Source organism: Lepisosteus platostomus, chromosome 2 (genome assembly GCF_059453375.1).
Source record: "Lepisosteus platostomus isolate fLepPlt1 chromosome 2, fLepPlt1.hap1, whole genome shotgun sequence".
Lineage (NCBI taxonomy): Eukaryota > Metazoa > Chordata > Actinopteri > Semionotiformes > Lepisosteidae > Lepisosteus > Lepisosteus platostomus.
This window is the reverse complement of record NC_142612.1, coordinates 63,549,494-63,816,684: the sequence shown is the minus strand read 5'-3', so window position 1 is coordinate 63,816,684 and position 267,191 is coordinate 63,549,494. Positions and strand designations below refer to the sequence as shown.

Genomic DNA, 267,191 nt, shown 5'->3' with positions numbered 1-267,191 from the left:
TGTTTCCAATTAGTAAGAGACATGTATCCAGATATGTGGTGAGCTCCAGGACTGGCTCCCCACAAGTGGTGAGCTGCTTCGTGTATTGGATCCCTGAAAGTGCTTTATTAATGAGGCAGCTTAGCGGTGCAGCTATTGAAGTGGTTGATGGTGCAGCTCAGAATGGGTGAGACTTCGCATTCGTAGTCATGAACCTCTCGAAGGAAAGCCTCTGCAACCATGCTGACTGGACCTTCAAAGCCTTCTACTCCACAGTCAGATCTTTATTTTAAAACCAATGAGACACCATTTAATTCTAACAATTAACAAAAATATATTTTTCCCCTATCTCTTTCTATTTTAAAATATCCATACATGCGCTGCTACCATTACTTTTTCGAAAACACCACACACTCTGCAGCAGGCAGGTGACCTTCGGACATGAGAACGCTCACAAGCACATTGCAGACGAGACAGTTTCAGTCACAAAGTGTTAAAAGAACAGAAATGCACCATTTCTGTACAGAACTGAATTCAGTAAATCATCCTCTGCTCTGAATCACAATTGGTATAAGATATGGCTGACAGAGACATTGTTTAAGTAACTCTTTAATTAGGTGAAGTAAGTCTTTGGCAACTCACGCAGGTGATATATAATTTTTTTCCTGTCAATACTTGGCCAGATGTTGCTGCCTTTAATTATGGTCCAAGTGGAAAGAAATTGGACGTTTACTTCTTCATATACAGTATTTGGATTTCTGTTAATGCTATAAATAGTCCGTTTTACTGCATTCTGACACTTTTAGGTTGTACAGTCATAAAATGCAAACCTTTTTGAATCCTGAAATGGTGTTTTCTTTCCTTTGTTATTGGTGCTTCTTTCCCTCATAAATCTGGCATAAACTTTCCGCCAAACTTACGTCTCCAGGGAAGGCTCGGAGCAGAGTAGATGAAGTATATTCTATATGTAAACAAAGTATATGTTGAATAGCCAATTTTATTAATAAGTTTGTATTGTAAAACACAGCTCACAAAAAGGTCAGGCTTGGTTTGGTGACAATACAGATTCCTATCACAAACTAAATCTCACCCTCAGTATTTCAATTCTTCAAGAACTGTTTAAGATAGAAAATGTTTTCTCTTTTGACATGATCATCTACAGAAATGTTGGAAATGACTCAATTATTTCACCTTTAAGTTTTTTAAAAAAATATCTCAGCAATGATTCTAGGCATTTCAGCCTTTTGCAGATGACAAAATGTTTGCTGTACAGTGTGTATATATACTGTAACTTGCATGTAGATGTATACAAAACAAGAAGGTCAAAGTATTTAAACAGAATAATAGAGGGACAGATGAGATTTAGAGTAGCAGGTGAGCCCCAGGAATCATACATGGATGGATGTGGGTTCAAGTCCTCACTGTAGCCACTATATTGTACATTTGAAAAGTGATGTACCACTCCACCCAGCTGTATAAGAAAAGAGCAGCAGGGCATTAATCCCTATGATGGAATGGAGTCATATAAACCAGAATAAACTCTGTCTCGATAAGCCACAGAGGCTCTGGTAAGAATTTAAACTTTTACTTATAGATGGATAATTCCTTTGGGATTCTGGTGTTTTTCAGAGCAAGCAGAAGTCACAGTGAATTAGGGGATATGTCAATAAGAATTAGCTCTCCTGTAATTTTGTCATTGGACAAAGATTTCTCATATATAGTTTCAAAGGACTTTTTTTGACATGACAGATGAATTACAGTGTCGCCAAAGCAATAACAATTAGACAATATTAACATTTGGGACAATTACATAATATTGTTTGAGAGGCTGACTCTCTGATCCTCAGGCTGTGATACAAGATCCTGAGCTAATTAATATCCGTACCCATATTTCACTGTGACTGTTGTTCTGTATTCTCTCCGTAACCCAGAAGTCATCATTGTAACCCAGTTTGTTGAGTACGTTGAACTGCAGTGTACAAAGAATAATTAGAAAGGAAAGGAAATTTTGATGATGTATACAATTTGTAAGGTATTATGAAATATTAGTTTTAGGTTAGTTTGAACAAAAGTTGTAATTCAGCAGTTTAAAAGGAAATGTAACCACAATACATTAGCAAAAAACTAACCAACATACATTCTTTAAAACACATGTGAATGGTGCCCTCATGAAGTCAGAATGGAAAGTTTATTCTCAGAAATTCCAAAGTCCCTGGTCTAAAGATTTTTTTAAACTTGCATACAACATAAAAACCTCCTGATAGATAGGGTGTGTATGAGTAAGTGAGAGACAGAGAACTCCCAGTGACTTAATTTCCAGCAAATACTGCCAAATCCCCTTTTTGCCCTGGCTGTTCTTTTACCCCCTGCTCTGTCTCCCCATCTTTCTCTGCACCCCTTAGCCCTCTCACTCCAGCCCCCAGCCTCCTGTGCACATACTCCTGCTTCATGATCCCTCAGCCTAACCGCTGCAGCAGTCCTGCCACCAATCAACCTGCGACCCGCTGTGTTAACAAAACGGCTCATTGCGTTGCAGCCAAAGGTGGTCTTTTCAATCACCAAGAAGGTTGCTTATGGAAAAAGGAGGAAAAGAAAAGGGTGGAAAACTGTTTTTCTTTTGGACTTTAATGAAAATGGATTCCAAAGTGGTCTAAAAACATTCCTGTTCATCACACTAAGTAAAAGTGTTTATTATCTTACTCTAGGAGGGGGCTGGTATGTTCTCTTCAGACAGGGCAGCACATCCACAGAGTGTTCAGCACAGGGAAGGTCTTTTAAAGGGACTGCTCTGTGCAAATAGCCCTTAGAATCACTTAGCTGTGGCACTCTGAAAAATTCAGCATTCCCCTTCTCCAACTGTTGCAACAGCTGTTTAGGAGACATTGCTCTAAGTTTTCCTGTATTTAAATATTCATTTAACTTCACATGACTGAAGTCTGCTCACTGCCTTTTTAAAATGCCTTTAAAATGTATTTTCTCATTCACCTCATTGAAAAAACACAGAAGGCTTAGAATGCCCCCCTATCACCCCTTTGACCCTATCTCATTGAGGAAAGCAACTATTAAAAAACTCAAGAGGCACTTCTGGACATCATAGTCCATTACTACAGTGTGACTAGCTGAATGAGCAGTCGAAGCAGTAACAGCTAACCAAAGCAGTCAAATTTACATTTTTTTCCATTCTTCCTGCATGGGTCAGGGGGCACACCAAAGACCTACTCCATGCTCTGAAAACTGTAAACTCATCAAGACAGAATCATACTGGAAAGTGATAATTAAGATGTTGGAAAGAGGAATGACAGGTATTTTACTTGAACAGCTGGAGCTACATGTGGGGAATATTGACTGCTTTCCTTCAGAATTGCTCTTTAATTTTAGAATATAAATGAGCTTTTCCCCCTCCATCAAATTAAAGAGCTTTGTTACCTTTTTTGAAACTGTTGCCTGCCAGGCAATGCAGTGATTGGTTGATGACACATTTTTAAGGGACATCTGAGAACAGTATGGCTTCTGGGTAGTTCATGGAAGTGCACTTTTCTAATGATACTGTACATATCCACATAGCATGATGTCATGGGTACCAAATCAGCATTAGAAAATAAATCCCTAGACTCTTTTTCATGTCTGTTACATGAGGAGCTTCAGTTCCTGCTGCAGATTACAGGACTTAATTTCTGTACAAATGTTCTTATTGTGCAAGAGTGCTGGGAGGAGGGAGTCTGCATTCCTCCAACAATTAACCACTTGGATTTCTGCTCCAAATTGACTCTCATTATTAATCCCAATCACCCGTAACTCCACAGCCACAGAGCACCCTAAAACACATGCAGCCTCCCAATGTGTGCTGCTCCTAATAAATTAATTGTGTCCCAGGTGATTTCAGTTTAGAAAAAAACTAAATAGAAAAACAAACACATCCCTAAAGGAGATTCTGATTGGTAGAAACATTTTAAAAGCCAGTACAGCTCAGTTTTAGGGGGGTCAGCTTTACTGTTTTATTGCTAATTCACTGAATATTTTCTCCACAGGTCTTTTCTCTCAACCTTTGAGCTGGTGTGATTAAACAAAGAGCAGCAACTTATAGCAGATATACTGTATGGTACACTTTGATGGAAATTACTGAATCCTCATAAAATTAAAAGACCAGCTTGGAATATAAGAAAATAATTGTCTGACCAATAATTGCCAAGGAAAAATCTAAGCTGTGGCATTCATTAGTACAGCTCTTGCACTCTACTAATGGTATAACAGGACATGTTTCAAAGCTTTTGTGAAGGATGTTGAAGACATATTTAAGAATGATTATTGTATTTCTACTTAAAATGGGAAATAACTATTACATCTAAGGGGTCTGGAGGTTTGGAACAAAGCACTATACAAATGCAGTTAATTATAAATTACTGCCTTCACAGAAGGAGAAGGAGCACAAATCCAACTGTCTAAAAAAGGGACTAAACAAAAGCAACATTTAAGAGCCAACAATAACAAGAGCTGATCAAAATTCAAATGCAACCTAACAAATATAAATCATAAAAGACAATCCATCCCAACCTATTTAAAATCTCGTTAATTGAAAATATCCAGTGACTAAAACATCATGACCACAATATCAACACCTTTGATACCTCGATATACTGAATAAGTGGTGAATAACAATATCTAACATCTCATGACATGTACTCACAGTTTGGATAATGTGTCAACTATTTACCCACAAGAGACACAACTTTTTAAAAGAAAGTCTTTGTAGTAGAATGATAAAAATGCAATTGCTGTAAGCACTACCCATGAAATGTTTTCCTGTCTCTCCTTCATAGTATCACCTGCTTTTCACAACCCTATCCACCTGCACACCTCTGTGGTGGCTGTACTGATCCTTTTATACGAGCTGGTAATTCTCCTCTCTCCACAAGTCAGGCACACTCTGCCAAAAACACAACTAGAAAAAGATTAGGTTAGCAAACTTTTGGCAAGTTACTCCTGAAAAAGGGAGAGAGAAAATAAAATGCTCAGGGGATGTCAAGTTTTGATAAGATCCATCTCCTGGTTGGTGTACAGTAATTACACTGCGTGGCTTTCTCAGGCTTGTAAACTGAGACAAATTTCATGGAGGGATTAGGGATAAGTTGGCAGAGCCCGCAGAATGGGGTGGCATTGAATTCAGTGGTAATTAAGTCATTGCGGGTTCTAATTCCTCCGCAGCAGAGTTCAGCCCCTGGCACAGGGCCGCTACAGTCCTGCCATGCAGACGTATTTAATAACCCAGCGGCTCCACTTGCTGGTATCCTGCACTGGTAAACAAGAATGACTTGAGTGCATTCCAAACGGCTCCCCTTCCGAGGCTGAAATCTGCGCCGCTTCAGGAGCTGTTTGACAACTCATCGAAACTCCTCTGTCAAGGTCTCCCTAGTGGCTCACAGGACACCGCTGCTCAGAGGGCAGGTAGTCCAGATGTCACTGGTACTGACCTGATCTGAGTCATCTCCCACAGGGATGAAAGGTGAAAGGTGCAAAAATGGGCCAGAAACCCTAAGGAATTGAGCGGCTCCCAATTCTGCCAGAGGTTGAGCGATCTTTATTTTGGCCACCTGTGAGTTTGTAGCATTTTCAACGAGAGCTGCAGCAAATCTCCATCTGATAATTTCCACTGAGCTATTGGTACAGTGGGCTTGCCAAGTGAAAGGTAGTGGTGACTATGAGAAGGGAGGGGCTTGAAAATGATAAGTATTGATAATCCCTGAAAGTATTTTTTTTTTATTTTGAATGTTCAAAAAGAGAATGCAATAAAAACAAAGCAGAATAACATAACAGCAAATATTCTCCCCTACCCACCCATGCTTTGCCATGGGTGGTACACAATCCAGGTTTCCACTCAGTGAACTCCTAATCAGGAAGTAACACTATGATGGAGACAGTGTTAAGCATTAAGGATTGGACTTGAGCATCAGCTGCAGCAGAAGTCCTAGAAGCCACAGATCTCAACAGCAGGAAGTTCCATCCCAATGATAGCAAAAGTAACAATGCTAAAATGATAAATGATGATTATGGTGATTGAGTATGATTGATTGGTGATGAAAGAATGATTAAAAAAGAAAATGACATTGGGGTCTGTGGTGTTCTGTTCTAACAAATCAGGAGTCAGCGTGCCCAGTGACTTCTTAGATCTTTTTTTTTGCCAGTTCTGGGTCATTCGACACATAATCAATAATTTCATAGTGTTTGGCAAATTCTGGTCCCTCTGTGCCTTGATAATCCACCTGTGTCAAAATATGAGGTTAGTGATATGCAGAAAATAAATGGTGACGTCTGAAGGCGAGAACAATTGTAACCTGGTTTGGCATGGAGGCATAACTGCCAGGACGACAGAGGAGCGTGGCACACAGGCACAATTAGACGGCATGTTTTTTTGTAAAAGCTGGAGAAAAGATCAAAAGGAACTATGGTTGCAGAAAGTGTGCAACACACCCACAAATTAGTGGTTGGCTCACTGTTAGTGTGGGGGAACGCAGGCACACGTTCAGTACATGGCGAAAGAAAGAAACACTGGTGCGTGGCGAGTCATGTGGAACAGTCTGACAGAAAGCAAGATGAATGTTGTGTAAAAAGCTGAAGTAGTAAATCACACTGGATAGGATGGGGAGTACAGGGGGATGGGAGGCAGGCCTTATAGTGCAGGACAGCCCCCCTCCTCCACCTCCGTAATCTCAGCAGGTGGTTTGTAGGTAAAAGCAGGGAGAAAATTGTGGAGCTGCAACAGAGGCTGTTTATGCACTTCAAAATGAAAGCAGCGGTCCACCGTTTCTCTTACTTTGATCAAATTCCTGACATTTTCACGTGAGCGCAGGCCATCAGCCATGCATGAGCTCCTCTGTTAAGGATGAGCAGAAGTTTCGGAATGTGGAAAGGAATGCTGGGCTTTCGGCCTCTTCAGGACAGCTATTTATTTGCTCATTCATCACTCTGTGCGAACCCTGACCTGCTACCGCACAGTTTTTTTTCCTTTTTTTAACACTTTGACACTCTAGCACTTTTCAGCCAGGGAGGGCATGGCATCAGAAGTCTTGCCTGCCTTTCAACAGCAGGTGATTTAAATTAGATGACAATATATTCACTCTCAGCACAACACTAAGGGATGGGGTGTTCCTTTCAAGAGGTTTGGTTTCATATTTTAGAATGATGCTTCTCATTATATATATATAAAAAACATTTTATGACTTTGCCAAAAATAAACAATTAAACAAACAAACAAAAATCAGCTTTCAGTAATAATTAAAGCTGTTGTATTTTTTCTCCAGGGTTAAGGACAGTGAATGTGAACCAGATTCTCCATTATAAGTGCAAGACCTCTTAGTTCCCAGTCATCCCCCCTGGTCTCTTTTTCAGAGGCTTCTTTCATTGACTCAGAAAGTTCACTAGTTGAAGGTCCAAAGTCTACTCTGTGGACAGGGCTTAAAGAAATGTAGTCACTCATTGGTTTCCACGTGTACATTTATATCTAATGACTGGTACCAGTAAAACACATTGTCTCTCTTTCATTGTCTCAGCAAGCATGACGCCACAGGTTTAGAACATAGCTTTTATCTTTCTAAATAAATCTTGTGATTTTCAGTTTCATATTTTCATATTTGGCCAGTTGACAGAGCACAATTGGCTTCGTGTGAAATAGAGTAAATATTAGTCAACAAAGTCTTTTAAAATTTTTTATAACTGCCTTCTGACTATGATTCTTCTTTTGTCTCCTACTCTTCTGATTTCAATTGTCTTTCTTCTTCAATAAAATAATTTAAAGTTATTAAAATAATTTGAAGGCCAATTCGCCACTGCTTCCTCAGTTAATACTTTGAGTTAAAATGAATGATACTGTAGGTACAAATGCGCATGTCCAGAAGGTCAAGCAAAATAATTTTATGCTAAACAAAAATAACACTTTGTTCATGAAAGATCAACTGATTGATGTGCAGATTTCATCAAAACAATCTTTGCAAATTAGGTATCATATAAATTCTCTTGGGTGGCATAGTGGTACAGTGTTTTGTATTGCTGCCTTGCTGCAGTGGGACATCCCATCCAGAGAGTATCCTGCCTTGTGACCATTGCTTGCCGGGATAGGACTCCAGCTCCCATGCTACTCTGCAGTAAAGCACTTTGAAAATGGATGGATCGAACTTCTCATTAGAAAAGCTATTTATAAACGTCAAAATAACATGAATTTTGGCATAGTCTATTCTCACAGAGGCTTACCGAGCTCTCTGATGTTTTTAAGTTGAATGTGTTTTTTCCAATGTACTCTGCTAAAATTGGAGGTAATCTGTGTGCAGTGGAACACTAAACTCAAAATAATTTCAACACAAACACAACTGGGCTTGAATCAGCTTTGCCCAGTGTGTAATGCAGGGCCTGATGCAGATGGTCATTCATTAGGCTGAATCACATGGCATGGGCGTACGGGAAGAGACTGGACAATACATTTATATTTATTTATTACTAGACAAGAAATCCAGTTTGAGTGGTGCCATTCATATTCAGAAATAAGTGGAAAAAGCTGCCAGCAGGGACATCCCATTGTCCTTGGAGATGAACACAAGGTATTAATCTTACCAAGATGCTCTCCAGTGTTATCTGAAATCCAGAAGACTGATAACAGGAAGGGAATTCATCACAGTTGTGCATGCTGATCTGCTGTCTGCCTCCAAGAACAGGAGAGCAATGCTAATCATTCTCCACTGAGATTACAATCAGTCACGCGGAGCAGCAGCTCCCTGTAGGGCTGCAGTGCTGAGCAGCTGGAGACTGATGGGCACCTGTGTGTGTCTCGGTGTGGGGTCCTGTGGTAAGCTGTCCACAAACTGCCTGCACACTCCACTGAGAAAAGTAAATAGAAAGCTTAAACTATCCTCCTTGGAATTTTTCATTTTCAAATTCAGTTTAATTACTGTGATTTCCTGTTTTATAACTTCTAACTGTAAGTAAATAAGATGGCTTCTGAACACTATTTGAGGAACTGTGATAAAGTGCAGTATTGTTCAATATATCACAAATATCCAGGTATTTCAAACAGCTGGGAGATGGATGGAAAGTTGGAGCCATAGCTAACTAATCGCATTGTTTTTTTACAAACTCCATAGCCCTAGCCTGATTTTCACAATATAATGTGAAAATCGGGTATTTCAGATAAATGTATATAAAAATGTCAGATGAGGAAGCCTGCAAGTATATTGGCATCAATGAAGAACACCTGCAGTCAGCAGAATCCATTGTCTAGTTCAGACACCTGGTTCCACATGATGCATCTCTGTGTGGACAAATCATACCTGCTTAACCTAGAGTGACCTGATCTTGAACGATCTGTCTATTTCTTTCTTGAACATGTTTTATTGTCAAAGATGGCACGCCTGTTCTTCGCAAGGATATTGTTTTTTGACAAACAAATCAATGCAGTGCATTTAAGGACAAGCCATCTGCTTTTTTCAGTAGTGAAAAGGGAAAAGAAAGAGCCATAATTACTGTCATTTTAAGGATTTGTAGCATCACAGATGATGAGAATAATTATTAATTTTCATTGTGTTCCTTTGGATTACAGAGAGGGAGCAAGGCTGAGGCACTCAGACAGTTATTCTGTGATTCCTTATAAAGGTTTATTATAGTAAAAGCACAGTGTAAACATGTGATATAACATAATTCAAGTGCTTGGAAGCATGGTGAAGCAAAATAAAGGCAGGTATGAACTGCAAACTCTCATAAAGGATGAACTGGGTAGCAACAGGGTCTGTTGCTTGGGTCTGTCCCTGGCCACCCCACCCCCACAGTTTCTCGGGAGTTTCGCTGTGAGCCTTACATCTGCTGAGGAGGGCAGAGGAGGAGCTTCGCCGGCACATCTGAAACCTTCATTAAGAAACTGGAACATCTGTTTCTGGAAACCTGAAAGAAGAAGATTCTTTACAGCCTTCACAGGATCACCAAGTCCTGACGTCTCTAGCCCTGGGCTCTGGAGGGAGACCACGGGTGAATTCCACTGTGACTTTCAGAGCTTGTTCAACTTTGCATAAAAATATCCTACATTTCCAGGGTTTTCCAGATGTTTCGGTTTGCTGTCAATCAGGGTGGGTAAACCACAATTACTCTTGATTTCAGTCAATGTTTCCGATGCACCAAGACTAGAAGACCAGGGTACGTTTTCTTCTTCTTTATTTGCTTTGTCCTGGTGGTGTTTTCAGGGTCACGTTTTCTGAAACACTAGCCATCTGTTGGATTCCTCTGAGCAGTGCAAGCATGTCTTTTTATATATGAACCGAATCTATACACAAAAGAGTAAATAATTTGAAAATGAATTTTGTAATAGAGAGGACCTAGCCTGTGACTGTACAGTGTGTCCAGACCAGGTGTGTCTCTGAGGGAGGTCTGTAGCCAGCGATAAGATTTGAGGTATTTCTCATAAACAGCTTCACTGCACAGGACCTTTCACAGCAACAGCCCTCCCTGAGGGTGTCCAAGAAACACTTGGCAACCCGTTGAAAAATTATAATAAACTGGCAGAAATCAGTGAAATAAGCATTTAACAGTAGGGGCATAGCACTGACCATCTTTCAGTGCTACAGAGTTTTGGGTCTTCTTATGTGTCACCTTAGACCAAAGTAGAAAAATGATCAAATCTTACCTTCAGCTCACACTTCAGAAGAGCTTCTCATAATAGAATTTAATTTTAATTGGAGTTATGGAGCCCTTTCTATACCAGATATTAATGTTAGGTAACTTTAAAGGCATTTAAAAGACCAAAATCCAGGTGTCAAGTAAGGCACTGTAATCCATATGTTTTAGAGAGTGGGATCTTTAAATTTATCAAATATTTCACCAGCCTTGAAAAGTTTGGTAGGAAGCAGAATTCCGAAATAAAAGATTGATTTAAATAACAGATGATAAATGGTGTCTGTATGTACAGTATGTGTTACATTATTGTAAATAGATATTTAGGTTTACCACCTGCTTAGTACTTTGTTGCTACTCTGTGAAACAAAAAAGTACTGTGTGAGGCATGGTATTCAGTGATGATAGGTGTGTATATGTGTTACTTTCTGTATAGCACGCTGGTGTCAGAACCTGATTTGATTGGTATTTCTTATTCAGCAATTCTAACCCCAAATAAATACTGTATACAGTGCCTTGCGAAAGTATTCGGCCCCCTTGAACTTTTCAACCTTTTGCCACATTTCAGGCTTCAAACATAAAGATATAAATTTTTTATTTTATGTGAAGAATCACCAACAAGTGGGACACAATTGTGAAGTGGAACGAAATCTATTGGATTTTTGAAACTTTTTTAACTAATAAAAAAATGAAAAGTGGGGCGTGCAAAATTATTCGGCCCCCTTGCGTTAATACTTTGTAGAGCCACCTTTTGCTGCGATTACAGCTGCAAGTCGCTTGGGGTATGTCTCTATCAGTTTTGCACATCGAGAGACTGAAATTCTTGCCCATTCTTCCTTGCAAAACAGCTCGAGCTCAGTGAGGTTGGATGGAGAGCGTTTGTGAACAGCAGTTTTCAGCTCTTTCCACAGATTCTCGATTGGATTCAGGTCTGGACTTTGACTTGGCCATTCAAACACCTGGATACGTTTATTTGTGAACCATTCCTTTGTAGATTTTGCTGTATGTTTGGGATCATTGTCTTGTTGGAAGATAAATCTCCGTCCCAGTTTCAGGTCTTTTGCAGACTCCAACAGGTTTTCATCCAGAATGGTCCTGTATTTGGCTGCATCCATCTTCCCCTCAATTTTAACCATCTTCCCTGTCCCTGCTGAAGAAAAGCAGGCCCAAACCAAGATGCTGCCACCACCATGTTTGACAGTGGGGATGGTGTGTTGAGGGTGATGAGCTGTGTTGCTTTTACGCCAAACATATCGTTTTGCATTGTGGCCAAAAAGTTCGATTTTGGTTTCATCTGACCAGAGCACCTTCTTCCACATGTTTGGGGTGTCTCCCAGGTGGCTTGTGGCAAACTTTAGACGAGACTTTTTATGGATATCTTTGAGAAATGGCTTTCTTCTTGCCACTCTTCCATAAAGGCCAGATTTGTGCAGTGTAAGACTGATTGTTGTCCTATGGACAGACTCTCCCACCTCAGCTGTAGTTCTCTGCAGTTCATCCAGAGTGATCATGGGCCTCTTGGCTGCATCTCTGATCAGTCTTCTCCTTGTCTGAGCTGAAAGTTTAGAGGGACGGCCAGGTCTTGGTAGATTTGCAGTGGTCTGATACTCCTTCCATTTCAAGATGATCGCTTGCACAGTGCTCCTTGGGATGTTTGAAGCTTGGGAAATCTTTTTGTATCCAAATCCGGCTTTAAACTTCTCCACAACAGTATTACGGACCTGCCTGGTGTGTTCCTTGGTCTTCATGATGCTCTCTGCGCTTTCAACAGAACCTTGAGACTATCACAGAGCAGGTGCATTTATACAGAGACTTGATTACACACAGGTGGATTCTATTTATCACCATCAGTCATTTAGGACAACATTGGATCATTCAGAGATCCTCGCTGAACTTCTGGAGTGAGTTTGCTGCACTGAAAGTAAAGGGGCCGAATAATTTTGCACGCCCCACTTTTCATTTTTTTATTAGTTAAAAAAGTTTCAAAAATCCAATAGATTTCGTTCCACTTCACAATTGTGTCCCACTTGTTGGTGATTCTTCACATAAAATAAAAAATTTATATCTTTATGTTTGAAGCCTGAAATGTGGCAAAAGGTTGAAAAGTTCAAGGGGGCCGAATACTTTCGCAAGGCACTGTATATATTTATAAATTAGTTAATTCTGATTCTGAATTAATGTTATTTCTTATGTACTGTATGGGTATTTTTATTTCAATCCTTGAATACATTTATATTCAATATTTTATTTGGATTGCATATTTTTATTGCCATATTCTTATATCCATTCATGTATCCACAAAGAGAACACCACTTATTCTGGTGGGCCAGTAACACTGCAGCCCATCACTGAGACAAAAGGATGGGCCACAGAGAAAATGATTATTTATAATAGCCAATAAAACTTATCTGGCATGATTTAGGGAGTTCACAAAAATGAACACAGGGAAACATGCAAACTACACTCTTGCAGATGCCCCATACCATAATTAATTTTGGGACCCTAAATCTATGAGCTGCCTTTTCATTTTATCCAAAATTTGAGACTGCATAACTTGAAAAATGCTATGCAAAAAATAGCTGGATTGATTGATGCTGGTTTGTAGATTCAGTAACTTTAAAGAATAACTTATATGCAGACACTTATATGGCTTGCTTAGAGTTCTGTAGGTTTGGCATTTGGAGTCCAAACCAGCTCCAGAGATCATGTGATCCCAACCCTCGTGTCCTGTTCTGTGTCACCTGCAGTTTGACCTCCCAGCTCAGCTCAGCCAGTAACTGTCATTGAAATGGCCCAGGTAATGCAATGTGATTTAACACCTACTACGCTGTTATTACACATGGTAAATGTGTGTTAAGTGCTTTATATTGCTGGATTACTGTTCCCCCGTGAAATGGAAATGCAAATAAACAAGGTAATTAATTACAAAATGACATGAAAAACAAACTCTCTACAAAGACAGCCTGTCTCAAAAGAACCCACACTCCAGGATAGTTTGTAACAATTAACAGTGCCTCTCCAAAGAGCCAAATGTAATGATTTTTCAAAGAAAATGATGTTTAAAGCCCAGCTGACATGGTGTATAATATAACATAATTAGAAATTAAAACAGTTCTCTTGAATGTAAATAGAGGATTGCCAGAGCACGGGCGCAGGACCATGTGGTTCTCATTGAGAGAGAGAACGAGAAAAAAGGAAAAGAGGGTAAACCAGGGTTGGAATGAGAGAATGATGTTAATGGCTACAGACTGGTGATATTTGTCCTGCACAAGGTGGGCAGCTGTTCCCTACCACGACCATTCCTTCAGGTCTAGAGACTTTCAGAAGACCTGATGATCATTGTGATAACTACAGTATGGAACATTTCATAATTCTTTCCAATCTGAAGAAACTGCAAGCATTTCAGTATTGGAAAAATAATGGATGTATGAAGGAAGGGCGCTCACATTTCAAAAACGCAATGAAAATATACAGCCACAGCACAGTGGCGGCCGAGTTGAGCACTCCGTCATTACAAGTCAGTCATGCCAAAGATCAGCTCACTCAAGCAGTTGCTTTAGGAAGATAACTTTAGGAAGACCTGAACTTCTGCTACGACCTTGAGATAAGAATAAGTTAAACTGCTGCTCAAACGAAGTAAAGTGACATCTCTAGATCTGCATTAACAAATAAGAGTGTTTTCACAGGGGAATGCTGGTGGCGACACCCCAGAAATATTGTAATAAGTGAAAGATCAAACAATTACATAACATAAAAGAAAAATCAGTTTTTTAAATTAATATCAAATCATAGGCTAATTTTCTATTTTTTCTGGAGGGCACGTGGGATGTTTCACATCTTAACCTTTCTCTGTACTTTTGTTTCCCAGCAACATGCTTAGCCAAGGCCAAAACACAAGACATAAACAAAGACAAGGAAAAGGCCAAACTTCAATCGTATTTAAATTTAATTTATTTATTTTATTATACTGCGGAGCACTCTGTTGACTAAGAACTCCCAGAAATATTTCAGGACAAATACTCAAATTAGGAGACTCTTCTAACATCTGTTTAGTATTTCGCATAGCTTTAGGATTTATTATACTGTACTGAAAATCCCATGTTTTTATGAATGTTCTTGGTTTAGATAAATCATTTCAATTGCAAACATTTGCTTTGCTCTATAATAAACCAGGACCACCGTTTCTATTCACGCACAAAGAGAGTGGGGAAAAAAAGAGACCAAAACTTGGGTCAAATATGACAAGCTGGCACACAGAGTTCACTGCTGTTTCACTCTCTTGTCATTATTCTGAAAGCAAAGAGTAGGAACGGTCAGATGTCCCACATTCCTTTAAATACAGCAGAGGAGGATCTAAGCTGACAACTGGCTCAAAGATGGATTCCTGAATGTGTGTTGGCAGGGAATACTGAATTTCAGCTCTGTGCCGCGTGGACCTGGAGGGACTGGCTGTTGAATAGGATGATAGAGATGTTAGTTTCTCAGCAGCAGAAAAGAGGTGAATAAGGAGGACATCTTGAACCTGAGCCTTCTGCAACACAATGGTTTAGACAGTCACAAGTTTAGAGCACAGGTTTAGACATTCAAAAGCTCATTAAAATGCAGGAGGCACCATTTAATAGACCACGAGCAGCAAAAAAAATTCCCAGTTTTTTTTCTCTAAATTTATTGTAATCGCCATTTCAATTTTCAGCCAAAAACCAGAAAGATATCATCTGATAAACTGAAATACACTGGAAAATAAGGAGTCCCTATTAAGCAGAATAGATCCCCCCAAGCGTATCAATAGGCATTAAGTCAATAAGGTTACTATGGGTTGTATGACTGTGTCAGCACTATCTGTACACTGTTTTTGTTCTGACCATTTCAGTCTGTTTGGGCAGCACTCACTTCACACTGCCAGCTTGTGTTAGCCTTATTTCATTTTAGTAATTTACTGTATTGCACCTGCAGGACTTAACAGTACTTTCACATAATGTAAATTTTGTATGTATTACATGTTGCCCAGAATAAGGGCAGCTGAGATGCAAATATAGGTAATTTAAACAAAACCTTGAGAAGAGGCCAAACCCTAATTCCACCTTCTTCTGCTTACTTACAGTATATACATAAGAAATATATGGCTAGGCCAAATTGCTGAAATTATTGAAATAGTAATAAGGAAAAGAAGAAGATTGTGGGGGTGCCTAGAAAGGCCAGTGAGTCTGTGGGCTGAAGGAACTACAATCCATCCTCAATGTAAACAGCATTTGTCTTTGCATAGTTTCAATTATGCACAGTTAATTAATTGTCATCCTTTATCCTTTATGTTTGTACATGTATGGATTCCATCTTAAATAACGCAACACAGTTGTCATGATGAGACATTTCCTGTTCCCATGCAGCTGTCAGAATGTGATTGAATATTGTTTTTTTTTACATCATGTCATCTGCTTGCCTTAAATTAATAAACTAATATTAATCATTATTTTTATTTTTTTATTTTATTTTCTTTTATACATCAAGTGGACATATTGGCCTGGTTCGCATTACCTGTACCCTTATGACTTAGTGGTGCATACAGTGAAGTATGCAGTGAAGAGAAATGAGGCACAAGTTAGAAAACATGTGTCTGAAGATGCCCCCAAAGGTTATTAAAATATTGTTCTATAATTCTGATGCTACCATACAAAAAGGTATAGAAACTGCAAGTGCATATTTCATTGAAACATTTAAAGAGAACCTGCACTCTATGAATTGTATTGAGGTTTTATTGTGATAAACCCTTGTTTGTCATAGCTCCTTTTCAAGGACATTTTCTATTTGCACCATGATCAGCAATTGTTCAAGAAAGTAACCACTGCTTAATTTAAGGCCTGTGTATATATCTGGGCAAGGTCAACTAAATAATGGTGTGATATGCCTGAAAGAATGGATAATAGTGGTCCTGGCCAATCTATGTCAAAAAGAGCCACCATGGGAAGAGAATGCTTATTTGAAGGATTTCCTAATAATTTGGCTAGAAAGTGTACAGATACAATTCCATTCATTTTTGTAATGCTGATTGCTGACCAATGTCATCATTTTCTTTGCTGGATGTGGATTCAATTATGCTCTAATAAATTCTTGTATGTTTTCTGAAATGCAGTGACTGCTCACTCCATTTAAATTTGACAAGAAACTGAACACATTCGTGCATGTGAAGAGGCCATTCCATAAGTTTAATCTCTTTTGTTTTGCAATGTATATTATTTGTAATGATTTACTTCTTTGTGGCATTTATTGTTGGATAAACCAACACAGGTAAATAATCAAACAGATATATTAGCCCATAAAATGCACGGGCAAGTTTCTGGGTTTCAGGTGGTCATAATATACTTTTCCGATTACAAATGACTGGCACAGAAAACAGAAAGTGACTGTTGTCCCATGAAATAGACCATGAGGCACATTCTTTATTTTCTCCCCCCTGGTCTAGGTTTGAGCAAGCAGCTGAACAGACCCTCCTAGCAGGTTTTCTGTCTGGGATGTAAGCATACTGTGGTTAAATAAATATGCAGCTGAAAACATTTTATTGTTTTTTACTTATTAATTGTAAAACAAATTAAGCTAGACCGGACACTGCACCACATTAAGCACTTGTCACACATATCATGCTAATATACTGGAGAGATGTATGTGGGTCCAGTTCTGTCATGTGGAATTTGTAGTGAAGCTGCTACCATGATCTTAAGCCTCTGGATCTCCGGGATTGCAGTGCAATTTTTCTACTACGACTCCAAAGATCTGTCTCTTTTTGATGGTACTGTCCAACATTTGTGAACAGACCTTCAAAATTCCCTGGCCAACTGAAGGCTGAAGTGGTGTCACATGCATACTTCCACATGGACACTCTGCACACCCCAAACAAATGTGAAACGTGTTCTGCCAAAAAGCTGACACTTTGACACATGGGAATCTGTATGATTATAGAGCTCATGAAAATAACCTTTACATGACCTTTACATTTGGTTTCTACAGAGAAGTGGGAGATTTGTTTGGAAAGAATTAGGTTTTTTTTCAAAGGAAGTAAATGTTTGGGTCACATTGCAGAAAGGAATGACTAGTCATGGGCATAGAAGGACCTACCTGAAAATCAAGAGTTCCCCTACACTACAGAAACTTTCACAGCTGCACAACAGAAAGGAAGAGCTGATGGCCTTGAGAGTTAGAGATAGGCCTTCATCCTGCGGTGGATCAATAAGGGCTGAACATGATGTTGCTGAAAAAGTGTATTACAGATGTGTGCTTCATACAGAAGACACTTGAAGACTAAGACTTTCCCAGTGTAATCAGATCACCAGAACTCAGCAAACATCATATATAAAGCCCACAGGACTTTATTACTAAAATACAGCTTGTGGAGTAAGTACTAAAGAACTAACACTATAAGTATCTATAAGTATCTACCTAGGCTTTATACAGGAATTGCCCATTTATGTAGTGCTAGTATAGCACTATAGGGAGCTAGCACATGGCATAACAGGTTACAGGTAAAAAAGTCTGCTGACATTTCAGACACTTAACATAGTTGCACTAAAGTCAAGGAATCATTCTTAACAGTATTTCTCCCACTGTCGATACAAATGTTGGAGCTGACATTGAAAGTGCTGAAGAGTCTTTCGCAGGATAATGTATTCCTTGTGCTTTAAAAAAAAAATCATTTCATTTTCCTTGTACAACATAACCTTGAGTAAACGCTCATCATAATATAATTGGATTACGTACTCCAATAATTATTTCAATGACGATGAATTGCTTATTTCAGATACTTACAGCAACAATTTAATTTGCCGCACTGTCATTAAGAAGGAGAAATTCAAATTTAATTAATATTTATATGAGCAGAGCTCCTGGTTAATGTGATTAAGCACGCTAAGTGTTTTGCTTTCTTCTTTTGTTGAGATGGATGGGACTGGAAAGAGCAAGACAAAAGACAGGAAAAGGGAGAGAGTGTTCAAGGCAGAAAGAGAGAGAGAGGTGCCTAAAACACGCTTTCTGAATTTGGTCTCCTTTGGAGTTGACAGATAATTATTTTCATTTGTATCCTCTAAAAAAAGAAACTTTTCATACGGTGTCTTCCTTTTCTATCTCTCTTTTGGATGGCCTCCTGCCCTGTCTCTTTTCCCTTCTCTTCCCTCTGTATTCCTCTTTTCCCTTGCTTTTTGATCCCCAATCCCTTCAAACCATCAGTGCCTTCATGGTCTGGTGGAACCACGTCACAGCAGCTCCTGCATCTGTTTCCAATCTAGTGCAATTAACCCAGCCAAGCTTGGGAATGTTCCTCTCCCCTTCTTTTTCCCTCTCAGTCAAGCTTGGGAATGTTTCTCTCTCATTGCTCCTCTCTCTCAGCGTATCTTGGGAATGTTCAACTCGCCTTTCCCTCCCTCTCCCTCGCTCACCAGCCACTTGGGAGGAGCATTAAAGTCCAGAGCAATCCCACTGAGGTTGACAGAAAAAGGAGAAAGGAGAGTAGGGTCATGGTGAGGAAAATGGGGAATGAGAGACCCCAAGTGAGGGAAAGAGAAGCGAAAGGAAGAGTGAGGACTTTGGCAGAGGCACAGTGAAACATTGTAAGTGAGAGAGGGAAAGAAGAGCGTTAAAACACAAGAGGAGAGACTGGTAATGTAGCGGAGCTAGTTTCGACACGGTGATGTCATCGCCTGGACTGAGGGAGGTCTCCTTTAGTTCCCTGTTGCGTTACGTCGGAGACTCGGGTTCGTGCCCCAGGTGTTGCAGGACGAAACGGGCGAGGTGGAGCGGCTGAGGGCATGAGCCTGCATGGAACTGCTATGGTCACACTAAATACTCCACAAACAACAATGCTTGCTCTGATACCAGGTTCAGACATGGCAAATTCCTGATCGCAATGTCATAAATCTGAGCTTGGTCATGTCGACAGTTGACAGAGTACCTCCTGGGTAGGGCTGAGAACGTGTCAGGGTCTTCTAGGCTTACCAGTAAGCATGACCCATACAGGCATGCAGTGACATCAGTTCTGAGGAGTTTGCATATTGTAGAAAGCTGCCCTCAGGATTCATTCAATGAGTGTTTATACTGTATAATAAAAAATTACAATTTTTAAAATTTTATAGCAGATCAAGGGAAATGAAAATGGTGGGAAAACCTTGTAAGGTCCTTCTTTGTAGCTTTTCCTAGAGTTTCAGTATGACATATTCGTGCTTGCCTGCATGTTACCACTGCTAACAAATGCAAGTACAAAGAGTTGTGAACAGGATTTTAAAACTGTTCTGAAACAGAATGATGTTTACTTTCCAGTTCACCTCATGTCTCTGCCAAGTATGGACTATATAATTACCTTTGAAAGAAATTATGATCATCAAATAAATATTCACAAAGTTCTGCATATTTTTTGTAAATATTTATGTTTATTATTTATTTTCTTGCTAGTAATATGATGAGTAAAGAGTAAATCACATATACAGTAGAATTATCAATGACTCACACAGACAAAATAACATTGATTAGTTCTTCACTGCGTGACTGATGATCAGTATCAGGTGTTTCATTTAATCAATGAAAGCAGAGTTTTAAAATGCCAGTGGTTATATCAGCAAAACTGTAATGCTTATGTCACATACTTGTTTCCTTCAGATTAAGGGCAAGTTTGAAATTCCATCACAAAGTGCCCCAATGAACATGAAGCAACATGATCACAATAGAAGAAGAGAATCCACTCAAACCAATTCTTATCCACCAGGCTAACCGTGGGATCCCAGCAAACCAGGACATACACCATGACTTTGCAAGTCTCTCACACTACCCATGGATACTTTTGTGTGATTCACCTCTGTCCGCTTCAGTGAAAACTGCACTGTTGGCATAAAATGTCAGTTAAAATGAATTAAAGGACCAGCTGTATTTTGCACAGACCTAATGTATATCTGTTTATGGTGCAGCTCTCTAAGCCTCTGTTTTTTTATTATCATTATGATATATTTTCTTTCCAGTTAATGTGGTTTTTACAGGTAATTGATCAGAGAAAGAGATTTACCATTTCTTGGTGGATTCCTGACTATTGGCTTTAACACCATAACTAGATATGTGTGCCCAATCCTTTATATCAAGAGATGTCTACTGTTCTAGTTATATTCACATCCATGTGGTTTCCACCTGTGGTTTGTATTTTGTTGCTGATCTGGAAAACCTGGGACCAGCTGGGTGTCTACAGACTTGCGGTGACAGCAGTCAAGGATTGGCAGCTCTCCCAGTTAATGGAGCCCACAACTTGTCAGATGACAAGCAGCTTTGGCAGGTGGGTGTGCAGAAGGAGCACGTGGGCAGGTTCTCGTTCTCTTTGTGCAATAGAGGAAGTGTAGCCATAAAGGTGAGTCGTGAGAGAAAGCCTATTCCAAAGAGGCTGACTTTAACAGAGAAATCTATGAGTGGTAAAACCAAATTTTTGAATGCCAAAAATATAGGGCTTTTGAATCAATATTTTAAATTCTTCCTGTAGTTAAAGGCTAATAAAAAAAGTTAAAGTTCTTTTGTTTATAGTAAATGTTAATTCCCTTTTGTTCATTAGATTTACTTCACTGCCGGTATACTAACTATCTCAAGCAAAAAAGGACCCAGTTGAGTTTTTTGAGTGCAGGTACATTTGAACTCTGCTTGTGTAATTTACCAAGTTGTTGAAGATAAACCTTTGTGCGTTTTATTTTACATTACACAACACATCATCTTGAGGTACTTCTCATTAAAACTCAGTAGGATTATACAAGTAGAGCATAATCTGTCCAGAGATACTTGCTGTCTGCTATGTTCGCCAGTGCAGGAGCAAACATTGTGTGGAGCAAAGTATGAAATATTGTTGTGTTTTGTTTTTCACTTTGAGATTTGCAACACAGCTGTCCTTTAGATCAGGCTGGTGAGGTAATGCTGCCCCACAACAAATAGTAGCACCATGAGTGTGGTGCCTGCAAGTACAATATAGAATATACAGTATCTCATTCCTTATTCATGGTCTTCCACACAGTGATAGTCAATGAATAAGAGATCAAAAGTGTAAGTAAGCTGAAATGATTCTCTCTTTTGATGTTTTCTTCCATCTGGTTTCCCCAACCAATTTCAGTAGTGCGGTCAAACTCTAATTAAAATGGAGAAGAGGCCAAACCGATATTTTGGGGGGTAACTTGATCAGTAAGGATGGAGCCCCTCAAAGAAAAGAAAATAAAAAATTCTTAAGTTATGAAAACTAATGATAGAATGTGAAAGAAATGATAGGAGATAAAACATATACAGTAAGAGGCAAAGGAAACTTCCAAAAGAAATGTTGCAACTCAACCAGAGAGAGAAAAAAGTATGTTTCTTGGCCCAAGAGAATAGTGTTTGAGTGGGAGTAAGAAAGGGAATGAATCAATACTCTTTAAGACTAAAGCAGAATCCTTAACTGTATAACATGGTGAACATGCTTAAACTGGAATGGGATCAGATTTTAATGTAAGCAGCTTCAAGGGATTAACATGTGGCAATGGGGATCCTTTGATAGGAAGAAATGGACACAACACCAGTTTAAGGAATGGCCTGAAGCAGTTTGGTGCTGAAACCAGCTTACGTAGTGAAGCAGGAGTGTTGAGTGAGAAACCAGTGGCAAGGCAAGAACTACAGGTATTGAAGAGTCATGGGTTAGGAAAGGTTGGCTGTCTGAGACTAGTGTAAGAGGCAGTAGGAATAGAGAAGTTTGAAATGTTTTTGTGGACACCTATTTTAAGTAACGAACGAATGCACTCAGAAAAGATACTGGAATATAAGTGCTGGAAAGGTGTAATAGTATCATAGAAGGTCCTGGATCTCAGAAAAGGGTAAGCCTGCAAACTGGTGTGATTAACAGGGAATATGAGAAGTAAGTAACATAAATTGTTTACAGATAGAATCTCAGGTGATAGTCCATCACAGATTTAATACACATTTTAAATATGTACTATGGGGCTTAAACCTCTGTTTAAAGTGGAGTGAAATAACGAGTGGGCCATCTAAAAATGTGCATTAGGCCCACTGCGCTTACTCATCTAGACTCTGGTACAGTTAGTAAAAAATTTACTTTCTTTAATGATTCATGAATAACAGAGGATGGGGTCACCATTGACACTACAGAGCTAATACAAAATGATTTAAACTTCAGAGTGACATGACAGAGTATAATGCCTGTAAAGGTAAAACAGAAACAATTAAGACAATTAAACTGAGACTATTTTTTTTCTTTGTATGGGCACTAAAGTCCAGTTTTTGAATTGGATCGGTACTGTATTTTTGCAAACCAACACTTGTTGAGTCCCAGTACAACAAGATAGAGAAACACGGGAGGTCCTTTCGTGACACATCAGTTGATGTGAATTTACAGAAGTCAAAAAGGCTTAACAGGGGGCAAACAAATCTTGTGCTGACGTAATCGATCACCTTGAGGTGAAATGAAAAAGAAGATTATAGCAGATTGAATTGAAACAAAAAGAAAAGATTTATATCAACAGATGAATCCACCACAATCAGAAGCAAGTTGGTTCTTGTTTAGTGTTTGGGCTCAGCAATTGCAGATTAGGCAAATCCAAAGATGTTTTTCTTTGAATTGTCAAAGGGATCATCAAAGCATTGTTGGAGTGTCTGAACATGCACATATTTCATGGTGACATTTTAGGTCAATGTTTGATTTTACTTGCCTGTGACAAAACATTAGTCATGCTAGGGAAACAGGCTGGGCTAGCTTCGCAGCTCCATTACCAATTTCTTGATGTATTTATATGGCATTGCTCTTATCACATAGAACTGGCTTAGCGGGCTGTTATTAGAGATGTAACTGTTCTTAATCACTTCAAAAAAATTTTAAACTGTAATCTTTGTACCACTACTCCCCAAAGAATCATAGAGAACTGTTTTAATGTGCAAATGATTTAGGACAGCATCTGTTGGTGATACTGAGTGTTGTAACTATCCATTTGGTGGTGTCCAGTGAAATAAATGTTAAAGCTGACTGTGAGAACTACAAAGGCTTACAAAGATCCAGAAAGAGATGTAAGCAATAAGGTAAAGTACAAGGGGCTTGATGAAATACTAATTTTATCTTATTTCATTCATAATTCAGGGTTTATGAATGATGCAACCTTTTTCATCAGTTCCAAAGAAAAGCAACGTCTCTTTCCTAAGGTAGACACATTGGTAGGCTAATCCAACTATTTGAATCAATGGTGAAGATTTTTGGTCCTTTCCTATAGACAGAAAGTAACAAAATAGGTTCTAAAAGGTAGAGGTGTTACAGGTGTCTTGTTCATTTTTAAATCTCTATTATAAAATTATTAAACTTGAGTTTGTTTATTTGTTACCAGAAAGTACAAAGCTTGTCTTGAGGGAGATCGGGATAAAGGAGGGACATAAAGCATAATACAGTATGACAGAAGAAAGAAGGAAAAAGGAGAGTGACAAGCCATGTAATTCAGCAGTTTTCCTATGCTAGCATGTCAGAATCTTCCCCAAGTGAACATCTCTGAGCTGTAAAATCTGCATGGAGGATGAGGACAAGGAAGAACACATTGAGCAGGGTTGCAAGGAAACACTGAGCAGGTGTTTTCAATACTGACAAAGGTCAGATTGGAGAAGCTTTCTCAGACAAAAATGTGCTTAAAGAAAAGACAGTGGACTGTAGGGAGATTGAGGACCTGAAAGAGTTGCGACTAGACTTTTGTGACAGGGATAGACAGAGGTCTCTGTGCCAAGACCAACCACTGCTCGACTTACAAGAATGCAGTGCCAGGGTTTCATTTACTTTACAAATTAGCTAGAGTTCTGTGCCTGGATGAGTTGATGGGAGCACTACAGTTGGATTTCTTTCAAAAAAAGGGAACCAATAGAGAGCTGCTATGCAAAGTCTGGCTCAGGCAAGAGCAAATATAAAATGCTGAACTGCAAGGAACTCCTGCGAGAGTGAAGATGGAGCAGAGTGAGGGATGTGAAAACAAAGCATGCAAGAAGTATGATACTTATGTATATGTCAGATGAAGTGTGGCAGATTAGGGTTTGACGTATTCTCAAACCCAAACTCTATGAAATAAGAGTTTCAAACAGGGAAATCTGTCCTTTGTTAAATTGATCATACCGATGGAGAAATGATTAACTTTAAGCACAACATATGCATAATTTTTAGGCACAAATGCTAATTAGCTAAAAAGCATTTTTCAGGAAAGGGAAATTGTTGTAAATGTTGTTAATTTATGAAAGTAATGTGCAGTGAGGTGTGGATCAGATTAAATACTATTATGTTTTTCTTGGTAGTCATGCCTCCTGTATACTGTTTTATTCCTTTCTGAATTGGTGCCTGTTTCTCTTGCACAACTGGGCAGCTAATCTCTTTTCCCTCCCAGACAGACTACTTTGCTTTAAATTGGTAGGAGAGAGATTTGTAAAGCTTGTACTTGCTTGTTCTTGGTGTTTTCTATAAATTGTATTGAGTCTTGGTAAAGCTGTATTAAGCATTAATTTCCAGGTTGCAGACTAAGCCTATACAGGGATATACACTTTCAATCTGCTCCACTTTCTATTGCACACTAAACAGGACTCACACAATGATATCTTTACAAAACAAGTGGTGTTTTAGCACAGAGCCCCCTCAGGGAAAAGACATATCAACTGCTTGATCTTTATTGCACCTATTTAAAAAAAACAATATCTGCAATTAAATTAAAATTCTTCAGAGATATTTGGGATATAATAAATATATTAGAAATTGTGGCCTTTGGAGAAATCTGAAGATCCAGAAATTTAACTAATGTTTTAATGTTAGGATCAAACTTTCCCAAGCTCCTGACAGAGATCAGGACTCCTAAAGGGAGTATCAGGTCAGAATTAAACTAGGCTGGATCACCTCTTCCCCCCTGGTGACTTCAGTGCCCCCTTTTAAAAAAAGTTTAACATGCGTGAACGAGGCATGCACTCCCAAATCTTGACAGTCTTGCACCAGAGTTGAAATCCAGGCCCAGTTGGTCGACTTGTTCACTTATAAACTCACCGCAGCAGAAATCCCCTCCATATTTCTTCCTTTTCCTCAGCTGCCTCAAGCATGACTACAGTTAATGAACACGTTGACTTTAGATATAGTTGCATACCTGGGCTTGCTTGTGAAACATGTACGTATCAGAGCCATCTGCTACTTCCCATGTCGCAAGCTGAGAATGCCACAGCCAGCTTAAGCCCACCCTTTTCAGGTGGTCCTCAGCCAGCTGTGCGCCGGCAGCCAGGGATTCCCAGTCACAATCTGGGATAGAGCAAAATAAGTCTAAGGTCTCGACTACACGGCTTTGAAAGAGCACCAATATTTTGGAACCACTGGGGAATCCTAAAACCAATGCTGCCTGTGAGATCCCAAAAATTTAAAATGTCAACTGAGTGTTGTGCCTTAACTAAATGAGCATTGCTAATTAACACAAAAACAGAAACTGCACTTTGAAGTCTTTATTTATTTTTAAATTATAACATTAATAAAATAATAATTTGGAGTTAAGCGGTCCCAAAAGGCAGTGGGACTCATTTCATCCACTATCCACGAGAAAATGACAGAAATGGAGGCAAACAATTATGGAAAGCATTTTTTTGAGTACCACAACAAAAAAGCCATGAAAAACAGAAAGAGGTTAAGCTGCAACTCCGAATCTGGGTATTGGGGTACCAGGGGTTGGAGAGCATAAAAAAAAAAGCAATTTCAATTTTAAAAAATATTTTCCACTGTAAAAATATACTGTATATTCTTATCTCATTTTCTGGTGCATCTGCATCTGGTGGCCAGGCCACCCCCATAACCTGGCTGAACTCAGTCCGAAATGACAGGAGCTGTTGTGCAGGCTCACCACACATACTGTAAGGTGAAGGATGGGGATCGGTTGTGATACTAGTCGGATGATGGGCATGAGTGGGCCAAAAATATCTATTTTATTCTGATAATCCTCTCTGCTGCATCTATCTCCCATTCCCTTCTGACTTAAAAAGAACTTTAATTTTCTGTTTCTATTCCAAAACTCAAGAATTTTGTCTTCTAACAGAATGTACACCCATATTACCTGAAGGAGTTCAATTGGTTATCCATTAAACTATACTTTCTGACTAGTTTGTTACTTAACAAGCTCCTTAAGGAGTAGCAAGAACCATAAAAGCCATAATGATTGTGATTATTTTACAGGCACAATATTACATTAATGAAAAAATAACTTTCCTACATCTCATATTCCATTTGTGCTTTTATAAATGCATGCTTTTGTGTGATCTACATTACAGTTCTCTGGGATTTTAAAATATTAATTGACATTAAATAAGTGTTAATATTTATTTAACATGAGAACATTAGAAAGGTTACACCTGAGAAGCGGTCATTAGGGCCGTTCAGCTTTGGTTATTTTATGAGTAGCTAATTGAAGAGAGTCTCAGCCAGCCTTTGTGTAAAAGAATCCAGAGCATCAGCTTTGCCAGTAGGGCTGAGCAGACTGATCCTGAGACCCACAATTCTTTGTGTAATGGAAAGCCTCCTCTTCTTAGTTTTAAAAGCACTTCCCCTTGTTTTCCGCTTTGTCCTCTGGTGTGTGTTTAATGTTGACTCTGAAGAAGCCCATAGGATTGACTTTGTCAGTGCTTTTGAGGAATTAAGATTTGCTGTTTTAGAATTGTTTAAGTGATATAATTGCTACCAACTTTGGCAATGTATAAGGCTCGGTTAGTGGTACAAATGAATGAAAACTTGAATGAAAATGCAAAGGTGATGAACAGGGGGAAAAACAACAGTCCTGCCAAAGAAAACAGAGAAGTGTTTATGTTGTATCCCAACCTGTGATTTCTGGGTGCCTTATTTGTAATTATTGCATTTTCAGCTTCGTAATTGTAAGAATTTTTCTCATTTATTAAATTACTATTTTAACAATCTCAGTAGAATTTGGTGTAAACAAAGCAAACTTTCAGCTTCACGCATGAAATGGAAACCAGCTGTTTGTGGGCTCCACTGGGGGTGAATCCAGCTGTGAAATCTGTGCAAAATACAACAGGAAGAACACCATTTGTAGCTGTGTGTAGATAATGCTCAGACTGCTAAATTAAATAAGGGGGAGAAAAAGAAGAAATGCAGAAAATATTGTTTAAAAAGGTTACAGCTTATAGATAATGTCAGAGGGAAAGGTAATATGCTGCATGATGCACAAGACCTAGCTGCAAATTTCTGGTGTGTTTTGTACCTGCTGTACTTGAGAGCTGTGCGTTCTGCTACAGGTATGTATGTTATCCATGCGTGCGTTCTGCTCATTCTCATGTAACTCTGCCCAACATTTCTGAAGAACACCATCACAAATATTTTGTTTGGAGAAACAAGGATGTAAATTGCACATTTAAACTATCAGTTGAGTTCCTGCCAGAAAAAAATAGCTTTTTCCTTTCCACTAGCAGATAAATGCAGCCCTTGATGAGAACACTTTGTAGATGTCCCAAAAACCTTTGATGAGCCGGGTTCTTTTGTTTGTGTGCAAGTCTGTTTTCTCCTTGTTTGTTTTGCTCTTTGCTTTGAAAGGCATTGTTTAAAGAAGGCCCACCACGTCCTGTACTCCTCCAGCGCACTCAGCAGAACACAACTGAAAAGAGCTCTGTGCTCAGATTCAGCCCGTCAGGCTTCCATTCTCACCAGGACCATGCCTCCAGGTCTTCCTCCCAACTCACATCTGTTCTTTCAGAAGCAACATGTAATTATTTGCATCCAACTATGGTGTAATCAATAGAGCCTGAGGGACTTCATAGATCGTTACTAGTATGATTGTAGTCGTAACTATTCTCCTGGGAATATTGCAATATGGAATAAGGGTTTTCTGAGAATAACTCAGTGAGCAGTAAACATGCAGTGCATTTTTACAAACAGCTCACATGGATATTGTACAAACAGTCCACCAGGGCTGATTAAATAAAAAAAAGAACAAATAACTCCAGTTTCACCCACTGTAACAACGTTGGTGTTCCACAGAGCATAATTAATCTCAATCTCCTCTTATGATTTATTGTGACAGCTCCAGCAATATGAAATTATAGTAAGTGCTACATAAATTCAGACGATCTGTACTCATTTCCTGGGCTTTGAAACACTGACTCAAAGCAGGGGAGTGTGTTGTGCCCACTGTCTGTTTCATCTTTAAATTTCTTTACCTTTAAAACTTTCATTTGAGATTACCATATCAATAATGAATTCCTACACACAGTGCTGCTTTTGTTTGTTTTTATAAATCAATTTTTCTTTCAGTCTGAATTTAGGATTACCTCTGAATTGAGCTAACCTGTGTTTTTTGGGTGGAAGCAATACCACTATAGCATCTGAATTGTACGAGCCTAAGAAAGGTTTCAAATGAAGAGAGCTATTCAACACATCTTGCTCATTTGGTTGATTGTTGCTAATTGATCAGAATATCTCATCCTGTCATTTCTTGAAAGGAGTCAGGATGTCAGATTGGAAAACATGGTTGGGTGGCTTTTCCCACACTTCCACAACCCTTTGTATGCAGTAGAGTCTCCCATTCTCAGTTTTAAATGGACTGTATTTTCTACTTGGATCTATGGTTTTGAAGAAGCACTCTTTAGATAATTAAGCTGTTGTTTTTGTGTTAATGTTTTCCCTGAAACAGTGCTATCTTGCCCTGTGATGTTGACTGATGGGATCACAAATACTTTGTGTCTTTAAGAAGCCAGAATGGCCTCTGCATTCTTCCACCAAGATGTTTTTTTCCACATTGAGGGGGTCTGGCGTGGGTCAAGCTATGTGGTTGCAGCACACGCACACAGTAGACCTGCAGATTCTTAATGAGTGGTCTCCTTTCCAAGGCTCACAGGAGACAACCAATCCGCTTTCCCCTTTTCATTCCATCTTTTCTCTCACGAAAAAGAGAATATAACTTCCCAAAAACATCCCTGGACATGATAGTGCAAAAAGTACTTAATTGTTCATGGCAAATTCATAAATGCATCTTCTTTTAATTAGAGGGAATTTAAAATGACTTCATTTCCTCCATTGGCTCTAAAATCTTTTTGGCAATTTTTTAACAGGCTTTATTTTGTTAAATTTTATGGTAAATTAAACCGGTCAGTATCTGAAGAATACAGAACCTCAATATCCAGCCCATTACATACCATTTCCTTCTCACTGGTTTTATTTTAGTTACAGCACAAAATAAGGATTCACAGTGTCTAGTCCCCAATATCTAGGACACAATACATGACCAGTGTCATTATTTAAACCAGAAGTGGGCTTGATGAATTCCAATTTCAATCTACTAGCCAATCAGTTTATAGACACATGTCTCCGTGGTGTGAATCCACTGGGTAGAGAAAAGAATCCTAAAGCGAGCAAATTTCATCAACATGTGACAGTTTACCATTTCCGAATTGGCTGGCAGATCAACTTATTGATTGGATCCAGACCATGCAGTAATGGGCAGAGATGTAATGAGAGAGGGGTGAACGTGACATGCAGTATACCGAACTGTCAAGTAGATATGTGATGGCTTCACCCTGGCACCAACAAGCTTTCTTAAAAAAGAACCTATATGAACATTTGCCATAGTAAATTTGCATGACACAAAAAACAGCTGTGTCACCATAGCTTTCTGATGCCTTCACTTTATGCTTATATGACGTAACACGATTTTTACCAGATCCTTCTCCATGGATATTTCTCCAAAGGCCCCTTGCTATCCCTCTCCTTGCAGTGCCACTGGAGCTACTGGGGGCTACAATCAGAAGGGCTCCCTATTGGAGGTCTACCTCTCCGCTCCATTAAAAGTATGAAGTGTAAGGCTGTAGCTCAATTAACGCGGAAAAGCTGTAGTTATCACATTTATTACTTAGAAAGCTGACAGTTTCACAGGAATATTTAGATCCCACTGTGACAAACAAAAATTTATTTTTTGCAGCCAGATTACTCTTGCTTTGACAGCATTGGCTTCCAGGTTAATCCCTTTATGTTTTCCTTATAAAACACGTTTTTCAATTTTTGTTCCGTAAAATGTTGGTGTTGGACACTCATTAAATGAGCAGAGAACGAAATACCATTTTTCCTTTTGTTCTGCGATTTCTCCTTTTCAAAACTGGCTATATACATGTGCATCATGCTGTGGTACTTTATTATGTAAGAAAATAAGATAACAAAACAGAGGAGGCCAATTGGCCCATTTTGACTGTATCGTTTTGTACAAATACATTTCTTGTTTGTGTGCTGGAAGTATGACAAGGTAAATCATACTTTATGTGTGTTTCATTTGGTCTTGAGTTACAGCTCATACGCAGAGCAATTCCTCTTCATTATCAACGCTGCTAAAGGGTTATACTTATGTAAATGCCCTTCAAAAGCGAGTAACAATTTTCCAGATGAGAAACTAAAAAGGAAAGGAATGGGAAGTAAACTAAAGGAAGGGGATGCAAAAAGGTATGAATTTATTACACCTATAATTCCCACAAATAAAAAAAGAGAAAAGATAAGTATGTATGTTGAAAATCACTTTGTGTCAACCGCTCCCTTGAAAACAGAAGAGCTGTCCACTAGACCTTGTGTCAGTACTTCACCGGATCATCAAGGATAAGATGTCAAAGCATCTGCCCAGAAATAATCGGGCTCAGAGGATACAGAGTTGAATCCAACTTGCTTTTTATAGCTGCTGATGATTCAGATGTTTTCAACTGTTTTTAATAGCAGTGTAATGAAAAGTGTGAGAGAGATTTGAACATAAGAACGGTTACAAAAGAGAGGAGGCCATTCAGCTCATTTGACTCATTTGGTTTCTAATAGTTAATTGATCCAAGGATGTCATTCAGCTGTTTCTTGAAGGAAACCAGGATTATCAGCTTCAAAAACGTGGCTGGGTGTCTTATTCCAAACTCCCACAGCATTTGTATTATGGAGTGCCTCTTGGTCTCAGTTTTCTCTCCCCTTGGTTCATTATTTTTTATTTATTCAAAGTAAGTCTTGCAGGCCTCAGAATTTATCTTCTCAGTGTGAACAGACTCCCTCAGATGTTATTCTGTTAGGTTTGTCACCTGGTCCCTGGGAGAGGACGGTATTGCAGTGACTTCCAGGTGAAAGAACTTCACCCAGAAATTGAGTGTTTAATATTAGCTAATTTGTTCCGAATGGACTGGAAAAGAAATGTTTTCCCCTGGTGTGGTAGGTTTCTATTAAATGGCTGGACTACAGCCATTGTAAGTCAACATTGGAGGTGGCTGCAACCTTCTCCCCAAACTCTTTACCTCAAAGCTTCAGCTTTGCTGTTTTAGTGTTCACTAATGAGTTGGACTGGGAGAAGTTACCTCAGCTACAGTGTTACGTCACCCAGCCAATACGTCCTAAGTGTATTTCCTTTATTTCCTGTGTTACTGGCAGTACAGCTTCCAGGCCCATCATTAATGGTTAATCTCCTCAGGCGGAGGGTAACAATCAGTGGGACAATGTCAGCAAAGAACTGTTGATTCTCTGTTTCCATTTGAAAGCCCCATTTCTTTTTTCACTTGCCTCAGTAATTAATATTGACTAAGAAAGGTTATGCATAGTTTTTACCTTAATCCTGGGGCTACTTGCCCCATCCAAATACACAAGTTCCCAATTTAAACAACACACCACTTCAATTAAAAATAAGCTTGGTAGTGACAGCAAGAAGTAACAGGGTCTTTGCCATTTCCACCACCTCTGATCCCTGATGCTCATTTTCTGCTCCAAGCCAAACTAAGTAACACAGTGTGGGTTAGGTGAATGGTTTACATACATACTGTAGATTTATGTTGATCTTATGCACATCCATTGAGGAATAAGGCAGAAGGCATTCTCCACTCTGGGTTTCTAGAAAGCCAAGGGTATTTAGTAGCTGAAAGGTGGTGAAAGAGACCAGGAAAAATTCCTTCCCTCTAGTTGTCCTGCGCTAAATGGATTATTGAAATATGACATAAAATAATTACTTGAAATCGGCACTAAAACCAGTAAGGCAAAAACAGTAAGCAAGCAAAACCAATACATTTATATTTTTACTACATATATCTCATACATATATTTCATATATCTGTATACAAATATGTATCACTTGTACTGTGTCAAAAACATATATTTTTTAACAAAGACAGTTTTGTAACACGGTGATCAAAACGTTGATTAGTAACTAGTAAACCTACTTTGGGAGAATAAACATCTTTAAAAACCAAAGAACCTATGAAAATCTACTAATCATCTATTCCTAGATAGTTAATATTTAAATCAGATGTTACTTATTACTAGATGAAGCTGTCATTAATAATACAAAATGATCAAAAATTTAGTAAACATGCTTAGTGAATATTTAATAAACATTAATAAAAATAGAATATGATAAAACAGATAGGAGAAGCAGTTCTGGGAAATGTTAATGTCTGAAACTGTGCTATTACAGATGCAAGAATGGTAAAAAAATGAATATTTACTCCTTCATAGTTCATGAAATAAGGAATGTTACTTATAGACCCCTAGCTAGGATATTTGAGCTTGTACTTTTGGGACCAGTGTCACAAATTGAGAATTTCAGAAGTAACCACAATTCCTGAAAAGGAGGACAAAACTGTACCAGGATATCATAGACTACTGGTAAAGTCATTGAAACAAAATGACTATTTACAAAACAATGATATTTTAAGGGACTGAAACCACAGATTAAAAAGGGGGAAATTTTGTTTAACTTGCTAGAATTCTTTTAAAAAAAAGTAAAGTAGATAACAGTAGAAAACATTATATGTTATATTTGAATTTAAGGCATATCACCTTAAGGGATTCAATGTGTAAGTGGGCAGATGTAAGTAGTAACTTGTAGCTGTGATCTTTTTTAAGCCCATTGCTCATCCTGATCTATGTCAACCTTTAGAATTCTAGTACAGTTACTGAATTAGTAATATGTGCAGATGGTACAAAAATAAGGTAAGTAGAAAACAGAAGCATCTGCAAGGGAATTACAAAATAAGATCAACTCCTTGAGGTGTGGTACTGTGGCGTAGTGGTTAGCACTGCTGTCTCGCAGTGCTGGGGACCTGGGTTCAATAGAGTTTGGATGTTCTCTCCATGTTCACATGGGTTTCCTCCAGGTCCTCAAGTTTCCTCCTACAGTCGGAAAACATACTCCTAGGTCAAATAACTTCAAGGAAAATTGGCCCTGGTGTGCATGTTTGTGTCTGTGTGTATGCCATTGCTTGCCATGACAGGCATCCAGCTACCTTGCAGCCTTAAGTTGGAAGAAGCAGTTAGAAAATGGATGGAAGGATAAAATCATGGACTGGGCAGACACTTGTCTATAAATCCAAGACTGGCTGATGGCTGATGGCTGATAAATGCAAAGTGATTCACGCAGATAGTAGGAACATACACTATACATATCACATGGGCAGTTCTGAGTAGAACGCTTCATAGGAGAGGGGGTTTCTAGGTGTTTGTAAAGAATCTCCTATATCCTCATCAGGATAATATCAGGAAGCAACACAAAAGTAACCAGAGTCCTTAGGTATACAGCAAAAGGTATGCAATTTAAATCTAGTCAAGTCAAGCTTAAGCTTTACAAAGAAATATTATGACCTTATAAACTATTGTGTTCAGTTTTGGTCAGTGTACCACAAAAAGGATAAAATAGCCATAGAAAGAGTTTAGAGAAGAGCAACAAGAATCATTCCTAGTCTCAGGGGATTGTCAGACAGACAGGTTAAGAGAGATAAATCTCTTCAGTCTATAACAAAAGAGTTTAAAAGGAGATTACATGTAGAAAGAGTCGACCCAGGGGACTATTTCAGAGTCAGTGGTGAAACAAGGACACAGGGTCACAACTGGAAACTAAAGGGAATTAATTTAGGTAGAAACAACAGGAAACAGTTATTTACACAAAGAGCCATTGGTATCTGGATCAGGTTTCCCAGTCAGCTGGCTGAGGCCCAAACTCTGGGCTCTTTTATGAAACCACTGGATGAAATTTTAGACCCATTTAGCTGTTAATCTACGAAGATGGGCAGAAAAATCTATTTTGGTGTGCAGCCTCTCTTCTGTTCTTCTGCTCTTACTTGTCTGTGAAAATTACATACACTCTTCATAAGAAACAGCAGAACTTTGAAAAAATGTTTTTCAAGCTCCATAAAGCTTTATTGCATTGTAGAGCTGCCTCCAGACGGTTTAACAAAATCAGTTTAGCCAAGGTTGGGCATTCCAATGGTACCACATCCTACAACCCATTCTGCCTTTTAGTAAATGACTAATCAAGGCAGGTTTGATCCTTAATACATCAGATTATGATTATTTTTTGAGCAGTTTTATTTTAATGAATTAGACAATTGTTAAAATGTTTTTTATACCTGAGAAAATACAGTGGAAACAGGCAGTTATCTTTAGGCGTGCCCCAGCCAAATGTTCATGTTCGCTACACTGTGCCTACAGGAGGCTGGTGAATAAAGGCAAAGTTGTCTAGATCATTCTGAGAAAAAATTATTTCTGAACTGACAGCCTCCCCAGTACTTGTAAAGTCTCCAGGGCTGAGTTGTGCCCTGCCTGGCCCACAGCAGCCCTCTTGGCTCTCTTGCAGGGTGAGCTTCAGATAGATCAGGAGGTTTTCTTTCATGGCAATGAAAATCATTACAGCCGCGATCAACACTACTTCTCTTTTACTGCTAATAACCTGCCTGCACTTTACACCTCACAAATCACTCTATCGAGAGGTAGGGAGGAGGGAGGGGAATTTGTTCTCCAAGAGCTTCCAACTCCCTGTCTCTGCCACTTTTTCTTCTCCTCTCCTATTTATTCCTCTTATCTTTTTCTTCGTTCTTTTTCCTTCTTTTCTGTTCCGTCTCCATCTGCTTCTTGTCTTCATTTTCTTTGTCTTCTCCCAACTCTCCATTCTCTCCTGCTCCTCTTTCTTCTCCATATTTTACTACACTTTTCCTCATCTTCAGCTGTTGCTCCTTCATCTTGTCCATTTCCTTCTTCCCCTTCTTTCTTTTCCCCTTTGCCTTCTTTCTTTCCCTTCAACCCCTCCTTTTCTTCTCCTCCCTCCCTTTGTTCTTTTTTTCTTATCCTTGCAGAGATTAGTGTAGAGACATCCTCTTACTTGAAAACACATTTCCTAGCTTGATGGCTGATGCATGACTCATCAAAGCCAAGCTCAATTCAAAACTGCAGGGTTTATAAGAGGCAGATTCTTTGTTTAAGGGGGGGGGGGGGTACACATGACTTGGCAGGAGGACTTTCAAAAGTGAATTTCATGGATGTGTCCCAGCTCTGTAATTCCAGGGGTGTAGATTTAGGGGAGGGAGATGGAGAGGTTGTGAAAAGTGACTATTACCACATGTTTGGAGGTTTGAATTAGACAGATCTATCACCATTGATGTGAAATAATAGCTAGTTAGAGTCAATCCCTGCTTTACAGGCCATTCTATAGCCTTGTGGAGATCTCATACTTTCGCTCACTGTGTAATCATCCCCATGTGTGTATGTCAGGGAGTGCGCCATTGGGTAATGCAGACAGAGGCCACTTGAAAGCGTATCTGTGAGAATCTGCAATCGGGGACAGCAATTTTGCATAAAGGAATAATTCGTTCCAGCTTTTAAATTTAGCCACGCAAGATGGGTCAGGGCTTATTCAACTCAGGACAGGGATGATCAAATACATTACTTTTAAAATCCATTCCAGGTAAGGTCACAGACATTTACCCTAAAGGTTGTACCAATTTCCTATATCGGATTACAGTACAATGTCCAGTATTTGTCCTATATCAGATGAAAAATTGAAGCATCATGAACATGCCATCTGGAAAGCTCATGCAGTGAAATCAGACAGTCAGTTTCTATTTGCCTGAAATGACAGAAACAGAATAGTTTCAATTTATGTCAGGGAATTTTTATATTGTTACCACAAGAGTTTACAAATCTTCACTGTGTCAGGAGGCCTGTCTGGCATTGTAGGTTTTGTCACTTGCTTCTGCCTATCTCGAGTGTACTCCCAAGAACCCAAACTACACACACAACAAAAGCGTGAAGCTCCAAAAGCCAGCACACTGACAAATTGGGTTTGTGCTCTTGAGGAAAGTGATGTCACTAATAAAACAGTATGAGCCTTGATTCACTCTCCCTCCTCCTCAGCTACTAATTCAGCAAACCATAAGAATGATCTTACTTGAGAGACAGCAACACTGCTGTATACAATACTGCTGTATATCTGTATACATAAATCTATGATCTCTCCATGGATCACACGGAGGCAGGAGAATCCCTATTCAAAGTTGACCATGTTACATTTGCACAGCTCTTTGGATTTTTCCCATGGTTTTCGATCAATTATATCATGCAATCAGTTGCTTTGCCATGACTCTTTGCTAATTGCATCAAGCTTAATCCTACCTACATGCTTCATCATACTTTTATTATTATCTCGGTAAATGTTCATTAAAGAATAGAAGGCAAAAACTTCACTTTTGGGTCAGGCAATGGTCCAGCAGGAAAGGAGGATGTGAGTTTTTAACAAACTGACATGAAGTTATTGGTTCCAAATGGGCACGCTGTCATTGCTAATGTGATGCAATGTTCATGTGGGTAGATCTTAATTCTATGAATGGCCAAACAACAAAGAAATAATCTACATTTTGGTGTGCTGCCCAGTGAGATAACTAAACTTCAGCACTGAGCAACCTTTTTGGGATCAATATTTTCAATGCACAGATTGACTTTATTCCCAGCTGCTAAGCATCAGTTGCAGTTTTATAGCACATAAGGAAGAATATTAGTTGTGACCACATGCAAGTCATAGGATGAAGAAACTACAACAGATGCACTAGAGATGAGCAGAGACAGGAAATCTCTATTCAAACAGTGATTGTGACCTCAGTGTTTCTGAACTGATACTATTTCACAACCTCAGGGCTGGTTTAGGACACAGCATACAGAATAAATCCCCAGGTTATATGGAGTACCACTAGGGAGTTAGGTCAAATCTACAGATCAGTGTAAGGATTTATACTAGGGCCACACAAAGCTTTAAAGTGGAGCAGGCCTTTATGAATGATTACCAGAGAAAATTCACTGTGGTTAATCTTAGTTTTGTTGTGATTTCCTATTGCTTCACTATGTATATTCACTATGAACACTATTTCCTAGTGTTTCGACATACTTTTTTTTGTGATTTATTTCCCTGGACCATGGCGATATTTTGAAATTCCATGAATATGCTTTTAAGACTTCTTTACTGTAGTACACTGTACTATAAGCTTAGCCCACTTAGGAAGGGCAAGTGTTACTACAAGAACTTGCACAAAACTGTAAAACACCAGTAAATTATTATAATAATTTCAGTCTAGTAAGCTTTCATGTGGGACTTTACTACAAACATTTTAAGTCAAGTGTTAAATCAAATAGGTAATGTTCCCTTTTGAAGTACATAAGTTTATTATGCTCATGGGCCAAGACCTTTTCATGTTCCTCAATGTCACAGGATATGGGGGGATGTAACAGAGGTTATCAGGTCATGTAAAGTGTTTTTTATATAGGTTGTTTTAATCTTAAATAAAAGTAGGTGTGTCTGAAGTACAGTAACAAATGTCAATTTATAAACTACTCCCCAGGGAAAAAAGAAAGAGCACCAAAACAAATTATTTATAATTTTTATTCTGATTTGTTTCTTCTCTAAAAGTCAGTTTCCAAGCACAGAAGCTGTGCCCCAATTTAAGGTAGGGAGGAGGGAGGAGGGAGGAGGCCTCTACTGTAGCCTATGCCCATCAGATTCCACAAGTCTCCCACCCTTGAACAGGCAGCCAGACCACCCCCAGATACAGTCTGGCTGTGTACCAGGACTGCAACATTGATTAAATTACTATCTTTACTTCCCCCAGCTAGAGCATTGCCACTAAGCTATTTCACATGAGAGAGAAAATGGAAGAGCCATGGAAGAGAAAATGTACGATGAATGAGTGGGTCTGCTCCAGTCTCTGCATTCTCAGTTTCTCCATTATTCAGAAGAAAGAAACTTTTGCTACTCCTTCAAACTACTACTGCATTAATACTGTTAGCCATATTAACAATAACCATTTCTAGGGTCCAGTGAGACAAAACCTTGTTTTCACTGGTACGTAAATCACTCCTAGGTTGAGGCAATAGAGCTACATCTGGAACAATAAAGAGCTGCAGCCTCAATGCACTCACTGCAGCAGAGCTCTCATTTGTGAACATCTGGATACACATCCGTAACCAGAAGCCCTCACTCACACAGCACCACAGAACAGCAGGCAGACTCACCAGCAGCCTGCCCTTCTACGGGAGCAGGTTGGACTGAAAATAAGAGACTGTGTTTTAAAGACATTGGTTAATAATAATGTTGCAGAACAGCTACACATTAGGAGTAGCACAGCCAAGAAATACAACAAATTCTGAAAAAGAAAAAGAGAAATCAAGAAAACCCAACCACGTTGAACCATTTCAGTAACTTTAAAGACCTGAAATTAAAATAATTAAAGAGACAGAGAAGTACAAAATGTTCTGCACAGAGAACTGAGTTTCTGCCCTGAGCCTAAGCCATACAGCATCATTGTGAAGGAGGAGATACTGGACAAACTGGCCCAGTTTCCTATGAAAAGAGTGAACAAATAAAGTGTATATTTAGGAGAAGAAAAATAAGTTTTTGTTAATTGAGAACATTGAAATAAATATGGGAATACTGCAAAATCAAATTTTTCACTTGCATATTTGGAAAAATATGCAGCATTTTGGTGGAGTTAAAATAATAATTATAATAATAATTGCTTACCACCACCAATGTAGGACTCTGGGGTTACGCCCCTACTCTTTACAAGAAACACCCTGGGATTTTTAATGACCACAGAGAGTCAGGACCTCGGTTTTACGTCTCATCCAAAGGACGGCACCTGTTTACAGTATAGTGTCCCCGTCACTAAACTGGGGCATTAGGACCCACATAGACCGCAGGGTGAGTGCCCCCTGCTGGCCCTACTAACACCTCTTCTAGCAGCAACCTTAGTTTTTCCCAGGTCTCTCATCCAGGTACTGACCAGGCTCACACCTGCTTAGCTTCAGTGGGTTACCAGTTGTGAGTTGCAGAGTGATACGGCTGCTGGCAGCCACATTTCTAAAAAATGAAGAAATTTTATACTGGAGCAAACACATGTATTGTGTGTTCATAAAGTCCTCCTTTATGAATGTTTACCCTTATATACCACTGCAAAAAAAATACAAGGATTTCATGGAAAAGCAGTCTTTCTACCCTGTAGAGATCTTGTCTAGAAACTAATCTGTGCTGTGTCTGGCTATAGGGAGACAGACCTCTCAGGCTGTCATTAATTTTTCTGCTCCTCTGGGAGCACTGTCCCTTCTATGTTTTGATTGAACTGAATTCCTAAGCACAAGCTAATTTATTTCAGTTTTCTTTCTGGAGTATTTTGAAAATTGAATTTTAGTTCTTAAAGGGTTAACTCTTTAAGCCCTGGTTGAGCTGGCCTTCCCTGTTCTTTTACGCTACACTTTATCCTCATTGAGACTGGCAAACAATCTACCCCACAGCTTTCTGCCCACCACCTGTGACGACCCTCACAAGTATCCCCAAACTCACATGCCTATAAACCAGCTAGTGTCAGTCTGGATCACCATTCCTCCTAGCCGGACTTATAAACTTCCTAATTTCAACACAGAGCCTATCACACCAACTCCCTTTCTGTACATGGAATTTCATTCACTCTGACTATTAATTATTCATTCAGAGTAGCTGTGTCTCACTTTGCAGGTTCTGTCCATTCAGACAGCTTCACATATTGGATGGGACCACAGTATCCATTCCTGAAGTGCAGTTCCCACCTGTTTAACTTATGACCCTTCTGCACTAGCAGCCCAACTACAAAGCAAAGTAAGTAGAGAAGAGAAATGCTGCTTCACTAATTGAATTAATGAGAAATTCATAATTCAATTGATTGATTGATCAATTGATTGATTATTTGATCGGTCAGTTGGTTGATTGGTTGGATTGTTGGATGGTTGGTTGATCAAAGGGAACATGTCCAAATGAGGAGAGATCTGATACTCAAAAACAGATACAGGGATGAAATCAGTTATAAACCTGATTTAACAGTACCTGAAAGAGTAAAGCATTGCTTGACAGTGTTGCACTGAACTTTCCTCTTTTAGGCAATAGATATGAGTTGACACAGGTTGAATCCTGAACACTCCCTTTATCTTAGGAGCAGCATCTAGACAGATGGTCTTATAATGCATGATGTGAGAGACAACAACAAACTGACAGCTGCTGGGTCCAGGGTGATTATAGAGCAGTGTCCCTGGCCAAACAGGATCAGCTCGAAGGGCTGGAAAATAGGAAAAAAGTTGTGATTTGTTATTGAAGATCTAATGCTTTGTGAAAAGTTAGTCATATTGAAATCTTTTGTACCAAATGTCTCTGTAATGACAGAAGCACTTAGGGATTAATGAAGCACTTGTATAGTCTGCAGATTTTTCACAGGCCTGTGTAATAATAATAATTCCTTACACTTATATAGCGCTTTTCTGTCAGTTTGCAAGATTTGATAACATATGCACTAACCAGCCTCTTGTGTCAAGGATTTAAAAAAAATACTACTTGAGATAACAAGGTGGTACAGTGTCTTGTATCAAAAGGTAGACTTAGTCATTATCCTATTACATCAATTGTCTAACTAGCTCAAAGAAGGATAGTAGTTTATTTCTTTTTCTCAAGCTACCTGGTTGACATTTCGCCTCAACCCCCAGGTATTGTATCATCCATACTTGAGCCTAGTTGCTCATCAGACTAGAGCTGATCACTTCTTGTAGTGTTGTCTCAGTGTTGGACTGAGAGGATGTGACTCCCTTGCCTAGGCTTGTAATCCACCACAGGGCTACCCCCAGTAATGCTGGCCTGTATTATTAAAATGGGCAATTGGAGTAAAGAATCTCACTCAGTACAAGAGCGCTGTCCACAACAGTAGATCAAACCCCAATCTTGTATTTAGAAAACTGAAGTACAAGTCTGGACATCAGCCTAAGGATCACATTTCTAAATAAACCAATGTAAGGGATGCTTTATGTAATCCTAAAATTATTAATAAAAAGCCATGGCCTCCAATAATAGCGTTCAGTTAGAATACACGATTTAACCCTTCACAATGGATTTTAAAGTTGATATTACCCCCTGTACCGCTTGTATAATTCTATACAAGCTTCACCTCTGTCCCCTAAGAGCTGAGAGATGTAATATCAATACTCTCTTAGCAGAGAGAAAAACTTGCTGGAGTTTGGAGTATCAAACTAATTTAAAGTGTTTCCTAGACTCTAAGGTAACCTGTATTTCTGTTAACATTAATTTTGGAACTAAGGCAGCTCATTGAGAACTTAATATTGTTTATTGGTTTTTCAAGCTCAGGCTACATCTTAGCATATTAGATAATCTACCACATATGAGATGTAGTAATTTGGTTAGACTACAGCTATGCTTAGAAAATTCAAGCATACAGACAGAATTCCCCAAAATGTCAGAAAGACACACTTGGCATCCTGAAGTCTGCAGGCTGCCCCCTACTGATCCATTGTGTTGGGGAGGGATGGACAAGGAAGGCTTTCTGTGTGTCTATTTTTAACAGAGTACAGGCATCTCAGCAGATTATGGAAACCTTTCTAATTTTCTGTCTTATTTTCTTGTTTTAATTAGCAGGACAATTACTAACAAATAAAATTGGAAGCAACAGTTGTGGTCAAAACCTTTTCTTGACACAATCCAGCATTACGTCCTTGAGGAAACCGCAAGTGTGAAAAGGCAGGAACAGTATGTCAGTTTCTTAACGCTGTGACATGTTCAGGATATTCTCAGTGCCTGCGGTAGAGTGGTGAGGATGAAGAGAACAGGGCCATTTGCAGCAGGCCAGATGTGATATGATTCAATGTTGATACCATTACCCTTGAATTGGCATCTTCTAAAAGTTGAACCCCGCGGGGCTGGAGCCATTCTGTTCAGCACAGCATGCTGTGGATGGAGTAAATCCTCAGCAATGAAAGGGAAATTAGACCAAAACCATGTTCTTGGAGAATTTAGTGCGTTGTTTCTATAACAGGAAATACCAACAAAAATAAAAGAAACCAAATGTCTCATCTGCAATGTCTATCTTGCTTTTCATTGAACTGTCCTTCTATAACTGTAAATGTCTGTCTATCTAGGAATTGTGGGAAAGTATATTCATTTATTTTACAACACTGGGAGGACATATAATATATAATTCCTACTTTTTCAATAAGGTTTGCATAACTTTGAATAATGTTGGCACTTAGAGACAGGTACTAATAAATATTAATAGCCAGAAATATGTTAAGAAACACCATAGGAAAAGAAGCATCTACAGTATAAATCCATTGCACTGCATAAGCTATACCATACTGATGAATCTGAGTAAAGGTGTAACAGTTGTCTGTGGCTTCTAAATTTAACTTTATGCATGAGAAAATCAGAATAAAAACTCTGTTAGGACAGTTCCACTAGTGCTGTGAGAGTGTTGTGAAAAGGCCAGATGTAATTAATGGTCATTCCATATTTCATAATACCTGCATTCTCTTATAAGACACAACAACTTTGAAAGGTGTTTAAGATAAGCTATCTATCTTCATTTAGTGGAGTTGGTAAACAGAAGATCAGGAGGTGGTTAAATTGTGATATGCTTTAATGCACATAAGTATTTTGCCTGCTGAGCACCTATTTGAGAACATCTTTTCTAGCATATCCAAACACATACAAACATCATAGCTCATGCACCAATAATCATATTTTGTGTTTTGGTGTTACTTTAATCCTTTATTGGGGTTTTCTCAGTCTTACCTTATGGCCCAGGTTGTTATTAGCACAGCCAGCAAGTTAACACCAAGCATTAAGATGTTCAATTCAACTTTATTTGTCATTATACTTACACGGGTGCATAGTATAGTGAAAAGTATTTCTCATTTGTCTCTCAGGTGCAGTATATAAATAGAACAGCAGACAAGACAATAGACAGAAATACAATAACAATAACAGTGTAAACAACAGTATGGTGTCAGTGCAAAATTGTCAAAAACTGCAAATACACAAACAGAGACAAAAACAGTGCAAACATATTTCAGCGAACAGTGCAAAAATAATAAGTAGTAATAGATAGAGTTGGAGATTATAACATGAGAAAGCGAAAGTTATCCATTGTCCCCCTAAAATTGTTTAGAAAAATGTTTTTTTCTAAATACCCAGAAATGTGGATTCACTTTGAACAGTGAAATCTTAAATTAGTTTTAAATATATACACAGAAAAAGAAAATTTTGGAAATTCACTGTTGTCTCAAAACATCAGGAATGAGGACATGGCAAAAGTTTAGGAGGATCTCTTGATGTGATGGATCAGGTGCTGGATTCTGGTCTGAGCAAGCTGCTGAAAGGGAGATGTCCCAGAGAAACACAAATTGAATGTACATGGTTACTCTTGTTAAAGCAGAGTTTAAGAGTGAGGGATTAAAAGAGAGACTGAGAAAGGCCAAGAACGTAAAGGAGCTGGGGTTGATGTATTGACTGGCCACTGCTGGGAGTGGGAGTGTCGAAAGTGGTAGAGGACAGATACTAAACAGGAGATTTGGAGGGTTTTTTGGCTCAAAGTAAATAGGGGGTGAGATCAGCAGCTATACAACAATACATATGACTGAAACCTTCCAGGATCATCACAATATCTGTGGTGCCTGCAATCTTCATCCATAATCTGCCTTAAATTTGGAACTGAGCAGACTAATATGTGAAAGCTCCAAGAGCCACACACACTCCTGGAGTGTTTTCAAGTGGACAAAAAGAGAACAAATAGTGCTTTAGATTAAAACCACACATTTTATTTTAAAAAATACTTTGCCAAGTAAAAAAGAAAGGCCCAAATGTTGTCTCTCTCTCTGAATATTCACCTCTAGAGACACTAAGTCTTGGTCTCCAAGACTGAAGTTTAGCCATGTTCATGAGGTCCAGCAGGGGGCATAAATGTGTCTCAGCACAGCAACCAAAAAGGCTTCTACAGAGGTATTAGAATCCTTGGCAGCTGTTGGGATGCGTATGTTCCAATTGGGCATAGTGTAGAGGAGCAATACAGTCCAATAAATTACACTGGGTGATTATTTTCTTACTCTATGTATTACCTTTACTTTTTGAAATGCCTTTGAACAGCCACATTTAAAGCGCCATTTCTTAAAACTGTCATTTATAGTGAAAGAAAGTGAAAGTCAACTTTATTTCCAAACCAGTCCTTCTGGTTGTTAGAATTGTTTGGGGTGGGCTTAAAATAACAAAAATATAAAGAAAAGACAGATGCAAGATGAGAAGAAAAAATCATAAATAACACACACATCATATACAAATATGGTATCTAGCATATACCTTGATAACAAAACAACAAATTCCGGTTAAATGGTGTGTAAGTGCCTAAAGTATTTCTGATACTTCCAGGGACTCTCATCCTCGAAGGTGGCAGCAGTGTGAGGGTTCTATGCTGCTGTAACAAAACCAAAACATTTAACTGTAGTGTTTTGCAAAGCAGTCTAGCTATACTAATCCAATTTAAATAAGCATGTTAATACATTCTTTTGTTTGGCTAGAAAATGTTAATGGAATCAGAATTACCAAAAACAAACTACAGGCTTTGGACTGAAACTAAAAATAATGTATTATTATAAATGGGGCATTAAATGACAGCAGTGAAAGTCAGCTTATTTTACGCAACAGAATACCGGCCAGAAAAAGATCAACACAATATTTATCATAACATCTACAGTGTCATCAGAGCAACTTGTGGCAGACATCCTATGCTTTCAATATACAGTACATTTTTTCATGGATCACTGAAGTGCAAAATGCAGGAATATGGACAAAAGGAATTAAATCCCAGATAAAAACACAAACAGATGTAGAAATAAAGCCATTAACATGAAAGGAGAAGTACAGTTCAACGATCTGCACATCCTAATGCGCTCCATGATTCTGCTCTCCTCAGATATCTGAAAAAGTGCTACAATTAATTCAAGTCACTTTCATCTCTAGAGATCAGCACACTGCTCGTCACAGGCATCTTTTCAACTCCACTTTATGTCTTTCCATTCCAGCATCTGGAAACACACAGGCAGTCAGACAGACACAGATAGGATGGCGGTTCTGGACACAGGATGGTGCATTCTTATCAATAATTCAATTACTCACCTAGCTGCTGATAATTACAAAGTCTGAGCAGAGAAACAGCTCTTAAAGTGATCACAGTAAATCAAAAGTGTTAATCAATAATTAAAAAGAATGCACAGATCAAATGACCAGATATAAATAATAACAAAATACAATATTAAAGCATTAAATCAGGCTGTGACAAAGACAAGGAGGTGAGGGTTTTTTGACCTTGTTGTACTGTATTCTGAACCGGCATTAAATCAATACCTTCAGTACCTTCTAGAAAATTAACTCATGACTAACTTCACAGCAGCTTCGTATTCTCCCAGACTGAAACTTCTCACCAGGTGCAGGGCTTGCATTTTGCAACTGACAACAGTTGAAGCTTCAATTTATTCCTGGTCTTCCTGTGTGCTAACGAAGAGGAGAGAGTGCATGGTGTTATCGCAGAGGTAACCAGGGCACAGAGAGTGGGAGGGAGGGAAGAGTGCTGTTATATATATATATGTTCAACACAGTCTTCAAATTGTGAGCTCAATAGTGCGGGTTTGATTTCGGGCAGCCTATTGTCATAACCCGGCTGTGTGGCTGCGGGAGAAGACGGTGAATAGAGAGTATGAACCATGATCGAGCTGCGTGGGAGGTGTTCTGTCAATAGGCCAGCAGGGCTTGTTTGAAAAATAATTTCAGCAAGACTCACTTAGAAGGGAGCTGTGAGCTCCGGGGTCATTAACCTCTGCGCACACTGCCTGCCGAGAGAGTAATAAAAACTCAGTCTGTTTGTCATTGGGAACCAGCATGTGGACTGCAGTGGTAACAAGGTAATGGTTTAACCCTGCGTCTGCTGCCTGGGAAATAAGCCTCTGGCAGCTGGTTTTTCACTACCTGCTGCTCCTCCTGATTGCTGCTGCTATACCCCCTCCTACTGCTGCAGCTTTCTACTATTGTAGTACAGTATGTAGTATGTTAGTACAGTATTGCTGCACACTACTACTGTTAATATCTCTAATGTGCAAACTGCTGTTATACATCCTGTTAACGTGGGCACTGATAATACTGTTGTGCACTTCTATTGTACATGCTGCTAATGCGCACACTGCTAGTACTGCTGATTGCTGTTCTATACACAGCCTTACAACAGCTGCTTACTGCACTACACATATCACTAGCACTGCTACTACTGAGGCAGTTCAGTGTTAATTCTGCTCCTATAAAAAGGTAAAAGGTCAAGTCCATGCCAGTGCCACTGCTCATCATTGTTTCTGTAGCATTAATCAGACCACCATTCATCCTAGGAATCACCCCCCCCCCCCAGCAATGCTGGTCTCCACTTATACAGCTGGATTGACTGGAACAACTGGGGTACAGAACCTCACTCAAGACACAGAAGTGCCTGCAGTGGGGACATGAATTCACAATCTGTCAGTTGTGAGTCTAAAGGCTCACCCACTACCCAATACACTATTCCAGCCCCACGTCTGCTACTACAGGTGCTATACAGTATGTAGCACCTTCTAATACATGCAATGAATCATAAAAAGGCACTGTTTTTGCCCCGCAGTTGCCTATGCAGAACTGCTGCTATTGTATTTACCATTGTTAATTTGACTGTACGCACCTCATTCTCAATAGTTTTATGTTGATATAAATATCAAAGTATTTTTAGATTGTTTGAAAAGATATTGAATACAAAATCAATAATGTAAATAGAATTTGCCAGAATTAAAATGAATTCTGAAAAAAGGGCAAAAAAAAACTTTTGGATGCCTGGAAGACACTGCCGTGCCAAACTGTTGAGCCTGACACTTTGTGATTGTGTCAGGCATGACTGGATGAGATCTCAAACTGTATCAACATGTAACTAGTGAACAATATGAACAAATTGCCTTTCCATTTAAAAGTCTCTCCAGTCAATCGGTGCAGTGGACAGTCTGGAATGTGTGTGTGTGAGAGAAAGTAAGGGGAGAGTTTGAAAATGGAATTTCTTCATCATCATTTCCATCAATGTGAAACAGGCCCTTTAATCCGTGAATGTATAACTTGAGAGAAAGTACCGTAATGTTTGTTTGTAGATGTCATAAGTGGTTTTCATCAATGTCGTTACAAATTACCTAAACTACGCTCAGGGTTGTGAAGATGTGGGCATGAGGGGAGGTGCCAGTGTCTCTGCTGTTTTAATAGGTGTTGCCTTGCTTCAGACAGCCAGTGGGTTTAGATCACGTTTCTCTATCATAACAATAGTTTCTTAATTGTGTATACACAGACTTTAATCATTGCAAAAATGTTTAGAATAACAACGGAAAGCTCGGATATAATAGAATCACTATTTGCAATGGCTGTGGTGTTAAAAGTAATCAAATTAAAAATAAATATTTTTTTATTAACCCAAAGAGGTGAGTTCTGAATGCATTATAGAACAGGGGGCCAGGAATGTGGATATCACTGGCACAACTCCAGAAGCCAGAACCCTAGAGAAACATTCAACACCACTCTTCAGAATCCACACTATTTCATTCATATTTCTAAACTTCCAAAGCTTTAAGGCAGAATCAGTCATCCTATTACAATATATCACACACATTACATGAGGTAAAAGAACAGATCATACTATTCAACAGTAAAAATAGACTCAGTGAGGTAATGAGTAAACACACACATTTTGAATCACAACAGTACAGTTTCACAGATCCAAATGTGCACAACAGGTCATCGCAGCTGAGAGAACTGCACTGTAAGCAGATCTGACTAAATTAAAAGTGAACAATGAGAACTGGACACCCTGCTCCTAATGCAGACCACATGGGAATTTACTGGAAACAGAATGCTTTTCCCAGATGAGGAGGAGGCTGGCATCTTAGAAGCAAGATAAGATACATCGTGACCGGGCAAAAACATATTCTCGTGTCATCCAGGTGAAAAACTCTTTGGGAGTATCAATGATATTCCCACATCAATGTAGCCTATATCAATCCTTACCCAAATCCTGACCCTAAAGTTCAGAAACTGTGTACAAACTACAGGAACTGTCAATATTCAACCAGGCCTGTGCATATACCAAGATTAATAGCCTTCACCTCCAGAAGTCCCAGACTCCATTGCTTTTCTAGTTGCTGCCACTGGCTAAACCCTGCTCTCGGCATTGGTTCTTAGTACCATATTTATCATTAGCTGCATATCTTCCCAAGTCATTGCAATTTCAACAAGCAAGCAGGGCACAGGTGCAAAGGACGAAGTGTGCCCTCTAGTTAAAATTGGTTCTTAAGAACTATTGAACTATTTGACTGCTATGTGAATTGGATTACTCTAGGGAATACAACTTTAGGCTTATGGATATACAGTATGAGATTGCGTTCATCCATCACATTCCCTTTGACGTCACACTGGAGCCCTGGCTGTTTTGATTATTAAATGCTGATATTTGAGATAACCATACTGAAATTTTCAAATATTTCTGTAATATGTGTAATGAACTCAGTTTTTTAACTTATGTCAAAACCGTAAGTAGTTGTGATATATTATTAAATGAGAATTAAATCACTCTGTTTATTCTGCTGAGGAGTCTGGTGCAGTCTGTTGTTTCATGAGATCATTCCAACACAGAAAAATAAAACAACCCCCCAATGAGTGCATAGATATACATAGATATCCAAATTTATTCATACCCGTGTTCAAATAGGAAAAATAAACATCAAATAACAAAAAGATTTACAGATTGGAAAATGATTTTTGTTTAAAAAATCATTAAATGTCATTTTAATAGCATCGTATATAGCACAATAATATTTGTCATCATTAATTTAAGTCCAGAAAACATTGAAACATTTATTCACACCACTCTATATGAGTATTTTGTAAATCCTCCTAAAGTAGGTATAACACTGAGTAGAGGCATGCTATGAGGTTCTGGCACTAGGGTAGGGGGACCTGCCATCTTGAGAGAAAAGCACAAATGTCTAGGTGAAGATCATCAGTCACGTACATTTACTTTGTGTGCATTTCTTTGTCAATTTGAATGTATGCTTTGGCTCATTGTCATGCTAGAATGTCCACTTTTGGCCAATCTTGAGCAAAAGTCAGTGTATCTGGACACAATGTCTACCCATGTGTCGAGGTTATCATTTTCGTGATCTTGATAAGGGCTCCAATACATAACAATTTCCCCACAATATTTCACACTGGATGTAAGTGTTTCATCAACATGAGTTTCCTCTTACTTACACCAAACATAATGATGAGGAGCATGTCCAAAATGCCAATTTTCATATAATGAGACCACAAGACATTGTTCCAATTGTAATTCAAATGATGTCTGGCAAAATTGAGACACCTTTTTTGTGGTTAACCTTCAGATGAGGCTTCTTCCTTCTTCCTTGGTTATAAATGTCTCATTCACACAGACAACAGCGAATGGTAGTTTTTAGCTATTTGTAACCTGTAGATGCCATTGTGCATTAGAGATCTCCAGCTATTTCCTTTGGATTTGAATTGCCTTTGGACTTGTTAAACCACTTTTTCATAGCCTGCGATGGCAAGACACAGGACTTCCTCTTCCTGGACAGAGGATGGCCACTATACCAGTATACTTAAACTTCTTATAATGGATATTACAGTAAAAATGATCAATTTGGCTTTTTCTGATTTTAGAGCTATCCCCCAACTTATGGAGGTCACTGACCTCCTGTGCCTGCAGTCTTCAATGGCCTCTCTGACCATAACCATGATGATAAATGTTATGACTAATGTTTTACTCTATAACCTCCTTTAATACCCAAGGGAAACAGGCCTCTGTATAGTTCCATAAGATTACATTGCGTTTCCAAAGAGCAGAATATTATTGTAGATTTGGTTTTGTTGAATTTCATTTGAAGGAATCCTTAGACAAATTAATTATACTTGATCATCTTGTTTTCTAGAATTTAACTAATTATTTATGACATTTTCTGTGGATTGTTATAATGATTACAGTGCAATATTATTAGATTTTTAAAGTTAGATCCGTAAGTCATTCCACTGTTTGAATTTTCTTTTCTATGTAATTTGAATAAATCCTGAGGCCGCTGTATAAACAGGGAAAGAAATCTCACAGTATTTTCACATTTTAAAGCAATCCAGCTCTCTGAAGGTTGGCTCCTCATAATGTCTCTCTTGGTTTCTACTGTACATGTATATCTTAAACTTAGTTCCCCCACCCTTAGGTTCAAAATCTAACATTTAATTTATCTAAAAAAGAGAAAAAGATGTTATGAATTGCTCTTGTCAGTTTTCCTAAATGATAACCATACCCCTTTTTCTCTCACACCACTACACATCCACCCTAACACATTAGGAAATAGGCCGCTGTATTCATCTTAGAAATGCTCATATTGAATAAATTACTATAAGTTAGACTTCAAATCCTCAGGCATGTCTGCTAGCTATCACTGTTTGACGGCAGAGAGCTTTGCTTATTGGCCTTGCAGACTTGTTTTATCTTTTGTTTATAGGGAAACAAACTCCAGCAGAGTTTTGACACCAGCAGATATTCTGACCACATAGGCAGCCATGTTCTCAGTGCTTTAAATGGCCCCCAAGGAAGGCTGGAGATCACAGCAAATTGTGACTGTTTTATTTTTAATTACAATTATTATGTCTATGTAATGGCTTTCAGAGTTTATGTGGCTTTGAGTATCTCCGATGTCTGAAACAATGCTTTTGACGTGCTTTAATGGTTTCCATTAATGTGTGTAGAGACGTTTCTGGCAAATGTCACCTGTGACAGACAGTCACAAACTCTGGGAAGTCAGATCTTTAATTTAATTAGAAATTCTAACTGTGAGCTGGGCCCATACTGGGATACCTTGGGCTTCTTTAGTATTAAACAAAAAAATGGATATTTTAAGGAGATGATTCTAGCATATGCTTATTATCCCTTAATTATGTGATTGCTTGTTTGATTGCAGTGTTATTTTTCTGAATGGAGTTTTTCCTGACTAGTTTCCAATTTAAAAAAAACAAGTGTGACATGCCTTTATTTCTTTGTGTGGAGCCACATGTCCGGCACATCAATGATTCACTGTGATTTCAGCAGCCAATAGCACAGGTTGAGGTTAGGCAGAATTTGGGATATTATGGCTCTCATATGCCTGACTGGCCCTGTGTACAGCTGGACTGATTATTGCACATTTCTAAGTATTATTTCGAGGTTTGCGTGTCTTAGGCTTTCCTGCCTTTTTTTTTTTACAAATACTTGGCTTATGCCTCTGGATTAAAAAATAGGAAACAAAGTTTAAGCTATTGGAGTAAGAATTGCAATACGTGGGGAGTCTAAAAATACCAAGCCAAGAAGCATATATACAGTTCTGAACAGTACAATCCACATGATTTATAAAATAATAGCTACATTTTACAGCTTCCAGCAAAAACACACCCCAGTTAGCCTAAAGAACAAAAAAGGGAGTGTATAGAAGAATAGACACAAGAGGAGGTTAAACAGCACATTTTCTCCTTTTGTTTTCTTGCAAATTGTTGATCCAAAAATCTCCAGTCATTTCTGAAAACTGTGTGACTCTACTTTTCAGTCATGGATGCTCAAGCCCTTATAATTCCCACCAGCGTGCCTGTTCCGTTCTTGATCCTGAAAGGTGTCCCTTGAGCACTACATTTTAGGATTTTGATGGCTTGGACCATGACTCCCGATATCGTTCCCCATGTTAATGGCTAAACGTATTCTGTTCCCTGCACTTGGCATTCCTTTGCAGCTAGTAATTATTCAGGCTGCTCCAATTTCATCTCATTCCATGGCAGTAATGTCCTGTATGTAATATTCTAAATGCTTTGTCTGATGTTGCCATCTCAATTCGACTAGTTGCTTAATATAAGAAGGAGATTATACAAGCCTTTAATGGGGCTTATACTTCTTCTTAACATGTTAAATTAGACCATTGTTAAATCAATATAGCACCTATAGAACTAATTGTGTACTTTAATATTTTGTTTTTTGACGATCAGCATCTCCCATGTGATACGTTTTAAGAAATAATTTACTACTAGTAAGAAATAGGGATCATTATAAACACAGATGAGATTGGAAAAGTAATAACCCCCAATCCATGCTGCAGAGCTCATACTACATTTGCCCCTTTTCTGAATGTAGGCTGTTAATTCTTCTTTCTCAGCTTTCCATCCTTGTGGTGAGTCCAAACAACCACCTCTTCTTGGCCATAGTGTTGTACCTCAGCCAAGTGGCTCAAGGCAAAGAATCTTGTACTGCCTTTGGATAACCACACACAGATTGAGCAGCAGGGTACTGACTGTATCTCCTGAAATCAAGGAGGGCACATCTCCTCCTGCTCTCCCTCGTCAGGCTATGCAAAGGACTTTGGAACAGAAAACGACCAGGACGAGCCCAGTGTAATGTCTTTTGGCAGCCTGGGGTACAATTACAGTATGTTCTGCTATGTTGTACATGTGCTCAACACATTTTTAAAATCAACAAGGCAACAAATAAAAGTTTGGGAAGAAGAAAAAAATTCAAAATGAGTCCAACAGAAAAAAAACTACAGATAATTACTCCCGGCTAATTTACAAACAACAAAACAAATCTTCCCCATGAATTAACCAAAAGCCCAGAATCTCCCTTTTTTGTTCTCTTTTCCCAGGCTGTGTTTAAATGCTCAGCTCTTCTGCCAAACCCAGGCTGTCTTTGGTTTCCCATCCTCCTATAATGGGTCCCTGCCGTCCCCGGAAAACAGGCTGGGGGGAGGAGAATGGGGTGGGGGTGGTTAGAAACTTTCTAGCAGCCCAGGGAAAACAAATCTGGGCTTCAGAGGCTGGATATTATGTGCAGGAGCAGTAACTGCCTCTGAAAGTAATGCCACTGTCATGTATCATGTGATTGTGCAGTTTTGTGTGGGTGTACAAAGTCTATGGGAGCTTCAGGGGTGCATGTGAGCATGTGAGTGTGGCACATACATTATCTTTGTGCTGAGTGCTGCATGTGTGACAGCACTGTCTGTGTGCTGTGTTTGTGTGTACTGGAGGTTGATGCGAGTGCGTGCTTATGAGAGGTTGGGAAGTGGTGTTGATGTCCAAAGTTACAAACTATGAAGATGAAGATTAATTGCAGTGACAATGCCAGAGCAGATTTACCAGTTGCAGATTGTGTCTAGAATTTGAATCTTCTATCTGGACAGCACTGAGAGCTGGCTGCGGCTTATGGAACCCTTTGCTTAACTCCACTGCTTCTCAGGATGCAAAAATCTGCTCTGCTGTCCATCATGGAAAGGGGAGGTGTGTCACAATTAAATTCTGCCCTCCACCCGGAGAACACTGGAAATGACTGATCCTTTTTCGAAGATTCAGACCCCAAAATCAGCTTGCCAGCCTCTCCACCTAAAAAGCTTCCAGGAGATGGCTGATTGAACAAGTGAAGAAGAAAATGTGTGAAGTCTGTGCCAAGGAAAGGAAACATATAGTGGGACTTTACAGAAAGAAAAGTATCAGATTGTCCTCATAATAACATAAAGAGGGCTGCAATCAAGATGAGGCAAAATGGCCCATCTACCTATTGTGGTTGCAATAAGATAATTGATCTGAACATCTTATCCAACCATTCCCTGAAAGAAGTCAGGGTATCAGCTTTGACAAAAAGGCTCGACAGTTCCAGACTCCCACAAAACTTTGTGTAAGAAAGGACTTACATCTTCACTGGCTCTCAGATCTTGCTTCCTAATGTTTCAATGCAAAAAACATGCAAGAGCTCTTCCTGTGCATTTCGTGGAAGGTATTAAACAAATGCTTCCAAGAGAGTTTTATTGCTGCTGTGATTTATCACTCACTTCTAGAGAAGCCTAGGAAATCCAGAGATTCCAGGCGTATCCCATCACAGACACAGCTATTAAAAGAGGAACACTTTTTGCAGCATATTATTTTTTAATGCCTTGATAATTAAGTGTTTTTAATGCCTGGCTTTAAAATACATGGAAACTCGTGGAAATCAAATAACAACAAAAAAAATCTCATGCCTTCCCACAGTTTTCTTTGCAGTTTCTGTATAATTGCAAGCTTTTGAAAGTTTTTAATACTAAAAGTTTTGGGAATCTGTCTCTTGTGCTATGGTTCAGTAAATTCTCCTGCTGTGATACATAAAATTTTGATGCCTTTTTCAAGAGTGCCAGTTGCTCCTTGCAGACTCTGACTGTTTCTGTATTATAAACAGCTGCATTTAGAAATCTTAAGGACTTTGTTTTTCCTTTTTCCATAATTTCTCATAAAAACAAAAACAATACAGTAAAACACTGGTAGGTTTTCATCAAAAAGCACAATTGTCACAGACAAACACCAGACAGGAAAAAAAATCAAAGCATTTATAAGTGGCCAGCTGTGTCAAAATCAGACACTGCATGGTTAACTTCCAATGTTGATTATCTGAATGACATACTCCACCACAGACCACAGTTTTATCATTGTCATGACTGATCAACTGTTGGATAAAGTCCTCTGCAGGAGTCTTCCTGAATGGCCTGTCTTTGGTTATCCTCATTTAGCTGACTCTGCCAAACATTTAAATTTCATCTTGTCATGAGGTCTTCTGTTTTTTTTTTTGTATCTTGGGATCCAGTCCACTATTTCCAATCCATTTCTCTGCTCCATCCTATTTCAACCTCTTCACTCTAAAAGCAATTCACTCCTGTTCGTGCTTTTGCCTTGATGTTACTCCCTTTTCTTGTTTTTAGCATAATGCCATGCCTTAGTCAATTAAATGTTTTAATTTAGGACCATTAATTATTTTTATTATACCTTTCCAACTATGTCCTTCACAGGGGAGAATGAAGAAGTGTCCACAAACTCCACCAGCCTGCCTACATTTGATTGACATTTGATTTAATTTGATTTGATTACATTACTTTTTTATATTTACATTTACAATTACATTTGATCACACCCGAAGAAGACTCGTCATCCGAAACTTGGTTTTTTTCTTCTCTTTCAGCATGGAATAAACATTTACTTGTTCCTTTGCAGCTAACGCAGCTACCTACTTGAACTACATTTGATTAATTAATTATTGCACAATTGGAAGAGATAGCCCTGAGAAACCCTTAAGCCCAAACTCTACCCTCGGTGGCACTCAACCAGCTGTTTGCGGCCACAGTCACAGTGTCTGGTAAAATCACCCAGGCTCGAACCCGTGATCATGCAGCTCAGCCTATGCTTGGAAAAGCAATCTAACAGGAGGCCTTTTCATCTTTGGTTTTAGTATCATTAGTGTACCCAGAGTTTATGCTAAAAGAAGACTTTTCTTCTGGAAAGACTGTCCTTCACACAAAAGGAATACTTTCCTTCCTTTGTATTACATACCAAATTCCCAGGAGCAAAAAAACTTTATTTTAGAATACAGCTGAAATAGCATGATTTTGAAAAGCATATCAGATGTTTTATATCTGTTATTTTCATTACCTGATTATTGCTATATTGCACAGGAGACAATGAAAATAAAAACAAGTGAATGAATTGCATGTCAATTTAAACGTCCTCTGAACTACATGCCTGAAAGAGAGATTGGATTTCCAGCTCCTGCTGCACACTGAATTTGGACATTGTAGAGACCATAATGCCAAACACCAGAACTGATGATATCTATATAGTTTTGGAAGGGTATGTAGGCAAGATATGGATAGATCATTAGACCTCTGAAGATGAGAAAGGAATAAATTCCCTTTGACAGAAAACATGCATTTAAATAGCAGGATTAACAGGGATTTAAACAACATTTTACTCAGAATTTACAGATGGCGTGATTGGTCACAGTTCATACCAGTCTCAGTGGACAAATATCCAGCAACAGTGATGCTAACATTATGCATTTTTCTTAAAGACAAATTAAGAAAGTGTTGATAAATTAACCTAATACAATATTGTGCCCTAAGTAAATGAGTATATGTTCAAAACAATCTCTTTACCTTTGTTTAAAATAGCAAAATAGGTATTTTAAAAGTTGGGGTCCACAGGTTCTTCCTCAGGGCTAAATAGCTAATTTTGAAACCAGACCCAGCGTAAAAAATCTAACATGCCTTTATTCTTTCCTAAACCTGAAGGTGGGGCCTTTCAGTCAGTCATGTCTTTTTACGCTCTTTGAAGGATTAATGCTAAAGGATTTTTTTACTGAATTATACTTGCCCTTGCATAAGATAAGATAAGATTCTTACCTTGATTCTTAGGTACGTGCACCATTGTACACAAGTGGGCATGGTGATAGCTCTTTCAGAGAATAAGTGCTTAATCTGAAATTTAGCGAACAAAATCTCAGATTTAAATGGCTGGTCATATCAGGAGGTATACTTGCATGAAGATGAAATATTAAAACGTAGTCTATATTTTTTTCCTGGCGGAGCATGTTCCTGTTGTTATGCACCTTTTGCTACATTCCATCTGAAAGTCTGAAAGCACATCAAGTCAAGAACCCTGCAACAGATTATTATTGAAAAGAAATATTGAAATAGCACAGGCACCAGACTTTGTTTCAGAAAAGGTCATAAATCCTAAATATTCACAGGCATATTTTTCTTTCAGGGGATTTATGCAAGGGCAGCTGGTTTAATATGAGAGCTCAGATTTCCATATTGTTATCTATAAGGTAAATGAAAAGAGGTTCTTGAGGTTAAATAGTCAGTTCTGACACCAGCTTGTACAAGCAAATTCTTACAGTTAGATATAAAAACACCCGCACTAGTTCCACATGCTGTCTTTAATGTGTCTTGATCAGTTTGGTAATTAAGGAAGAACATGGCAATATCTTAATAGACAAGAATTTACTTAAACTACATTACAAGCACACTGTGCAGAGTACACAGAAATATTTACAGACACCCATGTACAATTGAGGTGACTAGCCTTTGGTTTCATAAGTGACAGGCTGGGGGTAGTCCCCACTGCAGACGCTGCTGTTGTACTTTGACCAAGGTACTTTATCCCAGTTGCTCCACTCTACCCAGCTGTATGAATGAGGATTAGCATTGCTGGGGGCTGATCCCTGTGAAAGACTAGTGTTCCTGTCTCAGAGTGGGGGGAGTCACATGTTCTCACATCCACTTGACACATGATGTCACAGAAATCGGGATAAACTTTGACCAAATGAGCCACTGTGCCTCAGGTACGGAAATCACTTACTCAAGAACAGAATAGTTGGAGCATGTTCCAAAGCCTAAAACAACTACACCCAGTTTTCACACAATCAATCACCAACACTCACCATCCTAAGACACTTAGAAGTAGACGCAAATCTTTATCTTATAAAGTACAGCGTTTTTTTAAAGTAATCTTCCGAAGTTCACATTCAAAATTGATGGCAAAAACATACATCTGTAAAATAATGTTCTAAATAACAGCAAGAATGACAAACTTTGCCTGGTGGATTTAAAAGGGAAATTAATTTTTTTCGCAAATATGGAAATACACTTCATTTTCCTTTAAAGTTCCTCCATTTCCATTATTCATCATGACGGCTTTCTCTGAAAAGACACCATAAGCTTGACAGATAATCATTGCAAGCAAGAGGCTTATTAAAATGTACAGTAAACATATAATAAACAACTTTTTTCCTTTTCCTCAGACACCCAATTCACTCGAGCAACAATATTTCATTTCAAGCATTTCAAGGTGTGTTTGGAAAGTTATGATTAGACTCCAGACAAGTTAAAGAGAGATGACTGGGCAAGAGAGAGAGAGAAAAAGAGAGGGTGTAGACTTTAGCTCCATTAGTAAGTACACACTCCTTTATCGTAGGAGACAGGGTCAACTGTGAAGATTAGCTTACATTAGTAAGAGCAAACTCTCAAACTAGAAGAGTGGAGTGGGTCAACTGTGCATATTAAGTTACATTAGTGAGAAGACAGTTTGATAGCATGAGAGACATGGGGTCAGTCCCTCAGATTATCTTCCATTAGCGCAAGGGACAGCTGTGAACCATAACAAAGCAGGACTAAATTGTATAAATTAATTTAGCTCAGTGAAAGCGCACACACTCTCTCTCTCCATATTAATGTGGTAGAAGCCTCTCCGGCGATTATTTATAACTCAGTGGGATTCTCTGAGGAATTTCGTGATTCCCCATGGGTCCCCTCTTCCAACTCCCTTGGAACTCCAACCTTCCCCAGCATGGCCAGTCCCCCCTAGAGAACCCCCCACTTGCCCCACGCTCCCTGCGCCATGCTGTTCAGCCTTGTCATTGGTGTCAAGAGCGGTGCTCTGGAATGTGTTGTGTGTCAGCGTTGACACCCTTTACACGTTCGGCTGTTCCTGTCTCAAAGCTGAACACCAGAAGAAGGATTGTGACAAGATGGACCTCTGCATGGCTCAGGGAAAGACTGAAGGCTGAAGGCCACGTCTTCAAAAGGGTGGCTCGGATTTACAAAATTAACACAAGATAAAGGTTCCAGCAAATACATTGTGAGAAGCTCAACAAAAGTCCGAAACAATGTTTGCAAAAGCACTTTAAGACAACAACATCAGAGCTCATCTCTAATAACCCAAACTAATTATGCTGCTTTGATGCCTATTGAACCTCAGGCCATAATGTCTTATAAAAGTTGGAAGCATAACCTGAATATGCACCTACATTCTCATATCAGTCCATTCCAAGGGAGCCAGCACTGCAGCCACAATAACCCCCAACTGCAATAGCAATATATTTCCAGTTGTCTGTTCCACACAGTGTCGGCATTTTGCTATAGATCTGGCTTCATCAGGGGAATGGCTGATTTGAAAAAGGTGACCTGTTCGCCATTTAAATTTACAGCACAGTTACACCATGTGTAGCTTGAATGAATGGCTTTTTTTTTCCAAACTTTTGCTCAGCCCGCTTTGCTTTCTGTTGCAGCACTAATGAAATAATAGAAGCAGACTCCTTTCACAGTCTCCCATTTCCTCCCCAGACTCTCTGCTTTAGTCACCATAATGGTGTTAAATTCCATTTTAATGTTCACTGTTTCATTTGGTGACCTGTTGTTGTGCTTTGTCACAATGCCTATGTACTGTAGTTTGTCCCTTCTGCAGCTCTGAACTCTGCAGTCTCCCTCTGCATGACAAGATGTCACCACAGTCGTCTGTTTTCTGCACAAAAAGGCTTATAAATGGAAAGGCTTCAGAGACATGCAGAAGTCTTCTGTTTTTAAATGAGGACCTTGGCACTGGTGGAATTGCCCTGCTTCACTTCTGTTCTTTTTGGAATAAAAACTGCTTCTTATTCCTGTTTACACATCTTCTCTGTAACAGACATGGTCATGAGTCCATGTTTCAGCTTCCTTTCCCACCCAGTGAAGATCAGGCATATTGTTTCAACACAGTGAGTATGAAAAGGGCAGAGGGCACACTAGCCTAACTGGTGCGCAGAGAAAGCTAAAGAAAGGGGCCAGCATTAAGGCAGCTTGCATTTCAGGCTTGTCTGCACACTAATTCCTAGTACAGTTATTAAATACACAGGAAATTACAAGAGACCTCTCAACCTCCAGTCCCAGTGGAGCCTTTTCTTTTAAAGCAGTTCATTTGTCATTTTAGTTCCCTTTTTTCTTAGTCTTTTTCCAGTCCTCTTATTCTGTTCTGGCTGGCTGGTTTTTAAGTGACATTAAAATTTTATTAAAGACACACAGTTGGCTGAGCTTTTGGGGAAGGGGCGTGTAACCACTCGTTGACAGGACCTGGCTACATCATCACCAGAAACAGAATTGTCCTCATTATCAATGTCTGAGGCATACAGGGGACATGTTGCACCCACAGCACATGGACACTCTACATTACAAAGGCTAGCCAGAATATCAGGACCTTCCAGCACAATGAGCCGGCTCCTTCAGTGTCAAGCAACATGTGGCTGATTTGAGGAGCAGGACACAGAGTTCCATCACCACCACCTTCATCCCCACATCTCCATCCTGGCTCAAAACTGTGGACCTGGCAGAGCTTGCCATTCCATTCCAGGGTTGATTTAACCTTAATGGGAGGTGATCAATAGGAGCTAGCAGTGCTCAAGCAAGTGGGAGCAAGTTGAAGATATTTCATAGGACTTGTGCAGAGACAGAGCCTGTCCCTGCAAGGAACAGACGCAAGGCGTGCACCCTGTAAAGGCAGACACTGACACATGCCAGGGAGAATATTCCCAGAAGCCAATTAACCTATCAGTAAGTCTTTGGACTGTGGGAGGAAACTGGAGCACCTTGAGGAAACCCATGCAAACATGGGGAGAATGTACAAACTCCACACAGCGAGGCAGCAATGCTAACCACAGCTCCATCATAATACTCTATATTATAATTATAATATAATACTTAGAGTGTTTCTGTAAGAACAGGAACACAGTCTGTACAACCAGGGCATCAATGTTGAGGTTAAGTTTACACTTAGGACTATTTAATACACTGCAGAATGAAGCAATGGTTCCACCAATTGCTCGCTCTGCTACAGCAGAATATGACATATATAATGCAGAGGCCAGCTTATCTGATTTAGCTGTTCCTCATTCTGGTTGCTAACTGCATAATATAAAGCAGGAGGGTATATTCCTGCACAAAAAAAATGAAATGCAATAAAATGTTATTGCTGTGATGTGAGAATTCTATCTCTGCCTGCTTTATACTGGCAGACAGCATGACTCTCTCTTATTTCAAGGTGTTTCACAATGAGGCTTCACAATATAGAGAACATCATCACTACGAGCGGCTGAAGTGATAGCAGGAGACCCACAGCAGTGGGGAAGAGGGATGAGGCTGTTAGGCTTATACCTGGAAGGTTGTGGGTTCAAATCATGCATGATTCAGTCCTGTTGTTCCCCCGTGCAATGCACGTCACTCCGACTCAGATGTCCTGCTGTCTAAGCGTGCTCTTTCCAGTGCGTCATTGTGACTTGGTTATCAATGGGCCAAACACCGCTTCTAACTGGTTCTTCCAATATACGGTTTTGGGGAAGTAGGATCCTATATCAGCAAGCAAAGAGTGCAAGTACACCCCAGACAGGATGTCACTCCATTGCGCAGTAGACACATAATCACTCATACAATCACACCCAGGGCCAATTTTCCAAGAAGCCAATTAATCTATCAGTATGTTTTTGGACAGTGGGAGGAAATCAGAGTACCTGGAGGAAACCCATGTGAACAAGGGGAGAACATACAAACTCCATGCAGAGACCCAAGAGATATAAGGCAGGAATGCTAACCACTGCACCACCATGCCTCCTATACTACATCATATTGGCCTTAATTTACACATTGCTAAGGAGAGCTGTCATTTGAGGAGAGGTTGTAAACAGATACATAGTGTTTTGTTTTTCTTTCCTAGAACTTGTATTATTAGTATCGACTGAAGTGATTTCCTTGGGTTTTTCAGAATGCTGAACTATGTTTTATGAAACTCACAGCCCCACCTGTGGAACTGTATATGAGATTTTGTAACTAACTGTGGAATTGACAATGTCCCAAGATTCAAAATATATTTCCTGATTCAATGATGAAAAAGTTACTTACAAATTTTACAAATAAACAAATGATTCCTGTTTCCAGAACGAATGAAGCAAGAATTATATCCTGGAAGGAGTGTGTGAGACATCCTTTGACCCTCATAGATGTCTCACACCAGGTACCCCCTTACTCTGCAGCACAAATAATAATAATAATTATAATAAATGCTTACACTTATATAGCGCTTTTCTGGACACTCCACTCAAAGCGCTTTACAGGTAATGGGGACTCCCCTCCACCACCACCAATGTGCAGCATCCACCTGGATGATGCGACGGCAGCCATAGTGCGCCAGAACGTTCACCACACATCAGCTATCAGTGTGGAGGAGAGCAGAGTAATGAAGCCAATTCTTAGATGGGGATTGTTAGGAGGCCATTGGGAAATTTGGCCAGGACGCCGGGGTACACCCCTACTCTTTTTCGAGAAACGCCCTGGGATTTTTAATTACCACAGAGAGTCAGGACCTCGGTTTTACATCTCATCCGAAGGACGGCGCCTGTTTACAGTATAGTGTCCCCGTCAACTACACTGGGGCATTAGGACCCACATGAGCTGCAGGGTGAGCGCCCCCTGCTGGCACCACTAACACCTCTTCCAAATAAGCCTCCATAGTGCCGCCCCCTGACCAGTGGATGTATTCACAGTCCGTTTATACTGCAGCTCATTACAGAGGGGAGCACCGCACATCTGGAGAGAACAAACCACTGGTAGGTTTTACTACACGTGTAACACAACCACAAAACATTTTTATCACCTCCCCCATACTCGCCTCACTCTCAGCCCCGCTCATTAGTTAGGGAACGGAAATGAGAGTCCGTAAAAACCCAAAGCATCATTAAACGTTATAAAAAAATACATTTAGAATGACAAAAAGCCTTGTAAAAATAGGCTGGAAGAAAGCCAAAGAACCTTTTTTAATTCATGCAGCTGGCCTTATATACTCAGGATAGAAATTAGTTCTCTAAAGATCTAATTTATAAAAGAAAACTTATGCACACATACAGTATGTACACTAAAGTTACACATTATCGCCTGTTGTTAATTATGTAACACTGACCAATTAACCTGCCTGTGTTCTAAATTCACCTCCGATTCCAATACATATTTGGATGAAGTAAAGTTTATTTGGCAGGTTTTGGCTATGACATCACTCTGTCATGTGCACACCCTTTTCTTCCAAGGCAGTGAGAAAGTCAGAGGGCTCAACAGATGGCAGCATGATTTCCAACCTTTGACCTTTAATGCTTTAAACACACTGGGCACCTTAGATGTCTACCACATCTTTCCTTGCAGGCTTTCCTTCCTTCCCCCATCCAATTTTTAACTCTTCAGGATTTGATGATGCATGTCACCAGCGATCTTGAGTCTTGATCGAAAAAAGGTGCAACTGCTTCGATACACAGCAACCTGTTTTTATTATTTTTTTAATCATTTTACCGTGAATTATCTTACATAGAAGGTGTTCTTCCATCAATTCATGGCTCATAATAAAGCTTAAGTTAAGAACACAAAAATTAATCCATGGTTGATTGTTATTAGTTTTATATGACTCTAGAAATACAAATATATCCTGTCACCATAATTTGGGCCATAGAATTTCTGATCTACCAACAGCACCACAAAAGCAACCTGATTTTCCTTAGTGATCTCCTGTCTCAGTACTAAAGTGTTTACACTTTCTTAGCAGTTGAGATCAGGATAGATGTTAAAACCCTGTCTTTTGATTTGAACCAGTGACTAATGATATTCACCAATTACAACTACAGGCCTTTGGGCTGCTGAATCTGTTCTATAATAAAGATAGATCCAAAACTGCACCTATTTAGGTAGTAATGCTCTTTGCACACAATTGCTAATTGAACAATCAGTACACCGAGATTGAAATTTGAAATCAACCATTTTTGTGCCAGTGGACAGGTAGTGGAATATGAGCTCAGATTAGCAGTTTGTAGTTTCTCTTATGATATCTGTGTTCATCCTGATGTTGGTTCTGTTATGCTTTTCAGTTTGTTATTTCTTAGGTGAACTGGAAATAAGTTTGAGGAGTGACTCATCCTACTAAGACATAATGCAGAATTCTGTTTTCTTTCTTATTTTCTGTTTGTTTGATCAAATATGTGCATTGATCAATTGGCAGCTTGCTGTTGATCTCAGGAGCATGCCTAGCTAAGTGATGACAAACCTAGAAAGTTAATAAAGATTTTAATGAGTCACAAAGCTATGCTGCTCTAATGGGTAATTGTTTCCATGTGTCTTTGACAATGACTATGAGCAGAGGAGTCCAAATTCCCTTCACAATCAGAATAAACACAGGTCTCCTACACAAAGACCTGTAGCCATCCAAGGAATGCTTCTGTTTATTTGTTTTTTTTTTCTCTGTTATTTAGATAAATGGGCATATTCGCTTATAAAGAGTTATTTAAAATGTTTTGTAAAAGTCTGTTTAAAAGAATAAATCAAAGCTTGAAATTGTTAGACTTGCCCAAGGCTATTGCTGCATTTTTTTAAAACAACATTGCAGAGCAGTTTGAACTTGCCCAAATTAATAAGAGAAATATGGGCACTGCTGTAGCTCAACTAGACAAAGGTAAGAGCTTTTGGAATAAAATCATGTTGTATTTCTGAAAGCTGTTCGGTTCTCTATTGTAGCATGTTGTAAACTTGAGACTGGAACCTCTCATCAAACCAAATTTCCAACAGTATTTAAATCCAATTTACTATTTATGGATTTTCTTATTTTTGGCTAACTTTATGATTCAGACTATTGAAAATGTCTTAGAAATTACATTGAGAAAGAACATTGGTTCTTTAAAGAACATGTTATTGGTGGTTGATGTGCATATGCTCCTATATACAGAGGCTACAGTATATACAATTTATCAATATAGTGTTTGAATGCACAAGTGTTTTACATATATGAACTGAAAAGATCATTGCTGTAAATTTAAATGAACAGAAAATAACTATTGCTAGCCTGGTAATATTAACGGTCAGCTTCGCTGATCTGCACTGTCCTTTGCAAAATTCTCAAGGTTGCTAGTGCCATCCTGGTGCCATCACTAGGCTCCTGTAATAGAACTTTCCAAAGTGCCAGCATGCAGTTGGCTGAGGAAATAATTGCTAATACTTGGAACTACTGTACATAAATGTGTTTTTAAAAAATATCCTTCAAACAGTGCTCGGTGTGCTTTGACTACAAATAAAACCAAAAATTGTTGCGGCTGAATTATAGACACTTTCTGCGGTTTTACACTTGAAGTAAAGTCTCTCATAAGAAATACTGTGTTGTTATAAGATGAAGACTTTAACGTGTTTTAGCGTGACGCAATGCCCATTGAAAAAAAGTTTAAGACACTCATTTGAAATGCTTAGGTGAAAACTGGCAGCATTGCACATATTTGATTTGAAAGGAGAAGGCTGTTCTGACTCCACCTTTCTTATTATTTTTGGAGCAATCATGGAGCGAAATAATTTATAGAAATGTGATTGAGGTGTGTTTATTCAAGTGTGCAACACTAAAACTTCCTACCTTCTACACTGCAGCAAATGCTGCCATCAGAGGGACTACAGTAATAAATCAGAAAAACAGATAACAGAGCCCTGTGCAATGAGGAACATCTTACAATACCTTTCTATGTCAGATAAAAGCTTTCAATCTAGTCATAGTACATAAACACATCTGTGAATTGTGTCTAGTTGTTTGCAAGCCAACTTTACCCAATTCTTGTTACTTGACACATCATATCTCCACTATTACTGGCTGTTTTTATGTAATTTGGATTTTTTACATTCACAAGCTGCTTTTGTTACAGATGTAACTTTATTTGCAAGAATATATACATTTTGTTAACCTTTGAAATGCCCAAGACTGAGTGTTTTATTTAGTCTAAAATATCTGTTATACATGCACTATCAATGCCCATTGAAACAGATTTTTTTATTATTTCTGTATACTTTCCTTAAGATACTCACCCCCCTACCCACACACACACACACACACACACACACACACACACACACACACACACACACACACACACACACACACACACACACACAATTCCCAGGAATTCAGAGCTGGGCCAGATGGTGAACATAATGTCTCATACAATAATTTCAGTCTTCAATGTGGTATAGGCTACAATACTGAAAGTCCACAAGCGACATTTCACATAGGAGGAGAAAGAAAACGCAGGGAATTTATTGTTCCAGTAAATTATAGAGATCTCATTATTAAAAAATAAGACACTCTGCTTGCTTGTGTCTAGATGTCACAAATACATAAACACTTCAAACTATATGCAGTCCTTGGGTAGTTTGAGACATCATTGTATCCTTGTCGACAGTGTAAGATCTTCCCTATGGATAATCAATGAGCTGTGACAAAAATGGCATTGTGCCCCCACGTACCTGCATACAAGGTTTTCTTTTTCTTCTTACACTTCTTAAAAAATAATAAGAGTCAATGGCTGTGCCTGGATGTGCCTGTTTGATGAGGATCAATCACCACAGTCCGTTAACATCAGTCACAGATGCCAACATTTCAGAATTATTGTCTTTCTTAAAATGTATTAATATTTACAAAGCATTTCTTTGTCTATAGTTAACAGTCAAGTAAACTGACCGAGGAGTTCAGGAAAATACTTTATAGTACTGTCAATGTACAATATTATTGCAATCTCCCAACATGTAGAAAGTAAAAATGCATTAAGCCTATTTTATTAATAATATGATCGTTTTATTATACTGTGTTCATTACTTCATTGATGCCACAAGCTGATGCTGACAGCCAACCACTTCAAGAGACAGTACACCCCTGACAGTCACAGAAAAGGTCATTGTGAGGTTCCAGAAAAACCAGTTTCATGTAGTCATCTTTGATAATGTCTTGGATAAATCAGAGTACCTCATTTAAAACCTAAACTAAGACGTTGTGAAAAATAACCACGTTAGAATTTCCAGAACTAAGCAGTTCCAGCCTTCTCCAGCTCAATACTGAGGGCCGCATTCAAAGAATTAAATCATCTAACAACTTAGTCAGCAGCACTCGGCACTGGAGATCCTTCTCCAACACTGTCATTATCTGAGTCCAAAATAGTGGTTATTTTGCATCTTTTCAAAGTGTTCTCAGAATTGCTGTGCTTGCTGATGACTGATCTTTTCTTTTAAATACAATTAATTCGTTTTGTTTGTGATAAGTGACATCTATTGGTGTAAAGTGTGTAAAAAAATCATTATTCCTCACTCCAAGATCCTACACTGCTCCTTGTCCCTCTGTCCTTGCACTTTCTTCACTTTCTTGTCCTATTCCACTTTCCCTCCTTTCTCTCACTTCTCTCTACTTCCTTATCCTTTTCTCTCATCTACCCTTTTCTGTCCCTCTCTTTTTCTCCTCTCAGCCCTCTGTCCTGCCCAATCACCCCTCTTCTTCCCACTTCATCTCTTCCTCTGCTCTCTTCCTGTTCTCCCCTTTTCCACCTCTCTCCCCTCATCTGCACTGGAGAAGAGGATTCACTGAAGAAGAGGAGAGATCAGGAAGCAGGTGGAAGGCTCTACTGTTACCCCCTCCACTGTTATTAGCACAGATCAGGCCTCATGCTCCAGTGGACTGAGAGAAACCCTCTCTCTGAAATACCATTAATGTAACAGTGGGATTTCTCCACAGTCCAGGCAAACCTGCAAACACTTACTGCATTATGTGTGCAATTACGTTCTCGCCCTCCCTAATCCCTCGGCCCAATTATTCCACCATGCCTCTAATCTTTGCATCTCAAACACTTTGACTGATTTCTTTCTTTTTCCCTCAATCCTCTCATTATTCATGGCCATGAACCATCACTCTCTGTCTTCTAGATTCTCCTTTTTTTCAAAGAACACAGCGCACCGCTGGAACATCACAAGAATAATCCTCCCTGTGTCGAGTCAAACAGAGCGATGAGCACAGCTCTCTCAAATGCTGCATGCAGCTTTAACGAAGGGGTGTATGCATGTGGAACCGCAAAGTTCATGGTGGAACTAGAGCTAATACAGTTTCTTTTGTTGCATAGAATATAAGAGAACAGACTAATGGCCTCCTTCATTTTCTGGGGGGGTTGTACACCTGACATTGCCTCAACACTCACCTGTTCATACTGTTCTTGTAGCTCCTGCAATCTTCTGCTGTGTCAAACTGATCTCTCCACAGCTTTGAAATAATGGCATAGGACAGGAAGAAAGGCCGTTAATGAGGGGCCAAAAGATAAAAGTTTCAGGAAGTAAAGGAGCTTAAAGATACAGTTCAATAGGAACATTGTATAACCATTCATAAGTGTATTTTTCTAAAAGCTGAAAAAATCTTCCAAACATCAAGATGACAAACGCACTATTCCTGGTCCTGCTAATAAAAAAAAAACAACAAACATCTGCAAGGAAAAGATTTGAATTGTAATAAAATTAAATTCTATAACATAACATTTATAAAGGGTAGCAGACCATGCAGATGATGATAAGGTGTTAGATGATTTGTCTATAACTTCATCAGTACTGCAGATCAGATCAAGTTTGGTTAGACATTTAGGACCTATCTTAACAGGACATGTCACATGTGTGAAACCAATGACCCTCTTTATTAAACCAAACTGATAACCAAAAGATTTTAGTGTTAAAATGTCCCTCAAAGACAATCACAGAGAGGCCACCACCTACACATACAGCATGGACACAGAGAGTCCACATCAAGGATATGTGGATAGGAAACCACACTACTTGAGTTTTTAAGGTTCTTTATGTTTTCACTCCACCTCTGATTCTAATTACGCTGTATGCTTCATACCCCTTCTACGATGAAGTTTATATATTTTAAATGGAGTTTTGTCCACAGCATTGAGTCAATTGAAATAACAATCTTATATGTAACATCTTTACAGTACATTTCATGTGAGACCTGCTCTCTATAAAACAAAGCTTGTATATTTGATTCCCAGACTTGTTCTTGCATATTCTGTGACTTGATAATAACATATATGTTGAAAAACTAAACATTAAAAAAATTGATCATGAGCACTGCAGGCAATTTCACAGAAAAAAACAAAGGACATATGATAGAAGAAACATGCAAAGTGCAAATGTTTAGAAGTCTGTTTAGCAGATTTCATTAACTATAACATGTTCAGTTTATTTTAAACACTGGAACATTACTTATTCATTTCTAAACAAGTTTCTCACAAGACAGTTAAAATGTTGCCTTTGCTACAAATCACATGATTTATTGAAGCCAGCTTTTCTGTGCAAATGTCAATACTTGGTGTATCTATCCTAAACTCAGACAAAAGCAATTAATATCTTGATATTATCTTCCATGACACCCAGTTCTGTTAAAACCTGTTACTGTGAGGAAACAATCGTTCAGGTTATCCTTCCAAAACTGACAATCCTGTCACTGGGTCATCACACGATTCATTTGTCTGCCTCGGGAGGGAATTCCTATCAGCTGGTAGTGCTTCTGTTGTTTAGTAAGAGTTGACTCATGGATAAGTCACATCGCACTCCCAGAGCACATTCCATCTAAATGAACCATGGCTCCTTGTCAACCTCGTGCATCTTTTATGTGTACACACAACACCTTTGTAGATCTCACACAGCGCTTTGTAAACTCACAAGCTCAGCTTTCTCAGGTGTTATGAATAGAACAGGGGAGGGGACATGAGCTCCACCATTTTCGACCGCATCTCACGGTCTTTCACACAACATTTTCAGGTACAAAAAACTAGGACTGTAAAACATAATATAGAGTGTTATGTACAAAACGATATTGATCAGTGCAATTATATCACATAATACAACAAAAAAGAGAGGTTCAGTAATATGAAACTAGAATAGGTCATAAGTTAGGTACAGTATCTGAAGCAAAAGCTGAATAATACAAGGCACGGAATCTACAATCGAATATTGTCAGATCTACAGTAAAGGTCTGAAGAGGTGTGTCTTAAAAAGGAGTCAAAGGGATTTTTGGTTACAATTCCAAATTGGGGATGAAAAGTTTCCGGTAGGTACGTTTTTTTATATAATCACAATTCACAACTTTCTGGATTGTAGCTAAAGCTTCATCATTTCAACCCTTCAGAACCTGTTACTTCATCATTTTGTGCATTATATGCCAGGGACCTGTGCAATACACTTATATTTATATTCATATTCTCCAAATATATTCTCTCTTTTTTGTGTACTGTTCTGTTCTGGTTTGTTCTTTGTGTGACTTTCTGGACTGTGAGTAACTCTTCTTAGTGCACTTCTCACTGTACTGATTGTATTGTATGTATTGTATTATTATTATTGTATCATTCGTTACAGTGTGGCTGTGTTGTCTGTGTTAAGCTGCTGTTGCACTGCAATTTCCCTCACGAGATCAATAAAGTATCTATCATTTTAATTCATCTTGAAAAGTCTTGTCATGCATGTGAAGGTCCCATAATACGTAATACTTCCTCCAGACAACTGCTGAGTATTAAATTTGGAAACTAACCCCTTGGTCGTGACAACAGGGTCTTCATACTCTGAGAACTCAATTCAGGATGTGGAGAAGACTGGTTTGTATCTGATGAGATCCAAGTTCTGCACAGGATCCCTAACTGCTTTTCAGCAGCTGGTCAGTGCCTCACACACACCTACACCTTTTTCTGCTAGACATGCTTGACCTACAACACCTAGAGTGGAGTTTTTAACCCAGCTAACAGGCAGTCAGTGCTGCCGCAGGTGACTTCATCGCCCATCAGGCAGCTGTGATCACTTCCATGCAGGCCTCTGAAATACAAGCCCCTTTGGTCTCCGCAATGTGGAAAATTTGGCTGAATGGCAATAAAGCAATCTGTCAGAGGAGATGTTTGTTTTCCCTTCACTCTACTTTCTTCCCAGCAATCATGAGCAGACTGCGCTGTTGCGCTCTTTTAGCAGAAGAGTTTTATAAGAATCCTCCCCCCAACCCTCACTACCACTGAAAAAGGCGTACCAGCAACCTAACATAAGGCAGATGCCAACGTCTGCCAGGCCTTATACAGAAAGGAAACCAAGGTAATGCTTTTGTTCTGTGCCACAACATTTTTCTTATTTTTATCCTGGCAGTCCTGTCCAGGAGTCTCCTGTTGTTCCTGCGATGGAGGGTCCCTGGGGATCCACACAGTATTGGTAATACAGACCATCTGACACCTGTCAAAACAACCCTGTTAGCAGAGCGATGAGGCCTGTCAGCCCTAGAAGCATACCCCCCCCCCCATCACCCTCTTTCTCTCTGCCTGTCATTGCTAGCCTCCTGCACAGAAGTACACACAAAAACGTGCCTCACCTTCTCTATTGCTTTTTCTTTTGCTCTCTCTCCATTTCCTTCTCCCACTCTCTCCCTGCCTTTACTGTGAACCCTCCAAACAGAAATTTGTACAGCCACAGAAATGCACTTCCTCTTACAATTGCACATATGCTACCTGTCGCTAACAGTTTTTGTCCAGAAATGTACATTTTTCAACAATCAGGGTGGTATAGTCACCTGTTCTTTACATAAAGATCTTTGTTGTCAGGTGTGAACAATAATACTGGCCTTCTGACACATATTCTGCATTTTTGAGTTGTCAGGTTTTAGATCACTGTGACACAGGCACTAATTGCCCAGTTTTATTAGCTTGGCTTTTCCAAGCAGTGCTCTCGTCTTCCTTGTTTTGCCAAAGGAGATAAGTAGAGATGAGTGGGGGACAGAAGTCTTCTGATCACTTCACATTATGTAGGTATGTTCGCTCTTCCCAAAATTAGGAAATCTCTGTTAAATTGATATTTGTTGTCAGTGGAAAGAAATGTAGGGTTTTCATGAACAACATGAGTTAAGATTCCATCACCTTAATTTGGAGAGAACACTGTGGACCTTGTAGTTCAATCCCACAAGCCTCTGTCCCCATTACAAGTGTTCCTGTTAGAAGAATGGACTAGGATTGGGCTACAATTACTTTAAAACCTTGAGGAATATGTGAAACATCCCAGTCAAGCTTTTGTTATTGTTCTCACAGTGGTCTAATGCATTACTTGGTGCACGTTCCTAATATTTTGGCCAGAGTGTGTTTGTATGAATTTTTTACTTATTCTTATCAGTTCTCAAATGGCTGTAAACTACTCTCAGCCTTATGCACTGTAGCTGTCGCAGGGACAGCATTAAGGACAGAATAAATTGAGAATGAGTGATTGGGCCTGTGATAGTGCAGCTGTGTAAAACACATGGGTGTCCCTGTGACTGGAACCCTGATGCTGCTGCTGCATTGATTGAACTGGTGGAAAAAAAGACCTAACTGGGCGTGGGAAAGTTTCACTAAAAGCATAAATGGGCAAATAATTTCCCTTATAATCCTTCTTGTTAAAGATCTCAGTTTACTCTGTCTTTAAGTCTCAAGACATCACAGAAGGGAATAAATAGTTTCCATCAAAGACATTTGGGGGCTAATGAATCGCAGGCTGTGCCTTTTCCCAGAGATGAACCTCCTATTTTCATACAGCACCCTCGCCAGCAACAGCTCTGCAGTGCTGGGATGCACACTACAGTTAGGGTTCAAGAAGTATGCCTTAAACCACAGCACATATAATCTGAATTAACATTGGAACAATGCCTTTTGTGAATCCCATTGATTTAATTTACATAGTCTTAAATCTTATACCTGAAAGCATTTCAATTCTATGAGCTTAGCTCGGCAGGTCTTGATCAGGAATCTGGGCAAATAACATCATCTTATGATGACGTGTACTGCATTAATGCACAGATAGGCATTAAATGTGGAATACTGAAAAATTCCATTTCCAGAGAGATATGCCATTTTTGTGGGTAGTAAATGTTTTTTTGGCCACAATTGCAATCACATGGTGGAACTACAGTATTGGAAAGAGCCAACATTAAGCAGAGACACACATTCTCTTGAATGCAGAATAGTAACACTTAAGCCTCTTGGAGTTACACTTGTCTGTCAATTACGGCACAGGTAACAGTGCAGTACCTCTCACTCGCCAGCCATATCCTAGCCACAACTACCCACCACAGCTGGCTCTGCTACCTAGCTCGGCCATGAGCCATCCAGTTAAAAAAAGAATAAACAGCTGCTTTCAATGCAATGAAAGGAAAGCTTGTGGCCCACACAATAGCAACCAAGCTCCCTCTTCCTGCCTGGCCACCTAGAGCTCACCCTTCCTGCTTGGCTGGGCTATTCTTTGGGAAGACCAATAGGCTAGTCAAGCATGGATGGTTAGGACTGCACTAATTAAAGCCCAAACCCTCAAACACTATGGCTGTGAAGAAAGTTGCTGAACAATACATCGCTGGTCAGTAAAAGCCCTCATTTTCTAATCCATACAGCTTGTTAATTCTACCCTTCAAATGAAGAACCATGTGCTTACTTAATAATTATGACACACTCCATCTTTCTTTGCTGTAAATTAATCTGCCAGGATCTCTGTCAGTCTCCAGCATTCATGTTGAATTCAGAAATATTCAAATACATTTTAATTCCATTATTTATAACACTATTTGATGGACTTAAAATATAAAATATTCTATATATCTTAGAACACACAGATATGGGACTTTTGACTTTTGAAGAATTTATTTTTTAAACTGAATTAATTATGAAAGAACCAAAGAGTTTAACAAGCAGGATGAGTCAAAACTCCTACCGTAGAAAGCATGGGAATGTGTGGTATCACAATGCAGTCCTGAATAGAGCAGGGAAAGCTGACCCAAACTAGAGCCGGTAATGCACCTGCTGGCCTGAGCTCTGAGCTGGTTGAGGACAGGGAGCTGGGGACACACCTTTAAGAACGGCTACATATTGGTATTATGCAAGAGTGATGTTATGAAGGAGGGACAGCAATGCTCTCAGAATCTGCTGCAAAAATTCATTACAACACTAGCATTGTGGACAAATATAGCATATTCTTACAATTATTTCCATATACACAATAAATGTCACTGTAGTTTTGTTCAATTTATAAATCTGTCCACTGGGTCTGAGCATAATTATTTTGCTGGTGTGTCTGTCTCTTGGCATTTACTTTGGATCTCTCACTATTCCCATCACTGTTTTTCAAAACTCAGTCCTTTCCTAGAGGCCCACAACCACCACCCAGAATCCAGTCCCTGGATTCTGATATGACAAACAGCTCATTATCAACTTTGTACTGTGTGTGTACTTCATATACACTTAAAATGCAAGACCTGTGCAGTGTTCATATGTAATGTTCAGTAGCTCAGACCATAAAACAAATGATCAGGTGTTGGTCTGATCACAGAAATGTACAATGGGAGAGAAAGCCCACAATATGGTTTGGAAAGGTTTTAGGAAATTGAATAGTTTTGTAGATTTTAAAATCCCAAACTGTTCAGAATGTCAAATTGCAACTATGCGTATGTGTGTTCATTGTAAGTGCATTGTGTGCTGCGGGAAGGCATAAATAGCTACCAAATCCTGATCCTGATTGGAGGAGGGAATGCACAGAGGTCCAGATTGCTGACAGACAGCACGAGGCTCAGAGCTACTGAGTGGATAATGGGAGCAATAAAACTAAAATGGTACAAATATCAGTGCTGGCGAGTAATAGACATTCCTGCAATCAAAGTTAATGATGTTTCATAAAACTGCTCTTACGCTTACTCCACCATGGAGAGATGAAGTGCCAGTTATGGCACCTTTTACAGCACTAAGGGACAGGGTCCTGTGATATGCCTCAGATTGTCATGAGTCAGAGGCAGGGAGACACTGATGTTTACTGGCCACAGGGGGTCTGAAGAGAGAGAGTGGGATGATGACACACTCTCACTGTTAAGACAGAAGATGACAACCTGTGTTAAAAACATTTGCATTTTTTTAAATCACATTACAATACAGTACGTTGTCACCTTTTGTCACTCGTGTTTGTGAATTAAATGGAACAGTTTGCACATACTATGCACTACAGAACTAGCTGCAGGGCTTGGATATTTTCCAACGTGTTGCTACAGCTGTTTAAGCATCACAAATGTTTTTTTTTCTCAGAAATTGAGAAAAATCTGACAGCTTTTTCAAATGGTAAAAGTTTGCATTATTTAGTCTTCAATTTGAAGATGCTCTGTGGTTGCACTACAAGGAGTAAGACATGCTCCTGGGTGGTGCTCTTTGACCCCTCTTTAAAAACACTAAACAAAAGAAACCCTTTGGCTTTTCCTGTGCCCTGTGACATCATGGGTATATGTAGCTATTTCTTAATGACCCTGGGCAATAAGAGTCACCCAAAACACTTATTTTTTCTTTTTCAAAATCTTTCTACTGGAAAGGATCACATGGCATCCCACTTACAGGATACAATACACAAAAGAAAATATAAAGACACAGCTGAAACAAGGCGGTTTTTACGTAAATGATCAAGAGAAAACATACAAATATCTTATGTAAAACGCATTGTCTATAACTGGGGAAGTACAATGTTAGATTTTTCCATCACAACTCAGCTTGCATGTTTTAATAATCACTTTTTTTTCAGAAATGCTTACCATTACAATTCATTAGAATTCAATACACAAGATCCAGAGTGGTACCAGTATTGAGTCCTGGAAGGAGGTGTTTGGCCCTGGCTTTCTTGTTCAGTTTTCTCTCCCCACATTCAGAGATTACCACATGTATTGGGAGTTTTAGGGGCAGCAGGACAGTGATTTAAAGGAGGAGGCCCCCTAGGGAGAGGGAGGGAGTGTGATTTTTATGTAGCTTGGGGATGACCGAAGGAGACCAGGGTTGTCTGTCTGTAAGCTGCCCTCAACGCAGGAGGGAGGCCAACACACAGGCCAAAATAAACAACTGTAGCTCAGGCTGCTGAAGGATTGTAAGCTCTCCCCACACTTTAATTAACATGAGTCAGACACTCATAAAACAGATATTAAACTCTTACCCCAGGACAAATTATCTGGCCTAATAGCCTACTTAGGCCAAGCTTTTAGGTGGCACTCGATCAAGTTTCCAGTGATTACTGTATGATCAAGGCACTTGATCTCCCCTGCAGACAGACTGTCTATGTCAGCAAGACATGCATGTAAAAAGCTAAGAGGTGGGTATTAATAATGTGCATTTGTAGTGAAAACAAGGGGTTGACACACCACTGGAAATAATTCATTTCTCTAGATGTACTGTGGACAAATATTATTCTCATGATGCCATAAAATGGAAGGCCAGATTGAATGGGGGAATAACCAGAATGTACCAAGTAATTATATTATATACAGTAAAACCAGTACATAATAAAATACTATACTGAAGTCTCCTGAGTCTTAAGAGTGTGCTTGATGGTAAGGTACTGAGCAGGAAAATGGACAAACACAGGGTAATTTCCATTTTTATCCATGCTATTTTTTTAGGACAAAGGTGCTATAAAGATGTACTGTATAAGAAAACTGTCAATGGTTTTAAAACCATTTTTTAAAAACAAAATCAATCAAGAAAAGCAGGCATTAAAAAGGTCTTTACCAAACAGGTTTTCACAGTATACTCTACAGGGCTATACATAACTGACCTCTGGGAAGATCGGGCTATTTGGTTTCTGGACAGGCTCTGGCTAACTCACAACCCTGTACTGGATAAAGCAATTAAAAAGTTAATGGATGTAAATACAGGTTAACCAACCAGTATGTCTTTGGACTGTGGGAGGAAGCTAGAGTAACAGGACTAAACCCATGCGAACATAGGGAGAACATACCAACTGCACAGATAGCACCCCAGGAATTGAATCCAGGTCCCCTGTGCAAACCACTATTTTGTTATGTTTTTTAAATTTTGTGTGGGATAGGGTGGGTTGATGTAGTAGTTAGGGTGCTGATTTAATTGTTGAAAGTTTATGGGTTCAAATCCTTAATAGGGCACTATAACTATATTCATAAGCAATGTGCTTCACTCAACATGTTTCAGTAAAATGGGCGGCTACTTCATTTTAGTGTGTGTTTTTAAAATCATCCTAGTTTTTAGTTGACTAATTTTAAAATGTAAATGATTGTGGCTGTTTTGTACTTTTTCTCCAGCTTTCTTTTTAACACTGCAATATACTCCAGAGATCAATATAAGCTCTCAGATTTGTCCATTTCAAGCAATAATAATGTAAAAAATCCATTAACCTGTCTCATTAGAAAACACCACTCTAATTATCATGGAAAATTATGGCCATGAACATACTAGGTTTGTAACTTTTAATCTGCTTTTCTGTTGCAATGTTTTAAGTGCTTTTTATAAGGAATCAGCTCATCAGCCCCAGATGCACATTTTAAGTCCCAGAGACATGATATCACTTTTTAAATAACAATGACTTGAATGGTTTCATAGAGGCCTGCTTTGAAGCCACTTTCCTAGACCGAAGCAAGACGTATTTTTGATGATGGCACCAGAAGGCTGGTGGTGCCATTAAAACACATACCTGCTTTCCTCTTGCAGCACTCATTTCAGTCTGACGTTTGTTCCGCACCCTGGACTGTACTGTACTCTCTATTACTGACAGTCTTCATTCTTCCTGTGTTACTTCCCCCTGCTCTGTCTTAACCCTTCTTGATCTCTTCACTGCTTTTGAAACTGTGGATCACACTTATTTCACTCTGACCTCCTGTTAACACTACTCCATATAGGGCTCAATGGCACTGGTTCTCTTCTACCTTTTTAATCAAACATTCATCTGGTGAAGCTCACTCTCTGCTTCTTACTATTTCTACTCTGGTGTCCCACAAGGCTCTGTACTGGGTCCTTCTACTGCTCTCCGTCTACACTCTGTGCCTAGGTCATCTCATGTCTTGCTATGGCTTCTCATATCATTTTATCATTTATCATTTTTATTCTGTTGACTATTTTTTTTCTCCACTCTGATGCTCATGTCACTCATATCTTTTTCTTTTTTCAGCTGTCTGATAGCTACCACTCACACTTTCAAAAAGGTCCAACTTTTTGACTATTCCCCCCTCTGTAAACTCTATCTTTATCCCTCTTGACTTCCTCTCCCACTCCTCAGTAACAGTGTTGTCAGACATATTTCCAGTACATATCTTCAGAATGTATATTCCTGAGTAACACAGGCAGAATCTGCCCCTACCTTACCAACTGTTCTGAACAGCGTCTAGTCTAGATCATGGTATTCTCCCACCTAGGCTGCAGGAATTACTTCTTGGCCAAATTCAACACTATCAGCCCACTGTAGCACATTTAAAATTTTGCTAATTGTCATCTTTTCTCTTCCTAACTGATTAATCCACTGCTTTAATTCACCCACTGTCTCCCTGTTATTACATAAATAGAATTTAACTAAGCATTCTCATCTATCATGGGACCAGCTATACTCTTCCTGTCTATAACCTTTTATCTCCACCTACACTCTCCCACTGCCCTCTATTTATTCTGCAGTTTTCTATAGACACCTTTCTTTATAAATGTCTCTTTAATAGATATATATTGGACTCATAATAAGCATCATAATGACTATTTATTTGATTAACATCATAAAAGCAATTTATTGAAGGTATAACTACTAACCACCAACAGGCTATATGGACTGATTGGCATCCTCTTATCTGTAATTCTCATGTTCTTATATACTATTAACCTGAAGATTATTAATAATCAGCAGAAACCCTAAAGAAATCCTATATATGTCTAAAAAGTAATTAGGTTAGTAGTCTATTGACCATTTATTAATCAATTGACTTTTAACCTGAAGATACTTTGCACTGCAGGAACTGAGCTTGAGTCTCTTGCTGAAGGTGCTGTGCTGAGTTTCTTTTGTTTTGTTGTTGGAGAGTTTCCCACATAGTTTTATAAGAACAGACTCTTGCATTTCTGTTGCACAGAGGGATTTCTATACATGAACATTGAGCTCATTTAGGGTTTCTCCTGGTCCGGATCCTGAATCCCAATACCATTTTGTTATGAATCAGATCATTGTACACATATACATACGCCACAAGCCTTTGCCAGTCTTCTGTTTGTGAGGTTGTGTCCAAAATTTTAATTTGACCTGCAGCCCAATGAGAGATTCACGCTGTCAAAGTAATGGCTCCTCACCACTGCTGCAGGGCAAAGGCATGGTGCTGGATGGCCTGATGGGATGTTTTCAAGATGAGCTGATACCGGTGTTTGTATTGGGCTGCTGCCTTGCCTCCAAGAATGTGTTTTCTCTATCTGTAGGGCTGGACCGGAAGAGTGAAAAATAGCAGTGAAGTGACTTGAAACCACATCAGTTTTTATCCTCATATTTCTCTGACTGTGTGAAAGTGTTCTCAGCCTTTCTCCTCTCATCAGAGTCGGGCTTACTGAGGAAGTGGCTGGGTGGTAATCCTGTTGACAGAAAAACTTAAATTTTAACCATCTGCATTATTTTTCCAGTCCTCCTTTTCATTTTGTTACTCCCATTTCTCTCCTTGCTGTCTACATGAAATTTATAGATTGTTTTATTTTTATCTAGTTTTTTAAGTAAGTCCCAACCCCTGTGCCATGTGTGAATTCAGAAAAAGAAATGTTTCTGCACCTTAGGAGCCCAAACCCATTGGTTTTCATAATGGAGTTACTAACCATTAGTAAACTTGGACAAATTAATCATTTTTCAAAGGTATTTAGCTGTGGATGATTTAAAGAGTTAAAAAAAAACTGCTGAATTCTTGCCATCAAGGTCTAAAGATGCACATGTATGGTCTATGTTATTTAGTCCCAGCAACTAGTGGTTGAATGGTATGGTACAATTCAATGGGAACTTTATGTAATTCTCCAGAAGAGTTTGAGGTTTCTTAGGATGTTTAAATAACTTTATGGTCATATCACTATGATCCAGACAGGAGATCTGAACAACAAATGTCTGCAATTAAAATATTTAAATTGTAAGAAAATAAGAACAGGTACAAAACAGAAGAGGCCATTTCATTGGTTGATAGAAGCTAATTGATGATGAAATTATTAGAATGATATGTTTCTCCACATATCCAATGGAATCAACATCAACATCATGTCTGGGCAGCTTGTTTAAAATGCACACCTCCCTTTACATAAGGAAGTGCTTCCTATTCCCTGTCTAGAATGTACTTTCAGGAGGAGTGTCACCTGTCACTTGTATGCGGATGCACAGAGTGGATATATCCGGGATGGGCTGTGTCTGACTGCATCTCTATGCTAAAGCACTGTGGGACCTCCTTTATACAGGATTGTATCCCATCCACTCAGGAGGATGAGCACAGGCTCCAGTAAGCAGCTAAAGAAAGTATGAGTGAGTTTGTGTGTGGGATCTGTATAATGGGGGAAAATAATAGACACTTTGTTGAAAGGAAATGGTGTGAGGAATAGAGATGAGCCCTAAAAAGCCTCTATCAGCTCTGCTTCCCAGCCAAATCTGCAGGCGCCAACAATTAAAACCGCAGCCCTACCAGAGCTCAGTAGGGCTACCCCCTGTCAGATAAGGCCTGTTGAAGCTGGTGCTCACCTCCCATGTCACGGCTCTGTCCCTCTGCTGAACCTCACAGAGAGAGGGAGATAGCCTTTGCAATGGTGTGTGGACATTTCCCTTTTGCTTCCCATGTGTGGGTCTGCATTGAAACAGTAGCTTGATAACAGACAGCATCTTAAATGACTGGATTGAAAAGAAGGTGTGCCAACAGCTCGAACAGCAGACTCACAATATAGTGTTATGGTTTCCTAGGTCTCTTCAAAGCACTGGCACACAAAGAGTTAAAAGATGCTGTAAAGCTGGTCCTAGTAAGCAAATAATGAGCTGACTAAGCTTGTTAAGAGTGAAATTTAAATGAAAACTGTCAAAAACAAATGTCCTCCATATCTGAGACTGTCCACCATGGCCTTACAGAGAAAGACATGATAGTATTTAATTGCTGCAACACAGACACCTCCTAGAGTCTCCTCTTACTGTCTCTGATTGAGGTTTGCATGTTCCCCAGGTATACAATTTAGCCTGCGCATTAAAGGAAAATCATCTTTGGTGGAGCATGTCTATCGGTATTAGTGGGGCCAGCAGCGGGCGCTCACCCTGCGGTCCATGTGGGTCCTAATACCCCAGTATAGTGACGGGGACACTATACTGTAAACAGGTGCCGTCCTTCGGATAAGACATAAAAGCGAGGTCCTGACTCTCTGTGGTCATTAAAAATCCCAAGGCGTTTCTCGAAAAGAGTAGGGGTGTAACCCCGGTGTCCTGGCCAAATTTCCCATTGGCCTTTACCAATCATGGCCTCCTAAGAATCCCCATCTATGAATTTGCTACATTACTCTGCTCTCCTCCACACTGATAGCTGATGTGTGGTGAGCGTTCTGGCGCACTATGGCTGCCGTCGCATCATCCAGGTGGATGCTGCACATTGGTGGTGGTGGAGGGGAGTCCCCATTACCTGTAAAGCGCTTTGAGTGGAGTGTCCAGAAAAGCGATATATAAGTGGAAGCAATTATTATTATTATTATTATTATTATTATTATTATTATTATTATTATTATTATTATTATTATTATTATCCATGACTATAAGCAGTCAGCCATATGCCTGCACAACGTTGACGTAGATCTGCAATGATTTTCGTTTAACCTTGTTTTTAATACTTTTGTGTTTCCTCAATCTTCTCTTTTATAGAATCACTTTGCTGTGTAGATATCCCCAGAAATCTGATATTGAACTACAATTCTAGGGCTGTGTTAACAATACAGACATTAGTTTTCACATGGCTACAGTATATCTCACATTTTCAAGCATCGAGAGCAGTGAGATTCATTTCTAGTCCTAGAGGGCCACAGTCCACCATATTTTAAAAGTAACCTAAAATTCTCATGGAGCAAAGACCTTGAAATACTGGTAATAAACTATAGATCATTTAAGTATTAAAATAATTTAAATCAAACCATAAAGAATTCAAGATCTGATTAAACCCAGAACAAATAACAGCTCTTCAGGTCAAGAAGGAAGCTTGTTCACTTTCAATAGTTGATGACTCTTACTTTCTTTTAACTCATAACACTCATACTGTGCACCACTCCTCACATGAGACAAAACAATAGGCTGAGCCACATACAAGGCCTACAAACTTTCTTAAAGTGACACTTATTTCTAACAATTCACAAATCCAAAAGGTTGAGCAGAAGGTGGCTACACAAAGCATTCTAAATGTTAAGCAAAGCCCCTTCTCCATGAATTAGGGAATTGGTTACAATTGAATTGGCTTTGTGTAACACCAATAATAAAAATAAAGAGCTATTAGGTGATGATAATTGTCATCAGTTGAAGGGAGACATTTGGAGACCCATCTCCCTCTCACTTATTTTCCTCTTCAGTGTGAACAAAACTCGTGTGTTCACCCCTTCAAACAGAGGATCACTCAACTTAATAAAACAAGTTCAGTATCTTTTACAAATGTCACTTGTTTATTAGATGGCTGGTCAAAGTTGGCCATAAGATCTGCTTAGATGACTTATTGAATGATTGATTGGCCAATAGGAATGCACATTCCTGGAATTCTCTTGTTCATCAGTCTGTCGATATGTATCTCTCAGACAGACTCCTTTCTGTCCTGTTATTACATTAGGCAGCTCTTGCAGTTCCTTCTGTAGATTGACAGCGTCATGTGTGGCTCAGTGCCACATTGAAAAGGGAAAACTACAGGGATTTTTAACAAGTTGTGCTGAATTCTTCGAGGCTCCTCAACCTGGAGCCTTTCCTAACCCTTCTATTGTGGAATTTTGCTACAACTAGCTCTTGAATTATTTAACAGATAATTTAATCAGATCAATCCTGGGCCTCACTGAAACTCTATTTCTTTAAGCTCTCATTTGTTTAATTAATGTAATGATTTTATTACATCAAAAATATTTTAATATTTTTATGTAATATTTTATTTTACATCACAACTGAAGTAGGCTCCTGTCACGATTATAGTCCCCCCTCCTTAAGGGTGCTCCAGCCCTTTCACTTAAGACTGTATTCTATGCACCTGATTCCTATTCCCAGCCCACCTTAAAAGCCAGGCGCTGACGCTCATCCGGGCTCTGCATCTGATTTCCGTATCGTGCGAGTCCGGGACCTGGAAGCGCCTGGTCCCGTTAAGGTTTTAATCTCGTTTCCCGTTCCTGTTCCCTGTCCGCCGGTTCCGACCCGGCCTTCGTGTTTTAATTCCGTGTGTTGATGGATCTCCTGGTTTTGGACTTACCTTTGTGTTTTGGATACTCTCTAAGGACTACTCTTTTGGATTGTTCGCCTCGGCCACACCTCCCCCGTGCACCAGCGCACCTTGGACACGCACCCCTGTCTTCAGCCCCGTATTCCTGAATGACGTTTCCCTAGTGTTCCCCCACTTCTTCGGATTGTGTCGTCCGCATAGGGTCCGGAAAGAACTGTTCGTTACAGCTCCACAGCCATTGTATCTCTTTTCTTTTCATTTTCCTTTTAACATGGGATAAACATTTACCTGTTCCTTTGTAATATTTTTAATATCTTCAGAAAAAGACAGATATCGGTTTGTTTTTAAAACTTTAGAGGTAGTAAAGGACTGAAAAATAAATAAAATGGTCTACTAGGCTAAATTATTTCAATTAAGATTCCAAATCCTTTGGAACGTAAATCAGAAGACCTGGAGATCTTCACAGACCACCAGAGTGCCATCCAGCCATGAGAAACCCAGAATTTGTTTCATTTTAATAGTCAGTGGTGTTTGATTATTGGTAGTTGGCAGGGACATGGCCCTCAAGATCCACACAGTTACAGAAAAACAGAAACTCTACTTCAGCTGGTCAGCAGCTCCCCAAGAAAACCTGACAGCCTTGCATGTGTTAGTCTGACATCTTGCAATTGCATGGAAAAACATCATGATTGAGACCATAGGTGATTTTTTCCATCTGGATTAGTTTGTCCTAAGACCTAAAAATGCAGATTGTTTACTGTTAGTTATTTTACACTTATGAGAGACTTGATGGAGCGAAAGCTGATAATTCTTACAGAAACAACAAACACAAAGCTGTACTGTATGGTGCTCGTGCCAGTGTGTGCAGGGTTACAGTAAGATGGCTTACATGGATTCAAGCTGTGGGAATGTAGCTGTGTCTCCCACCTGACCAGCACAGTGTGTCGGTTGTGTTTCATGGGAAAGGCTGTCTCGCAAAGAAGCTTCTTATACCTGAACAGGCACAGCAGGCACAGCAGTGCAAAAGCTATTACACATCCCTATCCAGTGCGATAGAAATCTTTTACAGCATGTGTGCCTGTGACTCTTTGTAGTGTCATTTGTGTGTGTCAGTTTGTGTGGCAATAAGCATATATGGGTGGTAGTGCTGGGGGATTGTGAGACTCAAGTTTTAAAATCAAAAGCTGATACCATCATATCCATGTCATATTCTTCTAAAAGTCTTTGTTGCCGATTTCTAACTTTGCTTTGTACCAAGTGTGAAAGCAGAGGTGCTCATGTGTGACGCTGGTAGCTTGAAAACAGCAGCTGTGTGGAGGAGAGGTCTGAGCTCTGGACCCTAGACTTAGAAGGCTGAAGGTTAAAATCCCATTTGGGATGGTACTGTTGTTAACTTGAACTCCAGTATAAATTTACTGTCATGTTAAATAAGAATTTGTTTATGTAAAAGTATCATATTTAAAGAGATGAATAAATGGCAATCCCTTTATAGTGCTGCAGTACAGACAAGTCTCATTTGAAAACAAAATGAGCTAGTTTTTAATATATATTTGTTCAAAAGAGGCAGAAGAAGCATTCAAAGGAACTTTTAAAAGGTCGTGCTTTGAACCCTGGGAGGTGCATGTGGGTGTAAATGTGTCCTTAAGTATGTGTGAGTGGATAGGTAGTAAGTTGTGTGGCACTGGCATCTTGTAGCACCAAGCAAACACAATCCCAGTCCAAGGCAGGTAGCCACAGAAATGCAGTTAGACTTTTTTTAAAGGCATTACACCTTAGAAAATAAATTAAAAAGAAGAGAGGAAGCCTGCCTCAGGTTACAATTTTAGTCCTTTATTAAACCTCATTAAATTAATTCAGACCTTCGCCATTAAAATCTCACTGCAGTTCTCAGAATAATTACTTTGACAAGTACTGTGGAGTTCATTTTTCGGAGAGAAACAGGAAAAATCATTAAATTGGTTGGAATTATGCACTGCTGGGAAAGCAGCAGAGTTGTTGGTTCTGTGCTGTGGTCCTACCAAGCTGGAGTCTCACACTCTCAGTCAGTTCCCTCGTGCTCTCTCATGCTTAAGCTGTGCGCTAAGGTATTTGATCTGATAATTGTCTCAGCTGGACATATTTCATTATTTTTTCAAGGCCATTTAAACCAGATGATTTAAATATGCACATGATTCTAGGTGTCCAAAACAATCAGGCCTAAGTTGAAGTGCCAAATTTTTCCAGTTGGTCAAGGCTTTCCCTGTTTTGCGAAAGAGGGTGTGGGGCTGCAGGGAACTCCAAATTTCATGTGGCTCCACCAGGAATGGGGCCTATCGTTCCAGCGAGGTGGAATGTAAGTCAATGTTCAGTTCCAGTGCCAGCGTGTACAATTCATTCCTTATGGGTCTGTCTGCCGGTTGCTGCACACTCGTGGCTCCACAGGTCCATGTGGTAACTGATGAACCTGCAGGGCGATCAGGTCGTTTGTCTTATTGACACGACCGAGGCGTCAGTGTGTACGAGGGTGACATTCCTGAGCGTGCCGTGGCACCAGAGCGCTGAGCATGCCTTGTGGAAACAGGCGCAGACTGCAGCCTGATCCTGGCGCTAGGATCACATCTGGAAAGGAACTTGATCCCACTGGGAGAGGGGTGCGGAGGCAGCGAGGCAGTCCCTTTTCTGCCACTGCTGTGCACGAACCCCATCCCCCCACTGCACATGCACACACTTCCGTGTGTGAACTCCAGCGTGCATGTGGAAACCCCCTTAACACATGCATATTTAAATGCAGCTGCATTTTTTCAATCTGATGCAGGAAAGCATAATGCATACTTTGTCTTTTCCAAGCTTGATTATTAAAAAGCCCTGTTTGCTGGTGACCCCAAACATGTTCATAACAAATTACATCATGTTTAGAATCGATCTGCTCAGGTCTCAACTAAATTTAACATACACAAGCATGTATCTCCTGTTTTAGCTGTACTGGCTCCCAGTGGATTTTAGGACAAGATACAAAATTCTCCTGCTAACCTTTAATTGTTTGAAGTGTTAGAATTGTGTTTACACCAGTGAACTTCTAACTCCCTATACGTCCACAAATCATTTGTGCTTTTTGGACTCAATCCCTTCTTCAGTTCCCAATATGAGGCTCCAGACACTGGGGGACTGTGCTTTCTGTTCTGTTGCTCTGGGACTATGGGATAATCTCCCAAACCATATTGGATTATGCAAGCCAGTCAGCACTTTTCAATCCTGTCTTAAAACTCACTTTTATATGCTAGATTTTAATATTGTCTACTGTAATGTATGAATTTGTGTTTGCCTGTCTCCGTTGTTTTTATTGTTATGCAATGTGCTGATTAAGTGACATTGGCATAAAATGCACTATATTTAATAAATATTTAAACCTTCTTTATTGGAAGGGCTTTAATTTAACTAGTTCTGTGTTTGCTCCTTCTAAAACCTTCTAAAAATATTTTTGTTATTATTAGTATTATTATTATTATTGTTATTATTAGTATTATTATTATTGCTTGCCCTTGCATGTGTTTTTATGACAACAATTCCAAAAGCAATCCCAGAAAAGGAGCGAATGTGGTCGTTGCCACCCCTCTCTCCAGGCTGTTTGAGGTTATTTCACAAAATTGTTTTTTATTGGATTATTAACATTGTTTTTTGGACAACACATTCATCAAAAGAATCTGATCATGGTACATGCTTACACACCCGCACATGCTATTAATTCACCCTGCTCAAGCAGTCTCCCTGCTTGGAATTTGGACCCAAACCTATCTGGTGCAAATGAAGAGCCCTGACCATTCCACACTACAGCCTGTCAGACCCACAACATAGGTGTCATAAATAATCAGAGTGATTTTTTTTCCATTTTGATTTTGCAGTTGGGGTCTTATACAGTTAGGATCTTAACAAGAACAGATTTAACCAAATCAATAAGATTACCCCCTTGAAGCGTGTGAGTGCAGGAGAGCAGGTCATGTTTTGTGGTATTCCTTCCTCAGTTAGAAAAGGAGACAAAACGACTGTGTTGTCTCGGTGGATAAATAAGAGATCGAATGAAGTTTGAATTCTGCTCAGGCTGGAGTATTTATCATTTTCACTGCGGCCTTCTGGTCCAGCATTTCTACAAACCAGCGTTGTGACCTAGGAGCTCTCTGAAGCTTTTACAAGATGATGTAAAAAGCAATCAGCCAAATACAGCAGGCGAAAAATGAATTCTTCTTAAAGCTGAATCAAATCGGTCCTTGAGCTTAAGAATAAAAACGTTATTTTAATAACAAACATGGCTCAAAGTTGTATTTTTAAAATAATTCATATCCCACAGGAAGAAGAAACTCATGTTAATGGCACAGTGGCAAAAGGCCCAACAGCTCTTGAAAGTGTTCTATCACAAGTTAATGAACAGCAGGGACAACAAAGGAGTCATTCAAAAGACAGCGTGCGCATTTTTGAAGAAAAAAAAACATGTACATTTTTACATTTTTATTCAGGAGGACTGTTTTTGTGTTTCCTTCCACAGAAATTTTTATTACATTTTGTGCCAGCAGCTCGTACAGTCAAATAGCCCCTGTCGTTGTGAATTGATTGGTTCTGTGGGATGCCCTGACAGAGGGATGGCGAGGATGTGCGTGCCTGTAACAGATTAGGTGGGAGAATGTGAAGGCAGGAGGGAGGTTGTTAACCATTGTGAGTTATTGATTAGCCAAGTGGCGCCTGGAGGACTCTGCTTTGTGTCACTATTCACGTGAGGTGCCCAATCAGCAAAAGATACTGCTGCCATTGTGGAGGCCTTCTTTCTGTGACTGTCATTCCTGCAAGGGATTTGCACCAGCTGTATTTCACTGCTAAGTGATGGTATAGTTGGGGACAAAGAAGCCCTGGGTCACAACCAACCCAGAACCTCTCCCAGAAACAGGGTGCAAGGTGCAACGACACCTTGGAGGGATGCTCTTCCAGCAGAGTGTGTGTGTACATGGTACCCAGAGAAAACTCACATGAACACAAGTAGAACATACAAACAACAGCCCACCCCAGGGTTGATCCAACGCTCAAGACCTGTGGGCCACTGTGCCACTTAGTCAAGGTGACACGTTCCTTTTATTCCTTTACTGCTACAGCCTTTAATTGCCCGCTGCACACTCTCTGATACTCTGAGATACAATACAGACACCCAGGAATCCAATGAGGCTGGATTCACAGAAAACTATTTTCCTGAACACCTTCCTAACCGATCGTGCCTCAATAGCACTCAGCCAACTGCATATCCAGTGGCTGACAATCACAGACATGCCACAGTATTTCCATGGTCCAGTGTAGTAAAGCACAGAGAGGGTGTGTGAAGCAGAAACCATATGAAACCACAACAGAAATATACTAAACTCACTGTAAATGCATGAAAATCTAATTGTAAATTGACCAAGGTAAAGTTGTATAATGATAGACACCGAAAAGTCTCTAGATGCCCTTTTCACGTATTTCTTTAAAAAAAGGGAGCTGACATGAGTCTTAAAGCCATCTTGCTTGAGAAAAGAAGAAAAAGCAGAAACAAGCCTAGTTGAATTGAGCTATCACTGATAATTACCTTGCTTCAGTATCATCTCTCTCTGTAATAGTTTCTGAACTGCAGTTGCTGTGGGTGTTTGACCTTGTTTAGACAGAGAAATTAATCATCAAATCAGGGGGCATTGCTGCTGTCTCTGCGCACTTGTTCTGCTTCAGGCTAGGGTCTGGAGACCAGGGGGTCACGCTGTGCTGGTCTTATATCTGCTCTTAATGGCTCCCCTGCAGCACAACACTGCCAATCAACCACAAAGCTCACCAGCCTCGCCAACCTCCAGTCTATTGCAGGACAGGAATTTGTTTGTTTCTGTCTTTTATTAGTTTGTTTGATGTGCTGTTGAACACAGATGCTTGCTGAGTTGTCACTTAGCAGACAAGAGGTTACCTCACTGTCCTGGTTAAAGGAAGAGGTAAAGCCCACTTTTATTGCAGTTCACCAGGAATAACAATACCCAAGAATTATGAGTATCAAAAAGTTTATAGAGTGTTTTAGATATATAATTTGGAGTGTTTTAGCATATAATATGGCTTGACCCACTTTGCTAGGGGCTGCCCTCCTGGCCATATGATGAGAAGGCTAGGACCCCCATGCAGGGTGAAGAGTGGCCAAGGGGTAGCTGCAAAGGTAGAGATGGGTTGGCGGTGAGATGCAAAAATCAGTGTGCGAGGGAGAGAAAGGAATTATGTGCAGTATTTATAATGTTTTATCTGAGGAAATGATAGCAGGATTGATTTTGAATTACTGACAGCTGAGGCTGATTGAACTTGGCTGTTGTCATCCCCCTGAACTTTCATTATAAAATCCATTTAATAGATGTGAAAAGAGGAGTTTGCTGTTCCATACATGTCTACAGAATTATGATTTCTATAGAGATTACATGTGTGATCTCTTCACACTATCTGCTTATAGAGAGAAATAACAGAATGATTGGCTGACTGATATTTGCCTTTGTTAGGGTGATGTGTGTTTCCCTTCTCTGCTACTTCTCCAGTCTGAACACCCTTGTGCCAGAACATATTGCAAAATGTCTCTTCAAAACTTATTGCAAAGTGTCTCAGCAACTTATGTTTTCATGATATTCAAAGAGAAAAAAACTCAGAAATAGTTAGAAAGACATGAACTGATCTGACTTGGAAGAGGTTTTCAGGATTCTCCTGTGGATATACCATGTCAAATCTAAAGCTTAACCACAACTACGTGCAGAAAATGAATGGGGGGCAGAATGGACAGATGAAGCCTTTCCAAAACTGGCCAGTGAGCATTTCTTCACACGTGTGATTTACTGGGGAAAGCCTTTTTAATGTAGTTCAATAATTTCTGACAGATACAAGGACTGTTTATTGACTATATCTGTATAGCTGAATCAGGCGATCTTCCACATCAGGTGACATTAACACCCGGCTCAATTTCTCAAAATTCTCAATTTCTTAATTTTTGATTTTAACAAAATGTATTATACACTTCTTGCCTGCCAAAGAATACTGTATGTGTATATCTTTAACTTCTTCTTATATCATATGTATTCATTATATATCCCATTAATTATAAACTATATTATAATTTGTACTATGTATGATAAACTATGTACTGTATATTCACTTAGTTTCCTTAGCAGACCTGAAGTTCTGACTATATTGCAGTCTGTGCTGCTCACTGAGGGAACAGAGCAAAGTAGACAGCTGAAAAAGCTCCGAACAAATTAAATGAGCTTGGCTTAATTTGCTAAAGCCTGATTTTTGGCAATCGGCATTTTTTTCAAAATGTAATGAAATTAAGAGTGTGAAAACCCTTACTGTAACTCACACTGACATTACAGAGCTGCACTAGGGATAACATGAACCTTCGTGAGGCTCTGGGATCACCAAGCTCCTGTCAAATACATCGAAAAAAGATGGATTAATTGGCTTCCCCTCATTTGTTCATAATACTCTTTAACCAACAAATTAATGACCTGCTCACAGATGCGCGAAGGAGACAGATCCCTGCCTACCACAAACGTATATGAAATAAAAACTATTATTTCTGAAGCACTGCAGAACACCGGATCCATATAGCACATTGGCACACAAAATTATGTTTTTGGTATCCTTGAGGGGGTTTGCAGAGACTAATTTAATTTTATGTGTTAACAAACCTTGACATCACAGTCTGACAATGAAACACCTGTCCATCATATCTGTATCATCTCTGTGGCAATGCTTTTCTCACCACTGGAACCTTCTCCCTTTATCTATCCCTAAAACTCTACAGTCACTGGCAGCGAGCTGGCTGGCCTTATCATGAAACACCATGGACACAGTATGGTAAGCATCACGCACAATTCTGCACACAGCTCTCCCCAGACCCATGTTCAAATCGCAATTAATTAATCAGAATTAACAACTGTTTCTCTTTTAAATCATATTCTCTCTGGATGCTTACACATGCACAACACAAAAAAAATACAGTAAATGTTTGTGCTTTAGATAACCATGAAGAAAATCTGGAATTGCTTGTTTGAAGTTGAGGAGTTAAGGAGTGTGAGATAGTGTGGGTTACTAGTCAGAGCAGAAAGAGAGTGAGTGAGGCAGTGTGGGTTAGTGGTCAGGGTTCAGGAACTGTGAGGAAGAGAAACAGAGAGGTCTAGTGATAAGAGCTGAAAGACAGGGAGAGATGGAGGGATAGAGAGAGCAAGGTTATGTAGACTAACAGTTAAAGCAGAGACATTAGGATGTGGTAATATTGTGCACTATTGTTTAGAACTGAGAAACTGTAATGCTAGTCTGATGTTCTTGCTAGCAGCCATATCACTCTGCAACTCACAACTGGCAATACACTGAAGCTCAGCAGGTGTGAGCCTGGTCAGTACCTGAATGGGAGACATCCTGGGAAAAACTAAGGCTGCTGCTGGAAGAGGTGTTAGTGTGGCCAGCAGGTGGCGCTCACCCTGCAGTCTATGTGGGTCCTAATGCCCCAGTATAGTGATGGGGACACAGGTGGATACTGCACATTGGTGGTGGAAGGGAGTCCCCATTACCTGTAAACTGCTTTGAGTGGAGTGTCCAGAAAAGTGCTATGTAAGTGTAACCAGTTGTTGTTATTATTATTATTATTAATATTAATGAAGATAGTGAAGATGTCATTAAACTGTGAATGGACCAAAACATCCCAAATACAATTGCCTATAACCCAAAACAGGCACTCTCAGTTCCTACAGCACTATTCCCAGTGTGGCTATTCCATCTGTGTCGCCCTGTGCCTTCAGTTGTATTCCTACTGTGGCTATTCCATCTGTGTCCCTGTGATCCTACAGTATTGATCCAAGTATGGCTATTTAATCTGTTTCAGTATTCCAGCTATATCTCTGTGTTTCTCAGTGCTAGCACTATTCCTTGCATTATTTTAGTGTGCTTATTCCATATCTCTGTCTCTGTGTTCTTCCAGTATTGTTCCCATTGTGTCTTATCTAGCTGTGTCACAATATTGTCCAGCATCATTTGCAGTGTATATTGTTTACTAAACTGGAATCCCTGTTGCTGAATCTGAATTATTGGATAATGCTGGTGAACTTTGACCAGCTATAACAACTTAGAACACTTTAAAAATGCTTTAAATGCATTATTTGATTAATGTTGCTCACATTCCTGACCTAGTAACACACAGATTATAGGCCATAATTTCATGGGAAATGGGAAAGACAAAGAGCATCTTGTAGTTTTTCTTCCCCCTCCTTCTTGTAAACACAATGAATAAGGGAAGATCTTGTGAGCGCAGATCGAGGCAGACTTCACCCTTGTACCGTCTAAACCATGGAGAAAACCCTTCAGGAATGTGCTATAACAGCTGTAGCAACACGTGGGGAAGTACAATGCTGCATCTTCTGCACTCCATTAGTTGTTCCTTTGTTTGGTCCACTGATATCTGGGGGAAAGTGAGCTGGCTTCCACTAAGCAGGCCTCGCTGTCTTAATGTCTTAATGATTTCTTCCAGGCTCTGTTCCAGAGGGCACATGTCCTTGAACTGGGGTTGAGAAAGTAATTTGTTGTATGATTTTCGCAAGGGCTCAGCAGTCAGTGCCCTGGCCCCTCTCTCACTGGCTCTGCTGAATTTTAATGGCCTGGCGAGCAAGATCTCAGTGTCATCTCTCATTGAAGGACAGCTGGAGCCCCGACTCATAAACCCAGGCTGTCAGAGTGCGGTCGGTGTGCAAGGTATTCACCGTACTCATCCAGAGAGATTCCTGTTCCATTATCTCAGATCTATTCACAGAGCGCTCAAACTACAAGTCTGAGAGAAATCACGTTATCCTGCAAGGCACTGGCTGGTGTCAGGATGCAGTTTTTCAAATTAAAAAAAGGGTATTCCATATAAATTTGGTAAATCTGGTGAAACCCTGGCAAATGTGTTAAAGGACCTAACACCCTATTGCAATAAATGTTTAGATCTGTGATATCATTAGAACATAATGATGATTAATGTGTTTTAAATTAGAGACTGTATTTTCATATGAACATTTGAACAAGTGCTGCCTATTGTAGAATAGGTGGCTGTTTGTGATTTATTACTGTTGAATGCATAAAGGAGGACTGTGCCATTAATCCCTGCTGGCTTTAACCATATACAGAATGATGTTATAAAGAATTACATTAGGACTGCAAAAACTTATTGTAAAGTCAACGAGAGTCCTGCATTAGAGACACTCTTCAAATAAGGTCAGGTGCACAGTTTTTTTCTTCAAAGGGAAAAATGCATTGAATGCAGTAAGTTTGCCATTCTTAAATCACCTGAGCCACCTGGTCCCCTAGCACCTTACAATCCTTCCATCCATCTTCTCTAAAGCCACTTAATGCTTAGTGGGCTGTGGTTGAGTCAGAGGCTAACCTGTGAATCGTTTCTTTGTGTGAGGGCAGCTAGGACATGTTTGGCAATGTGGATCAATTGCAACAGAGGACAGGAAAATGACACTGCCCACTTGTGGCATAGGCTGGGGACAGACATTATAGTATGCAAGAACCATCTGTACACGGATATGAAAAAACTTCTACAATTATACTCACAGACGGGCACTGCACCCTTGGGTACAGCTATAACCAGGTCTAGTAGAGTACAGATACAGTCCAGGCTGAAAACTCAGACACAAGTTACACAGTGCAGGCTGTGGACTGGCGGAACCAGCATGCCCAGCATGCCCATAGACTTGCCCTCCATCAACATGCTGCTCTGCCCTACCCCCCCACACCCCCGACTTCCTCCTTCTCCCCTCCAGCCATGGCTCTGCATGCTGAATCAGACGGGAGCCCTCCCAGGGGAGACCCCCCCCTTCTTTCAGGGGTTTTGCTTGAGTGAAGCTTTATAATGGCTCAAGGAAACGGTGCTTCTCGAAAAACTTTCTGAGCTGTCAAACGCTGAAGATTAATGCGTGAGTGAAGTCCCTACTGGGGAATAAGCTCTTGATTTTCTTCCTTTCGCTCGGTCTCACTGTAGCTCACCCACTTTCTGTTCCACACAGACACAAGTCTTTTTCATGCTTTCCTTTGTATGTGCAAGTCTATACATGTATATATAGAGAAAGACATCTTTATATAGATATATCTTCATCCAAGACTTCAAACACTTGCATAACTCAATAGAAACAAGACGTCTCTTAGATCAGTTAGATCAGTGTCTCTCACAATCTCTGTTATTGATTTTCCAGTGTCCCAGGGATTTGGTTGATCAGCTGTTATTGAAATGAAAACATGGCAAATTTTCCTAAATTAAGGCAGTGCTTGAAAAAAAAAAGAAATTGAAAGAAAGTGTAGTGAGATTCACCTTAACATGTGCCGGCTTAAAAAAAATGAGAAGAGAATTACAAAAATAGTTCCGTGTTATGTGTGGAGGTTTGAGTTTTTTTTCTGCTTCTTTTAAGTCTGGGAGAAGCAGAGAGGTGAAGGATTCTTTGCTGTTTCATGTCCACGTTTCTCCCGCACAGCTGCAGAAAAGATGGGAAAGTACTCATTTTTCAAATACAATAATATTCATTTCCAAATGTTTCATTTACTTTAGCATGGAATTCTGTTACAGTGTTAAGTTAAGATGATTCTTGTACCCCGGCTCGAGATGCGATGACCAACTGAGCCACTAGAATAACTCTCACTCTCTGATTTCGGTGACCAGGTGACCAGAATGAAATGGACAACTGCTCAGGCAAGTTTAGCCAGGCCCTGTGAAAGTGAAATAAAACAATAAGCTCGGCCCATGGTGAGACAACACAAGAAGAAGCAGAAAAGATATCCCAGTGTGGGTGAAGATGTAGACTGGAGACTCATCTAGGGTAGGTCTGAGGGCAAGGCTCAGTGTAGATGGAGAAGTGAGTGTCCCTTCCAGATTCAACAGTGTGACGTTTTTCTTGTGTCAAAAGCCATTGGCAGCTGCTGCAAAACTGTGATACCACAGTTTCTGAGTATGCACCACACAGGCCTGATTTTTTTACTGATTTGGATGGGCTGAATGTTTGATTATTGTATGTTTTTAGTAGGGCATTAGAAAATGAACATAACAGATTGCTTCAGCATTAGGGATGGGACAGGAGAAACTGGTGGGATATAAGAACTGGAGAGAACAGAGTAGGTGGTATTTGAGAATGGGTATCCAGGCAGGAGAAAACAGCTAGACTTGGGTGGGAATCCCATTGATTATTAGACATTGGGCAGGAGAGATTCTTGAAGTACTACAAACAGTCCATAGTTGAATGTTAGAGACGGGGCAGTAGAGTCTCTTGGGATACTAAAGACAGGGCATGGTGAAGTGTCAGGGACTTTGCATGACCAAAGCTAGGGCTGGGGTAGACCTCCTTGATTTGAGTGCCTGTGAGTAGCACTGCATCCTTACTGCTGTTGTGGAACTACCATGGGTGAACCGCCACTCTGCAGCTGCTCCCTCCTCAAGTTGTCCCAAGACTGAAAGAGATTATGAACCAGCCTGCAGTATATAGAATGGTATTTATCTGAGTAATACATTAATTCCTTCTGTGGTGCATCACATGGCTTAAGCAATATGTAACAATTTGCAGAGAATGGCATGGGAAGGAAATCTGTCTGAAGTGCTCTGAGAAGTGGATCTGCTGGGGGCAGAAATGGCAGGAGATTAGAGGAAGGCAGCAAGTACCTTAATGACTTCAAGCTCAGCCAGAGGCCCGAGCAAATCAGGAAAGGCTTAGAGCAGTATTTTTATTTCAATTTGAGATAATAAATGTCAGATTTGCTTCTGGAAAGACACAGGATACAGTATATTGCTCAGCCAGCTGCCGGGGCTGGTGGGTTTGGAGCTTGGCTCAGGCTTGGCAGAGCTGTGTTTGGATTTTCTAACATGCACAATATTCTCAACTCCCAGAGAGCTGAGAGCTGAGGCGGTCATATACAAGTTAGCAAGGACCTGATGACCAAAGAGAACAAGGATTTTATGGAAACAAGCATGTTTGGCAGCAGCTGTGGTGTCTGAGCCCATAGAAGGAGTAATCAAGTTACTGACAGCAGCAGCAAAGAGCCCAGTATCAGTCAGTCACAGTGAAAATAATCCAATTATTCATTAAGATAACAAATATTGTTCTTTCCCCCTTTCCCTTCTCTTTTCTTCTGAAGAGCTTTATCTTTCCCTTGCTTGCTTTCTGTGCATTTCTCTCCTTTACGACTGGAGTGAGGTGATTTAGAAAGCGTGCACCAGTGTTCATGTTACAACATTTGAGCCTTATAAAATACCCCAGTTTGCATTCCTGTTTTATTTCCTTTAGTTTTATAATTTACCTAGTTTCTTGCCTCCAAGCCCCATGACTCATAATGACCCCTGATACTCCCCTGGTCACCCCTGGACTTAGTGTTCAGAGTTAGTTGGATTTGACAGACAGTTCAGTTCTGGCCTGGTCTGTCTGAAACAGCTGCTACACACTGGAACTCCTGGGTCACTGTGGGTCATTGCCATTCCAGCTAGTGACTAGGGGAGAGTCAGACAGAGCTCAGAGAGGTCAAGTCCATTTCCACAGAGGTCAGGCTTGCCATTGCAAGGTCTATCCAGGTGCACAGTATTAATGAACAAACAGCCAAATCTTTGGTTATTTCACATGTAAGACTGCTGAATGATGGTTAAGCAAGATTACAATAGTAAAAAACAAGGCACTTTCCCATCTCAGTTTACACCTTGCTTGTGAAATTAGTTAATCTAATGGGAGGGTTTATAGATCAGTCTTTTTTTTCTAAAACCAATGTTAACCTCATAGCTCAATAATAAACATCAGAAAGAAAATATTCTGCATTCTACATCCTTTTCTCTTTCTGCAGGAAGAAGGATGTTAAGGGGCTAAATTCCTGTTGCAGGCTATAAAACTAATAGCTCTCACTTTAAATTAGGGAAGACGCTGCACAATTCAAAGACAGCACACAGGGGCTTCAAACCCCAAAGCAGCACCTCTGTTCTAACCCTGTAACCCTCATACCCCCACCTGTCTCCTGCCGGACACTTTACAGAAACAGGTCTCACAGACAGGTGTGGGGGCCTGTGGATTCATAACAGACACCTTCCGTTGCTTAGACTTGGCTGTTACATTACTGCAGCCCAGGGTACGCTCCAGGACCTACTAGCTTAATTGAACTTCTTTTTAGTTTGACTGATTCAATTTCAATTTCTTTTTTGCTTTCGAGCCTTAAGCAAACAGCATGTTCACCACAGTGGGGTTGCGAAATTTGTGGCACAGGTAGACATTATGCCTTTTTGTATATTAATACACATGCTACTGTCCAACTGGGATCAAAGCAGAGTTTTGAGTTATTCTAGTGTGACATCCAGAACCATGTAACTGTGAACTAATAGTAGTCACATGATGACATTTAAGTACAAAATACTGTAGTTCTAGCATACCAGAACTGTGTAAGTGAAGCCTGCACTGTGACAAGGCTTGTATAAGAGCAGTCATCTCTCATTCCTCTAATAATAACAGCAGACTTGCTTATTGCCCATTTCTTCATCTGGACAGTTTGTCACCAATGGCCAGTTGTTGATAACATGATCCCTACCCTCTCTAATGTCCACTTTCCATGCTTGAATAAAGGATACCCTGTGCAAGAGGCCCCTCAGAGTCTGTTTCTAACTACAGAGAGAACATTCACATCAATCTTGTCACAAGCACTGCTATATGTCTGTGTGTGTATGGAGAATTAAAAAAAAGGTTTCTTGTAAGAAAACCAAATAAAGAATTTGAGAGGTGAGAAACAACCTGAGGCCAGACTCCTCTTTTGATTATTCCCCTCTCTCTTTCAGCTCAAAAGCCCATTCTGTTGTTTCCAGTTGTATTTGTTTTATTTTGTATTTTATTTCAACTGGAGAGATTTACCTCCCCCCCAAAAAAAAAACAAAAAAACAGTCGTATTCCCTTTTGCTATGGGTTTCGGGTTTGTTTTCAAATGACAAATACAGCCCATTTCCCTAGAGAGTGGTCTGTGGTTTTCTTGTAAAAAAACTAACATTTTCAAGTCAAATAATAAATAAAGCCTGTGATGTTAACACTTTGCAGTAAATAGTGGTGTGAATTCTCACCTGTGGGTTCCTGTTGGAGTTTCCCACAGAGTGTGTGATGTCCTGGAGATCTGGGAGCTACAGCCCCTGTGAAACTGACAAGCACTCAGTCCTCCCCATGAATGTGATCTACTGAGGCAGAGGGAGTGGCCTGGAGGTGTTTGTTTTACACCCAAGCCTGGCCATTATTTTAATTATTTATTACAGCAGTTATTCATTATTTTCCACTTGTGGGGAGGTTTAATTTGCAGCACTCCCTCACAAAAATACAACATCATAACCATCCCCAGAAAGAGGTCAAATAATTATACAGAATCATTTGACTCCTCCAGCTATAACTACTTTAAGAAGTAGCTTCAATGAAGAAAAAAATGAAATGTACAATTGTAGCTTAAAATACCAGAAACTGTTATTCATCCCTGCTGCGGCAGGGCCATGCAGGAGACTGTGGGCCTGCACACTGGGCTGAGTATTATTAGCGCTGCTGGCATGCTCCTGGTTCCTGCTGGTGCTGGCTGGTGTGCATGTGGCAGACTCATGGGTGCGCAGGTGTGACTTAGTATCGGGCTGCCCTGTCTGCTCCCTTTCATTCCTGATTAATCTTTTCCTGTATCACTAGCTCCAATAACTGGTCTCTGCCAGCACTGAGCAGAAGTGCCCTAGTAAAAACACAGAGCACAGAGCCGAATTGACTGTAAAGCCTAGTTTCTTTAAAAGCAGATAGAGGTGAGGGTGGCTAAGAGTCGGAGTAAACTCAGCCTACTTGGGGTTTATGGTTCTCTTTTTCTCCCTGATCTGAGTGTGCAATGCAGTGATCTTCTCAAAGCACTGATCTCCCTTCTGAAATGGACCGTTTGCACTTCTCTGAAATAATGCGGCGTTTCTTGGAAGTGACACCTTTTCATCCTGCTGCCATTCTCACTCCTCTGGCTCTCCCACACCTCTTGAGGTGTGTGCGTGCTTGTTGGGGGAGGTGATGCTGGTGGGGGGTGGCAGTTCTTAGGAGTCCCTGCCCTACGCTAACACACCCCACACCCTTCCCCTTTCCCCTCCCCCCGACAGTGACTGTGACAGCTGCCTCTATGGAGACTCCTGCCCAGCCACATTTACCTGCTGACTGCTCCACAAAACTACATTACAACTCCACAACACTCAGCTCACGGTTTAGCTCGTGTTTATTCCAGGTCACCACCCTTTCCATTCTCATGAGCCAGCCTAATTTTTCAAAAGCTGTTTAATTTCCAAAGCTTTCTGTGTCCTGCATAAAAAGTACATAATAGCACTCATTAAACATTAAAAAAGAGAGTCACGTATGGAGAATATAGTCAATTAACAGTGAAAACAGATAAATGGAAACAATTGATGTAAAGTGTGGGAACACAATTTATTACCTATAAAAATATTACATGGTATAAGTGTGAATGTACCGTCCAATTTCACCGTGGTGAACTCAGAAGAGGGTGCTTTAGAAACCCTTTGATGATGCATTGATATTTAAAATACACTGACCTGAGCCCTTTATCTTTGGCTGTTAGTTTTGTTTCTGTTAGCTTACTTTTGGTCATTTGTATTGCACTTTTCTTCATGCCCTACTGAATTCTGACCCTGTAAAGCTATTTGAAATGGTACACACCACATAAGAAAGTGTGATAAAATAAAAAGAGGTGCAAGAATTGCACATAAAACATATATAGTGCTGTAGTTTGTGCTCATGTATATTGAAACCCCCTTAACAAAAACAAAGTTTTACTTGATTCTGCCCAATTCTCGTATTCATTGGTATATTTTCCTAATAGATAATTCAGTCTTTTTTACAGATATTGAAAAAGTATGTAGCACCACATACTATACATTTTTGATGCAATGACTTCTCAGAAGGATATATCTATTTTTCCTGTCCAGGAACTACTGTGAATACAACTAGGACAATGCTAATCAAAGTCTGTTTTCTCAGGGGGCAGTATGTCCATACTCCTGAAGGAAGTATAAAGCTGACAAGAAAGGAGATGTAAAAAGAAAATTAGATGGAAAAGCAAAGGCAAAAGAACCTTTGAGCTGCTTGATGTGAATGGGGCAAGTCCATTCAGGCAGTGTAAGGCATGTACGAGGTGGAGAAGTGGTTAGGACTCAGTAGTGCGGAGCACTGGTTACAGCAGAGTGGAGTAGAAGGGTAGTTACAGTAGTGTGGAGTAGTGGTTAGGACTCTTAAAGGTTATGTGAATCCCTTGGACTCTGTTGCTTTACTCTTGAGCAATGTACTTCTGGAAAGCCCCCTTTAAAAATAATAATAATAATAATAATAATAATAATAATAATAATAATAATAATTGTATAAATGTTCATTTATACAATGCAACAATTTTTGTATAAATGCTTTTGTATAAATGCATCTCCAGGTTGTCATTGCAGCTCAAAACTGACCCATCTTTTAATATAAAAATAATGAATTAAACACAAAAACATCATCTATGATCTGGGAGAGTGCAATGAAAAAGTGTGGGGTCTTTCAGCCTGGCATTGTACATTATCAGTACTTTTAGAGGTTTGGTGTTGCTTTTAATTGTAACCTTAAATACAAGAAAAGACAGAAACCTTTACATGTCTATCCTGTGGTTGTTAACGAGACTTCTCAGATGACTGGCAGTATAGTTTACAATGGGGACAACAGTTACTTTATCTTTCAGTTTTAAACTGAGGAGAGAGAAGCTGGGGGGGGGGGGGGTGTTGCAATTAACACACAGTGAGCCAGTTGGCTGCTCCTGTATCCTGTGTGAAGGAGTTCAAAGGGAGCCCACAGGAACTGTCTCAACGCACCTGCTCCCCCCTTCCTGCCTCTACCTGTGACCCTTCCCCCAAAACTGCCACCCCCCTGTAACTTCTGCTCGTCTTCCCAGCACTCAAGAACGGAGAAACTCATTCCAGCAATCTGTCATTCGTCAGAAATGCTTATTTTAACTCACTTCTAAACTCATAGAAATTCGCACACAAGTTGAATATCCAATCTTGGCTGTTTTTATTATACTACCAGGAGACATAATAATAATAGACCAAAATACCATGAAAAACAGTTTTCCCCACAGGTAAGCAATACTTAATGTTCTTTAAACTACCAAAACCATAACAATATTATTTATTCCAATCACTGTTGGTGTGTGGAATTAAAGAGTCATTAATTGACAGGACAAATAGTAAATCTGAAACTGAGTTCCTGTCAAAACGCAATAGATAAAAAATGTGTTCTAATGCAGAAAACAAGGAACAACAGCAAAGCACCGCTCTGTACACAAGGGCTTTAACACAATGGTTTTCCCTTTATTGCTCTACTGTTTGCTTGACCGCTGAACAGACTTTCATATCAAGGTCATGTTTGGTCCGTCCAGGAAGAGCAAGCGGAGTTTTGATCTCTGTATTGACAGAAATGTGTTTATGTTTCCAAAATCTTTTAAAATTGTCCTCCAAAATCCACTTTTTTGGAAATGAGCAAATCTAAATTAAACCATTTGGAGATGCTGACAATTAAGTAAAGGAATTTAACCCTTTGCCTTAAATAAGTTGATGTTAGCTTTGTGCTTCTTGTAAAACATGCTGTTAATGATGTGTAACCTTCATGACTTTAAGCCTTTATTTTTGTAGCAATTGCACATTGCATTTAAGTAGATACAAATGACCGTCCAGTAGGGAGTCCTGCTGTCCTCCTACACTGTGCTATATCAAAGTTGCTGTGAGTGCAGTCTGCTAGCAGTGGGACAGGGGACAGAGCACTCCATCACTGACTGATTGTCTTTCCTGATGGATCCCTGCTGGGACTCCACTTGCACTGGCACAAGCTCAGCACTGGGGCTTGGTGGGGTGCAATAGTGGGATAAGTGGTGCATGAATGTGGGAGCAGGGGCAGGCAGCATCCCGGGTGGGAATGACAGGTCAAACTCTAGAGGGACAATAGGCCTTGGGGAGGTGGGTAGGCTCTGGGGGTGTGCGTGGGAGTGACAAGGATCAATTTGTCAGAGGGCAGGGGGGCTGAATTGTCTGTATAGCCCACACTGCTGTGTGTGAGGATTAGCAGTGCATGCCTGCACACTGCAGAGAGAGAGAGACAGATTAGGCCAGGGAGTTCTGGAAGTCTGTGAATTTAATCACAAGCACCTTTGGATTTATAGGAGCAGAAACTCACAGGAGCTATTTGTCTACAAGCTGGAGGTGAGGGCTGTCAAGAGAGAATTGGGCTTTAATGTAAAAGCCCCCAGTGCTCTCTTTGGGAAAGGCAATTGACCTGTTCTCAACAACACACCAATAAAGGATCCAGAGGAAAGGGCGATGGAGGTCAAGAGTCAGGCCTGGAATCTGTGAAATAAATGTTGCTTTTTTCCAAGAAAATGTACTTTTAACTCTGAGGGTTCCTTATGATCATTGAGAAGCCATTCTTAAGTACTGAATTTGCAAATGCTCGATAAGAGTTTCCAAATGATGCTTAATAACAGCACACTGTCTCTTTCATCTAACAGTTTTGAAAGGTTCCACCCAGTCGAGCTTGTATTACAATTAAATTGCAAAGAAATGGGAAGTGAATTGCTTGGATAGTCCAGTCTGTAATGATCCATAACTAGAAACAGTGACAAAGTCAGTGCAATAGCAAATGAACTGCTGGTGCCTAGGCGCCATGGTGTCCATCAGCTGTACCATCGCTGTGTCCGATGATGGGCCAGGAGTAGAAGATGGGACCACACACACAGCTGAACTGACCCTGCTATATTTCTCTGGCATGGTCACAGCTGGACAGACCCCAGACAAACAGCCGACTTGTCCTGCAATCGTGAATCAATTCTTCCAGTTGTCTGGTTCTCTGCCAGAGTTGTGTGGCGTGCTACAGAATCATTTTCACACAAAATGCTCTCATCTGCAGCCCGTTACCCAGCTCCTGACGCCAAACGGTGCGATAAACTAACTGCAGGTCTGGAAGCAGGCTTTAAAGCATATGGCTACAAATTCTTTGTAAGCAAACAACTGCACATTTTAAAACAGGCACTCATCAGTTGAGTGTACATATTTCTTAAAAAATGTTTTCACATGGAAGAGCAAAGTGGATAGAGAGTAGTGACTGACATGCTCCCTGTTGGAAGGCCAAAATCCTATTTTAATAATGTCTATCATGGGGTTTGAAACTAAATTGATTTAACAGCACGCAACATCCAGAAAATTCAATACTACTCAAAACAATGTTCTGAGAAGATGCCAGAAAACAGGAGTTGTTTCCACACATTCCTAGATTGTGCTGCCACTGAGGATGTTGTTGAAGGCCGTTTTGTCAGATGTTGTAAAGGCTTTGTAAACTGCTGGGTGAGGAGCAGCGCTGGGAGATACGCCGACAGTAACTGATTGTTGGCTGAAACCACAGCCATGGCTGCAACTTTAAGGCCGGAGTTTGCTAGTTTTAGTAAAGCAAACATACCAAACGCAGTCCTCAACATAGAGTCTTTTGAATCCCAGAACCCCAAATCTGTTTCACTTTAATTTTTATGGGAGGAGAGTTTACGAGTTTTTATACCGTGAGTCGCTTGGCCCTTTTCATTTCAAACCAGGAAATCGTAAAGCAGTTTATATTATTGACTGCTGCTTTCTAAAGGTCAGAGCATTCACATATAAAATGGGAAAGAAATGCACTCAGCTCCCTTCAGAGCCAAGGGGAGGGAGGGGCCTGCAGCTGCGTGCTAGCTCGCATCATGGAGGGTGGTTATAATCTGCAGCCTGGGGTTCTGGACCTTCTGAGCTGCATGGTGGGCGAGCCAGATGAACAGAGAATGGGCTGGGGATCCATTAGCAGTGAGCGACTATTGGAAAAGACAAGCTAAAGACCTGCCCTCATTTGTAACAGTGATCAGTGGTGATTTACAAATTGAGAAACATGCATATTTGGTTTCTGTGTGATGTCCCCCATCAGACCTATTTTTAAAAATAATTTTATTTTATATGGTGCAGTTCGTGATTCGGCTGACATAAATCAAAAGGAGAAGAATCGATTGATTATATCTCCTGTCTTCTCCATCATTTTCAGTCCACTTGTTTCACCACGAGTGGTGGGCAAGGGAGAAAGCATCTTCTGACAGCCTGAATGATGCAACTTGACAGCACATTTTTGTAAGCTTAATATCTCCGCTGAATTTGTAGCCTTGCAAAGGTATTCAGAACCTTGCACAGTTTTCAAATTTTTGTTGCTCTAAAGCTTGCAGTCATGACACTTTGAAGCAGCAATTATATTTGTTAGATGCACAACCTACTCCACACCACACGTTCAAAGCAAAAAAAAGGTAACAGCTAATTAATATGAAAGCAATACAGAAAAGTCATGTTTGCATAATTATTCAAACCCTTTGCTGTAGCAAATCTAAATTCACAGAATTACCTTAGCAAGCCACACAGTTAGTCGGTGTGCAGTAAAAGAGGTTCACATGATTTCACAATAAATACATATGTTTCTGTGAGGTCTCTCCATCAGACAGTGAATTTCAAGTAAACATTCACCATGAAGACCAAGAAGCTTTCAAAACAACTCAATGTTAAAGCTGTATAAAAGAACAGGTAATAATAACAACAATAATAATAAAAACAGCAATAATAATAATACTATTAATACTAACAAAAACAGCAATTATTATTATTAGGAGGAGGAGGAGCAAAGAAAAATACAGAACTAGTGACTCCAGGATACGAGTAATGTGTTCACTACTGCTGGACCTGCTCAGGATTCTGCCTGCTGAATTCTGGACATCCTGTAGTTTGTTCAATGTGGATTTTGATTCCCCAATGAGCATTACAGTAGCCAATTTGGGAAAAGATGCAGTGTTGACCAACTTTTCAGCAACAGTTAACAACAACATAGGCCGTAGTTTGACAATATTACTGAAGTGGAAGAATGTTTTGACAATATGTTACACATGTGGGTCAAATGTCAAGCCTGGATCAAATATCACCCCTAGGTTCTTAAATTGTGACTGAAGCTCATGTACAGTACCATCCACAGACTACAGCATGGGCTTTACAAAGTTGGTCGGATGTGCCAACTGGGGTGCATAATTTCAATCTTGTCACAATTGAGATGAAGGAAGTTTTTATGTCAGACATGCAGTTAGAGAAAGCAGAGACAGCCACATCAGTGTCATGTTTAGAATGGACATACATTTAAGTATGATCAGCATAGAAATGATCATTTAGACCATTTGATCTTAAACGTTGACCAAGTGGGAACAAGTAGAGGACTCAGTATCTATCCCTGAGGAACATCAGACTTAATGATTCAATTTTCACATCTAAAACCGCCAGGAGAGACAAAGTGATGGCGATCAGTAAGGTAAGATTTGGACCATTTTAGAGCAATCTCAGAAACTCCAAACCTAGTCTCAAGATGAGAAAGCAAGATATCATGGTAAACAGTGTCGAAAGCAGCTGACAGATCAGGAGAAGTCCATAAAAAACAATAATATCCTTTTGATATGAGCATTACAGAGTCAATCATAAAGAAGTGGAAGGTGCCCAGACACTGTCTAGATCACTAGATCAGTCCCCACAAACTGAGCAGCCAGACATGGAGGAAACTGGTTATATGTCACTGTGAGACCAGTGTCGACTTTGAAAGAGTTACAGAGTTCATTAACTGAGGTGAGAGAAAATGTCCATGGGGTGACAAAATCCCAGTCAATCTACAAAAGGGGCTTATATAGAACTGAAAAAAGCATATTAAATTCCGGATGGGGTTTGCAATAAAGTACCCAATGATATTACAAACTTGGAAAAGGGTATTGTGGTCTTTTGGTCTAGATGCAAAATGTTACATCTGAGGTTAACCCAACATAGTGCATCAGTCAACACCATTTCTATTACAAAGCATGGTGGTGGCTGCATTATATAAGAGCCCAGCTTCTTATCAGCAGGGACCGGACTTGTCAGTACTGATGTGAATAAAGATGGAGCAAAAGTATCGTCAAATCTTAAAGCAAAACTTGCTTCAGACCTCAAACTGGCAAAAATGTCACCTTTCAGCAAGACGATGATCCAAAGCACAAGGCTGAGACTACACTGGAGTGGCTTAAGTGTAAAAAAGTGAATATCTTTGAGTGGCCCAGAAAAGGTTCTGACTTTAATGCTCTCGATAATTTGTGGAAATATTTAAAAACAGCCGGAATATAAGTAATGCCCCAACAAATTAGGAGAACTTGAGCAAATCTGCCAAGAACAATGGCCAAACAATGTACCAAGATGGTATGCAAAGTTCCTGAGTTCATGGGCCTGACATGACATCAACATATTTCAGATCAGACTGCGATCTAATTCCCCAATGGGCTGTGTAGAAGTACAAATAAGTGCCAAGAGTATTTATCACAAACACAAAATGAAGCCTTTCTCGTGATGTGTGCATTTTTCTGATGGTCAGAAGGAGCCTGTCTTCTGCTATCAGTGTCTGTCCCTGAAAACAACATGCAGACTGACCATGAACAAGGTTAACAACAAAAGCAACAGGTTCCACCCCATTTGCAGTGATAACTGACATGAGTCTGTAAGGTAAGATATATTCGGAATTAGCATTACAGAATCCCTGATCTTAACACCTTGATCGGACACTGTTTTCTTATATTCTAAGATTTTACAACAAGATCAGCAAGTTTGACCTGCCAGAGGTCTGTAGTCTCCTGTTTTTGAGAAAAAATACCTCATCTAGGTTTGGTAATTGATGATCAGTTGTGTAAAGGCATGCAAGAGATGAAAAGAGAATGCACATGTCCTACCGAGTGTGTGCTGACAGGCCATTGGCTTCTTCTTCAATCTGAAAGGCCCTTGCTGCCCATAGAGACAAGGCATTGCGTGGAGGACTAAGGGAGCTCTAAACAATAAATCTGCTAGCTCTCAGGCTCCTGGCAGACCATAGAGATTGCTGTGGTGTGGCAACCAAGGAAACCCCTGGCCAGCATCAAACCTTCCCAGCTTATGTAACACTCCACTAGTTGTATGCTATACTCCAGGAAATCACTGTCATAGTCAACTAATAAGAGAGTCTCCAAATTGGAACCAGTGATCTCTGGACTGCTCCACTCTTTGCTCCAAACAGATGTATTTACTAGCTGAGACACTCTGCAGCCCAAACACACTAAATTAAATATCCATCTGAATCTTGAAAGATCCCAGCAAAGCAGCCAGCACAATGTGGCCTTATGATGTTGTGTATTGCATGCATGAATAATTATCTATATAAAATAAATTATTTCCTATTATAAGGCAGAGGCTGCTCTTAAAAAGCTCTATTGTATGTTGTCTGTGTGAGTCTTATTTTTTCAGTCTGACAGACCCAGTCAGCTCCCATACTAAATAGAGGAATGCACAGGTGTGCTGAGCAGGACAGGTGAAGAATGTACTTCCCTAGACAGACTCTAGGTGTCAGCCTGAGTCTCTCCATCCCCCTTCTATGAGCAGAACAGACAATAAGAGAGTCAGTTTACCTGTACTGTAGTTCTGAATGTTGTCAGCAGCCCTGTATGTCCTGTACAAATCTCTATAAGACTGCCATGCCTGTAGCACTATAGCCTTTGTAACTTTTGTCATTTGCAGAAACCCACTTATCTGAATATTATTGTTTGGATTTTCACAACCAAGAACCATGCCTCTATCTTTAATAAGCAGCAAACACTGATCTAGTTAACATGGGGAGTCTGATTATGAAAAAATGTGAACTAAGATGTACATTATCTAAACATCCAGAAATGTATTGTATAAGACAAACTGTAAATAACTTCACATGCATGCAAATGGTCTATTGTTTAGGTGCAAAGATAGTTTTGATCCTAGAAACCTTAAATTTTATCATAGCCTCAAAACGTAAAGCAATAACAAACAACCAAACACTAAATTATTATTTTGATTAAATATTTGGTACATTCCTGAGCTTCTATTGATCAGTCAAACCTAGAACAGGGAGCTCAGATTTGATCACACCAATGATACTTGTCATAACTGACTCACCAAACTATAATAACTATTTCCTGCTGCACTTTTTAGAATTCAGTTCTCTTTGCACACTTATATACTGATGTCTTACAATCAGTTTTACTTGCTCTTCAAACCATGCTTACATGAAACACTACAGAAAGTGTTTTCAGTGCAGACAGCAAAAGATGACTAAAGAACCAGTCATCAATTCAAATGTAACAGTCAACTAGTATACCTGGACTGGGCAGTGAGGTGCACAGGAAATCAGGTAGCCACATGAAAATAAGATCTGTAGGAAAAATAAGAAAATAAGCACATTCCCCGGTTTTCAGTAGGACTGAGATCTGTAGGTCACTCTGGCCAAGGAAGGTGCATGAAGCTTGTCTCTTCTTCCTGTCACACCAATGCCTGCCACTGTTTCCTGTAACTGTTGCCTACACCTTGTGTAAAGAGATGTCTGTCAGGAATGACTGTGCTGTGATGACACATCTTGAGCTCCATCCTACTGTAGTCAGCCTGGGCTCTGAGTGTCCTTCTCTTCCCTGCTCAAGGTGGGCAATATTCCCATACATTTTCTGTATTTTAGTCATAGTCTACAGTCAGGTTGATGAAAGTGTTGTGGGATTTTGGACTAATCTCAGTCTGTGTTTCTAATGAAGTCATTCTTGTATCCTAATCATCTGAAAAGGTCAATAGTTTCAGTCTGGATGTGAAGTCACTGTTGTGGTTGCTCAAAAAAATATTTCTGCATTTTAGTGAGCAAAAAAATGTGTACCCGTTTCGCTTGGTTGATTTGGTGGTCAAAATGGTGAATTAGCCCCTACAAAAACATGACACTACACTTCCCATCAATTCAACCACAGCCATGACTAAAATAAAACAAGGCAGATTTTATTAATGCAATTCAGAATGGCTGCATTCCTGCTACCCTATATGGCTGTTTGTTACAGGAAGCTATGTTGTACACTTGGAAAGGTACAGGATTCATTACCAAGGTGTTCCCAGCTGGAGCCCTGGTACATATCGTGTCTCCCTAAACCAGTTACTAAACCTCCTTGTGCTTCAGTCCCTCAGACAAGGACACCTGAGGTCCTATTCTCCATTAATCTGCAGCAGCAAATACATTGGCAGGATGGGTTCCTTGGATGAATGAACTACTCAAAGCCAAATGATCTAGTTGAGGGGCGGAGCGGTAGCTCTGTGGCTAAGGATCGGCGCCTGTTGCTGGAAAGTTGACGGTTTAAAATCCAGCAGCCGGTAGAGGAATCCTACTCTGTTGGGCCCCTGAGCAAGGCCCTTAACCCCAACTGCTCCAGGGGCGCTGTACAATGGCTGACCCTGCGCTATGACCCCAAGCTTTTCTCCCTGTCTGTGTGTCTGTGTGTCTCATGGAGAGCAAGTTGGGGTATGCGAAAAGACAAATTTCTAATGCAAGAAATTGTATGTGGCTAATAAAGTGATCTTATCTTTTGAGTGGCTTCCCTTCAATTATAAGTTTTTTCTTTTGTTTTTAAACTTTCTTATTTGCACTCTCTGTATATTCCTTTGGCTAAAAACAGTAGTAAATGACTAATTATTCTAATCACTCTTATTATACTTTTCTGTCTGCTCAGCTCTTTCATCAGTGATGCTTATTTCCCAGTCTCTAGCTGTGACAGAGCCCATCTTGTTTACCCTCTCCATCTCCAAGATGGCTTCATATGGCCTGCAGCACTGCCCTGTCTGTCCTCACCAAAGCTTTGCATCAACTCAGGCTCCTGATGATGGGCTTGTAATTGATACAAAATGCTTCTAAGCCACTGGACATGCCATGCAGAGGTCTAGCTCTAAAGGTGGAAAGAAAATCTCCGTGATTGAATAGAAAGCAGGGCTCCCTGTTCACCTCTTCCTTGGTAGGAGACACATGCTCCTCTCAACTGCATTGTGAGCACAAATTAGATCAGGAGAGGAGTCTCGGGTTGAAGGCTGTAAAGGAGGTGAAGGGGGCTCTTGGGAAGAGGGAAATGAAAATTCAGTTTCATTTTCATTTCATGAGCCTTAATAGAGTGCAACTTTAACTCTTTAGAGCCAGCCTTTCCGATGTGGAAGATAAACGCTGAGAGCATCCCAGCGGGTTAAGAAAGTGAAGTGCCTCTCCCCCCCCCCCCCCTTCACTCCCCTCTGCCTTGGTGCCTCTCTCTCCTCTCCCCAATCTCGTTAAGCTAATGAACTCAGCTTTCTGTTGCCAGAGCTGCCAATAAGCCCATTTCGTTTCACTTAATTTGTTTCTACTCCCTCGTCTCGCTCTAATCAGGTTTCATCGAGAGGGCTGCCTCGCCACCTGAACGGAATCGGCCCCGTGAACGAGCGACAAGAGGAGAGCTCATTAATCTGTTATTCTGTCCTTAATGAGCGTGATGCCGGAGGGGGAGTGAGGAGGGCTAGGGCAGATGCAGCAAGGGAGGGAATGCTGGCTTCGCAGGACAGACAGACCCAGCTGCATGCAGGATGCACTGACAGCAAACTAAGACAGAGAACACTGACAAAGGTTCCCTGTTATGGATCCATCACCAGAAGCACATCAAAGTGCCCACACCAATAAGGAAAGAAAATCCCTCAGGATGTGTGACTGAGGTGCATTTCTTCTTTTATGCCAACTTGTTACTAAAATAAAGAAACAAAGTCACTAATTACTATTCCTTATCCCTAATCCCTTACCCCAGCAATTATGACTCTCACCACTCAACAAATTACTTGGGAATCCTGCTCATAATCATACAGTCAAAAACAACCATAGTTGATATAGAAACAATCATAACACATATATCATCACAGTAATAGATATCACCATAGCTGAAAAGTGTAATCATCAATCTGTGGACTATTCAAAAGACCCTCCAAACAGGACTCTTAATTGGTTGGTACATTTGTGAGTCCTATGAGATGCACATGTGGCTTAACAGGCTGTGTAAATCTACCCTGTATTGTGGTCTGCATTAAGACTGTATTGTACAAGAGGGCCACACGATTGAGTGGAGATAAGTGCTGGTGCCTCTTTGGTCCTGGGTTTGATTCTGGACTGGTGTGTGCCTTGTGTGTGTCTTCATAGTCTCCGTATGTCAGTGTGGGTTTTTGATGATGCTTCAGTTTCCTCTCACCATCCAAAGATATCTTTGTATGTTTGTGTACCCCTGTGTTGAAATCATGTCCCACCCTGTATGCAGACCTTGCGCTCTGTCCATCTGGGATATGTCTGTGTTCTGGATTGCTGTGACACTTACCAAGAAGAAGTGGTTTTCTGAAGAGGGATGGATAAATGGATTGTCAATAACAATAGAGCAGAGCAGCTGTACTGTGTAGTGGAACTCCTGGCACATGTCACTCAGGAGGGTGCAGACCTTCTGTCTGAGATTATGTCAGTACCCCTCTCATGTGTGAAGCGCTTAGGAATCTTTTGGGATGCAAAGCACAATGCTAAGAATGGCAATTATTCATTCTTACAATTGCAAACAATTTCAAGCTCTCTTAGAACCTGTCTAAGAAGAGTAATACTTCTATGAAGAAGAGTTTACCACTAGCTACCCGTGTTTGTGGGGGTAGGTGGTATGTAAAGGAGACAATCAATTATTTAAAACATGCTGTTTACACATTCTGGGATTCTTCAAGAAAAAGTTTGAAAATTGATAATTAATGAATTGCCAAATGAACAAGATATGCAAAAGTCACATCTCAGTCATAACCTTCCTCATGTGCTTATTTTAAAGCCAGAATTACTCTAATCTGAAATCAAGAGATGTGCTGATCCTGTTTCTACCTTTTCAAATGTAAGTACTAACCCCCAGTTCCCTGCATTACTCAAGAAAACCTCATATTTTAAATAAATATCACTATGTGATTTTACAATGCAATACTATATTTTACAACACAATGCAATTGCAATATCCTCAAAATGTAGTCACTTTATTTGTTAGGTTTAATAATAAATCTTGATATCCGACACTAGAAAACAAAGTTCACTTGTGAAATGGGACCCTGTGAGTGGAGAACTGTGAGGCTCAGAGCAACATTCTGAACTCTCCTTTGCCAAAACTGCAACATACATGAAGACCTTGAACCAGTCTATGTAAACCCAAATTCCAGGTATTTTATTTTTATTTGCCCTTACAGTTTATTTTTTTCTCACTCTTCAAATATTTTGTGTCCAATCTTCTTTTGCTGCAGGTAACAATCAATTCTCCTTTATCACTCCCATTTTCACCACTTTTCCTCCCAAAAATGGTCTGTTCCTAAAATCATTTTTACAGGAACTTTGCTGTCTTAAACCACAACATGCTGAGACAGTTGCTAAGTAACCACTTCAGACAATTCTCGACAAAGGTGTGTCTGTGTAAGGCAAGTGAAGTATTATAAAATAAAACAGCTGTAATTTAATGCTTTTATTACTATTATTATGACGCTTATCTGAAGACTTTTGATTTACTAAGTTAAATTAAACATGTCCAGGTAACTGCACTAAAATGAATCCACTGCCTCTTTGGGGTCATGACCCATAATTTTAAAACCACTGCACTGGAACCTCTTAACTATTACTTGCTATGTGTATTGTGAATGTGTATTCAATACACTAAGAACAGGTATCAACAGTAAACACAGTTCCACTACTGGTATTTATTACACTTCATAAATACTGTAAGTGAATAGCCATTTTTGTGTCTGTTGCTTTTAGCATTCTTGAAAGCAAAGCCCACTTAATGGAATGTTGCCTAAGGGTATGAAAGGGATCATGCTTTGATTTAATGGGAATATTACCCTGAGGTTGACGAGCTCAACAGGTCTTGTAATGTAAGACATAGCTTCTCAAGAGCTCAACAGGTATCGTACCAGTGACATAGCTGCCCAAGAACCTAAAAAGTGCTCAAACCTCCTGTCCCAAGAGGCTGGCCTTTGGCAATGTAAATGATGTAGACAAGTGGACACATCACTTGTGTTTGTCTGGATGGAGAGGGTCAAGTGCTCAGAGCTACATGAGAAACTGTGCCTTGAGTCTAGGGCCTGACCTCACACAATTCAGCACATGCTGAGTCTGAGAAGATGGGTTACTGTGGATGTGCCAATCTGAATACCGCATCCTGGTGGAGGACACCTTCACCCAGCACCAACACCTGTGATTTTTTACTGTCGGCCCTACAGTGGAAGAGTGACACAAAAGAAAAACAGCCGAGAAACAGGACAACCCAAGTGAGCATATAAAAGAGGTAGAATTCAGGGAGACAGAGCTCACAGGCAAGTGTGAGATCCTGCAGGCCAGACTGGTGTTAGAAGATAAAAACACTTTGGAATAGACAGAAGAATTACGGTAAAAGCAGTATAATGTATAGGGAGGCATGGCAAACACATTTAGATAGATAGATACTTAATTGATCCCGCAACAGCAGCTTAACACAGTCAACACAGCTATAAGTGCTATAAGAAAGCGTGGTATATTATACACAAATACTATAGTAAGTTCTATAGTACATGCATGCCCTAATCTGGGCTTAATTGTCAAAATATGATACACGTTTACCACGGTACAAATCTGTGCAGAAGATATGATCAAAGGCTATTCTGATGTCTTTTTTGGTCACAAGGCACAGGTTCCAGTGAGGGCTGAGGATGTGTGAATCAGATTCCCAAAATGTTTTGGGCTGTGTGCTGTATAAGGAGGGTGGCTAGCTGAGCAACGGTCACATAAAGAGGGTTTCAAACCTTCGTGTTGAAAGGAGGTGGCTTCCCTGCAATGTATTTAGAGGATGTATAGGTGTAGTTTACACCTCTTTAACACAAGGGCTGTAGAGCTGAGCCAAGCAATGAACAATGATTTAATGACAGAAAGGTGGGTGGGGTATAAAAATTAAATAGAAATGCCAAATCTAATTTTTATATCCAGGTATTATCAGAAAGATGCTCTATGTATTATATTATGGTAAGGATTACAGCAAACCAGAGCCGATCCAGGAAACACAGGGTGCAGGTGTAGTACAGAGACTACACCCTGTATTATACTGTCATTATACTATACTGCTGATGTACTTGTTTGTGTAAGAATTCCAGAGCAGCATTATCTTTTTTAAACGTGGGGCCAACATTATACACAATATTCTAAATAAAGTCTTACAATATGTCTTAGTGCATTTAACATAAAATTCCTTGATTAAAATCGTTGAAATTTAAGTCCTGTGTAGTTAAACATTCTGCTTGCCTTTTATATTACCTCTTCACATTATCTAGAAGAGGAACATTATTTGTTAACTTCAAACACCTGATTTTTCTTTGTAGCTTTCATCTCATTTATTGGCTTTCACATGCTAATTAATCCATGGATCTGATCCAGCCATTTCTTGAAATAATAGTATCAGTTTCACCAAAATGGTTGGGTAGCTCTTGTTCCAGACTCCCACAAACTTATATGCAAAAAAGTGCTTAATGTTTTTAGGGTTTCTATGTATTCTCTGGGTTGCACTTCACCGTTGATTCTGATGTCCATAGTCTTGACTGTGTCAGTGCCCGTGAGGATTTTAAAGGAATCTGTTCAATTATTGCTCTTATGTATCTCGTATTTGTTCTAGTAACGTAAGTTGTCCTAGATAAGAGCATTCGCTAGGCAAATTAATATTAATAATAATAATAATTATAATGGAAAAAGAAGAGGCAGATGAGCATTGATTTGCTTTAAATAATGGTTTTGGATTCTGCGGTCTATATTTTCTGAGCTTTACTCTGCACTGCAGATGAAGTTCCGTTCTACAAAACTGACCTTTGCACAAGAGTTTAATAAAATAAAAGGAGAGGCTGATGTGTTGTGACCTTTGTACTGAGGACAGTGCGGGCTGCCACTTTTTGCTGTTGTTCCTCATGGGATTCACGGACCATCACTGTCTTTAACTACAGACTCTGAGTGCTACAAACCTGCACTTAGTAGGACAACAGACAGAGAGATGTCCAGGATGGTATTTCCATACAGTAGCTTAGTATTACAACAGTACAGTGTCTGAGTTAGGGCCACAGTTTTCAGGAGCTCAATTTTAGAATGCTAGGATGCATTCTGTTCAGTACATCCACATTATTGCTGTGTCTAGTAGCCCTGTGTTATGATGCTATGCTGCATCTGTTTTTAGCACCTTAGTTTAAGGGTCCCTCTACTTGTTTGGTAGCTCATTGTTGAATGAGTCCATGTTTTCAGTATTTTAGTATTAGTGAACACAATTTGCAGTGTCAGTTTAATAGGGTGTTGGACTGCATTGCTCAGCAGTACAATTCTAGAGTCCTGGTCTATACTGAGATCATCAGCTAGCTCTATGTTAGTTTGGGGCTGCATTCTGCAAGGCATGTTTTAACCCCAGTAATTTATGTTGGAACACATTCTCAGTCATATTTCTCCAGATACAAACTGAGCGGTTTTCCAGCTCCCAGCCAGGAGAAAAAGACACAGTTGAATGACTCAGAGGAAGGAGTCTGTTCATCAGCCTGGTCTGAGCTATGCTTCTCCTGCAGACATGTGTCCATCACTAATGGGACCCCACACACTCTCCAGGGTTGCCAATGAACCGGTTTTCCTGGAATGTGCTGGCAGCGGCGACACTAGGAGATGACTCTTTGACACATTGGCGTACCTGTGCTGAGAACACATGGAGCAGGGCTCATTAGCACTGGATGGGAGCAGGAAGCAGTTAATAGCCACTGAGAGATGAACAGTGTTTACTTGGCGGCATCAATGTGGTGGAATGCACACAGAAACAAGAGCTAAATGTCTTCAGCATCGTTCTGCAAGTGTCTCAACCACTCGGTGCCAATGTTAGCGATGGGTGATGGGAGATATAAGTGGAGGTGTGGTGGCAGATGGGGTGAGGTATAGATTGTGGCAGGTTTTAACTCTACAAACAAAAAAACAAACAACCAAACAACTATATTGACCTTATGTTCACAGAAGACCTTGTTTTGGATACCTTTATTGTACGGTAGCCTGTGTCTGTCTCAGTGTCATTCCTCACTTTGTCTGTGTATTGTATTGGATTATAAACCCGATTCATTTTTGTTGTAATGGTTGTTTTTCTGGTTTCTCTATAACATTTGCTTCACCTGAGAATGAACTCTAGGTTAAGTTCAATTTAAACTCTGACATAATGTGGCTAATGGTGGCTCTAGGTGGCAATGTAGTACCCAGCCTTATGACATGTGGCTGAATATATTCTGAACAAGCCTGCAGCTAAGGAGCATTTTAGACACAGCAAGAGAGGTCCTTCAAACTGAAATTTAAACAATGGAGCCCTCATTAATCCTGCTGGATACGATTACCGTGGACACAGACAAAACAAGCCTGCCAGGTAAGAGAAGGATGGGGGGGAGAGGGGGGGAGGAAAAGGGAAGAGAAGAATTTATCCGTGCATCTCTCAATAAACTTAAACTGAAAACCACTATGATTTTGAATCCAAATACAAAAAATGCACAACTTTGCATTCCACTAAATTAACTGGAACATCTCCAGGTACATTTAACTAGAGGCAATGCTTCTTAACTAGGGGAGTTAGAAGAGTCTTTCAGGAGAAGCCCAGCAGCAAAACATTAAAGCTTTATACCCCAAATCTGCCACTGTGTAAAACCAACACTCTGGCACCAGGCTACCCTTGTACTTTTAGTATACTTAATGCTGTTGAATCCAGGACAAACTCTGGCCAGAGGCATCTGTGTGGATTTCACTTATTTTCTGTTTAGGAAGGGATCCCCGCAGCCAGATTAGGCTGAATTCCTGACCCAAAACTCTATACCCTACCCTGCTGGACAGAAAGACACAGGGAAAAGACCTACACATCTGAGGTGACATTTAACACTGATAAATAGCTAGAACTATTCAGCTTTTATGAGCTGCAGGACCTAGTGTGAGGTGTGCTGATAACACAGAAAGGCTGTAGGTTTAATATTATTTTAACTTGACCTACTTGTCTAGACATATTTAGTGAAAATCAAGGAAAGAGGCTAGAAATATCCAGCAACTAGTGCTATAGAAGACCCTGCAACTCATACAAATCTGACGTGGATTAAATTGTGATAGGAGTCTAATTTGTTTCTCTGCTACAGCATCACAAAATTGACCGCACTCAGTTACTCCCATCCAAACCGCACGGAAGAGCGAGAAAACGTGCCAAAAAGTTTGGACTGCTTTTGAACATGTTTTGTGTTTTACGTGTTAGGCAAAGACGGAAAAAAAAATGAAAACAAGAGTTTTCAAGGGAAAAAAAGAGGATGGCGTATAACATGAAAGACAGACTGACTGACAGATACCCAGGCACACTGCCAGAGTTGGCCTGTAGACAGCTTTATTGTCTCATTATGTTTCCTATCAATTTGTTTGCAATAAATCTTTCTGTCTTGATCAGGCATTACCTGTCAATTCATGCCTCAGCACCTAAGCTGGGTAAACAGAGAGCACTATTCTTCTCTGGGCTCTGCAGTCTTGGCCAGGAGTTGTGTTTGTGTCGGTAGGATCTTGGCTCCATTTCGAATCCTCCAGCTTTCAGTGTGGTTGTGTGTCTGTACTTACCCTGTGGAACCCACAAGTTGTATGCACTACACCACCACTCAGGTGAAGAGCTTCACTCTCCTTGCTCATTGCAGTGTCTGTGTTTTTACACTCATTCTAAATGTATTTGATTCTCAACCTGCTCTTCCCCACTCTTGACCAAGTGAATGGGCAGGGATTGACAGAGACAAGGGATATCGGCACTCTAAAAATTCTGCAGTGCATTTCCATTCATTCTAGCACTGATTTACCATGCTTATCCATAAGATAATTTTGTATTACCACAGCCCTTCACAATATACATCTTGCCTCATTATTATTTACCATGACATCTGCGTGTTCTACCGCAATCAGTTCTGCAGCGAAGTTTGACAGTGGCAGACCCAAAGAAATTGAACTAACCTGCTAACCTCTCTCAGCTCCTGCTCATAACTCTGATACTCTACGCTGACACTAAAACACTGCATTCTGAATGGAGGGAAAATGAATTCAGAAACAGACCATGTCCATATGGTAGCAGTGATTGCTGAAACACTCAAGTATGAAGTCCATTATCTCCAGCTGCATGGGTGGTCTGCAATGGTCAGCCCAAAGCCGGACAATAGTTCTCAGAGGCTCTCAGAGCAGTGAAAGACACCAGACACTGATGACTGGCTTAATCCCAGTGTAGAACTGATGCTAATGCTTTCTGATATATTCCTGCAGATCAATACAAAGTCACAACATACCTGCTGTTTTTCACAGAAGCACGGGGCCAAACATTCACATTTAAGATTTGTGCTTTTGCCTGGGCGATGTTTCACCATTACACTCCCAGAACAGCAGACTGCAGCGTAGTCCTGCCCAGAAGCAACTGGGGGTGACATGTGTCTCCAGCAAGTACCATCTGAAGACAGACATACTGTAGGGGAGAGAGGGAGGGAGGGCGTGCAGAAAGAGAGACAGAGAGGGAGGAGGGAGGGACAGACGAGAGACACAGTGAGAGGAAATCGGGCAGAAGCAGCACTGACGAGTGGCATTGTGGGGGTTGATTTATTAGTGCACGTGAGGCGCAGGCTGGGAGCAGCGGCCTGTCTGTGATCTTGTCTAAGTGCTGCAGCGCCCTGGGAGTGCTGGGGATTAGAGGCTGTGAAAACTTCACTTGTCTGTCCCGGCCTGGAATTCGCCTCAAAGCCCTTTGAGCTTCTCCAGACCCCAGTTCACAGTACCCCCCCAACACACACAAGGAAGGTGATACAGCCATGTCCACACTGCATTAGCGCTATTAGGTAGCCAGGGATGCTCGAGTTGAGGGGAGGGGGGGTCAAGAGAAACTTCCAGATGGCAATAAAATGTCTGCCACTTTACTTATTGAATTTCTAATGTGCACCAGGTGTGGAACTGAAACCCCCAGCCCTGCCTTCACCACTGCTCAGACCAGCTTCCACCAAGCTGAAAAAATGTCTTTTAAACTAACCTCAAACTCACCAAGCCAGAGAAGAGTGCACTGTCTGTCCCCCCACCTCACACTCTCCCTCTCTCAATGTTTCTTTTATCTCTAAGATAAAAAAAGAAACTCGTGCCAGGTAACAGAATGATATTTAGGGGATGTCACAGGGAAAGTCACGCTCTCACAAGGCTGGAAAAAGTATGCGGAATGTGTAAGATCCACAACTTAAAAGATTTTATTAAATATAAAAACTTATTTGCCCTGACTGGTCAACTCCTGGATTTGTACTTTAACGCACTTTCTTTCCCCCCTCATTACAGCTTCAAAGATGTTCTAGTTTGGAACATCCAGCCTGGACTTGTTTACCACTAACACAGATGTAGGTGTTTCATTAAACTGCTTTTCTTTTAAAAGCTCATTTTTTGCTTGGGATTTGCTCGGCCCTTCCCATAACAGCAGACTAACAAACAGTAAGCACAGGGCTGAGCAAAGCACTTACCTTCGATAACTGTAGGGTTGGGTTTGATGGTCTTAATTTACACTGCTCCTCAGGGCAAGTCCCTGGGTGTTTGTCTTCAGTGTAGTTGACACTTATCTGGAGTGGGTCTTCTGCAGTTGCCAGTGTACAATACCGACTAGTTAGTTCATTGTCTTTCAGCACAGCAATTGGAAACAAACACAATCCTGACGATGCCCAAACATTACAGAAAGAATGTTTAGAAATTACTGTTAAAGGAACTGATATGACTAATGCATGTATTTATTGTTGTTTTTTTTCCTGTGGGAATGAGACAGTGTATGCCCTATGAATGATTATTATAATGATTGTATGTACGATAATCAGATCAAAATTAAAGCGCCAAAAGAGTAAAATACACATTCATTAATGCTTACACCTTGGCCCGGTAGCAAACGTAAGCCCACAGCCACTCGGCCCATTTTTCTCTTCCGTACGCGAAGGGAAGTTCGGGACTCAAATTCATCGTGCGGGAGGCAAAACCAAGCTGCTCGGAACTGTCGATGCGACTTTACTGATCGCGGCAATGTGTGACCTTGCAGCTTGTAAAATCATTCTGTAACTTCACAGCAAAGAGACTGGCTTCAGGTGAGTAGTGTGTCACAAATAATGTTAACATATTCTACGAATAATCAGACACTTCGAAAGCAGATGCTGAGAAAAAAAAACACCTCTTTGAAACGAAACAAATCAAATCTTCTTTACATTTCTTCCGTTCACGTTATTTTTTAATATGACTTTATTACTTTGCTTCCCGAACTATGTAACGCGGTTACAGATGACTAGGAAATAGTTTCTTCGTTGTTAACATCACGGTGATTTAAGATACATCTGGCTTCTGCTAAAAAAAAATCCCAACAGTTACACATTGTGAATTGCAGCCGAACCTGTTGAACTAGAGAGGTTTGGTGTCGTGGAACCGTTCGATAGGTATTCTCGGGCGGACTGCTCGGGACTCGCAGAGCCCTGTGCTGGGGGGTGAACCCAGGGATTACCCTTGCTTAACCTCGGCGTGTCGGCGTAAACACACTGACACGACATAAGCGCAGAGCCGGCAAAAGCACAGTACACGCCGGCCGGCCTTTCATCCCACTCACACCTCCCGGAGCAGCAGAAACCCGCACCAGAGCCAGCCCAGCTACAGGAGACACGCTCATTAAAGGATTTATGGCGTCTCTCCCTGAGAACATAAGAGTGACGAACGGACCCTGCCCACCCCGAGAACCACGTTGCATGGATTTCTTTTTCACGCCGAGAAACATCTAAGCTGTAGTATATTATTTAATCAGCGTCTACATTATATCATATGCGCCTCTGTTTCTACAAGTGCAGAAAGATACAGCCCCTTTGTTTCATATTTCGTGCGCTGGGTTTTGAAAATAAAAACATTAAAAGGCTTGAAAAGGCTTTTCAGTCTCTTCGTGCAACTATTTTATTTTGTTCTCTGTGTTATTTTGTCGAAACTTAAAACCTATGCACAAAGTTACAAAGTTTCGCAAAACGCGAAAAAGTAGAGCAGTGAGCAATTACTAAATTCTTTCATCTTGAAATCTAATATTCAGACACTGAGTAGGTTTTTAAGAACCTGTAAATTAATGTGTGCCGTCTTGGTTCATGGTATGGATGAATATGAGTTTTTGCAAGTGTTATTTTACAACCAAGTTACAGAGTATAAATCACATATAAAACGTTAATAACTTGCCTGTTACTGTATAGCGTCGTCATCACTATTGTCAGCAATGACAATTAAACGATTAATATTTTTTTGTTGCAGGTTCTCCATTATCGTTTGGCAGTTTCAGTAATATTTTGAATACACAAGATTATTGTTGCTGTTCGTTGAATATAAAATACTTCAACAGTGAGTGAAGAATTGGCTGTATAACTTTGCAACCAGTCTTGGACCAGTTTAGGGAACAGTAACTACTCATGAAGCGATTTGTATTTCCATTTTTTTATTGTTTAAAATAACAGGTAGCGATGAAGGTTTTCACAAAATGACTACTTCCTTTTTACATATGTAAAAATATTAATGATTATGTATAAATCATACATGGTGTGTTAATAAAAAAATATTAATTCGTATTTTCTGTATTCATAAGTTACCAATACAGAAAGCACTGTACATTCACAATATTTGACTAAACTGACATTCCGGTCAAAGAATGAGTTTGTACGCGCTACTACCCTGTCGAGTTATTCATTAATTAACTGCCTTAGGGTAGCTGTTGTCCGAGTTCACACCTTGGGTTTAAGAATGAAAAAGCTTTTCCTCACTATCAGAGCGTGTGGGTCGGTGCCCAGCCGGGTTCTTTCCGGCAATCCGGGCTGAAGGCTTGTTTCCCTCAGAGAACGGAAATTAAACCGACGGTCGCCCTTTACTCACCCGGGCGAAAAGGTTCAGAAGAGCACAATCCCAGTCTTCACTCTGGTTCATAAACACTGCAACTGCCAGAGGTCTAACTGTAGAACCACGTCAACGACAGCACGGATCAATCAATCAATACTCTAGATGGATTAGGGAGTAAAGTGGGTATTATTTATTCTGCGTTTACAGTTCCCATATGTAAAATCTGTAGTATTTGATAACAATGATGATAGCTTATGTGGAGCTATAGCTTAATTTAATTCTTAATAGCCAACGGAGTGCTGCTAACATAAGTAATACCACGATGTCCATCAAAAACAACAATTATTATTATTATTATTATTATTATTATTATTATTATTATTATTATTATTATTATTATTATTATATGTCATGTTAGTACAAAACAAAGTTATGCTTTTTACTTTTTCGTGCACAGCTGAACAAGATTAGGAATCTTTATACGCAGAGTGGGATATGAAACACTTCGACCAAAACTGCCTACGGCTGTTATGTCGACACTTCGTGTAATTTTAAACTTCATGGGTTTGCCTCTTGTTAAACTAAAGGCCATTGCTTTGTTTTTTTACAGAGCTCTGGTTTAACGAAGAAAGCGGGCGAGTCAGCGCCGGTTCGCAGAGCCGTGTAGACGCTTTCAGTTCAGTGTTACCAGATCATTATGATTATAATCACTGTGAAGTCAGCGTTCTCTTCACATGCTGAGTGAGTCACCGCACGGTTCGAAAGTAAAGCGCTTTTTTCCCCCCTCTTCAAGTACGTTCAGTTCACGGGCAGTGTGAGCGCATATCCCTTTTCTCACCTGTGTCTGATTCACCTGTCTGGTATCTCACACGGCTCCTGCGTGTCCATAGATATGTCCGACTGGGCGTTGACCTGCAGAGCCGATGTACATCAGTCTCGTGCTATAGGTCATCTCTCATACTCTTCGGAGAACTGCCTTTCTATTACTAAACCATTTTTATTAGTAGAAGTAATCTACACTGTCAGGGAACTGTTTATTTTGGACCCCTTTTCAGTCCACATTTTAAATTCTGTATGTTATAATAAAACAGGCTTTAACCAGAAGAAGAAATTACACGGCGCCGCATTTAAAACGGCAGAGCCCCGGTGGGTCTTGAACTGTGAAACTGTGAGAGGGTTTCGCAGTTTAAAATATTTATCAACCTGTACCAAAGACGGGGTTGTGCTCAGTCGCCGGGAGTGGTAGAATGGTGACGCATTTATATCGCAGTTAAAACATTAACGTCCTATTAATGAAATCATGATCATCAAATGCCCTAAGTATACCATCACCATCATCGCATTATTATAATCGATAATGATATTGATAAAAGTACACTATTCTAGAGTTTGTACTTCTAGAGTAAAGTTGTTTGTAAGGTCAAGAACAGCGTAATTCACCCTGCCATAATTTCCCTATCATGTCAGAAAATCCCAGCAGCAGCAAATTAAGTCAAGATCCAGTTAAATAATTGCAAAGGATACTTTCCCAAAACTCAGAACATTTTCTAATGGAGGTATGTGTAGAAAATAACGTCAAAGCAACATTTGTATTTTAAGAACTTAACATTTATCAACTAGCATAAGCTTTCACTTTTTTTCCGGGTGAATGTCGAAAATATTTCCTCCTATAAAAATTCCTTTTTACTCTTTGTTGTTTCTCCCCGTTGTGTCACACTAGCGATGACTTCTGAGTGGATGACTTCTATTTAGAAGAGACGTTGCTATATTTATTAAATGACGCGTAGCATGTCAACAATTCTAAGGGTTTGAAATAATTAAATTGTCAGAATTAGTTTAAATATTATATAATTAAATATTGATTTAAATTATTAAAAAAGACTTCTACTGCAAAAATAGCTAATTATGCCTTGAGATTACATTCTCTGCTTAACAGGCTACTTATAACGGCCTAGATGGCCAAACTGGTCTCCTATCGATTGTAACTTTTAGTAATCATTATAAACCTTTCTCAATTTCAGAAGAATTGCTATATTTAGGCCAGTTTAGCATTCTCTTGTTTATCTTATTTAAATATTGTGTGTTGTAGCTTTTTGTGAGACTCTTTTATTCCTGATTTAAATTATATTTCACTTTTAATAATAATTAATAGTAATTACATACTGTGTACAATACTACTACTTCTAATAAGCAATGCAAACTGGAAATTGCAGGCAATTATTTGGTAATCAACACTTTCTTATATTTAAAGATAAAAAAACAAGTTTCAGCAGTAATTCGCGCGGCCTTAGATCTGGTTAAGCTGGTTGTCTCGGTGACACGGCAGCTGGAGCGCGGAGAGAGCGATGGGATTGTCCCGGTGTCAGTCCGCACCGCACATCCGCCTGGCGATCTTAGGCACTCCATGACCTATTGTTGTTGTTGCCTATTATTTCCAACGGTTATGCTAATTTAGAACACTCCTCGTTATATAGATATACAAGGGATTTATTTAAAATGACTAACTCGCCGCAATCCAGGCATATCTTAACTGCAGCCGTGGAGAGTCGTTTCTGTATTCAGCTTCATTTCCTCTATCAGTCGGGTTTTGTGTGAGTTCCAGCTTTGTAAAGGGCAGTTTAAGGTGACTTCTAAAAAGAAAAAAAAATACAGATGCATAATGTGTTGAACAAATGCTTTGAAATAACCACATAACCAAATTATAAACAATCACGCAGTGATATTTAATTAGTACATTTTCGTATTATTGTTAATTATTTTGCGCACAAAGTTTTCCTCCTGAGCATTTCAATATGTTTTAATAAAAATACGTAAATTACATGGATATACATTTCTTACAATTCCTTTGACTTTTCGCATTTTTAACGTGCTTTCCAGTGAGCTCGCCTTTTTATTCATAATTTTACAGACACTGTCCTTGCCTATGAAATAATAAAGTAACTATTTTCAGCTTGCAAAAATGTACTTATTGAGATTCAGTTCTGTTCGGGACCAGTTTTGTGTATTAGTAATGCGCGGTAAGTGCTGTCATTAGCAAAGCCAATGACTATGTCTTCGTAAACGTTTGTTGTGCGCAAGGACTGGTGAATAATACTGCGAGTGCAACGCAGACGTGGAGATTTTCCTTAACAGTCAAAAGCAAGACTCTGTTCCTTCTGTATCCACGGGGAAATACGGCCCGCTAATGGGTAGATTGTTTTAGTTTTCGTCCAGGTTTAATCGGCTCGATTCTTTCCTCTCTGAGCTCAAGAGAGGGACTTTTGAGAGGGCAAATAGTAATTATGTAAAAAAAAAGTATCCTCTGGAATGCTTGACAATCTGCTGCATGGCAATGTTCGTAATTGCCCTTATTACAAATGCAATTGCAAAATTTACGAAATCAGAACTAAATAGATACACGCAAACGGCCTCAGTTTTTCGCAGTTCTATACTCACCCTCAAACAATCAAAAAGTAGTTTATCCTTATATAATAATGGATAACGATGACCATAAATAGATTATGTTGCAATTCTTGCAATTTTTAAGTCTGTACTGTAATGCAACATTACTACAATTAATATTTGTCCCGCAGGGGGCGCTGCGTCACCGCTGTAAGCCTCCTGTTTAAATGTCCCCGTTTGATCTGAAGCCCCACAGTCCCAGGGTATCACAGAGAGAAGCGATCGGCGTATAGTAGTAAAGCGCAGCCCCGCAAAGCTTTGAGAATGAGTTGCGGGGGTGTGCCCATTAGGAGAAGACAGACAGCCGCTGTAACTCCTCCCCTCCCCGTCTCTCTTTCCACGCTCTTGCCATAGACTCGCTCATTCCAACACGCACACGGAGAGCGAACTGAGAGGTAGCAACAGCGAGCAGCCGGGCCGAGAGTAGCTCAGGGAATTATAGTGTTACCGCGGCGCTTTTACTGGAGTTCTCTACACGCAGACGTGTATATATGTACATGCTTGTAAAAGTCGTACATGGTTGGACTACTGTGGCATGGAGAGAGCGTAGCCAGCGAGCGGGGCTATCTGTTCTTTTCCGAACCTTCATCCGACACCGGAACCTGCCCGACCGTCTTGACTCTCCCTGTGGAACTAGCACGGCTTGAATCTAGTAAATATAATACCGTTTTCATTCATCGCTCGCGATTATAAACACGGGGTGATTCTACCCACTCAACTTCAGGGATAAACACCTCAATGCGAGGTACGAGGAGCGAGGCTGTTGTCAGGTTCTGATCGCCTGGAGAAACGAAGACTGTCCCGGTGTCGGAAACAGCACCACGGGAGCACTGTGTGGGGAGTTGGGCTCTTGGATTGGAGGCAGTACTCGTTCTTGAGAGCGGTGGATCGGAGTATACTGGACCGATCACCACGTTGGAATTTTGTTCCGTTTCCCTGTGACTTTACATGTCCGAGTTCTTGGGTCTGTGACAATGGATTATTGGGTCTTTCTGTGCAGCCTTCTGCTGCCCGTGGCTTCAGCTGTTGAAGGTAAGTCAAACATTTTCCACATTTTAGTTTTAAATTGTGGAAAATGTTACCCTTTCTTGTAAAACAAAAATCAGGAATTACTATTTGTAAAACGATTTAAGGTTAACCGACGAGGTCTTTCCAGGCTTTAATCTTCGTGGCTATTACTAGAATGCAGCGAAAAGTTGATCAAATTCTGTTTGCGCTCTGTATCTGTGGTCATTTGATTGTCCGTTCTGTTTTAACGATTTTCGCACATACACGTATATTACAGACTTTTTTCAGTCTTTTTAAATGCCGTAGTTGCTGGAAATGGGTAATTCTTTTAAGTTTTCATGTAGCTTTAAAGTATCAAGGTCTCTATATTTTTTGAAGGGGTGGAGGGGGGCGATAGTACACAGCCCGGTATGCAATCACTCTGTTTAATACGCGTTTGTGAGGCTGAGAATAAGCGTCCATTGCTCCTTGTGTATTCCTGTTAAAAGGACCTCTTACTGTCCACGCAACCTTGTCTTTGTACTCGAGCCTCCGAGGAAATTAGCGCAACACGGTCTCACACCGGGGAGCCCCCCCGTAACCTGCCCCCGGCCCTGCGGACTCTCCGCACGCCCCGCGCTGAGACAGCAAAGGTGCCCGGGCCACCTCTCGCTGTTACCAAGTCTGGCTAAGTGCGATGTATATCCTACCAGGGGGGTTTTCATCCGTGCATAGACTGTGTCAAAGTAACAAGTCCGTGTTTGAAATGTTTCCAATGCCGGGCAAACAGTTCTTATCACCTCTACTGATCGGCGTCTTGAAGGGATGTGGGCTGTCAATAAAACCTTTTCAAATCTTAAGTTTTGCTTAATTGCTGGAAACCCTTGCTTAACGATTTATAAACCATTTATTGATGCCTTTATTGATATATTTGATCGTTTTTTCCCTCATCTTTTTTGTGTTATGGATGTATATATTATTTTTGTGGTGGTAATTCTTCGCCAGTCCCGGGAATCGGCTTTCTGCGCTGTTCAAAATGGGAAGAAAAGCCCTAAGAAGAAAGTGTAACAAATTACTTTGTCACGGCTATAAACCAAATGTAAACATTTTGGTCAAATAAACCCAAATTGGTCAGAATTGTAAGGAAAGACGTTAAGAAACAAATGCAACCCCTCTTTAAAAAGGAGAATTGTTTGTAGAATGAGGTTTTGTGTTGCTCCAAAGAAAATGTTTGCAAGGAAAGCCGCGTTACCCTCTGATCTCTCCAGCGGCGGAGTTCGGCTCGCTTACGCGCACCGGCGCTCTGCTCAGCGGCGGTCAATAGGCGACCTTTGGGCACCTCGGCTACTCTCTGTGTAAACCTAAACCTTCGGTGAAGGAATTGCAACGCCGTCAAGACGTATCATTGTATTCATATACGTAAAGGTCCTCCTTAAATCGTTGTTTCCTGGAAAATATTTTTTCACCCATTTGAATTAAATCGAGAAACGCGTTTGCACTATGATAAACATTTAATTTAAATAAAAGTGGCACAAATTTCAATGATGCAAGTCACATTATAATATTCTTTGAACACCATTTATTTAATCACAGTGCGTTGTCCTTAAACATTTCTCAGACGTATCCGATTGAAAATCAAAACCCATTTAATGTCGCGTGCAATAATTATGATTATAAAGCGGAGGTTACGACAGGGCGTTGGTCTTTGTGTATAATAATACAATAATAATCGAAAGTTCTGGTTGATGTGGTGTTTTCCCTATGTTGGTCCTTTACAGTAAGGCAGCAGTTACTTTATGATTTTATAGACACAACAGTACATACCGTACCCTTTGTGGAAATAGGCTGTTTGTCCGTTTGAGCTTCAACCACTTCACGATGACCACCGAAATAAGCGCGTGTTGGCACCGCGCGGCATTTCCACGAAACGTGTCTTTTCTTCTCTCATTTCACAGTTCTATGAGTCGCTGGTCTGCTTGTTAGATTGAAAGCACCGAGGCTCTGAGCCAAATGTTGATAAAACGGCTAAAGGTAACTTGCACCGCTTAAACCGCGATCTCGGAAGCTTCGACAAAAGAGTGACGCAGTCCTGACTGCTCTTGCTCTTAGGAAAATAAACCCAACTTTTAATTCCCTTTTTGGTACCCTCATCATTGAGAAAAGTTAAAAGTGTATGGACCAAAATTCTAATGGCTAGCATTTTTTTTGGTTGTCAAGTGCAAGACTGCTTAATTGATGTTGCTTTTACGTTTTAATTACAAAACAACATAATGGGAAATTCGTGTTTCCTTTCTTGCAAATGTATTATAGATGACTGGCCCCTGGGCCACAAATCACGCATTTTAAAAAGCACATTTACAAACGAATGTGTATTTTATCTGCGGAGAGGGCAATGTTCAAATGGTAGAATGTACCGCAGATCAGCATGAAAGACCACAGGCTCCTGGGGGTCTATAGAGCCAGTTAAAGCACTTTCACGGGGAGGCAGGCAGGCTGTACTGAAGTTGATATATTTTGTTAAAGCAATCTATTTCCACCTTAAGTGATGCCATAAATTTCAGCGCTGACCTGGTTCAGGATTTAGCTAAGCTTTTAATATGGCTGTGTGATTTATGGCCTCCTCTCCGGCTTTCGAGGAGCGACCAGGACTAATGCTCGGCCCGCGGCTGGAGCGCTAAAGCAAAGGCAGACAGACACGCCAATAGCCCCTGTTGCTGAACTGTGAAGAATGTCCCTCCACTGCGAGGGCAAACGGTGCTCTACAAATACTGTACATTTCACTTACTGTTGTGTTTATGGTGGGTGCTGTATTACGGATTTTGTGTTTTGAAAGGCCCTTCCTATATGCAATCCGTGCTAATGTGTGTGAGCGTGTAAAATATATACCATTCTGGTCTAGCAACACGAAACATTTTATTGTTGCTATTGATCACATTCTTATCTATTAAACACTTTGTGTTTAAGTTGAGCATACAAAAATTGTACCGGTCCTGTTGTGTCGTACCGAATGATGGTGATCTATTTCGAAAGGTTAATTATTCATACATATTTTGCATATATATAATACACATATATATATGCTGGTCGCGCCCTAAAGTATTGAAAATGATTTACTTGACTAAATTCTACCTCATTTACAAACACCGCGTCGTCTGACCTGGAAGATGAAAGCCAACGATTTTGTATGAAATTATACCAACTACAGGTCCAGTCTGTCCCCAGAGACAGGGGCTGTTTCAGTCGTCGCGTAGGAGCACGGGAAATACTAAGTTTACACATCTTTAAAATATTTTTTTTCAAGATGCTTAAAAATACGTTGATAAAGCGTGTATGTGCTCACACGTGAATGATACAAACTACACCGCGAAAACTCGTTTGACGTGATTAAATAAATATTTAAAACTTAAGAGAGGTGAGTCAAAATCACGGTCGAGTCCTACCATTCACTTTTTTTCTGGAAGAAATGTACTGAAACCCACTTTGAACTTATAAAACATACCATAAAATATCAATTAGAGAAGCTAGGCTTAAAAATAATTTAGTAATGACAAATGGTTCGCTGTGCAAAGTTGTTTGTTCAAGATTTTTATATAACTTGCTCAATGCGAAGGTTTAATGGCTCATTGTTTGTTACCAGGGATAGAGTCCCTGTGCAAATGTTTGCTGTCTGCGCTAAAACGCAGCACTGAGAACGGCAGAACAGGAGAGTTTCACATGTTTGCGTTTCTGTGTTTTAGATGGAATGCGGTTCATTTGCTCCCAGTCAGTTCCGTGCACTGGTGTGCCCTGTGTCAGTGATTAAATGCAACGATAGTGGTCTCCTAACACGTTACTCGATGCGTAAAAATATATCAAAAGGAAAGAATCGATAAAGGCAGATTTCCGGTAAGACACCAGAGGAGGAAAAAAGCCCTTTTTTTCCACTGTCATGAATTGAAAATCAGACGTCCAATAATGTCCTTGTGTTGTGTGTTCTATACTTCATAATAGATAGTATCTCATATTTTGTATAAAGTATGGTATTCTATACAGATCTCTAGGACTCAATGCTTCAGTGAGTCTTCTTATAAAAACATATGAAAAGTTTCAAATGAAAGGAGCCATCTCTCCTCAAACCAATTCACTTGCTTGTTTGCAAGTAGCTAAGCTACGTCTTAAAAGACCAGGGCTTCCGCTTCGACAACATGGCGGGGGTAGTTCCAGACAGCCACAGCCCTTTCCGTAAAAATGTGCCTTCTGATTTTAGTATCAAAATTAATTATCATATTATAAGGGAACATAGAGAGAATTCGAGACGCTTTTCATTAAAAAAATCTGAGTCAACTTTAGAGATCTAGGAATTGCTACGCTCTGACAGATCAAAATATAACCTTTGCAGAGGAGGGATTATTTAAAAAATATACAAATCCAATTTACCCCCAAAAAGTTATCTCTCAAAGTTTCAGAGCAGTCAACACAAACCTCTGTTCCCTGGCGTGCTTAGTGTAGATTAGTATACAGCTTGCAAATCCATTTGCTGAGTCCCTGATGTCGGTAGCACTGTAGCTCAAGATATTTTACAGTGAAACAGAGTGTAAGCTCTATCCACAGAACAGGTCGGTGAGATACTGCATGTTCTGTTTCTCAGAGTGATTTACTCCAGTGTGCATACAAGAGGAAAATGTGTTTCCAATTTACAGTCATTGAAATAAACACAACCTTGTCATTCGAGTGATATGGATTATCCAGAGGCTGAAAGCATGTGGCTATTTTTTAATAAATGATACTAATGACATTACAATGCACAAACGGATTAGCTAATCTATTCCCATTGTGAGTTATATGTATGACAGAGGGAAGATGAACTGTACATACCACACAGTGCTATCGATCACTGTTTGTGGCCAAACTGAAATTGCATTTACCACAAAGATACCTGTTTTTATTTTACTTGAAGTCTTTCACCCTTCTGTTCTGCATGCTTTTGGCAACATTAATTCCAGCTCATTTTACTGTCCTTCGGAGCTACTGAAACCAAAATCGACCACAGTCATGTATTCCAAGCCCAGTAAAACATAAACACATCTCGGCGCCCTGCAGATTTTGACACTTTAGTGCTGTATACCTCAATGTAGAGGAAATGTGGTCATGTATGTAATCTGTCCAGATAATCTGAGCTCCCCCTATCCCTACGATCTAGGAGAGCTCTTCAGGTATAAATGTAAACTTCTCCAAGGAAAACTTCTGCTTTTTGCTGAGGTGAAAAATCTGATCTGTGTAATCTCCTGAATAGTTAATTTCTCGAATGTGATTAAATAAATAAAAAAACGCACGTGTATGTGTTTGTTTTCTGTATTGTCCTTTACCATATTTTAGTTTTTGTACATTTCCAGTGATCCTAAGAAAACTAGGATCCATATTTGTTCCAGGTGCAAAAAATCACAGGACAACAGCTAAAATGTTTCGGACTTGGCTGTTTAAATTTTTGTTTACAATACTGGACCAGCTGCACAAAGCCAAAATTTGGCTCCCCGAAATCTGTTTTCTGGGAAGGGGTTCGAGTGACACTGATAAATGATTAAAATCAAGGAAGGGCTGCCAGGATTGTCTGGATTAGTCAGCACACTGGAAATAAATGAGAGAATCGGATTTGTCTCTCAAGAGACAAAAGATATTCGTCACATGTGACCAGGTTTTCAGTTTTCACTTGCTGGTCCTGGTAAATGTTAAACAAATGTAAAATTCAAATAGTAATTGCCTTTTGATAGCATAAATGGAATAATCTCAAAAACACAACACAGGCAAATTGGTAGATAAACTCTCATAGAGCTGCTGCTCTCTTTATCTCCTCCCAGAAAATAAAAGGAGAATAAAGGTTCTAGCAGCTCTGGCTAGATTTTACAGTGAAAATCTTTTCTGGTGGTCCTGCAGTGTTTCTGAGGACCCCTAACACCTTGATATCAGAGATCCTACTCCCCCTACTGCTCCACAAGGCTGGCTTATGATCCGAGTTTCTCACTGAAGGTTGGAATTTAGGTGTGGTAGTCGAGGGCTCTACTATAAACCCATATGAGTGTGGATTTACCCTGGTATTCAAGTTGGATTTAGAAAAAATTGCACACAGTGGAAACCATGACAGAGTGAGAGGGCAGAGGTCATGGCTCGGCAGTGTAATCTCCTCCTCAGCCCTCAGACAGCCCCTCATCTTTCATGCTCTGCGTTACTTCTGAACTGACATCTCAGTTTTTATAGAAATATAAAAGTGCACAAAAACATCTGCCAATGAACGTCATTCTTAAAAGTAAAAATTAAAAACAAGTTCCTGTCCCCTGGCCCATTGGAGGAGATCTACATTTCCGTTTATATTTGGCTCTGTTTAATTGTTCTTTAGTACGTGTTGTACTTGCATTCTAAAGGATCCCAGGTCCCAGAGCAATCTCCCCATAGAGAGATCTAATCTCCTCTGACTGAAGCAAACACACTCTTCTCAGCCTTCCCCTTAGGAAGCTGAGATTGAACTGTAACCATCTCTGAGATTTTAGTTCTTTCTCTAGTGAATGGAATCACACCTCAGCAGGCCTCTTCCTGTGTGTTTTATAATGTGTAGTGTGCTGTGTGTCTGGCCTGGTTTTAATCCCCCTCTCCACTGGATGAGGAATCATTATTATTGTTATTACTTAACCCATTGAAAAGCAGCAGGAGCCATTTTGTCCTGCACACATTGATGGTGTTCTGGCAGACTCTAAGTTCAGCCTCATTAGACTGCCATTGGCTATGAAATGAAGGAGGCTGTACGGGATATAGAGACTCAACTATCTTTTACCCCAGAATTATTCATAGACGCAGAAGGCCTGCCTTCATTAGTTCCTGTACCTGTTTAAATGGAAGTACAATAAGCATGCTTTTGAGAAAAAATAAAACATTATAGTTAGAAACTGAATTCTGTTTTAAACACCACCACCACAAGTAAGTGTGAACAACATCTGCAGCTCTGAATTGAAAGACTGGATCTGAAAGAAAGTATTTATTTTCGAAGGTGTAAGAAATACTGTCTTTTAAGCCAGACCAAGAGAATCCTTGCAAGAAATAGGGATTAACATTTTTACCATTGCATTTATTTTATGTTTCCAGAGCAGATCAATTAAGAAGTAACAAGGATATTTCACTCACCATACTGAAGAGAATTAACTAATCTATAAAGTAGAAAAAAAACTTTTTTCCCATACTTACATGTGTAACGAGTAAATATATATAGTACCCTTGCATTACCTACGTGGTGTGCATTTTCCTATAAAAAGTAACGCTTCTACCGGAGCCAAGTGCGCTATAGCTCATCTTGATTGTTCTCTGGTGTGTCACTTCATCAGCGGTGTGGCTGGCCTAGAGCCTGGGACATCTGACGGTACTGCGCCTGGAGATGCTCCTTGCCCTGCATCTCGAGTTAATCTGTATCAGGCACAAATAGGTCAGCTCCGACTGGGGGAAAGAACCGCAATAAAGCAACTAATTAGGGCCCGGAGTGACTGAACCCGCTCACCATTGCCGCAGTATGAATATTGAGGACGCTGTTATTTAGGATGGCAATAAAGAACGAGGCACAAAGTATGAGAACGTCCATTCGTGACCCCAAAAGGGCAATAATGACCTTTGATTACAAATGAACTGCGCAGCAGTGAAGAATGCGCTGATGGGTGGCCCAGCGGCGCAGTTAAGGACTGTGGAGACTCGGGGGAAAACGACTGTGCCTCCCCCTTCACCAGTATTCTCATGTAGATGAGATCTTGTAGAGGAGCAGCGCAGGGCTCAGCCCGGGACTGAGAGCCCTTCTGCGGGTCAGTGGAGCGGGGAAGACCGGCTGTTGGCTTTCGGAATCAGAATGCAGGACTTTGATCAACTGGACAGAGGTGCACTGTTCGGGCGGCTTGCGCTGGGAAATAGGGAATCCAAACCGTTCTGAGAACACTGACCTTGAGTAACACATAAACTTTTTTTATTCTGCTTTTCAGCTGAAACTCTCACATATCACAAATAATCAAAAATGTTAAGCATTGTAACACCTTTATTCGATTTGTACCACCTGACTATCGTCTTGGTAATGTAAGATGGGGAATACAATAATTTGGAAAAACAAAAGATTCTTTAAATTATCCCTTTTAGAAATACAGAACCTACTTTGCACAGGAACCAGACAAATGGTGTAACCATTACACAGGGACCCAAGAGAATACAAAGCAGTTTAATAGATGCGTAAGCTCTAAAAGCAAACAAGGTAAATGACATTCTGTCTTAAAAATCTATAATTGCTTTTACAAGTATAGTGTCCAGCGTATTTTTATTTATTTTTAGCGTTGTCCTGCTACGACTGATAGTATTACCATATATCAGAATCACCAGTCGATTCTGTCTGTTGCTTCAGCATCTCAAAAGGAATTAAATAAATCAGACCTTTTCTTTTAAAATCGCGTTAAAAATTACAATTACAGGTAACATTATCTTCGTAATTTTTGACCACTAAAGGCCACTGAAACCATGACCAGTTCGTGCATTGTAAAGGTGCCGAACTAAAAATGTATATTTACAGGACGCTTCGTAAGTGAATTATACATTTCCATATAGGAAAGCTCTCAAAAATATAATAACACCCTAATAAATACTAATGTCACTATAAAGTACTATAAAGTCCATTGTTTGTTCACAGGAATTGTGTCACAGATACGTGATGTACGTCTTAAACGAATTAGGGCATCGAACGTGTCGCATATATCTTTAGACATAGTTTTTTGTGTTATTTCCACCTTTGATATTAATTACATAATTGGCATATCATTAAGTTATTATCTGGGGTCTGAGGTCTCTGTACCGCCCGTCTAGCTGCTGCCGCTGGGGAGAAGAAGCTCTCCACTTCAGGGCTGTCTCAGTCCTGTGGGAATTACACGGTGGAAGGGTATTCAGTATAGAAAGTAGTGCTCGAATTACATTGCTTTACGTGGCTTTGCGCAGAACGTGACAGCATTCTTCTTCCATCGTCATTATGAATATTGCTATTGGTGTTGGATACACTTTCTTTGCAATCAGTTCACAAATGTCACTTTCTGCTTGCAGGGTAGGTATTTAAGTAGTGCATAAGAAAGCACAAGAACAACAGCGCTATGCACAATTAAGGTACAAGAAATTTATGACTGCCACGGCCTCTTGAAAAGACCCCCTATTGCTTTTCCCAGTTATCGGAATGCCCGAGGGACCAGCGGAATGAATTTCAACAAACCTCACCTATCGGCCGCGTTTCTTCCTATTATAGTTCAGGCTGTCAGCAGTTAGCCGGAGCTGCAGGTTTCGCGCATTAGTGAAAGTGTTAATTCTGTAAACTCCCGTGATGCAGCTTGGATGGCCCAATCGATTAGGTCTAATCGATCGGAGATATCCGACTGTGCTTTTGTGGCCTCAGAGAGATCAATGCGGCAATCAGGAGAGATTGCTTTCCCGGGATTCAGACAGCGCGCAGGGAATAGTTGAACCTTAATACTTACCCAGGAGCAGATCTTTGGTACAAACTGCTCTGAAAATAATGATCATGTGTAACTGCGCCCAAATCCTGCTGTGCGTGGGTTGGTCGGTGTTTCTTTAAACCGGTTCGTTTTGCTCAGCAACATAAAAGATCTATGCTAACTACCTAGGTATCATAAATACATAACCCACGACACGTTTAGCAGTACCCTGGTTTACCATAAGGAAATAAGACAGATATTGGTTGGTTCACTTATTTTTGTGTATGTATGTGTGTTAGTGGTTGAGATGAATTAGAGACAGAATAAAAAAAAACATTTTAGCTCTAGGCAAGTATTATATTTAATTGGCATTTAATTGGCACAACCACAGGAAACAAATGCGGTTTGTGTCGTGAGAAAAAAACAGCGCTTCGTTTTTCGTAAGCACTTTTGTTTGCGGTATTTATGCTCTTGCTTATAGTTTTAATTTCCCAAACCATTTAAGAGAATAGAGAAACGAACGCAATCTCAGCTGATTTTCTTATGAAATGAGGAGGCCTATTGTTGCTCTAAACTGTGGCGGGTATTGTTCCAAGGAACAAAGAAGGAAGATAGTATTCTTGTTGTTATTATTATATTACATTTTACTTTATATTATTTACAACAACAACAACAACAATTTATAATAATAATCATTAATTGTCTGCGTTTATCCCCAAAAGACAAATTCAATCAAAAGAACACTTGACGTTTTAAAAGAAAGGAGTCCCAATTCATGAACTCCAGAAAGAGCGTGTATGTATACACCAAACCAGTGGCCTCTACTACACAGCCGACGGGAAAAAACGCAGTTTTAACAGTCTGACATAACGGGTCTGGGTTGTCCAGAGCTTGAAAAACTTTTGTTCTACTTCAGTAGAAGAAGTTAAGAAAGTTCAAGCTTGAAGTTAAGAGAAATACGCGGCAGTGAGGAACAATCTTTCTTCCAGGGTTTGATTTAAATACAGTCAGGCTCGTAATGTAGAGGATTGGGGTTTGAAAGCTTGAATATTGTAACAGCAGGGGTCAGCGCACCGAACACACGGGAAAGAGGGTTGTCTGGGATCATTCAGTGCGCCTGGCTTAGCGGCATGTTGATTGGCACACTTCCTCGGGACTGGGCGCAAACAGCGAAAAGATAAAGTAAGGCTCAGACAAAACAATTTAGAAACCAGTGTGCCAGTGAGTAGCTTTTCGTGGTTTAGTTGTTCATGCAACTCTTTAATTTTTGTAAATGAAAACATTCACTTCAAAAAGCTCAAGACATTATTCTTATTAATGTGCCAAGACTGTACATGTTGGTTAATTTCCTTTTTTTTTAAATGAAGTGAAACAACTAGAAAATTCTACAGGACAGTTTGAACTATTTGTTCAATAATTATTCAGAGATTCCTTACGTTTCTTCTGGTAGCCGTGAGGGAAACATCGATCTGTTCTCCCTTGACAGCTCTCTCCCTCCCTTCCTCACTACTGTGGCAGGCAGCACTTCATCCGTGGCGCTGGCCGTCGGGAGGGCGATGAAATCGGTGGCGTCTGATCTCCGCTGTTTGCCTGGCTGTAAGGACTAACAGGATCTCTTTGAAGCGCCTGTAGCAGTTTAATGTCGTTACTGTAAACGCGGCCTTGTCCTGCAGGCTTGCTGGCTGACGCGCGGCGCAGGCTTCACCAAAGAGTGGGGCTTTTCTGTTCATCATAAAAGAGCAGGGAGAACTGTGCGTTGGCTGGAGCTGTTAAAGACAAGAGGACCAAATGTTTTTAGTACACTGCGACAGGGCTCATACAAAGCAAATATACTAAATATACAAAGCAACGGAAAATGTTAACTATGTAGGCTATACATTTTCCCCAGCCTATATTCACATTTCTTTGGCCAACGGAAAGAAAGTCGTTAGAAATATTCCACCCATTTCCAAAGAGTAAGAATTAGGATAATTTAATCTCACCTTGTGCAATAGTGCACAGATGCCGGAACACATTTTTATTGAACAGAAAAGCCCAGTCGGGAGCAAAACACGCGAGCATAAATACAGTAATGCCAAAGGCATTCACGTCACATTAATTAACTTTGGGTCTATAATATATAAAGCACACTGAGTAAAACAATCTGGTGTTCAATAAAAAACAGCACCGTTTGTGTTAATAATAATAACTGGCAACACGAAGTGGCCGTTAAGACACGACTTTTTTTTAAAATGAGTTTTTATCATGTGTATATTGACTATGCCGTCCCTTTATGAACGCCAAGCACTGCGCACAGACGAGAGGCCATTCGGGTTAGTCTAAAAAAAAACATTTACATTTAATGCAGTTGATTTTAAGCGAGGAGTATAACCCATTCTTGAAAACACACTTTTGTTTCTTCATTTTATTAATAAACGTGAAAGTTGTCTTTAATGTAGGCACAACATGGGATAATAATTATATAATAACAACAATACTACTTCTAATAGTACTTATTATTTTTTGTATTATATGAAAGGATCGCTGGAAACCGCATTTTTTTTACCATTACTAGTATCGTGGTTGATGGGTTAATTTTCTTTTTTCGTGTTGTTTTTGAACGAGGTTGTTCTTCACCATTTATCGGATTCGATAAAAAAAATATATAATATCTTGGGCTATATACGGATTTTTTCGTGTCACAGTAGTCTTTGAGCGGAGGCAGGTGATTTAGAGGGAAGCCGATGTGAGAAAGAGGAGTGGAGCCCTAAGCCAGGATTATCTACGCGTTCGCAGAAAAAGCCGAAAAAGTCGGCAGAGACCAGAGAGGTAGAGCCGCCCAGCTCCTCCGCGCGGGGCTGTGCGCCGTTTGCAGAACTAAACCTGTGAGTGATTAAACCAGCAACGGAAGAAAATCACAGGGAGGTATTCAGATCGGGCTAGAAAAGAACAATGCGAGATATTTTGGAAAAACAAATATAAGTCCAAATAATAATAATAATAATAATAATAATAATAATAATAATAATAATTATTATTATTATTATTATTATTATTATTATTATTTTTATTATTATTATTATTATTATTTGGACTTATATTTGTCATATAAAAAAGTCTTAATTTTCTGTTCTTAAAAGCCCGTATCAGCTGTTTCTCAGTCGGTCATTTACAGTTACACATGGAACCGTTCAATATAGCACTTAAATAACGTGGTATTGTATTAGTCCTATGTGTAATATCATGTAAGCTTACGTATGTTGTAATAGTAACTTACTATTGTAACAGTTCTGAAACCAGTACTTCACACTTTTCATAGCTTCTGGATAATTAGGAAAATCTTCCATTCTATCTTAAAATATGTAACGATCACTTCTTAACTCGAGGCAAATTTTCAAGTGTAACGTTTATATGCAGGAGACTTTGCTCGCACTTATTTATAACGTTTTACCTGTAAAACGAATACAACTAAACACGTTTTCGGGGGCTCACTGAAACTGTTCGTGAGCTCACTGAACTTTCAGTGTCGTTTAAGAGCCTGGGTCAGATAGCAAGGTCAGAAATTCAGAAAAACAGACAGGAAAGACCCTTTTTAAAGTCTTTTTGGGAACTTAAGGAATATTCAGAGTGAAGCATGGATTCGTGTTTTGCCCACTGGAGTGGAAAAGGGATTGCGTTTCACTGCCACTGTGGCGCAGCAAGTCTGCCTACAGTCAGCCCTGCTGCTTTTCTGCCCCAGTCCTAGGAACCTGCTGGAAAACAGATTGGAATCACAGTGCTCAGCAGTTTAATCCATTTCGGATTTTACTGGCGCTAAGGGTCTTGCAAATAAATATATAAACCAATGCCAGATGCAGGATTTTTGAAACTCAGTAACTTATTCTGTGTAAATTAACACAGACAAACATATGGCAAAGTATCTGCACTCACAAGCACACGGAATGAAAGCAAATATATGACTTTGTTGTTAAGCAGTACAAAAGCCTACAACTGGTAAAACCTGAAGTGGATCATACTGCTATGCAAGGGGTATCTGGCTTTCCTTTCCCAGGGCTGGTGAAGTATGAGAGCCCTGATTTTATTTACAATGGCTATTTCTGGGCTTGTCTGTTAGTGATTAACAATTCGTGGATATAGAGAAACCCCTTGGGCAGTGTTCTGTCTGTAGAATGAGAACGGAAACAAAAGGAATAATATGAATTTAAAAAATGAGAACAAAAGGAAATGCGAGAATGTGCTGTGTGAGGCAGGATTGATAAAATCCGGCAGTGCCAGCACGAACAGTCATGGGCAAAATGTGTAAGAACGACTCAAGGCCAGTGCCTGTTCACACAAGACAGGCATGCGCTGGAGAGATGACTAACAGGGTTATAGGAATATCTCGGTGGTTAGACAGCAGTTGGACAGTTTAACAGCACTTAATACAGTTTAACAGCAGCCCTCTCTTTCCTTATCAACCGTAGCCCAGTAATTGCTGGATTATATGCACTCTTCAAAGGCTGGGAGTGTGCGTGGGGCTGTTGTCGTGGCCATTGGAAATGTTTCCTATGGAAAATCCCAGCAGAACCTAGTTTTCTGTGGTGGAGCAGTGGCATTTCATTGTGCCAGTGTAGTACACAGTGAGGATCAGTTTCAGTTAAAAGACTCCTTTCAGGAGAAGAGAGGAGGGAGAAGGGTGTAAGGATATACTGTAGAAAAAAAACAGTGCAACATTATCACACAGCTTTTACTCAGGTGAGTGTGAACAAGGTGTCCTTTCTAAAAAAAATGTTTTAAATTTTTGCACCAAGAATCATCCTCAGACTGGCTCCACAGGGCTGCTTCCTTGAAAACGTTAACTGAAATTCCATAGATATTTTTTAGAAGGGTTGAGACGGAACTGGTTAAAGGCCTGACTATCTGGCCATGTGCTGGGCCAGTGTGTCCTGCAGGCGCTGCCCTCTTCTCTCTGAACAGCAGTGAAACAGGAACACCTGCTTCTAATCCACACACTTCAAACACAGGGGCACGGCGGGGCATCGCGACCTGTTTAATCAAGGGTGATTCAGCTCCCCTCTCCCCTCCATGGCATGCTCTCTCCAATCATTAAAACCATTTTTTCTTAACTAAATGTGTTCTCCCATGTCTAAAAATACAGCATGAAAACCCTAGTTTACTCCAGACAAATTGCCCAGAACAAAATTCCATCTAAATTATTTTTACTATTAGAAGTAGTTGTAGCGGTACTTTCCATTAAGTCAAAAACCACCTGTTCAATTTCTTCAAATGTCCTGAAACCTTCATAGTTCCAGGTACTTTATTTGTAAGACATTCCATCTCACCTCTGTATTTTTTGTTGCCTTTTTTTTTACAAAGTGATCAAAAACCCAAGGCAATCGGTTCTCTTAACACCTCTTCCAGAGAGAGAACCAACCAAAACAACTGAAACGATGCCCACTGAGGGGAGGGGGTTACCCTACAATGTTCAGTATTATACAATTGTGCCCCAAATGTGCTGCCTTTTGGCTCCCTGTTTCTTTACGATCGCTTATATTTGGACATTTGCAAAAGGGTGGGGGGACACAGGAAATAGAATGGCTTAGGTGTGACATTCCTCGTCTCTCTGTGCCTAGACACAGCTGGTTTGTGCCTACTCTGTAATGCACTGGATATTGCTCCGTCTACCTGTCACCTCTGTGTCACGGCTCCTCTTCAATATGGCCTGAACTCTGGCTCCCCCAGCACTGAGGACAGTCCTCAGTTGACCTCATCAATCAGTTCTGTCAGCAAAGTGGAATTTCTTTGAGTGAGCTAGGGTTGTTTCATCTTTCGCACTCTGTCTCCACCAGCACACACATGTCCACATTATTGGAAAAACAAAACACACACACAGGGCATTGCAGTTAAAAGCCAAATGGATTCCTGTACATATCCTGATGGACCTCTAGAGGAATACTGAGGAAAGAGCCTACACTGCACAGTACTCTCTATGGGAAAAAAAGGAGATTCCGGGAAGCTCTACTTGTCAATATTCATAAGGAGGACTTATGTGCAGGAATTATGTAGTTTGTTATTTTTGTGTGTGAGCCCAGCTGCACACACACACTCTGTCTCAGCATGTCAGGGTCACAGGCGTCAAACTGAACACACACCGCTCTTACACAAATCAAACCACAGCTTAGAGAATTCTTGCTGGTGATGTTAAAAAATGAATGAAGCAGTCCGAGTGAGTGATCTGTTGCTGCTCAGCTGAGGCTGTGTTGCTTTGAGTGTGACTGTGAGGGCACAGCTCCAGGAAGAGCAGGGACTCTGAGAAAAGAAGAGACATAAGGGTGTTAAAATTAGGAAGAAAAAAGTCAGAGAGATGGGAGAATTTTTCAGCTGTGCTGGGCGAGGTGTTAGGAAATTCCAGAGCAACTCTCCATGTGTCTGTTTGTTACCCCTAGAGAGATACGCTCACTGACTGAATGCCAAGGCCTTTTGCTCTAGAGCAGAATTGGCTCCATTTTTTGTCTTTCAATTAAAAAAAGGCAATTCAAAGGGAGCTTGGTGAGAGTGAGAGTCAGGGCAGCCCTCCCTCCAGCATCACAGCAACTGCGCTCGAGTTGAGCAGAAAGGCAACAAGCAGAGGGTTCAGACTAGACAGCAGGCACCTTCTTGGGGAGCTTCACTGCTTTCACCCCGCCTTCACTTCCCTCTTGATCGCTCTCTTTTGCTCTCGTTTGTATCCGTTATGCTTCTTTCTTTTGTTTTCCTTGTTTTGTCCTGTCCACTCTCCTGCCTGTCACTCATCATGTTGTGGTGCTCAGTCCCGGAAAGTGACCTGGATGACCATGCACAGTGACTGACCCTTTCATTGCTGGAAATCAGAGCCGATTGACCTTTCTCTCTCTTTCCCCATATGTCACTGCTGACATTGAGAACAGAGCCTCAGAAAACTGCCCGTGATGTTGTCCCCATCCTTGGACATCAGTAGTAATGGCATATTTCAGTGACAGGGTCAGTGAGTCACACTTTCTGGTTTATACCTGGAGACGGGTCAGAGGAACTTTAATTTAGCTTTGAGATTAATTAAAGCCCAAAGACGTTTTGTGTGGGAAGGATTGTGCAGCAACCTGCCATATCTGGGACTGAGAGAGATTAACATACTGCAACTTTGGCAAACCTGGCTCAGCCTGTCAAGCTGATAAAGTATTTCGAAAGTGAACGAGACAGAGGGAGGCTTACTATTAAAAAGGCACATCACATTAGCTGCATTTTAATATCGGTGGTTTATTTGAAAGGGGTTGAGAGAGCCGATGGCATGAATGCAGTGATCCGGGACGAGTCTCTGTCGCTCACTTTTCCCTGGCCTGCTAGACAGCTCTTCCTGGGGTCGTTTCTGAGCCATGGGGGTGGGAGACAGGCAGGGGAAGAGAGGGGGGTAGATGACAAGGAGTGCGATTTAATATCCCATCCTGGAATCTCTCCCAGTCAGGTATCTCTCTACACATCGCCGCTCAGACAAACCACCCCTCTTTCTCTCTCTTGTCTCCTTCTCCCGACAAAAAACTGCAACTATGACGCAACCTGGAAGGAATCTGCCGTTTCTTAATGAAACTGACTACCAGTCCTGGAGATATCAATGGCAACATTGTACTAAAGCTTCAAGACGGGACCTTTGGCTGAGTATCAGGAGAGGGGAAAAAGAGGGAGAGGGAGAAGAAGATAAAGGGAGTAAGGAGCCCACATTATTGGGCATTCTCTGTGCCAATGTCCAGTGCCAAGGCCAGCCTCTGCACTCAGAGCTTCTTAATTAAACACCTCCAGTTTAAAGACATCTGTCTGCTGGATGGCAGGAGATGGCACTGTGTCCTGGTGGAGACTGGGGAACCAGCTGCACTGTATGTATCACTCTATGGATCTTGCTCCACGATGCTCATGTGGAGTCTTCTCTCCACATAACTATAACTGAATCACATAAATGTTTGGAGATAAGAACAGGTCTGCTTGGCCTTTGTTGCAAGTGTGGTGGCTTTGTCACCTATTCTTTCTCTTCAACTGTTATTTCTATCTCTTTTCCTCTCTTGCTTCCCCCCTTTGCCTTTGTATCAGGTAACTTGCTATCTGAGTTCACACTGCTCCAGCAGCTGTTACCAGAGCTGCACCCTAATTACTGTATTATATTCCTGAGCTGTTATCTCCTTGCCTTCATAAATTCCTGCTATGCCCATTGCATGACACAGCTATTTACTATTTGTGAAGGCCACTGTTTGTCTGATGCAAGACACAATCACAGACCTTACTTTCCTGAGGTGAGAAGTGTCACCTTTCTACCTGATCAAAGCTGGCACCCTTCCCCACCACTCCTTGAACCACACAGAGAGTGGTATTGTTAAACCTTGTGCTAAGCTGCACACACATGCCCACTAGTATTACGCAGGGCCTGACACAGATGCTTAAGGCTGATATTTATACAGCTGAGTGTAGAGATGTTGTGGCCTCTTGACCTCCTGTGGCATGTGACCTCTCTCCTGCCCATTCACTCCCACCCATCCCCTGCCTGGGTGCCTGTGGCTAAAAGGATTGCGTCAAACACAGATTCAATTTACCTTTCGATCAATCAATCTGATGGAGAGAAAGAGAAGGCAGCTGAACAAGAGAGGAGAAAGTCCCCTGAGACTGGCTGAGTGTCGGGGGGGGGTGTCAGGGGTGGGGATGGTATCATTAATAAATCAACAAAGCATGCCCTCCTTCTATCCTAGAAGTGGCACTGTCCCCAAGCCCGCTATTGATTGTGGGGATATTTATCACAGCTAAAGCCAGCCCCCGTGGCTTGCTGGGCCATCACAGTGTGTAGATCTCACTGCCACTATGTAAGATGATCCTTGCTGTTTAAACTCTATTATGGCACCAGACTGTCTTTACCACTCATGTCATTATAAAAATTCAGCTGACCGCCTGTTTTAAAGTACCTTTCTATTTGTCCAGTGGTAGCACTAACCTTATCTACAAGATTCAGCTTGATTTAAAATACATTTAAACAAAGGTAAGGTACTTCATCATAGCTGTACTCCGGTTCATCTTAATTATGCACCATTGGGACCATTTTATGTTAGTTTATACTTGGCAATTCATATCAATAAGGCTGACTATTATGTTAACACAGCAATGTAGTATGAGTAGTGCTTGAAATTTTGTCCTGTGTTTTAAACTAACCTAACACTGAGCACCAAGAAGCACCTTTGATTCTATTGCTCAAAGCTGATCTTTTTGCAGTTATAAAAATATTTGTTTAGCAATGAGATTTAAGAAATATGTGACTTCAGGGGGAGAAACTCAAGCTGTATGGTTCTTTACTATATGACACAAAATTGATCAAATCATACCTTTACACAGGATATAAAGAGCTCAGAGTGAGGAAATTAACACTTGCACCTGTTCGATAGATATTTAGAACACACGCCTCTTCAGTGAGGTGTACAGAGGAAGGGCCCAAAGTAAAGAAATCTGATTTTTAGGTGAGTGGAAAACACCCACATAATGCAGGGCTTGCATATGGAAAAAAATGACATGCATTTGCATTAAGAGGTTCGTAAGTGGATTTAATTTTTTTCCGTACTGTTTAAAATTTGCAAGTGTAGTTTTGCCCTTCTCTCTCAGCAAGCTGAGTAGAGCTATTTACATTGTTTAGGTAAACAGTTTTTGATTGCCCCCCTGTCATTGCTGTGGGGAACAGGGCTTGTGATTCAGCAGAACGGATCTTGGGTTTGGAAGGCTGAAAGTAGCAATGTGCATGACATAGTGAAAAAAAAATGCAACCTATGAGCAGACTGTGCTGTGTGAGGATACTGCTGAACAGGCTCCCAGTAGACTAATGAGGATGAACCTGGAGCCCAGGTCACATTGTCAAGAAAGCTGACCACTAATTTTTCTGTTGGGGGAGGCTAGATTCACCAGGGTCCCACTGTCACAACCCGTGGTCCAAGTACGATCACAAATAGTTTAATGAGTTTCTTAAGGATTCAAAATCTGACTGCATTTGAAACAAAACTGCAAACACATTTTTTCAAAACAAACGTGTGCTTTTGAATGCTTAAAATGGAAGTTTCTGTGTGGTACCAATGTATCTTTGGAAAGCAGCACTAGAAAGAGAATGCTTATTATTAACTTCATTTATTTAGATGACACATTTGTTCAAGGTGACATAAATAATACCATTGTATTCTATATAATTACATGTTATAAATTCGCAGATTTCCACAACAAAGGTGTGCACTGTTGTGTTCAGCGCAGTGGTCTAAAGTGCAGGATTAGTGATGTGTAGTAATTTTTTAAAAATGAAGCAAACAAGCATTTCAAGGTAAATTGGAATGATGTCAGACTCCTGTTGCACAGGCATCTGATCCATTTCATGTTTTAACAGCTGCACAGGTACTGATGAGATGTAAAAAAATAATATTTGATTGACCTCGCCCATTTGTCTGTGCCAGTTTACTTAAACTGAAGTAATAGGCTTAGAATATCCTCCACTTGATGTGGACTTAGGAAAGAGCCTTCAGCATGCAGTTAACCTACTACAACCTAATGGATCTAACTGGCTGTGCAACAGGAATCAGGTGTGTTTCCTATGCATTGTTTACAGCATACAGTATTGGGGTTCAGTAAAATGAGTATCAGCAGCAAGCATGCAGTGAATGCTGGATAGTGTCTGTAAAGGGCAGTTCACCTTGCCAGTTAGTGCATCCCCCACCTTGATATTTGACTCTCAAATGTCGGAAGGATGCCGAGTTGTTGGCTTTGAATACAACATGTACGCCTGAGTACACCAACACAAAGGGCTTTTCGGTACACTATCAGAGACAAAGGGGAGGAATCAGCATTGTTCCTGATTTCCAGTAGCAAGCCTTTACTGCGTTTTGTGTACAGTATGAGCCTTTTCTGCTACATGCATCAGCCATCTAGCAGATCTTGGTGCAGAAGGAAGGGCACTGGACTTGACTGTACTGCTTGTGGTGACCCTTGGTTTTGTGTTGCTAGGCGCTACAGCTTTAGATCTGTCTTAAGGCATGCCATTGGGCTGTGCTATGTTGAGTACTAAAGGGTTAATTTAGGATAAGTTGTCTCCCTGGGAACAGGCCACTAGTGGGCGTGACCAGGCCAGGAGCAGTTGGGGGGGTCAGTAATTTGCTCTGTGAGGCAGTGAGCTGTGACCAGCCCATTTTGTGTATGTATGCATCTTTGTGTGTGTTTGACTGTGTAGACAAGTGTGTCTTTGTGTGAGTGTGCGTCTCTATGTACGGGTATTGCTGTGCAAGTGTAAGTGCACATGTGTGTGCGTGCCCTGGGTTCGTTTGTCACCATGTGTTCTTCATCGCTAAACCATTAATTATCACAAAATCCACTTAATCCATCTTTTACCAAGTCAGAGGAGACAGTGTTTTCAAAGGCAGTCACTTCACACCCTATCTCCTTCCCACCCTCAGGTGTACAAGAGGTCAGGGGGTTCCAGGCACTGGACACCAGCAGTGGGCTCCGTGTGGGCCTCTTAGGACAGTCTGTGGGAGGATATAAACATAACAAATACCAAATATGTTAACATCCACAAACATTTGATCTCATCACAGTAAATTAATTGATTCATTTATGTAACGATACAATAATACTCGATACAATGTTGTCTCATTTCTCAGAAATTTGTCTTCCACCAAAGCACCTAGGCTTTAAACATGCAGAACCTTCCAAAGCATACAAACTAACAATACAGGTGATAGAGAGTGATGCTATTAATTCACTAATTAGGGTGTAATATACTCCATACACTATATTCATTGGCAGACCGCACTGTAGGTACTGTGCACTGACACACCATGTACATTTTATCCAATGAAGGTTATTTCGTACATATCTTCACATCTACCTCTCTAAGCTTGTGATGTAATCATGAGTTAGTCATTCACCAACCTGAATCTGTTTAACCTTTTCCCACGTACAGAGCAGGCAAAGTTTCAAAAACTCTAGATGAAGCTGTCAATTGGAATTTAGGGTTCTGGCTGCACTGTAGACACTGGCTCACTGTATTCACTACAGTATAGACACACTGGCACACTGTGTTCACTATAGTTTAGATACCCCGGTGCACTGTACTCACTGCAGTGTAGACACACTGGCACACTGTGTTCACTGCAATATAGACATTCCAGGACATTGTACTTAATATGTTGAAGTATATACATGTTTCACTGTAGGCACTGCACTATAATATGCTCTATAATATAGAAACATTGTCCTGAACACACATCACACTGCTTGCACTGCAAAGTACATACACAACACTCTGGACACACTATACTATAGATACCCAGTACTAAACACACCCTGATCTGTAGATACTTCACTTGTGACACTGTATTGGATCTAAACTGTATCTTATTCATGCAGAACTATACAGAGGGTGAGATATATTACTTTCCTGATCTTCCTGAAGGAAGCGGTAGTCCAGGCTGGAGGTATACAGTGTCATCATGGCCCATTCAAACTCAGGCCACACACTGTGGTGTGAGAATTTCTCACAAAAGCTCCTCACACACAGAGGGGGATCACTGGGGTGTCCTGTCACATTCTTACCTGACACCTGCGTGCAGAAATGCAACTCTAATCGCTGCAGGAGGTAATAATTACACTGCGCTCAAGAGCTACTCTCTGTTCCCCTTCCTGTTGACACCCTTAGGGAGCCTAGGGTCAAGATAGGGCAGAGGGAAATGGCTCAACACTTGTTAAAGAGTAGCTCTGAAAAATAGTGTTATACTTCTCCACATGTTGCCAAAGCTGTTTTAAGACAGACCTTTAATTTTAATTTCAATAGTTCAAAGCCTGTCTTCTGTGTGTTTGGGGGTGTTTTGCCATATAGGGCGTGGCAAGCAGCTTTGGTGTGCCCTCTGACCCCTTCCAGAAATAAACCTTTTAAATATCCCATAAGAGGTTCTTTGGCTTTTATGTTCTCTGTGACACCATAGGCTCATTATTGCTGTGTTACCAGTTCAGGCAAGTCGGCAGTAATCACCTGCCTTAGCCTTCACTGTAGTGCTTTTTTTTAAAAAGGTCTTTCGAAGAAGGCCAAAGGTCATAGCCATTTGACAGATGTCAGGACTATGAGTGGAGAGGAGGCGTCTTTTAGAGACAATGAGATTGACTTCAGCCTTTTGCTGTAAAAAAGAAGCATATCAGAGAGTTAACTACAGAAAGAAATATTACAAGAACAGCTTGTGCAGATGTAGAAGCTCTATGCTCTATAAGCTCACAGGCAGTTCAGGCAGTTCCTGTGAAAGCTCTGCTGAGCTTCAGTAAAACCACAGGCAGGATGGAGGGACGTCTGTTGGTAAAGTGTAATAGATCCTGACTAAGCAAAGGAGAATGACTGGAAGACCTTTCGTTTTGTGTCAGTCTGAACTGTTTCAAGTGGACTTGAGCAGCATTAACCAGCTTGAAATTAATATGCAATGTCCAGTTTAAATTTATGCTAGCAATGAAAGATAAAAAAATAAAAGTAGTGACTGGAATGTCTTGCCCTGCCCATGAAATACATGATAGAAGTCGAGTCTCTTGGTGAAGGAGAAAAGTTCTCCACTCCACACTTCCTCTCTCAACCCATTCCACAACCTTCTGTTCTCCTTTCTGCTTTTGGTGTCTCCCTCTCTACATCACTTTCACCCCTCATCTTCTCCCTCTGTCTTTTGCCTTCCTGCGTTCTCTCCCTTTTATTCCTTTTCTCTCTTGCCTTGTTTCTCCTCTCCTGTCTGATCTCCCTCTCTTTCCCTCTCTCTCTGTTTCACAGCTGGTTCGTAGTCTCATACAAGCAAAGAGATTCTGCCTCCAGCCCTTCCCGAGTTCTCCTTGGTTTTTCTCGATGTGCTTTCAGACAGTTTGCTTCACCCCATCACACATCCTTCTGCTGTTCTGTGCTCTGACACGTTTCGCCTTAATGCTACTATATCGCTCCTTACTCTGCTCTTACCCTGAGGTGCTACTGGATGAAGGCTGTCTCCTCTTTCCTCAAAGCTCTGTGTCAGAAGATAAATTTAGTCCAGAGTGCTAGAGGACTCTCTCAGTAGCGTAAATGGCAGTTTATTGAGAGGCTTTAGTTACACATGAATAAAGGGTGAAGAATACATTAGCACATGCTCTGCTGGGAGGAAAGCGCTGCCTGGGAATGTGTAAGCCTAGTGACATCACCCCCTGAGTCTTCGCCCCTGGCCCAGGACTCTGCTGTGCCTCAGAGCATGTTGAAAGACCTGTATCTGTGAGGTCAGGAACAGCCCAACCCATTGTCCAGATGGGACCATTTACTGTGAAGGCTCAACCACTGAATTGATTTTAAGCATTCAGAGATGTCTTTTCATGGCACAGCAGTCTGTCTCAGTCTATTTTGTACTGGGCCACATTGTAAGAGAAGAAAGTTGTGTAAACATCAATATTGGCATATGTTTTCAATGACATAATTCAATGGAATTTCCTAACTCCTGCTCACTGGGAGGTATAAGTATTCCATGACCCTAGAAGAGGAATCAATGGTAAGTAGGTGTAGCTTAACACAGTATTTATTATACTTAAGAAAATTAGAACATAACCTCAATGAAGGCTTCCCAAAGATTCTTCCTCCAGATGCTGCCTTCTGCTCTTCTCATCTTCCTGGTTCTTGCAAATGACCTGATTTCATATTATTATCTTGCAAGGGATCACATTGATCAGTTTTGTTTCTTGGTATTTCCTTTATCTCTGGGAAGGTCCACTCTCTTTTGATGTATCCAACCCATTGTACTTTTATTATCGTCTCCACTCTTAAAGTAATGGCACTCTTCCTGTTTGTTTTCACATACTGTAATTTGCCTTGTATTCCCAGCACATATTTTCCATGCTTTTTTCTGGTGTCAACTGTAGTTTCAATATCATTACTGCATTAAGGATCCACATTTCAAATCATTAATAGCATTACTAGTCTGTAATTATCTTTATGTAGTGCTTTACATATCAGATGGAACCCACTCTTCTATCACCGAAGTACTAAATTGATCAGGGGCTCATAAACAGCCATTATGCGCCAGCAGAGACAGTACTCGGCAGATCAAGTGGAAAAGTAAGAAATTGCTTTGCCAGATGAAATGAAAAAGAAATTTAGGATTGTGAAAGCCCAAAGAGGAATTTCTTTGTAATACTTGAAACTCCTTACACAGTGTGGTGGCTCTGTGGCTAAGGATCTGCACCTGTGGCAGGAAGGTTGCCGGTTCATATCCCATGGCTGGCAGGGGAATCCTACTCTGTTGGGCCCCTGAGCAAGGCCCTTAACCCCAACTGCTCCAGGGACACTGTATAAATGGCTGACCCTGTGCTCTGACCCCAAGCTTCATTCCCTGTCTGTGTGTCTCATGGAGACTAAGTTGGGGTATGTGAAAAGACAAATTCCTCATACAAGAAATTGTATTTGGCCAATAAAGTGATCTTATCTTACAAACAGTATTTCATGGGATTTTTAATAACATGGAACGTCGTTTAATAACAGCACTTTCATGCCGCACATGAGTCCCCTCTCACCATACCAGAGCATTGTTTGGAAGCTACAGTACAAAGAAGGAGTTACATACTGGTACATCAAAACCACTTACAGCAGTAATCTACTTTTCTTTAGAGGTCTTCCATTTCAGTATTGACCAGACCCAGGCAATTTGACAAAATCAGAATAGAAGGTGATAAAAACTGCTGTCACATAGTAGTTATATTAAAGCATGTTGACAAGCAGTAATACAAACAATGCAAATGACTTTGTATTGCTCAACAACAGCACATCATGGGGTTTTAAAAACAGAAACATAATAGTTTGTGTGGGAATGCTGAACATGTTGAAGATTGGTATCACAGGGATTGGTGAACTCTCTGTTAGTCTAAAAACAGGTTACAGGTTACTTACTTAAGTTACTTACTTACTATCACTTACAGGTTAATGAAGCCAGATAGCAAGCACAGTAACTGTCTGCTTACAAATTCATTAGACCAATCCATTAAAAAAAGTGCAGACTCACAGCTGTTTGTCATCAGAGGTCATTAGAGGTCATTGCAGCTCTTCTCCGTACTTTGAACAAGGAACATACAGCAATAGACCAGGAAAAGTACTATTCCACCACTTCTTTGGAGAACTCTAGCTGAGATTAAAATAGGTGTGCTTTTGATCCTAAACATTGTTGTCACTCAAGCATACATTGTTACAGAGACAAGCTCTGACAGTGCTTAAGGTTTTAAAGTGCTTTTATTTTTTTTTGCTTGCCTCAATAGAAGTGTGTTCTGGTAGAACTGCTGAGTTTCCTGTATAAGGAAGAGCACAAAATGCAATTCCCTTCCTTTGTCTGTTTAAGGTCCAATTCAATAACAAGACCAACTTTTCATATTAACCTACTTATCAAGTGGTGCAATTCTGACACTTATGAGGGACCATTCAAGTTCTGTTTTCTGAGAAATGTTAAGTCAGAAATGATGGAACACAAGCCCTATGACCTTGTTGATGTACGCTTCAGTGACATCAAGTTTTAGGATCAAAACCTTTCTAGTTGCCATTAGTTGGGGGGGGGGGGTCATGAGGTGGTCTGACCTGTGTCAAGGAAAATGCATGCAATGTCTTTAGAATTTGTGAAATATCGTTCTTACAGTTTGAGCTAGAAATGTATTGATTTAGCTGGTCAACAAGGCAGTGAGCCAGAGAGAGAAAGCAAAGAATTGGGATACTAAGTTAACAGGATAGTGATGCACTTTCAGTGAGGCAGTAAGTACAGTGCAGGGCCACATTCCTGCTTGTTACTCTCTAACTGTTCCCTGTGTTTCAATTCCTGACCTGAATCCCAATGAGGGGGCAGCTATGCATTAAAGAGCCCTATGCTAATGAGGCTGTGGTATGAGAACTTGGTATGAGGTAAATGGGATTTTACCTGCTTGACCTGAGGCTGGTGTGTAACCTGGGACTCCCAGACACTTTGGGTTGGGCCTTGACTTCAGTCTTCCTCCTTTTCTATATATTCTTTTCTTCTCTTTTACTTCTCTTTCTACATCTTGCACTGCTACTGCTGTTGAAGGATGTCTGTCCAGTGAAACAACTGGCCATTAAGCCATTTGTTATCATGTAGCTTGGTTGGCATCAGCATTCTTGTGCAAGTGTTGTGCAAGGGGTTGCATATCCATGCTGTCTCAGATCAGATTTTAAAAACGCTGGATGATAACGAAAAAATGACAGACATTTGCAAAACATGCATGACTGCCCATCTCACTTTTCTGTCTTCCTTCCTAGGAAGGCTGCAAGGCTATTGAAAGTTTGCATGAATATGTCTGTGACTCTACCTTATGCCGAGCTGAGCGAATCTGTGTTTGTCCGTTTGCTCAGCTGGCTGTGTGTTTTAAATATTTAATGTACTGTTTTGCATTTGTGCGAGAGTGCATGTCTGTGTGTGTGGGATGCATTGTTTCTGAAGAGCGAGCTTTTCTATTCATCTTGACACTGAATTAATCTGAAGCCAGCGTCTGCTCCTGACAATATCCCAGGCATTCATGTTACTGCTTCAATAGGTGTGGAAATGATGGAACCTGGAACCTCTGGCTGCACTGTGTAGTGTTTCCTAGATAAGCCCTAGTTCTTTCAGTGAGAGATTACATGTCCAAACCTCCAAGGAAGCTGTTGTAAGCTTGTGAGAACATTCTCCCCTGGCTTTATTGTTCCCAACTATATTTTCCTTTGCACTTTTAATTGAAAATATGTTGAAACATAAGTGTTGTTCTTATTTGCAGGTCAGCCACATTAGCACATTAGGCCTCCTTGTGTGTCAAACCCACAGATCATTTAATAGCCAACGTTATACGGCAAAGCAAATATACAAATATACATGACCTTTTGCAAATTCCAGCGGATATAATGATCTTTGCGTGAAATCTTCCTAAAGTCGTTCATAAGCCTTAGTGTCTGGTAGGCCCAGTACTTCTCCTGGATTGGTAGAGCTGAGCAGACTGAGCACTGGAATTCCCCCTGGCTGGTGCTTTAGTCCATCATAGAATGCCTTTGCTTCATTGCTCTTACCTCTTTACATCGAGGGGAGCTGACTGGGGCAACTGAAGTAAAGTGCGCTTCTTGTATATGTAGCAGCAGTGTATGAGTGGAGTACACAAATTAACAGCCCTCTGCTAACAGGTCCAGAGCCCCCTCCACTTTTCTGCACTGTCCTCCTACATTAGTTACATTGTGATCTTGATGTGGAGAAACTGCTGCTCAGTCCGTCAATAATTTACAAAAGGTATTGAGGAGATTTATTAGTTTTCTTGGATGTTTTTTAAGTTTATCGTAAGGGCATATGGCACTGATTATGTTGATATACGTAGTACATGTTATTTTTTACGTTAATTTGTCTGGGAACCAACACATATATGCTCTGTATTAAATATGACAAAAATATGCCAAATTACACATATAGAAGTATGTAATATAGTTGCATTTGTCCGTGCATAATAATAATTGCAAACATTCAAAAGCTATGCTAAAAACCTCATAATATGTAGTTCATTATCTGTTAACAGACAATTAAGAGGAAGAGAAATATATGTGTCAACTCATGTTATATGCTTCCTGATTGTTTTGTAAATGGACATAGGCACTGTGTGAAGAAAAGTGTAACCTGGTTTTTCTTTATCTTTGTGTTTCAGCTTCTCTAATAAGTGTGAGTGTGTGTGGTTTTGTGACTCATGTCTAGTTCATCCAGGGCAGCCAGATCTGGGAGATTTAATTGCTGTGTTTCTGAGAGAGCATTTAGTTAACAAAAGAATTCATCCGTCTGGAAAGTCCGTGTGTTGGTAAACAGTGTGTGTGTGTGCACCTCTGTGTGTGGTTGTATGTCTTTCATTGCCAAGTTACTCATCAGCTCAGAGGGATCTTGGGAGCTCTTCTCAGCTGTGAGTACAGAGCAGCTGTAGCCTGGATTCAGGGTGCTGATGGAGACCCACCTGTATCGTACACACTGACACAGACAAACTCGCCCACAGAGCTGCGCGCTGGTGGAATGCAAACACACTGCCATTTTCAGATGAACCAGTCCTGGCCCTGGATAACCTGCCCATTACTGCAGTTATTAGTATTTTAAAATATAAACAGTAAAGTTGACTAATGGAACATTGTTCAGAAGCTTTGCTAAGAGCTGACAGTTTGGAAGAGAAAGAATGTCAGATGAAGGTTAGAGCCCAGGGGTAAGGAGACAGGGAGGCGGTATGGGCTAGGGGTTAGATATGATAAAAGAGAACAGTAGGAAGGCCCCTCTGTCCAGTGGAGAGATGAAGTGACTGTATTTTACAGTAGCATTTCAAACCGAGGGTCTTGTGAGGTAATGGGGGCTAGTGGAATGAAGTACTGTGTGCCAGTGATTAGCAACAAACTCTTGACAGCTGTGCCCACATTTCCTGATCTCAGAGATGAAATTGCTGCTGAGATTTACTTCCCCAAGTCACTTGAGTTCATTTCTGAGTGATAAGAAAATCATTTTAGCGTTCATGAAGACTGCAGATTGATGTGCATGAATCACAGTGATAGGGATCAAGAGCATCATTCAGGGAGTGATGTTATCTCCAGCATGTGGCTGCAGGAATAGCTAGTGCTCAGCGGGCACTGGGAGGGCTGGTGTCTGCTATGGCTGTAAATGATCCCACAAATGTCTGCTCTGTCCTCTGTCAAGGATTGGCCTTTAAATCAGATGACCGTACACATTTTACAAGAACAGACATCGTTTTCACTGTGCCTTCCTATGGTTTCACTATTCTTTTGCTGTGCCTTTGTATAGAAGACTTTGCAAATACTGTGGTTTATCATAGTAGGTGCTGATAAAGTGATATTTAACAGGCCTTTTAAACATTTATAATGATCAGGCTTGAAAACAGACTAGGTTCACATTGAACAGCAGTTTGATCCTCCCATGGTTTTTGGAAACTTGCAGACCTGATTATAAGCCACCAGCTCCAAGTGGCAGGCCTTTCAAGCCTGTTGCCTCATTGTGAACACATGTTCAGACCCAGAATGGTGAACTTAATTTTATATTAAATACGCTGCTTTTTGGTCTCTTCAGTGCAATGTGTATGAGAGACAATAGCTGGTCACACCTGATGTGGACTGAACGGGAGAGTGTTTGTACTCATTACAGTTGTCCATACTCTTTCACAGTCAATGTCAGGTCATCAGAGAGATACTACACTGCTGTACCAGGGTGAAGTGCAGTGAACACCCCAGGTGGAGCAGTCAGTATGGACAACAGTGGGCTTGTTTGACACCAGTTTGTTGTTCCAGTGTGGAGTCATGTGGCTGGCACATTGCATTGAAATTGTGGTTTCCAGGATTAAACTGAACAAAGCACAATATTTCAAAGGCTCTTCCTTTCGCTAACCACAGCTGAGGTCGTAAAGAGACTGCAGCCGCACAGATGGAAGAGGCGTGTTTACTGGCAAGGCTCTGTGGGTATAAAAGTTTACAACAGTACTGGTGTAAAGCTTCAGGACAGGACTGGTGTTTACCACAGCATTTATTTAGCAATGCCAATAACCTAATCTTACAGTAGTAGATAACGTAATGACATTATCAATTACACCGCTAACATTACTCAACTCTAAACAGTCAGATCTAGGAGGGGAATTCAAGTTACTTTAAGTTCACCCAGTGCACTCTCTTGTCTCAAAGCTGATCCCACACAGGATCTTTGTACTCAGGAGAATGGAGCTAACAGCAGTCTAATAATATAAGATCCAATGTGTAGCAGTGACAGGGATGTGATTTTATCTGTTTTGTTTTGTGCTTGATGGTGTGCTGCAGTTGTGCTTTCATTGTGTTCATGGTACTCACTTTAATATGGCAGTTGTGTGTGTTGGAAGAGCTGCAAAGGCAGACTGCAGAGCACAGCAGGGCTGACACTCGGCTTGCCCAGCCTCATTGACACCCCAGGGTCACTATAGTGTCCTCTGAGAGAGGAGAAGCTTTGCTGACTGCAGTCCTGTATCAGAACTGCAGATGCATCAGCAAGGTACTTAAATCCACATCCCACACACAGCACACTGACCTCTCTCCACAGAAGACCATACAGAACAAACACTTTAAATACATCTGTAAATGTATGATTTATGATACAAGCATACAGTTATTTAGCATGGCTTTGTCACAAAACAATACACTTAAGATATTAGTTGAAACCTTACTTGAAAGATGGAGGATGGAAGAGAAGAAGATTATGTTGGTTTTGTATGTCATGTTGTTGTGTACAAAGAGGGTGAATGTGTCTTGCGTTGTGTTGATGAGCAGTGTGTTGTTGTTTTGGGGTTGTGTACAGTGAGAGTGCAGTTATGTCTTGTTGTATTATGTTGCTGAGCAGTGCCTTATTGTTGGTGTTTTTGTTTGTAATGTGTTGTGTTGCAGTGTGTGGAGCAGGCAGGGGAGTCTGTTGTTATATTGTGTTGCTGAGCAGTGTGGTTCTGTTAATGTTGTGTGTTGTGTTGCAGTGTGTGGACCAGGTGGTGGATTGCTGGCCTCTTTAGTGCAGTGTCTGCCAGTCCCTGCTGTGCTGTGAGTCTGTCAGTCGAACTCTTGCTGCTGGTTGGCTGTATTCACTTTCCTAAGGGAAACAAGTGTTATTCTCCCACTGCTCTGCCCGAAAATAATGCCCTTTCCTTCTTAATTGGTAAAGTTTTAAAGTAAAAGCCTGTTCCCTAGAGAGTCTCCATCTCTACAATGTAAAAAAAGAAGCAAAAATTACCTCTGTATTTTACTTTATTGGTTTGCTTTATCAAGGGAAAGACAGCATTTTACCATTACAATACTACACTTAGAAGAGAATCAGTGTGTTTTCTTAAGTGGAAAACAACTAGCTCAGTAAAATTAAATAATGCGTAAAACAGCACTGTATTACAATCATGTTACGGTGCAGAGTTGTATGATATAGTCCAGTACAGTGCTACACAAATGTATCATAAGTGCAATGAGGGGTATCAATAGATGTATTAGATAGCCTCCCAGCCAGCCCCCATTTGAAAAATGTTAAATTAGGCTTGAAAGAGCACCAAAATGTTTCCACTTGCTGATATTTTTATTGGGGTTCCTGTTCTTGGATCACTCTAATAGAGCTCTACAAAACGCCGGACGGTAGAATTTTGTGATACCCCTGATTTTGTCCATGTGGAACTACCCTATGTCAACACTGTAGGCTGCAAGTGCAAATATCAAAAGAAATGGGGAGGGGGGGGGTCATTTATTGCATTACCTGTTCCCCCCTCTCTTCCCCACCTGGCTGTGCAGAGCTCACCCCCCAAGGCACACTTGCCTGTCTGATGTGCCGGCCTGTGTAATTACAGGCTCCACACCGACAAAACAGCCATGAGAACTGGAGTTCACAGGCATTCCTCAGGCTGCCAGGGCTCGGCACAGTACACTCCCAGGCTGGGGACTGTAGGCAAATCGACTGCACTCTCTTATTAAATCTATATTTCAATCTGAGAGAGGAAACCAAGTCCTTGTACAACCGCAGTTCTGTCTGTAGCAGGCGGAGTTCAAGTTTCTGCACCTTGATATGATCATTCTCAGTCAGGAAGTTTCCTGTTGCACAACACAAGACCCCCTGCCATGCAGTGCAGTAAGTCACAACACCTTTAGGCACCTGTGCAATTTACAAGATGAGTTGAATGGCCTTTCTCATTTGTAACCTCTCTAATATTTCCAGAAACTGTTCTCTTTTCCTTCAGGGCAAAATGCTTGTTATATTACATCAATTCTAGCTAATTTTCCGAAGCAAGAGAGGGCATATGGATTCTTTTAATTTACCTTTTCTACAACTACTTTGTCTCCTGCACTCTTTATCCTTAGTTCATTTTTCTTTGAAAAAACAAAGGATAGAAAATGCCCAGACAGCCATCAAATTATTTCCACTCCCTGTCAAAAAAAGGAATTGTTTTGTATTTAAGGTGTAGTCCGAGATACGTCCCCTGGATATGCAATGGACATTTCAATCTTTATTTAACCGGTGAAATAATTTCTCACCTGATCTTGATCCTGATCATTAGGGTGTTCTGAGTGCCATGACTCTTATTGGGACTAAGTGATTTCTTCTAATCGCTGGACTGATGGGTGGAGTTCTGTACATATAACCTCATGTTCTCTTACTGTTGATGATTAAAAGTCCTGATTTCCTTTGTGGTCCATCATCTGTTACAGTGTTTCAGTGATAGGCCTCATGGAACTGAACTGGAGAGCTTGGTTTTACAGTAGACTTTGTAGAGTGACCTTCTGCAACAATACAACAGCAAGGAGAGCTGAGTGCTGCCCAGCCCTGGTCATTGGGATGTTAATGCATGCAGCGTGCTGAACAGAGACAGTGAATCGAGACTGCTCACAGAAGGAGGACACCACAGCTAGTCCTGATTTCCTATTGCTCACTCCTGCTCCACAGCCACCAGATTCTAATTACTGGGCTTATAGGCTGCACAAAAGGAGGCTGGCTGCACAATTTGAATTTAAATGGGATTTTTTTTCACTTTCTCTCTCCCTTTCTGTCCTTTTCTCCCAGGGCTAATAGACTGAACAACAAAAGCCAGCAATTGCCCTAATAGCCCTAATAAGACTCTTGGAAAGACAGTGTTGCTCTGCCACAGACACGTCTTTTTTTTTTGTCTTTTCCAAAACAAAGCAGCGGTGCTGTGTGGGAAGGCACAGAAGCCTCTTTTGCTAAGAGCCTGCTTGTGTTTGAGTCGAGGACCTGAGGGTCTCGGAGCTCCCCCAGAAGAATGGAGCATTCAGCCCGTCTGAGCTTGCCATGCTCCCGTCTGCTGAGGGACTCTCAGTGCTGTAGTGATGTAGCAACTTGTTTTCTGCTGTTCCAACGAGAAGGGACTATTTTCTCTGGAGTCTCTTGCATTTATCTTGCTGAACGTGTGGAATGGAGGCTCAAAGAGAAGAGCAGCCTCTGAGTCATTTCCAAAATCAAGACAGTCATAATGTAATTGACAGTCTTCCCCCTTCCCAGTCCTCTCTTGCAGGATTTTAAACACAGACATTCCTGGACAGCCATACTGTCCAGTGAAGCTCCTTTCGTCCCTTTGACATGCATGTCTCTTCACGATTAAGCTTCGCTTGGACAGAAAAATGTATTTAAAGCTTGTAAATGGATTATGTGGGGGTGGGGGCTGAGCAGCCCCCCCAGGCTGCGGGCTGCGTTGTGTAATCGAAGCGTGTTTCGGACAGGCTGGGGTTGTTCGTCTCCATGCCCGCTCTGTTATTACCCCAACTCTGTCATTATGGGATTAGGAGCACAGGCATGATGGGACGGACTGTGGCAGTGAGTGTGTGCGTGTCTGGGTGTGTCTCTGCCTGTGTGTGCCACCATGTGTGTGTGACACTGAGAGAGAGAAGAAAGAGAAGGGAGAGTGAGAAAGGGTCAGAAAGAAACAGAAAAGGGAGATGCCGAAAGAGAACGACGTGCACTGAGACAAGGGAAATTAGAGGGAGGGATATATATAGAGAGAGAAGCAGAAATTAAGAGGGAGAGTGAGGGAGGGAAAATCATAGGATGATTAGCCAAAGCTGTAGCCACAAGCAAAAAGCTTATTTGTGACAGCCTCTGAATGTAAAGTGTTGTAATTGCGGTGCTAAAAGTGTGCAGAGGGTAAGTCGGGTATTGTGTTTGAGCTCCCAGCCTCTGTAGGAGTGCTGCTAGAAAGAACTGTTTTCTTTTCTTATCACTATTTCATACCCGTCATTCAGGTTTAGCCACATTGAGAAACAATGCTGTTATTTTCGTTTTGCTCCCAAATGCTTTAATTTAGCTCTCAAATGCACCAGAAAAAGAGAATACAGCTCCCACTTTGTAAGCTATTGTACTAACTAACCTTTCATTTCTGCCACCACCTCTTCACTGGGGCTATTATGGGCGGGGGGATTGAGGGGTCCTGGGTATGGGGAGGGGACAGTGTTACCCTTCTCTGCCCCTCTCTCATTCAGGCAGGACTGCTTTCTCATCTAAAACATGGGCAGTGTACACAAAGAGTGGCTTTGGCCTTTTTAATGCCACTGCAGATAATGCACAGCCACCACAGGCTGGTTTTCACTCCTGAACCTTCTCCCCGATCCACTGAGTCAGAGCTTTCTGTCTGAGCTGTGTTTGGTCAACAAGTGTATGTTTGTGTGTGCTTGATTTAGCAGGTGGGTGTGTGAAGTATTGGTCCTCAGCTGTGGAGAGTCCAGCAGTTGTAAGTCCCTTGTTCTGGCTGATTCCTGCAAGAACAGGATTCCTTTTATTTCCACATTCCTATCTGTAGTCATTTCACCTGAACCACTTAAAAAAAAAGTAAAAAAAAATCTCAGAACAAAGACCTGAATCACAGCGAGGGAAGTGGAGCGGAGAGGCAGTTTCAGCAGAGCTTTGAAGTGGAGTTTAATTAACAGAGCAGCTGAGCGCAGGAGCAGCCAGACAGGGAGAGAGCATCCTGACCATTAGAGATTCTCCTCACTCACTGTGTTGCTGCCACTGCTCGCTGTGTTGCATTGCTTGCAGTGTTTAGCGGCTCACTGTATTACTGACATTGGCCACTACATTATTAACACTGCATTACACTGCCTACTGCATTACTAGCAGTTCGCTATGTATTGCTGATATAGCTGACTGTATTGCTGACACAGCACTGTATTACCGTCTGAGCTGAACTACCTCACACTAGTATTAATACAAATTGAGAGAGTGGGAAGGGAAAAGAAAGAGAGGGATGGAGACAAGGGGCAGAAAAGAAGAGCACACAGATTGAATCTATACAGGTCTGCACCACTGGCTTAGCTGCTCTATTGTCACCGCGATCCTATTTCGGTGGTTGGGGTGTGGAGGGATGCTCAGTGGCACACACACTTGCAGCCGTGCCCCAGATAGTAATAACGCTTCTAATTAAATCTCTTAACGGGCAATTTAATAAGTCTTTTAGAGCATGAGGGTTGTCCCCTCAGAGATCACCCACAGCGTCTGTCTGCCCTTTTCTTTTCAGACCTTTTCCTTATCTGTCCTCTTCAGTTTCCAGTCAGCAGCATGACCAGGGGCAGAGTGAGGCCTGTAATCTGCACCGACCCTAGAAAATGAGCACCTGCTCAAGTAGTTTTTATTTTCATAGGGAGCCAAAGGGACAAAAGAGAAAACAAAGGCAGTTTGCACAAAACAGAGCACTCTTGGACACAGCGGTATTCGTAATAGCATGGGCTTGTGCTTTATGTAGGGCCTGATGCAGACTGTCACTCAGAAGGCTGATGTTTATACTACAGGACACGAATGTTGTTCTTGTAGATGGAAAATAAGTTATCAAACTGAACTTGGCAAGATGGTGGCAGTGAGAGCTGGGGAGCTTTCCTGTAGCACACGATGGATTGCTTTTACTGTATCATTACAGTCTTGAGAAAAGCATTATCATTGATGTTAATACAGATTTATGCTTTACATTTAGCTTTAATGTAGGAGTTCATTTCCACCTTTGCCTTAAAGAAAAGCTTTACAACTGAAGCTCTTTCGCAACATTTCAAAAAAATGTTATTATCCAAACTGTAACCACAACTGTGCAAGCTGGCCTCCTGAGAACAATAATAATTTAAAAAAGTTCTAAATAATCTCATTACTATGCTACTAGTTCCTGTGATTCTAGGAAACATACAGAATGAGCATGATTTTCTTCATTATTCACAGTAACATCTGAACACAAATTTAACCCTAACAGTTGCCATAACCATTTCACCATGACCCAGCCTATAGTGAACCATGGGTGTTTATAAGTGCACAAAACATCATGTGATACACCCCAGATTGCTCCTCAGGGTGCTGCAGCATCACTGCTTCCTTCCAAAGAGGCTTCTCAATTCCATGCCTTGACACTGCGCTTTGCATTATGTCAAAGGAGTGGGACAAATTAGCCCAGGCAGTAAGGATGGCATGGCTCCACTCCCAAAACATGGCACTGGAGCCTAAGGCCAAATTTATATTAAAGGTTAGCAAATCGCAGTCTAGAAAAAGTGGTTTAAAAGGTTACTGAAGAATAACATAAGGAGGAAGCAACTACTCTGTAGATAATACAAGAACTCAGGACTCAAAAGTTCAAGACAGGGTAGACACCAAGCAAATGCAATTTGACATGGATAAGTGGTGTAAGGTATTACATGTGGAAAGCAAGAATTTTCAAATGTTCAAATATCGAAAAGAGTGGTATTGAAATAGAAGAAGCAATATACGAGAAAGACCTAGGAGATTTATGTTGACTCATCACTTTCTGCAACTACACAGTGCGCGGAAGCAATAAAAAACAACAACAAAATGCTTGGATATATCGGCAAGCATACATAATTTAAATAAAGGGAAGTCAATTCTCCAGTTAAATCTCATTTAGAATATTATGTGTAATATACAGCTATAGGAAATGCTGCAGCTCTGGAGGCAGCTCTAGTTTCTGGTCTGTAGGGAGTGTCTCACTCAAGATAGACTAAAGGAAATGAATCTTGTCAGCCTAGAACAGAGAAAAAAAGATGTGCGAACTAATTCAGGTATAGAACTTACTGAGAGGCATTGTCCTAGACAGCTCAGGACACATTCTGCAGCAATACAAGCTTGGGGGACCCAGATGGAAATTCTGGTGAGAAACAAAACAGCAGATGGACAATAGGAGACATGTCTCATACAAAAGGTTTTGAAAGTCTGGAATGAGCTCTCATGTCATGTGCCTGAAGTAGATGCCAAGTAAGCCTTTAAAGAAAGGAGTTAATTAATTCTTAGATCATTAAATAACTGGAAACCATACTTGTGAAATAGGTCAAATGGTCACCTCTCATTTGAATCACCTAACGTCCTGTTCTGTTCTCAGACGTTTTTTGGTGTTTTCCCGATGCTTCCCAGAAAAGGCAACTCGCTTGCTTGTATCCTCTGAGTGTTCAAATGCCCTTGGACTCAGCACAATTTAATAATCCAGCATTCTGCAGTGATTATGGCTTTTCCAGTGAGTCAAATAGAGGAAACCCTGTTTATGCGCTGAATGGCCATACTGGGAAACATGGGGGTGGGGTGGGGTGGGAGAGTTGTTGAAGCAGAATCTTAATGTGACTCTGGTTTCATTAAGCGATTGACAGCCCTGATGAGTGTGACGGGCTGAATGGTCTCCTCTCAGAATAAGCTCAGAACTCAAGGGCATCAATTTTGACTTGCTAAGAGCAGCTTCAGCACAGATATTGGAAACCATTTTTATTTTATTTTTAACACTGAGTGTTACAAATGCATGGAATAAATTGCACAGCTACGGTGTGGGAGCTGATATGCTGGGGTTTTTGCACATTTTAGCTTGACGCTGAGATCGAATCACTCGATGCCGAGTGAAACTGAGGGCTCAGAGGGGTGTGGACGCTGTGTATTGCTTGGAAATTCTGTTTGTGCAACTATGTACTCTCATCTATATCTCATCCTCTTTCTGTGGTCCTTCCACTGAGTGTTGTGTCTCTCTGGTTCTTTTTCAGAAACACTAATGGACACCAAGTGGGCGACATCAGAGCTGGCCTGGACTGCACATCCAGAGACTGGAGTAAGTGAGTGTGAAAGGGAGACTGAGGTGAATGTGAGCTGGAGACTAGAATGAATGAGGTAGAGTGAGATTGGGTTGATTGAGAGTGTGAGAGTGAGAAGAGAAATGGCCCAAGAGACCAGCGTGACTCTCCTCTTCCTTATTCTGTTATAGCTGGTGAAGGACAAATACATTAAAGAATAATAAACTGAAATGAAAAAAAAAATTGTCATTCAGCTCGTGTCTAGCTCTTCCGATGAAATGAGCAATTTGTAAACAGGGTTGCATTTGTAGTCTTTATGCGATTTTTACAAATGCTAGGCAAAAAAACCAAATGGTTGAGAGCCCAGCCCTTCTTTGTGCAACAATGTAAAAGTTTTCTCGATATCAATCCACAAACTGACACCACATTCTCACATTTTAAACATTTTCTGAACATAAATCTAAATTCTGAACATAAAGACAAAACAACTATGTGCATGAACAGCCACGTGTACACACATTCTCCTACTGCCCTCTGTTCAGAAATCACGAGAGCACTCGGCCTACGACATTCTCCCTTGATAAGTCAAGTCTATTCAAAGACATTCAGGGTGTCAGATAAAGAGCAGTTCTCTGCATCAATCACACTTCACCCCCCCCCCCCACACACACATAGTGTGTCCTCCTCAGCAGCCCCACATCCAAGTTCCCCCTCCAGTCCTGGGTTTGTGTCTCACCCTTGGGACGTCCCTCCTCCTCAGCCTGACTGTGGGTGCTGTCCCCCACAGCAAGATTATCCTCAAACCCTACCCCCCCCCCCCACCTCCCCACCCATCCTCCATAGCCTGCCCCAGCTGTTCACAAGCCCTCTTTACTTCTGAGCAATTTAGCGCCAGTCCTGAAGTTGACAGCTCTGACCCCAGTCCCAGCCCACCAGGGCATTTGTGCAGCCACACTTCTCCCTCTCTCTCCTTATTCTCCCTCCCTCTGTTGTTCCTCCCATCGTTAAACACCAAGCGAGCCACCAGTTCAGGCCATGACATTAAAAAACCCTGATTCCTCAGCAGATGCTCTCATTCAGGTCCCTGTCCCTCTGTGTTAATCCTTCATTACTGTAGATGCAGGGGGCTTTGTCCTTTTCAACAGAAGCATGCAGGGCTGGATTTATGAATGGGGGGGGAGAAAACACCGTGCAGTTAATGTTATTTATTGGCTTGAAGTGGAATCTGGGAATCTCTTCAAATTTTTTGGTTTTGATTTTTGCTTTGTTTGCTGTTCTGTTGAAAATATCAGCAGCCTCCCCTGCCTCTCCCTGTCTCGTTGTCCTAATTGGCACGCCTCCTCCTGTTTCTGTTTTTCTGGGTTTTTTGGCTGCTGTACACTCCAGCACACTGGTTTAGGCAGTATTTTGAGAGAATGACAATTTGTGAGGGAAGTAAAAAGGATCAACACGCTTGAAATAATAATAATTAAAAATGGGAACTTGTCCCGGAATCTGTCGTTCCCAGATATTCTTGCCCTTTCCCTCATTCATCTCTTTTTTGTGATAAAATGTTCTGAGATTATTGAGCCTCAGAAACCACCATTCCTTTTGTTCTGCTGGATGGGATTCACAGGGCACTGCTGCTGTTAACATAAGCTGCTTTGACATAAAGAAAATACAGCTGCGATACAACACCAAACACCAAACAGAGCAGTCACAAACACATCCACAGCTGATGTAGCTTGGGTCAGCTCGTGTGTTAAGGGGGGGTGGGTGTGGAATATAACCCAAGTATGGAATCACTGAAGAAAAAGATATTTAAAGCAGGAAATTAAAATGAAAATCAAGGTCTGATTTCAAGATGAAAAATAGGGTTGACCTCAGCCCTGCCTCTGGGCACTCTGGAACCCTTTCACCTTTCATCAGTTATGAATATCAAGTCTGAGTGGAAACTCATAGAGTTGCAAAATTAGCTGTCCTGAAGGCTTTAAGACAGATAACTGAGCATTTGAAGTGGATGCAAAGACTAAGCATAGCTGGTTATTGACAGCTCTTAGCTACTGCTGCTTCCCTCATGCTTACCTACCTGCTCTGAGATTATTGATCTGCATTCCCTATCCTTGATTGGTTCCAATATTAAAATGGCTTCATAGCAAAGGCTCAAATTAAGAATTGGCATGTGCTCTCCACAGAGGGATGGTGGCATAAATAAGCCTGGCTCATTCGTGCCTGCATTTCGTTGTTAATTGAAACCCCTGGCAATTGAAACCAATGGCCTACTTTAACAAGCTCTATTTGTTACATAGTGTATCGAACCTGAAACAGCAACTTACAGCTGTTAGATCAGCTGGAGTCTTTAGGACAATCAAACTGACGATCCACATTATGGAAAGTGATCTAGTAGGAACAGCCTGCTGAGGTACTGGGATCAATAAGCTACCAGTCACCTGAACCTGGGTGACATTTCTTCAGTTATTTTGGTTGATGTCTTTAGCCAAGGCAGGGTTCAGTTAATAAAACTTGTCATTTATATATATATAGGGTTATTACAAGCTCATAAATAGCTATAGCACAGTTGTATAATGTAGTGTTAAGTAAAGAGGCAGAAAAAAATTGGGTGATAAATCTAGTACAGCAAAGAGAAATAGCTGTGCAAGTTATAAGGTGAGTAGCATGTCAACAAGACGCAGAGTTAGTGGACAGAATTATTGAACGGTGAGCCTGCAGTATGGGAACAAGCTCAGGAAAACATGCTATGGTCTGATATAGCAGGCGGTGCAATCTCGACAGGTGAGAGGAGAAGAAGGATGCTGGTCTGTGGGGTCCAGTGATGATGTCCATTGTGAGTTGAAATTACAGCAGGGCAACAAGAGGGGAGAGGATGAGATGGGATATAGGGAGATGTGGGGGCTGTAGTTATGGAGAAAGGCTGGTTAAGCAGGAATTCTTGAACTGGATGCACAAATCGATGGACAGCCAGGATGAAGCAGCAGAGAACCCAGGAAGAGACAAAATGCTAAAAGAGGTTACAAAGTACTTGGGGTTTCCAGTAGTGATTTAAAATAACAAATAATGCTCAGCTGAGATCAGGAGAGAGATTGATATCTACAAAGAGAGACAAGCAGTCCTAGACAAAGGAATGATCACTATTCTCATGGCACTGTCTGACAGGCAATCTTCTTACTGTAGGAAAATGGTGGAAGACAAAGAATAATCATAATGGAATGTGCTTCTTGACAAAGTAACAATGCTGTGCACATTTTTATTTTATTTTGCTTCAGTAATAATTTTTTAAGCAGTTTAATGCATTGTATTAATTGTCGCCAATAACAGGCTAAACATGCATCGAGATTATTGTTCTGCTTGCTGGAGAGAACGATACAGTCACAGTGTAATAATGTCAGTAATTGAAATGTAATTGCTTGTGAAGCGATGCATCTCTTGTTGAAGCAGAATGGGGTAAACATCCACTCATAATTCACAGTGACTGATACTGCTGACACTTTATGATAATTGTGATAAATTGACTATTTTAGTTTGATTCATCATCATTTTAAACAGAAATGATAGGCTGGATTACATGGAATAACACTTGACTTAATGACACTGAATGGAGTGTTATTGATTATACAGGAGTAAATGGGGTCTAATTTATTAATTTATTTTTAGCTTTAGTGTATTTCTGTTCTTTCTCTCTGCCTATTGCATCACTCTGTTTATAGTGTGAGTGCATGTGAGTCTGTCTATGTGTGCATGTGCTTTCATGTCTCTGTTTATGTGCTTTTGCATGTAAGTCTGTGTGAATGTGAACCTACACATGTGTTTTGGTTTCCTGTTCAGTACAGAATACAGTAAGACCACTTCCTCTCTCTGTTTCAACCCTGGGCACAGGTAGAGCAGGTGAAGCATGAAAGGCATAGCAAAAGGTCAAAATAGTCTTTGGTCCAGTGCTATTGACACCTGTCTCGTGACAGCTATAGGCTTTAAAGAGCCTTTAAATTGAAAATCCTCTGAAGGGCCAAGGACTGCTAATTGAGTTTATTTAAGTCAATAATTCATTCCAGGTGAAGTGAAATCTAGAACACCTTCCAAAACCAAGGGCAAGAGATCACTGGTTTCATCTGTACCAGCCCTAGACTGCTGTACTGGGAAACAAAGTTGCACATGTAAAAAGTCTCACTTTCTCAAATACTTCCAGAGCCCTTGTACCCACTTACTAGCTCTCACTGGCACTCATGGCAATCACAAAAAGTCTGTCTAATAAATGTACCTTGAAGTCCTTCCAAATGGATTGCTGTTGATCAGTGTAATTTAGGTCAGGTGTAAAAGTGTGTTATGTTAAGAGATCACTTCATATTTGATTCCATTTGGTGCCTAAATTGGTCACAGGTGCCACAGGTCCTGTAAAAAAGAGTAAAAAGGCCCTATCACGTCAGACTGCAACATAACCCACTTTATTTCAGTGTATGACCTGCTCAGACAGAATTACAAAGGACTCATTTTTGTCTGTCTCTTTTGCCTGATTGTGTCTGTGCACAGTGGGAAGAGGTGAGCGGCTATGATGAGGCCATGAACCCAATACGGACCTACCAGGTGTGCAACGTGCGCGAGCTGAACCAGAACAACTGGCTGCGCAGTGACTACATTCTGCGCAAGGACGTGCTGCGCGTCTACGTAGAGATGAAGTTCACCGTCCGTGACTGTAACAGCATCCCCAACATTCCGGGCTCCTGCAAGGAGACCTTCAACCTCTTCTACTACGAGTCTGACACGGACTCTGCCACTGCCAACAGTCCCTTTTGGATGGAGAATCCCTACATCAAAGTGGACACCATCGCACCGGACGAGAGTTTTTCCAAGCTGGAGTCGGGGCGTGTCAACACCAAGGTGCGCAGTTTCGGGCCCCTGTCCCGGAATGGATTTTACCTAGCCTTCCAAGACCTGGGCGCCTGCATGTCACTAATCTCTGTGCGCGTCTTCTACAAGAAGTGCTCCATGACTATTGCCAACTTCGCCGTGTTTCCTGAAACGGCCACGGGCGCTGAGGCCACCTCACTGGTCATTGCTCCAGGGACCTGCGTGCCCAATGCGCTGGAGGTGTCCGTCCCCCTGAAGTTGTACTGCAATGGTGATGGGGAATGGATGGTTCCAGTGGGATCCTGCACCTGTGCAGCTGGTTTTGAGCCTGCCATGAAGGACACACAGTGCCAGGGTGAGTGCCTGCTAGATGCTACTCTTGACAGGGGTTGCCTTACTGAGGTGGCAGGGTCGGGGTCTAGCTAGCATCCGGCAAGCTAGGCCACCATTTAGCTAGCATTTGTGGTTCACCATGGTCAAACCTGAACTGTTTTTCCAAAACCCAACTTTGAAGGTTAAATCTAAGACTAGGGATATTTGGTCCTGGCAATTATTTTCTTGCAAATATCTTAACTGAAGTGATGAAAAACATGGGAGCTTCTGGGTGCATGTCTCTAAGGTTATTTCCTCAATATTTGGAACTTGGAGGAGCCTGGTTGTGGAGGAAAAGGGCATTTGACAAGAAAGTATTATTATTCCCAATATGTTTGCTATTGCATTCACATATATGGCAGCAAGAAATATACATTTTTTATTAATTATCAAGGAAAGCAAAGAAGTGTCATTTAGGATTCTCCTCCCCTCTCACCTGTATATACATCTATACAGGTTGTGTCTGCTTGGTGGTGTAACATATGCAAAGCTTAACAGGAGTTATGATATATTTGTATAAGCATGAGCAATTCATTCAAAGCCTCAACAAGTATTTTCTGGTTTTATAAAAACTCTTGAGTGAGAGGATATCAATTTAATTGTTCAGCAACGTCTAATTCACACCGTTCAGTTCTTGCACACAACAGCTCAAGGTGAAGTATACCGGGAGAAGCCAGTATGAAGTATTAAAGTAGTTAATCCATCACATTTACCAATCTACCAATCACATCCAATTGACTCATTGTCAGCTATTCCTTGTCATTAACATAATTTGTTCCACTCCCTACATCCAGAAAGCGAAAGGGTCACTTTTGGACCACAGAAAAGGTATTAAGATTTATTGTCATCTTTAAATAAAATGGTTCAAATTTCAGTGGACAATTGCAATGGAATTGTGTTTTGCATAGCGAAGGAAAAAGAAACATAAAAAATCAAAAGCGCAAGATTTAGCTCAGCATTTTTAATAAGAGAAACTGCATGTATTACTAATTCAGAGTATTAATCTGTCAAAACCACCCATATGTAATATATTAGCATCTCTTGGAAAGTCTTTATTAATGGAGAACTTAATGACCGGTATTCTTATTCTGACATTATTCTGTCATTGTGCTGGATGTGGGGCTTGTTGGAAAATCTGGCATACATTAGTCTTTCTTTTTTGTTTTGTTTTTCCATGGTGAAAGTCCTGTCAGAGCTTGCTGAGGTCAAAGCTCAGTAAAGTGTAGGATCAGGTGAAGGCAGGCTCAGTAACTGTAGGTGATCAGAAATGATCTGAGGGGCTCTGTCATGGTCTCACTCTTTTTCTAAGGCTCTGTTTCCAAACTCTTCCTGCCTGAAACCCCCTCTCCTCTCTGTGATCCTGAACTTGTCCCTGCCCATAATGTATGCAACTGATGAGGATCAGAATCCTTCCCCTCGCCCTTCTTTCATGGAGACACGAGTGTGATGTGCAAAGGAGAGGGTCGAGGGGCGGTGTCGCATTGGGTTGTAAATCCCATCGCTTTGCGTTTAAAAACTCATTTGTTTGCTCTCAACAGCTCAAGGTTAAAACCCTGGTGACTGTGCCTGATAAAAAACAGCCCTCTAATCAAGGGGCCGGAAGCGGCGAGGGATAAATCTTCCTACCGTGGCTCTCCTGCGCCTCAAACTGCGCTAATCCGAAGGCCGTTTCGCTCATTAATACCCAGTCAGAGCAAAGAGGACACCCGCATGAATATTAATCAGTACAGGGCCCACCCCCCCCTTCCATTCCCATTTTTTCAAACTTTCAATTCCAGCTAAAATTTTAATCAGTTTTTTAAGCTGCTGTTGCCTTCGCTGCATGAGAGGATGGAGTAAAGAGAGAGAGAGAGCTGGACTGCGCTTGTCAAACGCCTGCAGGATTTGCATTTTTCCCTTTTTATTTTACCTCCCTCTCAATCAGTTGAAAGGGGAATAGATTCAAAAAGGCTGACTATAAATGCCTGGAAACCAGTGATCAGCACTTTCCCTCCTTCAGAAGTGCTCTCTCTTTCTAAATGGGAATACCCCCCCCCTCATGCCTTCCTCTTCCTTGTGGCTAGCCGGTGTGAAAGACCACAATGTCCTTGCTCTACCCACAGCAGGGCTGCATTGCACCTGTGCTCTCTTCCCGGCTTTATCTGACCTGTTCTTCTGGATATAGATCACTCCTGTGTTACAGTTACAGTCACCAAACTACAGACAACACGATGCAAACTCTGCACAGTAAAGAAGGACACACAGGACAGTGGTGGACATCTCCTTAGGTGCAGATACAGCCTGACTGCCTGCTGAAAGACCTGCATATCAAACTCCCCAGCAGCTGTGTTCTTGATCGAGGATCTTTAGACATGCAGTATATTCTTCAGATCACCCAGCTCTAACCAGTTCTGTCTTTCTCCCCAGCCTGTGGTCCTGGAACCTTTAAGTCCCGCCAGGGAGAGGGACTCTGTTCTCCCTGTCCCCCCAACAGCCGTACCAGCTCCGGCGCCTCCACCGTGTGCTCCTGCCGCAACGGCTACTACCGTGCAGACAGCGACACGCCTGATGCAGCCTGCAGCAGTGAGTACCGACCACTGAGGCCGGGACCATGCTGGCAACCAGCACACAGACACCCACAGGGACGGGCACACTGACGCGCACAAAGACATAGACTGATTAACAGACAGGCACAAACACAGGCCAATGTACCGACAAGTAAAAGCACACAAAGATTGCTTGACAAACCGAGGAGCACACAGCCACAGCCAACACATTGACATGTACAGATAATTAAACACTAACATATACACAGATATATGCACTAACTCACACATGCATTAAGATCTATACACACATGAAATTCAATGGGAACATTCCCACCCTCGGACACACACTCTCCAAACTACGCCCCTCCATCTCTCATACAGACACTCCCTGTCTCACAAATTCCCTGTGCTGTAGACACGAGTGTTGGCTGTACAGACCCCTGGCAGCACAGGCCTCTTTTTAACAGAGTGTGGGTGGGGGAGAGAGGTGGGGGGAGTTGTCTGAAAGCAGATTGAAAAAAACTCAACTTCAAGGACGACGACGACACATCAGCTTCCTGGCTCTTTTCAGAGTTTTCCATCTCCCTGTCTGGAAAGGCACACTGCGCTTGTGTGTTTGGCACCATCAGTTCTCACTTAGCTCCACAATTAGCACCGCAGTTAAACTTTATCAGTCGGCTTCTCTGTATGAGATGCAACTGAAGAAAATACCACAAGGCAGAACCTCGCTGTTGAAGCCAAGACGTTTATCTACTGGATGGACGAAACAGAGAAACCTGAATTCCAGCCTGCTGCTGATGGTTTGTCTGGGTTTGTTTGACTCTCCCACAGCACAGAGAGATAAGGCTTTAGTAATTGGATAAAGACAGCCACTGGGCTGCTGCTTGCACTGCCCAGAGTAATCTCTCCGCAGTCCTGCAGGAAACAACGCAACTTAGACTCTTAATCCTGCTGTCCTCCCTGCTTGAGAAACTAATAAATCCCGTCCCGTCTATAACAACTATGTATTCATGAAATATGCATAATTTATATTGCAAACCCAGTGCCCGTTTTAAATAAATCTTGGATGTCTTATTCTAAAGCCCATCTGCACTTGGTGAATGTGTTCCACAGTGGGAGAGGTAAATCCGGGGTATTAACCCCATCTCTCTGTCCCCTGGTCGTACAGTCTGCAGTTTGGAGAACAGATGATCTGTTTTTCTGGGATGAGTTTTGGCAAGTGTCTTAACTCCATCTCCATTTCCCGGCCTCACTCCCTCTCTCAGGGCTGTTGTTTGGCATGTGTATTAACTTTCCCTCCCTTTCTCTTGCAGTCTCTGTTTCTTCACCATCTCTCTCAAGGATATCGTTTGGCAAGAGCATGGATCTGATTCTCAAGATGTGCTTTGGCAAATGATAATGATTAACCCTCTCCCTCTCCTCCTCACCCACCCCAGCCGTGCCTTCTGCCCCTCGCAATGTGATCTCCAACGTGAATGAGACTTCTCTAGTCCTGGAGTGGAGCGAGCCGCGGGACTCCGGTGGCCGCGACGACCTCTTCTACAACGTCATCTGCAAGAAGTGCCAGGCGGACCGGGGCATGTGCTCCCGCTGCGACGACAACGTGGACATCTCGCCGCGCCACCTAGGGCTGATGGAGCGCCGGGTCGCCGTGCGCAACCTGCAGGCCCACACACAGTACAGCTTCGAGATCCAGGCTGTCAATGGCGTCTCCAGCAAAAGTCCCTACTCCCCGCAGTATGCCATCGTCAACATCACCACCAACCAGGCTGGTAAGGCAGCACCCTCATCTTTTTTCTTGAGGTTCAGACTGAAACTGCTTCTGTCGTTAAATGTGGCATCATTTTATTCCTTCACGCATTGTAGAAAATACTGTCCTCCCAGGTTCCCCAAGTGGCAAAGGGCTTTTTTGTATATCTGAGTGTGTTTCTGTGCGAGTATGCGTGTGTGTTTATGTGTGCGTGGGGGACCCTCTCCCATCCAATGGTACTGACAGTAGGGAGATTATCCCACTCCATCTCTCTGTTTCCTAGGCTTTCTGTTTCAACACAAAGGGATTTCGAGCCCCTGTTTGCTCTTGGGGCAATGGACCCAGTATCTGCGATTCTTGTGTTTGGGTCACTGCGGGGGTGAGAAAGCCCCCCACATACACATGCTAAGACATGGGGACCACGGCTGTTCCATCATCAGATTATCTGGCTCTTTCTCCCAGGGTGTCCTGCATATTCATTTACCTTTTAAGAAAAAAAATAAATAAGGGTATAAGCCTCAGGTAGTCATGGTTACCCAGTGTCTCAGCATGGGGAGGCCCCCTAATCCTGGGGCTCACGTTACTGGGGAATCTGCCCAGGGAGCATTGTCCTTGAGGTAGGGGGTGGCTATTATAAAACCAGAGGTGGGGAGGCCTCGGGAGTAAAAAACGGGGGATGGGGAGAGGATGGAGATCAAGAAAGACAAGAAGAAGGATCAAAGAACCGGACTTATGGCTTGAAAATCCCTTAACAAAACAGGGGAGGGAGAATGCAGGAGGAGCAGGAAAAGGAGAGGGGGAGGACAGAGAAGGGGAGATGACAAACAGATTGAAAAGTAAGAAAATGAAACGAAAAGAGGAAAGCTAGAGGAGAAGAGCAGTTTGGAAGACTAAATAGTCACAGAAGTGGAAGGATGATGGAAGCTGATATGAGATGAGGGGCAACCATGAGTGGGAGAGAGATAGACGAACTTGTACTAATAGGTGACAGGGAGATGGAGAGAGTGACAGAATGGGAGAGAGGAAGACAAGGGGTGACAAAGAAGGATGGGAAATGAAGAAATGGAGCAACAGACAGGTGAAGAGATGGTAGAGATGGCTACCAATGGGAGGCAGCCTGTGAAACTGCTCCAGAGTGAAGGAGAAGGAGAGAGAGCAGAAGAGCCTGAGGCAGTGCGTATGGTGCAGGGTGCAGTGTGTGATCAGACAGCTGAATCACCTGTCACAGCACAATTAGGACCTATTGTCTGAGGAGGCATCATGGCACACAGCTGCTGAGACAGCTGGACAGGCCGCAGTGGGACATAAGTATAGTCAGGTATCTTTCCCTACTCAAACTTTTAATTTTATATCATAGCTTAAACATTGAATAAAATATATTTCAATTTCAAATGTATGATTCAACAGTATAACAGTATAAAAGAAATAAGTCTTACATAACAGGCAACCAAACTGGAAAACTACACAACTCTAAATGATATTTATACTTTGCATAGTGTTGTCTTATTCTTATTAAGTGTAATACATGTTGTTTGAAAATTACACTCATCTTGTGCTGTGAGATTTCTTCTAGGTTCAGCAAACACACATTTGTCCAAGGAAGTGCTAATTAAGATTTCTAGTGAAGGAACATATTGAACTCTCAGCTTGTAGATGTGTATAGTAATTCTGCAGCTCCATAAAAACACATTCCAAGGGTATTTTTGAAGCAGGTGTCCATATTTATAGAGACTTACTACGACAACATAAAATATACTTTTAAAGTACACTACATATACTCTATACTACTAATTGAAATACTAAAAAATGTAAGCTTATGAATTAACCTGGAAGAGACTAGTCTGAGTTTAACAGGGTACCAAGAAATCAAACTATAACTATATAAGTTGAGTCCAAAAACAGAACTGGGATGGATGGTTGAGACAGTATAAAAACAAGCGAGCTGGGGGACTGCTTCATGGTTTTCACAATATATCACAAATTTCCTGCTTCTCCCACTACAGCCCCATCTGCTGTGCCTACGGTTCACCTGATGGGGGCGACGGCGAGCACCATGAGCCTGTCCTGGCTGCCCCCTGAGAGACCCAACGGCATCATCCTGGACTACGAGATCAAATACCATGAGAAGGTGAGGGGTGTTTGCCAGTGAGCCTGTGTACCCCAGCAGATCCAAACACACAGAAGGAAGCATCCTCGCCACATAAAAGTAAATTTCAACAGTGAAGATGTCAGCGTGTGTTGTCACATTTTGGGGATGCTATAAAAAGTCTTGCTGCATTCAGATGCCAAAACTCTGAAGCTCAGAAATCCCCTGCCACCCTCGCAATTTTTTTTTACATCTTACTAGTTATATATGGGTTTATACTGGCATACATTGTTTTTTGTTGTTATATATGAATTCATAACCAAAAATATGGAAAACATACAAGTGAACATATTACTCTTTTTTGCCCTTTTCTTTATCATCTCCCCCTTAACACTCTCAGGGCCAGGGCGGGGCGATCGCTCACACAATGACGGCTCAGCGCAGCAGCGCGCGGGTCGAGGGGCTGAAGCCGGGGACCCCCTATGTGGTACAGGTGCGAGCACGGACCGTGGCGGGGTACGGCCGCTACAGCAGCCCGGCGGATTTCAGCACCAACCTGCAGAGTACGTCCATGCCACCTGCTCAGACTTTCCCAGTTAGCTTGCTGCCTGCATGTCTCCATCTAATGCACTAAGAGACTTACTCGTTATATGGTAACTAATTTAGCAGATGGTTTTATCTGAAGTGACTTGCAGAGCCTGGATGGCTCAACAGGGACCTCAGTGCAATGCAGTGACACAGTGAATCAGGGGCAGAGCCTGGACTTGACCTGGAAGTTTCTGCTCACAGGACCTGTATCTTAACCACTACAACTAGCCTTCATTTTACTTTACGCTCCAGTTTACTCTTTCAGAATGAACTGTGGTCAGGACTTATAGGTGCACTCTCTTCATTCTGCTACTTAACCTGTTTGCTGGAGAGTGTGCCACAGTTTACTCTGTCACTCACCCTAACACCCAAGTCACTATAATCCACTGAGAGATCTGCTGTTACCCTTAGGGCAGGAAAAGACAAGCCAAGAAATTAAATCAATGAAGAAATGAATACCCCTAAAGAAGCTTTTTAAGTGGACAGATTGGCAGCCTGCCTTATGGGCAGAGTGTGAATCTGCATGCTTTATATAACTTGCATAACTGCAGTCTGCATTTATTGTGTTCACGAGTCTTGAGTTAACTGCTTTACTAATTCATTTATATAAAAGAAGGAACAGTGTGTTTGGGAATGAAGCAGCCTCAGAGGGCACGCCCTGTTTACATTTGTGACACTGTCCCTGTCCCCCCCCCCTCCACCCCACAACAGATGACCCTGAGAAGTCCCTGCAGGAGCAGCTGCCTTTGATTGTGGGCTCAGCCACAGCCGGCCTCGTCTTCATCATCGCTGTAGTGGTCATTGCTATAGTCTGCCTTAGGTGAGTCTTTCCCTTTACCCCATCAGTAACTGACACACTGACACAGTATTTCATTGATAATGTGATACCAAAAGACTCTGATACACTAACAACCCAATACTCTGTTATACTGATACACTATCCTGCAGATATCCTGATACACTTTGACACTTACTCAAGTACCCTTATCCACCAATGCCATCTCGAACACAAAATGCCAGTTTTCCTTTTCACAACTCTTCTGTGCACTCAACATTTCTATTAAATCCCAGGTTAGACTGATCTTCAGATTAATAATCCTCTGTGCAGAAAAAAAAATGGATTTTAAGGTTGCTTTTCTGTCCTTGCTTCATGCTTCAACATAGCTTAAAATGATTTGGCCTAAATGATATTTAGGCCAAATAAGAACACTAAAATACAATGTTTCCAAATGTTTCTGCTTTCATTCTCCATCCTGTTAGATATCTTGCTTTGCAAAGACTGTTAACAGCCTGATATGTGATGTTGAAGGGAGGGGTTGGTGTACAGGAGACCCAGTACTCCCATCATAGCAGATATTGTTTGTTAATTGGAAAGGTGAGCTGAGCTTGTCCCTTTGTCCCATTGCAACACTCTTCCCATGGTAATGATTGTGAATCACAGGGCTTGTACACATGTGTCTGCTAATTCATTGGGTACCTTGGTTAATTGTGGTCCACCTGTAGATAGGTAGTTTGTGAGTACTCAGGCTTTGAAAATTACATTGTCCTGGTGTCCCGGTGTGTGCCACATTGAAGTGAAATCTATTTTCCTTTTCCTGCGTGACAGAATATTGAAAATTATTTTCCTCCCCTTTTATGGCACTGTTCATTGCTGTGCAGTGTCCCCTTATCTTGAGTGTCTCACGCAGGGTCTCTGCAACAGATCTCTGCATCCCTCATTCGAATTGGAAATGAGATGTAAATCACCAGAGGATATCATTGCCCTGGTTACTGGTTAGGCAACAAAGAAACAAATTAACATCTAATTTTGAAGTCCTCCCCCCCATTCTCCCACAATAATGGACTGAAACTGACGCTAAAAAATGTTACATGAAAGGAAAGGATTGAATGTGAAGAAGACAACATTCACAACCAAGCAGTTTTCTGCACTGTCTTAACACTTACACTTATTTCTAGCAAAATGTTTAAACAAAGCTACTAAAGTAATTCAAAAAGCTGCCAGGTCAGTAAGGTCAGAGCTTGTGTTTTGAAAGCTTTAATTAAAAGAAACACAAAGGGTTGCGGAGCATCAAAAGCTTTTTATTGTTTCCTTTTCAGTTATCTTTTGTTTGTTTCTGCTTATGTGTCTGGGGACTATAATCAATGCTTGATTACTGTTGTAATTATTTTTGGGGATGTATAAATCAGTGCTAATAGCACCCTGAGTTCTAAGCAGTGATTCGTGCCAAGTTATCTGGCTATGCAATAGTGACGCCACCTCCCATACCGATACAAAATTGCTAGGGTGCAATTAATCTTCACCACACAAGTTCCGGAGTTGCTAGTTTGAGGTGGTGCTGTAAAATAAAATAAAACAAAATTAGAACAAACTTTTTTTTCCCAATCCACGTTAGATGAAATTGTCAGCTGTGTCCATGAGGGGTGACACTGCCTTGTGTTTAATTCACAGGAAACAGCGGAATGGATCAGAATCAGAATACACAGAGAAGCTGCAGCAGTACAGTGAGTACTATGTCCTAGGCTGCAAGACAGAGAGAGGGACCACATCCTTTAGACCATCACAATTAAATTCTGCAAACAGCAGAAGTTGTTAAATGTCACAACCTCTTTCAGAAAGCTGGTGTAGGAGTCTCCGTAGGCAGCTGCTATTCCATAGTGTGGCACTGGCAGTTTCTTTTTTTCCAATGGTGCAGTAATCTCAGCATAGGGGGATGAATACAGCCCATAGTTGCACAGATTCAAAAAAGACCTTCAGAATTCAATAGAAAAATATTTTCTTCACACGTGTATTCAACATAATGTTTTTGGATGCTTGTGCAATTGTTTTCTCTGGTATGTAATTATGTGGATCACCCTTGATTTTTAGGGGAAAAAAGTCTTTTCAGTTCAAGTGTATGAACTCGACTGAGATCTCTGCTTATTCTGAATCTCTTCTAGGATAGAACATTTATATAGACATATTATCAACTAATCACTTACAGAGCTGCTGTGCCACGATCCTGATTTAGGAAGTGTTATCTGATTGCGCCTTACTTTCTCTAATTTCTGACTGTACTCCACAGTCACCCCAGGGATGAAGGTCTATATTGACCCTTTCACCTATGAGGACCCCAATGAGGCTGTCCGTGAATTTGCCAAAGAAATTGACATCTCCTGTGTGAAGATTGAGGAGGTCATCGGGGCAGGTATAGCAGAGGCAGTCGATTTAAATTTTTTAAAGAAAATTTCTTACATTTGTTAGGTCCCATTGCTTCCCAACCTCACCTCTACTGACAAATCCCCCACTGTCCTCCCCTCTTTATCAGGCCCACGACGCAAACCCTCTACTCTTCCTCCATCCTTCTCTCTTTCCCCTCTCCCACCCTCCGTTCTCTCCAAGCATTAGCCCTCTCTCCCTCCCTCATTCCCTCTACCTCAGTTGACTTCTTCCCTGCATTGCCTTCTCTCCTGGATCCTCAGTTCTCACCATTAACTGTCCCTCTCCCTCTTTCCCTCTCCTTCACCCCCTACCTTTTTTTTCTCTCAGGCGAGTTTGGGGAGGTCTGTCGTGGGCGCCTAAAACTGCCTGGCAGGCGGGAGATCATCGTGGCCATCAAGACTTTGAAGGCGGGGTACACAGAAAGGCAGAGGCGGGATTTCCTGAGCGAAGCAAGCATCATGGGCCAGTTTGACCACCCCAACATTATCCGCTTGGAGGGTGTAGTAACTAAGAGCCGACCAGTTATGATCGTCACAGAGTTCATGGAGAATGGAGCACTGGACTCCTTCCTGAGGGTAAGAGAGCAGTACAACTTTACACTGGCATGCAGACTCTGGCAGCTCTGCACACAGAGCAAATACCTCTTTGCCCAATGCTTTTAAGTACTGAAATAAGCTCAGAAAGATTTAATTAAACCATTTGCTCAATTTAAGTGTGACAGTCAGTCTAGCTTATTCATATTCAGAACCAGCCTTATGACCAAAAACAGAATTGCCTCTTACATTATAAAGGTTTACAATGGCATTCCCCATTAAAAATTAAGTGAATGAGAGAAATTGCTAAAAATTTAAAGACAAAGCAAAAGAAACATACATGAAAGTCACAAAAATACTGGGGTAAACCTTAATTCTGTTGCAGATCCTGGGCTCAGTCCAGACATGCATTGCAACACTGGCAGCTCCCTATCATAACACACCTAATCTGTCTGTTATAATCTTTTTGGCTTCCTTTCTTTTTCATAAAGAAAGGTCTTAACCTCATTGCTGTAGATTCTGTGACAAATAATGTACCGACACCCCTCGGTGGCCCCCCTTTTTGCTGACATTTGGACAGAACGCAGCCGGCAATGAATCACTACAGTGAAGGAATATTAAACACCTAGAGACACAGAGGGAGAAAGGGACAGGGCGAGACAGGGACCAGGGGGAGTGAGAATGAGGAAGGAAAAAAGCAATAGCATGCAAAATTAATCTTTATGAACCTTGCCTTTCATTCGTCAGAAGATGTAGAATGTAAGAATATAAGAAAGGTTATAAATGAGATGGGGCCACTCGACACATCTTGCATACTTGATTACTTGTAGTCAAGTAGTGCAAATCCATCTATTACTTCAAACAATCGGTAAATTCCATTTTGAAAAACAAGGATGATGGGCTTGACAGACACCTACCACTACAAAAAGATGCCTTCTTTTCTTAATACCCTTCTGTATAACTATGTCCTTATTTTGTTGTTAATCCTATGGTTGTCTAAAATAAAAGAAGTAGAAGGCAGCTCTTGCTGTTCCTGTGATGATTTTCTTAAAGCATGGCAGCTGTGCAAAGTTCAGTGCACTTCTTTGAAGGAAAAATAAACTCCAAATGTTACCAAATGAAAAAAATATTGCATAGTGGTCCTTCTAATCTGATTCCATCGCAAACAATAAGATACAACCTCATTTAAGGAAAAAAGAAATGTAATGCTATTTATTTTTTCCTAGTTAAACACTGGCAGGGGACAGATGGGAGTCACTTGAGAACAAAGATAAATGCCAAATGCCAAAACATGAGCAGGGAGTCAATCCAATCCAAAAGATTATAGACAGTCATCCAATACATATTAATTGGTGCTCAAGACTTCCTGATGCCTGAGACATCCTTGATCATCAAAGGAGAGTTCGTCAAACATAAAAGCTTAACATACATGGCAGATCTGTAATTCACAGCAAGACACAATTGGAATCTATGAGAAACTTATAACATTCTGCTCAAGGAGAAAGCACAGTCTGAGAGTCGCAGAAGGAGAATTAGGCAGAACCTGTACCAAGCCCATGAGAGCTTAACATTTTTCTAGCCCAATCAATGCAAAGTGAAACTTCATGCCACAGCAACATCCATACTGTGGTTTCCATGGCAGTGAAAACTTTAAGAGATTCAAGAGATTAAGGATTCAATTTTCTTTGGTAAAGAAGGGAAACCCAAACCAAAGTGGTTACCAGTACCAAGCTCCAAAGAACCAAACTACCCAGGCGTCCTTAAGGCAAATGCGTGGTGTCTGGGATTTGATATTTGACATGAATGGAGTATGGTCCTGATGATGTTCCACTGCCCCGGGGAAAAAGCATGTTATGAGATGGTGTAACGAACTGACCACCGCAGCTGCAGTTCTAGCCCGCTCTCCGTTTGCAGCAGGATCACTACACTACCCCTTGAGTTTTGACAGTGCTGTTGAAATCTGAAAAACACCATAATGATCTTCATTAACCCTAATTCGGCCCGGCGCTGCAGTCTGTAATCTGCTTGTAATGGAGAATGCTGCTGCTTTGATGACGGGAAAGATAAAGATCAGACAGATCTCTCTCCCTCACCCCTCTCCATGTTTCCACTTGCTTCCCTCATGCTCAGCAACCCCTCGCCCCCCTAACCCCTCCCCCACTCCTTGGCAGTTCGGCAAAGATGCCTCATACATTTCAAAGTGCAGCTGCAGCCCTGTTCCCTTTGCACTACTGCTGTGCTGAGACGGAGCAGGAGAGCTGGAAAAAGCCAAAGAGAGGGAGAAGTACAACTTCGGCCTCGCTCTCTCCTTCCTTCTTTTTTTCCTTTGATTCCAAGTTCAAATACTTCGTTGGCATAACAAGTTGAACAAGAGGATCTTGCCAAGGATGCGTAAGATTATGCAACAAAAGGGCAGAATTGCTATAAAAAGTAGTTATCACGTGGGGCTCACCAAATGTATGTCTCAGACCCAGGAAAACCTCTGCTCTCCCACATTGTTTCCTTAGTACTGACCTGCTCTGTCTTTCTCCCTTTCTCCATGCTACAGCTCAATGATGGTCAGTTCACAGTGATCCAGCTGGTTGGGATGCTCCGAGGAATTGCAGCGGGGATGAAGTACCTCTCAGACATGAACTATGTTCATCGTGACCTCGCTGCCCGCAACATCCTGGTCAACAGCAACCTGGTCTGCAAAGTGTCGGACTTTGGGCTGTCCCGCTTCCTGGAGGATGATCCCACAGACCCCACCTATACCAGTTCACTGGTAAGTCTTTGTATATTACTGTCTTACTACAAGTGGCTGTGTCCTTGTTTTATAGTGTCTGGCATAACATTTATGTGTCTACTGTATGTGCTGTGTAACTGTCCTTTATCCGATGTCCATATGACTGTCAGTCTATATGCCTGACAGCATATCCTAACGTACTAGTGATATAGAATCACTAATGAATAGTTGTAGTGTAGTGAACAGAAGAGTGGTGTCTGTGCCCAGCAGTATGTCCGATAGAGTATGTGTACCTGATAGTTTGTCCTTGTGTCTCTCCACAGGGAGGAAAGATCCCTATCCGCTGGACAGCTCCAGAGGCCATTGCATACAGGAAGTTCACTTCTGCCAGTGATGTGTGGAGCTATGGGATTGTGATGTGGGAGGTGATGTCATACGGAGAGCGGCCATACTGGGACATGAGCAACCAGGATGTGAGTGTGGAGCGTGAGAACTCATGTTACTCTTTCTCAATTGCACTTGCTGTTTGTGTTACTCTCATTGTATTTTTCTCTCATTCTAAACACTTACAGTAACACATGACAATTAACAAGAAACACACACTTGCTAGTATGCCAAGCAATTAAGAGCTACTACAGAAATTATGCAATGGGTATCATTGGCAGAAATAAATGAAGAATTAAGGCTCACAGAACAGGATGAATCGAAATCATAAACAATAAAACATTTTGTCTCTGTGCAGGTGATCAATGCAGTGGAACAGGATTACAGACTCCCTCCGCCCATGGACTGCCCCACTGCTCTGCACCAACTGATGTTGGACTGTTGGGTGAAGGAACGCAACCTGCGGCCCAAGTTTGCCCAGATTGTCAATACACTCGACAAACTCATCCGCAACGCTGCCAGCCTGAAAGTTGTGTCTAGCACGCACTCAGGGTAAGCAGCCCACAGACTGAGAGACGGAGATGGTGTGTGGGTGTTGGTGTGCTTGCTGGAAGAGACAGACAAGTCAGAGAGAGGGTAAAGAGACAGAGCAGGGGGAACACCAGCATAGAGCATAGTGGGAAAGAGAGGATAAAGAGAGAAATACAGAGAGAAAGGGAGTTAGAGTGACAGAATGGAGAGATTAAAAGATAAGGGATAGGGTGAGGACACAGAGGGCAGGCAGAGCTGCTGCTAAGGTGATTGTTGGAAAGATTGAATGGGAGTAATTAGAGAGATTAAGGGGCTAGTAAAGGGAATGGTTTTAATTAGTTTACTAATGAGATTTTAAACAGACCAGTGGAGAGGCGGTCCCCTCAGGGCCTTAATGAGAGCAGAGTGCTGCTGGACCCCTGCACGTATTGCAGGACTAGAGAGAGCAGTGGATTGTCAGGAGAAAGTGAAGACTGACAGGAACACTGGCGAATAAGAGCACTGATATTCAAAATGTTCCCAATGACAGTCTTGCCTCAGTATCTTGCTAAATGACTCCTTATGATGAGAGAGGCACTGTAACTGAAACTTGAGTGTGAATACAGTGGCAAAGACTGCCCATCTGTCTGTCCACCTCTAACGCAAACAAACCAAGGCTGGCTCCCTGCATGCATCTGGCAATACGTGTAAGAGAGATCCTGAGCATTTGTGGTCAGGAGACCTGGCGTGTGTATGCATGTGTGCGTGATGCAGAGCATCTGAGGATGTCTTTGTTGGCACCTGGAACTGGTCTATGTACCCTTTCACCTCTTCAGAGTCAGCTGATGAGTGACCGAAAATGATAATATTTCTGACCTTTCCCACTGAAGTCAAAGGGTGGGGGGCAACTCCGGATGTTGGGTCTGGGGAGCCTGTTGGCACAACAACGGTCACTGGCAAAGTAATTGACTCCTTTAAATTAAACTGCAACAAAGGGCCATTAAGGAGTGGAGAGAGGCAACTCTCCTCAGTCCCAGCACAAGCTTATTAACATTGCTGCCCTCCCAGCTGTCTGCACCCTGCTCCTCAATAGAGCCTCTATACAGCATTATTAGCTTCTCTTTTTTTTAAATTGTTAATTAATTTAAAGCCATCAAAAGATGATATGTCTCCCAAGAGCAGTAGACAGTAGTGCCCTTTCTCTTTCCTTCCCTCTCACTGTTTCCATGTCTTTCATGCCATGTCGTTTAGCACACTTTGTGCTTTGTGACTCCAAAGAGGGCTGCTCTTCTGTGTAGTTTTGAAACTGTCTCTTTCACACACCATATTGACTGCAGAATGGCTTCATGTTTCTCTGCTGTTGCTTAATTGGTTGCAAATCAAAGAAGAACCCAAGACTTAGAGTCTGTGAGGAGCAATGTCAAGCACATCCTTTGACAGTGACAGTTCAGCCTGGTGTAGTATGCAGGGACTGATGTAGATGATCAGAAGCATCAAACTTAGTACCTTTGCATTGCATTTCTGTTCTTCTTTCCATAATTTACTCTGCTGAATTTATGTCACAGCTTTGCACGTTTTTTTTAAGATGATCATTTTAATGACATTTTATATTTGGCTGTGAAAATACAGGATAAATTACCATGGTTTATCAGAAAATTAAAATAATTGAAAAACATGTGGCATTGTATAGAAAAGGGAGCTAGCAGAAAGGGATCCCAGAGATCTCTGTTTGGTACCAAGTACACAGATACATACCAATTAGGTTTGGGGAGGCAGGGGTTGCCAGTCCATGTACCCCTCTTTGTCTATTCACTCTGCACGTTCCTGCAGTGAGTAGGGGTGGTGTTGTTTGGGTGACAGTAGCCTAGGAGGGATCAGGGATGTGCTGCTGGCTGGGCAGTGTGGGGACCCCTGCAGGGCGGGAGGGTGAGTGTGTCAGGGGAGGTGAGGCGCAGACTGATGCAGGTGTCTCTCTCTCTGTCCTGCAGGGCATCCCAGCCCCTCCTGGACCGCTGCGTCCCTGACTACACCACTTTCACCACTGTGGGGGACTGGCTGGATGCCATCAAGATGAACCGCTACAGAGATAACTTCGTCAACGCAGGCTTCTCTTCCTTTGACCTGGTTGCACAGATGACTGCAGAGTGAGTGAGAGAAGGAGGAGGGGAAGAAGAAGAGAGGGAGAGAAAATTAAGAAAAAAATAGAGAGACAGGGAGAGGGAGAGGGGAAGATGGAGAGAAAGGAGAGGGAGAGATAAAGGGTATGGGACATGGGGATGGAGAGAGGTGGGAAAGAGGTGAGAAGAGGTGCAGGGAGAGAGATAAGGGGGAATAAGGAAAGAGATGTAGCAGCACAATGAAGGAGAGACAATGAAAACGAGCTGAGAAAGAGAATAAGAGGCAGAGAGAGGTAGTGGAACGCAGACAAGGAGAGGGAGAAGGAGGCAGGGAGTGTCTGTGGAAGGCTGCATGGGCAAGCCCAGTGTGTTGGGTTAACCCTAATACCAGGGAGCAGAGGCCAACAGATTGTTAATGGACCCATGGTTCAGTGAGTCTTCACAAATTAGAACACCCAGAGGAAGCCAGCTTTCCTGTATACACTTCCCCTGTGTTTATAACAGGAAACAATACCTGAGAAGATGAATTGTGCAATTATGATAAAATAAATTAATAAGGATAATAATGAGAACGAAATTGACCAGGCTAGCCAGGGAAGGGGGAGGGAGGCTGGGGATTGGAGGTTTTTGGAGGCAGGGGGCAGGGAAGGGGTAATCTATTTCAGTTTGGCTCCTTGGCAGTTGCACAAAACAGTGATTTTTTTTTGTTCTTAATGCACAGTAATTCACTTAATGGTTTTCATTTATTCTCATTTTATCCTCCATTGCCGCCATTATCGTGAGCTCAGTGATAGGGAAAAAATACAATTAATTTGTGCAGAGTGGCTCTGATGAGGGAGGAACGTGGGGAAATGAGGCACTGATTGCTGGCACACTGGCTTGGGGAATAATCACGTTACAGTCTGAACAGTTGCCGTTTGCTTCCTGGTGTTCAGTGGTTGAACCATGGCACCAGCCTAGATTTACACCTGGTAATTGAAGACTAGGGGTTAATCGCTGGTGATTTCTCCTCTCCACACTTGTCTGTACATCCCTGGCACTTTCATCCAAGCAAGTCTGTGGCATTTGGAAAAGCTGTTTCATCTTTTGCTGTAACAATAAGTAGGAACAGAGCAGTTTGTGCACTTGACCTTTCCCTGGGAACAGAGGAGAGCTATAAACTGTATGCTTTAAAGACTGTGTGTGTACACATCCCATGTCAATAGCCTGTCCTCCAGTCACAGAAGGGGTGGAAGTGATCTCTGCACAGCACCAGGGACTCTGCCTGCTGTCAGCCATTTTTTGTAATAACTGGCATCTGCTAGTCCCAGTGAGACCTGCCATCATATGAATGCAGATGGGTGCAGCAAATAGGCCTCTTGTCTGATGGGCCTCCTGTATGATCTCTAAACTGTCGCTGTCTACCTGGGTAGCATAGCATGTCATTCCAATTGTGTGTTTCTTACATGTTTTTTTAATAACCATTATTAGAAATGCTTGGTAAGATTACATTAAAATCCATTATATTTACAGTTTGCTCAAAGAATATTGTAGCTATTTTACGTTGCTAATCACATGTATTAATTGAGATTATAATAGCACTTTGATATGAACTTGTTACTCCCCAGTACTGTGTATAGACATTGTGTGTGTCTGTCGGCCATAGCTGCTGAAGAGTGATGTGCATCTACTCCAAAATGTCTTAGCCCAGACAGCTAGCTGGCCTTCCATATATTTGACCCCCTTCTTCTTCTTTCCTATGTCTGCAGGGACCTGCTACGGATAGGGGTGACACTAGCAGGACACCAGAAGAAGATTCTGGGGAGCATTCAGGATATGCGTCTACAGATGAACCAAACGCTGCCTGTCCAGGTCTGAGAAGGAGGGACTGTGCCAGACAGAGCCAATCAAACCCCAGCTGCCTGACATTCTCTGCCAATCAGAAACTGGCTTGCAGTGCCTCAGACACCCTCCCCTTTCCATGTTATTACTGTGTTTCCACTTTATTAATATGATTATTACTATTACTTTTTTAAGGTTTTTTTCTTTTTCTGATAAAAGCGCGTTTGCCCACGTGTGTTTTGCATGCATGCGTGCGTGTGTTTGTGTGGCGGCAGACTGGGACTTTGCACATTTTTATGAACTGAATTAACAAGCTGGGGCTTCCTCTCCTGAGCACCCGCCTCTGTCCAGCACAGCAAAAGCACGGACCACGGGGATGGATTGAATACGGACAGGGAGACCAGCTGAACTTCAGAAGGAGTCTGAAATGAACTGGAGCTAATCAAGGGAAAGGAAAAAAACAACTACAAGCCAGGAAGAGGCTAGAAAATGTTGATCTCCTGTCCTTTGATGGGGTTTTTTTGCGTGATCTTTCCCCATCTTCATATTGAAGATGGTTAATTTACAGAAAGAGGGGGGAGGGCTCCGTGCAGAGTGGTTGGCGACCGCCAGTGCAGAGATGGCGATGTTAATCCCGTTGATCCCTAAAGACCGACTTCCTCACCGGACATTGGGACAAACAGCAAAGGCTTGGATTTTTCAGTTGTCCAGACAAGAACGTTATTTTTGAAAAACAAGGAAAAAGAGGACAGGCAAATTTGGAAAGGACCAAAAGCTCCTTTGCCACGTCTCAACTCTGGTTCTACTTTTCTCAGACGATTTTCTCTTCCTATTCTATGTTCAGAGGCTGCCATCTTCTCGTGGCTGAAGGACATCAGCAGGACCGTCTGGGCCTCTGAAACTGTTGCTAGGTGGCAGGTCTGGTCAAGACATGACATGGCCTAGGATCTGCGCGTGTATCTGAGAGAGCGGGATTTCACAGACAGCTGTCTCTCGTGCAACACAGAGGAAAAGCAGGCGTGCAATATATCAATATAAGGAACAGTTTAAGGCTATGGAAAACTGTTATGTATTTTTTATGGGATCCAAACAAAAAATATGCATCATCTGAAAAGAAAGAAAAGTGCAAAAGTGGATTTCTGCCTTTTCTTTTCTACACAGCTTTGAAGAGAACGTTGTTTTCCTTTATTTTCTTTTTCATGGATCTATTTATTTCTTCCAATCCCCAGACTAGAGGCCATCTGAACTGTGGAATAAATAAATCAATCGCTGTGGGCACGAGATGCGCACACGGAGCGATAATCATTACAGACTCAGTGCGAGACTGTTGAATACTGATTTGTTTTTGTTTTCTCTTGTTGTTGTTCTAAACAGCCTGTATATTTCCTAACTGCCCCCTCCCCCATAAACCCAACTAAAATGATGCAACAAAAATGTGTAGAAGGGTTGTTCTGAGGTGCCTTCATGGTGCGTACTCCAACAGCCTGGCAAGACCCGAAGACTGGGAGGGGAGAGGGTGGGACAGCTCCTGTCCTAGAGTGAGAGGACGAAAGGCAGGCTAGGGAGGGGGGCTTCAATCCCATCTCCTCAGGGTTGCCCCCGGCCATGGTATAGAGCATTACACCTGTTTTGTTCTGAGCTATGGTATTATGGGACAATGACACGGTGATGTGTAGGAGGTAGAAGTTGTCTCCTGCAATCAATGTCTCTCCAAGCACAGCCAATTGCCAGCCTAGCTCTATGGCTACCATTTTCTTTTATTCTCCTTGAATTTATCTTCTGTTGATTGTCGCTGAGGTCTAAAGAAACGAGCCTTGGCAAGAAAAGGTTTTTTATTCCCATGTGTATCTATTACTGCACAGTTCATATCAACAGAGCCTTGCAGCTCCTCTCTTCACATGTATCTGTCTCTGAAGCCTGTGCCAGTTCAGAAAGGGAGACAGGCTGTAGCCCCCCAGACCACACTGAAGCCCCCTCTGTGCTTTCTTCATAGCTAGAAATTACATGGGATGTGATGGCAGAGGCCCATGCTGCATTATTCATACCTGTGTTAAAAGACTTCTCTATAGCTTATTGTTATAAGCATGTGATAGACTCTATTGAATCACATTTTAATAACACAGATTCATGAAGTATAAATAAATAATTGGACCTCATTTACCTTAAAAATACATACTATAAATCTTTTCTGAACAAGATTCCATCATCATTGTACACTAAAACTGATACTGTCTAAATGCAAGACTCCCAATTTTTTTTAGAAAACTCCCATGTTAGAGCTGCCCACTGCTGGACTGCAGCGATGCTCTACAGACCTCAGACTCGTGGTCACTGGGCCATGTGTGAACATAGAGGACACACCTGAGCTCTTGCACTTCAGCACTCTGCTATGTAAATATGTATATGTTGTGAATGTATAAATTACATCACACACAAATCATATTCAGATCTCAATCTGCCAGCAGTGGGAGGCTGGCTGTGAGGTGCAGAGGTCAGGGAGAACTGAAGGAGTTTCAAGGAAGAGGTCTGAGTCAGCCGTACTGTAAAAGGCCTTTCAATCTTGTCATGTCCATACAGTGCAGCTGAAGCTGGCTGGCTCTGTACCTTAGTCCAGATGCACAGTTACATCACAGTCCCAAATCACAGATTTCAGTGGAGTCCCCAGTGCACCTCTACCACTGAGTCTTGCCACAGAGCTCCTTCAGAGAGCTGAAATGCAGCATGCCCTCACGGAAACCCAGGGCTGAGATCTATCCTTCTATGTGTATGTATTTAAAAGCCAATCTATTTGTCTAACTACACACTTTTGTTGGACAAATGGAAGACACGGCCCTCTGGTCCTGAGCCTGTCAGAGTGATTAAGGCCGGTTACAATCTGCTGTTTCTCATGAATACATTTACTGCCAGGGACAGATAGCTCCCAGTGATCATCTCTCTTTCCTCTTATCACCAACTGCATCCAGTCTCTCTCTCTAATCGGGGCACTTGTTAGCAACCCAGTAGACACATTAAAAAATGACAGCTGTCCCCAAACTCTTAGCATGGGAGTCCAAGAAAAACTATAAGGCTGTATAGCCTAGTAACCCTGTGAACTACAGGGCGGAGAAAGTTCAGGGAAATTATGAATAGCAGAACTTAAACAATGAATGAAGACAAAGTAGAGGCCATTTTGTCCCATCTAGCTTCCATGACTGTATGATTTAACCATAAGACATAGTTAGTAAATGTGCCCTGGCATTTATTTTAATTTCTGGAGTCAATAATACTTTTTTTATTATGCACACTAGCAGCTGTTAAGCAATGCTACTAGACCCCAGCCCTCACCTAAACTCACAGCCATGAAGGAAAGTTGCGAAGTTCTATTTTCTTACTTTCTCTTTCCCTTTTTAATAATTTTGACAAAACTCCCCCAACCTCAAAAAAATTTCAGATAGATAAGGGCTTCTTTAACCCAGAATAATAATTGTAAATAGAAAGAGTAGAAATAGTAATAATGAGATAGCAAATAATGAAACAGCAGAGGTGCACAGGAGAAACACCTGCAGAGAGAATGCCATTTCTTTCTTAATTACAGTCTAGGGGCCATTCATTATTGGGTTTAGAAAGTTTTAATTTGGGAATCCCTGGACAGAACAGAATTCAATCTTATTGTGCAGATTTTCTGCTGGTTTCCTTGCTTTAGTCTATGTCTTTGTGTCTCACTTGGCCTGTGTGCTGAGGTGGGCTGTCCTTGTATGGACAGTGCACAGCACCGGACGAATTAGTGATGAAGATGTAGCCCTGGCAGTGAGCTTCAGGCCCTGGCTCAAATCAAAGTTTCGACCTGCTAACCAATGGCAGATTTCAGAGGCATCACTGGATGGCAGCTGTCCATTTCCAGCAGGCCCCTGGCATCGACCCAGTGGCGTCTAAGTGGGATCCGGAAGAGATTTTCTCTGAGCACTGGGTCATTTAATTAAGATGGATAATTGGCCTAATTGGTCCAGATTAGTGTAGAGGCAGTAGTGTACTTGGAGACAGAAAGCTGCCGTTAAATACTTGTTTGTGAAATTTATAGTTAATTTGCAGGTGGTAGAGGTGGTGGTGGATGGGAAATTTTGTTTGAACCTGGGCCTCAGTCCTGTTGTGACAGATGTACAAATGACAAGCTACACAGAACCATTTCCACCTGCGCAGCGCCTTCTGCACGTCTGTGTTTAAAATAAATATAAACACACACCGATTTTCAACTGCCTTTATAGAGACTCTGCCCATATGCAGCTGCCTGAGTGGAGGTTGAGATGTCCTAAGGTGCTATTAACAGGACTCGATCCTAAGCCAATTCTCTGAAGGGATCAGAGTTTGTACTCACCCTTCCGTGCCAATTTCTGTCCCTTAGTGCTGTAGAATTTTGTACTTCCACGTTTCTCCCCCTTCTCTTCCCAGTTTCTTCTTCCTGTCTGCTCCTGCCAAGGACAGAGCTCCTCTCCTCTCTCCTCTTCACTGGCTCTCCTTTAACATTTTGAAAAGTTATTTTAACAAACTCACTCAGAAACACCTGTCTTCTAGTCACTTTTTGAAATTACTTAAAAAGGATACAAAAAAAGAAAAAAAATGTACTGTACCTGTATGATAAAAAAAAAACTGCAGGCTTTTTTTTCTTTTTGAAAACATTGAGATGTATTTAATGGTGAAAAGAAGAAAAAAACGATGCATTCTTGTAGAAATATTTTTAAAAAAACAAAACCCTTTTGCAATTAAATTATTTAAGAAGTTTATGATACTTTGCTGGCGTGTCTGTGTCTTGTTATCCTCTCTGCGATCTTGCACAAGAGTGATCCCCACGGAAGTCAGATTGCTGCTGGTACCACAAGGTCTGTAGGTACTGGATGAAAGTTTCTTTGCTTGTTTGGTTTCTGCTTTTCAGGAAATAAAGGGTCGGATGAGCACACTTTTCTATTCTGAAGCTGAAACAAATTCTTCAACTGAATGATATTTGAAAAATTGCCTCAAAATTGACAGAAGTTAACCAATAATCTTCTTGATGCACAGCAGACCATGTCATAGGGCTTTAACAAGTAATTTGGGATATTCAGAGCGAGACGTTTATCAAAAGATAGAAAACAACACTGCTTTACTGCAGTGCTGCTGGGTGGTAACTGGGCAGGAATGTTAATTTTGTAAAGGTTACTCCTCTCAATTTGTGTAAGAATATAGGAAATGTTACAAACAAAGGAACACACTTGATCAATATGACTCATTCGGTTGCTAAAAGCCATTTGATCCAAGGATGTCAATCAACCACTTCTTAAAGAAAGCAAGGTTATCTGTTTCAAAATCAGGGCTGAGTAGCTTGTGCCTCCTGTACCGAGTTTTAAATGCACTTTCCTTAGTTTCCTCTTGTGTTTTCTGGTTTGTATTACACTGTGGATTCTGAAGCTGTCCACTGGGGTAACTGTCAGTGTCTTGAGGATTTTAAATACTTGAATCAGGCTCCTTCCTACTCCTCTCTGTTCAAGACTGGCTAAATTATTCTTGCCTGTCAGTTCAGGACATTCCTTTAAGCTCATGAACGTACCCGTTTGCTTGAATGATTTCTTTCAGTTTGTGGACAAATTTAAAACGCATGTCCAATTTCAGAACATTCCAAGTTATACAAAGTTACATTTACACAGGGTCCTTTTGGGACTAATAAGTCATACTGGATGCCTTAACTGTGGAGAAAGTTAATAATAATTTCTTACACTTATATACCGTTTTTCTGGACACTCCACTCAAAGCGCCTCGACCATCACCACCTGACGATGAGACAGTAGTCAGTATGCGCCAGTATGCTTACCATGCATCAGCTATCAGTAGGGAGGAGAACAGAGTAATGAAGCCAATTCAAAGATGGGGATTATTAGGATTAGGCCAGGACATTATTACCCACACAGACCACGGGGTGGGGTCTCACTAACACCTATTCCAGCAGCAACCTTAGCTTTCCCAGGAGGTCTTCCATCTAGGTACTGACCAGGCTCACACCTCCTGAGTAACCAGTTTTAAGTTGCAGGATGACATAGCTGTTGGCTTGTTGTGATCTTTGCCTGAAATAAATCCAAATTTCCAACACCCACATAACCCATAAGTTTTCTTTAGGCTTTTCCATAGGCTTGTGTCAACTTTTTGAAAAGGCGTCATGAAATGGAAGCTTTGGATATTGTGGCACTTGGTTGTTTGGGCCATTGGTGTGTTGTCACTGTGCCAGGAGATTGTCTCTCTTGACTCCCATACTTTCAGAGCTAGACAGCTTTAATTCTTTCAGGGACCTCTGACATTTGTTACATCCCATGCTCTCACTTTCCCACTCAAATGCCTTTTAACTGGAAACATTTCAACACTTCTAGCCAGGTCAAAAGTGCTTCCTTTAAATTATTGTTTTTCAAAGCACACAGAAAGAAAACAGTGTAGCACAGCAGTAAAGTTAATTCAAAGTCAGAAGGAAAACTAGATGACCACGCCATACTTCCAAAAGGGTTTTTTTCTGGGTTGAAACAAAGCTATTTTTAATGACCACTTAGACCAATACATGGTGAGCCAGAGCCTATCCTGACAAACAGTGGGTGCAAGGCAGGATATACCCTGGAACAGACACATCATCTATCGCGAGAAAAACATGCAGTATAAACACACAGGGACAATTTGAAGACAGGAATTATCCTAGCCAGCATGTCTTTGGAACACTTCGGAAACCAAAGCACCTGCTGAAAGCCCCCACCGCCACAGGTGACAACATGCAAAGTCCACTCAGAAGGCGCTTGATCAAACTCGCACCCTGGGAGCCATGAGGCAACAGTGTGAACTGCCATGCAACTGTGCCAAATTTAAAACACACTTATATATTATCTGGTTTCTACCATAGATGCATTTGGCATCTGTCTCTCCACCCACTCAATTAGAGCAATTTTCATCCAGCAGCTCCTTTGCTAATACGTGCTAATGAGCCACAGCCAGGTAAATAATTGAGGAACCGGGTGTCACTGCAGGGCATCATGATGGAGAAGGTGATTAATCTGCTGCTCAGAGGGAGCAGGGAAACCGAACAGGAGCCAGGGCATTATTTCATCATCATTGTAAAAAAACAGACCTCTTTGCCCAACAAGACAGCTTGTACCAGTTCTGTAACCCTCTACTTGTCCACATAATATGTCCCTCCTGCTGTTGAATCAAGGGCCACCCCAGCACACGGTGGGGCTTCTTTAAACAATTGCAGAGGCTGTTAAGAAGCAGCACAAGCTCTGGCTGGAGAGAAGTTGACAGATTCACTGCAGCCTGGAATAAATCAGCTTTCGAGCAGCTTTTGGTCTAGCAGAGACAGATGAAAGGCAGAGGATGAAAGAAAGAAGGAAGAACAAAGAAAAATAAAATGTTCAGAATTGGGGCGGCTTGCTGCTATAAGAAGATTTCCCATTATTGTCCGTATTAAACACATTTTAACATGTCAGATGTCAATTAAAACATTTTAAACTGAACCATTTAAAATCTTATTAATTGCAAGATGACATTCCCTGCCTGCCCTTTGTTTCATTTTCAATCTATTCGTTGTTTCCTCTGACAATCCGGGGCCAAGAACTTGACAGCACTCTTCTATGGGTAATTTCTTTGTTGATTGGGCGCATGAGGCAATTTATTTAACACAAGCCATCATGGAGTCCACTATTGATTATACGATAAAGAAATACATTAAGTTCAATGTGCCAGTATGATTACAATTGTCTGAAGACTTTTCCGGTTATGAATGACTAGTACTGACAACAGAACATAAACTGTGATTGAAAGAAAAGGAAGGGGTTCTTCCAGTGATACACAACAACTTCCTTCCCTTTTCTCATGATATCTGACAAGTTAAAGCACGGTTAAGTTTTGGGAAAAAGTGTGGTACTGGGAAATTTCTTTAGTGTCCTCTCTCACTTCACAAGCCACCTCTAGGTGTTATACTCAAGCCTTTCAATGTAAAGGCAAAAGATATTAAAGAAACATTTTTTTTTAATCTTCCAGATTAGTTGTGGATTTTCATACTGGTGAGCATATTGGAACGGTTGATGGCTTGTGCGTTGTGCGTGTGCCTGAGTTCCATTACAATCTGAGTGTATAAAGTACTACTGAATCCAGTAGTGGACAGCTGAGTCTTAACACTCACAACAATGTAAAAACACAATCACACACAAAAAATGTGGGTGAACACCATCGATACACACTATATACAGTACTAGGTACTAGTCTTGACTAGCAGTGTTATAGTTTAACACCAGTGGGGAACAAGACTCTTCTTGAATAATGCACAATATTAATTCAATATGTTTTTCTCTAAAGCTCCTAAAGGCATCACAAAGCCAAACACATTTATCTTTTGCAGACATGTCTACGTGAAGTCAGGATGTGTGCATGAACAAATCGGCCTGAATCAAAAGCTTAATCTTGAGAATCAAGCTCTCTTCATACCAGACACCATGCAAAGAGCAAATATGTGTAGCAGTATGATAAAATAAATAGAATTGGTACTTTTGATCAGTACCTTCCACGCAGGATTAGCACCACAGGCAATGTTGGAGCGACGCTTATTCAACGCTGGGTTGACATAAGAAAAATTGGAATTGGGTTCTGTCAATCAGATAATAGCTTCAGTGACCAACAATATAAAAGCAAAGAACTGAGAGCCTTTATGCCTGTGGGTGCTCATTTCAAAGTCACTGGTCATACCTTTTAAGAGTGTGAAACCTTAATTTCAGTGGCTGAAGAACATGCAGATCTTCTTTTTTGAAAGATTAATATTTTTTCTGTTCCCTCTAAAATAAGATATAAAAATCTATCTATAGTGAAGAAAAGGGAATTGTTTGCAGCTCCAGACTGTTCTTCTGTTAAATACAAAAAAATGCTTTAGTCACACTTGGCCTGTTTAGTTTTTGTTCTTTCAATTTTAAGGAATAACATTCATTGCTTAAAGGTCCTGGTTTCACTTCATCTGTCTTTTCAGAATAGTAAAACAATATACACTATCTTACTATGACATCTGATGTTAAATTGATATCATTTACCTCTGGGCTGTTGTTTCACTCCATAAGAAAGGAGAGTCTCAAAGACCCAGTGCTTTTCTAACTTTTGTATTGTGTCCGTATTGCCTCTGCAGTGAATGGAAAAAGCTGTAGTCATTTTTTTCTTCCATCTAATAAAAAACACATTGTATATGGTGCAAAATATGACTTAATTAATAAATAATATTGACACAAAGGTCTAACACATAGTTTGAGCAACATGATGGCAAAGTCGTTAGCACTGCTGTCTCACAGCCTCGGTCCTGGATTGACTGACCGACTGGACTGACTGACTAGGCTGGAATCTGGCCTGAGGTAACTGTATGGATTTGGCATGTTCTGTCTCTGTATTTTTATGGGTTTTTCCTGGGTTTTCTGCTTTGGTGGCTTGAGTTCAGTTTCAGTGACTACTCTGAATCACCCCTCACATTGCTTAGAATTGAACATTTCTCCCCATAATAAAGTGTTTCTGCAATCTAAACTGCCAAATTATTGCTTGCAATTTCAGAGTAGTTCAAGATTTGTTTTGCACTGGGAACAGAAGGTAGCCTTTAAGATTTTCTAACTTTCTAGCTTTGTTTCCATAGCTTTCTATGTTACAGAGAGTCAGAGAGTCCATACTGCTCACCATCAATAAAAGACATTGTTCTTGTTAATGTTTCAATCACTTAAAGACCAAGTGAAGAAATATCTGTCTATTTACTGTATACCACCCTAATGAGCAGAGGACAGAGGACAGAAATATGTTGCAAGTTCCGTGTATTACTCTCTAAGCGTGTAACTCCACCCTATGGTGTCTCATGGAAGCTGACTGGGCCAGTATACTGCAGGAACTATGGGTGGAATCAGTTTAGATTGTATTGTTTTTTGGCTGCAAGCACCCTACCAGTGTGCCTCAAAGTTGGGTACCTGCTGTTATTACAGGGGCTTCATAAAGATTGATCTATTATAAGAACTAATAGGAACACATCCCACAGAGCACCGGTGCTGAGTGGGAGCCTTGTGCAAGGTTGTAATGAAAGCCTTACTACCTTCTCTCCCTTTCTTACTGTTTTATGCAGTGCTGTGGAGGAGGTAGTTTATTCTTCCCCTGCCTAAGGAAATTTAAGACCTTCTGCAGTCTATAAAACGTTTTACAGTTTAATACAGAGTGGTGTGTTTCATTTTTATAGCTGTAGGCACTTAACTGGCCTACTATCAGGGGGAGGAGGAGGCATAGGAAGGAGGGAAGAGTTGGGGTATCAATCTACACATTTAATGGTCCTCCTCTTATGGAATCTGAATGAGTCCTCAATCTGTACAAGAGGGTACATCAGCAGCTATCCTTCCCGAAAGCTTACTGTGGCATGTTATGGTAAATGCAGAGTAAACAGACAGTGAAATCATGGTAAGTTACTTTCTCCCAAATTACCCCAGGATACCTAGGTGAAAATAAAACAATACATGTAAATCTAATCTCTCTAAATTACTCTGGATAAATTAGTCAGTCAAATGAATAACATCATAAGTGTAATTATATTACAGCAATTGTGCATGTTTAACCATTAAAATGATAGCATTTCTTCTGGTAGCAAATTTCCTGATGTACAAAATCATTAAATGTAATGTCAAAGCTAACCCAAAAGATTACTACTGGACTGACAATAAACCCAGGTTCTATGATCTCATATGCAAACTAAGATGGAGTGTATTTAGGACTGAAAAGAGGAAGCATGTCTTGACACATAGGGTTGAGGGGACCAGAAACAAAACTACCCACCATGATGTGGAAATTGTTTTATTAGGATCTCTCAGGAAATGGATGGATGTGTTCCTTGAATCAATAAGCTACTGCAAACAAAATTAGCACAATACTTCAAATGGCTTCTCTTCAGATTTGTACTTCTTACACTCTTATGTTATAAATGCTCAGCAAAATGCCATGACTGGAACAAACTCAATGAGCTCCACACGCCCAGTTACAATATCAGGCGCTACCTGTCAACTGTGATCCAGCCTTCCTTCTAGAAACCTCTTCCATGTGGGCAGCAAATTCCTGATTTATCCACTGATAAACTCCATGAACCTCACCATTTCTCATAAATCCTAGTTACCAAGGATACTTCCTGCCAAAACTTTTGTTTTATAAGGTGGATGGAAACAGAAACTCACAGAGTGTAAATAGCATTTAGAAATGAACCAGAATTGTGTTTTTTTAAATAAAAGACTCATTCCCATACATTTAGTTAATGCAACACCAATGTAGTGAATCTCCCAAATGGTATGGTTTCCATTCTCTTCATAAATATAGATGTGTAATTCTCTCTAGTGTATCAGCATACATATCATATTCTAGTTTATTAAAAATAAGAAAGAGGAAAAAAGAAAGGCATGATTTATTTATTTCTCCCCTGTCGTGCTCTCTCCCTCTCCAATTAAAATGAATTTCTAATCCGACAGTTTTCTTTGGCATTAACACAAACTTTCTAGTGTTTGTGCAGTTTTGGCAGGTATGCTCTGCAAAAAGTCAGCAATGGCATTACAAAGTTTCCCTGGATAGTGTGCTGATAGCAGAATAACTGCTCAGGTATGTAGGATAGTCACTCCTGCAGGTTGCTTTAGCAGAGATGTGCTATAGAGACATGTTGATTCTACAAGTAGAGGATTAAAGCAGCAGAATCAAGAGTGCCAGTGGTGGGCAGGATTGGACCAAGTGTTACTCGGTAAAACTGATGAGGCAGCTAAACAACAGGCCGCAGATATGACACAAAACATGTCACTGTGCTGCAATTACTGTAGAAATTTGAACCTGTAAAACAACTTGGTTGGCAGTGCCTACTCTTGTCCAGTGTCATTTGATGTCCACTATCCATTTGTGTGCCCTGTGTGTCCCCAACACAGCTTTGGCCATCTCTAACAGCAAGTTTGTCTGCTGATTCTGATCTTGAGAGGCACACTTCAGTAAGCCTTCAAGGTTTTTTGGAACCACCATCAGCTTATCCTAACAAAATCTTGTAGTGGTGCAGTTGAGACTTTGATCACCTGAACCATATTTCGAACTGTATTCTGTTACTGACTCTCAGAGACCAGGAGGACAACACCTATTTCTAATGACCCTTGATTATCTCTGTATGTCTGCACCAGGGAAATATGTGATGTGAGCCAAATGTTTTGGGAATGTCAGCCTACAATGCGATAACCTGGAGACTGAATTTAGGATGGATCCTCTTGAATACCCTGTTACAATTCCTCCATGGTTCTTTCCATATCTCTTCCCACTCTTCCACTTTGCAGTCACCAACACTGTATACTCTCTGGCTCTTAGTGTGGTTAATTGGCACTGCCTCTGCTCACTGTTCACAGCCTCCGACAGCATTGCTACAAACTTTGTTCATTTAGTGAGGGTAGCTCACGGACAAGGAGAATTAATCACTGCCTTTCATTCTGCAGCTCTCTAATTGGCAGTAGTTCCTAATGAGGAAAGAGTTGGTATGGTGGAAGAAGAAGAGATGAAAAGCAAAAAAAGGGAAATATGGAGATATGAGAGGGGAAGAATGAAAAGGCATGGGAATAAACACAAAGCCAGTAAGGAAAACTACACATTAGTGTAGCAGATATATACAGAGAAAGAGAGACACTGAAAGATACTTGTTATTGAGCACCTAATTAAACTTCAAATTCTCATCTGTTTGATAAAATAGCTCATGAAAAAGCGGGACCTGACTAGCTCTGTTGGTAGAGCACAAGACTCATAATCTCAGGATAGTGGGTTTGTGTCCTGAGATTACACCGGAGGTGCCATAAGATAAGATCACTTTATTAGCCATATACAATTTCTTGCATAAGGAATTTGTCTTTTTCACATACCCAAGATTGCTCTCCATGAGACACACAGAGAGGGAGAGAAGCTTGTGATCAGAGCGCAGGGTCGGCCATTGTACAGCACCCCTGGAGCAGCTGGGATTAGGGGCCTTGCTTAGGGGCCCAGTGGAGTAGGATTCCTCAGCCTGCCACAGGATTTGAACCAGCATCTTTCCAGCCACAGGCACAGGCACAGATCCTTAGCCACAGAGCCATCTCTCCACCCCTGTCAGTGCCATGTCCTCCATGTTGGAGGTTGGGCACAAGGCTAACAACTCTGTCCTGAAAAGAACTAATGTTACGGAAACAGCAATGAGATGTTGCTACCCCTACATGCTGGAAGGAGTAATGGGCAAACACCCACATCCATCATGAAAAAGAACACTGAAATGTTAATGACTGTTTTAATTTAATTTTGAAATTGATTCATTGTTAGATTTTCAAGCCGGGGTCCGGAGTGTTGTTTTTCTAGTTCTCAGTTTGGTGATTGTTGCTGTTTCCGTGAGAGATCACAGTTAAAAGGGCCAAAGCCCCGAATGCCCCAAATATTATTTGTTTTTTTGTAATTGTTATTACAATAGTATTACATGTTATTGCCAAGGGTGTCATTTCCAGTGTTGTCTAATTAATAGAAAAAAGTTTACAAAGGAGAGCAGGGCCAGCTAGATCCATTTCTTTCTAATTGATCTGAAGATCTCATCAGGATGTTGTTTTGAAAGACATGGCTGGGTAGTTTGGTCCACACTCCCATAAACTGTAAAAATCCCTCCTGTTATATAAAATGTTTTAAATGCACAAAATCTCAAATTATTCACAGTTTGAGAGATTTTAAGGTCTAGGCCTGTGTTTGTGTGTACAAGCGTGTGGATAACTCATAATAATTTGTACATACAAATTGAGACCTTATGATGTAAGCAGAGGTATATGAAGCAGATGGTCTTTCAGTGCACTCTCCTGTTACTCAGGATGGCCCAAATGTTTGTTCACTGTAGAGAATATGGTAACACCTTGCTTGGCAATGTTTCTGTTAGCACTCTTTGTCCCGCATACGAGCAGAATGTCTGTGACACACATACAAAACCAGGTTGAAGCAACAAGAGGATGCTCAGCATAGGCTAATATCCATGAAAACCAGTGCATAAGCCAATGAGAGCATGGCATGATATACATGTACAGTATAATGTACAGTACGGCAAGTGTCATTTATAATCTTTCTTCCTCTTCCCTGTGTGTTTCTCTGCTGTGATCTCATCTGTTTTGATATTTATGTGAGTCACAGCCTGGGCCATCCTGGCAGACACAGCTCCTCCCATCAGTCTCCAAGCTGGAGGAGGGAAGGTATGGTAGATGGATAGTACAGGTTAACTCTGACCGAATGTATTGGTGCACAGCCAATTGTGTTTCAGTAACTGTACAGCAATGTAAAATTAAAACTCATTTCTGAATAAAAATGTTTTTTTAAATTAGATACTGTGGTAAAGACATTAGTATTACCTTTTGTCATATCAATAATACCAATACCCTAATGATGCCTTCATACTTTACTTAGATGTAAGAAATTGCACACTTGTGAAAACATCCCCCTTGAACCCAGGCAAAACTGCTTCTCTTAGTGTTGTTTCCTTACAACACTCCTATCTCTGGAATACATCCTCTGCACTAAGCGAGGTATTATTTTATGTCCCAGATAGACACTCTTCACATACAAAACTTTTGCATCTAATACTGTATATCGCACACTCAAAGTCCCACACCTCATATACACCTGATTCACTACACACACCGCACACTGAGACCTCAATGACAGACAGAGTGACCATATGGTCCTGTCATCCCCTGCAGCACTTTGAGACAGAGAAAGCATTTAAAATTTCCTCTATACAGATAGACATTAATACATAAAATTATGCATTTAAACTGATAGTGTTAATCAATTCAAGGCAATATTCATTTCTGAAATGCAAAACAAAAACCTTGTATATTTTTATTCATACATTCTCCTTTAAAAGAATGAATCTCCTAAATTTTACTTTCTCTGTGTGATGTGAAATTAGAAGTCTTTCAAGCAGAACCATCTATTTAGCACTGTGAAACAGCCAGAGCTACTTAATATTCACATTCCCTTAATTCATAACGACTGGCTGCTCTTAAAAAAAAAACACCAATAATTCTGAAACATGTTCCTTGTAAGATACCTTTGTCTTAACTTAGCTCTTTGACTTGGAACTAAAATACAATAATGGCTTCAGCAGACTGATAACTAATTTGAAGTGTATGTAGCTCCTTCTGTGTTGACAGAACTATGAAAAGGTTGAATTTGTCTCCACAGTGATGGAGGAAGACAAGTGTACATGGATAGATTCTACAAGAAAAACCCACAGCACATCCTAATAACCAGACAAAAAAATACCTGTTTGGCATATCCTGACCTGCATTTCAAATTCCTGCTGAATTTTCACCAGTTTTTGAAATTTAATTCCATAAATACAAGGCCAGGACTATATAAATTCTCATAGACCTCCTTAGACAAGGTTTACATTACCCACATTTTTATTTTTGAAGTTAAGAGCCATGTGACCAGATCTTCTCTTAGTCCTGGAGTATCAATTAGACAGCAGTTGCCATGGTTTCATAAAGCCAGACTCTGTTGTCATCATGGCATTAATTGATGTCATGGCACCAAGTTGAAAAGATTACTGTTATTAGTTTTGCAATGTCTTTATTAAATGATTTGACTTAAATTGTGCTGGTAAGTGGTGAAAGGACACAAAAGACTTTATTTGAATATCATTTTTACATATTTCTGGCCCAAAATCTGTATACAAGGTATGTTGTTGGTGTGTATGAATATGAGTGTGTTTAAAAGGCTGGAGATTTGTTTGTTAAGAATCCTCTGCAATATGTTAGCAGTTCGGCACTATTTACCAAACGTGTCAGCAATGCGCCCATCTGTTGCATCCTTATTAGCAGAGCTCTGAGAGCAATATGGGAAGAGAGTCTGTAACAGTACAGCAGTTACAGGCTGATGTTCCCTGCTAGGGAACCTCATTTGATGTCAAAACTAATGTCTCAGTAAAGGAAGCAAAAGATAAAGAGAGCACGGGGATGGGTACCAGCTGCAGCAAGCCTAGCACAGGTGAAACCTCACTGGATGGGTCTCTTTGCCAGATGAACCGCAGAAAAACAGGACAACTAACAAGACCATCAAGGGTCTTAGGGGTACTTCTTAAATGTCATTTTCCTTGACTGATAGTTTTGATTATTAGATTTCAAATGATTCATTTTGTGTTATTGTTCATGGGGACTTAATTCAGTGGGTTCCACAGTGACGCCACCAGTGAACCCTAGGCACTAGATGCTATCAAGTTGACCCACAGTAGGGGAGTTGAAAATGAGCAAACCATTCTCTGGAACCATGATGCACCATTTCACACACACGTCTTACCTCGCTCTGTTCTAATGTTCCTTTCAGAACAATGGTTTCAGACACAGTGATGAGTTCTTGCTCAGTAAACAGATGAAACATTAAACCTGTAGTTTCTTAAATTTTAATATCTTTAACAGAATTAAATTGGATTCAGGCCTCATCTTACATAATTTTATAAAACTCATAAAGCAACCCTCAACAGATTATTAAAAAACAGTGTCAAAGAATATTTATTTTCTAAGCAGACACCCTTTGTTCAGGGTAACCTACAACATGTACTTAATTTACATTATGTTCAGTTGCCAAGAAACCGTCTTAAAACAGATACTGGACACAGGCAGACACCACAAATTTTAAATCACCCAAATTCCAGTGCCTCATTTGCCAGGATGTTTTCTCCCTCTGTGGCTGGACAGGATGGCTTGCCAGGCATTGCCCAGACCAGAGACAACATTACTATCCCATCAATCAGCTGCACAGCTACAGAGTCTTCCCAGAAGGCCATTACCCTGGGAAAATGGGAAAAGAATCACAGAGTGATCATTTAATGCTAACCCCACATTAACACTGTCATTAGGAAGTGTGGGGGTGTAATTAGTGTAATAACTCAAGTCGATTCCCTTACGTTGTGGATGGCAAGACAAGGTGATAGTTTATGCCAATTTAAGACACATGCTGCAGTGGGGAATACACTGACTGTCTGTTCATTCAGAATCAATGAGTGTTTTTCTCCAAAGATGTATTGGCAGCGGCATGCTGCCGAGCTGATGAGTCTTTCATCAAAAACTTTGAGTTAACTTTCATTCCATGTCCAATGCGTCATTTTCAGCCAGGTCAGTCATGACAATCTGTGGATGCGAGCTTGGTCAATAAAGATACTCAAGTCACCAGCTGAATCTAACCCTTTCAGCTGCCTACACAGGAACAATTTTGACACTGTCTTCAGCTCTCATGTGGTTCCTGTGCAAGTTCAGATGGCCCACTTTCTAGGATTCACCTTGGTGCAGCCAATGGTTCAAGCGTTGTCAGATTGCCTGTGGTTCTTCTTACATAGGTGGAAGCCTACACCACTTGCAGTCTCATTTTAACAGCTGCTTTTAATTCCAGCAGGTGTATGTTCCATAATCGGAGCCATGTGATATCTGGAGATAAAGCTCCCATTTAACTAGTTATAGATATAACGGATTTCTCGGGTCCGTAATCTGACATGACCGATCAGCCCAGCACATGGTACGGTGCTTATAATTCATTTTATAGAGAAAATGAAACCTGACAGGTACATGAATTGAATCTCTAGCGTACAGTTTGTTCATATGGCTGTATGACTATCAACCCTCCTTATTAGCAACAGATTTGATTTACAGTGTACTTTCCACTATGCTAACATTACTCACCATCCTTCCATTTACAGTAAGCTGATTATCCCAAAGAGGGCCCGGAAAAGCCAGAGCCTATCACAGAGGAAATGGGTGCAGGGCAACACTGAAAGCACATGACTGCTCCCCCACACACACTCCCTTGAAGGGACACCACTTCATTCCAGCACCGTGGAAAACAGAACATCAGGCTCAGCTGCATGTCTCTGGAACATGGGAGGCAGACCATGTGAACACAAGAAGAACAAAAAAAATCCAAACAGACGCCCAAAGAAACAGCTGTGCAGTAGAGCAGTTACAGCAGTAACCATCTTGCTGCTATAACTTTAGTCTCTTTACTTTTAATTGCTCTTTGCATCATTTTACAGAGCTCAACAGGCCAATTTTTACTGTACTTTAATTAGGATGACAACTGGTGTTTACTTAGCATGGTAGGAAATGTTCATGGATACTGTACAACCCTTGAACCCAATAGACTTAGGAACACCATTCAGTTTCTTTCTCAGGTAATTTCTAGACATGAATTATTTGCATGTTATTTCATTTAATGTAAACTTGGCCCTAGACTAAGCTGATTAGAATCAACAGACAACAGATTAAGGCTGTAACGGAGGCTTTCAACTCCAACACATTTGGAAAATCATTGACTTTCTCCCTACATCAGACATCCAGCAACTAACTAATACTTAGTTTATTTTTAACCACACCTCTGTAACATAGCTTTAATGTGTTTACTTGCTCAAGCAGCTGCAGAAGGAAGAAGAGAAGGCCACCTCAAAACTAGAACTGGTGGGCCTTGACTTTTACCTTATGAAACACAATTCACCTTTGTGTCAATGCTTTCAGCTGCATTGTAATGGATGAGATAGAGCAGCATGAGAATGCAGACTCAAGCCTCTTTCTCATTGGACAGTCAATCAGCCAATCAGGGTGCAGGCTTAAGATACAAAAGGCTGAGCATCAGTGCTTAAGTTCAGTACTGCTTCAACTCTCTAAGCAAAGGGCAGTCATAGACAAACCAGGTCCTAGTAACCTTTTGTGTTTATGTTAATTTGCTTATTTTAATCTTTTTTTTTTGTTCTCATTGGTACTGCTGTGTCTAAAGAGCATGTGTCTCATTTATATTGTTTGTGATGATAAGCTCAACAGTTATCACCCTTTAATGATCCCTCTGGCTCATCGATATTTCCAAAGACTTCATGATTTCACACCCACCCAACCAGTGAGGTGGCTGTCATCTGCAAGGACACAACAGCCTGTGCTCTGTCAAGCAGTGATTGGCTAGCAAGTGTGTAAATCCTGCAACACAGACAAATAGCAGCATCACTGCTGCTATTACATAGATAAAACCATCTGCAGAAGCCAAAAAAATGCTGACATTTTAGAGGCTTATTTTAGTGGTTAACACTACGTACAAATATGACGTTTTTGAGAACAATTGCTTAGAGTGTGGTCTTAAACATGACAACACTGCTGTTTAGAAGTAACATACTATTCAATCTGTGGGCAAAGACAAGTTATAAGCAAGATCTACTTTTTACATCATACATGTGGATATTTGTGTTTGTTAACACTGAAATCTTCATTTGTCTGATGGCTGGGCTCAGCTGGACCAGGGGTGTCTGTTTTAGACATGCAAAGAGACATCATGCTGTGATTTTGTATGCATTCTTCAGTCTGCAGAAAGCACTGCTCTACATATACTAATGCATAGAAAATGAGGCACCGGATTTAACCTGGAAAAGGACATCGCTTGTGGCACAGAAGGAAACGCTTACAATGTGGTTTCAAGTCCCAATTTAAGCACAAGAATGAATGCCATGTGTTCTAACTGAAATGAGTAAACAGAGCTAAACACACATATGCTTCTGTTTTTAAATTTTAATATATTAGTATATTTTAAAATTATTTTTATTCTCAGTCTCAGGAGATCAATGGTGGCTGTCTTCTTTCCATTATGGCTACTGCATACAGATTTTGATGCATTGTTTTTCAACCACTTATTATCCTTAATTATGCTATTGATACAAAGCAGAGCCAACTCTATTTGTGACCAATTCCTATACGTTACTTTAAGGCATTAATTACCAGCACTGTATGTTCTAATACTAGGGCCTCATCACAGAGCCCTCTCCAGTAACAAGCAGGACAGCCTGTTTCCTCTGTATGTCACTGAGTAATGGGCAGGACATTAAGTTGTCAAGGGGGGAGAAGGGGAAACTGTGCTTCATGTAAACATAAAAACAAGAATTATGTTATGGCAGTGCTGCGAAGAGCCACCACTTTCAACACCAGTGTGGACCAGGGTCACATTTGACTTTTTTAAATTAATTTTGCTCCAAGGAAACACCAGTCCTGGAATCTCATAACCAAGCCCGCAAAACTCAAAACTACAAGTAAAACTCCACCTGTGTCATTTCTTACAAGTTTAAGATAGATACATTTATGGGTTTGTGTGGATGTGTAGGTTTTCATTTGAGTTACATTTTCAACAAAATATGCAAGGAATTCAAGTGAAGACTACAATGTATGCACAGTTCAAAGAAAAATAGCAATGTAGTGTGACACATTGCCACAAGGTGCTACAACCATTTAAGTAACATGCTTGTAGTTTCTTCTTCCATAATTCACACCTGACACCTGTTCTGTAGTTAACTGCTGCAATTCATTTCACTGGGTCTTCACATTTCATTTTTTTTTAAACAATCAAGATAAAACAGAGGTGAGAGCCCCATAGGAGAGCTGTGCCCATTATACAACATGCTTTGAAGTATACTTTGAAAATGTTCAGTTTTACAATTTCAGTTAGCCATGCTAATGTTGCAATCCCATGCTCACAAATTCACGGTACTTCACCGCACTTGTGAAAATCCTTTAATTTTGTCACACCCATCCTTTATACAATATTAGTGTCTGGTTTCTGCATAGTGCTGCTGTTAAGCTTGTTTAGTTAATCAGATAATTCTACAACAAATGCTAATTTTGCAGCCCATTTTGGGAATTTATTTTCATAATCAAAGCAATATAGGTTTTTGATCCAACAAAAAATGTGGTGCATACACTTGCACATCAAACACCCCTGTCAATACGGACCACTGGAAAACCCAGCAGATTTCAGCGTCCTGCCCAGATGGGCTGGTTTTGTGTTTGTAGTGGGTAAAAATAGCACTAGACCGGTGGTGATTTTTGGTTTAGCTATAGACGGTGTGAGTAATTTAGTTTCTATTTAAGATTTATGTGCTAATTTAAATAAATTAGAATCTAAGAAATCAATCAATTATACATTCTGTTTTGTGCATTGCCAGATAAAACATCAGCCTATCACAGTGTTAAACAGGGTGAAGAGAGAGGATTTAATACTGTAGGGGTGTAGTAATAGATCCAGCTATTGGTTATCACTGACACTATTATTGTCAGCACACTAGGTAATCATAGGTAATCAGAATGGAATACTCCTACTCCCCTGGGTACATAAGAGATCCATTTCACAAGTCTTTATGTAGCTTGAATTTTACATAAGTCATAAGTGACCCTTTCTTATCCTTTGCATGAACACATAGAGAATGATCCTAAATAATGCAGCATTAATATTCTCTTATTTTACCAAACTGTGTCCTCAAGTCAGGATGAAGGGACAAGATCAGCAGAATTGTAAGCTCAGCACAGTTTATTGTCCTTTACTTGTTATGAGGTGTGTGTGCTGATCATGGAGGAGGGTACAGAGAATATTGCAAGAGTTAGACATTTATGAGGTTGAGAGAGAGAAAGGAAACATTCCCTGTTTATTTAAGGGCAAAGAAATGAAATAACAATGAAGGGAATAAATCAAAACCCCTCAATTTAGAATAATTTAACAACAAATAAAGCAAACACTCACAAAATACTGTAAATAAGGTAAACATTAGGGAATTACATTTTTAATGAATTTATATATATATACTGCACTGTTAATTTAATTACCCTACACTGTACTGTTAAATAATTAAACAAAAAATGATATTTATAATAAATATCAGTAATAATATCACTTGAGGACTTTCCAGACATGATTGCAAAACAGGATAGTCACAATTTCCAGTGAAAAAGCATGAGATGATATACAGAGGCTCCACTACTGCCAGAAAGCAAAGCAAGACAGAAGTGTAAAACAGGCCCCCGGTGGTCCATTCGCTACTCATCCACGCAAGGAGCTTGTCACACTACATGCTCTTTACGTATCTAATGTTAACTTTCTGTAACTTGCAAATATTATCATGGGACCCATGGCAGGCTGTTACATCAGTCAAATTTATGTAATTCAAGTTTCACAGCCTGGGGAGAGGCTGAAGTAGGTTTTGTTGCAATGAAACTTAACAAAGTGCTCACAGTATAAGAAAAAAAACTACCAAAAAAGTGGTATAAAAAAACCCCAGTTTAAATCCAGGAGATACTCCTCTTATAATGGTGAGAGTTTTGTCAGTCATTATTAACAGCAGGTTGGTCAATTGCCACCCATGTTAATAATTTAGGTGGGTTTTGCATACCTTTATAACACAACACTGACTCAGGTGCTGCGGTTAAACAAACAGGTCAGCAGCCTTTGGTCAGGTCAGAAACCTGTGCATTATTAGTGCTATTTAAAATATATAAGGATACAACTCATTGAGAGTGAATTGTGAAGTTGAAGGTTTTGAAGGTAATCAAAGTTTGTGCAACTGTGCAAACAGATCTTAAAAAAAGACCTGATTTAGTAATAAAACTGCTAGTGCATCCACACTGCAAATTATTATAAAGTAATGGCATGCAGGTCGGGACCAGTGCATGACCAGGCAGAACTCAAATGTGATATTAACATGCAGCAGAATGTTTGCCTCCACAGATTATTGTTATTTTTTTCCATATGTGCATCATGTTGTCTATACTGCAATGGGGCAGTAATCCGACTAGTGCTGTCATCGTACTCCTCATTCTAACTTACTGCTCAGCATGCCAAAATCAGCACTTCTAATACTGTAGTTACTGTACTGTGAATAAGTAACTTCATCAACACTTGCTAGTCAAACAGCTGAAGTCATGTAGAATGAAAATAGCATGACGGTTCATCCATGAGCACAACAGCTCAATGTCTTGAATTCAAACTGCCCATTTGCTAATCACATTTGTCTGCTTTAGCACTTCTATCAATTGAAAGGAAAGCTTTTTCACAAACTTAAAAGTCAGGAGAACTTTTACGATGCAGATAAATAACAATTTATGAAGACACATGGATTTCATCTACAAGTAATATCAGTAATACTATTTTCTGTATATACGATAAAGCATTTCTATGCTTTAAGTTTCTATCATTTAAAAGACAAGTTAATCCCACGTGTCATGAAATGCCATTTTTATTCATATCTAGAAACAGTATCTAACTCTTATTGGGTAACAGAATCCACGATTATTAAATTTCACTGGGCCTAACATTGTTTAGAATTACATATTTCCTAGGAATGTAATCTGATGAAGTCCAAAGGGTGTACATTTTTCTATATGAAGACCAAGAAATAAAAACTCAAGCCTTTTTTTCAGATAAAAGGTTTCTTAGCCAATTTAAATGATGCTTTTTCATATCGTACCTTAAAATCTGAAAAAGTTCTTACAATTGAATTATAGTAAAACTTTAAATTTAAGACATTTAATAATAATAATAATAATAATAATAAAAATGATAATAATAATTGTTATTGTTATTGTTATTGTTGTTATTTTATTGTAATTTTTTAATTAAGGGATGTCACATTACAGTTGCACAACGTAAGAATATAAGGTACAGCTTTGCCTCACCACATTACAAAATCATTCTTGGTCTCAAAGGAATGTCCAACTTTAACAGGCTAAAGGAACCAAGCTTTTAGTCTTGAATGTAGAAAACTATGAAAATCTTCATACATATTGAGAACGTCAACCCGGTGGATTTCTTCAGAACCAGGAGTGAGACATGAACCTTAAGACACAATTGGAAACGAAGGGGGGGGGGGTGTATTTATAACTGAGAACAGGAGTGGTGATTTTACTCAAAGGGTTGTGAGAGTCTGGAACTGAATACTCAGTCATGCAGTTAAAGCAGATACCCTGGTATTAGCTAGCATATAATTGATATCCTCAGATGCAATAGTTACTTGCAAACTAATATGCCAGATGATCCAAATGGCTTGCTTTTGTTTCTATTCTATTCACATGTTCATTCACATGTTTACTCTCTTGTGCAATGGGTTTTTCAATATAAAGGGCACAGTTTGCCCCTAATCTATCCTTTGACCCCTTCCAGAAAAACTGCATAAAATATGAGATTCTTATTGAAGGTTCTGTTCCTTTTGATATTCTCTAGGCTATTAATGGTCTGTTACCAGACCTGGGATGTGGACAAAAATAATCATCTATGTACCTGATCCATTTTTTTTTATTCAGTTTGTCGGCTCCTTTTGTCTGATGTCTGAGCTCAGCTGGAGAAGGGGCTTCTGTCTTAGACATGCAAAGAGACATCATGCTGTGATTCAGGATGCATTCTTCAGTCTGCAGAAAGAACTGCTCTATATACACTAATGAAGAGAAAATGAGGCATCAAATTCAACCTGGAAAAGGACATCGCTTGTGGTACAGAAGGAAACACAATGTGGTTTCAACTCCCAGTTTAAGCTCAGAAACTGGGGTCTACAGGTCAACATCCTTGCCCCAATAGTAAAAAAACAGATACAGTAACTTACTCTGCGCTGAAAACCAGGGTGGCTGTGGGTTATTAATGCCTTCTTGTTGCTGATCAGCTCTTAAGTCCCATTGGAACTTTATTAAAAAATAACCTTAAAAAGGATCAGGAGATAAGGTGAATTTTATAAATATAAATATAGAGAGGGAAACTAAAAGTGTTACATATCTGCAAAATTTAAAAACAACCTTGAAACTAGTGTTATCATATTCAATATTCATTTTTACAGAGGATGTTTAGTAATCCTACCTAAAAATGATAGAAATTGTACAGCCTACAAAGCCCAGCATGAAAAAACCCTTCTGATGAAGCTCTTATTTAGATTGATTTCTTATCATCATTCTCAGCGGCTGTGACCAATTTCGTTATCTTTACCTGAGCAATCAGAGCTGTTCAAGTGTCATCTGTGTGCCATCGCACAGCCCTCTTGGTTCATCTTAACCCTTACCGCAGTGATCTTAATCTTGGAAGTGCCACTCATGTAGTGCCACATTAAATGATTCAGTGAATTGAGATTAAAGGTGATCAGCTGGGAAAAGTATGTGCTCCCATTATTGTGTTACTGTACTTTACCTTGTTAATTACTGTTTTAATTAAATGCTTTTCTTCTGCTGCACTAGGTTACTCACATTCTTTCATTTCCTTCTCCAGAAAGAAGGCTTAAAATTTGTTTAACATATTAATATGAACCACTTTCCGCATAGTCTACTTATGTTTGTAGCATACTTGACAGACATACAGTAGAACCGCAAAGGAACAAGTTAAAGATTTATATTCCATGCTGAAGAGAGAAGAAAGGAAGCACAACGTTTCTCTTTTCAGCACGGAATACATCTTTAACTTGTTCCTTTACAGCCTACGCATGCTGATGCAGCTAGCTACTTGAACTAATACAGTAGAACCATTTCATAAATTATGATAAGGTTGATGCCTTAGTTCAAAGCAACTGGGTACATTGGGATAGCTGGGCATTTTGGTGAAACTCTAAATAATCTGAGCGAAATAATTTCTTCAAGGGTTTAAGTGCAGTATCTCGTATTTCAACCCACAATCTTCTCCTTGCAAACATGCAGAACCCAAGCCATTTTCCCCTATCTTGTTAACATAAGAATAGTTGTTACACTTACTCTGTTGTACTTTTAGTGACATTCTACACACACAGGCAGCCCAGTCTCTTGCTCTTCCTACTGTACAACTATTCCATGTAAAATCAGCAATAGGTTCCTCAACAAAAGAGCCCTTTCTCCCCAGGCCTGCCCCTGTTTTCTGCGTCTCACCAGGCTGTGCGTTGACATCCCTCACCCTGTCTCACCCTGTCCCACAGGGGGATTATCCCAGTGCTGAAAGCACACAGGCCTGGAGGGGCTCACTTTGTTAAGCATCTCCCCCAAAGGCGTAGAAATCCTTTCAGGAGCCCCCCGCTTCCCACACGACAAACCCCTGTCTCCCTCTTCCTGGACAAACACTGCTTTGTTGCGCTGCTCTCAGACCTTAGGGTGCAGCTGCTCGGACTGCAGGATTACAGCCCACGGTTCATGGGTGGGAAGAATATTCTTCCAGCTAAAAGTGCAGCAGATTACCGTAGCCCTGCCCAGCCAGACTCATCCTGGGCATCCAGGCCTAAAAGGATTGGAGCCATACTCTGTTCTTAAAACCCGCCTTTTGGAGCTGGGGAAAGACAAACAGAGCTCCCACTGTTGCCAGGGAGAAAAACAACAAGTCCTTTAGGATTCTGTGAAACCATATCCCAGACTCCCAATGAAAACTATTCAGCCCCATACTGTATTAATCCTCCATCCATCAGGAACAGAACAGATCAGCAACAGAGGGAGGTGTGATCATGGGAGTATTGGGCTGGATATAGTAGGGGAAAACTGGGAAGATAATCAGGGTTAGAGGGGAAAAAATAAAGGAGAAACAGAAATTACAGATTTTCCCAACAGCTAAGACACATTTCTTCAAATGAGGCTCAATCTTCCCAAAACTCTAAACACAAACCAAAAACTCACTCTGATCTGTACAAACCTCAGACTTGACAAAATCAAAAACTCTATTCAAAACATCTTCAATCTAACTCAAACATTGCCTTCAGATGGCACACAAAAGCCATCAAATACACAAACACCACTGAATACCATTACACACTGGTGAGACACTCTATTCAAAACACTACTATAAAAACCTGTTACTGCAATGAATCAGGAGCCATATGCTTTTTCAGAATAACCTCTGTCTATTTTGAACGATGCAACATAATGCTACTATAATCTACATAAATTAAGTACGCAAATAAAATCAAATGTACAGTATAGTACAGTAAACTGAAGTTTGATGAAAAAGTAAACTTAAAAATTTACAATTTAAAAGCAAAGTACAGTAAAAATATGTCTCAAGTATTCAACTATGTAAAATAAGGAAAAGAAAACAGTTGGTATAAAGAAAGTAAAATCACACTTATTCTGCTTCAGCATCCTGTCTCTGAGTGAATCTCATTTACATCACAGGCAATGTTAGCCCTGGCCAGGCAGTGGGGATGTACCCCCTGGTATGCCTTACTCACCCCTGGCAAGACTCCAAGGTAATGTCCCCACGAGCCTCCTCCATTGCCTGGAGAAGGTTTTCCTGCTCATATGGATTTCTGTCATATACCTTCCAGCGCCATGCCGAGAAAAACACCTCTATAGGGTTGAGGAATGGGGGATAGGGTGGAAGAAACAGATTAGAGAATCAAGGATTGTCAGTGAACCAGCTGCGCACCACAGCAGTGCGGTGGAAACTGACGTTCTCCCAAATAATAACGTAGCATGGCTGCTCTGGCTGCCCTGGCTCCCTCTGCTCTTGTTGAAATAAGTTATCCTGAAGGCCATCGAGGAAAGCCAGCAGATGTGCTGTGTTACGTGGGCCCAGGGTGGAATGGTGGTGGAGGACCCCACAGTGGCTAATAGCGGCACACAATGTGACATAGCCTCCATGCTGACCAGGGACATCCACAATGGCCCGGTGGCCAATAATGTTCTGCCCTCTTCTCCTCCGTTTGGTGAGGTTAAATCCTGCCTCATCAATGAAGATGCACTCATGTGGTGTGTCTCTGGCATCAAGCTCAAATATTTCTACAAAGGATTATGTATATTACGTAGAAATACAGTAAATCGCTAAAAAACATTACTGTAGTAAAAGTAGGCCATCATATAGCCTGCGCTATATACTGCTGAAATACATTACCCCAGAACATTGGATGAAGACTTACGTACTTGAACATATTCCAAGCGCTGGTCTTTGACTTTTTCTGAATTCCTTTCAAAAGGAACACGGTAGGCTTGTTTTGTTCATATTCTGTTGTGTCGAAGGATGCAGTCAATGGTTGAAATGCTAATTTAGTCAATTCCTTGAAATATACCCTCATCTTCAATAATTCTGGTCTGAATGTCTCGCAGATGAATGACTTTGTTGGCTATGACCATTTACAATTGCAGTTTCTTGCTCTTCTGAAAACAGCCGTGGTCTGCCTCCATGAGCTTGTCGTCTCTCAGTTCTGCAAAAATAGAACAAGAACTGTTGGGCTACAGTCATCCATTTGTACAAAATATGAATACAATTCCCAAGGTCATGTGATACAGTACAGTAATATAATGTATTTCCTTACTCAGCTCCACAAAGTATTACAGTACAGTTTGAGTAAAAACTGTAAAATATTGATGGTAGTAGAATATAAAAAAATAGTGACGAGAACAGGTAATTCTGCTATGTACAGTAAGTGATTCTGTAACATCTTTGAAACTTGAGTTAAATAGTGGAAGGTTCTCAGTGTTTCTACTGCCACAATATGCCATGATAATCCATATTATATACACTAGTAACCATGTGACAAAGATTCTTTATATTTGAGAACATAAATATAAAATGTAATGATGATGGCAAGACATTCTGCCCATATTGCTCACACCACCATAGAGACTTTCTCAATGACCTTGTCTTTGGCATTGGTTTAAGAAACTGAGAAGATTTAGGAACACAAAGAAGACTTGAATTTCTACTTAAAGGCCAAAAAGACATGTTTTCAAGGATCATAAGATGACATTACTGGCTAATCACCTGCCAAAGTAGATTTAAGATTCTGTATCCCTTCACTCTCTTTGAAGCCCATTTTTGAATGATTTATAAATATGAAAATACAACAGTCAGGAGGCTTGAGTGCACAGTCAAGCTGTTTCACAGCTGTCCTGTGGAGAAATGCACATTTCCATATTTATAAATCTTCTAAAAGTGTGAAAATGTTCACAAGATCACAGAATATTAAATGCACTGAGGTAGTGGATGGGTTAGGAAAGTATTTTATGTTTCCTTGAAACAGCTTCGTAATATCTCTAAGAAAGCGTACAAAGTAGGACAGGAGCAAAGGAGGCACTGATGAAAACCCAGAGTAATGAGAGACATGGAGAGATTGATTTAGTTAATTTATTAATTTCCTCTACATATAGTATAATGAATTTCTCAGATCCATATTTACAAATTCAGGACTGAATTCTTGAGACAACTGAATTAAAATTCACCATATGTTTGTGAACACATCAAACCTGTCAGTTTATAAAATGAACAGACTAACAATTGTGAATCACTGGAGGACAAGAACGCCTACTTTCCTATTAGGGATATAGGAAATACAAATTTTCTGTCTTCTGTATGCAATCCACAGTGCACCATACAGTATCAGCTCCCATTTTAGACTATACAGATCTGTACTTTTCATTAATAAGTCTTGTTGATTATTGTTCTGTTTTGGGGGTTTACCCAGTACATATAGTGCATGTTAGAGATCCTATGGCATAGATCTTAGAAGCTACGTAAGGCTGTATCCTGTCAGTACTGTAAGGGTAGACCTCTAAGAAAATCTAGGTTGCTGCTTTAAATGTTGTAGTCAACCATTATGTAGTCAGGTAGATCACCCAATCTAAGCATTCACTCTTTTCCACCCTAATAATCAGTATAGATTATATTCTGAGGTCATCACTACTTGGTCATTAAAGATCCTTTTGACACTGTTCTTAAAAGTGTTAACTGTTAACGCTGGTATCCTGGCTTAAGTCCACTCTAGGCTAGTACAATCTGGCCTCTCTAGTGTTCTCCCTTAAAACTGGTGAAGCATTTTCTCCAGTGATATCAAATACAGTTGGAGGATTGGCAAACTCCATGCAATCTATAAAGGCATTTCAAAAGGCTTTAGATAAAATGCAAGCCTGAGCAAACAAATGGTAGATTAATTTTGAGGTAGACAAGAGCAGAGTTTTACATGGAGAAGGGAAAAACATAAAATGAGCTAAAGAAGATTTTTCACAAATTGACACTGGATATTGGATGACTGATAACATTCAGTTGCAAAAAGTCTCAAAATGTGAAAGAGGGTGAACACTCTTTTACAGGACAGTATCATTTAGTAACTGTCAGTTGACTCATCATTGTCATCTTCTAGGCATTGTGGGGAAGCAATAAAAAAGGCACACAAAATGTTAGGAAATACAGCTAAACAGTGTAGAAGCTAAATCAAGGAATGTTACTGTAAAATGCACTAGTAAAACCTCAAGTCCTACACTGACATTTCTTAGGCTAAAATATCTTAAAGTTTTTACTTGTGAACAGAGAAAGCTACGATTGAACCTAAATCAGACATTCATAATCATCGAAGGTTTTAAGAAAAGCGAACCCATATATTTCCTTAAAATCAACAGCGAAACATGAAATAGAGAGAAAGGGAAACCACATGGAAGAACATTTTAAACTGATTTTAGGAGGCAGTTTCTTTCACTCTTAGAGGTGCTGGAGTGCTACTCAACCATATTGTAGAGCCTGACACCCAGGCTTTTAGCATATATAGGCTGGATGAGTTCCTAAGGATCCAATTAGCTGGAATTGTGCCCTCTTGGTTGTAAACTTTTTTCTATCCTAATGTAATCATCAGTTCTGTGAGAATCACAGCACTGACTGCATCTGCAGATGTGATTAAGTAAACTGTCCAAAGAACTGCAGCACTTTAGATTCTGTAGTTCACCGCCACCTGGATCTGTGCCTGTTTGCATGATGATTAAAATGCCAAATGAAATATTTGAGAGCAAAAATGGTATTGTAATAGTAAGTGTCTTGCTCTTAAATTAACATGCTCTTTATATCCAGAATGAGGCACATGTATAGGAGCCTCATTCCCAGGTGACTGGACTGGATAGACTCTTCCTAGCATCTCAAAAACATTAATCGTGTCTGACAGCTGTTGTCTGCTGACAAAGTCTATGCAATCGACCACTAATTATATCCTCTACCATCTACAGAGCAGCAGCCTCTTTTACAACAGCCTTAAAAAAACATGGAAAAGTAAATCTGAAAAAAAAAAATCAAATGTGTTGCAAGAAAAAATCTTTTGAAATAAATGCATTACATGAATAATAATAGTGTGTAATAACAGTATACACACTATAGTGGTCAGTTATTATTCAGTTCTGGTGGTTGAGAATAAATTGTGTCTAAAAACGTTTCTTTAAACATTTGACAACAACAAAAATAACAAAAAAGGCAGCTACAGAGAGAATCATTGTAGTGCAAGCAGATGCATTTGTGTGCTCAGAGATGATAATAGGAGCAAATGTTTTACATTTAAAATTCAGAATTGGATCATTCAACAAAGAAAAGGCTCCCAAAGGCTCTCAATATGTTGTTTAAATTTTCAGCATTTATGTATATTTATTGTTGTCTTGTATTACAGATTTGTAGATGTAGAACCAGCATTTTGTATTTTCTTAGAAAAACTTATTAGGTTATTTATAATAGGTCTACTAGAAAAGCAATAACATTGCATCTATTATTATGTAATATGCTATTTGAACATTAGAGATGCTATTGTAAAAACAGGAGTGTGGGTCAGAACTAGCCATTCCAGTGTCAAAGATGTCACAGTGACTCATCTGTTTAGCAGTTCATTGAAGGATGTGTGATATGTTTACATTTAAACACAAGGATACACACACAGGAAACTCTCCAGTACATGCAATAACATGGCATGACTGAGTCCTTAAGCAGAGTGCCAACAGTTACCAGTTTTAATCAAATTCAGTGGATTTGAAACAGAAGGATTATTTAGTATTCAAAGAGTCCCTGCATAACAAAAGAACTATATCAACCAGATTAAATGCCAAGAATAAGTCATTTTCTTTATGGGGGGCATTTGCTGTTTACACATTCTGCTTGTCAGCACTGTTAATCAATATAATCACAATATGATTAGTGAGAAAAAATATTAAGTTAAGTATGTGGCAGCAATCTGGAGTAGCAGTAAATTCTCCAGATTCATAACTCGAAAGTAGTAAGACTCTGCTTTTGTACCCTTGAGCAAGGCAACACCAAATTGTACAATTTAGAAGAACTAAAGAAATTGACCATTGAGCAGGGCTCTGTAAGCATAGCTAGGTTCAAAACTGGGAGCCAACGGGATGGAATGTTAGATTGCCATCTGTCAGTTCTGAGCATGCAACAGAGACACAACTAGTGCGCATGATCAAAAAGCACCTGTTTTAGAAGTACAAGCAGATCTTTACTTTGGCCTGGCTCATCATAACCCAGCATTAGCAGCAATTAAGGAAGTCATGAGTGGCTGTCAGACAATATTCCTCACCATGTGTTCGGGTTCAATCTGACAAAGCCAGAACACACTCCAGGGCACAGGGGAGACAGGCTGAAATGGATCCAAGACCAAATTGGCTGGGACTGATGTCAAATCATTTGTTCACTGAGAAAAGTTATTTCAAGGTGGCTAAACAAGTGTACGCTGGTGTTGGGCCAAAAGATACATGGACAACAAAATCTCAAAGAGAGTAGAATACAGTAGGAGCAGTGTTATATATGGGGAGGAGGGGAGAAAGGGAGAGCTTGGTGGTGTGCAGGTCACAGCCGCAGGCAAACACTATTTTAATAGCATTACCCGCCATGTCACAATCCCGCTTCACAGATAACATTGTCCCAGTTTCCCCTTCGTGGATGACAATGTAAGATCACATAAAGTGACCACCATTCTGGACTGGTGAAACCTCTTAGTGTCTCTTGAATAGGCTGTCCAGTGCTTTCCCTAGAACTAAAGCCCAATGAACACCTGTACACATGTACAAAGCACATATACTGTATGCTAGGCAATATACGGTACCAGCCCACCCAGTCCTGGACCCAGAGAAGCTGTGCTATGTTGAATGACTTGTCGTGGGTCATTGTGCACCTAGACTTTTGAGTAGTATATGATGCTACTTACGTTTTTTTTATTTTCTGCACAAATATTTTATTTTTAAACTTTTTCCAATTTATGTAAAATTTACAATTTACATCCCCCAAGCCCTTACCATTGTTTGGACAGACAAATAAGTTAAACATATTTCACTTCATCAGTCAATTTATATATAAAAGAGAGAAATGAACATGGTAAAAAGTTAATAGATTTAAATATGAATATACTTAACATTTCCAATATAGTTTAATCATCATCATCATCATCATCATTTAATAGTAATTCTCTAACATCACCAAATAAATTTAAAAATAATATAATACCACAAATGTATATGGACTTTAAAAAATAATAAAATAATTGAGTAAAATTTAAAATTTACATATCTTCTTTTCAATTATACTGATGTTCATTACGATTGGCCTCCATATATTTTTCAAATGTTGTAGGTTGTCCCTTTACATTATGGATAATTTCCAATGTACAATATGACAGAAGCTTATTCCACCACTGTCTTACAGAGAATGGAATATCTGATTTCCAATATTCCTATATACTGTACATCTTAGCTGCAGTCATTGCCAAAAATATTATCTTTTTACCTTCATTTTCAAAATTAGAAAATATATGTATGTCACCCAAAACAGATAAACATGGTTCAATTGATATTCCATTTATCAGTGCTTTTCATAATAATTCAAATATACATTTCCAGGTTTTTTTTTTATTTTTCACATCTCCATAACATATGCATCATATTGTCTTTTTCTTATTTGCAACGTGGGCACTAAGATGATAAATTAGCTTTAAATTGAGTCATTCTCAATGACATATAAGGTATATGATGGAGTACATTAAATTCCAGCAATCTTTCTTTGGTGTTAGTTAATTGTTTTTTGTGAATATCTTCATAATTTTTGCCACTCTTTTACTGAATACTCACATTGCAATACTCCTTTTCCCATTTTACCCTTTTCAGTATAAAACCACATTTTATTTCTGAATTCAGAGCATTAAATAATTTAGAAATATTACATTAGAGGGAGTAAATATCTTGGATTGCTTTTTCAATTGGTTTTGGGGTAATAATAGAAAATCCTTTTTTTAATTTCCCGTGACCAAATCTCTTAAGTGTAAATAATTTAAAAAATGTTCACAGAGTATATTACATTTCATTTTTATTGGCTCAAAGTCTAAAAAAGTGTCAACATAACATAAATCACCTAATTTAATAATACTCTTCTCCTGCCATTTTAATGTAATACCATCGAGAAGAAAATGTGGAACAAACAAGGTATCCTATAAAAGAGTAAATTTAGTCAAACTATTAACTTTGTTAGGTTTAAATTCTTTCCAAATACCTCTCAACTGATCAGCCAAATAAAATAAAATTTGTAAGATTTAAGTTGCCTTTTTCAAATGGAGTTTGCCACATTGAGATTTTTATGCTTACCATCTTTGGGCCCAAATAAATTTAGAAATCAACTTAATAATTAGTGTTAATATTTTTAATGGACAGTTTACTGACAATGCCAGAAAAAATACATACATGTAGGTTAAACAGACATCTTGATTATATTTACTCTGTCTATCATCAACAAAAGCTAGATGAGCCCATCTCTCTATATCCAATTTAATATTATCAATTAATGGTCCATAATTCGTGTAATTTTGGATAATGTTTCAATCCAATGCTACATGAATACCTAGATATTTAAGCCCCTGGGCCTCCATTTAAATTGTTTTTATTAAATAATGTATATATATACTTGCATTTATATTAATTACCTCACACTTATCAAATATGCCTGGAATGATATTTAATATATATATAACATTATATGGAAATATAATAATTACTACAATTTAGTTTGAAGAAAGTTAGGTAAAAGCTGCATTTACCTCAAGCTGCGTTTCTGTCCCCATTTGCCCATGCTCCCCCCTCCCTACCTGCACTGTCACCTACCAGCTACACCGTGTTTTGAGACTGTTTCTTCTCCTTAAACAGACTGAGGGCCCAGCATGTAGTTTCAGGATCTGACTGTGTTACTTCCCCATAAAGCACATAACAGACCAACAGGCAGAATTCTGCCATATGCCACAAATTCTAATTTTCTGCAAAGACAATTTCATCTTAAGCACTGTGATCCACACCCGCATGCTTACAGAGAATATAAAGGATAATTTTGTTTTTCTTCTTTTCTTTCAAGTTTCTTCTGCTCTTTTTCTCCTCCTTTCACCTCTTTCATCTCTTTCTCTCTCTCTTGTTCTGTTGCCTCTCTCCTTTCCCTTCTACTTTTCCTCTTTTGTTTCTCAGTTCTCTCCCTTTTTATCTTTTCTCCCTTGTCTTTTTTCAGGTCCTCTTTTTCTCCTGTTCCCTCCTCTCAGTTTTTCCATCTGTCTCCATAGGTGCCAACTTTTCACTATTGCACACTATTGGATGTGCTCATCATTCACATTAACAAAGCATTTCTCTTGCCTCCTCTCACATTAACTGAAAAATAAAACACCGTTTACTATTAATCCAGGCTGTGTTACTATTAAGAACATGTTAAGTAGAATGTCGTCCTTCTCTCTCTTCTTCCCTATGTAAAGTGTCTTCAGTGTCCAGTGAAAGAGAGTATCCCAAGAATATAGGAAACTGAAAAGCTTTTTTTTTCATTACAAAAATTTTGTGTTTCATTACACAGTCATTGACACTTTATTGTGACGGTCAGATCATTCATGTTTTCGAAACCTTTCTGTTGTGTGACGAAATATGTCAAATTCAATCCCAATAAACAGATACATTTTTCATCTTAATTTTTGTAAAAAGCCACATGAATGGTGATGCCTGTTTATGCTGAAATGTTGAGTCTTTCTTATGTTTTCCTTATATTCTGAAATATATTACTCTCTTAGGTTTGCTCATTGGCAGCAGCAGTCCTTCAGATCAGATGATTAATTGATAAATAATTAAACGATATTAAATGATGAATCAACTGAATCAGAAGTAACAGTCAGATAAGCTGACTACAGAGTACACAAATTAATTGTTATCTAAGATTGTTTATGTGCAATCCTATGATAATTTCCCAAACGTACAAAATAATGAGTTCAACACTACTTACAAAATAATATAATCAAAAATATTAAGTGAGCTTGAGCTCACACAGAACCTACGAAACTGACGATTGAGATGAATAATGTCTGTCTCTCTTCGTGTTGCACACCATTCTACAGTAGAGAGTAAGTCTGCTTTGTTGAGCACAATCTATAGCGAACAGGGTGAGACTGCGATTAAGAAGAGTGTTAGAAGTCCTAATTTTAGGCGACAGGCAAACAATAGCAGGGTAAGGTGGGGAGTGGGCATCGTGTTAAAATTTCTGTGCTTTCCACAGCTGTGTGCACACTGGGGGAAGACAACGCGTGAAGCAATTATGACTCTGCTCCAACTCCTCTTCTGCTGGTGACCTGCGAGCGCCAGGCGTTCAGTGTGGAAGCCGACAAATTGTCACGCAGACAAAAGCAAAACGCAAAAGTGGGTCACTCTTCAGTTGTCCCTCGGCGAAGAAGCTCGGTGGGTGAATATAAATACATCTAAAACTTTGTGTGCGGATGTTTGTTCCAGTTCTTTGGTTCTGTGTGTTGCTATTGGTCCACCAGATAGGAAACGACACGAGGAGGCCCTGCCCCCCGGTCTACGCCGATGAAGAAAATGGAGTGGACGGCCCTGACCGCCGGACGACCCCGCCCGCAGCGATCTCGAGACAGACGTGACATCACTGCGGTGCAGAGCGAGGGGTCAAACAGGGGACAAGCGCGGTGCATAGCCTGCTGGGATTGCACGGAGTTGACGTCAGTCTGTGAGAAGGAGAAAGAGGTTAGGCAGAGAGAAAGGGTGAGTAAGCCCGGTGGGCACACGAGATATCTTGCTCTAGTGCTTTCTGTCTGTCTTTGCAATAATATGAGAAGGATTTCTTGTAGAACCTGGCCATGTAACTGGCCTATGACTCCTCTCTGGTTCGTAGTAATAAGTGATTTCCAAAGCCGAACAAGTATTGCCAGAAATGCATAACACAGCTTGCAGCAAAACAGACCAGACATAAACAGGACGCTGTCTGCATTGAGCAAACATTCAGTGAGACCACAACCTTCTCTTCTAGAAGCATCTCAACAGCAGAGTGACCCCTGGGTCCCCTGTGCACTGGCTCTGACACTCTAGGCTCTTCTCTGTTATTTATTTTTCATTTTATCTTGAGAACAGAACTTCTCATTCTTCCCCTGCTGCCCCGCACGTTCATGTTCAGGCTACTGCTGAATGCTGGACCTGGGCAGGTGTGTGTTTGTGGTGGGGGGAGGCACTGCTTACTCGGGATCCTCAGGAGGCACAGAACTGCTCAGCTCAGGCACTTTAAGATAAAAATCATTTTAGTGTGAAGGGAGGTATGAAAAAATTACACACCATAGACTTCAAAGCTTGTGAGCCAAAAGCAAGGTGCATGAAATAGATAAACATTATACAGCGATTACTACTTTTACTAATGCCGCTAATCCTGAGGCTCTTCTTTACATTTCTGCAATTTACAGGCTAGCTATTATCAGAGATACAATGTTTCATGGAACCAAACCAGTTAGTTGTTTTTGCAGCGGTCTACAAGGTTCGGTTAATAATAATACTAATGCTGGTAGCACAATACTATTAGTACTTTAATCTTGTTTTATTATAAACTGCACTTTGCATGTACTGTCTTCAAGTACAAACAGGTTTGCTCTAACACCAGGCTGATCAGCGAGTCTTTCAGTGTGTGAACAGTGCCGCTCCTCCTGCGCCAGGAGGTAAAGAAACAACAGCAGCAGCCTGGACAGGTGTGCAGGCGCAAGGAGACAGAGCAGCAGCCAGTGCCTTGTAGCAGCTCAGCAAGGGACCCGCTTTATCAATTAAGTCATATTTTGCAAACCTGGGCCACTGAAGCATAACCAGTTATTAATAGGAAACAATAAGCTGTAATTTAATCTACCAGAGCTGGAAGTCTCTAGGGGCGGAGTGTGTGAGTGGGTGTGTGTGCTCCGTCTCTCCTCAACAGCCTCCTCTCTCTCTCTTTCTCCACAGCATGAAGAGACATGCACTGCACAGCTCTCTGGTTGTGTGTCTACGTGCTCTTGATCATCAGCAGTGAAAAATGTCGCCTGTGTCTGTCTGTCCAAGGCTTTAGCTGTCTATCCAATTCAAATTCAAAAAGCTTTATATGCGTGGCCAATTAATTACAGTGCTGGCAAAGCAGATACAATTAATACAATCTGTCTGCCTTTCTAGTCTGCCTTAGACTGCCTAACTACTTCACTGACTGAGGGTCTACCCCTGTATTTGATTCTCTGTCTCAGGTTCTGCATGTTTCTCTTTCCCTCTGATAATCTGTGTTTCTGGGACCAGCTTGGATCCTGCTTGCCTTGGAAAATTAAAGCCATTGCACTCTCAGGGTCTGAGCCTCTGTCTTGTGTGCTTCCTAACTCAGGCAGGTAAACTTTAATCAATCTCTCATAGTACATCTCATCCACTCCTTCTTCTTCCGTCTCTCCCTTTGTCTCCTCACAGCTCCACTGCCACAGATGTCTCCATGTCCAGCTGTATCTCCATGTCCAGCCTGCACAGCTGGACTGGAGTCTGTCCCAAGAGGGGTAGGACTATTCTTCTGGGGATTGAGTGGGATGGGGTAGAGGGGTTATTACATTCTAAATGGCAGCAACTTTGGCATCTCTTGCAAAGAGAAGAGCTGCAGAGATGGGAGTTTCAATGTCCATTTCTCTTGTAAAATCTGTCCTCTTTCTCTCCCTTCATTTACTCACCCCCTTTCTTTCTGTTCTCCTCTAAGCTCCTCTTCCTGCTCTCCCCCTGCGCCATCCATCTCTATTTACAGCCCAGGTGAAACGACGCACATTGGGAATCACTTCAGCAAACAAGAAAAGAAAGAACACAAAGACCAGCATTCCTCCGCCTCCGCCAGGCCGCTCCGTCTCCTCTCACATTCATCTCTCAATGTCACCACAAATGTCGATAGAGCAAGATGGGGACACTGCCGCCTCCCAGTTCACTAAGGAGGAAAGACTTGCAGGGCTCTTCAGCACTTAGCATTCTTTAATTACAAAAAAATATTTCACAAGAATCACAACAGGGAGAATTTATTTTGTGGGGTTCTTCATAAAAGGTAATTGGCATTTTCATTATTTCACCAGGAAATGAACCTTCTAAAGCAGGAGAAAGTACTGGCGTGTACATGTCCTCTATTTTCTGCTGTTTTTGTTATTATTCTTAATTTCCTGCTTTACCTCTTTGTTTTGTTTTCCAGAGCTGAATGGAAACAAAGCCCTACACTGCTTCCCTCCCTCTCTATTGCTCTGCTGTGCTTGCCCACACTGCCTCCTTCTCCCTCTAGTCCCTCAGCAGTAGCCCAGACTATTTCATTCTATTTCTCCTGGTCCCTCAGCTCAAATCTTTAGGCCATGAGGCCTTCCTCCTTTCTCCTACTCCCTCTGTCTCTCAGCTCTAGCCTCTCTACTTTGTTGCCTTTACCAAATCCATATAGTTTATCCATGGGCTCTGTATTCTCTGAATCACCTTGAACAGGCAGGTAATGAGGTCGCCCACTCTGGAATAGTGTGCAATTGGATTTATTTGGCAGCAGAGTGGCAGTGATTATGTTAATGCCTTTTCGTGCAATGGAAATGGGCTGTTAAGGAAAGCTAATTTCTTGCTTTTTCTATTTTATACTCTACGCCCATTACCTACTAATCCAGTTTGCCATCTGCCTGGGAGACGAGGTCAGGTCTGTTTTTATTTGAGCGAATCGCTGATGTGCAGCCAGCGAGGAATCCTCATAATATTTCTGCTCACTCACTCTCTGTCTTTGTCTCTTCCTAATACACCTTTATGCTGAGCTGTCCTCCTGTCCCACAAGTCCCTAAATGTAGTCTGCAGTGAGATTTCCTATACGGATTTGCAGAGATATACTAATGTTTTACAGGAAGATAGTCCAATACAGCCAAAATAAAGAATCAAAATTATCTTGGAACAGCATGCCTCTTGAAAGTGCTTGATCCTTATTAACCTAATGCAATGTTATACTACATTGTTTTTATCATCTCTCCAGTATCTTGATAGCTCTGAAAATGTGTATGTCCTTGGTGTTGAGTTATTGAATTCTCAGTGACATTGTGCAGTGCCAGAGAAGGTGAACCCCTACATTTAGTGCGATGGTGGACAGGTTTCACACACCTGGAAAATCTCAGGCCTCAAGGTTGAGGGACATGCTGATATTTAATCTGCTCTTCAGCAGCTAAAAAACCCCTCTTCAAAATACAAAGGAAACGAAAGAAGGACTTGATGTGAGATATAGAAAACAGGGTAAATAAAAATAAATAAAAAAACACTTTGGATACAACATGAAAATAAGTTGAAAGGCCATTCTTGATTTTCAGAAGAGTTCTTCTTGTTTGTCCCTTAAAACCACAATGAATTTGTGTTTGTTTTCAACTACACAGTGCATTCACTGAACTAACGCCCTTACCCAAGATTCACAGATTCTCTGAAAGTTAACCCCACAGTCTGTGGCCCCCACCTTACTATCAGCTCTGGCTAGGCTGAGTTGGAGGTGGACCACTACTGAATAATGGGAATAAACAGACGACCACAACCTCTCTATCCAGGAGGGAGAAACACTTGTTACTGGGAATTCTGTTGGAGGAGGGACAAACTTCCACACATACTTGAAAAGTTGAGATAAGATGGGTTTTGACAGGGTTATAATTGAAGAAGAATACATCTACTCTTGCCAGGTCAGACAACAAGTAGGACATGGTGGTCCAGACATTGTTGGGCTCTGTCTCCAATGTGGACCTTGGCATTATCCAACTGAGACTGGGATTCTATAAAGGTTAGAAAAGTGTGAACTAAACCCTGTAAAGAGGGGATGTGTTTGATGTTGGTGAGGGTTTGCTAAGTTTCCTAAGCAGCGTTATCAGCAGAAACCATATCAATCCCTTGCCTAGCTCACTGTTGGAGATGCCTAAGATGTGTGTGTTTTGTCTTTATTGTTCTTGTATTGGGTTGAGCTAAAAATAAAAAAAATCCATAAATCATAGGTCATGTTTGAATAAAATAGGATAATTTCAGCAATTTTCGAAAATCACTGGACCTACTTATTTATTATCTGAGTTCCAGCAGATGGCAGCAAGGAGTTCACCACTTGCTTTGCTCTATCATTGATTATTTAATTCTGAAGTTCCATGCCTTGGGTATTATGTTTACAGCACGATACGTCTGCACTGTGCCTGCACAGAATAGCATTACCTAGGCAACAGGCTGCAAATGTTTAGTATTGCATGAATAGGAAACAAGAAGATGGTAAATCTGATTGAATTTTGTAAAATTTGGTCAATGTCTGTAACTACATGTTGATTAACAGGTATAGCTGTTAATTAATATTTGAGCACTCAAAAAAGATTATCAATGTTGCTTTTTATTCTAGGGCATGGAATGCATGCATTACATATACTGATGAGACGCCAATGCAATGAGCCAAGCTAATTAAGCTAATCAGTGCATCCAACTTGAAGGTGCTAAAAACAGAAAATAACTGATTGCCCTAATTAAAAAGGAAAACAAAACTGGCATCTGCTTTGTAGAGATAGGAAGACTATAGTATTAATGTGCTATGGCAGCACAATGCCCCTTCTCTTCATAGTAACTTTGGTGGAGTACAAAGCAGGTGAGTCTGTATGTAACACCAGTATCCAGTGTGATTTTCAGCAGAATTCTGAAAAGATAGAAGCTCTAGTGATAAATTGGTTTCAATCAGCGTGCTAAAGTGAGTTCACGCACCTTTCGGGATGGGTTTCATTATCTAATTGCTGGCAGAGGAAATTGCATCTTGGGGGCATTTGAACAAAAGGAGATTGCAAACTTGCAAAGGAGGAGTCTGTCTGCATGAAGAAGCCAGTCTGCACAATACAAGTGCCCACTGCAATGCACAGCTTTGCTCACCTGCAGGAACCTACACTGTACTTCCAGCCTGGGCTTTAAGTGCTAATTTAATCATCTTCTCTTCTGCAATGGAAGAAAAAACATGAATTGGTTTAAGCGATGGGGATGATTCTATTATGGGCCCAAACTAATTTGTTGATGACCTTGGAAAAACTCCAAGACATGACTGATCACTTGATTGATGTACGTGGTCCTTTGCCTCCTGCATTAACAAATATAATTGGAGAATATGCCCCATAAATACAATCAAAGAGTGTTTCCTATATATATATCTAAATTGCATTTTAATAATTCTAATAACAGTCTAGTGCTTTGTGGATGTCTTTAGATGATGAAGTGTCCTTACTTTAAACCATTGCAAGAACGTTTTGGGAACAAACTGGGTTTTTAAAAAATGCAGTTCCCTGTAGGGCTACTGAGACTGTTTACTACAAGCTGAGGGTGAAGTTATGTGCAAATTGGGACAATATCAGGTGAAAAGCTTTACAATCAGGCAGGATCACATTCAATTGTTTTTTTAGTGTAAGTAGGACAGTGTATAGCTAATAGTTACAGAGGGTGATGAGCTTCAGAGTTATACAAATGTCTTGTTCTCTCTTTCTACAAAGTCGTCTGTTGTCTGTCTTGTCCACAGACATTTATCCTTATGGGGGCTTCTTGTTCATTCTAACTCTGTTTTTAATTCCTACTTCAAAAACAGAAAACAGACCTGAAACAAATATTGGAATTCTTAGATTTTAAAAAGATGGCATATAGTCATTTCCATTCTGGGAACATCTCCCATATTGTCTGTTACTATCCCTGCAGAGATGTTTACTCAAATTCTGTCAACACATTGATTGTAATGTCCACAAGGAGACATATACACAGGCACAATTACTTACAGAGAAATTCAAGGCAGGAGCAAATCACCCAAAATCTCATTTGATCCACATTTGTGGATGTTTTACAAACAAGGGACTTCTTGGCCTGATAAAGTAGGGAAATGTAGTAATGAAGAAAATTCAGATCTGCAGTCCTAGCACAGAAGCACAGGAGACAGCCTGGATCACCAATCCTGGCTGGGGCTTGGTTATATTTGTTGTCAGTCAAAGGAAACATGTCATGTGTCAGAGGTAGTCTGATGGTTGTTCCCTATACTGTATGTGTGATAGACCACTATTAAGTCCTGTAGAGGAAAGCTTACGTTGCTGTAGAGCTTGTGCTCATTTCATACCCACAGCAGAGCTGTGTCATTGACACAGAATCTCTGATTGAATCACAGAATCTCAGCTGTGTTGACCCATTGTATCAGACAAAAGCCCACCTACCCCTTGTCACAGCATGCAGGCTCCTCTCCCTTTCCTCCCCATATAATGTGTTGGCTCACAATTTCCCAGCTGGATATGCATTTTGTAAGGGCTCAGTCATGACACAGTAATAATAAAGCCATTTAGGGGCGGAGCGGTGGCTCTGTGGCTAAGGATCTGCGCCTGTGACTGGAAGGTTGCCAGTTCAAACCCCGTGGCCGGCAGAGGAATCCTACTCCGTTGGGCCCCTGAGCAAGGCCCTTAACCCCAACTGCTCCAGGGATGCCGTACAATGGCAGACCCTGTGCTCTGACCCCAAGCTTCTCTCCCTGTCTCTGTGTCTCCCTGGAGAAAAATCTGGGGTATGCGAAAAGACGCATTCCTAATGCAAGAACTTGTAGGGCTAATAAAGAAACATTATTATTATACATAGAGACATACCACTTAGCATAAAACAGAGCCAACACAAACACGGACAGATTGGGTAATGCTCAGCCTCAAGCATCGTTCAGAAAGCCTGATGCAAGCGCTCATGGAGAAATCTGTCTTGAGTCTTTTTCTTTTGGAAGTGAACACTTTAACAAGGTGTGTCTCTGGACCTCATGTGTGTATCTGTAATACATTCTGACTCCATCACAGCCAGCAGAGCCATAGCAATCGTGCTCAGACACAAACGATGAATGCCTCCAATTACACAGAGCCTGCTTATATTTACAGCTGTAAGATTGGGCAGTAGCACAGCGCAGTTCATTAGTTTTCAAGGACTTTTAAAGAGCAATGATTTACACCGGATCTCCGTTTATTGCTAGAGCACCAACAAATGTATGGCAGAAAAGCCACAGGCAGCACACCTATTGTTGTCTTAAATCAGAGCTGTTTTAAAGGCTCTTTTATTGATGTTTTCCCATTTTGTGCAGAGTTAAGGATACACTGTTCAGTTCAGTAGTCTGACAGAACAAGCTTTCCCACACTAATACTCAACAAGTGTTTGTGAAACTCTGTGACAAGTAATAATTAAACTTATTGGCAGATTCTAAAGGAAAGCTTCAAAGTTCAATGTCCAGCAGTGAAGTACTGATTATTCCTGTAGAGATGGCCTCATAAAATAGAAGATTTGCAATTAGATAGATTCTTCATTGTCCACTACAGTGGAAATTGGTCTTTTCCAAAGTACAAATAACACAAGCAAAACATAAAAGTCACATAAAATCACAAAAAGTACATTAAATTACAAAATTAAAAATTTGATAGAATAACAAAAAAATGTTTAATTTGAGGATCATTCTGAGAAGAGTGTGGTTTTGAATAAACAGGTTGCTTAACTTAGGTTGCATCAATTTCCCTACGGGATTAATAAAGTCTTATCTATCTTAATTCTTCTCAAATTTGTTGATTTGTTGATATTGGGTGACATGGCAGAGGACAGGAGAGGAAGAAACCTGGACAGAAAGACAGAGGGACACGTGGAGAGGAGCATGAAGCCCTGAGATATCTGACGGACAGTGAAGGTGTGTGAGTAAGGTGCGGAGGGAGGGGCAGGTGGAAAAAATGTGAAGCAGAGAGAATGAGGTGTCCGTACAGCAGCAGAGCTGGAGGAGCAGAGAGACCGTGAATAATTAAAGAAAGCAGGTGTCTCTTTTCAAGCAAGACTTCAAAGAGAGGAGCAGCTGTTTGAAGTTCGTCATCTCAATACCTGGGTGGACCAGATTTGCAGAATAACACATCACTATGACCTGCAACCCCCTCCCAAATGAAAAGAAAGAAAATGAAAAGAAGAATTGTAACCAAATCACCAAATCACTAAGCTGATTAAAGTGTCCGCATAAGCTCCCTTCGCCAAAAACACCAGATATATCCCACACAGCTTAGACTCAGTGGAGTAACAATGTCCTTTTCTTCACAGAGGCAAAGGGTTCCCATGCAACACCATCAGCTCAGCTCCCCTTTCATTATCCACTTATTCAGAACAGCGCAAATAGAATGAGGATCACTCTTTGATTTGGGAATAAAAAGACAAGTGAAATTAAACAACAGAAAACAAACATAAAATATACAACGCACATTCCTCAGGTTGAAACAAGGGTGTCCACTGTGTGTGGGTTTAAACATTCCTGGAGTGAGAGAGTGAGAATGTACAGGGACCCTTTGGAATTATACTATGGCAGATGCCTCTGCAATACTGGGAAAAAAGTCTTCCTTAATAGATTGATGGATAGGACCTGGAGAGAGAGGCATTGTGGGCGAGCTCTTAGGGCTGATCGACTTGGAGAGATGGAGTGAGGCAGTGTGGGTAGCAGTTAGAGTTGAGAGACTGGGAGGGAGGATGTGTGGGTTAGTGGTTGGAGCACAAGGATTGGGAGAGAGGGGAGGGTGTAGTAAGGGCCTTGGTTACATCTATGCTGCCTCCCCATAAGTGGATCAGACCTACTGTATACTCCCTCACGAAAGGCAGAACATTTTGCACTGAAAAAAAATGATTTCTAAAGTGTGGCTATCAGAGCTACGAAAATGTATCAGGGAAGCATGATGATGCGCTGGACATGCCCTACCTAATATCACCAGGCATTGCAATTATTGAAGACAGTTCTATTCTATTAGTTGTTTTTAATAGCTGGGTAAGACCCCCCCAGAAAAGCCTCCCCAACTTCCAAACCCCTGTGTGCACAGCAGGGGACAAGGGATAAGAACTACCCCCTCTGGTAGCTGTCCTTCCCACATCATTTCTAAAAACAATGAAAAAGAAGAGAAAGAGAAGGCCATGCGGGGCTCAGAGAGTGTTGCTAAACAGGATTAAGTTTTTTCAGAATGAGGTAATTAACGTGTATCTGAATGGACAGCCAATGGTTGCTCTGTTTGCACATGGAAAAACAAAGGGTAGATTAGCCATCTGGGGGCTTGCTGGCCGGCATGATTAACAGGCTTAGCGCTACAGCCCAGGCCTTGCAACCTCAGACACACAACGACACAGATGTGAACAGAAGGGAAAAGCTGGCCCTTACTGCCCTGCCTCCACTCAGCCACCACCCAACCACCCTATTACCATCACACCACAACTTCAGATCACCTTTGGCTGTAATTAGCTGATGTTCCAGATTGTGTCCGTAAAATGAATTTCTTTTTGTGCTGTAATCAGTTGTTTGTCCAGTAATACAAAAGATGGAAACTAAACCCTGATCAGCTCTTTGCCCACATCTGATCTCTCATTCAGCAGTGTCTGCTTTCCTGGTATATTTTTCGGCTGTATGAAGAAATTAGAAGCAGAAGGACTTGTAATGAAATAGTTACATACAGTTTATATTTTTTTAATTTTAAGGCTTTTTAAAATTTGGTCCTTTTCACATTGTTTACTTTGGCGGTGCATTACCTATTAGCCCTGAATTCACTTGCTCAATTCGATCTCATCCGATGAGTCCTTGATTTGTCAGTTTTTCAAGAATTTCACTGCACTAACAGTGTCTTTTCTGCCTAAAAAAATGCTTTCAATATCGAGCTCTGACAGGATGCACTCACACACAACTCCATCAACAGCTTTAGTACCTCATACAAATGTTCCTCAAACGCTCCATTCCTCAAGGGCATTTTTAATACAATAGGTCTCTGTAAATGATCAGCCTCTTAAGCCGCTAAATTGGCCCTGATTAGGCGAATAATTAGTCCAATTAAGTAATTCAGAGGCTAGATAGAACAAAGAGCAGGAGAGTGTGTCCCTGGAGGAGCGTGGCAGCTCCCCCTCCGTGGGACGCAGAAGGCTTTGAATTATGAAATGGGGAAATGGGTGGGAAGCAGCTCCAGACAACAACACCAGGTGAGAGTACAGCGTCTCCCAACACGTCCAGCACAACACCAGAAGACTTCTCTACCATCCACTAACTTCCTCTTGAAGTGTCAGCATACCTATAGCTCCCGCAGTCTGTACATGCCAGATACTTTAAATTTAATCTTAGGGATTAGGGTTTATTTAAGGGTTAACAAAATATCAAATCAAATTCCAGAATCTGCACACCTGCCAGAAGCAGAGCAGCTATCAATCCCACTGGTGCAGACAGGAGAACACTCAACAGCGCTGCAGTTTATTATGTGATCTCCTGTCTGAGAAACAGAGAGTCAGCCTCCTCATTAACAGTATGTTACTATTTTAAATATGTGTAAGCGTTTTGAGAATTTTGTTTCTGCTTTGACTACACTGTGATTCATTGGTCAATCCAATTAAGCTGTTTGAATTTAAAATGGTTTTATCTCAGGTTAGGGTTGGGCTTGTGGATTAAGATTAAGTCAGGCTTTGTATTTTTCTCAAAGGCTAAAGCTGCCAGAGTTTGGGGCGGGGTTTTGTTAGGAGAAGGCATTGGAGATGGTTTGCAGTAAAAGACAGCATTTTAGGGTTTAGCCTGAAGCATGGGTTTCAGTGTAGAAGTGTGGATACTTTAAATTCTATAGGTCCAACTGTAACAATTCTAGAGAAGATGCCTAGAAAGGATGCCTGGAAGCCTAAAGAGGAATGCGAAAATCCTCTCTTCCCTGTAGGCTCTGTGCCTCTCCTCCTGCTAGGATGCCAAGGAAGGAGTCTTGCTCTCCCAGCATACTGTGTCTATTATGTGTGCAATCCATAACTGGAAAGTATAAATGAATAGTTCATCTTCTTCATGATCATCAACAAACACAGTTCACAGCAGTCTAGAAAACTACTGTCTTTGCTCATCCACACCTGCCTGCTGTTCCTTTCTATCAGGACTTTACTTTTCCCTGCATCCTTTAGCCAAGACAGTTCCCTGGACAATGTTTCTCTCTCAGTCCTAAAGTGTATAGTTTGAAAGGGAACATCCCTCATGAAACTGTCCCTTGATAAATTAAGCTTTCACACATTTCACATGATGTCTTACTCTGATACACAGGAATACGATTTTGTCTTATATAAACATTATCAACATTTGCTATTGCATTTCTATGGACTGATATAGTAAAGTAACATGAAACCAGGGTACTACTATGGTGAAACTACCATGAAAATACTTTAGTAACATTATCATAGTTCATGTTTGTATGGGAGTAGAAATGAAGTTAAATTTCAATGACGTTAATAAAACAAAACTTACACCCTGCAAAAAAAAGATAAATTAGGTAGTTTCTAATTTCCTAGTTTACCCTGATATCCTGATACTCTAGCGTGATATCTCTAGGATAGAACACAAAAAATTAATGGAGCCATGGAAACATGTAAGGTAGGAGATCCTGGTTTGCTGAAGGAAATATTTCCAGATATTTCTGTACAAAGCCAAATACCTGGCACAGTCTGCTGAGATGTGTAAGCAGAAGGAATGTGTCAGATACTGAACCACGCAGCAGCACTTGGGAGCTGATTAAGAGCAAAAGCTTTTCTTTAAAGGCTGGTACAGATGTGTTGCAGTGACTGTCTTGCAATAAATGACTATGTTTTTTTATCAGCTGTTGCTAAGCTCTTTTGTCTACACGCTATTCGTGTAGCATCCTCATCCCCTTCTCATAATAATAATAAGAAAAAGCAGAAGCAGAAGAAGAAGAAGAAGAATTCATTACACTTCTATAGCGCTTTTCTGGACACTCCACTCAAAGCACTTTATAGGTAATGTAGACTCCTCTCCACCACCAATGCACAACACCCTCTTGGGTGATGCGATGGCAGCCAAAGTGCTCCAGTACACTCACCACACACCAGCTATTAGTGGGGAGGAACACAGAGTGATGAAGCCAATTCATAGATGGGGATTATTAGGATGCCATGATTGGTAAAGGCCAATGGGTTATTTGGCCAGGGTGTTGGGGTAACACCCCTACTCTTTTCAAGAAATGACCACAGAGAGTCAGGACCTCAGTTTTACTTCTCATCCCAAAGATGGTGCCTTTTTACAGTATAATGTCCCCATCACTATACTGGATACATTAGGACCCACACAGACCATAGGGTGAGCACTTCCTACTGATCCCACTAACACCACTTCCAGTAGCAACCTTAGTTTTGCCCAGGAGGTCTCCCATCCAGGTACTGACCAGGCTCACACCTGTTTAGCTTCAGTGGGTTATCAGTTGTGAGTTGCAGGGTAATATGGCTGCAGGCTGAAGTGACAAGATTGTCAGTACATAAACCTAATAACCTTTATTTTATGTAAGTCCTTTCAAGATACATCTTCTTATGATTCTGTATAATAAAACAATCCAAACTGGCTTGAATGTAGTTCAAACGTAAAGGGAGACATGGGCACATGGCAGTTAGCACTGCTGCCTTCCAGCTTCAGAACCCTGGGCTTGATTTTGGCTTTGGTCATCTTTTCCTTCAGTTGCTATGATTCCCTTCTGCCTTCCAGGGAGACATTCTGGCTGGGTGTGATTGCCTATTCCAAATTGTCCCCTTCTCCATGGCTTTACAATGGACAAGTGTCTTGTCAAGGGAAAGCAGACAGGCTTCACGTGCCATAACCTTCACCTGGAAAAGGGTCTAACTGAAAAATAAATTATTCAGAACTTGTAATTGTCAACCGGGGGTCCAGTCTAAAGGCCTGAGATGACGGATTTTGGCTAGTTTCATTTATAGCTGTTGGCGAGTGGGTAAAAACATGTACTCTGCAGTCTTCAACTGCAAACCAGAGCTCTCTACAAATTTGAGGTAGTAGAGGCCATTAACCTATTCATCATGTCAATCTATTGACACAAAGAAGAGACCTGAGGTTAGGTGAAATAAAGATAGGTAAGGATCTCCCATGCCATAAAATTCGACCCGGTTTATTCCATTTTATTCTATTGTGATTCTTAGGTATGATTTTCAGACTGCAGTGTATTTTCTGTAACACACTCAAGCCTGGCTTCAGCTGTCCTCCCCTCGATTTGCTTTTGCTGTTTATTTTTGTTCACAGTGCTAATGCTCTTGGACTCATTAAAACCCATCTGGTGTGATGGATGGGGGTGTGTATGAAGTGTTTGTTTTTGACGATTAAGAATTCATGAGATTCCTTTCCCTCCTGTACATGGTGCCTCTGAGCAAAAAGCGAAACAATACTCACTGGACTTCAGCATCACAGTGGAGATGTGGCATATGACTTGACAGTGGCTGAATGGAGCACGGCAACAGAAACACAAAGGCCAGAAGGTCAGAGGCCTATGAATGATTACTATAGTAAATGTCCCCATTCTGCACTTTCCCCTTGGCTTTACCATGCTAGCCCCAAACATTAAATCAGCATTATTTGGCTTTACCATGATCTCACTTTACTAAAATCTTTTACCACAATTCCAGTGGGTTTTACTACAATCTGCCAAGCCTTAACCATAATTCCACTTGTGTTTACTACATATTACTGTGCTTTTACCACTGTGACAATATATTTTAGTACACTCCACCATGTCTTTACCACAATCCTATTGGGCTTTACCATGGATGTATGTCTATGTTACAGTTTTGTAAGAGCTATCTTCTCTGACCCTGTTCGTGTTAAAGAGAATCTGTATGTGCATGTGCATTTGTTGGCATGTGTATGCAAGGGTGTGCCATTCTGATTTCAGTGTCGAAACAAGGCTACAGATATCCCCTTCTTTTAACTTTCTTTGCATTCTGAAGAAAGATACATAAAAAAACAGGTGTGCATCCTACTGTTTCATGTTTCTCTTTGTGAGCTACTTTTCCCGTGATACATGAGGAAAGCCGCCTAACAATGCACAACAGTTTGGCCTAAACAAACAAAAGAAAGCCATCTATAAAAAAGAACATTGTTTTCTTTGTTTTCAGAGAGGGCAGAATGCTCTTACAGATCAGGCTGCGTGGGTTTGTCCTGACAGGGGGAATATCACTCTTCAGGTGGAAATACAGGGTGTGAGAGTGCAGTGCTTTCCCAGCTACCGTAGTCTCAGTTTTCACTTCGTGTTTCAATATGACAATATGAGGATTCCTCAGAGATCAGCTCACTGCCCTTTGTACTCCAAACTAGCTGAGCTCTGTGAAGCAAACTCATGTCAATACAATATTAACAGTTCCCATCCCTGGAAATAGTTCCATCCCTTATTCACAGCCTCTTGATCATATAGAGAGATTCTGTGGTGACAAACTGTAGTACAATACCTTTCACAGGAATCCAGTCCATCATGCAGTTACAATTGTTTTAAATGTAGAGTTTCTGGGAGCTTTTGATAAGAAATTATGAACTTCAGCAAGTACCAGGACATTTTGTCAACACTCCTGGTTCCCTCTGACACGAAGCTCAAGTTTGGCTGAACATAGATATTCCAGCTTTACACAAGTTCAAAAATATACAGAACAATTCTACCAGGAGAAACTGTCAAATATCTACCATCAAAAATGCCAGAGCTTCATAGCACACTACAGAATGCATGTTTTCAATATTATCCCTTCCTGAGGAGGATTAACAGAGTACTAACAACAGGCATGAAAATAAATGTGACTCTTGTGTTTAAAGGACTGTATTTGTAACAGATATGACTTTGTTCTGTGCAATGCAATTAAGATTAAGGTATCACATTTTTAGAATTCTTTTAAACTAGACTCATGATCTAATCTGTAAATCTTTCTGTTATATGATGTTTTGTTCCTATTTCATTGGGAGGCCATTGTAGTGTAAACATTCTTTACATATGACACATATTTTTTATTCACTGGTTATTTGAAAGAAATAATATGTGAAACAGTTTTAAGGAGTGGATAAGTTAATACTGAAATACCAAGATTAAGAGATAGGGATGAAGAGACTTACAGTATCCAACTTGCAGACAGCATGCCTGACTTTATGACCGAACAGTTTTACCAGGTATTGCTCAATTTGTATTGTGCTTGGAATTTTGTCTAAAAGGCTATTGCAGCCAGGGTTACATAATAGTACTAGATGAATTCTGTCATGAGAATAGGCCACACAGCCCATCAAACATAGTTTCTTGCAACATTGAGCTTTCTTCACCAAATCCCTTTGCAGTACTGTAGCTTCTACAGAACTGGCTGGTAATTTGTGGTGATTTTCTTTCTCCCAGCAATTGAGCTGGAGAATGTAAAAGTAGCAGAATGACAATTTCAAAAACCACATGCAGCAGGTTAGCAATATATTACATAAAGTAATTTTTCCTCTTTATAGCAGCTATCACCTTCAATTATAGTAGAGGTTAAATAGGGCCATAGTTTTTTCTTTCTTCAGTCCAAGCTGATTTAATGATAAAACTGAAATAATTGCTTTTTCAACTGTTCCAGAATGAACATCCATGGGTTGTTAACTGTGAATGATTGAAAGACAGATTCATAGGCTATGAGTATTGTTATGGCGTTGTTGGTGACAGGAAGTATGAATATTTGGGCAGAATCAAATATTCACATCCATGACCTTTTCCTTAATGTGGACAAATTCCTCCAAAATGGATATCTCCATAACGTACTATTCTTACAGTTCTTTTCAAACATTTAAAATATCACCAAGTCCATCTCCTTCACTCATCATCCCACACTCGTCTCCCTTCATCAAACTATTGTATATGAACCTCACACCAATCACTATTGGAAATCAAATGATGGACAAATTGGCCTCCTCTTCTTTGCAAATTTTGTCAGGTTCCTAAGTTGACCTACTATTGTAACTTTTGTATTGTTCCAGGAGAGCTGTAAGCCACATGCATGTCTGCTGTTTCTACATCCTGAAAGAAGCAAACCATCTGAGAAAAAACTGGCGCTGCTCTCTCTGATAACATTGTAGTCTCTTAACTTCCCAGCCATAGGGTTCACTTTTCCATAGAAAGGACATCTGTGAGCTCACCAAATCTTGGGAGATCTTTTGTCAGTTGTTTTACAGCTACAGAAATTGTGCTTTCAGCTAACTGATGAGATATTCCAAAATGTCTGGATTACACAGCACTAGCTGTGCATTTACTGGCCGAGCTACTCTGGAAACCCATCCTAGCTCTTGTTTATTGCTAATATATTTCATTTCTCACTCTGTTTATGACACTCTACTACTGTCCGTGTTAAGTCTCCTCAAAGTTAAATCACAAATTTGGTTCATTCTTCTGAATTCAACTTGAATTCACCCCTCCTGAGTTTTCTATTTCAGGGCAATGAGAAGAAAGCATTAATTTGTGTGGTATTGTTAATTAATTCAAGTCATTAAGTTGGGGTGTCTTCAGTGTCAGGTTATAATAAAGGGGAAGGAATTCATTTTTGGTTACTCTGTTCCAGAAAGATCATTTGCAGAGAGGGGCCTGGGGTGTACAAAATGCTAATTACATAGCTTGGCCTCATTACAGCAATTAGATTAAGCTAAACCAGCATCACTACTTTACAACTGCTATTTCCCACTCTCCCTTTCTTTTCTACCATCTATAGGGTGGGTAACAGAATAGACAACAAAATACAGTTGGTGATAAACAAATGTGAATCTCCACAAATAAACCTTCAGTCAAATAATTGAGCACATAAAATGTAGTGATTGTATTGTTTTAGCAAACATTGTATGTTGTGTAGATAATGCATTGTTGCTATGCATGCATTTTCTTATTACATCTCTAACATTCATTTCTATTTGATGGGTCAACTCACAGTGGTTAACAGTAGTAAAATCAATTTACTCTCATCAATATTAGCCACTCCACCCAAACCAAATAAAATTTTGGGCTTCTGTGGACAGTTAAAGCAGAATATTGCATGTATATCACAAAATATTGCATATTAATCATATTAATCATTTTTTATATGATTGAATTGAATTGAATTGAGATCTGGAGATTATTCGGACATTGGAAGGTGATGGAAGTCTGTATCATGCTCCTTAAACAAACAAATGTAAAATGTGCCAATGCGAGGGTCTATTTATTTGACTCTTATTGTTTAAGATTTTGGCCAGTGAGTCTATAAAATGTCTAAAATGTAGAGCCACCTTTTTTGTTTTTTTGGGTTTGAACAGGTGTAATGCCCTTTTCTACTTTGTTGTGACCCCATGGGTATGTGCCACTTGTCTGTGGGCACATTAAGTATCAGCTTACAGAAAGCTTGTGCAAACATGATCAAACGCTGACTGCTGCTGTCACATAACGTCCTGGTTACAGCCGCCTCAGGGAGTCATCCTGCTGCTTGATTACATCAGGATGCAAACTGCCATTCGTACCTGTCTGTGTTCATTTTTTCATAGGTTGGATATACTGGACCACCCCACTCCATAGCTGAACTAGAATTGAGTGATTTTAATTTTGTAAGTCCCATACAGAAGCACCTGTCCTGCAGACTGTACCCTGTTGCAACAAACAGCAGGAAGTGAAGTTTTGGTTCCAGTAACTTGCCACAGATTTATAGTAAGTCAGGCTCAATGTGTTAGTGTCATCCAAGGATATATGGCTAATCTGGTTTGGAAATGGTGGACAACTGGTGTGTATTCTTGTATTTCTTTTGAGTGTTCCAAGAGCTCTGTACTATGTATTGTCATTGGTACTCCTGTTACCTCATGTGCAGACACACCCTCGGAATTATGCTGTATCAACTTTAACTCTTATCCAAAGTCCCCACCTCTGTCTAGAGAGGTCTCACTGACGACCGTGCAGAAAAATCTGTTATTAAGCTGTTACCTTGAGAAGAGTGTAGAATAATTTGCTGATGATTAATTACTAGCAATAATTTCTCATTCCTTAATGTTTTGTTAAATTCTCAGCTTGTCATTTTATGCCCCAAGGATTTCTAGAGAGAAAAGCACTACTGAGGAGCACTTTCTGAGGAGATCAGATTAATTCAGTGGGAGAGAAGAGGAGGAAAAGGATGAAGAGGAGGGGTTTGGATCCCCAAGAGGAGTTGCACACCCCAGACATGCCCATGTTTCTGAGTAGATGAGTTGAACATGTGCAACAGACAAATCAGCGGCAGCACGTACAGCAGGTTTGAGTTGCTGTGCTGCTCTAAACAAATGCTGACTGTGCAAAAACATGCAGGCCCTGAGTTACTAGGAACAAAATTAATTGTGTATGAGTGTGATAGTTTTTTTGTGGGTGCTACATGGAAGAGTGAGAAAGATAACACAATGACCCTGTGATAGTGTACACAGGTACAGGTCACGGACACTTTGGTGCTTTGCTTCTGTTCTTTGACCTGCTTATCAACTTGGACAATTTATTTTAAAATGTATGCTTTACACTATGTTTAGAGTTTATCTGTCTTGACTTTTGTCACTGACACCAAAACAAGTAGCTCAAACACAAAATTCATGAATGTTATATAAGTTTAATTCATTCCTCGAAAACGGCTCAGAAGATGAAAAAGAAATTCCCATAACTTTACATGTTATAATCTCTGACTGGTTCCAGAACTCATAAATGTTCCCTAAAACACACAAACTTCACCTTAATACAGCACAGAACAATAACACTCCTGCTCATTTACTGCACAGTGCATTATTTACATTGTTACTGTCATTGTCAAATGCACAAAACATTAGATACTAGCTTGCACTATATGCACTTAACACACACATATGTCTATTCGAATAAAAGTTAATATGGAATAAAAAATAAATTCCTCATTCGAAAAGATGCAAAAAATGAAGAATCTTGGCAATGCTTAAGGAGAGTCCAGCTCATAATAGTGAAAGTCTGCTTGTTAAAATGAAAAAACTGGAAGGAATTTCTTGTATAAATGAAAACTTGTATAGCAGTTGCAATAATATACTGTAGGATTACTGTAATTTAGCAAAATATTACACCTTTCTTGCAATATTTGTGATCTTGTTTTCAACTATGAATATCAGTCCATTTCTATTACATTGAGTTAACATTCCAAGTGCACATGATCAAAGATTGTAATTGTGAATGTACCCCAGATGTCCTCATAAGTTTTTTTTACCAAAATGCTAGTGAAAAAGGTCCTGGTGACATTGCTCACCAGGCGTCACAGAGGAGACAGCCAGCATGAATGGGACAACACCATGGCAGTTTCAAATAAAATTCAAGCAGTGATTGTGGACGTGTTACGAATCTTGGATTGCATGTGTTTTCCCAAAATGGATAGGCAGGCATTCTGTCTGGGTGGCAGACCTGTCCTGCATTAATGTATTGCATCATACTGTATATACAGCATAGATGGAATATTGCATACTGTATATTTATATTCTTGTGACAGTAATTTGGTGATTTTTAGATAACTATATCTAATTCAGCACCTTCCACGTGCTACAGTGGATGTCCCCACTGGAAATGAGGGAAATTCCAATATGTGCATTCCCACCTCACATAAGAGAAATGTCTTCCACAGCCCTGCTGTCATTTCCCCTCATGATGTGCTGGTGCAGGTCCAAGCTCTTGTAAGGTTCTCCTTTAACCACACATCCAGACTCTTAACTGAAACATAGAGTTTTTCTCTGCTTTTCTATTTAAGGCGCAAGACTGACATCCCTGTGAAAAGGTCATATTTCTCCAGACCACAGCACTTTGAATCATCAGGGTTGAATCATGTCAGGGATGGATCTGAGATATGGGAGACATGGCTGGCTGTTCTCCAATGCCTTTCAGGTACATATTCTCTATGATGTTGATTGAAGAATTTGGCCAGAATGGAAATAAGAGGCTTCCAGATTTGAGTCAGCCTTTCATTTGCTTACAATAACATTTAGTAGAGTAGAGAGTAGAGATGTTTAGTGCCATATGTACATGAACATTGGAATTCATATTCGTGCTATATATAGTGTGTATGTTTCTGTAAAATATATATACATATGCCACCTAAAAGTAATATAAAATCTTCTGAGTTTAAAATCAATCTGTAAAAGTGTGTGATGATGCACATTTTTGACTTGTAGTGAATATTTTAAAACAAAGCCTTTATTTCCTTTTGAATGTGAACCTAAATGCCTTTTACAGGGCATCTCACATTTCAGTTGCAAATATTCTGTTTAACAATGAGTAATTCAGGATTTGAACCTATAATTTAATATGGTGAATTTCTATGCAGTGTTTAAAAGTACAGTACCATTTTGTTCATTGTGTGAATAGCTTTTGTTACTCAGAAAACTGTGATACCAGTCCTATAATCCAAAGCCCTGAACTGCTTAGAAAGAGACATTTTGTGACATTCCTGCAGTGTTTTCTGTTACACTCTGCCGCGATATGTCTGGTGTTGCTGTGCCTACAGTATATGGCCTGTTCTCTGTGTGTCTTTAGTATCCGGTCATTTTACATTAATCTGTCAGTCTGTCAGGACCCTCTTCTTTCCCACCCATTTGCCATTTGTCATTACTCTCCCAAAGCCTCTGTGACTTTTTATTGTCTGTCTACCTCTCTGATTCTTTGTCTCTGTTCTCACTCCTACTCTTTTCTTTTATCACCACAATACCCTCCTGCTCTCTCTCATATGCCTTGTATTTCTATTTGTTCATCTCCTGCCTCCCTTCCTCCCTGTCACCTCATATGGTGTGTTTTTACAGTGTGGTGTTGAATGACCGGTGGAATTCTGAGAGATACTTGCCCATATTAGTCTCTGTTGCTGTTTTAATCTCATTAGTGAATTTGTATCTTTTAGGCCATTAAGTTTTGCAGCCTCACTTTATCAGATTTTCTGTCTCTTACACAATATGTGTAAAAAATGTGTATGTGTTGGTCAATTTGCCTTTGTTTGTCAGTGTACGTATGCTGGAGAGATTAACTGTATGCTTATGCTAGAGAAGGTGAGCAAGATAAGGAAAGTGTAAAGGTGCCAGTGTGCGTAAGTGTGTGAGTGACAGAGAGAGTGCCTGCACGAGCTTGTGAGTGTGTGCAGAGACTCTGAGTAGAGCAGTCAGGATGCTGTAGGGAGGTGGCATGCACACTGTTGGCTTTTTATCTGCTTTTGACAGCAGGCGTAAAAACAAGAACACAAGAGAACGAAAGGCAATGCAGACAGCGGCAGGATAAAAAGTGACACACCAGATAGACACTCTCTCTCTTTTTTTATTCCTTTTACCTTCCTTCTCTCCCTCTGATCTCCTTTGATCGCTTCTTCACTCCTGCATATTCTCTCCAAGGCTTTCTTCTTGTTCTGTGATCCAGATTCCGCCTTGTAGATCATTGTACCGCTCACCACCCAAATAAATTTCATTATCCGTTGCCCAGGAACTCATGCTCATTCTCACACTTCTGTTTCAGTCTTACAGGTCCACATGGATTGTTTTCACAGCCTGACTGTGTTGGCCTCGGGCATTTTATTACATTTTCAAGAGTCATGATGACAATAACAACACTAAATGGCATTCAGTGAGACCCACTACCACAGCTGCTTCTCAGACAAACAACCTCCCACCTCTCCAGCCCCACACCACTGAGACTGCAAGTCTTTCACAGAGAGACTGAAGGGCAGGTGAGACCCAGAGACACATTGAATTAATGGAATTTGTTTTCATTTATTTCAGTTTGTTTTTTGCAGGACAAACAAACCTAGATCAGGCCAGAGAGTGGCTGTACATTCTGCTAGGCAGGGCTAAAAAAAGGAGAGAAAAGAATGGCAGAGCACCACTGAAGAAGTGAAAGAGAGAGATTAGAGCTTCTAACTGTCTTCTAGAGGCTTAATATCTCTTCCTTTTCCCGGCCCAATATAGTTGTCATGGCGACAGAAGGCAGAAAGATGAAGAAAGGGGGTGAGAAGACAGGCCGCTGTTTTTTCTTGAGAGTTTCAGAGTGACTCCTCGGTAAAAGACAGGTCCTGCCTGTTGCGAGAGGACATCAGATCCTGGGGAGAGAGGAACACTTATCACCCGGCCTCTCCAGAGAGCAATTTCATGCCAGCTGTGACTGTGTACAGCAGCACTGCTTGAGCTTAATTGTCAAGAGTCAATGTCCGCCCAGCAACATCGTTGGCTTTATTAGTGGCTGTGGTGGCTTTTGTTAGCCACTGTTAGTCTATGTCTCTGTATTTTGTCTTTTTAGTGTGCCATACTTTTCAGCGTGCTATATTTTTCAGTGCTGCTCTTTGACTTTACATGTTGTTATTATCCAGCTATGGCAAAATACTCAGGGCCTGTAGTAGGCCAGTCTGTCCTCTGATATCTCAGTTTTTCTTCTGGCCTAGCTGAAAGAAGAAGCCTTAGTATGGCAGCAACAGTCTCCAAATCCTAACATCTCTACTCCCTGAGGAGATTTCTGGAGTAACACTGCTGTCATTCACTCCTTTCACACTTTGCACTGCGAAGGTCTCAGTTTCTTTAATTATTTATTGTTCACTTTTTCAGCCAGCTGGTAAGGAAGTAATTTGAAATGCTTTTTCCTTTATGCATAAAAAAGGTTTGGAGAAGTGTTCCCAAAAATATTCTTTTTGAATTATTCTAATATTTTAATTTTCCCTTCAGGTGAACATGTTTAACTAAAAATAGGTGTAGAATTTAAAAAATCCAAAACATTAAAAAATAACATTAAGAAAAAGGTTAATGGTATATTTATATCTTTGGTAACACCTTCATTTAGAAGGTGCAAAACCCTTTTTGAAGTGCCTAACACTGTGGTAAATGGTAAAGCTGCCATTAAACAAGTATTTAAAAATAACAATTACCACTTTACAGTTAAGGGTCATCAGATTGCTGACGCAAGTTATTAATGTTCTCTTCATAATGTATATATGGGGGTTGTATAAAGGCTTTATACATGAATTTGCAGTCTCTATGCTGCAGAATTATCATTTTTCTTTCAGTAAACCTCAGCTGTTTACATGGAGTTAAAAGGGAAGTCAAATTTGCCATGGAGAAGCCTGAAGATTGGCTGTTGTCCGTGTTCTCCCTCCCAAGGTCCAGAAGCACAGGCTCAGTGGAGAACCCATGAACTCCACTGAGGTACTCCCTTACTGTCTGTTCCCAATGTATGCAGACTCTCGAGTATGTACTCAAGATCACAAATCATTTGGCCCGTGTTATGTGCCTGCACGTACTGTAGCTACTGGTCATTAACACCTCACAGTCTCATCTCCAACTGCTCTTGGTAAGGGCAGCAATGTGGAACAGTGTTTAATACTTTGGATGCTTGATGAGAAGGTTGTGTATTCAAGTTTTGGATGGTGACACTGCTACTGTACCATTGAACTAGATACGTTACCCCCCAAAAAAAAACAGTTTAACATTTTGATAATAATACTGGTACATAAAATGAGGTAATTGATGTATTCACTTTTTGTTGCCTTGGACAGTCAGATAAATGGGTAATAATCCTTGATCCCGAGAATCTGTTCTAATATCATAGTTGGGAATGTTTCTTCCACATTATCTTGAGTTTAGTGTAATGTAAAGCCTGATTTCTCTGAGCTGGCTTTCTCAGTTCCTCTGAGGGTTCTAAAAACATGTATCAAATCCCTTTTACAATTCCCTGTGCTGAAGACCAAAGAGATTCAGCTTTAATGGCAGGTGGAAAGGGAAAAGGCTTTAAAGTGACAGCTATTTGGTGAACTTTTTCTAGGGCACCCTTATCCTGTTTGCAATGTGGTGACCAGAAATGAACACACTATCCTAAATTAAAGTCTGGTACAGTTTCTTTGTATCACTCTATCTCAGTACATTGTTAATGCACAGTACTGTCCAACGAATATTTCTGTATTGACCCTTGTCTCTTTCTTTCCGTGTCTCTCTCCCTTAAGTATGAATGCACTGGAGTTCCAGGAAGTGTTCTACATCAACATATTTTAATTAGTCTGTAGTTCTCTCAAGCTCCTACCCTTTCAATATCAATAAATAAGAACATAAGAAAGATTTCAAATGAGAGGAAGCCATTTGGCCCATCTATGTGAATGTTAGGCACTGAACTGATGCTGCAGAAAATGCATAAAATGGAATGTTACACTTCAATTAGGGGAGGTGTGTCCCTGGGCCTATCTGTGTACTAGTCTACAGAAGGTAGCGGATATGACAGATCTGTGTGGGGTTGTTTGCTCTGGGCTCTGGAGTCCAGCTTTGATACCAAACTGCAAGTACTTGCCTAACTGACAGCTCATTAAGTGATGTCTGCAGGATTTGGAAGACGTGTTTGTTTTCCTTTGTTTTGACTGAGATTATTGTATTTTTTTTCTTTCTTTAATAAAGCTGGAGCTCATTTGGCTGCCCTCTTGGCACAAAATTAACATGACAGTTCCTTACAAATCGTTACCTGGCAGACCTTCCTGCTTGCCTCTTGTGAAATACTTTTCTTTGGCAGTACCATTTATATATGTGCTTGAGTTTAGCCCCTTAGAAATCAGTGGCTAAAAAGCTTAACCTTACAGGATCTCCCAACATATATGTCATATATGACATTATAATCATATATGATATAAACACTTTTGAAAACTAACAAAAAATCAATATAATTTATAGATTTTGGAAACAAACTTCCCTGTCAGTCAATATGATGTTTAACAGGATCTCACAGTTAATTCTTTCAGCTGAATTACTTTCTGTGGCTCTCCAATATGACACCAGTTAATTTCAGTAGTTTAATATGATTTCCAGACTTCTTGCTATTATTATTTGGCTCACATGTTTATCTAAAGGTTATAATTATGAAAATGCACTTTATCCACATTGAAAGAAATAATCAACACTACGGTTCAGTAGCTCTGTCAAATTCTAAGATGAGATGATAGAATTTATAAGGATAGTATATCAGAATTTGGTGTTACTTGCCTGGCTGAGGAAATGAAAGCATAATAGTGAGGTCAAGCCTGACAAGAAGCCCATCGTTTGCCAGGAATGAGCCAGGGAGCTGCTGCAAAGGTAGAGAGGGTTCAGGAGACAGGACATTTATGTGTAGATGAACAGATCATTTTTTCTACTTCCAAACTTCTGTTTATTTAAGTAATCATACAAAATAATTTATAGAGATAGCATATCCATCCACTCATTTTCTAACCAGTTCTTCCAATTCAGGGTCATGGGGGAGCCAGAGTTAATCTCTGCAAGCAACGGAAAATGGCGTACACCTTGGACAGGATGCCAGTCTATTGCAGGGCAGGGATAGCATATAAAAAATTAAAATCAGTTGGCTGAGGAAATAACAGCTTTACCCCCAAGGTCGAGACTGACAATACCCCCAAAACAGATCAAAGGAACCCCTTAAAACAGATGCAGAGTTCTTCAATGATGAGATATTTTTCTGCAAGATTTTGGTTGATTGGATTGGTTTAGCTATGACAGGTTTTGGAGGAATAATGATCTAGGCTTTGATTGGAAGAGACTGGGATCACACAATGCTGTGCCGACCCGGAAGGAGTAATCTGAAGCTGTGGTGCAGAACTGTCAGTGGTGTAGGAACTGGTAACGAGTAACCACTTGCTGATGCTTGTCAGTGAATGGATGGAATGACTGAGAAAAGCAAAAGGATTAACAAGAAAAAAAGAGACTTGTAAGGAGCAAACAAATCTTGAAAAACTTCTTGCCTGATGTGTCTATTTGTTACAACTGAATGTACAGTATATGGACAGATTCTGAGTGGAAGAAGACTCAACAGCTAAAATATTTTTTCCTTTCTGCTTTTCAGTGTGGAATAAAACTTTAGTTTTTCCTTTGCAGTCAGCATTTGCTGATGCGGCTCCCACCTTGATTGTCTGCAAATGTGACTGGGATTAGGACAGTCCAAATGATGATGGGTAGCTACAGAGAAGTTGAGCTTACACCCGAAGAAGGCTCAACAGCTGAAATGTTGTGTTCTTTCTACTTTTCAGAGTGGACCTCCATCATTTAACGGCAGTTCTAAGGGGTTGTTACGGTGTATGGACATTTCCCTTCTTATTTTGTGAAGGCTGCCTAAAACATGCACTGAAACCTTAGGATCATATTAACTCTCACTCCTTACCTGCACCCCCCATCAGGTTCATGGTATCTTTTAAGGTCTGACACTGTCACTGACTGTCTCTCACTTTTATAAGTACTTTATGTCACATGTCCAGACCAAGCCACACACATTGGATGCCACTTGGAAGATATAGGTTCTTGGTATGCTTAGCTTCCAGGAAAAGTATAAATTCTGTGCTAATGCCTGAAATGAGAAGTGTTGTGTTTCTTGCAATCTACAGTTTATTAGCTGGGGTAGCTGGTTTGATTCCAGTATAGATGTTATGACAACAATCTGGTGTAACTCTTTTTAAAGAGCTTTAAGATTGTCCTCAACATGATACATCAACTCCATTAAGTAAAAATCAATGACAAGGTCAGTACATCTCAGCCTATGAGCTGGTCAATATTGGGCAGCTATCTTGAGAAAGAGGATAAAAGCAGTACAGTCTGATATTTTGAACAGGTTTCAGTACAAAGGGGTAGAAATTATTTTCTCATACCCTTACTGCTTCATCACAGAAATCTGTTGATTTTGTTTACATTTAAGGACTATGACTATCTATGGCCCAATTTTGATCATCAGCCCTTCAATATTTTCAGAATTTTAAGATGGTGCTTAAAGCAGCTTTACAAGCTGAATTCAATCAAAATGCCATAAATATACTTAATAAATTATAATGTAACAATGAGTACAATATTTACTCATTAAGACAGGGCACCATTATCTGTAATATTGTTGCACTCTTTCCACTGTTTGTCAACAGAAACAGGAAGCCCTAATGGAGAAGCCCTCCTTCTGTGTTGGCCACACAATGGAAAAGAACACATGTAACCCGCACCACCTGCTCCAGAGATTGAAAACACATACTGTAAGTGAAACCTCAGCCAGCACCTGATTTGGTAACTTTGGTCACTCTTTCCAGTCAAACCTGGTGATGGGCCTGAATCTTTGAATGTTGTTGGCCATCTCGCTGGGACAGTGAAGGTCAGAAGCTGAATTTACTTTGGGAGGGTATAAATTAGCAAACTACAAATGCAGTTAAAAGTTGAGTGAGGAAACTGATAATTCATCTGGAATGAAGCTCCTAAGAAGATACAGGAGTAGTTTATAGTTAGCCCCAGCCCCTACAGAGCTTTGCTGAACCTTTCCATTACTACAGATACAGAAACCCCTAGTTGAAACTTTAGTATTTGGTTTTTCTCTGCTTAAAGGAAGGTACTTTCGATCATGTTCCTAAAGACCTCCTGTGTCTTCGGGGTTTTCACCCAGTTAATTAACTTGAATCCTTAGCTTGAACTAGCAATTTGGTTAAATGGAGATTTTTAATTGTTTCCTGCTCTAAAGCAGCAGGAGATGGTGCAGAGAAGTAAAGGGTTCATTTGCATGAGACGAAGAGAAATCGAAGAGAAACGGCCGAAGGGCACCTGTTTCAAGCCAGATATGGTTTCTCTATGCTGCTAGCAATAACAGTAACTGCTGGGAGAAACGCTGATTGCTAAGAGTTAGAAGATTACTTACAATATTGTATGAGACAATACAGATATTAATTAATGTCCTCATCACTGTTTCCAGCTGAAAACCAAAAGGGAATGGAACATTTGTCTTTTCCATTTTTCATCTGTATAAATCTAGAAGTAAACAGAATTACAAAATGTAGAAAAAGCTGAATTATTCATACAAATCCATGGCAGCTGTTACTGCTGTCTAGATGTGGTTGCATTTTGGGAGAAGGTTCTCTTCAACCTTTTCCACTATTTTAAACTTGGGTATTTCCCACTCTCACTTGGTACTTTTGCTGGATGATGATTCTAATCTTTGCCTCTCACAGGGCCAGAGAAAGATCTGGATAGCTGGTCTGACCACACCTAAAAATATGTATGTGTTGTGATGGGAGTCTACACATTCCCTTCTGTGGCGTCATGGATCCTGTCTAATCTTCATATAATTTATGTGGTATTCTCTATGACTCAGAGAAGACATGGTGGGTGTTTGGGAATACATCTCCTGCCATGGTCAAATCCTTCTTATATGGTGCTTCTTTCTTAGCTGATTCTTTTTTAGGGATACCACAACTGATGACTTGGAGAACTGATGTTCTGGTACAGTATATACTCACTCACTGGGTTACATAAGTCTTGGCGTAACCTGAATGTTGTGTAAGTTGAAAGTGACCCTTTCTCAGCAGTTGCATGAATATATTTAGAGAATTACCATTCATGATGTTGCAGAGATTCAGCAAATTAATTTAAATTAATTTAAAAAAATAAAACTTCAGAAAATTAATAAAATAAAATACCACTTGGTTGCTTCTATGACTTTATTGTACAACAGATTACTCACAATTTTCAAAGAAAAAACTCTAGTCTGCCAAGGTTACTGCACATGCACAGAAGTAAAGCTCTGTGTAATTTGTCCGTGAAAGGAGTTTGCCATGCAGATTACTCTTCATGTGTGCAACGTTAACTCTCCTTACCTAGAAAATGTTAGTATGGGAGTCATAGGAGGTTTTTATGTACAGTGAAATTTGCGTAAGTCTTCTGTAACTCGGAGAGAAGGTGTTCTGTTTGTTTAGACATTGTTTTATGTTTGTAGAAATATAAATAAACAAGAATAAATAATGACAACAAACAAATTGCATTACCAGTAAAAAAGTGGACTAGAGGTTGAAAGCTAGAATAGAAGTGCTGGCAATGAGTTGCTAATGGTTATGTGTGACAAGTGTCGCCAGCTGCCTCTGCCAGATTTAAGCACATCCAAGTATTCTCCTGAAAAGGAGCCTCACTGAAGCACCTTGATCTACCTGAAAACAGCATAATTGCCAGTTTGCTTGTTAAGGGCTGAGAGGCAGCTTAAAGGCAGAAAAGCAGTGTGGCGGGTACAGTTCATGTCTTCAGGTGCAGAGGAGAGAGTAATTCCTGTCATAATCTAAGCCAGGTCTTTGGAAGCTTTTTCAGTGTGTCATTACCTTCTCTTCCCAAGCACATACTGGCTCTGGGTTGTTAAATTAATGTTCCGAAATACACTGTGCCTGCAGGAGCCAATGAGAAAAGAAAACCATTTACACCATTTGTGACACCATTTGGGTGGAATCAGACCTGAACATTAATTACAACAACAGAGCAGTAATTCTCCAGAGAGTAGCTCCCCTTGATATTGTACAGGAAGGGTCACATGTAACAGCAGGAACCAGGTATTACTGCTGCCATCATTACACTGGTGATGTATTGAAATTTAGAAGATGCACATCTGTGCCTGGTTGCACCATTTCAACTATGCTTTGACATCTTTAAGTTTAGTGATGAACTCATCAAAGAGACCAGGAATGGATGGGCATGAATGGAACTCAAGTGCAGCAGATGTCAGAAGTGAAAATTAAAGTGGAACAAATTGCTCAGTTTATCGTTTGCATTCTAAGTCATTGGTAACATCATTCAGAAATATTGACAATTAGGATCGAGGATCTTTGAGCTCATAACACAGATGGCTACTCACCAGAACTTGTGTTAATATTAACGCTTACTGTATGTCAACTGTCACATGCCATTCTATCTTCTGTTGCTCTGGGTTGTAACAGCAAAAGCTCCTGTTAAGAGAACTGTAATTGAGTATGTTTCAACTAATAGATATCAGTCTAATACCCTGTGTCTCTCCAGGTCTGGTTTGCATCATCTCAGCAAGTGCGACTGCAAAAGGTCTGTGCTTGTGTCACTCATTCAAGGTGCTCAAAGTTGCAAGCTGGAGCATGTGGTTTTCAAGACATGCACAGTATACGGCAACATAGATGGAAAATGGCATGTAAGCATTAAAAATGAAACATTGCTCTACCTTCTCCTCAAGGGTATTGACAAAGTCAACACAGTGGACTGCAGAATAAATAGGGAAACACAAAATACAAAAAACAAGTAGAAAGTGTCGACACAGCAGAAAAGGTAGGTTGAAGAGCATTTAAACCCAAGAACAGGAGGCACTTCCTTATGCACTATGTTGTGAAAGGTTGATGTAACATGCTACCCAGCCGTGTTGTTGAAGCTGATATCCTAGCTTCTTTCAAGAGAGGATAAGATAAGATAATGGAATCGATTAGTTAATAACTGTAAAACTTGCTAGATGGGCAGAATAGTCTCTTCATAAAAAGGTTTGATACCTTTCCTTTTTACTTTCAGATATTGACACTTATGTCCTAAATCAAATGTGAGAATTCCCTTTATCCGGGGCTGCTGGAGGTTTATCCTCCAAATAGTGAGAAGGGACTGAATGAGAGTCACCTTGGCTACAGAGCTGTCTAATGGATGGAAGCTCTCTGTGAACCAATGCCACACATCTACAATTCATTAAAGCTCAATCTGAGGCCAATGTGCATCTGTGACCTTTCTAACAGCCATCAGAGACAATTGCATTTCAAAACTCTAGGGTAGGTGCTGAGTTCCTCTCCTGTCTTCCTCAGAGGGGCTGAGCTCTCCTTGCCCTTTAACTACAACATTGTTGTCAAGGTTGATTCCTCTCACACTCCATCAGCAGAGCAATAAGGACACACTCCAAAACTCCTGACCAGGTTGTTGTAAATTGATTTCCTCTCAAGGAGAACCCTCCCTCCAACACAGGATCTGTACTTCATTGTGGGGATGGAAGTGGTGATGAAGTTACTGTTCTATTTTTTTAAATACAAAATGATCTATTAAGTTTCAGGTTGAATGCAACTAAACAGAAGCTAAGCATGGTGACAAGTTAACAAAGACTGAAACTAAAAATACTAATTTAGTGTCCTCCCAGGGTTGATAGCAGAACTAAGCGGTTTCATGACATGCCTACCAGACTGCATTTTGTACCTAGTCATTTTGTATTGAAGCTTTTGTAGCTGTAGCTGCCCTGCTGTTGATTCCCCCCTTAATATGGCAATGAAAATAAAACATTTCTTGTGTCATCAGCAACCAGAGTTTCAAACACCTGCTCCTGCAATACGTGGTTTTTAGAAATATAAGGAAATGAGACACAAATATAATTTGTTCCCATCTTTCATGAGCTGTTTCAAAATGAATCTTTCCATTTGCCATTTAATTGGGAAGTGTGATCAGATTACAGCTGTGCCTTAAGGGGAATTTAGTACACTCCATCACTGCTGTAGACAAATTGCCGGGTGTTACAGCAGAGAGGCAAAGATCACTTGGCAAGGGTACAGAGATATTGAAAGGGAGGCTATTGATATTTATGGTGTTTAGAGTGTCTCAGTTAAAATCTGCTTCTATTTTAATTGAATGGGTACAGAGATATTGAAAGGGAGGCTATTGATATTTATGGTGTTTAGAGTGTCTCAGTTAAAATCTGCTTCTATTTTAATTGAATCACTAAAACCCCAGCGGAAAATTTTGCAAAATCACCTCCTTTCCTGTTTTAAATAACTCTTGAATTGCTATGAAATTACTTGCAATACAGCCAACAATAAGCTGACACACACTCATCAGAAAAAATAATTCTGGCAATTCATTTCTAACAAGTACTACCAGCTAGTATTAGGGGTGTGAGGGGAGTTTGTATGGTTGTATTTATCAGACATTGGAGATGTTGGGAAACACTTACCAAATGATGCGATAACAGCTCCCAGCAGGTGTGGATGTTCAGAGGTTGCTATGTGTGATGTCTGTTCTCTAGTTAACTTTTAAGATCCCTGCCTATCTTCTCCACCCTGTTAATACCCCTTCTTGCACTCTGTGCAATTATATATAATACACATCAATGATTGGTAGCAATTAATACCTTGCCCTCACTTTCTCTAAACTTGTCAGTTTATTGTTCAGAATATTACCAGTAATTCCAAGGCAATTCAAAATGTATATAACTGTAAGTGGACAGATTTTTTCACTTACCCTTCAGTGATTCATACTGAAAATAATCATGCTCACTGTTACACTAGGCAATTTGCCTACTAGCAATTATTGCTAGCTATAATTATGAACTGCAAACCAAGCCAGAGGTTGGTTTTTGATTAATGTTTGTGTACCAGTGATGGTGTCACTGTATGTATGTGCTTGTCTATCCATGATTATCTGTGTGCCGATATGTGGTTGTCAGTGTGTCAGTGTCTGTTCGTTTGTGTGTCACGGAGTGTATGTGAGCATGTACACAAAGTGTTCTGTTGAATATAAATGTCTGTGTAGCCACTATTAGTGCTGACAGGTTAATAAGCACAGGAGCAGGCAGCTTTCCAGCCCCCTCCAATCCAAGTCATTGTTGTACTTTGATTTGTTCAATATATTAATTGGTGAATTGGTATGTAAGTGCAGGACATGAAAATGATTGCAATAATTACTTTAAAATTAGCTGGAACAAAGACAAAGAGGTTGCCTGTCCCTGAATAAGTGTATCCCACATCAGCTCCCAGCTCTCTGTGCCTGAAAGACCTCCTGCGTGATGGACAAAGAGGACAGGCTGGATGAGAATGCATAGAGGGAGGGGATTAGAAAGAAGGTAATAAGGGAGGGATACAGAGTGGGATGAGGTACTGGTGTGGATGTCTCTGCTCTTTCTTTTCATTCCAGTGTCTTTTTTCTCAGCAAACCCTTAATTATTTAAGTGATCTCCAGCAATAGGGCCAATTAAGTAATTAAAGACAATTAGGTAACAAAATACAGTGTAGGTGGAACAGATTAATTGCTCTTCAGTTCAGTAATTATTTCGGATCATTTATTCTTGATGAAGGCATTGGTTAAATTTTAATGATAATAAAAAGACTTGCAGAATGTGGGCTATTCCAAGTTTTTATTGAACAAACCAGTAGGGTCTTACGGTGACCATTTGCATCATTTTCAGGTGCAATGCAATTGAAAGAATTCAGTTAATTGCAATTAATTTAAATGGGTGACTCTAAGCTAATGAACTAAACAATATAAACCTGTATGTGATCTGCCTTCATCCCAGATATCTATTTTGTTTTCTACTGTATGTCCTTTTACAAGCATGGGCATGTTAATCACCTGATCAGAACTGAGAAGCAGAGGAAGACAAGTCAGGGAACAGAAAAGAGATGAAGGTGAGGGGTCTCCAAACTAACAGAAGAACCAGTGAACACCCCACCATGTAATTAAGTTTAGTATTTGCGGTTTTAACATATTAACATAACATACACTGTGTGCAGGCTCAATGTGTACAGAACTCTTAAGACAAAATGGCTTAAACTGCAGGAGTTAAATTCTCCTTAGATACAAAAGCTCATCAACAGTTTGAATAGCACAGACTCGGTAATACTTGAAGGAAAGAAAATCCAAAAGCACTACAACTATACATATTGAAATTCACTTCTGTATATTAAACAAGCCATTTGGTCACATCTCTCAGGAAAATCCTGTTTCCTACCTTTGTCTGTCCTGATAAAATAAAAGAATAAGGGCATTCAACTGTATAATCAAAGTGGAGCATGAGGAGTATGTGAATAGAAAACTATATGAATTTCAACAAGTATAGTCATTCAGGTCAGCCAATCAGCCCACAGTCAGTCCTAACCCTGTGACAGCCATACAGTGGCATTGGTAATAGAGGTTTCAAAGGACTCCCTGCAGCACTTTATGGAAACGGTGCATTATGTCAGGTTCAGATCTTCCCTGATGGTGTGACCGTACCTGGGAGTCTCGAATGGCTGCTCTCATTATCCTAATGTTTCCGCTTTCACATGACTTGGACTTGATGGGAGTGTATGAACTCAAGGAGTGAAAGAGAGTTGGGAGAGTAAGAAAGGAGGACATTGGCACAAGAGAGATAGAATAATAGAGGAGGTTCAGAGAGTTTCAGGCTTTTGATAGGGCATTCAGATACCTGTAACAGAATCAAAATTCTAAGAGTTTTCAGGAGAATCCATGGACATGGCTGGCAGCTCTCCTGGGTGATGCCAGGTCCAGCCTTAAAGGAGATTGCTTGACCTCTACCTTTAATTCCCTGTTACTGCCAGCAGTACTCTAGACTGTTGTGCTGCGAGTGGCTTTGCACTGAGCAAAATATATTTAGAAATAGCAACTGGCAGTGTGTGTGCTCCAGTGTGTTCATCTCTTTCCTCAGCCATCTATCTTTTAGTCTCCTGCCAACTGCACAGGACCTGACAGCAGACATGGCACCAACTGCAGAGGCTACTCCTCTCCAACTGACACCACTAAAAGTCTATGGGCTCCTGGTAAGTAACAGCAGCTGTTGTTTGCTGGAAAGCTTGGAGATCCCTAGACGACTCCCAACTTTATCTCAGTGGCCCACTGTTAATTGTGTGCCGTCATCTGGGGAATCCTGGTCACAGTCCGTTAATGACATGAGACACATTCCAACCTGTTACCTTTGCAGTGTAGAGTTCACCTGGTGCTCCAGGCTGATTGATCCTTTTGGGAGTTGTTTGTTGGTTTTCTTTTCATTTGTGCTCACTCAACAGTGAACAATGTGATGGATAGATTGTGTATTTTTCTGAAACTTTAAAAACTGAGCAGTAATGTAAATGTAAATGGGACTGTAGATGTCCAGGTGGTTCTATATCACCAGTTGCTGTGGAGTCACAGCGATTTGACTGGAGTACAAAAAGGCTCAGGAACCTGCTCAAAATGACACAATATGAGTCAGGGGCAGATCTGGGGCTTCAGAGTGGAATTTCCTGGTAATGAGTCTCTGTCTTAATCATTGGACTGCCTTGCTTTCTATTTAACACCTTAGTAAAAGTTTTCGTAGTATCTGTTCTACCAACAGCTCACACCATCCTCTCTCTCTGACAGAATAAGGGAATTGAGAAAAACCTCTCTTTTGTCTCCTTCTTTCTCTCTTACTGTCATTCTCTATTGCCCTCCTTCTCTCCCGCAGTGTCACTGTGTGGGTAGGTATCTTTCTCTTTTTCCTTATCTCTCACGCCTCCTACTCTCTCTCCCTCCTTTCTCCTTTCTTTCTTGTTTTCTCTTTTTTGCAGACAATGTCAACCGGAGAGCATATTTTTCTTTCTCTCTGCTTCTATCTCCCTCTCCCACCTTCTCTTCCTTCTTCAGTGATACAGTGTGAGCAGTTCCCTTTATCAGACCAATATCTTTCTCTCCTCCTCCTTTCTCTCCCCTCTCTCTCTGACAGTGTCAGTGTAGAAGCAGGTATGTCTCATGGGAAGTGTATTGCTCCAGGCAGTACAACACTGAGATTTTCTCGCCCTCCCGCCCTCTTTTCTCTCTCTCACACACAAATGCACCAAGAGAGCATGGAGAGATGATGGCCTGAGAGACAGGCAGACACCATCAGGAAACAGGCAGAATACCAACTTCACCACTTTGAGTTACTTGGATAAAAAGAAATTCATTTTCCAACAGGCAAGCAGCACAGAGAGACAGACAGCAAGGTGTAGAAAGCAGAAAAACCTGTTTGCTGTTAGTGTTCACAGGTCCAGACATGCACACACACTGGGCACAAAAGATCAGGCGGCCTTGTGCAGCCACAAAAACAGCAGCACAGAGCAGACAGCAGAGGCAATGAGAAACAGACAGGAGCGCACATAAATAATATTTCTAACACAAACAGACAGATACACATACAGGGCAAATATACACAAGCATGGAAAAATGTTCCTCTCTCTCTATGAGACAGCCCTACAAACACCTGTAGGTGTCACCCCCACACATACTGTACCTATACCTCTCTGAGAGAGACAGGACAACCCCACACATACTTGTACCTCTCTGTGAGACAGACAGGTCAGCCCCAAACTTTCCTCCACCTCTCTTAGAGACAGACAGGTCAGCCCCACACAAGTGTAAGTGGTTGGATCCTCTTTTCTCTATAAAAACAGAACTGTCATCTTTACTCCTCTCTCTGAACCAGTCTTTGCTGACGTGACAGATCTATTTATTTGCCATCTGTTTACGTAATTTTCAAAGCATGCTATCCATATGGAATATTTAAGATCTCTTTAAAGATGCTTCCATAGCCAAACAGAACTACTTCAAAATTACTGTGTATCAACAAGAGAAGCAGGCAATATATGTCATTCTATCCACAATCCAGCTGTCTAGTGGTTTAGAGACAGCAGGACACAGACAGGCTCCTGCATACCAGAATGTCTCCTTAAAAAGGAATATAGATGTAAACATGGTTCCAAGATTTCCCATGGTCTCTGAGGTAAAGGGGTACCGTTAACGAATGACATTAACAAACAAGTTATTCATAAAAAAGAACTACCTGCTCCTGTTTATTACAGCAGAGAGTTGACTTGACAGTTCAGTTCATTGGAGACAGCAGACAGCATAGCAGCTTGAGCAGCAGATCTGTGTTCTTTTGAGGAAGAAAGGGAATGTGTGACTGAGAAGATTCAACCAATTGATCAATTCATTCTTGAATTCATAATGGTTTTGCAGTGTAGCTCCTTTCAGCTTTTTACAGAAACAAGATGAATACCATTAAAAACTACAGACAGCATCTCATTCACGAGATGTATGAATAAAAATAAGAACGTGTTCATTATATAAAATAAGACTTATCAAGTAAAAAAATGCTATTGAAGATATAATTTCGGAGTCACTGTGTTTTTAATGATTTTTACTGTGTTAGAGTATGTTCACCATGTGGGTCAGAGATTAATTAATTTGGTGAATAATGTAAATTATACCACCACTACTGCTATTGTTTGTTCAAAGAACTATAACATGTTAGGTGAGTAAAAGCTGCCTTTTCTAAATCCATATTGATATTCCCTAGAATCCAACTGCCATACAGATGGTCCCCTAATTCAGTTCTTAGGATTTTTTCTATACCAGACCAACATATATCAGACCTATTGTTTTGTCATCCTATTAGGGTGACTGCTATATTAGCATTTTTTTATTCAATAGTTAACATCTGTGCCTTGAGTGACAGGTGGAAGAGTTCTGCTAATGATCTATGAATAACATCTTGTTCCCTTAAGCACAATTGGTAAAAACCATCAGACACGTTAGATTTGTTTATTTAAGTGTGTCTAATACTGTATCTGTAACAATTCTGCCTCTTCTATGCTAATACTATTTAATGGAGAAAGTTCTCTTTCTACTGCCTGAGGCATGTTTTTGATTTCTTGATAAAGACATGAGTGAAATATTTATTTTACTATATTAGCCATTTTCCTTTCATCCGTCCTTAAAAATGAATACAAAACAAGGTATCTCAAATCTAGAATAGACATGCTTTGTTCTAGACATTAATTTACTCTTGACTTATACAGTATGTGTCCAATGACATTGCCTCCAGTATGAATTTAACAGGTTATTCTGCAGCTCCAAAGCACTGGAGATGGAAACTCTGCCCCCTTTGTCACTGAAGGTATAATCAGCCCTGCATGCATGGTTCTGAGGGGACATGCAGACATCAATAGACAACTTTGAGCATCTTTAGGTATTGTGTCATTCTGGGATTCATACAATGTCAACAGGAAACTGGGAAGTCACACCTGAGCCTCACTGAAAGTCAGCACGTGGCCCACACAAGAGTGATGTGTTTCAGGTCTTGCTGAGAGTCCAGCATCAGTGTGACAGGAACTGACAATAGCAGTTGAGCTTTTTCTAAACTTGTGGAGCTTTAAGCGGGGTAAAAAACAGAAAGGTAAAGTAAAGCACTACGGAATGATAGTAAAACCATGATAAAGCACAAAAAGGCATGAGCCTGGACCCCTGACCAGAATGTTGCGTTCATATTAGATTCCTTGAACAAAGCATTGTAACTGTACAAATCATGCCAACACATATACAGAAAGAAAATTATTATTGTAAATCATGTAGATGCGTGGTAATTATGGGAAAACAATATGAATGCATGGCGCAACAAGTTTCCAGGGCAAATGTAGATAGTACTGCGGTGGTAAACTGCCAGATGGCTGGGATCAGACATGATGCTCCACCCACGCTGCAAAGGTAGAAAAGAATAAACAGACGAGCAGGCCCTGCACCCTCTTCTCCCCTTCTATTGATTCATGGAGGAATAAATGATGAAAGGGCAGCTCAGAATGTGTGGCCTGATCTGAACACAGCTGGGCAGAAATGGACAGAGTTAGCGATGCCTCCAATTATTTCCATGTGTTGGGAAAACGTCCACAACAAGATAGTATTGCTGTGGGGGAATATGAAGCAGTCCAGTTACACCAAAAAATGCCCTTTTCTCTCTGAAAAATAAAAAGTGTAATGCAATAAAAGGTCAGAGACCAACCTGATAAACATCTTTGGAGCAATGAAGTATTCTGCAAGTATGTAGCAATATTCTATTATTATGCACATTAGGTATGCTGCAAGTAAACGAGATAACAGAGGATACAGAGGCTGACTCACAGCTCCATTGTGTGACACAGACATGACTATGAGGCTCCAGTGTTAGAAATGGGCTGTATTGCAACACCTTTGTTTATTTCTGGTCTGCAAAGAAATAACATTATTCGATTATTCAAATTGGTTTCACAAAAAAATAGTGAAGAATGACAGATTGGGGAGTGTTTATGCACAGATTCTGTATGAGCTGTCAGTTACCCCAATTAAGCAAACGAGCAAAAACTGCTCTTTTAATTAAAAACACATTTGAGGTTGATTAGGACCCTCAGATAAAATCCACAAATGTAGGCTGGTGCCAGACTTCTGTTTCTCTGTTCTCTCACCATTTCATCACTTTCCACAGAGTCTAGAGAATAGTTTTAAGTGTGAATTACTTCATTTAACCTTCACCCAAGAAACAATATCGGAATCAATGAATAGTTTGAGTACATTTCAACCACAAGGCTTCTGAAACAAATACTCCTGGTGGCCAGGAAACATGATCTGTGCACCTGTCTGACTAAAGTCTTGCATAGTAGTTCATAGGGTCTTAAACAAGTTTTCGGGAGGTCAAATCCTATTCTCCCTTCTTATTCTGTATCTCTCTTAATGGGAGGAAGCGGGGTTCAGACAATCTCATGCAGAAAGCTTGTCATTCTCCTCATGCAGGCGAGTTACACTAATAAAGCAAACTGTTTCATATCACACATCTGCTACGCTTAAAATTAGAGTTTGACTGAACGACTGAATTATTAGAGGTGTTGAGTGACTTGCAGGTGAATGAATCCTCCATCTGGATGGGGAATACAGTACTACCCCATTCAAAACCGAAGAAGACACCATAGCCGAAACATTGTGGTTCTTTTCTTCTCTTTTTAGCATGGAACAAACCTTTACTTGTTTCTTTGCTGCCCTACTGATGGTGTATATTATTTAAGCATATATAATATTAAGCACACCCTAATGAAGTCCATTAAACTCTGTGGGGCAAACAGTCCTATTACATTTATTCAAGCTGACCCAATGTCCCCTTTCTTAATTCTAGAGACATATTCAAAGTCATCATGCACCTAGACAGCATGCATCCCACTCCATAACACAGAGAAAGGACTAGTAGTATGTTCCTACCTTAAAGGTAACACAGGCTCTCAAGTTTAAAAGTGTTGCAGACAGTCCAAAGTCCAAAGGATGGCGGAGCAGCAAAAATGTGTTTGCTATTTCTACAGTCATAATAGAACATAATGTCTATTTTGATAAGAAGCTTTCCAATGGGCTATGTTGTATTTAAATAAACAAAGCCTCTGCTTAAAGTAGAAAAGAAATACCACTGCTGTTCAGTTTTTCAGCAGGTTGAAATTGCCTGTACAGGAGCTAGACAAATAAAAGCATCACCATATCTGTGATGCACATACAGTATTTAAGTAACAATAATCTTAATTTAATTATTTAAGATGAAGAGTATTCTAGAAGCTCTTCTCTAAAAACTCAATCTATTATGATTTACTTAGCCTTCTATAATAAATCATAAAGTTATTTACTGTGAATAAAAATAACTTTTTCAGAATAAATTTGAATTTGAATATCACACACAAAAACACGGCTTTTTGTTAGGGGTGGGCATAAAATATGAACCCGTAGAAGAGCTACCAATATCTGATGGGCTCATACCAACCTCATGCAGTCCCAGTCTGAATGCTGGGTTTTCAGACATTTCTGCACTAAAAAAGAAGTCAATTACAATCCATTTATTTATTGTACAAATGCTATAAAATTCTGTAATACCATATAGGGTGCAAAACAGCTGTTACAACTGGCTATTCTCTGTCATATTTAATATTAAACTGAACAGGCTCCATCTTTTTCAGAATGTAGCTGTTTAATGACTTGCCTATATTTGTCTCTATGTCTCTATGATCACCCCAGTGCACACATCCCTGTAGTGGTTACCAGTGAACTTTTGAATTGCTTTTAAAATGAAAATTAGAACACAGACTAGAGTCCTTCATGTGCCATGAATTGCTTAGTATATACTGTATGTTAGAAATACCAAAGCTGCAGTGTGGCATAGTGGCTGGAACTCTGGACTCCTGTGAGGAAGGTTTTGACTTTGCTTAATTGTTGTCACAATTTTTCTGGTGCTAAACCTTCCAAATGTCATGCTCTCTAGGAGTGGAATGCCATTAGGAATGCTGAAACACTGGATTCTTTTACATTTATTTTGAAATTGTCCTTTTTTGTTATGTGCTATTGTGTAACAAGTATGTATACCATCCAGGTGAGCTTTGGTTTCCTGTTTTTTAGTTGAAATAAAATCATATTAATAAATAGTTCCTGCCTTTAGTTCTCTTATACCAATCACAGTTTAAGGACAGGACTGATTTTGAAATGTAGTTGCTTTAAATATCCCTGTTCCATGCCATCTGACAGTCATGCTGCAGGGATCTATATCTAAACTCCAGTCTGTGGCCTCTGGAATGCTCTGTGTCCTCAAATCTACAGTGTGCTATGGGGGTGATCAGGCATTCTGCTGAGGAACATTTCCCAAGGTTATCTGAGACTTGGACAACACTGATGTTTTTAAAACATGACTGGACTTTAAATATAGACCTAAAACTATCCTGTGGTCTATCTCAATAGTTAAAGCCACGACAATTTTAATTTGTTTAGCTTTGTCATTTTGTCTGTTGTATTTATTCGTTTTGTTGTATGATAATTTGAGACATTGTTAGGAATGTCACTGCAGTATACAAAGGTAAGGTTTATTTTTTATGAATGTACAGCTACAGGCAGTGTGACTATAAATAAGGAGCACCATGAAGTTAAGTAAGTAGTGTTGCTTCATCTTGCTCATTATTTTATATATTTGTTAATTGATCTTCTTGCTATCTTGTTTTTTACTGTACCAATTTGAGGACTTCAACTATTCATCAGCTTGGCACACTGCTATAAAGCCTGCTGCATGCTGGGAAAATAAAGGAATGAGGACTTGCTCTTCCAGCATGCCTTTGTCTGTCAATGCTACTTGTGACACAAGGAACACATGGCTCCACCTGCTCTGCAGAGGACCACCTTCACGAGTCAAGCCAGACAGGAGACCCCACTGTTGCCATTTTCTTCAAATGGAGTTACATGTTCCATTAGCATTGGATCACATGGAAAGGTGGGGATGTTTGTCTATGAAAGCGGTCACATTAAACTGAAAAGCTGAACCTCAAGGTGTGGGAACAGACAACGCAACAGTTTTGCAAAGCAGGAAACTCAGATAGGCAGGACAGTGTGATCTACTGTATCAATAGCTTAATTTTCCATTAGATTAACTGTACAGTGGGTTAATTTGGGTATGTGGGATTGTTCTACTGTCTTGATATAGAAGTACACATCATGATGGCATTGGCTGCCTGAGCTCTGCTGCTCAGTTATATTGACCTCTACTCTCCATGGCATTGATATCACACATCAGAAAACTTTAAGATGAGGATCGTACCCTTTTAACTTTAAAGAAAATTACATTTGTATGAATTTGCAAACATATACATAATAAACACAACCCAAAACAAGGCTTTAAACCAGCAGTGTAATAACGGGTTTCTTTTCCGTTTTCATGGCTTTTGGCATTAAGAAAAAGTAAGTGTTCCATTTGCAATGTTGTATCACGAGGAGCTTGTATAAGGAAAAAAAGAATGATGAAGTTAGAGAGTCAGGGAGCTCTTAACGAATCAAGCCCAATGTCTGTGCTGTCACCTGTCACCCAGCTCTCAGCCTGCCCAGACAATACACAGCCTTTGTCTTGAGAAGAACCTTGTTGCGCAGAGGAGAGAAATACAATACTGAGTCTGGGACTTGTTGCCAAGAGACGATATGGTGTCCCTGTCAGTGCCAGCACCTGTGAGAGAGTCTTTCACTTTAAGCCTGTCTGACTGTCTCTGGCCTAGAGGGGAACCTCACTGCACTCACTGCACATGAGAGCACCTGTATGTACACAAGGGT

General features: G+C 40.5%; 1 protein-coding gene, 2 long non-coding RNA genes and 1 pseudogene across 7 annotated transcripts; 1 reads left to right on the top strand and 3 right to left on the bottom strand.

Annotated features, from left to right (window-relative positions):
- Window positions 1-43,553: 43,553 nt before the first annotated feature.
- Window positions 43,554-123,665, bottom strand: LOC148676752 (uncharacterized). 3 transcript variants are annotated; one of them, XR_015928293.1, is made up of 5 exons: window positions 123,186-123,665; window positions 119,980-122,505; window positions 119,508-119,588; window positions 118,780-118,952; window positions 43,554-45,784 (listed from the first exon to the last, which is right to left on the bottom strand). It is a non-coding gene; the product is annotated as an uncharacterized LOC148676752 (long non-coding RNA). The 3 variants fall into 3 exon arrangements; XR_015928304.1 differs by lacking the exon at window positions 43,554-45,784 and having other exon boundaries at window positions 111,938-118,952; window positions 119,980-120,089; window positions 122,384-122,505; XR_015928296.1 differs by lacking the exon at window positions 43,554-45,784 and having other exon boundaries at window positions 111,938-118,952; window positions 119,519-119,588.
- A 2,471-nt stretch (window positions 123,666-126,136) lies between these two features.
- ephb3b (eph receptor B3b) lies at window positions 126,137-189,659 on the top strand. 2 transcript variants are annotated; one of them, XM_088612395.1, is made up of 16 exons: window positions 126,140-126,820; window positions 164,738-164,802; window positions 169,286-169,958; window positions 172,382-172,537; window positions 173,940-174,275; window positions 176,257-176,381; window positions 176,740-176,902; window positions 177,639-177,747; window positions 179,377-179,429; window positions 179,990-180,112; window positions 180,454-180,701; window positions 183,208-183,423; window positions 183,708-183,857; window positions 184,127-184,320; window positions 186,267-186,422; window positions 188,144-189,659. In XM_088612395.1, the coding sequence occupies exons 1-16, from the start codon at window positions 126,763-126,765 to the stop codon at window positions 188,250-188,252; spliced, it is 2,934 nt and encodes a 977-aa protein (XP_088468521.1). In that variant the 5' UTR covers window positions 126,140-126,762; the 3' UTR covers window positions 188,253-189,659. The 2 variants fall into 2 exon arrangements, with proteins under 2 accessions (XP_088468529.1, XP_088468521.1); XM_088612403.1 differs by lacking the exon at window positions 186,267-186,422 and having other exon boundaries at window positions 126,137-126,820.
- Window positions 136,919-139,163, bottom strand: LOC148676751 (uncharacterized). Of its 2 annotated transcripts, XR_015940921.1 has the most exons (3): window positions 138,905-139,156; window positions 137,676-138,005; window positions 136,919-137,395 (listed from the first exon to the last, which is right to left on the bottom strand). It is a non-coding gene; the product is annotated as an uncharacterized LOC148676751 (long non-coding RNA). The 2 variants fall into 2 exon arrangements; XR_015940922.1 differs by lacking the exon at window positions 136,919-137,395 and having other exon boundaries at window positions 137,466-138,005; window positions 138,905-139,163.
- Window positions 189,660-215,363: 25,704 nt separating the features above from the next.
- LOC148676749 (uncharacterized) lies at window positions 215,364-226,775 on the bottom strand (annotated as a pseudogene).
- Window positions 226,776-267,191: the final 40,416 nt, after the last annotated feature.

Coding starts and splice junctions, on each gene's coding strand:
- ephb3b (XM_088612395.1), top strand. CDS start 126,763: ATGGATTATTGGGTCTTTCTGTGCAGCCTTCTGCTGCCCGTGGCTTCA. Junction 169,959..172,381: donor GAAGGACACACAGTGCCAGG/GTGAGTGCCTGC, acceptor CTTTCTCCCCAG/CCTGTGGTCCTGGAACCTTT. Junction 186,423..188,143: donor GTTGCACAGATGACTGCAGA/GTGAGTGAGAGA, acceptor CTATGTCTGCAG/GGACCTGCTACGGATAGGGG.